Source organism: Somniosus microcephalus, chromosome 16 (genome assembly GCF_052327205.1).
Source record: "Somniosus microcephalus isolate GS21.2 chromosome 16, FLI_Smic_1.0, whole genome shotgun sequence".
Taxonomy (NCBI): domain Eukaryota; kingdom Metazoa; phylum Chordata; class Chondrichthyes; order Squaliformes; family Somniosidae; genus Somniosus; species Somniosus microcephalus.
The window spans coordinates 62291724-62580081 of NC_141002.1; the positions used below are offsets into that span (position 1 = coordinate 62291724).

The 288358-nt window shown below is 46.0% G+C and overlaps 1 protein-coding gene across 4 annotated transcripts; it reads right to left on the reverse strand.

Annotated features, from left to right (window-relative positions):
• Nucleotides 1–64185: 64185 nt before the first annotated feature.
• On the reverse strand, nt 64186–196465 carry LOC147106230 (protein phosphatase 1 regulatory subunit 3A-like). 4 transcript variants are annotated; one of them, XM_086009157.1, is made up of 6 exons: nt 195451–196421; nt 172634–172692; nt 172406–172527; nt 160952–163993; nt 157212–157299; nt 64186–64395 (listed from the first exon to the last, which is right to left on the reverse strand). In XM_086009157.1, the coding sequence occupies exons 1-5, from the start codon at nt 196236–196238 to the stop codon at nt 157255–157257; spliced, it is 4056 nt and encodes a 1351-aa protein (XP_085865283.1). In that variant the 5' UTR covers nt 196239–196421; the 3' UTR covers nt 64186–64395; nt 157212–157254. The 4 variants fall into 4 exon arrangements, with proteins under 4 accessions (XP_085865283.1, XP_085865284.1, XP_085865282.1 ...); XM_086009158.1 differs by lacking the exon at nt 64186–64395 and having other exon boundaries at nt 157143–157299; nt 163790–163993; nt 195451–196465; XM_086009156.1 differs by lacking the exon at nt 64186–64395 and having other exon boundaries at nt 157150–157299.
• Between the last annotated feature and the right edge of the window lie 91893 nt (nt 196466–288358).

Genomic DNA, 288358 nt, shown 5'->3' on the forward strand with positions numbered 1-288358 from the left:
TAGTTTTGGAAGAAAAAAATAGAAAAAGATTATGTTGGAACTCTTAAAAACTCAATTACTAAATGACTCCCAGGCCTGGATTTTAACTGCCAGCAGGTATCCAGTGTGAAACTGCGCTGGTGAGTCAACTTCCTGTCCACCAGCGGCAGAATGAGGCCCGGCCGATTTGACATCCAACTGGCCGAATTACCGGCCAGAATGGGCAGGAAGTCGGTGGGAAGTGGTGGAAAATTGCACGACCCGGAGGTCACCCGCCGACACAAGGTAGGTGGTAGGATTGGCTTCTGGGACCGTCTCGCGGCGGGTTTCACGTTCGGGGAGTCCGGGGCCGGGGAGGCCTAAGCTTTACATGTGGGACCCAGAGGAGCTGTAATTACCTGCGTGATACTGGACTTGCTGGTGGGTTACCAGGGTGGGGAGGAGTCAAGAGCTGAAAACGCTCTCACTCCTTAAATGGTTGTGCATCACTGGTATGAAATTGATGTTACCTGATCTGTGAGTTTACCACTGTATACAGTAGAATGACTGACTTTCTGCCATACCTAACTGGCAATCTATTTTAATGTACGGCAATAAGGGCAATGAACCACTGCATTTGATGCTTAAAAACAAATGCTTTACAGGAGGAGTCAACATATGCTTATGTGGAGTTGTGAGCAACAGGATGGTAGGATTTGGATATGGTTGAGAGAAACTTTAAGGTGAAAATATATAATGGCCCATAATTTGCTGTAGCAGGGCAACAGATGGCATCTGCCGTTAGTTAGACTTGCCCTTGCCCATTTAATCTCAACAATATTTTGTGCTGCAATTTTCTGAAAGTGCAAGCTAATAACGTCACAGCGAGGGAAATCAGGCCTCTGGGACCCGAGTGAACAGGGAAAGCAACTGTGTATCTCGTTAACCAATCAAATTGAAGGATTGTGAAATTAACAGCGCAAGGACTGAGTGTCAGTCAGAGTGGTGAATTCAATGCCAAATCAGATACAGAAAGACAAATAAAGAGAGAAAGATTGGACAAAGGGGGAGAGAAACATGAGAAAGGAAAATTTAAAAAATGTATCATTTTATACTTTATTATATTTTTAAAATATCCAACAACAATTAAATCCTGAAGGAATGAAACTCCACACTTGTAATAGTTAATTTTCAGTGCTAGAGAGGTTCATTGGCAGTAATTAGCATTTAGCACGTTGTTTAAAAGAATCCCTGACAGCTAATCCAGGCTTAAATAAATATGAATGGACCTTAAATGGCTCCAAGACAGGCTCCTTGTGTCACTTCAGACCAGCTCTAACTTTCTGTGGCGAGTTTAGTTTGTGCCTACCGCACAAATACAGCAACTTCACTATTCAGTGCATTGCAATGTTGAGCCAATCAGTGAGATGCCGTTTTCATGAAGCATCTCAAACAGCATCTTTTGGATTTCCGCATTTAAACTTGCATCTGCCCTCACCTGAAGTTGCTGTAGCATTTGTGCATAAATAACGGTAAGTGCCATTATCCTCACTGTTATTTTGACAGCATATTATGGGCCATTGTTTTTAAGTCCATAGTGTGGGAGGCAACACCATTAACCAACTGCTAAGGCAAATTTAACATTGATTATCAAGTTTCAGATCTGACACCTGCGGGACTGCTGCTTGTTGGGTTTTAGTCCCGCCTCCATTGACGTCTGGCCAACCCACGCTATTTTCCCTTGATTGAGCTTGTTAAGCCCGCCCAGCGGGCTTAGCAGGCCAATTAAGGGAAAGCCAGTAACAGAGAACGTCAGCGTATGACGTTTCATCTGTCAAAAATTTTTGACAGATGAATTGTCATCATTTGACAGCTTTGAGAAGCTGTCAAACAGACATTCTCTGTTGTTTGGTGAGTTCTTGTACTCAAGACTCACCAAACCTATTTTCTGAGCAGCCATTCTGTCACCTCTACCATGGAGATGAGGAACCTCCGCATCCCCAACGATTGAAGCCTGCAGGAAGAAACAAAGGTAAGTAAACTTTTTCTAACACTTTTCACTCACCTCACATACTTACCTCTCCACACTTGCACCCATCACTCACCTCCACAGCGCACTTTTCGACCCCTCTCACCCCCGCAGACCCACTGCTCACCTCGCTGATCCTGGCGGGGTTTCCCGACGTTGGGAAGCCCGCACTTCTGTTGGAAAAATGGGGATAATCCTCTTAACTGCCTGCTAACTGCCTGTTAACAGGCAGTTAAGTGGCTGCAATCCCCTTCCCGCCTCGAGGAGATGGGACCCGGCGATGGTCGGGTACCCACCTCCTGGGAAGATGGCATGGTGGCGGGTTGGGGGGCGGGATGGATACCCGCCCCCAGTTTCTGCCATTTTCCCGGCAGTCCCGTCTCCCCAGGGCTGGCAAAATCACCCTCTTAGTCCTGCTCTCCCAATATTCCATGCAAATTGACACCTAGGTTTGAAACAGTAAAGGGGAGTTCCATTTGAAAGGTGCAATGGGGATTGTACTTTCAATTCCCCACATGAGAAATTTCTAATCTCATCCACACCAAACACTCCCTTAAAGGGTGAGAAGCAGGAATAAAGAATCAGAAGGAACGATGCACAAGTTGTGCTTAGTGCACCTTCTCTGCCCCGGCCATGTATGTAGTTTAGGTTACCGAAGCCTGGAAATCACACTAGCCATAACCATAAACATAAGCATTTGTGTCACAGTTCTTTCCCTTCTATGTTCCGTTGTTGCTATTCACTTGGCTTAGCAATAATGTATAGGAAGTGTTTTATGCTATAGAAAGACATGTTCTCGGCAAATCTAAAAATGCCTTCAGCACAGTAAACGGCTTTTGCCATACACCCATAGTTATGGTCTAGCTTGCTCCCAAGTGGTACTGGAAATCTGGTGTATTTGTCATGCCAGTATAAAAGTTTCACCTGTGACTTATATGCCATGTGGATAATGATTACCAAAGATCGTTTAATGTAGTGCATACGTTTGCAGATCATTAAATCCTCATGGAGAGGTAATTATCAGATTTCAAAGTGGGTGGAAAGAACTAACTGTATAGGTAGTCTATACTGTAGGCCCAGAGAGGGCATCACCATGAACTTGACAAATTAATGATGAAAAAAGGGAGAAGGAACACCAGGTACTGCACAGTTTTCACAGGCACTTAACATTATTAGCTTGAAAGGTAATTATTTAAAACCAATCATTCCTTGGCAACAAGCTGTTAACTCAGAGTGCTTAAAATTCAATTCATGGGCTATATACAGCCTCCCAGCCCTAGTAATCTGTCCCTCGGAGCCCGGGCAAATGATTCTTATTTGCACTAATATTTCTTACTTGCTAATTTGCCCTGCTTGAATTTTATGGTCCTGGGGGTTTGGAAAGGCTTGTTTTAGCACAGTTGCCTCATTGATGGATAAACTCTAATGCAAAGTATTGGTTACGTGGATTTAAAATTTATATGTGGCCTTCGCAGCCCCACAATTTGCACTATGCAGGCAAAAAGCTTGGACATGCCCACTGAATTGCATCTTCATGGTCGCAGCATGACGTCAGCCACGGTGCTCCAATGATAGTTGGATCATCTTTCACTACTTTTTCTTATAATCTTCAACTCAATTCTTAGTTGAATATTCATCCAGCTCAGTTTTTTTTTTAAAAAGGAGTTTAATGATACACTTCTAATCTTTAGTTTTACATGAGGCAGATCAGTTTTATTGATGTCCTCTAGTTCTGCAATCCTAGTCTTAGTTAAATAATTTCCATGTTATCGATGTGTTTTGCATTCTTAAACAAGAAAATATTAAAAGCTTTAGCTACTCCTCATAATTTACAGCTTCAAAACCTACAGCCACCCTTATTTTCTTTTTGGAGCAGAATATTCTAAATGATTCCTTACTAATGAATTAAGTTATACAGGTTATAATAACCAAGCCAGAGTGTTTCTCTTGAGATTATATAACCATAGAAATTTAGATCATAGGAGGCTATTTGGCCGGCTGGGAGCTGGCTGGGCTGGTGGCTGGGTGGGCTGGTGGCTGGCTGGGCTGGTGGCTGGGTGGGCTGGTGGCTGGCTGGGCTGGTGGCTGGGTGGGCTGGTGGCTGGCTGGGCTGGTGGCTGGCTGGGCTGGTGGCTGGGTGGGCTGGTGGCTGGCTGGGCTGGTGGCTGGGTGGGCTGGTGGCTGGCTGGGCTGGTGGCTGGGTGGGCTGGTGGCTGGGTGGGCTTAACCACTTAGTTACATTCCCCCCTCAATACTCTTTTCTAATGGGGGATTCCTTGTCCTAACAAAGCCTCTCTTAGCTTATCCTTTGATCTTTTGGTGATGATTGTAAATTCATGCATTCTGGTTACTGATCCACTGACGAATGAAAATAGTTTTCCTTATTCATAACTTCATGATTGTGCATACTTCCAATCCTTGTTTAGTTTTGTTGATAACTAGCTAGGTGTTAATTAGACACTGTGGGGGCGATTTTGTGACTGGGGGCACGTTGGAGGTGGGACTGCTGCTTGTCGGGTCGATATCCTGCCTCCATCGATTTGTGGCCAACCCACGCTATTTTCCCTTGATTGACCTTATTAAGCCCACCCAGCGGGCTTAGCAGGCCAATTAAGGGAAAGCTGGTTGCAGAACACGTATGACGTTTCATCTGTCAAAAATTTTTGACAGTTGAAACAGATGAATTGTCATCGTTTGACAGCTCTGTGAAGCTGTCAAACAGTGACATTCTCTGCAGTTTGATGAGGTCTTGAATACAAGATCCATCAAACTTCTTTCTTTAACAGAATTAAGATGGTTGTTGCATCTGTGAATGCAACGACCACCTGTCAATCCTAATGCGGAGGTCCGGGACTCTCCGCATACAAACCGACTGAAGCCTGCAGGAAGAAACAAAGGTAAGTATAATTTTAAAAACACTTTGCACTTATCTCAGATACTCAGCTCTACACTCTTGCACCCATCACTTACCTTCACACCACACTTTCGCACCCCCCCGACCCCCGCAGACCCACTACTCGCCTCACTGAGCTGGCGTATTTTGGAGCCTTCGGGAAGCCCGCACTTGTGAGGGCAAAAAGAGGATAATCCTATTTTCTGTTATTAGGCTTTAATCCCTTCCCGCCTCCAAGGAGACGGGACCCGGTGCGGGACGGCTACCCGCCTCCTGGGAAGATGGAATGGAGGTGGGTTGGGTGCGGATTTGCCACCCGCCCCCAAATTCCGCCTCCATACCCACCTCCCCAGGGCTGGCCAAATTGCCACCTGTGTGGTTGGGGGCTGACTGATCAGTTGAAACTGCTTTGTGTTTGCAAGGTATATATAGGTTGATACTTAGGAGCTCACAGTCAAGCAGAGAATATAAGCTGACTGAGTTGGGAACAGAGTGAGGATGTTTAAAATAGGAATTGGATGAGAGTGGGAATTAGGTGCAGAGGAAGAAGGAGTTGCTAAGTAAATTAACTGATGGATTAAAAAAAAGGGATTCAAGAATTTTAATTGAAGGGAGTTTGTCTTTTTTTTCTCACTTTTTTATGTCTTGTTGATTCCCTATGTTGCACATAATGAAAATGGAATATAACATGGAATCCTATTTATGGTTTTCAGTCAGCGGAGTGCCTGACACAAATTGGCTGATTCTTAACTCCTGGTCGGGAGTCATGCACAGAGTGGCCGAAGTGGTTAGCAAACTGTGCGGCCTGGGAGATTTTAACTCCTGGATCCCATCTGCAAAGACCCTCCTGAATCCAAAGAAACGATCCCTGGTGCTCATGAAAGTGGTTGGGAGTGAGGTCAGGAGGGCATTGCAGAGAGGGAAGGAAACCTGTGACAGGGAAAGACCAACATTTCTTTGTGGAGCCTGGGGAACTCTTCTGCTTCTGCTGGCTCACAAGAAATAAAACCAAATTAAATTAACTTGCCTTGTTGGGAGGTGGGTGGTAAGTCGCCGCAGTTATTTTAATGACCCACCCAACACATTTCCACTGGGTGGGCAGGGTTAAAATAGGCCCTAAAGATTTTGAAAATCCCCAAATTAAATTACTGAGATATTTACACCTATATAGTTTTAGTTTGTTCCATAAAGAGTACACACTCTATTCCTGTATTTAATTGTGATACAGTAATTGCAAATTTGTCCGAAAACACTCTAAATTACTATTTGTGTGGTGTAACCTTACTATTAATCCTAAATTAGAGGGCAAACTGATTTTAAATACACATAGATTTAGTAACATTTACACTACTCTGTTTCATGTTGCCTTTTAAAAATAATTATATCTGGTGTTTCTTTAATTACGATTAAATTTCGAAACATGTTCTCTGATATAACTTTTGACCACCAGATGGCAGTTTACGTTTGGCAAAGGGACAACTTTATGGACAAATCTACTTGTGTAACCTTGGTGATCAGCACAGTGCCAAAGGAACTGCAAAAACACTGGACTTCTTTTCTAGTTGGAATGAAATCTGTTACTTCCTGAGTGATTATTTTTAAAAAGGCCAAAAGGCAAGAAGATTGGAGATACAATAACCATATTTGAAAGTAACAGACATGCTGTTAATCTTAATCATGTCATTTGAAGCTAGCAAGCTCCATTTTGTAATTGGTCTGAAGATATGTAAGCCAAGTATTGTAATAATATGGTTTCGTAAAATATTCAAGAGACCATAATTTTGTACTCAATTCAGAGAATACTTTATTAAGTCATTTTATCTGATTCTGTGCATCTCTCCAATTTGCCAAAATTCAGCAGGAGCAATTTACAGAAAATAATGTATCACACAGCATATAATGAAAACATACATAATTTTTAAGATGCAAATGAAATCAAATATCTGAAAGATTAAAAGTAAATAGTTACTCTTTTGCAGTGATTTTGTTCAGAATTTAGACAAGTTTTCCCTGTAATAGTGAAGCCCTGTACTCAATATATAGAGACAACTTCCTATATATTCCAAAATAATTACTCAAAGTATACGATGAACTGTTCGTACACACAAACAAACTGTGGCTCTGTCGCAGTGCATGAGCAGGCACGCATCTAATTTTACTTTCCTTTCAGTCCTTAGCAACTTCAAAATGCAGTTTCTGTGCGCTGTTTATAGACATAACAGTTTGTCTAGGGATTATTTGATAGCTGCAGTCATTCATTGGAATGCAGCTACAGTGCTGCTTAGAGACATAGGGTAGTTAGGAATAAATTCAAGTAGAACTTCAAATCTAAATCTTGGTCTAATATGAGTAAGAACAGTTTATATACTGATGATTCTGATTCTTGTGTGCCTTGTTGCATCAAGAAAATGGTGTGCATACAAAGGAGAATCATTTTGAGCAGTTTTGTGTCAAATGTTTGTACACTTTTATGTTTTGCGTGCTTCTGACTTCAACAACTTGAATTGAATGACTGTCAGAAAATGTACTTTATTGTGTCTGATCCATCTGATTTTCGTAGTAGTCTAATCTTAGTTATGTATTTCTGGCATATGTTTCCACTGTGTCCTTTTGGTTCTGTATCTGAGGTGCTATTTCTCTGGGAGAGGCTATGGGATATGACTTCAATGGAAAAAAAAATCTGGTGGAGTGTAAAGCGGGCTGCTGATTCACTATCGCCTGTTTTGCGCTACTAGTTAAGACAAATTTATACCGCGATATGTCAGATTCTAAGCCATCTGTTTAATTGACAAGCTGGAAGGGTAAAAAGTTAAAGTATCCAATGCCATTCTAGGGAGGTCTCCCAGTTGATCACTGCCAAAAAGTGCAGGATTATTTTCTCAAACTTCTGACCTGGCTGTCCAAACAATGTGGTTTGTATCTGAATCCATAACTGAACTTTGTATTCTCAGCATTCAATTGACAGCTAAGGTGTATAAAATGATAAAGTGACTTGATGGGGTAGATACAGAGAAACTATTTCCTCTTGCGGGGAATCCAAAACAAGGGGACACAATCTTAAAATTAGAGCCAGGCTATTTAGGAGTGAAATCAGGAAGCACTTTTTCACTCAAAGGGTAGTGGAAACCAGAACTCCCTCCCCAAAAGGCTGTGAATGCTGGGTCAATTGAAATTTTCAAGACTGAGGTCAATAGATTTTTGTTAGGTATGGGAATCAAAGGCAGGTATAGATCAGCCATAACCTGATTGAATGGCAGAACAGGCTCAAGGGGCTGAATGTTCCTATGTTTCTATCTGCTAAATCTGTAGTGAGATGTCTCTGAGTGAGCTGTTAGAATCCACATTACATTCTCCTTCCCTGAGATCCACTTCAGTGTGACAACTTTCAAATAGTTTCAATAAGTAGTTGCAAAGCTTATCGTACCTGTCCTTTTTCATCACCTCTGTGCCCAGCTCCTTTTTAGTCAATACTTGTAAAGTGCTTGACATTTCTTAAAATTATGAATTCATGCACTGAGGTGATTGTGCGTCTTGTGCTTCGATTTGTGGAAAACTCGGGCAAATATGTTGCAGCTTTGCTCTCATGGATCTTTTTTATATGAACGTCAAAACTGATATACCTTGTGCCAGACAATTCATCAAAATAGAATAGAGTGGAATTTTTATTTATGTAATTTGTTGCTGCCTTTTTAACAACTATAATCACTACAACTAATCCATAAAAAACATCAATTGTTTATCCCTGTTGATTAAGATGAGTCTCAGTAGTCTGATATGCAACAGCATTTTAATATGTGGCAGATTTGAGACCAAACATTTCAGAGATACCTGTATATTAAACAAGTGCCATATAGTGCAAGTATCCAGCACCTAAAAATGTGTAGAATCGCTGGTTAAGTTACTTAATCATGCTTGACCTTTAATAATTGATTTAATTCGTGTTTTAGTCTTTATGTCGTCATGCATTAGGGCTGTGACTAACCACCAAAAATGCACATTTTTGGTAATTACACCAATAATAGGGTTACCAGAATAAAGATATGAAGCACAAATTACATGGTGAGATTACCATAGGCAGAGCAATTCTACCCATCACTTCCTTAGCAAGTGGTCCTGGAAGCTTCATGCCTGTTTTAGTTTGATACTAATGACCTTTGTGGCAATTAGAGGTTTATTTTCTAACTATACAGTTTAGAAAACATCACAGCATCAGCAGTGAAAAGCATAAACACAACAATTAACCTCACACCCTTGCACCTTTCGGCAGTGGAAAAGTAAACAGGAGCAGACAGGAACTGTTAGTGCCGTCAAGATCTGTAATGACACATTTTAAAGAATGCTGCTGCTCCTTGAGCACCTGTTGTTTGACGACCTCTCCCTGTCAAACTCAGAAATAGGTCTGCAGTATTTACACATGATGCTACTTAATTATTAATTAACAGGAAAGCTTTTGTTCTACTCTCACCGTAGCAAAGCGGAATAAGCAGAGAGTGAAACCGAGTTGGGTTGCACAGAGTAATAAAAGTACATAACATCTTATTCACATTGCATTTTTAAATGCTTCTTTAATGCAACATACTTCCATTAAAAGGGTTCATTTCTGCACATTCCTCCTCCCACTTTTTTAACTTCAAGGCCATCTTTAGCCCATCATCTGTGAGGAATAAAAATCCTTTACGTGGAAGGGGCTGGAACTATTGTTCAGGGGGTTAGGGGGTTTGAAGTAAAACATAATCTTGGTGAAATTGGGATTAAAAATCCACAGCCCTTCGGGCATGCTGCCACCTTAACTCTAGAAGTGCACCAGAAAGGCAGGAAATCAGGCTGGGACCCAGGTGTGCTGAGTCCCAGCCTCATGTCAGAAATTCCACTGGCTTTGTAAGGAGCGTCTGCCCACCATTTACAAGTCCAGGGTCATTAGAGATAGCTAAATTCCCCATACCAGTAGTTTCCGTGTCCCTGGCATAGGATCAGCGGTGGTACGCCTCAGGACAGGTGAGTGATGGGTGCAAGTGTGGACAGGTAAGTATGAGAGGTGAGTGTAAAGTGTTAGAAAAAGTTTCCTTACCTTTGCTTCTTTCTGCAGGCTTCAAACTTTGAGGATCCGGAGGTGCCTCATCTCAACGGCAGAGATGAAAGAATGGCTGCTGCATTCTCAGATGCAGCAGCCATCTGCTTTCTGCTGAGGAAAGAGGTCTTGGTGAGCCTGTGTGCAAGGGCTCACCTTAGAGCAGAGATTGTCAGTGTTTGACAGCTTCTCAAAGCTGTCAAATGTTGACAATTCATCTGTCAAAATTTTTTCAACAGATGAAGCATCATACGCTGACGTCATCTGTCACCGGCTTTCCCTTAATTGGCTGGTAAGGCCAATCAAGGGAAAATAGCGTGGGTTGGTCAGACGTCGCTGGGGTCGGGATTGAAACCTGGAAACCAGAAGTCCCGCCTCCAGCACAACTCCATTGAGAAAATCCAGCCCAAAGAGTGAGTATAAAAAAAAAATTAAATACATCCCCGTACAAAGTGGGTCACTGATGGGCACTCGACAGTTCTTCCAGGCAGCCAGAGAGCTGGTGTTCTGCCACACTTTGTGGCCTCTTTGGTAGGCAGATGCCACAAATGCATCACTGGTGGCACAGACACCTGCCAATCCCATTCAAATTAAGGGGTCTACCTCTGACCCTACCAACTTTGACAGGGTCTGCAGTGGAGATCCCAAACTGGCATATCCCAGCTCTTATGCCAAGATGCATCCCCATGGATTTTTGGCCCTGTCATTCCTAGCATTTCATAACTCAGGTATTATTAATATTTCTCATCTGTAGTCCTATTATATTTTTATGACAAATTGTGGGTAATAATGCAATTCTTGTGTAAAGACTATATATCAATTATCAGGTTTCAATTTACCTAAAAATCTTGAGATGATGGTACTGTAGTATAATTACCCCATAATTCTTAGCAGAAAGAAAAGGTGTCATGGTAACCTAAGGATTCATTTATACCACAACTATTAACTTGTGCAGTATAAATCTGGAGTTAAAGCCTGACCTCATCTGGAGTGAAGCAGAGATTCTCTTCAGGGAACCTCACTCAAGCCTGGCTTTGGATTTAGCTGCATTTACACTATAACTGTAGTATTGGTGCAATGTGTTTTCACTACAGTTGTAGTGTAAATACATCATAAGGAGCCTAAGTGAATAGTTACCATATACTGTGAATACTGCATAAGAAACCAGTAAATTTTACAGATGTGAATATTATAATGAGAGAAATTATTCCAATGTCAAATTGTTCAAAATAATTTTGAAATTTTGGGCTGTAGAGTCATCATAAATTTCAGAAGATACCAAACACATTCGAAATTAAAAGGTTCAAATTGATATCTTTCCATATATCTCTATGTACTGGGGAATGAGAAGAGAGAAAATTATTTATGAGTCCAAATTTTATCAAATATTGACAACTTTGATAGGCAGGACTTTTTGGATGAATATTACCACAAGGTGAAATGGATGAGATTCTACCTTTCTTCCTCATTGTGGGCCTCCCAATAAATGAATAATTCATGAGAATTGATGCAACTTAATCAACATACTGGTCAGCACAATTGTGGCCTTGAATTTCCTGAAAACAAACACCGTAGTAATGGCGCAACTATGGTGTACGTCATTAATGTGGCACAGACTTTCCAGGAAATTATGATGTATGTTACTTACACCAGCACTTAAGCCACGGCAACACATCCTGGGACCCTCTGCACCACTCCACCATTACCCTTGCCGAAAAAGTGAAATTTCATTATTATAGAAACATAGAAAAATAGGAGCAGGAGTAGGCCATTCAGCCCTTCGAGCCTGCTCCGCCATTCAATATGACCAGGGCTGATCCTCTATCTCAATACCATATTCCTGCTCTCTCCCCTTACCCCTTGATGCCTTTTGTGTTCAGAAATCCATCTATCTCCTTCTTAAATATATTCAGTGACTTGGCCTCCACAGCCTTCTGTGGTAGAGAATTCCACAGGTTCACCACCCTCTGAGTGAATAAATTTCTCCTCATCTCAGTCCTAAATGTCCTACCCCATTTCCTGAGACTGTGACCCTTCATTCTAGACCCCCCAGCCAGGGAAAACATCTTCCCTGCATCCAGTCTGTCTAGCCCTGTCAGAATTTTATACAATTCAATGAGATCCCCTCTCATTTTTCTAAACTCTTGTGAATACAGGCCTAGTCAGCCCAGTCTCTCCTCATATGACAGTCCTACCATCCCATGAATCAGTCTGGTGAACCTTCGCTGCACTCCCTCTATAGCAAGTATATCCTTTCTTAGGTAAGGAGACCAAAACTGCACACAGTACTCCAGGTGTGGTCTCACCAAGGCCCTGTATAACTGTCGTAAGCCATCCTTGCTCCTGTACTCAAGTCCTCTTGCAATGAAGGCCAACATACCATTTGCCTTCCTAACTGCTTGCTGCACCTGCATGTTTGCTTTCAGCGACTGGTGTACAAGGACTCCCAGGTCCCTTTGTACATCAGCATTTCCCAATCTATCACCATTTAAATAATACTCTGCCTTTCTGTTTTTCCTACCGAAGTGGATAACTTCACATTTATCCACGTTATACTGCATCTGCCATGTATTTGCCCACTCACTCAACTTGTCTAAATCACCTTGAAGCCTCTTTGCATCCTCCTCACAACTTACCATCCCACCTCATTTTGTGTCGTCAGCAAACTTGGAAATATTACATTTGGTTCCCTCATCCAAATCATTCATATATATTGTGAATAGCTGGGGCCCAAGCACTGATCCCTACGGCACCCTGCTAGTCACTGCCTGCCACCCCGAAAAGACCCATTTATTCCTACTCTCCATTTCCTGTCTGTTAACCAATTTTCAATCAATGCCAGTATATTACCCCCATCCCATGCGTTTTAATTTTGCACACTAACCTCTTATGTGGGACTTTATCAAAGGCCTTCTGAAAATCTAAATACACCACATCCACTGGTTCTCCCTTATCTATTCTACCAGTTACATCCTCAAAAAACTCCAGTAGGTTTGTCAAACACAATTTCCCTTTCATAAATCCATGTTGACTTTGTCTAATCCCGTTGATATTTTCTAAGTGTCCTGTTATCAGATCCTTTATAATAGACTCTAGCATTTTCCCTACTTCTGATGTTAGGCTAACCGGTCTGTAGTTCTCTGTTTTCTCTCTCCTTTTTTAAATAATGGGGTTATATTTGCCACCCTCCAATCTGCAGGAACTGTTCCATAATCTATAGAATTTTGGAAGATGACAACCAATGCATCCACTATTTCCATGGCTACCTCTTTTAGTACTCTGGGATGCAGATTATCAGGCCCTGGGGATTTATCAGATTTCAGTTCCATTAATTTCCCCAGCACTATTTTTTTACTAATACTAATTTCCTTTAATTTCTCCTTCTCACTAGACCCTTGGTTCCCTAGTATTTCTGGGAAGTTATTTGTGTCCTCTTCCGTGAAGACAGAACAAAAGTATTTGTTTAATTGCTCTGCCATTTCCTTCTCCCCCATTATAAATTCTCCCGTTTCTTACTGTAAGGGACCTACATTTGTCTTCACTAATCTTTTTCTTTTTACATACTTGTAGAAGCTTTTACAGGCCGCTTTTATGTTCCTTGCAAGTTTACTGTCATACTCTATTTTTCCCCTCTTAATCAATCTCTTGGTGTGAGGATGTTGGTTAGTTCCCTCAGTAACCCCTAGATGGCACCTTCACTTGTTTGTTTCCTTTTGCTAAATTGTTACTAGTTTCTCCTGTGTTTATTACTTAACTGCCTTTTATCAGGTTTAGTGGTAACTTGTCTTGAGTTCCTATCTTGACAAGCCTTTTGCCTGTGGTAGCTTGTCTTGAGCTCCTATGTTTGTAACTGTTTACCTGTGTGATTCTAGTAAAGTACTGTTATTTAAGACTGCATACCTGCTTGTATTTAAGTTCTGTGGTTTCCTCCCTCTGTGCTCAGTCTTGACAAGCCGGTTGCCCTGTGGTAGCTTGTCTTGAGCTCAGTCTTGACAAGCCGGTTGCCTAGTGGTAGCTTGTCTTGAGTTCCTATCTTGACAAGCCATTTGCCTGTGGTAGCTTGTCTTGAGCTCAGTCTTGACAAGCCAGTTGCCTAGTGGTAGCTTGTCTTGTGTTCCTATCTTGACAACCTTTTGCCTGTGGTAGCTTGTCTTGAGCTCCTATGTTTGTAACTGTTTACCTGTGTGATTCTAGTAAAGTACTGTTATTTAAGACTGCATACCTGCTTCTCGCCTCATCTGTCTGCACTTGGGTCCAGAACCAGCCTCGCCCTGACAGCAAGACTGAGCCAGTATGGACCCAGCAGTGATGGATGAACTTCGTTCTATTCTCATCTGTTAAGGTGCTTTCCTCGCCCTTCTTGTGTCCTTTCGGAATATAATCCATTGAGCGTGCTAACTCTGGAAAACGATGGCTCCATCGCTTACAAAGAGTAGGATAATATGATCGCCACGACATGTACCTGCCGCTAGTGGATGAGGAGGATGATTCTGTCTTGAGATTTCTGAACATCTGAAGTTCATGAACAGTCGGAATGGGAAATATCATTGCTTGAAAATCAAAGAAGATCGCCATGTGTACTAATACAGACTTTTTCATTTTTATTTATTTCTCTGCTATTTAATCGTTGACTTCTAGTTCTAAATGCCAAGGAGGGTGCGTGGCTGGCTATTGTTGTACACGTGTGACTGTGACTTCGGATTTATCAAGCTTGAGTTTTTTGTTTTGTTAAATGTGCTCTTGGTAGTTCTGTCTTGAGTAATTGATCTCGTGGTTTTTTTTTAATGTTTGATGCTGAGTGTTTAAATGTAGAGGCAATGACTGTGCTAAATGATGCTTTTTTGGCCATACAGGCACGGAGTTTTGTACACCAGGACCACGAGTGCTGCCTTATCAGTCCTTTGGCTCCTGCTTCCAGACCTCCCCCCCCGCCCTGCATGATTGACAGTCAGCAAGCCTACACTGTCCATCGCCTCCTTGATAGTCACCGGGTTTGGAGGAGCATTCAATACCTGGTCGACTGGGAGGGTTATGGTCCTGAAGAGCGTTCCTGGGTTCCAGCCCGGGACATTTTGGATCATGAACTCATCAGGGATTTTCGGTGTCGCCACCCTGATCGTCCAGGAGGAACATCAGGAGCCGTTCCTAGGGGAGGGGGTCCTGTGAGGGTGCTGGTTAGTTCCCTCAGTAACCCTTAGATGGCACCTTCACTTGTTTGTTTCCTTTTGCTAAATTGTTACTAGTTTCTCCTGTGTTTATTACTTAACTGCCTTTTATCAGGTTTATTGGTTTCACCTGTTTTTGCTTGTATATAAGTTCAGTGGTTTCTTCCCTCTGTGCTCAGTCTTGACAAGGTGTTCAGTCTTGACAAGCCAGTTGCCCTGTGGTAGTTTGTCTTGAGCTCAGTCTTGACAAGCCGGTTGCCTAGTGGTAGATTGTTTTGAGTTCCTAGCTTGACAAGCCGTTTGCCTGTGGTAGCTTGTCTTGAGCTCAGTCTTGACAAGCCGGTTGCCTAGTGGTAGCTTGTCTTGAGTTCCTATCTTGACAAGCCATTTGCCTGTGGTAGCTTGTCTTGAGCTCCTATGTTTGTAACTGTTTACCTGTGTGATTCTAGTAAAGTACTGTTATTTAAGACTGCATACCTGCTTCTCGCCTCGTCTGTCTGCACTTGGGTCCAGAACCAGCCTCGCCCTGACAATTGGTCCTTTTTGCTGAACTCTAAACTGCTCCCAATCCTCAGGCTTGCTACTTTTTCTGTCAACTTTATATGACTCCTCTTTGGATCTAATAATATCCTTAATTTCCTTTGTTAGCCATGGTTGGGCCGCTTTTCCTTTTGTGTTTTTGTGCCAGAAAGGAATGTATAACTGTTGCAATTCATGCATTGGTTCCTTAAATGATAGCCATTGCCTATCCACCATCATGCCTTTTAATGAAGCTCCCCAATCTATCATAGCCAACTCACTCCTCATGTGCGGCGAGAGCGGCGGCAGGAATCGCGGCGAGTATTTAAAGAGCGGCGGAGACCAGGTAGGCCTCAGTGCGGTGAGAGTGACGGCGGGAATCACGGCGAGTATTTAAAGAGTGGCGGAGACCAGGTAGGCTTACTAATCTCCAATCTCAGAGAGAGGGAGAGAAGTAAAAAGTAATCGAAGTGTGACGTCACCAGAAAGCAGGTAAGTGATTGGTTGGTGAGTATTTCTCTCTTTTTAAACTTTAACTCTGTGGTTTATAGTTTCTAAAGTCTCTGTGGTGTAGCGGGGACTGTTTGTAAACCAGGGCCCTTAAATATATCATTTAACTGTAGTGTAATTGGTGGGATTGATTTGATTTAATTTAATTGCAATTAATTAAAGGGTAAGTCATGGCAAGACAGCCCGGTACCGTGGTATGCTCCTCCTGTGCTATGTGGGAACTCAGGGACACTTCCTGTGTCCCTGACAACTATGTGTGCAGGAAGTGTGTCCAGCTGCAGCTACTGGCAGACCGCATTGCAGCGCTGGAGCTGCGATTGGATACAGACTGGACAAGTCGTGAGGCTGAGGACGTCGTGAATAGCACATTTAATCAGTTGGTCACACCGCAGGCAAAGGTTGGACAGGCAGAAAGGGAACAGGTGACCAACAGACAGAGTACTAGACACAGGCAGGTAGTGCAGGGGTCCCCTGTGGACACCCCCCTCTCAAACAGATACACCACTTTGAGTACTGTTGTGGGGGATGGCTTATCAGAGGAAGGCAGCAGCAGCCAACTTCCTGGCACTAGTGGTGGCTCTGCTGCACAGGACGGGAGGAAAAAGAGGGGTAGAGCTATAGTAATAGGGGATTCTATTGTAAGGGGAATAGATAGGCGTTTCTGCGGCCACAAATGAGACTCCAGGATGGTGTGTTGCCTCCCTGATGCAAGGGTCAAGGATGTCTCAGAGCGGCTGCAGAACATCTTGGAAGGGGAGGGTGAACAGCCAGTTGTCGTGGTGCATATAGGTACCAACGATATAGGTAAAAAATGGGACAAGGTCCTAAAAGCTGAATATAGGGAGTTAGGAGGTAAATTAAAAAATAGGACCTCAAAGGTAGTAATCTCAGGATTGCTACCAGTGCCACGTGCTAGTCAGAGTAGAAATAGAAGGATATTTCAGATGAATACGTGGCTAGAGGAATGGTGCGAGGGGGAGGGATTCAAATTCCTGGGACATTGGAACCGGTTCTGGGGGAGGTGGGACCAGTTCAAACCGGACGGTTTGCACCTGGGCAGGGCCGGGACCGATGTCCTAGGGGGAGTGTTTGCTAGTGCTCTGGGGGAGGGTTTAAACTAAAATGGCAGGGGCTTGGGAACCTGAGCAGGGGGACAGAGGAAAGGGAAACAAGAATAAAAGCAAAAGATAGGAAGGAGAAAAACCAAAGTGGCAGTCAGAGAAATCAACGGTTTAAATCAAACATGGCCACAGTAAATAATAATTCTAATAGGTCTTAGAGCATTAAAAAAACAAGCCTGTAGGCTTTGGCCTAGAAATTCAGTATAGCCACGTTTGGGGCGCTACAGCCGGGCGGCCGCTAAAGTTTGCGCCCGGCGCAACTTCGCGCCACCTTCGCCGATATTCAGTGGCATCGCCCCAAGAGGTTGCTGCTGCGCTAAAACAGGCGATGCACGACTATCATTAGGCGCTAAGCCGGCGGCCCGGGGCAAAACCCCCGAGGGCGGGCGCAGCGCAGGTGCAGCGAGCTGCTGATTGATGGCAGACAGTCTGGCGCCGGTGAGCTCTTAAAGGGGGAGGGTGGATTTGTTTTTTTGAAAGGCCGAGACTGCTGTATTTGTGTTTTTTGAAAGGCCGAGACTGGTCGATTTGTGTTTTTTGGGGGGGCTTCTCTCCATTAGTTTGTAATGTGGGAAGGGCAGAGGTTTCAAAGAAATAAATATTCTTAAATCGCACTGTCCATGCTTTCTTTTGGAAGTCCTGGTTGCCCTGCTCGGCTGAGGGCTTGTGGAGCGGCTACATTCATCTTGTGCCATTGGCACAAGCCATTCCCTGAGAGGGGGCCTAGAACCGACGTTCAATAAGCGGGCGGCCCTTGCACTTTCTGCCTCCATCCTGTGCTGGTCCTCCTCATCCTCCTCCTCCTCCTCTGGCGGTCCTCCAATGTCTGGTGGCAGTGGCTGAGTCCTGCAGATAGCCAGGTTGTGCAGCATGCAGCACACGACCACGAAATGGGAGACTCGCTCAGGCGAATACTGTAGGGCTCCTCCGGAACAATCCAGACAGTGGAACCATTGCTTCAGGACGCCGATTGTTTGCTCAATGATGTTCCTGGTTGCTTGATGGCTGTCATTGTATCCCTCTTCAGCAGGGGTGCTGGGCGCACGGAGCGGGGTCATCAGCCAGGTGCACAAAGGATAGCCTTTGTCCCCGAGAAGCCATCCTCATGGGTGAGGCTGGGCCTGGAACATGTCTGCCACAGAAGTCTGGCGCAGGATGAAGGCATCGTGGCTGCTGCCTGGAAAGCGGGCATTGACAGCTAGGATGAGCTGCCTGTGGTCACACACCAACTGCACGTTGAGCGAATGGTAGCCCTTCCGGTTGCGGTAATCCTCGGCATTCTCCAGAGGTGCCCGCAAAGCCACATGCATGCAGTCAATGGCGCCCTGCACCATGGGGAAGCCCGCTAATGCTGCAAAGCCCATTGCTCGCTGTTGCTGCTTGACAAGGGCCATGGAGAAGGAGATGAACTGACGTCTCCTTCTGAAAAGGGCATTGGTCACCTGGCGGATGCAGCAATGCACGGCAAACTGGGAGATGTTGGAAATGTCCCCAGTAGCGGATTGGAAGGAGCCGGTGGCATAGAAGTTGAGAGACACCGTCACCTTCACTGCCACCGACAGAGACGTCCTGCTCCTCAGATGTGGCTGCAGATCTCCGCGAAGCAGGTGGCAGATCTCAGTGACCACCGCCCTTCGGAATCGCAGCCTCTGAACACACTGCTCGTCAGACATGTTCAGATATGAGAACTGCTGGCGGTATACCCTGGGTGGGTAAGGCCTCCTTTGCCGACGCCTGTTGCCCCCTCTCCGTCTGGCCATGTCTGCCACTCTCTCACGGCGTCTGTGAGCCCTTTGAATGCAATGGAGAAGGCCAACGTTTGCACCCATTGCAGCCCCCATTATATGTTTCCAATCAATGATATGGCTCTGAAGTTAAAGACAAGTGGAAAGCTGTGGCCTGAAGCCACAAGTACCTGTGCGAGTGTTGAGCCAAACCAGGAAGCTCTCTACCTTTGTCTCTCTGCAAAGATCCGTCACTCACAAAGAAGGAGTGTTGCAAAATGGCTGCCTTTTCTACTGCAGGAGGAGTGCCCTTTAATTTGCGCCCCCCGCACCCCGCAGCGACTGAGAACCGTTCCCCTCTACCAGTCGCTAGGAGCGCCAGGCGCACAATAGGCCGGCGCCACTGAATTTCCGGTTTGGGGCGAAGAAAGGGTGTTGCATGATGAAATGACGTCAGGATCTGCGCGCGCAGCTCAGCGCGCGCAAAGGCTTTGTGCCGCCGCTAAATCTTTACTGAAGTTGGGGAGAGGCGCAGATCGCGCTGCGCCCGGCCGCTAGCCGCCTAGCGCCCCACATCTCCTCCTCCTAAGGTGCTGGCGGCTGGCGCAAACAACTGAATTTCTAGGCCTTTGTGTCTTAATGCGAGGAACATTCGTAATAAGGTGGATGAATTAGCTGCGCAAATAGAGGTAAAAGAATATGATTTGATTGGGATTACGGAAACATGGCTCCAGGGTGGCCAAGGCTGGGAACTCAACATCCAGGGGTATTCAATATTCAGGAAAGATAAGCAAAAAGGAAAGGGAGGTGGGGTAGCATTGCTGGTTAAAGAAGGGATTAACACAATTGTAAGGAAGGATATTAGCTCTGATGATGTGGAATCTGTATGGGTAGAATGGAGAAATACCAAGGGGCAGGAAACGTTAGTGGGAGTGGTATATAGACCTCCAAACAGTAATGCGGAGGTTGGGGATGGCATTAAAAGGGAAATTAGAGAAGCGTGCAATAAGGGCACAGCAGTCATCATGGGTGACTTTAATCTACATAGAGATAGGGCTAACCAAATTAGTAACAATACTGTGGAGGAGGAATTGCTGGAGTGTTTACGGGATGGTTTCCTGGACCAATATGTCGAGGAACCAACCAGAGATCAGGCTATCTTAGACTGGGTATTATGTAACGAGAAAGGATTAATTAGCTCTCTTGTTGTATCAGGCCTCTTGGGCCGGAGCGATCATAATATGATCGAATTCTTCATTAAGATGGAGAATGAAGTAGTTGACTCAGAGACTAGGGTCCTGAATTTAAATAAAGGAAACTACGATGGTATGAGGCGCGAGTTGGGTAGGATTGATTGGGGAATGTCACTCAAAGGGTTGACGGTGGATAGGCAATGGCAAACATTCAAAGACAGCATGGATGAACTACAGAATTTGTTCATCCCGGTTTGGCATAAAAATAAAACAAAAAAGGTGACTCAACCATGACTAACAAGGGAAATTAGGGATAGCATAAGATCCAAGGAGAGGACATATAAATTGGCCAGAAAAAGCAGTAAACCTGAGGATTGGGAGCAGTTTAGGATTCAACAAAGGAGGACAAAGAGATTAATTAAGAAAGGAAAAATAGAATATGAGAGTAAGCTTTCAGGGAACATAAAAACTGACTGTAAAAGCTCTTATAGATATGTGAAGAGAAAAAGATTGGTGAAGTCAAGCGTAGGTCCCTTGCAGTCAGAATCAGGGGAATTTATAATAGGGAACAAAGAAATGGCAGACCAATATATATTTTGGTTCTGTCTTCACAAAGGAGGACGCAAATAACCTCCCAGAGATGTCGGGGAACATAGGGTCTGATGAAAGGGAGGAACTGAAAGAAATCAGAATTTGTAGGGAAATGGTGTTGGGGAAATTGATGGAATTGAAGGCCGATAAATCCCCAGGGCCTGATAATCTACATCCTAGGGTACTTAAGGAAGTGGCCCTAGAAATAGTAGATGCACTGCTGATCATCTTCCAACATTCGATGGAATCTGGAGCAGTACCCATGGATTGGAGGGTAGCTAATGTTACCCCACTATTTAAAAAAGGTGGTAGAGAGAAAACAGGGAAGTACAGACTGGTAAACCTGACATCGGTAGTGGGGAAAATGCTAGAGTCCATTATAAAAGATGTAATAGCAGAGCACTTGGAAAACAGTGACAGGATCGGACAAAGTCAACATGGATTTACAAAAGGTAAATCGTGCTTGACTAATCTTCTGGAATTTTTTGAGGATGTAACTAGTAAAATAGATAAGGGAGAACCAGTGGATGTGGTGTATTTGGACTTTCAGAAGGCTTTCGATAAGGTCCCGCATAAGAGATTAGCGTGTAAAGTTAAGGCGCATGGGATTGGGGGCAAGGTATTGACTTGGATAGAGAACTGGTTGGCGGACAGAAAGCAAAGAGTTGGAATAAACGGGTCTTTTTCCAAATGGCAGGCAGTGACAAGTGGGGTACCGCAGGGATCGGTCCTTGGACCCCAGCTATTCACAATATATATTAATGACCTAGACAAGGGAACTAGATGTAATATCTCCAAATTTGCAGACGACACAAAGCTGAGTGGGCGTGTGTGCTGTGAGGAGGATGCCGAGAAACTACAGGATGATTTGGATAGGTTGGGTGATTGGGCAGAAGCATGGCAGATGCAATATAACGTGAATAAATGTGAGGTTATCCACTTTGGTGGCAAAAACAGGAAGGCAGATTATTATCTTAATGGCAATAGATTGGGAAGAGGGGAAGTGCAATGAGACCTGGGTGTCCTTGTGCACCAGTCACTGAAGATAAGCATGCAGGTGCAGCAGGCGGTTAAGAAGGCAAATGGTATGTTGGCCTTTGTAGCGAGAGGGTTTGAGTACAGGAACAAGGATGTCTTGCTGCAGTTGTACAGGGCCTTGGTGAGACCACATCTTGAGTATAGTGTGCAGTTTTGGTCGCCTTATCTGAGGAAGGATGCTCTTGCCATGGAAGGAGTTCAGCGAAGATTCACCAGGCTGATACCTGGGATGGCAGGAATGACGTATGGGGAGAGATTGGATCGATTGGGCTTGTACTCACTGGAGTTTAGAAGAATGAGAGGGGATCTCATTGAAACTTATAAAATTCTGACAGGACTAGACAGACTAGATGCAGGAAGGATGTTCCCGATGGTCGGGGAGTCCAGAACCAGGGGTCACAGTCTAAGGATAAGGGGTAGGCCATTTAGGACAGAAATGAGGAGGAATTTCTTCACCCAGAGAGTGGTGAACCTGTGGAATTCTCGACCACAGAAGGCAGTAGAGGCCAATTCATTAAATATATTCAAGAAGGAGTTGGATATATTTCTTAAGCCTAAAGGGATCAAGGGTATGGGGAGAAAGCAGGGACCGGATACTGAGTTTGGATGATCAGCCATGATCTGATTGAATGGTGGAGCAGGCTCGAGGGGCCGAATGGCCTACTCCTGCTCCTATCTTCTATGTTTCTATGTCTCATACCTTCGTAATTCCTTTCTTTAGATTTAGGACCCTAGTTTCAGACCCTATAACTGCCGTCCCATTAAAATCAATGACAATTGTCATTTTCCTGCATTTAAGCCAGTTTCCACGCCACTGCCACTTCGACTGAAAAATAATGGACTAAGTGGCCTGGTGATTAAAGGGTGCCTTCTCTTACTGGATTTAAATGACATGCTAAAATGTGTTTGCTGATTGGGACATTGACTGGAACAATATATTTGCAGCATCTAAGTAATAATAGAAACCTAATCTTATTTCAATTTTTGAAAGTGATTGATCCATTCCTTGGATTCTTATAGGTGGAGATTGTAAATATATCATGAATCATTTATCATCTATTCAAACTTCTGTAATTATTTCATCTACAGCATAAGTCTTCGGAAGTGTTGTTCCATTGCAATAATCTAATCACTCAAATTGACGAATGTATGATTAATTTTGAAAACAACAAATTACCATTTAAGTTGTTATTTTAAAATCAAACTGCACTTTGATTTTCATTGTCACTGATTGTTGCCATCTCTAAACCAGCCTTAAATTGAATGTGAAGGTTGAGAAAATGGAGAGAAGCAACATGATGGAAATTTACTTTTATTATTAAGACACATGTAACAATTGAATATTCAAGGAACACAATAAAGCTGTCTCAAACTTTTACAATTAACAAGTCCCAAAGCAAAGATTCCGAACAGAGATATTGATGCATGCATTGTTGATTACTGAAATGTACATAAAACATAAAAGAAAATTTGATATGAAATCCATTGCCATTTGTTTTCTTTCTGAAAGTGAACAAGATTTGACCAATTTGAAAAGTGTGCCCCCAAGGAAAACAAGGAAAACAATCTTTGGGGAAACTAACATTTTAACCGTCGAAGAAGCCCTGTGAAAGGAGTGTGAGCACGGAAAGGCAGCAGGGGACCCATCTAAAAGAATCTCTGAATCATTAGTTGATGTGCCTCAATGAATCCGAGACTCAACGTTAACGGAGCAAAGCAAGGCTTTTATTAACTCAGAAAGTAATACACAGTGGAGAAGTGTCTCTCATCCAGAGATCTGCTGTACTGCCTGTGAGACACGCTGGGGCCTGCTTAAGTAGGGGCCAGGTATGGGCGGAGCCCTACACACAATACAATACAGGTAAGGAAATGAAACTGAAACTAAACTCCCCTGCTTGTCACAGGCACAATCAAACACAGAGAATACAGAGTGCCTGATGAATGGCATATTTCATCACATTCACCCCTTCTACAGATTTAGTCTGTTCGGGGGTTTGATAGTCCTCTGTGACCGACGTAGCTGTTGTGGTGCCGCGGGTGTCGGCTGGGTGTCCCCGGTGGCCTCCTGGGTCTCTGCCGGTAGCGCCGCCAGGGTTGTTGAAGGGGTAATTGGTGGGGGCACCGTTGGTTGATGTTCTTCCGGGGGTGATGAAAGGATAGTGGGTGGGTAAGAGTTGCTGTGATCGTTGTTGCTGTTGTTGTCGTGGTTGTTGTCGTTACCGGCTGGGGCGACGTCTTTTATGGACACGGTGTCCTCCCTTCCGTCGGCGAGCCGGACATACGCGTATTGGGGGTTGGCGTGGAGTAGGTGCACTGACTCCACGAGAGGGTCCGTCTTGTGGCCCCTCACATGCCTTCGTACAAATACCGGACCTGGGGTGGAGAGCCATGACGGCATGGATACGCCTGAGGTGGATTTCCGGGGAAAGACAAACATTCGTTCATGAGGCGTGGCATTAGTGGCAGTACACAATAGCGACCGTATCGAATGGAGCACATCTGGGAGGACTTCCTGCCAGCGGGAGATAGGGAGGCCCTTGGTCCTTAGAGCTAGAGTGACTGCTTTCCATACTGTCCCGTTCTCTCGCTCCACCTGGCCGTTACCCTGGGGGTTGTAGCTGGTGGTACGGCTCGTGGCGATCCCCCTGGACAGCATGTACTGGCGTAGCTCTTCACTCATGAAGGACGCCCCCTATCCGTATGGATGTAGCTCGGCATACCGAACAGGCAGAACAGGCTGTTGAGGCATTTAATGACCGTGGCGCTGGTCATGTCTGGGCAGGGGAAGGCGAATGGGAAACGGGAGTATTCGTCCACAATGTTCAGGAAGTAAACATTGCGGTCGGCTGACGGGAGGGGGCCCTTGAAATCTAAGCTGAGCCGCTCAAAGGGCCGTGTAGCTTTGATTAAGTGGGCTCTATCTGGGCGGTAGAACCGAGGCTTGCACTCAGCGCAAGTGCAGCAGTTCCTGGTCAGAGACCGAACTTCCTCAATCGAGTAGGGTAAGTTGCGGGACTTTATGAAGTGGAACAGCCGTGTGACCCCTGGGTGGCAGAGGTCGTTGTGGAGGGTCTGTAGCCGATCCCCGGTGGCGCTGGCACACATCCCTCGTGAGAGGGCGTCGGGGGATTCGTTAAGGGCCCCTGGCCAGTAAATGATGTCATACTCGAAGGTGGAGAGCTCGATCCGCCACCTGAGAATCTTATCATTTTTAATCTTCCCCTTCTGTTTATTATTAAACATAAACGCTACCGACCACTGGTCGGTAAGTAGGGTGAAGCGTTTGCCGGCTAGGCAGTGGCGCCAGTGGCGCACTGCCTCCACGATGGCTTGGGCCTCCTTTTCCACGGAGGAGTGTCTGATCTTGGGCCCTTGGAGGGTCCTCGAGAAGAAAGCTACGGGCCGCCCCGCCTGGTTGAGGGTGGCCGCCAAGGCAAAGTCAGACACATCACTTTCCACTTGAAAGGGAGTGTTCTCGTCCACTGCCTGTAGCGTGGCCCGCTCAATATCCCGCTTAATGCTTTTGAAGGCGGCGTGGGCCTCAGCAGAGAGCGGAAAAGAGGATGCTTTCAAGAGGGGGCGGGCTTTGTCGGAGTAGTTGGGGACCCATTGGGCATAATAAGAAAATAACCCCAGGCACCTTTTCAGGGCTTTGGGAGTGTTGGGCAGGGGCAGTTCCCGTAGGGGGCGCAGTTGGTCGGGGTCTGGTCCGATTTCCCCATTCTCCACCATGCTGCCTAGTATGCAGAGGCGCGTGGTGTTGAAAATGCACTTGTCCTCGTTGTAAGTGAGGTTGAGTTTTTGTGCGGTTTTCAGGAACCTCTCGAGGTTCGAGTCGTGATCCTGCTGGTTGTGACCGCAGATGGTGACGTTGTCGAGGTAGGGGAAGGTTGCCTGCAAGTGGTGGTCATCGACCATGCGGTCCATCTCCCTCTGGAAGACCGAGACCCCATTCGTCACCCCAAAGGGGACTCTGAGGAATTGGTAGAGGCGTCCGTTCGCCTCGAAGGCGGTGTACGGGCGGTCCTCTGGTCTGATAGGGAGCTGGTGGTACGCTGACTTGAGGTCGATGGTGGAGAACACCCGGTATTGGGCAATTTGGTTCACCATTTCTGATATGCGGGGTAGCGGGTAGGCGTCTAGTTGGGTGTACATGTTGATCGTTTGGCTATAGTCGATCACCATCCGTTTCTTCTCGCTACCCCTCACCACCACCACTTGGGCGCGCCACGGGCTGTTGCTGCATTCAATAACGCGCTCCCTCAGCAGCCTGTCCACCTCGGTCACGATAAACCGCCTGTCCTCCCAGCTGTACCTCCTGCTTTTGGTCGCTATTGGCCGGCAGTTGGGAGTAAGGTTCGCGAATAGTGAAGGCGGCTTTACCTTCAGGGTAGCCAGACCGCACACTGTGAGGGGCGGCTGGGACCCACCGTAATTGAGCGTGATGCTTTGGTGGTGGCACTGGAAATCCAGGCCCAAGATCACGCTCGCACATAGACTCTTCATGATTCGTAATTTAAAATTATCGTATACAGTTCCGTTAATGGACAATTGTACCGCGCAGTAACCCATAATGGTCGATGTCTGGGTTTTATCAGCCATAGAGATGGTGCCCCGAGCAGGGACCACCGTTAGAGGGAGTTGTTGTGCTAGTTCAGGGTGGATAAAACTCTCCATGCTTCCACTGTCAATTAAACATTTAACCCCGCACCCGTTTACCTCGATGTCCACCATTGATTTGGATAGCGGGTGCGGTCTGGTCTGGTCCACTGTGACCGATGCCACTGTAGGGCCCTGATCGAGACAAGATGGCGTCCACGCTGTCTGCTCACAAGATGGCGGACCCCACGAGGTCGGGCAAGATGGCGTCCAAGATGGCCGCTCCCACGGCGCACACGCGGCGGTGGCGGGTTTTCCAGCGGGGTTCCCTCTGCACACCTTCCCGAAGTGCCCCTTCTTACCGCACTTAAAGCAGGTGGTGCCTTTCACCGGGCACAGGTTTCTGGTGTGCTTCGGCTGCCCGCAGAAGTAGCAGTTGGGGCCCCGATGCGTCGCGGCTGTCATAGGGCTTCTGGGGGGGAGAGCGGGGCCCCAACGGTGTCGGGCTGCCGGGCGGGGAAGATGCCTTCCAAGATGGCGGCGCCCTTGGTGCACACGTGGCGGCGTGGGCGGCGCGGGCTGAAGAGTAGGCGTCTGAGTTTCTCTGGGCCACATCCAGGGATCACGCTGTGTCCACAGCCTGTTTCAGGTCCAATCCCATTTTTTCCAGTAGTCTCTGCCGGATGTAAGTGGAGCTGAGGCCTGTGATAAAGGCATCACGAACAAGCTCGTCAGTGTACACTGCGGCTTTTACATCTTGGCACTTGCAGTCTTTGCCAAGCGTTTTCAGGGTGACTAGGAACTCATCCAGCGATTCCCCAGGTCGCTGTGTGCGAGTAGCGAGCAGATGCCTAGCGTACACCTCGTTCGTAGGCTGCTGGTAATGCGCCTTTAGGATGTCGCAGGCGGCCGGGTACGTGTCGGCGTCTTGGATGAGGGGGTAAACCCGGTGGCTTACCCAATTCCGCAGGATTCCGAGTTTCATACTTTCAGCGTCCGTAGTGTCTGTGATGGCTGCGGAATTGTCCAGGAAGAATTCCATACACTTAAACCAGTGTCCGAATCGTGCCGATGCGTCCGAAGCATGCGGGTCCAAATCCAAATGTTCGGGTTTCAAGAGTTGATCCATTGCGTTGAAAACTGAGTTAATAAAATTGATGTGCCTCAATGAATCCGAGACTCAACGTTAACGGAGCAAAGCAAGGCTTTTATTAACTCAGAAAGTAATATACAGTGGAGAAGTGTCTCTCATCCAGAGATCTGCTGTACTGCCTGTGAGACACGCTGGGGCCTGCTTAAGTAGGGGCCAGGTATGGGCAGAGCCCTACACACAATACAATACAGGTAAGGAAATGAAACTGAAACTAAACTCCCCTGCTTGTCACAGTCACAGGCACAATCAAACACAGAGAATACAGAGTGCCTGATGAATGGCATATTTGAAATGTACGTAAAACGTAAAAGAAAATTTGATATGAAATCCATTGCCATTTGTTTTCTTTCTGAAAGTGAACAAGATTTGACCAATTTGAAAAGTGTGCCCCCAAGGAAAACAAGGAAAACAATCTTTGGGGAAACTAACATTTTAACCGTCGAAGAAGCCCTGCGAAAGGAGTGCGAGCACGGAAAGGCAGCAGGGGACCCATCTAAAAGAATCTCTGAATCATTAGTGACCAACAGTATTCAGCATCTGGGGTAGATTTGTTTATCCACATCGGTTACTTGCATTAATCTATCAGAGGTGACAGGCTGTAAGAAAGTGATAGCCTGAGTATCGCAGCCACAGAAACAAAATAAATAATTCATCAATTAGTACACAAGAACCTTCCACAACAGGAAAAGGCCAGGTATTCTCGACCAACCGCTCCCTGCAAAGGTTCTAACAGCACACACGTGTAGAAGGCCCAAATTATTTCCCTAAAACAAAGTTACTATTTAAGCATTCTGTTCTAATTAACCCAGACTGGGCAGCTGCACTATCAACCACTCCTTACAAATATATAAATATGTCAGCAAAAAGTACAAGCATTTACTCATTGCCATGGTTATCCAATCTATTTTTCTTTCCAACTATTAGTGCTCTTCATTTTTTTTAAATATAACTCCAATTCAGTGACTTTTTTCAAAACGTTTATTTTGGTCTATCAGAATTCGAGGATGTGATTCGTGGAGGGACAGAATGTACAATGGGTGGTGGCTGCTGGGCTTCCGGTCACCGCTATGCTCGCTGCGGCGTATTCCAATTATTTTATCAGCAAATTGTGGTGCAAATTTGCCACTGGAGGATCAGAAGCAGAACGGTCTGATTTTAGCGTTCTTCACCAATATCGCCATTGCAGCGAATTCCAGGCCATTATTTGTGTCAGTTTATATGGAATCATGCATCTTGAAAGTATTTGGATACACTGTTTAAATTACTCTCCTTCCTCATGCCATGCATTATTCTCCAGAAAAAGAAGACAGCAGTTAGCATGCCATTTCCTTCCTTGGTCTCTCTCTCTCTCATTGATTCTCTGTAATTAGCCTCAAGCTGACTCAGCTTTCAATGTTTCACCTATCACCATAGGGAAGGACCTTGCATTCAACTGGCATCTTCTCCACTGGCTCAACCAAGATTAGAACTTGGTGTGAAGGTAATCACAAGGAGAACCTGCATGCCACTGCTCAGCAGCACATACAATTAGTGCAACAAGCACTGTGTCACTGGATCAGCTCAACAGTTGTGCCTCGAATGTTACCTGGCGACTCGTCCCATATTTATTCACCCTTTCTGCTTTGCTCTGCAGGAAGGTTTACTGTGATGGTCCAATAGTGTAGTTTGCTTCTGGGAAATTGTTAAGCTTTCCTACATGCTGGTTTGATATTTCTGACTTGGCCAGTTGTTGTCAGTTTCAAATATAAGTAAAATTTGTATTGTGTATTCTGATCTGCAGTGCCAGTTTTCCACCCAGACAGCAAGTTGAAAATCTACCTCAATTGCTTTACAAAAGGAAAATTCAGATTGTTCAGGGTGTTTACCAAAGCATGACTTACAACAATGAATTGCAGAAGTTGCCTGAATTGTATATTTTCATACTTATTTACTAAAAGCAGTGTTGTTATTATATCGATATTGTTATAGAACTGAATAGTTTCTGCAAAAAGAGTGGCAAAATGTTAGAGCACAAAATCCCCAAAGCAGCATTAAAATGATGTGCTTAGAACAGTAACTATGAAAGCAGCAAAACAAACCTCCATTTGCTGTGTCTGCATCACCTAAGCCACCATGAGCTGAAGATATCGAGTGTAATTGCAGTTCAGGTTGCAGTTAGAGTGAATGAGGCAACCATGAATACAAATCTAACAATGGATAGTCAGGAGTAAATTCCAGATGAGAGGAAGGCTGGCATTGCTTTTCATGCACAAGACCCTAACACCAGTGTGGGGCTCCATACACATCTGGGATTAATCCTTGACCATCCTTTTTTGTTTAATAATGTGATTTTTTTTTGCTTCTCTCACTTTTGATAAATGTCCAACAACAGGGTTAACTGATCTCATAGCTGAAGAAAGTCATTAGTAATGAACAGTAAAGGCCTATGACATCATCGGTAGTGTGTTGCAATAGTCATCTGCTATTGGAGGTGCATCATTATAAAAATTCATGGGGGTAATTTTAACCCCCAAGAACGGGCGGGTTAGGGGCAGGTGGGTAGTTAAAATGAATTTATTTTATTTTGCAACTGCAATCCGGCTCCAACATGCTCACTTCGGGGTTTAACGGAGGTGCATTTGGATGCCTGCGAGTAAACTACTCGTCAAAGTCGGGACCTTAATTAGCGCAGACAGGTGGGTACTTATTGCAGCAATTAATGTCCTTAGAAGACATTAATGAGGTCTTTTTGAATTGAATTTGAATTACCTTTAAATTTAACATCTCCAACATGGGTTTCCCGGGGCTGAGGAAACTGACCAGTGAAACGGAGGTAAGATTGAGCTGCAGTTCAGGTTGGTATTTAAATTTGTGATTTCCCCATTTTAATAAAAGCTTATTTATTACAGCTAGTGACTCACTTCCCTCTGGCAAACGTTTGGCAAAGAGTTCTTGTGTTGATACAGCTTTTTTTAAACTTTGGAGGCTTTCAAATTGACAAGATTAGGATGGAAAGCACGTTGGGTATGTTTAACAGTACATCAGAAGAGGAAGACCATCACCATCCACAGCAGCGACAATGTGTCGTGGTGGGATCAGCAGGTGCACAGGAGAGAGGTGCAAAGGAGGGAGGTGCACAGGAGGGAGGAGGAGAGGTGCACAGGAGGGAGGTGCACAGGTGCACAGGAGGGAGGTGCACAGGGGAGAGGTGCACAGGAGGGAGCTGTAAAGGAGGGAGGTGCACAGGGGAGAGGTGCACAGGAGGGAGCTGTAAAGGAGGGAGGTGCACAGGGGAGAGGTGCACAGGAGGGAGCTGTAAAGGAGGGAGGTGCACAGGGGAGAGGTGCACAGGAGGGAGCTGTAAAGGAGGGAGGTGCACAGGACAGGGGCTGAGGTCGCAGGAAGCACTATTCACGTAACAGGGTTTACAGGCTCAGCTTCCTGGACCTCGTGGAAGAGCAGTGTTTCTGCAGGCTGAGGTTGTCACCTCAGGTGGTGGCAGACATCTGCAGCCTCCTAGAAGAAGACTTGCTACCTGTGGACCTGGTGGCCACACATTACCAGTGGCTGTGTCAGTTGCCACCGCCCCCAATTCGTTTTGCCTCTGGTTCCTTCCAGGACACTACCGGAGACGTCCCGAAGGTCTCGCAGTCCATTGCACTGGGCTGGTGACGAATGGATTGTTTGCCAGGGCTGGGAGTTATGTAAACTTTCCCTATGATGAAATTAGCCAGAATGAGCGGCACTCTCATTCGCCTCTCTGGCTGGATTCCCACATGTCCTGGGTGCCATTGATTGCACGCATGTGGTAATCTGAGCACCACCACAGCAACCTGGAGTTCTTATAAACCGCAAGGGGTATTATTCCATCAATGCGCAGCTGGTGTGCAACCACAAGAAGAAGCTCATGTAGGTGTGTGCCAAATTCCCTGGGAGCTGTCATGATGCATTCATACTGCGGCAGACCAGCATTCCAGAACATTTTGTTCCAGGAAGCTATTATGCCCGTGTATAATTGAGACACGGACTGCAGGAGTTGGTTATAACCGGTCTTTACTGAATGGAGGCAACCTGGAACTACTATGCAAATGTTACTACACAGGCTTATATACAGGGGTGGTCACTACTGGTACTGCAGTATACAGGGGCTGCAGAATATAGTTCCTTCTGCAAAGTACATACACTACAATTCCTCCCCTTTTAGCTAAACAGTACATAACATTCAATTAACAATGAAATAACATATTTACAATTACAGTTGCTAGATACATTAGTTGAAGTTAAGCAATTATAAGTTCAGTCTTTGAGGAGGCTTCCTGATTCTGTCTGGATAACGCCTCTTTGGGGTATCAGGTTCTTCTGGCAACGTTGAGTCGGGATCAACGTCGTTGTTTGGTTCGTCTGCTTCCAATATCACCGATTCTGAGGTAGATGCAATTGGTACTTCGGTTTCATCGCCAGGTGTATCAGATCGTGGCGTGGAGTTGACGTTTCCCAGTGACTCTAGAATCTGGTCAGCATGGCGTCTTACAATGCTCTCTCCAATGTCCATGGTATACATTAGAGGTCCTTGCCGTGTGCAGATCGTTCCTGGCTGCCATTTCTCTGTGCGGTAGTCCCGGGCCAAAACTGGTTGACCTATCTTAAAACTCCTGGTCGGCCTTTCATTCATATTCTGAAACTGCCTGTTCTCCACATCTCTTCTGATGTTTGCCTTAACCAAATCCAAGCGGCATCGTAGTCTTCGATTGAAGAACATCATGGCTGGAGTTTGGTTGGTAACCGCATGTGTCGCATTCCGGTAGGCAAACAAGAAGTTATCCACCTTGTGCTGTAGGGGTATATCTTCATTACACATTGCCTTGATAGCCTTCTTGAATGTTTGAACGAACCTCTCGGCCAATCCATTAGTGGCCGGATGATATGGGGCAGATGTGTAATGCTTAACACCATTGTTCTTTAAGAACCTCTGGAACTCTTCAGACACAAACTGTGGTCCATTGTCGGAGCAAATCTGTTCAGGCAGCCCATTCCTGGCGAATATGGTTCGTAAGACTGTGATAGTTTTTTCTCTGGTGGTTGAGGACATTTTTATTACCCCTGGCCACTTTGAATGTGCATCCACCGCAATTAAAAACATCGAGTCCATAAATGTACCAGCAAAATCAATGTGCACCCTTTGCCATGGAGATGAGGGCCACTCCCATGGATGTAGAGGGGCTTGTGGTGGGGCGTTTTGCACCTTCTGGCATCCTGCACAGCTCTTGGTCATCTCTTCGATTTCTCTATCGATTCCCGGCCACCACACAAACGCTCTGGCTAAGTTCTTCATTTTTACCCATCCCAGATGACCCTCATGAAGCTCATTGAGCACTCTATCCTTCAATTTGGGTGGAATTACTACTCTGGATCCACACATCAAGGTTCCTCTGCACACTGACAGCTGTTCTCTTCTCGGCAAGAATGCTGGCAGCAGTGGTTCGCCATGTGCTGGCCACCCCTTCACCGTTAAATCATAGACCCAGGAGAGTGTCGGGTCATTTCGTGTTTCCTTTTCTATGTTTGCATTCGTCACAGGCAGACATTTGACTATGGTCGAGTGGAACATCTCCACTGGATCCACTGCAAGTTCTTCTTCCACCGTCGGCAACGGTAGGCGCGACAATCCATCAGCATTCCCATGCTGTTTAGTTCCTTTGTACTCAATGTCATATTGGTGTGCCCCTTGGAAAAGGGACCACCTCTGTAGCCGTTGTGCTGTCATTATCGGTATGCCCTTCTGAGGGTTGAAAATGGAGACAAGAGGTTGATGATCAGTAATAGGAGTAAATTTCTGACCGTGCAGGTAGTGATTGAACTTCTTCACCCCCCACACCAGGCTGAGGGCCTCTCTGTTAATCTGGGCGTAGTTACGCTCGGCTGAAGTTAACAAGCGTGATGCAAAAGCTATCGGCCTCTCAGAACCATCAAGGAATTTATGTGACAGTACCGCCCCAATGCCGTAGGGAGACGCATCACACGCCAGTCTTATCGGTAGTGATGGGTTGTAGTGAGCCAATACTTCTCTTGAAGTGATTAAGTCCTTACTCTTCTGAAAGGCCCGCTCACATTCATCGCTCCATTTCCATGCTACTCCCGTTTGCAGTAGGGCGTTCAGTGGGTGCAGAATTGTGGACAAATTCGGCAAAAACTTATGGTAGTAATTCACCAATCCGAGGTATGACCTCAGTTGCGACACATTTTCAGGCGCTGGAGCCTTAACTACCGCTTCAATTTTGTCAGGGGACATATGTAAACCCTCTTCATCAATCACGTGGCCACAATACGATATCTGTTTCTTAAAAAACTCGCACTTGGGGCGATTGGCTCGTAGCCCATGTTCTCTTAGTCTAGTGAGCACCTGCTCTAGGTTGGCAAGGTGTTCACTGTCATCTTCACCTGTCACTAGGATGTCGTCCAAGTAACACTGAGTCCCCGGAATTCCTTGCAGGACTTGTTCCATCGCTCTTTGCCATATCGCCGGAGCTGATGCTACTCCGAATACCAGTCGATTATACTGGTAAAGACCTTTGTGAATGTTTATCGTGAGATACTTCCTAGAGGATTCTTCAACCTCTATCTGCAAATATGCTTGTGCTAGGTCAATTTTTGTAAAACACTTCCCTCCAGATAGTGAGGCGAAGATAACTTCTATCCTTGGAAGAGGACATTGTACTGTGTGAAGGACTGGGTTCACCGTCACCTTGAAGTCCCCACAGATGCAAACCTTCCTTGGCTCCTCAGACTTATTGTTTAACGTTTTCTTCATGACCGGAACGATGGGTGTCGCCCACTCGCTCCAGTCTACCTTAGATAACACACCTGCATTCTCCAGATTCTCCAGCTCTGCCTCGACGGCTGGGCGAATTGCATATGGTACCGGTCTTGCTTTGAAAAACTTGGGAATTGCATTCTCTTCTATTTTTATCGAGGCGGTTACGCCTTTAAGAATTCCCAGTTCTTGTTGAAATACCTCTTTGGCGTTAGCTAAGATTGTTGACAATCGTCCAGGAGTGACGTCGTCATCCTTTTTACCAGCCACCGTCAGTGCCTGAATGGAGTGCCAGTCTAAACTTATCTTTCTGATCCATTCACGTCCCAATAACGGTGGTCCACCATCTTGCAGTATGTACAGATACAATTTCTGTCTTTCCTTGCCGTTGTATTCGACAGGCACCCTTATTTTTCCTGTGGGGTATACTTTTTGCCCCGTATACGTCTTCAAGACAATGGATGTCTCTTTCAAGGGTATGTGAGAATAGCCGCTCGTAGTCTCGTCGATTCATGACGGTTAGAGCTGATCCTGTATCCAATTCCATTTTGACTTGGGACCCTGCTATCGTGAGGGTGACCCAAATGGTTCGGTGATCCTCTTTTGCGATTATGTTGTGAAATTTGAGACAGCTTAGTCTCTTGTTCCCGGATTCACTATCGCTCATCTGGTCTTCGGAACTACTGTCCGTCATCTTTTGTACTTTCCTGTACGGTTCCTTAGTAGCCTTTTTGTTGTCGTTGGTCTTCTTCCCAGACCTGCAAACTCGTGCAATGTGTCCCATCTTTCCGCATTGCCTGCATATTTTGTCCTTGGACCAGCAGTCCTTCTGGTCATGGTTTGTTCTGCCGCAGCGATAACATTTTTCAAATTCCCGTGTCATTTCGTGGGTGCCGTATTCCTGTGGCTTTTGCTGTATTTCCGCAGCTCCCCTTGCTGCTGCTTCGTACGATACTGCCACACTGAAAGCCTTATGTAGCGTCAGCTCTTTCTCTGAGAGTAACCTCTTCTGGGTTCCTTCACTCAGGAGTTCACAGACAAATTTGTCCCGTAAGGTATCTGCCAGTCCTCCTCCGAACTGGCAGTGCTTTGATAGCTTGCGTAGTTCCGTAAGGTAATCAGCATTGTTCTCATCTTTATGCTGATTTCTCCTGCGGAATTTAAATCTTTCTGCTATCAGCAGCAGTGTAGGATTTCGGTGTTCCTGTAGGATAGCAACAATTTCGTTAAAACTCTTCGCCTTCGGTTTGGCTGGAGTAATCAGGTCCCACAATAGGCCGTACGTTCTTGCGCCCATTAAGTTTAGCAGTACCGATGCCTTTTTCTCATCGGCTACTTCGTTTGCCTCGCAATATACCTCGACTCTTTCCACATACGTGGTCCAGTCTTCTATTGCATTATCGAAGGCAGTGATATTGCCAGTCTTCGGCATCTTGGAAATCTAAGATGGCGCCTCCCGCGCTTTGCCTTCTTCCCCGCTGGATAAAGATGGCGCCTCCCGCGCTTTCTGTCTTCTCCGCTGTTGCTGGCGTTTTATGCCTTGATGGCGACGCCCTATGGTCTTCGCGCACTTCCCCCCGCGCTGCTGCTAACGCCGCTCTCCGCGGTTCCCGTGGCAAACTGCAGCTCCTCGCGACTTTCTGCGCGTTTAATTTTTATTATTTCCCCGTCGTCGGAACAACCCTGCGGACTCTTGCCTCCCTCTTCTCGGGTCTGTGCGCTGCCCGGCTTCATAGCACCGGACGCGCCCTGTGTGCTCCACCCTCTCTCTCTCTCTCTCTCCTCTTCCCGACAATGCTGCTTGGCCCCGTTGCAAAGCCACCCGCTCGAGCTCTAGACTGCCGCAGCCCAGGAAGGATCAGTGTACTACCTGCCACCAGCCCGATTAGCTGAAGCACCATCGACAGGATAACCAAGCCCCACTCTCGACAGCCTCTCCTGCAATTCTTCAACTCCGCTGACTCAGAGGCGGATGCCCACGGTCGACGCCCATTTCTTCTGTTTCTTTCTTCCTTCTGGCCTCGACCTCTGATGACTTCGCTTCAGGGATGGATCCCCATGAGGTGCTGCAGACTGTAGGTAAGTTCGTATCTGCTCGTCGCCAGTATTATGTCCGCGTATAATTGAGACACGGACTGCAGGAGTTGGTTATAACCGGTCTTTACTGAATGGAGGCAACCTGGAACTACTATGCAAATGTTACTACACAGGCTTATATACAGGGGTGGTCACTACTGGTACTGCAGTATACAGGGGCTGCAGAATATAGTTCCTTCTGCAAAGTACATACACTACAGAAGCAGACTTAAGGGCTGGCTCTTAGGAACTTGGCTTATGACACCTGTGAGGAGCCCTACCAATGAGACGCAGGAGTGCTACAACGAGAGTCACATGACCACCAGGTGTGTCATAGAGTAAGCTGGCTGAGGGGGAGTCAATGGGTGAAAAGTAGGAGCACTTTGAGTGGAGTTCCCAATTCCATGTCCCCTTTTGCCAGCATCCTTCTCCTGGGGCAGCGCCACATCACTCCTACTATTCTGCTGCAGACCAGCTTGGTGGAGATCAGTGATGCGTTGTAAGGCCACGGATATGGAATATGTCATCCTGTTTAAGGCGGCAGACCTGTTGGGATTCAAAGACTGCACGGCCATGGTCATGGCCTGCATGGACGAATTTGAGCGCCGTGCCTGAAGCTCCATGGAGGCAGCCACTCTCTCCATTGCAGACATTCTTGCAATTCTCTGCTGCACCAATCCCCTAGCAATCGAGTTGGACTCCTCCATCCTCTCTGCTATTGTGGAGCATGTGCGTGTCACATCTGTCAGTACCTGGCTAAGTTGCTGATGACCCTCTAGCACTCACCTTCTCAATGATAGCCCACAGCTTTCAGCATCTGTATCCAGCTGAGCAGATCTTGGAGAGGATTGCGCCCCCCCCCTCCGCCCCCGACGCAGAATCTCTACAGCTGTCCCTGCCACCAGTGTCAGCTTGTGAGGTGTAAATCACCAGGTGAAAACCCAACTAAATGTCTAAGCAGACCCACCGAAGTGCGAATATTTGTGCTGGTGTGTGGCTGTACGTCTTGTGACGGTGCACCCTCCCAAGGAATGAAGTGCTCTGAGGAATCATCCTCCTGCACGTCCTGCAACACATGCTGTACACGTGAAGGTCCTGGAAGACAAAAGGGATAGGATTTCGGCGTGGCAAAGTCACAAACTTGACAATCACCATAGTCAGCATATGCGTGTCAGAGATATTTGTAATTCTGTCACCAGCTATCTGCGCATTCCCTGTCTCTCCATCTCCAATTGAAAAGGATGCAGATGTGCCACTTATCTCATGGCATCCTCCTCTGCATCTGTTAGCTGTGCTATTTGTTTGTGGTGCCCACCTCCAGTCCTCTCCCTCTCCTTTTGTTTTGTGCTCTCTTCTCCTACAAGAGGCAAATAGACAGACCTGTGACTGAGTGACGGTCAGGTATTTACCTGATGGATGCAGTGCATTCGGTGAGGGTGACTATGAAACAGATGCATCATATTGCATAAGGATTGGGATGAGTGGCAACGGTGGATGGATAAATGGGGAAGTGACGAAGTGCATAGGAGGTGAAGGCAGGGTGCTGGTGAAATTTGAATGGGTTTGAGGAGTGATGTGATGAAGTATGCTTGGCAAGACAGAGTGAAAGAGTGGGTGGCAGTGGGTGGGGGGCTTGAAACATGGGATGTAGGTGAATCAGCAACAGTCAGCGCCTGTATGGAATGCCAATCCAGTTGTATTTTCCGGATCCCATCCTCGTCGCCAATGTTGTGTCTGTGTATAATAAGACACAGACTGCAGGAGAACGGTACAACAGGTGTTTATTCAACGTGGCTCACGCGGGAACTGATCTGTACAGATAACTACTCAGTGCTATATACAGGTGTGGTCACTGCCGGTACTGCAGTATACATGAGCTGTAAAAGATAGTTCCCCACTTAAAGGTACATACATTACAATTACTTTTCCTGACCTGGTTAGGCCATTGAAGCGCTTCCTGCACTGCATCCAAGACCAGGTCACAGTGCTCCTGTTGCTCAACTTCTCGCTACCTCCAATCACACCTTCTTGGTGAGAGCTGTAGGTTTCTTCCTCCCATTGCTAGGGAAAAGTATGTCCCTCCTGTTCCTGACTGCACCCAGCAGTAACTCCAGTGATGTGTCATTGAATCTGGGTGCTGCCCTTGCTTTAGTAAAGTCCATCCCTCATAAACACCTCCTGGCTCCTCCATATTCCAATTATATGTCGTCCCTTTAAATAGAGTTGAGATCGTTGTCATACGGGTGCACAGCACACCTGCTGCACAGCTTAGAGACACGGAACCCGGAAGTCAACATTTATTCTTCAATTCAGTTGCGATCATTGATTCTGACACGCTGACATGACTTCCGGGTTTCGCCGAGGCAATTCCACCCCCACCGCCTCCCCCGGCTCAGTAGCCGCCTCCATTAATATCGGGACCTAGATGTCACAATATCAATCATTTTATTAAGTGACGAGGTCCTAAACTGAACTATCCTAAACACAGTGCAACTCACAAAGCATAAATATAGCGCCAACTCTCCTTCTCTACTGCTTCTAAAACAAAATATTCAGTATCATCATGGGAATATTTTACATGTGCTTGAATATTCCTGCAGTAATAGAACTTCATGTCCAGCTAATTTAACTTTGCAATCTCTTTAACAACTATGTACAAATGCTGTACTTTTTTGTTAAGCATAACTGAGAACTCAGTGCTTATGTTATTAATTTGAATTTGTAAATAGAAACCTTTTGAGCTACATCTGCCGCTTGCTTCTTACAAAGTTCTGAGCTGTACAGAATTAACATTAATACCTTACTGGCTCACTAACTGGGCTTGAGTCCGGTTCACAGTTTGCTGATGGAGCTCTGCATGTCTAACATGTCACCACTAGCTAAAATTAGCTTTGTTCATGTTTGCTCTCACTACATGACTCCAATTTGCATCAGCTGTCCACAGATACATTTCCTTAAGCATATAATTGGGAAGGTACATTGAAAGTTTATTATACAGTGGCATTTATTAGCCAATAAAGAATAATGGCCCCAAAAATTAGCACTCCTTCCACCACACTCCTGCCATAACTTTGGCAGGAGTCCCCTGGAAGGGCAAAAAATGAGAGCAGGACCCTAATACGCCAGGTCATGACGGTTTGTTGAACTTTCTGGATGGGCTTGCGGGGAGGGGGCAGAGACTGTGCCCGCCTCTGCCCCTTATAAGGCCATCATTGTGGAAGGGAGTGGGGCTAGCAATGGGTGTTGTGTATGTACCTTTAAGAGAAGAACTGATTCTATACTGCAGTACCGGCAGTGACCACCCCTGTATATAAAGCCATAGCAGGCTTCTGTATTTCAGTCTTAAGTTCAGTAAATACCTGTTATTATTGTTCTCCTGCAGTCCGTGTATTATTTATACTCGGACACTACATTGGCGATGAACAGGTTCGAACTCACCTGCAGTACTGCATCACCTCATGGGGATCTTTCCCTGAGAAGAAGCTATTGGAGGTCGAAGTCAGAACAACAGGCGTCGACCGCGGGCAACCGCCCAAGGATCCATCGGAGTTCGGAGAGTTGCAGGAGAGGCTGTGGAGAGCTGGGCTTGGCTCCCCAGTCAAGGTGTTCCAGCAAATCATGCTGGTAGCAGGTAGTGCGCTGACCCTTCCGGACTGCGGCGGGCTCGAGCTCGATCGAGCGGCTCTGCAAAGGGGCCGCGCAGCGTCATCGGGAGGAAAAGAGAGAGAGAGAGGGTGGAGCGCACAGGGCGCGGTCGGTGCTCAAGAACCGGGCAGCGTAGCGAAAATAAAACAAGGGGAAGGAAAAGTGAGACGCGCCGAAGCCGCGGGTCGCCGCCATTACCCTGCAGAACGCTAGAACAGGCTTTCAGCGTGGCAGTATCCTACGAAGCAGCAGCACGGGGAGCTGCGGAAATACAACAGAAACCACAAGAATACAGCGCTAACGAAATGGCGTATGGAGCAGAAAAGTGCTATCGCTGCGGCAGAACAACCCATGATCAGAAGGACTGCTGGTTTAAGGACAAAGTATGCAGGCAATGTGGGAAAATAGGACACATAGCAAGAGTCTGCAGGTCGGGAAAGAAAACTAACACGACAAGAACTACTAAGAAAAAGTATAAGAAAGTAAAGAAATTGACAGGCAGTAGTTCGGAAGATCAGGAGAGTGATAAGGACTCCGGGAGCAGGAGACTAAGTTGTCTAAAGTTACACAACGTAATCGCAAAGGAGGATCACCGAACCATTTGGGTCACCCTCATGATAGCAGGGTCCCCAGTAAAGATGGAATTGGACACAGGATCAGCCCTAACTGTCATGAATCGATGAGACTATGAGTGGCTATTCCCACACATACCCTTGAAGGACACGTCCATTGTATTGAAGACATACACGGGGCAAAAAGTCTACCCCAGAGGAAAAATAAGGGTGCCAGTTGAATACAACGGCAAGGAAACACAGAAACTGTATCTATATATACTACAAGATGGAGGACCACCATTATTGGCACGTGAATGGATCCAAAAAATACAATTGGATTGGCATTCCATTCAGGCGCTAACCGTGACTGATAAAAAGGATGATGATGTCACACCTGGACGACTGTCAAAGATTCTAACTGACGCGGAAGAGGTGTTCCAACAAGGACTTGGGACTCTAAAAGGAGTAACGGCAATGATAAAAATCGAAGATAACGCAAACCCCACATTTTTTAAGGCCAGACCGGTACCTTACGCGATCCGCCCAGCCGTTGAAGCAGAACTGGAGAGTCTGGAGCGTTCGGGTGTGCTGTCCAAGGTGGACTGGAGCGAGTGGGCCACACCCATCGTTCCTGTAATGAAGAAATCATTGAGCAGCACGCCTGGGGAACCAAAGAAGGTTCGCATCTGTGGGGACTTCAAGATAACTGTGAACCCAGTCCTGCACACAGTACAATATCCACTTCCACGGATAGAAGATATTTTCACCTCACTATCTGGAGGGAAACGCTTTACAAAGATTGATCTGGCCCAAGCGTATCTACAAATGGAGGTGGAAGAAGCATCGAGGAAATACCTCACGATAAACACTCTCAAAGGCCTTTACCAGTACAATCGAGTGGTATTCGGGGTAGCATCAGCCCCGGCTATTTGGCAGAGTGCGATGGAACAAGTCCTGCAAGGGATCCCGGGGACCCAGTGTTATTTGGACGACAGCCTGGTTACGGGCGAAAATGACAGTGAACACCTTGCCAACCTGGAGCAGGTGCTCACGAGATTACAGGAATATGGGCTACGAGCCAACCGCCCCAAATGCGAGTTCTTCAGGAGACAAATCTCGTATTGTGGCCACATGATTGATGAGGAAGGGTTGCATAAGTCGCCGGACAAGATTGAGGCTGTAGTCAAGGCTCCAGCACCGGAAAATGTGTCGCAACTGAGGTCGTTCCTCGGGTTGGTGAACTACTACCATAAGTTCTTGCCGAATTTATCTACAATTCTGCACCCACTGAACGCCCTGCTGCAAACTGGAGTAACATGGAAATGGAGTGATGAGTGTAAGTGTGCCTTTCAGAAATGTAAATACCTAATCACTTCAAAAGAAGTATTGGCCCACTACAATCCAACACTACTGATTCGGTTAGCATGTGATGCGTCTCCCTATGGCATCGGAGCGGTGCTGTCACACAAATTGCTTGACGGTTCAGAGAGGCCAATAGCCTTTGCGTCGCGCTCGTTAACCTCAGCCGAGCGTAACTATGCCCAGATTGACAGGGAGGCCCTCAGCCTGGTGTGGGGGGTGAAGAAGTTCAATCATTATCTGCACAGGCAGAAATTCACCCTACTGACTGATCATCAGCCCCTGGTCTCCATTTTTAACCCAAAGAAGGGCGTTCCGGTGATGATGGCGCAACGGCGGCAAAGATGGTCACTTAAAGATAGAACTTAAAAACAAAAAGGGGTCAAGCACTTTGCTGGGAGTGTACTATAGGCCGCCAAACAATCAGGGGGAGATAGAGGAACAGATATGTAGGCAAATCTCAGAAAAGTGTGAAAATAATAGGGTAATAATAGATGGGGATTTCAACTTCCCCAATATAAATTGGGATAGTCAGAGTGTGAAAGGCTTAGAGGGTGCAGAATTCTTAAAGTGCATCCAGGAGAGCTTTTTGAGCCAACATGTAGAAAGTCCTACAAGAGAGGGGGCGGTACTGGACCTAATTCTAGGGAATGTAGCCGGGTAGGTGGTGGAAGTGTCTGTAGGAGAGCATTTTGGCGATAGTGACCATAATTCGGTGAGATTTAAGGTGGTCATGGAAAAAGACAAAGACGGCCCGGAAATAAGGGTTCTAAATTGGGGGAAGGCCGATTTTTAATAAGAAGGCAGGATCTGGCCAAAGTGGACTGGGAGCAGCTACTTATAGGAAAATCCACGTCAAAACAGTGGGAGGCTTTCAGAAGGGAAATAGAGAGAGTACAACACCAACATGTTCCTGTAAAGGTCAAGGGTGGGACCAACAAGCAAAGGGAACCTTGGATGACAAGGGATATACAAAAATGCATTAGGAAAAAAAGGAGGGCTTTTGGCAGTTACAAAAGACGGAGGAAGCCCTAGAGGAGTATAAAAGGTGCAGGGGCATACTTAAAAAGGAAATTAGGAGGGCGAGGAGGGGCCATGAAATAACACTGGCGAGCAAAATAAAGGAAAATCCTAAGATGTTTTATAAGTATATTAAGGGCAAGAGGATAACCAGGGAAAGGGTAGGGCCCATTAGGGACCAAAGTGGCAAGCTGTGTGTAGAGCCAGATGAAGTAGGTGGGGTTTTAAATGAATTTATTGCCTCTGTGTTCACTATGGAGAAAGACGATGTAGACATAGAAGTCGGGCAAGGGGACTGTGACATACTTGAACATATTAGCATCGAGAGGGAGGAGGTACTAGCGGTTTTAGCAGCCCAAAAAGTGGATAAATCCCCAGGCCCGGATGAGATGTATCCCAGGCTGTTGTGTGAGGCAAAGGAGGAGATTGCAGGGGCTCTGACACAAATTTTCAGAACCTCTCTGGCCACAGGGGATGTACCAGAGGACTGGAGAACAGCTAACGTAGTACCATTATTCAAGAAGGGTAGCAGGGATAAACCAGGGAATTACAGGCCAGTGAGCCTAACATCTGTGGTAGGGAAATTATTGGAAAAAATTCTGAGGGACAAAATTAGTCTCCACTTGGAGAGGCAAGGATTAATCGGGGATAGTCAGCATGGCTTTGTCAAGGGTAAATCATGTCTGACCAATCTGATTGAATTTTTCGAGGGGGTGACTAGGTGTGTGGATGAGGGAAATGCTGTGGATGTGGTTTACATGGACTTCAGTAAAGCTTTTGACAAAGTCCCGCATAGGAGACTGGTCAAGAAGGTAAGAGCCCATGGGATCCAGGGGGCCTTGGCGCGTTGGATCCTAAACTGGCTGAGTGGCAGGAGGCAGAGGGTGATGGTCGAAGGTTGCTTTTGTGACTGGAAGCCTGTGTCCAGTGGGGTACCTCAGGGATCGGTGCTGGGTCCCTTGCTGTTTGTGATCTACATTAATGATTTGGATGAGAATGTAAAGGGTAAGTTCGCGGATGACACGAAAATTGGTGGGGTGGTAAATTGCGAGGAGGAAAGCCTCAGGCTACAGGATGATATTAACGGGTTGGTCAGATGGGCGGAAAAGTGGCAAATGGAATTTAACCCTGAAAAGTGCGAGGTGATGCATTTTGGACGGACAAATAAGGCAAGGGAATACACAATGAGTGGTAGGACCCTAGGAAGTACAGAGGGTCAGAGGGACCTTGGTGTACATGTACATAGATCCCTGAAGGCAGCGGAACAGGTAGATAAGGTGGTTAAAAAGGCATATGGGATACTTGCCTTCATTAGCCAAGGCATAGAATATAAGAGCAGGGAGGTTATGATGGAGCTGTACAAAACGCTGGTGAGGCCACAGCTGGAGTACTGTGTGCAGTTCTGGTCGCCTCACTATAGGAGGGATGTGATTGCTTTGGAGAGGGTGCAGAGGAGATTCACCAGGATGTTACCTGGGATGGAGCGCCTCAGCTATGAAGAAAGACTAAACAGGCTGGGGTTGTTTTCCTTGGAGCAAAGGAGGCTGAGGGGGGACCTGATTGAGGTGTACAAAATGATGAGGGGCATAGATAGGGTAGATAAAGAGGAACTTTTCCCCTTAGTAGGGGGGTCAATAACAAGGGGGCATAGATTCAGGGTAAGGGGCAGGAGATTTAGAGGGGATTTGAGGAGGAACTTTTTCACCCAGAGGGTGGTTGGAAGCTGGAACTCACTGCCTGAAAGGGTGGTAGAGGCAGGAGCCCTCACAACATTCAAGAAGCATTTGGATGGGCACTTGAAATGCCATTGCATACAAGGCTATGGACCAAATGCTGGAAAATGGGGTTAGACTGGACAGGGATTGATGGACGGCGCAGACACGATGGGCCGAAGGGCCTCTTTCTGCGCTGTAAAACTCTATGACTCTGTGACTCTTTTTCTAGGGGCACATCAGTATGACATAGAGTACAAGGGTACGAAACAGCATGGAAATGCTGATGGGCTGTCGCGCCTACCGTTGCCTATGGTAGAGGAAGCACCTGCAGTGGACCCTGTTGAGATATTCCATGCGACCATAGTCGAATGTCTACCTGTTACAAACTCGAGTATAGAGAAGGAAACCCAAAATGACCCGACACTCTCTCGGGTCTATGATTTGACAGTGAAGGGATGGCCAGCACATGGCGACTCACTGTTGCCAGCATTCTCGCCAAGGAGAGAACAGCTGTCAGTGTGCCGGGGGACCTTGATGTGTGGATCCCGAGTGGTAATTCCACCCAAGTTGAGAGATAGAGTGCTCAATGAGCTTCATGAAGGTCATCTGGGAGGGGTAAAAATAAAGAGCCTAGCCAGGGCGTTTGTGTGGTGGCCGGGAATCGATAAAGAAATCGAGGATATGACCAAGAGATGCATAGGATGCCAGAAGGTCCAAAATGCTCCACCACAGGCCCCGCTACATCCATGGGAATGGCCCTCCTCTCCATGGCAACGGGTACACATTGATTTTGCTGGTCCATTTATGGACTCAATGTTCCTAATCGCTGTGGACACCCATTCGAAATGGCCAGAGGTCATCAAAATGTCCTCCGTCACCACGGAGAAAACTATTGCAGTCCTACGGACCATCTTCACCAGGAATGGCTTGCCAGAACACATTTGCTCCGACAATGGGCCACAGTTTGTGTCCGAGGATTTCCGGAGGTTTCTGAGGAATAATGGGGTGAAGCATTACACATCTGCCCCATATCATCCAGCCACAAATGGATTGGCTGAGAGGTTTGTTCAGACCTTTAAAAAGGCAATAAAGGCAATGCATAATGACGACATACCATTACAACACAAGGTGGATAATTTCTTGTTTGCTTACCGGAATGCGACACATGCAGTCACCAACTAAACTCCAGCCATAATGTTCTTCAACCGAAGGCTAAGATGTCGCCTGGATTTGCTCAAACCAAACATAAGACGAGATGTTGAGGATAAGCAATTCCAGCACATAAATGAGAAGCCAACCAGGAGCTTCAAGATAGGGCAACCAGTCTTGGCCCGCGACTACCGAACAGAAAAATGGCAGCCAGGAACGATATGCACACACCAGGGACCACTAATGTACACAGTGGACGTTGGAGAGAGCATCGTGAGACGCCATGCTGACCAGATTCTAGAGTCACAGGAACAAGCCAAACCCATACCACAAGCAGGTGCACCTGGTAATCAACCCGAAGTACAGATTGCGTCTACCTCAGAAGCAGTGGTATTGGAAGCTGACGAACCAACCAATGACAATGAGCCAGAATCAACTCCGCCGCAAGAACAGGATACTCGAGAAAGGCGCTATCCAGTCAGGATCAGGAAGCCTCCTCAAAGACTGAACTTATAAATGATTATTTCAGTTGATGTATATAGTACAGAGAAAATTATAATTGTAATTAGTTATTATTTAGTTGTTAAATGAATGTTATGTACTGTTTATCTAAAAGGGGAGGAATTGTTGTGTATGTACCTTTAAGGGAAGAACTGATTCTATACTGCAGTACCGGCAGTGACCACCCCTGTATATAAAGCCATAGCAGGCTTCTGTATTTCAGTCTTAAGTTACCCTCTGTTCAGCTGCAAGCACAAGCAGAGGGAGCAGCCAGACTTTGGAGAGTGGATTAAAGTGGTGGTCCCCTGACCAGGAAGAGGAGGAGAACGTTGGACCACCACCACCACCAACTCCACCATCATTACATCAACTGAGGTGCCTGGAGAGAGAGGACAGAGGAGGAGAAGGAGAAAGGAGGCCTACATCAACATCAACCAGGGGAGAGGCCTTTCTATCACTGCCTCCCCAAATTGGCCTCCACTTCAGGAGAGGGAGAGAGGGGAGAGAAACCAACTGCTTGAAAGGAGGGAAGAAAACTTCATCCGGAACATCTACAGGTGGGTGTTATTTGGGGCACTCTCCCAAGACTTTGTATTTTAGGTGGGGGGAGAAAAGAAGAAGCAAGGCCGGATCATCAAGGGGTGTAGTGTGTGTGTGTGTGTGCTCTTGTTAAAAGCTAGGCCACACACACCACTAATTAGCATCCCTTCTATTGCCTGCCCTGGGAGAGCTTGGAGCTGCCCAAGGTGAAGTCCTTAATTTAATTTAATTACATCGTTAAGACCTGTTGCAGGACTAAGCCTGGGCTTCTCCAGCTTTTCCAGGTGAAGACGTCTTCTCCCACCTGCCAGAAGACCACCATCACCAAAGACTTTTTCCATCGGAGAGTGCAACCCTGCCAACACCCACCCACCATCCTGAGTGGCAACACTGCCCTTTGCGGCCTCCCTCCTTCCCACCCCCCCACCTCTCTCTCTCTCTTTGTCTCTCTCTGCCTGTCTTTCTAAGGCACCTTAGTTTCATCTATTTTATTAATTGCCAATTGAGCAGAGGGGCGAGGGCTCCTCTCCCAATTTAAATCAATAAGGAGAGAGGTGTGTCCTCATTTTAATCAGCTCCCTCTGCTCAATAGAGGACAAAAAAATATATATGTACACCGAGGCCATTAACACCTTCAGGCCTGTGACTTGGGGTGAGTGTAGCCCTTAAAAAAAGCACCCCAGAATGGCGACTGCATCTTCGCCGGTGGCGGGGCCAGCCGGGACCTATGCGAGAGTGGTAGCCACAGCCACAGCTGCTCCCGCTGTTCCTGCTGCCCCGTCACCTTTTCGATTAATAACAAAAAAGCTTGGGGTGAAGAGCTACACTCACCCCACTATGACCATCGAGGCCTGCGTCAAGGCCATGGCTGGGGTTGTCGGCCCCTCAGCCATCGTCGCGGCCTCGAAAATGTATGGGAAGGCTGTGTTCTTCCTGGGGTCGGAGCGGGCGGTGTCCCTGGCTGTCGCCAAGGGGCTCACCGTGGGCGGGACCTTCCTGCCGGTGGATCCTCTCGAGGCCACCGCGCAGAGGATCATTATTTCCAACGTCCCGCCCTATGTTCCTGGTGAGCTCCTCCTTCCCCATTTGCGACAACTTGGGGAGGTGAGGTCGGGGATCACGCCCATCCCGCTTGGCTTCCGGGAGGCCAGCCTTCGCCACGTCTTCTCCTTCCGGCGCCAGCTGTTTATCCAGCTGGCGCGGGATGAGGACACTGAAGGGGCGTTCGTCGTCCTCCACGAGGGGACCGCCTACTGCGCCTTTTGGACGTCGGACGGTGTGAGGTGCCATGCCTGCAGGGAGGTGGGGCACATCAGGAGGAACTGCCCTGCCTCCAAGGCCGCCGGATCATCTCGTGCGGCCGAGGCTGGCGCCGCCGCCGCCGCCCTTCCCCCCGGGTCTGCCCGCGCGTCAAGTACGTCTGATGCGCGGTTGATGTTGGGGGCCGATGCCACCAAGGCCTCCGGCGGGGGGGAGGGAGCGTGTCCGGCCGGAAAGAAGGCGCGGGGAAAAAAGAAGCACCTTAGGGCAGGTCCCCCCGTGGATGGTTAGCCCTTGCCCCTTGAGCCCCTTACACCCGCGCTCCTCGCGGAGTTGATCAGGGCAGATGTGAGCGGGAGGGGCCCCGTGCCCGAGCCTGTGGCCGAAACCGCCGCAGCGGTAATGCCAATACCTGCGGCCGGGCTCGGGCCCGAGGAACCCGACAAACCTGCTCCGCCGGAGGGAGTCGAGGAGGAGGCCTTTGCAGACATGGAGGTCTCCCTCGCTCCCTCCGTGCTAAAAAGGAGGCGCGACCCCCTGGATGAGGAGGAGGACCGGGAGGAGGAAGGTCCCTCCGAGCAGGGGGAGTCGTCGCCCGCCGCGGGTACTGCGCCCTCCCACCCCCCCAGCGCTGTCGTCATCACCAGCGATCGGCAGGGGTCGCCTGTCCCTCGGGAGGCTGAGGCAGATGTGTCTGTCCAGCACGTGCCTCCCGGGGATGGGGATGAGACCCTACCCGTGGGGGGGGTTGCGGAACAACCCGCGGCAGTAATTGAAGTTGACCTCTTATCGGTGTCATTACCCCTCGCCGGGTCGGGCAGCCTGGGGGCTGGGTCGGGCGAGCTCGAGGATAATGAGCTCGCCCAATGCGACCCGGACGTCTCCCAGGGGATGCTCGTCCTGGTAGAGCTTTTAATTCAAAACCCCCCGTCCGCTGGGTCGGAGGTTGGTGGCGGGGAAGAGGATGGCCCCCTGGTTGCGTCTCTGGTGCCGGACGTACTGGAGGAGCTGGAAATTGTTCTCTCCCCGGTTTCTCCGGTCGTTCCGGCGTCTGGGGCGGAGGGGAGCTCTGAACCGCCGCCGTCTTCTGGCCCGGCACCCCTAGAGGAGCCCAGGGAGAAATCCTCTGCCGCCGATCCTGGGGGTGGGATCCGGGCGGAGGCGGGGCTGGCTGGCGCGGCCGAGTCGTTCGCTTCGCACTGCGCGGCGGACGGGTCGGCCGCTGGTGACGACCCCCTGGAGGAGGATGGGGACTCGGTGATGGGCACGGAGGACGATTCGGACTCCAGCGCCGACGTGGCGATGGATGACCTCGTGCCCCTTGCCGAGTCTCCCCTCATTTCCGTAAGGGAACTCCGGGATTTTATGGCCACGTGCCTGGGTCAGCGCAATAAGGTCCGGCTGGCCCTCGACAGGTGGTCGGAGCTGGCGCTGCTCATCGATTCCGTCCGCGCCGCCGTTAAGATCTTGGGCGCGGACGAGGGTGTGAACCCGCTCGAGCTGCGTCGGCTCACAACGTTTCTCACTGGGCTGCTGAGGAAGTGGCGGCGGACCAGCGGCTGCGCTTCCTCCCCCCGTTAGGTGTAGGTAGAGGTTGCACTATGCTTCTGACATGAAGATAACCATAGCCAGCCTCAACATCAATGGCAGCAGGGAGGCGCGCCGCAGATTCAATAACTTCTCGGTCCTTCGGGACGGGAAGTATGCGGTGTGCTTCCTGCAAGAAACCCACACCGTTCCGGGAGACGAAGCCACGTGGCTCCTGGAGTGGCAAGGAGGGGTCAGCATGAGTCACCTCTCCAACAATTCCAGCGGGGTGGCTATCTTGCTGGCCCCGCATTTTCAGCCGGAGATCTTGGGGGTCAAGGAGCACGTGCCGGGCCGCTTGCTCCAGGTCACTGTTCGCCTGGGGGGCGTGCCGCTCCATCTAGTGAACGTGTACGCCCCTCAGACCAGTGCGCAGCAAGTGCGCTTCTTCGAAGAAGTGTCCGCTCTCTTGGGCTCCATCGACGTGGGCGAGTGCGTCATCCTCGGGGGGGATTTTAACTGCACCCTCGAGGCGAGGGACCGTTCGGGTCCCCCGCGAAGCCCGGCGGCGATGGAGAAGTTGAGGGACCTGGTTGGGTCCTTCGACTTGGTGGACGTCTGGCGAAATCTCCACCCCGACTCCAGCGCCTTCACTAGCGTGAGGTCTGGGGGAGGAAGGTCCAGAATCGACCGCCTCTACATTTCCTGGGCGTACGTCTCCTGCGTTCCGGCAGCTTCCATGCGGCCGGTGCCGTGCACGGACCACCACCTGGTGTGGGCGGAGCTCGCTCCGCTGCACGCGCGGGGGGGGTCCGTGTACTGGCATTTTAACAACCTGCTGCTGGAGGACGCACGGTTCCGGGATTCGTTTCGTCGATTCTGGGCCGACTGGAGAAGGAAGCAGGGGGGCTTCCCCTCCTTGAGGCTATGGTGGGATGTGGGCAAGGCTCACATCCGTCTCTTCTGTCAGGAGTATGCGAAGGGGTCGACCAAGAGGCGGGAGGCCCGGGTCGGGCGGTTGGAGAAGGAGGTGCTCGACCTGGAGTCCCGTCTCGGTCAGGTCGTCGAGGACCCGGCCCTGCGGAAGGTGTACGAAGAGAAGAAGGGCGCGCTGAAGGACCTGCAGCTCGTCGGGTCCCGAGGCGCGTACGTGAGGTCGCGGATCCAGCTCCTGCGGGATCTGGACCGCGGCTCCCCCTTCTTCTACTCGCTGGAAAAAAGACGGGGGGTCCGTAAGCAGCTCTTGGGGCTGCTGGCCGACGACGGATCTCTGGTCTCGGATCCGGAGGGAATCCGCGCGGAGACCCGCGCCTATTACGGGGCTCTGTTCTCTCCGGATCCGTCCAGCGAGGATGCGCGCAGAGTTTTGTGGGAGGACCTGACGAAGGTTGGCCTGGAGGGCGCCGAAAAATTGGACGCTCCGCTAAGTCTGGCGGAGCTGACCGGCGCCCTCCGCCAGCTCTCTAGGGGAAAGTCCCCGGGGCTGGACGGGCTGACCGTGGAGTTCCACAGGGCGTTCTGGGACGTCTTGGGGGGCGACTACGCGCGGGTCCTGGGGGAAAGTTTGGCGACCGGGGAGATGCCCCTCTCTTGGCGCAGGGCGGTCATTGTCCTGCTGCCTAAGAAGGGCGATCTCCGCCTCCTTAAGAACTGGCGCCCGGTCTCCCTCCTCAGCACGGACTATAAAATCTTTGCCAGGGCCATGTCTGCTCGCCTTGGCACCGTGCTGGCCCACATGATCCACCCCGACCAGTCCTACACGGTCCCGGGCCGGACCATCCACGATAACATCCATCTGGTCCGGGACCTGGTCCACCACTCCCAGAGGGCTGGTCTGTCGGTCGCCTTCCTTTCCCTGGATCAGGAGAAGGCGTTCGACAGGGTGGATCACGAGTATCTCTTCGGGACTCTGCGCGCATTCGGGTTCGGGACGCATTTCGTCGCCCGGATCCGACTTCTGTACGCCGCCGCGGAGTGTCTGATTAAAGTTAACGGGTCCTTGACGGCGCCCCTTCGCTTCGGGAGGGGGGTGCGTCAGGGATGCCCCATGTCCGGTCAGTTATATGCCATTTGCGTGGAGCCTTTCCTGCGCCTCTTGCGGAAGAGGTTGACGGGACTGGCTCTGCAAGGGCCGGGCGTGGAGGTGGTCCTCTCGGCTTACGCCGATGACGTGCTCCTCACGGTCACGGATCCCGCTGACTTGCGGAGGATGCGGGAATGCCAGCAGATTTACTCGGACGCATCCTCCGCCAAGATCAACTGGGAGAAATGTTCCGGACTCCTGGTGGGTCAGTGGCGGGTGGACTCCCTGCCGGAGGAGTTCAGGCCTTTCGCCTGGAGCACCACGCACCTCCTCTATTTGGGAGTCTACCTTAGCCCTGCCGAGGACGCTTGGCCGGCGAACTGGCAAGAGCTGGAGGCCAAAGTCACCGCTCGCCTAGGACGCTGGACAGGACTGCTCCGAGTGTTGTCCTACAGGGGTCGAGCGCTGGTCATAAACCAGCTGGTGGCCGCCATGTTGTGGTACCGGTTGGTCACTTTGATCCCTCCCCCTGCGTTTGTCGCCAAGATTCAGAAGAAGCTCATCGACTTCTTCTGGGACAAAAGGAAGCACTGGGTCTCTGCCGCGGTTCTGTGTCTCCCGCTTAGGGAGGGCGGTCAGGCGCTGGTGTGCCTTCGCACCCAGGCTGCGACTTTCCGTCTTCAGACGCTGCAGAGATACCTGTACGTCGAGAATCCTCCGAGATGGTGTGCGCTGGCGACGTTTTTCTTCCGCCAGCTGCATGGCCTCAATTACGACACGCAGCTCCTGTTTGCGAAAGTGGGCAGCAGGCGTGCCGGCCTGCGGGAGCTGCCTGTCTTCTACCAGGAACTACTATGGGTTTGGAACTACGTCGCTTCCAGGCGGAGCTCTCCCCCGTCAGGAGCGGCGGCTCTCCTTCGGGAGCCGCTGCTCAGGAATCCGCACCTCCACGAACACGGGTTCGGGCGGCTGGCGGAGGGTAGGGCTGTGGCTGGCAAGGTGACCAGAGTCGGGGACCTGCTCGATGGCGGAGGAGCGGGCTGGATGGCGCCGGAGGAGCTGGCGCGGCGCCTGTCCTGGGCCTACGTCCAGCTCGCGGTCGAAACCATCGAATCGGTAAAAGCGGCACTGGGCCCCGACTCCACTAGGTGTATCGAGGCGGCTCAAGCACGTGGGGCGATCCCGTCCGAGCTTACCCCCGTTCGGACGGAATTCCTCATCGGCGCCCGGCCCCGAAACTCCCCTCGGGAACCGGCGCCTCACAACTTGAGCCGTCTCGAGGAAATACCCTCCGTGCCTTTTCATTCCGCGCGGAGGGGTTTCCTGTACGGGCTGCTCCTGCACACTCTCCACTTTGCCATCTTCGTCTACCGTCCGGACACGCCTTGGCGTGGCGTTTTGCCGACCGGCGGTAGCGGTGGTCCCCAATGGAGGGCTCTCTATGCGGGAGTCCTCCCTTGTTCCATCGGGGACTTGGCCTGGAGGGTGTTGCATGGAGCGGTCCCGTGCAATAAGGTTTTAAGTAGGTTCACGGACTCCCAGGCCGCCTGCATTTTTTGCGGCCTGGAGGAGTCCGTGTTTCACGTTTATATGGATTGTGAGAGGTTGCAGCCCCTCTTTCACTACTTGAAGGGGCTGCTCCTCGATTTTTGGTTGCACTTCAGTCCCACGCTGTTGATCTACGGTCACCCGGTGCGGAGGGGAGCGGACAGGTTGGAGGACCTCCTTGTGGGCCTGCTCCTGGGCCTGGCTAAAAGAGCCATCAATTGGTCCAGGCAGCGGGCGGTCGAGGGGGTCGTCCAGCCGGATTGCCTGCATCTCTTCCGCGGCCATGTTCGCGCCCGGGTGGCCCTGGAGATGGAGCACGCGGTGTCCGCCGGTGCGCTTGAGTATTTCCGTGACCGGTGGGCGCCGCGGGGACTGGAGTGCATCATCAACACGGAAAACCAAATTTTAATTTGATTTGTTAAGCTTTAGTTGAACTTTTGTTTATTTACAGTCGAATTGGGTTTTTTTGGGTCCAAATAAAAGAGTACCCTCTGTTCAGTTTGCACAGCATTGCTGGCTGTGCAGCTGCAAGCACGAGCAGAGGGAGCAGCCAGACTTTGGAGAGTGGACTAAAGTGGTGGTCCCCTGACCAGGCAGAGGAGGAGAATGCTGGACCACCACCACCACCTCCACCATCATCAAAGCAGCTGGGGTGCCTGGAGAGAGAGGACACAGGAGGAGAAGGAGAAAGGAGGCCTGCAATAACATCAACCAGGGGAGAGGCCTTTCCTATCACTGCCTCCCCAAATTGGCCTCCACTTCAGGAGAAGGAGAGAGGGGGGAGAAACCACTATCAACCAACACCAACTGTTCGGAAGGAGGGAAGAATATCATCTTCAAAATATCTATAGGTGGGTGTTATTTGGGGCACTCTCCCAAAGACTTTGTATTTTAGGTGGGGGGAGAAAAGAAGAAAGAAGGCCGGAACATCAAGGGGTGGCTGTGTGTGTGTGTGTGTGGTTCTTGTTAAAAACTAGGCCACACACACCACTAATTAAGCATCCCTTCTATTGCCTGACCTGGGCCAGCTGGAGCTGCCTAGGTTAAGTGGTTAATTCCATTAATTACATCATTAAGACCTGGTGCAGGACTGAGCCTGGGCAACTCCAGCTTCCCAGGTGAAGACATCTTCTCCCCTTGCCAGAAGAACACCACTGTCAGAGACTTTAAATTTCCATCAGGAGAGTGCACCCCTGCCAACACCCACCCACCCGTCATCCTGAGTGGCGACCCTGCCTTTGCGGCTTCCCTCCTTCCCACGCCCCCTCTCTCTCTCTCTTTGTCTCTCTCTGCCTCTTTTTCTAAGGCACCTCTGTTTACTTTATTAATTAATTGCCTATTGAGCAGAGGGGAGAAGGCCCCTCTCCCAATCTCAGGCAATAAGGGGAGAGGTGTGCCTTCATTTTAAACAGCTCCCTCTGCTCGGTAGAGAACCAAAAAAAAAATACCTGAGGCCATTTCCATCTTCAGGCCTGTGACTTGGGGTGAGTGTAGCCCTTTATAATACCGCCCCAGAATGGCGACTGCATCTTCGCCGGTGACGGGGCCAGCCAAGACGTATGCGGGAGTGGCAGCCACAGCCACAGCTGCTCCCGCTGCTTCTGCTGCCCCGTCACCTTTTAGGCTGATGACAAAAAAGCTTGGGGTGAAGAGCTACACTCACCCCACTATGACTATTGAGGCCTGCGTTAAAGCCATGGCTGGGGTTGTCGGCCCCTCAGCCATTGTAGCGGCCTCAAAAATGTATGGGAAGGCTGTGTTCTTCCTGGGGTCGGAGCGGGCGGTGTCCCTGGCTGTCACCAAGGGGCTCACCATGGGCGGGACCTTCCTGCCGGTGGACCCCCTCGAGGCCACCGCGCAGAGGGTGGTTATTTCGAACGTCCCACCCTATGTTCCTGGTGAGCTCCTCCTTCCCCATCTACGTCAACTTGGGGAGGTGAGGTCGGGAATCACACTCATCCCGCTCGGCTTCCGGGAGGCCAGCCTTCGCCACGTCTTCTCCTTCCGGTGCCAGCTGTTCATCCAGCTGGCGCAGGAGGAGGACACTGACAGGGCATTCGTCGTCCACCACGAGGGGACCGCCTATTGCGTCTTCTGGACGTCGGACGGTGTGCGGTGCCACGCCTGCAAGGAGGTGGGGCACATCCGGAAAAACTGCCCCGCCTCCAAGGCCGCTGGATCATCTCGTGCGGCCGAGGCTGGCGCCGCCGACGCTCCTCCCACCGGATCTGCCCGCGCATCGGGAACGTCTGATGCGCGGTCGACGTCGGGGGCCAATGCCACCAAGGCCTCCGGCGGGGGGGAGGGAGCGTGTCGGGCCGGAAAGAAGGCGCGGCGGAAAAATAAACACCTTAGGGCGGGTCCCCCTGTGGATGGCCAGCCCTTGCCCCTTGAGCCCCTTACACCCGCGCTCCTCGCGGAGTTAATCGAGGCAGACGCGAGCGGGAGGGGCCTCGTGCCCGAGCCTGTGGCTGCAACTGCCGCAGCGGTAACGCCGATACCTGCGGCCGGGCTTGGGCCCGAGGAACCCGACAAACCTGCTCCGCCGGAGGGAGCTGAGGAAGAGGCCTTTGCAGACATGGAGGTCTCCCTCGCTCCCTCCGTGCTAAAAAGAAGGCGCGACCCCCTGGAAGAGGAGGAGGAAGGTCCCTCCGAGCAGGGGGAGTCATCGCCCGCTGCGGGTGCTGCGCCGCCCCCCCCCCCCCCCCGGCTGTCGTCATCACCAGCGAGCGGCAGGGGTCGCCTGTCCCTCGGGAGGCTGAGGCAGATGTGTCTGTCCAGCGCGTGCCTCCCAGGGATGGGGACAAGACCCTGCCCGTGGGGGGGGTCGCGGAACCACCCGCGGCGGTAATTGAAACTGACCACCTATCGGTGCCATTACCCCTTGCCGGGTCGGGCGGCCTGGGGTCTGGGTCGGGCGAGCTCGAGGATAATGAGCTCGCCCATTGCGACCCGGACATCCCCCAGGGGATGCTCGTCCTGGTAGAGCTTTTAATTCAAAACACCCCCATCCGCTGGGTCGGAGGTTGGTGGCGGGGAGGAGGATGGCCCCCTGGCTGCGTCTCTGGTGCCGGACGTACTGGAGGAGCTGGGAATTGTTCTCTCCCCGGTTTCTCTGGTCGTTCCGGCGTCTGGGGGCTCTGAACCGCCGCCGTCTTCTGGCCCAGCACCCCTAGAGGAGCCCAGGGAGAAATCCTCTGCCGCCGATCCTGGGGGTGGGATCCGGGCGGAGGCGGGGCTGGCTTGCGCGGCCGAGCCGTTCGCTTCGCACTGCGCGGCGGACGGGTCGGCCGCTGGTGACGACCCCCTGGAGGAGGATGGGGACTCGGTGATGGGCACGGAGGACGATTCGGACTCCAGCGCCGACGAGGCGATGGATGACCTCGTGCCCCTTGCCGAGTCTCCCCTCATTCCCGTAAGGGAACTCCGGCATTTTATGGCCACGTGCCTGGGTCAGCGCAATAAGGTCCGGCTGGCCCTCGACAGGTGGTCGGAGCTGGCGCTGCTCATCGATTCCGTCCGCGCCGCCGTTAAGATCATGGGCGCGGACGAGGGTGTGAACCCGCTCGAGCTGCGTCGGCTCACAACGTTTCTCACTGGGCTGCTGAGGAAGTGGCGGCTGACCAGCGGCTGCGCTTCCTCCCCCCGTTAGGTGTAGGTAGAGGTTGCACTATGCTTCTGACATGAAGATAACCATAGCCAGCCTCAACATCAACGGCAGCAGGGAGGCGCGCCGCAGATTCAATAACTTCTCGGTCCTTCGGGACGGGAAGTATGCGGTGTGCTTCCTGCAAGAAACCCACACCGTTCCGGGAGACGAAGCCACGTGGCTCCTGGAGTGGCAAGGAGGGGTCAGCATGAGTCACCTCTCCAACAATTCCAGCGGGGTGGCTATCTTGCTGGCCCCGCATTTTCAGCCGGAGATCTTGGGGGTCAAGGAGCACGTGCCGGGCCGCTTGCTCCAGGTCACTGTTCACCTGGGGGGCGTGCCGCTCCATCTAGTGAACGTGTACACCCCTCAGATCAGTGCGCAGCAAGTGCGCTTCTTCGAAGAAGTGTCCGCTCTCTTGGGCTCCATCGACGTGAGCGAGTGCGTCATCCTCGGGGGGGGGGGGGATTTTAACTGCACCCTCGAGGCGAGGGATCCCCTTCGGGTCCCCCGCGAAGCCCGGCGGCAATGGAGAAGTTGAGGGACCTGGTTGGGTCCTTCGACTTGGTGGACGTCTGGCGAAATCTCCACCCCGACTCCAGCGCCTTCACTAGCGTGAGGTCTGGGGGAGGAAGGTCCAGAATCGACCGCCTCTACATTTCCCAGGCGTACGTCTCCTGCGTTCCGGCAGCTTCCATGCGGCCGGTGCCGTGCACGGACCACCACCTGGTGTGGGCGGAGCTCGCTCCACTGCACGCGCGGGGGGGGTCCGTGTACTGGCATTTTAACAACCTGCTGCTGGAGGACGCACGGTTCCAGGATTCGTTTCGTCGATTCTGGGCCGACTGGAGAAGGAAGCAGGGGGGCTTCCCCTCCTTGAGGCTATGGTGGGATGTGGGCAAGGCTCACATCCGTCTCTTCTGTCAGGATTACGCGAAGGGGTCAACCAAGAGGCGGGAGGCCCGGGTCGGGCGGTTGGAGAAGGAGGTGCTCGACCCGGAGTCCCGTCTCGGTCAGGTCGTCGAGGACCCGGCCATGCGGAAGGTGTACGAAGAGAAGAAGGGCGCGCTGAAGGACCTGCAGCTCGTCGGGTCCCGAGGCGCGTCCGTGAGGTCGCGGATCCAGCTCCTGCGGGACCTGGACCGCGGCTCCCCCTTCTTCTACTCGCTGGAAAAAAGACGGGGGGTCCGTAAGCAGCTCTTGGGGCTGCTGGCCGACGACGGATCTCTGGTCTCGGAGCCGGAGGGAATCAGCGCGGAGACCCGCTCTGTTCTCTCCGGATCCGTCCAGTGAGGATGCGCGCTGAGTTTTGTGGGAGGACCTGCCGAAGGTCGGCCCGGAGGGCGCCGAAAAATTGGACGCTCCGCTAAGCCTGGCGGAGCTGACCGGCGCCCTCCGCCAGCTCTCTAGGGGAAAGTCCCCGGGGCTGGACGGGCTGACCGTGGAGTTCCACAGGGCATTCTGGGACGTCTTGGGGGGCGACTACGCGCGGGTCCTGGGGGAAAGTTTGGCGACCGGGGAGATACCCCTCTCTTGGCGCAGGGCGGTCATTGTCCTGCTGCCTAAAAAGGGCGATCTCCGCCTCCTTAAGAACTGGCGCCCGGTCTCCCTCCTCAGCACGGACTATAAAATCTTTGCCAGGTCCATGTCTGCTCGCCTTGGCACCGTGCTGGCCCACATGATCCACCCCGACCAGTCCTACACGGTCCCGGGCCGGACCATCCACGATAACATCCATCTGGTCCGGGACCTGGTCCACCACTCCCAGAGGGCTGGTCTGTCGGTCGCCTTCCTTTCCCTGGATCAGGAGAAGGCGTTCGACAGGGTGGATCACGAGTATCTCTTCGGGACTCTGCGCGCATTCGGGTTCGGGACGCATTTCGTCGCCCGGATCCGACTTCTGTACGCCGCCGCAGAGTGTCTGATTAAAGTTAACGGGTCCTTGACGGCGCCCCTTCGCTTCGGGAGGGGGGTGCGTCAGGGATGCCCCATGTCCGGTCAGTTATATGCCATTTGCGTGGAGCCTTTCCTGCGCCTCTTGCGGAAGAGGTTGACGGGACTGGCTCTGCAAGGGCCGGGCGTGGAGGTGGTCCTCTCGGCTTACGCCGATGACTTGCTCCTCACGGTCACGGATCCCGCTGACTTGCGGAGGATGCGGGAATGCCAGCAGATTTACTCGGACGCATCCTCCACCAAGATCAACTGGGAGAAATGTTCCGGACTCCTGGTGGGTCAGTGGCGGGTGGACTCCCTGCCGGAGGAGTTCAGGCCTTTCGCCTGGAGCACCACGCACCTCCTCTATTTGGGAGTCTACCTTAGCCCTGCCGAGGACGCCTGGCCAGCGAACTGGCAAGAGCTGGAGGCCAAAGTCACCGCTCGCCTAGGACGCTGGGCAGGACTGCTCCGAGTGTTGTCCTACAGGGGTCGAGCGTGGGTCATAAACCAGCTGGTGGCCGCCATGTTGTGGTACCAGTTGGTCACTTTGATCCCTCCCCCTGCGTTTGTCGCCAAGATTCAGAAGAAGCTCATCGACTTCTTCTGGGACAAAAGGAAGCACTGGGTCTCTGCCGCGGTTCTGTGTCTCCCGCTTAGGGAGGGCAGTCAGGCGCTGGTGTGCCTTCGCACCCAGGCTGCGACTTTCCGTCTTCAGACGCTGCAGAGATACCTGTACGTCGAGAATCCTCCGAGATGGTGTGCGCTGGCGACGTTTTTCTTCCGCCAGCTGCACGGCCTCAATTACGACACGCAGCTCCTGTTTGGAAAAGTGGGCAGCAGGCGTGCCGGCCTGCGGGAGCTGCCTGTCTTCTACCAGGAACTTCTATGGGTTTGGAACTACGTCGCTTCCAGGCGGAGCTCTCCCCCGTCAGGAGCGGCGGCTCTCCTTCGGGAGCCGCTGCTCAGGAATCCGCACCACCACGAACACGGGTTCGGGCGGCTGGCGGAGGGTAGGGCTGTGGCTGGCAAGGTGACCAGAGTCGGGGACCTGCTCGATGGCGGAGGAGCGGGCTGGATGGTGCCGGAGGAGCTGGCGCGGCGCCTGTCCTGGGCCAACGTCCGGCTCGCGGTCGAAACCATCGAATCGGTAAAAGTGGCACTGGGCCCCGACTCCACTAGGTGTATCGAGGCGGCTCAAGCACGTGGGGCGATCCAGTCCGAGTTTACCCCCGTTCGGACGGAATTCCTCATCGGCGCCCGGCCCCGAAACTCCCCTCGGGAACCGGCGCCTCACAACTTGAGCCGTCTCGAGGAAATACCCTCCGTGCCTTTTCATTCCGCGCGGAGGGGTTTCCTGTACGGGCTGCTCCTGCACACTCTCCACTTTGCCATCTTCGTCTACCGTCCGGACACGCCTTGGCGTGGCGTCTTGCCGACCGGCGGTGGTGGAGGTCCCCAATGGAGGGCTCTCTATGCGGGAGTCCTCCCTTGTTCCATCGGGGACTTGGCCTGGAGGGTGTTGCACGGAGCAGTCCCGTGCAATAAGGTTTTAAGTAGGTTCACGGATTCCCAGGCCGCCTGCATTTTTTGCGGCCTGGAGGAGTCCGTGTTTCACATTTTATATAGAGTGTGAGAGGTTGCAGCCCCTCTTTCACTACTTGAAGGGGCTGCTCCTCGATTTTTGGTTGCACTTCAGTCCCACGCTCTTGATCTACGGTCACCCGGTGCGGAGGGGAGCGGATAGGTTGGAGGACCTCCTTGTGGGCCTGCTCCTTGGCCTGGCTAAAAGAGCCATCAATTGGTCCAGGCAGCGGGCGGTCGAGGGGGTCATCCAGCCGGATTGCCTGCCTCTCTTCCGCGGCCATGTTCGCGCCCGGGTGGCCCTGGAGATGGAGCACGCGGTGTCCGCTGGTGCGCTTGAGTATTTCCGCGACCGGTGGGCGCCGCGGGGACTGGAGTGCATCATCAACCCGGATAACCACATTTTAATTTGATTTGTTAAGTTTTAGTTGAACTTTTGTTTACAGTCAATTTGTTTTTTTTTTGGTACAAACAAAAGAGTACCCTCTGTTCAGTAAATACCTGTTATTATTGTTCTCCTGCAGTCCGTGTATTATTTATACTCGGACACTACAATGGGGACTTCCTATATCGGGAATTCCCACTTCCTTAGCCTTCAGTGGGGCCAAGCATATGATTGGCTGAGGCACGTCTGGTCAGACCAGGCATACCTCACCGACCTTGGCTCAAAATGGAGGCCGTCCATGTCCAGGCTGAGACCAAGGTCTGCGAAGAGGATCAAATTTTTAAAAATTAAGTATGTCCTCCTTCTCTGGCCTGGACCCTACCCCCCAGCCCGCACCCGCCCCCTTGATGGGGCCCACCTATGCCATTCTGGAGATTGGTATGCCTCGTATCACTTGGTGTACTGGTCTCCAGTCTTAAGCTGGGCCCCTTATGGTCCAGTGAAGTGGGAACGCCAACATAGGGATTCCCTGTTCCAGCCCTAGCTGTTGTATCTGGGGTTCAACCTTTTTCCGAGTGGTTCCAGACGCAGGACCACCCGAGTGCTCCCAGTCCCCGGAATGCCTCTTTCCAAGGCTCTCAACCCACATAACCTGCCCCAGTGCTGCAAGACCCCAGACTCTACTCCAGTGCCCCCAGGCCCCAGAATGCCTAGTTCCAAGACTCCCAACCAACGGGACCAGCCTCAATGTTCTCAGAATCCAGGCTTCACTCCAGTTCTCTCAGACATCAGAATCTGATTTGAGGTACTGCTGAAACCCACTGGATTCAGATGTGTAGCCTGGAGGGATTTCTGGCCCCTGTGGGGAGTGGGGGGGGGGGTGCAGTGCGGTGCCAGGGGACAGGGCCTCCCTCTGGTGACAGCCTGGACCACAGAACCTGGGGTCCCAATCTGAAGTTCTTGCAGCCATTTCTTTCTTCATAAGCGTTCCCTGCTGTCTGCAGCCACTGTGCATCTCCCCTTTAGGAGGTGTAGGATGTCTTTAAGTGGCGTCAGCGAAGCCCAATTTCCCACCCCTCCAAACAGGCACGCAGCCAGTGAATAGCGCTGGCTGTATGCCTGAATCATTATACTGAGCTGGCAGCAACACTCCCTGCAATGACCGTTTTAAGGCGCAATTGAAATTCTAGCCCTAGGGCTGCTGCCACCATTTAAAAAAAAGTTCCACGTTAAACATTGTAGGAACTGAGCTACATTCAAGGAAAGTTAACCAGCCTTATATACAAAATTTCAACTCTTTGGTCTACTTTTTACTGTCTATTTGGTATCTTAACATTCTTGTGAACCTATACTTAATTAATGACACTCAGAGATGACACTTCAAAAAGATCTTTGCTGATGGGGCTGATTTAAGGTATACAGAACTCTGCAGTCAAAAAACTCCTGATTAAGTGGAACATGGAACACCAGTTTAAAATAACTCAGTGTAAATGAAGATTGTAATGTATGCTATGAAAGAATCCACTCCTGTGAGACATGTCATTCACAATGAGAGGAACCAGTCACTTAATCTAATTATTTTAGGCATAGCATAAAATATAGCTCTGTGATTGCATGTCTATAATCCTTTGGAAGTAATAGGTGTGTCAGGACTTTAACTGGTTAATCAGTTAAATAGTTGTTATCTTTTGCATGTTTCTAGATTTCATTCTTCAGTTTCTATTTGTTGAAACCAACATTTACTGATGTGTCCATGTGAAATGACAAATCATTTATGGTGTTCAGAGTGTTTTATAATTCTAAGCAGTTCTTTAGAAGAGGCAACCTAAGATACTGGTGCAACAATAAATTTAGACATTGTCCGTTTGATCAGATTTATGCCATATTATTATTATGTGCAGAATATTGGCCCAGATTTTGCGGGTCCGATGACAGCGTACGCACGTACGCCGTCGTAAGTCCTCAGAATGGCCCCGCTTGTTCTGGGATTCCGCATGCACTGTGCATGCACCAAAACCCAGAACTTGTGACCTGTCAAGTTTCTCCTTGACAGATCATCCACATGCGCCCCCAAAAACACTTTCGCTGGCGCAGAGTTGGGCTTTTTACCCAACTACTGCCCACAAAACTCTTACGCCTGGTAAAAGCAGGTGTAAAGCCTGCTTTTACCAGTGTAAAGGTTAAAATAAATGTTAAATTAACTTTTTTTAAGTGATTAAAACATACAAAAACATTTAAAATTAATTCATGTAAATTTTGGGTCGGAATGAAACCTTTTATTATTTTTCAAAAAATTAGCATTTTATTTTAAATGTTTACTCAAAGGGTCTGTAAATTAACTTTGAACATGGGAATATTTATTTTTATTAGAATTGTGTTTTATTTGGGGATTTCTCATAAGCTTATGGGGATGCCGTTCGGAAATGGAATCCCAATAAGCGTATGAGGAATCCCCCTTTCTAATTGGTTGGCCTGGCCCACGTGATCCCAGGGACGCTTCTGAACCGCCTGCATTCCTGGGATCCATGGGCCTTTACGCAGGCATACACCTGGAGGCCCGGGACCCGAAGACTCTGAAGCTCCAGAGACACCAGGTACGTTCGGGTTTTTTTTTCGGGTCAGAGCCGTACTCCGGAGCTACACCTCCGACCGCAAATTCAGGACCAATAGTTATCTTACAATGCGATGTAGTGCAGATCCCTGTCTATCTCGGCAATCTCTGTTCCTCATCAGCAATGCATTATAAAATGCTTCCTTTTATCTTTTTTTTAATTCCCAAATGTCATGCATACCAACTGCCACAAGCCCCATCACAGGTTCAAGAACCTTGGGGGGATTTAGATGGTGAGTTTAAGGAGCGGACACGAGGTGAAGTATAGGTCATAGGTGAAGAGAGGCAAGTGGAGGTGGCAGCAGAAGAAAAGCAAATAGCTAGCCAGGCTTCCAGCCTGAGGCATTCCTCAACTGCACGTTCAAGGCATTGATACCCTACTGGCCTTCAGAATACAGTTAATCAATGATCAAAAAGTTTTCATGGTATCCTTTCGAGTAGTGCTGAACACCTGGGAAGAGTTGTTGGCGAATGTGCAGAAGTTCACCTCCCGACCTCTCCTCAGCAATGTATGAAGGATTTTCACAGCTGCAGCGAGTGGCTGCATCATGAGCATCTGCAGGAGACCCTTAGAGCGCAGAGGGATTTGGCTCATACAGTTCAAATGTCCAGTGAAGTTACAGCGACAGCGGCAGAGTGGGAGCAACTCCAAGATTCCAGGCATATATCTTTGGGCCACTTAGTCAAGAATCTGAGTAATGTAACGCATTGAAAATGAATTTAGTCTTGACAGTAGATGGTTAAACTTTGTTTAACTTTATTTTGTACATGTAAATCAACATGCTAAAATAGAGAGAATACTCTTCCCTATAGGACAGATGGTAAGTGCACAATATGATCCAGCACCAAGCTTCGCACATCAGGAAGGTACCACTTTCTATTCTTGATCTGTGCTGTCTGGCAGGATGGATCAGTTGGCAGTCTGGGATCCAATCCTCAAAACACTGGTGAAAATCCTGTAATCTCCTATATTAAAAACGGAACCACAAACCACGGATCTAATTATAAATGGACAGAACTATGGATAGTAGCATCATGCTCATTTTTTAGATTGGTCTCGGGATCTGGGCGACACTGGTAAAGCACGCTGACTGTTGCTGCAGTCCGTGTGCTGGTGATGCTCCCATGCTAGTGTTAGGTAGGGAATTCCAGGATATTGGCCCAGTGATGATGAAGTAATGGCAATATATGTCCAAGTCAGGATGGTGAATGACTTGTGGCCACTGAATAATAATTGCTCTGCTGTACTTCCTTGCTCTAGTTTCCTCTTTCTCCATGACCCCTTAATCAGCCTTGGTCATGTCTTGCCTAAACTTCCGGTCACCTAGGTGACCTGCTCCAAATATGCAGCTCCATAAATGCATGAAGACCACCATCTCCATTCAAATGAGTACCTCCAGGAAATCCAGGCACTCCAATTCTTTCTGGGGTGCAGCATACTTCTGGTGCGCTGTGCTCACATTGCTCCAAAATCACCTGCCCAGGAAAATCAGCCTTAATATCCATCCCCTCCACCACCATTGCACTGTGGTTACAGTATGTACTATCTACAGGATACACTGCAGCAACTCAACAAGTTAATGTGACGATAGCAAAATACTGCAGATGCTGGAAATCCGAAATAACAACAGAAAATGCTGGAAAAACTCAGCAGATCAGGCAACATCCGTGGAGAGAAATTTGAGTTGACGTTTCGGGTCGAAACCCTTCTTCAAAACTGGAAAGAAAAGAAAATAGATCGAAGGCAAGGCTGCGATCAAACAAAAGAGACAATAAAAGGTATTCGAAGCCAGACGAGATGGTAATAGGCCCGTGGAGACAAAAGGCAGCTGAGATTAGGTGTGAAGTGTACTGCAACTTTCACTACTGATAAAGGCAAGTGCAGCAATGTCATATGGTCACACCATCACCTGCACGGTGGCATAGTGGTTAGCACTATTGCCTCACAGCGCCAGGGACCCGGGTTCGAATCCGGCCTCGGGTGACTGTCTGTGTGGAGTTTGCACATTCTCCCCGTGTTTGCGTGGGTTTTCTCCGGGTGCTCCGGTTTCCTCCCATAGTCCAAAGATGTGTGGGTTAGGTTGATTGGCTATGATAAATTGACCCTTAGTGTTAGGGGGATTAAATACGTGGGGATAGGGTGGGATATGTGTTGGTGTAGGGGTTACGGGGATCGGGTGGGATATGTGTCGGTGCAGGCTCGATGGGCCGAAATGGCCTCTATCTGCACTGTGGGGTTTCTGTGATTTCTGTGAAGTCACACACCATCCCAACTTGGGCAAAAATATTGCTTTATCGTCACTGGCCCGAAGTTCTGGAATTCCCCATCTAACACTATTGTGGGAACATTATCAGCCCATGGATTGCAGAAGTTCAAGGAGAATGAAAGTGACCACCTTCTCAGGCCAACTAATGGTGGCCAATAAACGGCCTAAAAATGTACACAAGTGGGCAGCATACCAGCAACCCATTGGCCTCTCATTTTGCATTCATCTTACTCAATTACTTTTCTACAAATGGTACAATATTTATATTCAAAAAAATGAAGGCCTGATGTTTCCTTTTTGTCAGCAACCCGAAAGTTAGACCAGTGCACCCAATGTTGTCATCATTTTGCTGATGTCAAGTTATACCCAGGTACCCTTGCAATCACATTATAATATGCCCGAACTTAAAATGGGTGTAAATCAATGTAAATAACCGGGACCCAAATAAGGCCGAACACCAGTATATTTCTTCTTTGAGTCTTCAAATTTAAATTTCAGCTCATTTAACCATCTTTCATACATATCAGGCACAGCATGTTTAAAAACGTGCAATCGGGAAACCTTTTCAATTGTTATTGTGATTATGCTTATGCCATAAAAGGCATTATAAAAGCAAAAAGTACAGGGCAGGTCTCAGTAACGATCAATTAAAAAAAAAGATTTTAATTAAAAGACTAGAAAAAAGATATTATTTGCAGCTGTGTCTTAAAATCTTTCCGCAATGTTGAGAGACCCCAATGGACAAGCGCAATTGGTGGATACTCACATTTGAGAGTCGGGGCATGGCCAGTTTTGTTGGCGGAGATTCGTTCGGACAGAGGGTTTGATGGATGGACGTAAAAGACTGAGGAGTTGTGGGCGTATTATAGTAATGCAGGTAACCCACTTATGCCCAAAATTCACAGGGGTGAAAAATTCGATGGCGCCCCCTTTGGGGCCCTAACTTCGCCGGGGTGCTACTGATAAGCTAAGCAAATCACATATTGCCTTACAAATGCCTTGCAAGGCATGATGGACTAGTTGACATGGGTTAAAAGTTTAAATATAAAAAAACTGATGCAGGACTATGGGAATGCAGTAGAAGTAGATAAGAAGGAACAGAAGGAGCAGCATGTTCTACTCCTTAACCACCCTCAAGGAGACATAAGATAACTGTAGCAGTCTCATGGTCACTATTTGTTGAAAGTTAAATGTGAAACTTAAGCAAAACTCTGTAAAAAAAAACAACAAAAAAAAGTGACTCGTGGAGCGCGTGATCGCCTAGTTTTCTGTTTTCACATGACTTGCAATTTATGAAAATGTATAAATATTGTAGCCCCATGAGTCTCGGGGCTCAATCTTTGGGAGGCATACTTGTGTGTAGACACAAAAGGTTTCTCAGTGAAGTCCAGGTACCTTAATAAAACGTTACTTATTTTACAGTTTCTGACTTTGTGTATTACTGAGAAAGTGATAGACTGACCGGCGTGTTTAGTCTCCTAAAGCAGCGAACCCTGATCCCCAAGTTAGGGGTAGATCCTCCTCACAGAAGCGAGGGGTTAACACTACTTTTAGTGCCCCAGAAAAGTTAGCGTCCCCGCGCTGTAAATTAAGTGGCAGCACCCCAAGCAGGAGGTGGGATGCTACTGGAAGCGCTTTCCCACCTTCCTGGTGCGCTACCAGTGAATATCGCGGTGCTACGTGCAACAGCGCCACACGCGTCGGCACGTAGCGCCGCGGTATTGCAGGCCTCCCTCCCCAGATTAAAAGGGAGGGCCTAGCGCTGTGCGCACCTGAGATTTGCTGGACCACCAGGGAGCGGGGTGCCAGGAAAGCAGCCTGGCACTCAAGAAGTGTGCCAGGCTGAGCGATCGCGGCCGGAACCCTGAATAAAAGAGGGGAAGGGGGCAGGTGCTGGCAGGTGGCCAAAAAAATAGGTCGCCCGACACCTGCCACTTTAAATACCGCTGCCGCGGCTGCAGAAACGCCACCCTGACCCTGTCAGACATATCGTCCGGCGATATGTCAGAGGGTGTAACTGAAGTTTGCGGCCGGGATACAAGCGGGGCGCTGTGCACGGTGATGACATAATCGGCGGAGGCACAGCGCTGCGGGGCGCTACCGGCTACTGCGCCGCATCCGGGCGCTAGAGGCTTTCTGCCCCGTTAACGCCCCCTGGGGCGCTAATGGGAGGCACAAAGCCACCCAATTTATCCCCCATAATCTTTTAAGACATGGGTGTATCTGGACTCAAATGCGGAGGGAATTCCAGGCCAGAATATTTTTGGAATAAGTTCTAGCATGAAACACAAGCTCAGCGTCTATTCCAAAAGCAAAATACTGCGGGTGCTGGAAATCTGAAATAAAAACAGGAAATGCTGGCAGGGAAAGGGGGGAGGGGAGGAAAGAACAATAGGGAAGGTCTGTGATAGGAGAGATTAAATGACAAAAGGGATGATGGTGTAAGGCAAAAGGAGATGCTAATGGGACAAGTAAAGAAACAAAAGATGGATCTAGGGGAGGTGTAACTGGGAATAGCAGAATCATCAGCAACAGCTGCCACCTGAAAAAAATGGGAGCAGAGGTTATGATCTGAAATTGTTGAACTCAATGTTGAGTCCGGAAGGCTGTAAAGTGCCTCATTGAAAGATGAGGTGCTGTTCCTTGAGCTTACATTGAGCTTCATTGGAACAGTGTAAGAGGCCGAGGACAGAGAGGTCAGAGAGGGAGTGGGGTGGAGAATTAAAAGGAAAGGCGACCGGAAGCTCAGGGTCATGCTTGCGGACTGAACGGAGGTGTTCTGCAAAGCAGTCACCCAATCTGTGTTTGGTCTTCCCAATGTAGAGGAGATCGCATCGTGAGCAGCGAATACAGTATACTAAATTGCAAGAAGTACAAGTAAATCGCTGTTTCACCTGGAAGGAGTGTTTGGGGCTCTGGGTGGTGGGAAGGGAGGGGATAAAAGGGCAGGTGCTGCATCTCCTGCGCTTGCACGGGAAGGTGCCGGGGGAAGGGGAGGGGGTGTTGGGGGTGATTGAGGAGTGGAGCAGGGTGTCGCGGAGGGAGCAGAAGATGTGTTTGGTAGTGGGATCACGCTAGAGGTGGCAGAAATGGCGGAGAATGATCCATTGAATGTGGAAGCTGGGAATGATACCTGGGATGGCAGGAATGGTGTATGAGGAGAGATTGGGTCGATTGGACTTATACTCGCTGGAGTTTAGAAGAATGAGAAGGGATCTCATTGAAACTTATAAAATTCTAACAGGACTAGACAGACTAGATGCAGGAAGGATGTTCCCGATAGCCGGGGAGTCCAAAACTTGGGGTCACAGTCTAAGGATAAGGGGTAAGTCATTTAGGACAGAGATGAGGAGGAATTTCTTCACCCAGAGAGTGGTGAACCTGTGGAATTCTCTACCACAGAAGGCAGTGGAGGCCAATTCATTAAATATATTCAAGAAGGAGTTAGATATATTTCTTAAGGCTAAAGGGATCAAGGAATATGGGGAGAAGACAGGGACAGGGTACTGAAATTGGATGATCAGCCATGATCTCATTGAATGGCGGAGCAGGCTCGAGGGGCCGAATGGCCTACTCCTGCTCCTATCTTCTATGTTTCTCTGGTGGGGTGGAAGGTGAGGACAAGGGGAACCTTATCGTGGTCAGAGTCTATTCAGTGGACACAATGCAGAAACTGTTACAAATTATAAATTTGGGGTGTATTATCTATCATGAGTATGCTCTCTGAGCTGGGGAAGTATTAGGGAAGTAAAGATAAACTTGCGACCTGACTACGTAAAGTCAATCCTTTATGGTACCGGGATGAAATTTAAACAATGTTCTTGTACTTCTGATATTATGAAGTGGCAAGGCATGCAAATCAAGCAAATATTGCTAAGGAAAACAGGAATTAGTATAAAGAAATAACTTTTAAGTGAGCATCTCTTTATCTACTGTAGCTTCAGCTGTGTATACAGAAACCATGCAAGTTATAAGAATTATTTGGATGTGTTACTTAGTGTTGTTAAATATTTAATTAAACAAGACTGTTAAAGAAATAAAAGTGGGTACACAATGGAAAGGATTAAAGGCTATAGTCTACACATTTGCCCAGTGCATGTAAATGATTAATAACTTAATAAAGTTTCTAATTACAAGTAGGTTTTCACAAATTGGTCGATCAGTAAGTCACTGTTACTAACTGATCCCTTAATTGGTACGTGGAGGTGATGAATTGTTCATAAGTCATGTGGGTGTATCTCTGCATCCAATTGTCTGTAGCAGCCACTCTGTCTAGCTGTACATTTGTAAGTATATAGATCTGTCAATCTTTGTCCAATCTCTAACTCCATGTTGCCTTGCATGTAGCTTTTTCTCATTAATTATGTGTAGCTGACACACACACACACACACACACACACACTAGAGCCTAATTTCAACATTGTTGTGCCCATTTTACAAGCGTAAAGAAGCACTTCAATAACAAATTCAAAAGTGAGAATGCCCGTGCCCGATTAGGACGGATACCCGGGCCACTGGTAAATTTGACAGCCTTCAGCGCTCGCCTGCAGGCCGCAGAAGAAGCCTGTAAGTAAGAGTTTTTAAACTTACCTTACTTTGGAGCCGGGAGAGGGAGTTCGCCTCATTCCGATTGTGCACCTTCCTCACCCCAGGACTCACCTGTGCGTCTCAGCCGATATCTGAGCCAAGTGAAATTGATCAGGCATCGACTGCTAAGCTATGTTGGGGCGTGTGATTGGATGGGTAATTAAGATGATCAGACCCGATGACCAATTAAGGACAGCCCTCGGGCCTCTATATTCTGACATGCCTTGGCTGTGTGCAGTACATAGGATTGCATAGGATTACATAGGATATACAGCACAGAAACAGGCCATTCGGCCCAACCAGTCCATGCCGGCGTTATGCTCTACACAAGTATCCTCCTGTCTTTCCTCATCTAAATCTATCAGCATAACCCTCCATTCCCTTTTCCCTCATATGCTGGACTTAACATTGAGTTAAACAATTTCAGACCATAACCTCGGCCCCAATTTTGTTTTCTCTCTCACATGGCAGCTGTTGATGATTCTGCCATTGCCATTTACACTTCATCTATAGTCATCTTTTGTTTCTTAACTTGTCCCATTACCATCTCCTTTTGCCTTGCACCATCATCCCTGTTGTCTCTTAATCTCTCCTGCCTTCCATCCTATCACAGACCTTCCCTTTTGTTCCTTCCTCCCATCCCCCCTTTCCCTGCCCCTACACTTGCTTAAAAACCTGTTCCATCACCAACTTTTTCCAGTTCTGATGAAGGGTCATCAACCTGAAACGTTAACTCTGTTTCTCTCTCTGCCTGATCTGCTGAGTATTGCCAGCATTTTCTGTTTTTATTCCCTCATATGCTTGTCTAGCCTCCTCTTAAATGCATCTGTACTATTCGTTTCAACCACTCCCTGTGGTAGCGAGTTCCACATTCTCACCACTCTTTGGGAAAAGAAGTTTCTTCTGAATTCTCTGTTGGATTTCTTGGTGACTATCTTATATTGATGGCCTCGAGTTATGCCCTTCCCCACAAGTGGAAACATTCTCTCTCTATCCACTCTATCAAATTTTTTCATAATTTTAAAGACCTCTATTAGGTCACTCCTCAGTCTTCATTTTTCAAGAGAAAAGAGATCCAGCCTGTTCATCATTTCCTGATATGTATACCCTCGCATTTCTGGTATCAACCTTGTAAATCTTTTCTGCACCCTCTCCAGTGCCTCTATATCCTTTTTACAATATGGTGACCAGAACTGTATGCAGTACTCGAAGTGTGGTCTAACTAAGGTTCGATACAGGTTTAGCATAACTTCCCTACTTTTCAATTCTATCCCTCTAGAAATAAACCCTAGTGCTTGGTTTGCTTTTTTTATGGCCTTGCTAACCTGTGTCGCAACTTTTAGTAATTTGTGCATATGTACTCCTAGATCCCTTTGTTCCTCTACCCCACCTAGACTCGCACCCTCCAAGTGATAAGTGACCTCCCTATTCTTCCTACCAAAATGTAATACCTCACATTTATGTGTTGAACTTCATTTGCCAATTATATGCCCATTCTGCAAGTTTATTAATGTCCTCCTATAACTTGTTGCAATCCACCTCAGTACTGACTATCCCCCCACAATTTGGTGTCATCTGCAAATTTAGAAATTGTGTTTTTGATTCTTAAGTCTAAATCATTAATGTAAATTGTGAACAGCAGTGGTCCCAGCACTGATCCTTGTGGAACACCACTATCCACCTTCTGCCACTTACTCTTAACTCTCTGCTTTCTGTCCTGAAGCTAGCCAGCAATCCATTCTGCTACTTGTCCTCTGACTCTGCATTCTCTGACCTTGTTCATCAGCCTATTATATGGTACATTATCGAAGGCCTTTTGAAAATCCAGATAAATTACATCTACTGCGTTACCATTGTATACTCTTTCTGTTACGTCTTCAAAAAATTCAATAAGGTTGGTCAAGCAAGACTTTCCCTTTTGAAATCCATGTTGACTATTCATTATTATATTTTTGGTTTCTAGATGTTCTTCTATTTTCCTACCACCGATGTTAAGCTGACTGGTCTATAATTCCCGGGACATGTTCTATACCCCTTCTTAAATATCGGTATTATGTTAGCTATCTGCCAGTCCTCTGGCACTATACCTTTTTCTAATGAATTATTAAATATGCATAGTAATGCCTCTGCTGTCTCTTCCCTACATTCTTTTAAAATGCATGGATGCAATCCATCTGGACCAGGGGTTTTATCCTCTTTGAGTTTGATTAATTTATTTAATATATCCCTTTTTTAATTTTAAATGCACTTATCTCATTACTAATCTCATCATCCAATGTCATGTCCACCTGTTCTATCTCCCTGGTAAATACTGAAGCAAATTATTTAATATTTCTGCCATCTCTCTATTGTTACCTGTGGTATTATCCTGACTATTCCTTAATGGTCCTATTCCCATCCCAACCTTCCTTTTTTTATTGATGTGCTTATAAAATATTTTACTATTTTGTTTTATGTTCCTTGATAATTTAATTTCATAGTTCCTCTTTGCCTCCCTAATTGTTTTTCTGACTTCTCTCCTAATCTTTTCGTATTCTCTCTTATCATGCACTCCCCTGCTGTCTTTGTATTTAATGTGTGCCTCTTTCCTTACCCTCAATTGTTCCCTCATGGCTTTATTCATCCATGGAGTCTCATTAGCATTTAGTTTGGTCTTTCCTTTTAGTTAATATATTTTTCCTGCACTCTGTTGAACACTGTTTTAAATGTTTCCCATCATTGTTTACCAATATTGTTGCCCATTTTTCTTCCCCAAGTTCTATTCTCAGCTCCTCAAAATCAGCTTTTCTCCAATCTATTAACCTGGTTTTCATCATACTTATGTCCTTCTCAATTATTTAATGGCCCAGAACTTCGGGTCTCCACGGGTGAGTACGCACGGGGTACTCACCCGTAAGCCCAATGGAAGTGCCGGTTTCCTGCATGCACTGCGCATGCGCAGGAAACCAGCACTTCCGTTCCCCTGAAAGAAGGGGTTCAGAGGTCGAACGCGTGCACGGGAGAGGCTGCGCGTGCGCATCGAACTTACGTTTTTTTTTTACAGGTTTTCCCGAGAGGGTAAGTCTGCAGAAGTTAGACATGTAAAAAGCAGGCATAAGGCCTGCTTTTTACAAGGTAAGTGGTGAATTAATTAAAATTAAAACATTTTTTCCACAGGTTTATTATTTTTAAATACTTTAAAGAAAGGTAAGTTTATTTTTAGCCCTGTTAGAAAATAAAATTATTTTTTTCAAAAATGTAAATTATTGTTTAAAATAGTTATTTCATGTAATTTATAGTTTATTTAAAAAATGTGATGTTTTTAAAAAATTTATTTGAAGATTTAGCGATGTTTTGGGGCCCGTAGTATTTCTAAGTTTTGACAGCTCTTCCTGTCAAACTTATGAATGGGCATTTCCCTGCTCCGATTGGCTCCCCATGGCCCACGTGATCCTAGGGGATGCATCGAACTAACTGCGCCCCTGAGATACGCAAGCACTGCACGCCGGCAGCTGGAGCAGGCCCAGGATCGGAATTCCACGGGGGCCCACAGCTCAATGGCCGGCGCGCAAGGTAAGTGCAGGTTGGGGGCTTGCACCCGCGGGAAGCCCCCGACCCGAATTTCTGGGCCATTATCTTAAAGCGCATTATATTATGGTCACTATTGCCTATATTCTCCCCTACCTTTACTTCTCTTATCTGCTCTGGTTCATTCCCCATTACTAGATTCAATAGCGAATCCTTCCTTGTTGGGCTTTTTACATATTGGGTTAGAAATTGTAACATTGTAGGAACTCCATTCCCTTATCGCCTTTACCTACCTCTTCTGTCGAATTAATATTGGGGTAGTTGAAATCCCCCATGGTTATTATTCTATGTTTTTTACTCATTTTCTTAATACTTGTCTGCATATTTCTTTCTCCACTTCCCTTCCACTATTAGATCGTCTGTAGACTATGCCTATTAGTGTGATTGATCCTTTATTATTTTTTTTATCTCTATCCATATGGATTTTATTTTTGTCTTGCTAACATCTGCGTCACTTTTTTCTGCTGCCATTATGTTATCCCTAATAAGTACAGCTACTCCACCTCCCCTTTTTCCCTCCTATCTTTTCTAAATATGTTATACCCTGCAATGTTTAATTCCCAGTCCTGATTTTTCTATTGCCATGTCTCAGTAATCCCTACTATGTCTGGTTCCTTGCAACGTATGATTGCCTCCAGTTCCCCTGTTTTATTACGGATACTGTGTGCATTGCTGTACAGACAGTTTAACTCATTTTTAATAGGATTTCCTCTCACTTTATGTTTAACCATCTCTCTAGACTTCTGTTCTATAATTCTATTTATTCCCTTGCCATGAATGTCCTCCCTTACTTTATTCTTTTCTATGCTCTCTTTTCCTGTTTTGTTTCTATTTAGGCTGGTTACGTTTCTTGTAGATCCCTCCCCTCATCTTATTAGTTTAAAGCCTTTGCCACTTCCCTATTTACCCTTTCTGCTAGAACACTGGTCCCATCCTGGTTTAGGTGGAGCCCATCCCATCGGTACAGCTCCTTCGTGCCCCAGAACTGGTGCCAGTGTCCCATTAAAAGGAACCCCTCTTTCCCACACCAGCCCTTTAGCCATGTATTAATTCTCCTGAGCTGTCTGCTTCTATGCCAATTTGCATGTGGCTTGGGCAACAGTCCAGAGATTATTACCCTTGAGGTCCTGCTTTTTAATTTAGATCCTAACTCCTGATACTCTTTCAGCAGGAACTCCTCAGTATGGATTGTGCCAGTTTTGGGCGCTAATGAATTTACAGGAACGCCAGCTCCGTGTTGATGAGCTGGAGTCTGAGCTTCAGACACTGCGACACATCAGGGAGGGGGAGAAGTACCTGGACTCTGTGTATCAGGAGGTGGTCACACCTATGAAGTTAATTAATTCAGATGTAGCCCATGGTCAGGGACAGGACGGTGTGACTATGAGTGAGGCAGGTACGGGGATCCAGGAGGTAGAGCTGGAGGAGCCGCAGCCCTTGCTCTTGTCCAACATGTTCAAGGTTCTTACTCCCTATGGGGACAGGAGCAGGGGCTGCAGGGAGGATGAGCAACCTGGCCACAGCACTGTGGAACGGGGGGCCATTCAAGAGGGGGGAGTAAATAGAAATGTTGTAGTGGTAGGGGATAGTATTATTAGGGGGATAGATAGAGTTCTCTGCAGCCAAGAGCGAGAGTCCCGAAGGCTGTGTTGCCTACCCGGTGCCAGGGTTAAGGACATCTCATCTGGGCTGGAAAGAAACTTGCAGTGGGAGGGGGTGGATCCAGTTGTCGTGGTCCATGTTGGTACAAATGACGTAGATAGGACTAGGAAGCCGGTTCTGTTAAAGGAGTATGAGCAGCTAGGGGTCAAATTAAAAAACAGAACCTCAAGGGTAATAATCTTTGGATTATTACCTGAGCCACGAGCGAATTTGGCTAGGACAAATAAAATTAGAGAGTTAAATGTGTGGCTCAAAGACTGGTGTGGGAGAAATGGGTTTTGCTTCCTAGGACACTGGCACCAGTACTGGGGCAGGAGGAAGCTATTCCATTGGGACGGGCTTCACTTGGCCAGTGCTGGGACTAGAGTCCTGGTGGATCATATAACTAGGGCTGTAGAGAGGGCTTTAAACTAACTAGTGGGGGGGAGGTTCCTAGAGAGCAAATAATAAAAATGACAACAGAGAAGGTCATAAACTTAGGTAGCAGTGGGGAAATTAAAAACCAGAGCGTGTCAGGAAGGGGCAGAACGTATGGAGTAAAAGGTAAAGTAATAAAAAGGGCAAAAGCAGGAACTAAGTGTCACAAAACATATTTGAAAGTTCTCTATCTGAATGCACGTAGCATTCATAACAAAATAGACGAGTTAATGGCACAAATAACTACATATGGGTATGATCTTGTGGCCATTACAGAAACATGGCAGCAGGGTGACAATGCCTGGGAATTAAACATACCAGGTTATTTAACGATCAGGAAGGACAGGCAGGCAGGAAGGAAGGGGAGGTGGGTGGCTATGTTAATAAAGGAAGGAATCACTGTAATACAGAGAAATGATATTGGGTCAAAAGATCAGGATAATGAAACAGTTTGGGTGGAGATAAGGAATAATATAGGGAAAAAAACACTAGTGGGCGTAGTCTATAGGCCTCCGAACAGTTGCAACTCTGTTGGACGGAGTATCAATCAGGAAATAGTTGAGGCTTGTAATAAGGGAACATCTATAATTATGGGGGATTTTAACCATCATATTAATTGGGCAAATCAAATTGGACAGGGCTGCCTTGAGGATGAGTTCATTGAGTGTATTAGGGATGGGTTTCTTGAGCAGTATGTAACTGAACCGACCAGGGGGCAAGCAACCTTAGATCTGGTCCTGTGTAACGAGACTGGATTAATTAAAAATGTCCTAGTAAAGGATCCCCTTGGAATGAGTGACCATAACATGGTTGAATTCCATATTCAATTAGAGGGTGAGAAGGTTGGATCTCAAACAAGCATACTAAGCTTGAATAAAGGAGACTATGAAGGTATGAGAGCGGAATTGAGTAGAGTGGATTGGGAAAATAGATTAAAGGGTAAGACGATACATGATTAGTGGTGTACATTTAAGGAGTTATTTTACAACTTCCAAAAAATATATATTCCACTGAGAAGAAAAGGGTGTAAAAGAAAAGACAGCCATCCGTGGCTAAGTAAAGAAATTAAGGATAGTATTCGACTAAAAACAAGGGCATATAAGGTAGCCAAATCTAGTGGGAGGATAGAGGATTGGGAAAACTTTAAAAGACAGCAAAAAATAACAAAAAGATTGATTAAGAAAGGGAAGATAGATTATGAAAGTAAATTAGCAAAAAATATAAAAACAGATAGTAAGAGTTTTTATAGTTATATAAAAAGAAAAAGAGTGGCTAAAGTAAATGTTGGTCCCTTAGAGGATGAGACCGGGAAATTAATGGTGGGAAATATGGAGATGGCAAAAACACTGAATGAATATTTTGTATCAGTCTTTACAGTAGAGGACACTAAGAATATCCCAACACTGGACAAACAGGGGGCTATGGGGGGGAGGAGCTAAACACGATCAAAATCACTAAGGAAGTGGTACTCGGTAAAATAATGGGACTCAAGGCGGATAAATCACCTGGACCTGATGGCTTGCATCCTAGGGTCTTGAGGGAAGTGGCGGTAGGGATTGTGGATGCATTAGTAATAATTTTCCAAAACTCCCTGGACTCAGCAAAGGTCCCGGCAGACTGGAAAACTGCTAATGTAACACCCTTATTTAAAAAGGGCAGTAGACAGAAGGCTGGAAACTATAGACCGGTTAGCCTAACATCTGTGGTAGGTAAAATTTTGGAGTCCATTATTAAGGAGACAGTAACAGGACATTTGGATAATCATCATTTAATAGGACAAAGTCAGCATGGTTTTATGAAGGGGAAGTCATGTTTGACAAATTTGCTGGAGCTCTTTGAGGAAGTAACATGTAGGGTGGATAAAGGGGAACCAGTGGACATAGTGTATTTAGACTTCCAAAAGGCATTTGACAAGGTGCCACACAAGATTATTGCTTAAGATAAAAAATCACGGGATTGGGGGTAATATTCTGGCATGGATAGAGGATTGGCTATCTAACAGAAGGCAGAGAGTTGGGATAAATGGTTCATTCTCAGACTGGCAATCAGTAACTAGTGGTGTTCCGCAGGGGTCAGTGCTGGGTCCCCAACTCTTTACAATCTATATTAACGATTTGCAGGAGGGGACCGAGTGTAACATATCAAAGTTTGCAGATGATACTAAGATGGGAGGGAAAGTAGTGAGTGAGGAGGACATAAAAAACCTGCAAGGGGACATAGACAGGCTAAGTAAGTGGGCAGAGATTTGGCAGATGGAATACAATACTGGAAAGTGTGAGGTTATGCACTTTGGCAGGAAAAATCGTAGAGCAAGTTATTATCTTAATGGCAAGAAACTGGAAAGTACTGAAGTACAAAGGGATCTGGGGGTCCTGGTGCACGAAACTCAAAAGGTTAGTATGCAGGTGCAGCAAGTGATTAAGAAGGCCAATGGAATGTTGGCTTTCATTGCTAGGGGGATAGAATATAAAAATAGGGAGGTATTGCTTCAGTTGGACAAGGTATTGGTGAGACCGTACCTGGAATACTGCATCCAGTTTTGGTGTCCATACTTAAGAAAAGACATACTTGCTCTCGAGTCAGTACAAAGAAGGTTCACTCGGTTAATCCCGGGGATGAGGGGATGGACATATGAGGAGAGGTTGAGTAGATTGGGACTCTACTCATTGGAGTTCAGAAGAATGAGAGGCGATCTTATTGAAACATATAAGATTGTGAAGGGGTTGGATCGGGTGGATGTGGGGAGGATGTTCCCGATGATGAGTGAAACTAGAACTAGGGGGCATAGTCTTAGAATAAGGGGCTGCTCTTTCAAAACTGAGATGAGGAGGAACTACTTCACTCAGAGGGTGGTAGGTCCATGGAATATGCTGCCCCAAAAAGCTGCAGAAGCTACATCATTACATAAATTTAAAACAGAAATAGACAGTTTCCTAGAAGTAAAGGGAATTAAGGGTTACGGGGAGCGGGCAGGAATTTGGGCATGAGTCTAGGTTCGGATCGGTCATGGCCCTGTGGGTAGCGAAGCGGGCCCAGGGGCCATGTAGCCTGATCCTGCTCCTATTTCGTGTGTCTAATTCTGTTAGATTCAGGAGATGGTTCTGTGATAGTAGATTGGCGGTTAGGATCAGATCAGCCATGATCTTATTGAATGGCAGAGCAGGCTCGAGGGGCCGATTGGCTTACTCCTGCTCCTATTTCTTATGTACTTATGACCCCAGTGTGTGTTACTTTATGGTGTCATCATATAAACCTGCTGCACTAACAAAGAGAACAATCACATGCATTGCCCTCCTCAACTATCAAGGCTTCTGGCTGATGAGGAGTAGATTCAGATTTGGATGTAGATTGGAAGATTCAAATCCAAGTTCTGGTCTCAGTTTCAAATGGGTGTAGATCTCTGAAGTTCAAATTTGGATTATCAAAACTCAAAGTGTTTGGATTCATCCATTGAAAGCAGATCAGAAAGCTAAGTTCCAAAACTCAGTCCTGATATGCTGTCTTTTGGAGTTGGCAGCAAAAGGAGTTAGTTCAGCAGCTGGTAGCACTTTGCAGGGTGGGGTGGGTGGGGGTGCGGAGTTTCTTCAGGAAGACCAAATGTGGTAATATCTAGCACTGCCGCTCGCATCCTGGGAGAACTTTGCCCTTCAAATAGCCAGCCACAGCAGCTCATGATGTCACCTGCTGGCGCTACAGCAAGGCCTCCAGCTCGGTGACATCACCCCCCCTCCCCCACCCCACGCCCCCTCACACACACACCCGCTATCGCAGAGACCTGGCTCCCGTTTAGGGGTGACCGGTAATGGGACCGGCTGCCAGAAAAATAGCCGGGTGTCTGGGATGGGAGAGAGCGAGAGAGATGCCCTTCCCCCCACCCCACTACCCCCACACACACCCGTATCCATCCGAAACCCACTGGGGGTTAAAATTGACCAATAGCTATTGAAGGAAGTGAAACATCCAATGGAACCAAGGAACATTTATTAATCAGTAGTGCTTTGGAATAATCTAATAGAGTGTCTAATAGAGAAATGAAGCAATAATCTTCAGAATAATGGCATTTACTCTAATTTCTAATATTCCTGCAGAAGTCCTTCAAATCATGTCTAAGCTGTCAAAAGTATGAAGGGAGATTCCCTTCTCCCATTGGCTCCCCATGGCCCACGTGATCCCAGGGATGCTTGTGAACCGCATGCGCCCCTGGGATACCTGGGCCCTGCGCATTTTGTCGTGGAGAGGCCCAGGAGTGGAAATGGCCGGACCTCTGGAGCCCTCAGCTAAGGGCATAGATTTTTTCCAGATTGGAGGCCTCCGCACGCAGGAAGCCTCTGATCGGAAAATATGGGCCATTATACATACACGTTTGCATGCATGTATGTTTGAGTGGTTCTACATAAATGTGGTATGTAGTACCAATAGCACTGCGTCAATGGAAATCAACAGAAAACTGTACTGTCAACTGTAAACGCCCTTTAAGAAACGTGTCTGATTTAAGTATTTTGTTTATCACCACTGTCTGAATTATACTTGACCTGAATGGAACTTACTTGGCACTTGATCGACATTCACAGATGGAAGTTGCCTCATAGCAGGCAAGTGAGAAGGTCACAGCTACTCCTGCTGATAACTGTCTTGTGACTGTATATTACTTCATTGAATGCTCAGCTTTACAAAGCAGAAATCCATGCAAAATAGATATCACATCTTGCGCCCCCTTACTCTTGTCTTACAGAGTGTTTACCAATTCTTTAAGTGGAGTATTGTTCTTGGATATGGGCATTTCTTTTAATGTGAAGTACTTTCCTGCCAAGAACTGCCTTAAAAACTATTTAAAACATTTTTTACCAGATAAGCCATAGGGGGCGATTTTTCCAGCCCTGAGGAGGCGGGTTTGGAGGCAGTACAGTTGGCAAAATGGTAAAAACTGAGGAAGGTTCAGAACCCGTCTCCGCGCAATTTTGACGGAGGCGGGTTTGATGGGTGTGATTCGGTCCCGCCTCCATCAGTCGGGAGAGGTAGTTAAGACCCTTAAATAGTAGTTAAGGGCCTCTATAATCCTATTTTGACAGGCCTTCTTTATTTTACCACATTTTCAGCGTGTTGCACGACCCTCCTAAACCACGCTAGCTAATCCTGGTGGGTTGACAAATGGGCGGCCTCTTCACAGCTGCAGCTCCACCATTAAAACAGAGCTTTCATCAGGGAGCAGTTGCAGGTGGCAGAACTTTTGTTCCACAGGTCTTTCAGCACTTTTAGCAGGCCTACCGAAGTTGGAGGTGCTGCAGCCTCTATCTCTCAACCGTGGGACCTCCTTGGAAGACCCTCTCCCTGCTTGGACTGAGCGCTTCCCCAATGGAGGTATCTGCCAGCAGCATGGGAACCATTTATTTCCTTCGGATGAGGAGCAGCCATGGCGGCAGCAGAACCAGGCAGCTCAGCAGCAACAGCAGCAGGAGCGCCAACCTCCTGCTCACCCACCTGATGTTGCACAGGGCAGAAGGCACCAGCGCGTGGAATGCACTCATCCTGGCCAGATTTGCATAGGTTGCCCATTGTGGCACATGTGCTTGGTTCCTTCTTAACACATGATAGACAATGGACATGACTCTCTGGCCTCCTTTCACTCTGACCACAAACCTGACCATGCAAGTATCGTGGAGCCCGCAATGTGGAGCTGCCTAAGCCGAAATAACAGATACCATCACGCCAATAGTTTGCCATCACCTAATTTTGATACATTCACACAGAGATGGCATTTCATCAATAAACAGAAACAATCACCCAATCTGCACACAGATCTGGAGGTTATATCCCTTGTCAGCTGGACCCACACAGCCTTGGTTTCTTTGGGAGGCCTCTTCCTCCCAGATGAGGAGAAGAGCACCTCCCTGCTAGCTCTCGCTCCCTCAACCAGCATACCCAGCACCTCATCCGAGAACCTCGGGGAGGCCCTTGCCTTGGAGCTGGCTATTCTTCAAGGAGATAACAGCTTGGAGGTGGTGCAGCATCGACCAAAAACCAGTGGAATGGACCAAGGCAGCAAGCAGCCCTTAAATGAAGCTGGATAAGTCACATCAGCAGATGCGAGTTTCAGTCCCAATACACTAATTGGCCCAGGGGAACCCGTACCTCTGAAATCAACTGGCCAATTAGGGGAAAATCCTAATCTCAGTGGAGGCGGGTTTGGAACCCACCCAAACCAAAACCCGCCTCCAGCCCGCCTCCAATGGGAAAATCGCCCCCATACTCTCAGTTGTTTCATGGTGATCTGCTATGTTATTTTCTGAAAAGTAAAACACTTGCATGGATGATGGATCTGATGAATCTACCTTCTACCAGCTCTCAGTATATTGAGTGGTCCTGGATGTGGTCAACGTTGTTACTGCTGATTGAAAGTAATCTGGAAAGTGGGGTGGCAGATATCTTTTTAATCTCTGATAGCCCATAAAATCAGTGTATGTACTTCTCTCTCCCAGTCAGATAATCATTGTGCACCGATATTTCCTAGTGGAGGAAGGTAGCTGTAATTTCCGAGTTTCCTAGTGGAAGGATGTGAGGCTCTTTGAGTGCTAATGGGGCACCTTGTAATAAAGCACTGGTTTAGGCTTTCTGAATAATGAGCTTACAAGATCTCAGGCCACTTCTCAACTTCTTATTATAATAGAACATAGCTCACAGCCAAGGGTAAAAACAGTGCAAAGCAGCAGAATTTGTCACCATGATTCATTGTACAATAACATTAGAAAAGAACTCAGCTCCATCTGCTCTTGTCAAGTAACTTGATATTCTCTTTTTTTGAGAGAGAAGGAGCTTCTGGTCATCTGGCCATGTGTGTCCACGTCTGGGGATTACCATGGGTGATAACGAGCACACGTTTTGGAATGGTGGATGACATTGGATCATCCATTTTGAAAACTAAAAAGTGAAAAGATTGTGCTTGCTAAAAATACACCTTTAACAGTGTTTTATTTTTATGGTTGTTAGATCCGTGGTTCAGTCGATAAATAATCACATGGATTCTGTACATTAACAAATAACAGGTCTTTACTGGAGGAGGGTAATCTCTAGACTGGGGTACAGAGGCATGCGCACAGCTTATATACCAGTGTGGTCACTGCCGGTACTACAGTATACAGGAGCTGTAAAAAGTAGTTCTGACTTAAAGGCACATACACTACAATTCCTCCCCTTTTAGATTAATAATACCCCCTTCATATTCAAATAACAATTACATTTTTACATGCACATTAAATAACAAAAGTCCATTTATAGATTCAGTCTTTGGGGCGGCTTCCTGACCCTTTCGGGATAGCGCCTTTCCAGAGGTTCTTGTTCTTGGTGCAGAGGCGATTCTGACCCCTTTTCATTGGGTAGTTCATCGGGTTCCACTGCTACTGGGTCTGACGTAGATGCTACCGTTATGTCGGGTTCATCCCCAGGTACTTGAGACATGGGGTTGACGCGTTCCTGTGACGCTAAGATCTGATCGACGTGGCGTCTCACAATGTTCTCCCCGACATCCACTGTGTACATTAATGGCCCCTGCCTTGTACATATCGTTCCGGGTTGCCACTTCTCTTTTCGATAGTCACGGGCCAAGACTGGTTGCCCTACATTGAAGCTCCTTGTCGGCTTCTCATTGATGTGCTGGAATTGTTTGTCCTCAACATTTCTTCGCACATTTGGTCTGAGCAAGTCCAGACGAGATCTCAACCTTCGGTTAAAGAACATCATGGCCGGGGTCTGGTTGGCAACTGCATGTGTTGCGTTTCGGTAGGCTAATAAGAAATTGTCCATCTTATGCTGTAGTGGAATTTCCTCGTCACACATGGCCTTTATCGCCTTCTTAAAGGTTTGTACGAACCTCTCAGCCAATCCATTGGTGGCTGGATGATACGGGGCGGATGTGTAATGCCTTACCCCATTCCTTTTCATGAATTTTTGGAACTCGTCGGACACAAACTGTGGTCCATTATCAGAGCAGATCTGCTCTGGCAAACCGTTTCTGGCAAATATGGTCCATAGGACTGCAATCGTTTTCTCTGTAGTGGTTGAAGACATCTTTATCACCTCAGGCCACTTTGAATGAGCATCCACTGCTATTAAGAACATTGAGTCCATGAATGGACCAGCGAAATCAATGTGCACCTGTTACCATGGAGAGGAGGGCCACTCCCATGGGTGTAGAGGGGCATGTGGTGGTGCATTTTGGACCTTCTGGCATCCTAAGCAGCTCTTAGTTAGGTCTTCGATTTGTTGATCGATTCCCGGCCACCACACATAAGCCCTAGCAAGGCTTTTCATTTTCACTCCCCCCAGATGACCTTCATGTAGCTCATTTAGCACTCTCTCCCTTAACTTGGGTGGAATCACGACTCTGGATCCACACATCACTGTCCCCTGGCATACTGACAGCTGTTCTCTTCTGGATGAGAATGCTGGCAACAGTGAGTCGCCATGTGTTGGCCATCCCCTCACCGTCAATTCATATACCCGTGACAGCGTCGGATCATTGCGGGTCTCCTTCTCTATTTCCATGTTTGTTACTGGCAATCGTTCAATTATCGACAAATAAAATATCTCGATAGGATTCACTGCTGGTGCTTCCTCCACAGTAGGCAGTGGCAGGCGCGATAGCCCATCAGCGTTCCCATGCTGTTTCATCCCTTTATATTCTATTTCATATTGATTCGCCCCTGGGAACAGGGACCATCTTTGTAACCGCTGTGCAGTCATTACTGGCACGCCCTTCTTAGGATTAAAGATGGAGACAAGTGGTTGGTGGTCAGTCAGCAAGGTGAACTTCTGCCCATGCAGATAGTGGTTGAATTTTTTTACTCCCCATACTAGGCTGAGGGCCTCCCTGTCAATCTGGGCGTAGTTGCGCTCGGCTGAGGTTAGTGACCGAGACGCAAAGGCTACTGGCCTCTCCAACCCGTCTGGGAATTTGTGCGACAGCACCGCTCCAATGCCGTAGGGTGATGCATCACATGCCAAACGAATTGGTAGTGCTGGGTTGAAATGGGCCAACACCTCTTTTGATGTGATCAATTCTTTACACTTCTGGAAAGCTCGTCTACGCTCGTCATCCCACTTCCATGGTACCCCTGTTTGCAGTAGGGTGTTCAGCGGGTGTAATACCGTAGACAAATTTGGTAAGAACTTGTGGTAATAGTTTACCAGCGCGAGGAACGACCTCAGTTGTGACACATTTTCCGGTGCTGGAGCCTTGACTACCGCCTCAATCTTGTCAGGGGACTTATGTAACCCCTCTTCATCGATGACGTGGCCTCAATACGAGATCTGTTTCTGGAAAAACTCGCACTTGTGGCGATTAGCTCGTAGCCCATACTCCTTTAATCTGGTGAGCACCTTCTCCAAGTTAGCGAGGTGATCACCGTCATTTTCACCCGTGACCAAAATGTCGTCCAAATAACACTGGGTCCCTGGAATCCCTTGCAGGACCTGATCCATTGCCCTTTGCCAGATAGCCGGAGCCTAGGCTACTCCAAACACCAGCCGGTTGTATTGATAGAGACCTTCATGAGTGTTGATCATCAGGTAATGTTTCGAAGCTTCTTCTACCTCCATTTGCAAGTACGCCGGGGCTAGATCAATTTTGGTGAAGCGTTTACCACCAGATAGCGAGGCGAAAATATCCTCAATTCGTGGAAGGACTGGGTTCACTGTCACCTTAAAATCCCCACAGATGTCTACCTTCTTTGGTTCCCCAGGCGTATTACTCAACGACCTCTTCATTACAGGAATGATGGGTGTAGCCCACTCACTCCAGTCCACTTTGGACAGTACTCCTCAACGTTCCAACCCTTCCAGCTCTGCTTCAACAGCTGGTCTGATCGCATAAGGCACTGGTCTGGGCTTCAGAAACTTTGGGCTTGCATTTTCCTCTATTTTAATTGTTGCTGTTATTCCTTTTAGTGTTCCTAGTCCCTCCTGGAACACTTCTTTTGCGTCAGTTAGCATTTTTGACAGTCGGCCAGGTGTGACGTCGTCATCCTTTTTGGCCTCAACCTTCAGTGCCTGTATGGAATGCCAATCTAATTGTATCTTCCAGGTCCATTCACGTCCTAGCAGTGGTGGTCCTCCATCTGGCAATACATATATATCCATTTTAGGTATTTCGTGGCCTTTATATATCACTTTCACCCTTATTTTTCCTTTGGGGTAGACTTTTTGCCCCGTATACGTCTTCAAGACAATCTCTGTAGCTTTCCAGGTTATGTGTGAAAATAGCCGCTTGTAGTCTCTTTGATTTATGACTGTTAGAGCTGATCCTGTGTCCAAATCCATTTCCACTTGGACTCCGTCTATCTTGAGTGTAACCCAGATAGTCTGGTGATCCTCCATTTCGGTTACATTATATAGTTTCAGACAACCCAGCTCCTTGCTTCCGGAGTCTGTGTCACTTTTCTGTTCGTCTGAACCACTGTCCATCACCTGGTGTACCTTTTTGTACTTCTCCTGTGGAGATTTCTTACTGTTGGTTTTCTTCCCAGACCTGCAGACTCTTGCTATGTGTCCTGCTTTCCCACACTGTCTGCACACTTGGTTCTTGAACCAACAATCTTTCTGGTCATGTGCTGTTCTGCTGCAGCGATAGCACTTCCCTGTTCCATAGGTCATTTCGTTGGTGCCAAATTCTTGCGGTCTCCGTTGTATCTCTGCAGCGCCCCTTGCGGCTGCTTCGTGTGATACTGCCATACTGAAAGCTTTGTCCAGCGTAAGGTCCTTTTCGGATAGAAGCTGTTTCTGGGTTCCTTCACTTTGTAGCCCACACACAAACTTGTCCCTTAATGTGTCTGCTAGTCCCGCTCCAAACTGGCAGTATTTCGATAGCTTGCGCAGTTCCGTTAGGTACTCAGCATTGCTTTCGTCTTTGTGTTGATTCCTTTTATGGAACTTAAATTGTTCTGCTATCAGCAGCAGTGTGGGGTTTAAGTGGTCCTGTAGGATTTCGACTATGCTTTCAAAATTCTTGTTTACTGGCTTCTCTGGGGTTATTAGATTTCGCAGTAACCCGTAAGTTTTTGCACCCATGGAATTGAACAGAACCAGGGCTTTATTAGCATCTGGCACTTCATTCGCCCTGCAGTACACCTCAATACGTTCCACATATGTCGCCCAATCTTCGACTTCATTGTCGAACGTAGAGATACTGCCACTCTTCGGCATCCTTGGTTGTGCGTTAACTATCACCAATGGCGCCTTCCGCGCTTCCCCTTCTTCTCCGCTGGTACAAAATGGCATCTCCCGCGCTTTCCTTCCTTCCCGCGCTCGCCCTTCTTCTCCGCTGCGGCTTCTCAAAATGGCATCTCCCGCTCTCTTCCTTCTTCTCCGCGGCTCAATGGCACCTCCCGCGCTCTCCCTGCTTCTCCGTAGCTCAATGGCATCTCCCGCGCTCTCCCTGCTTCTCCGCGGCTCAATGGTGTCTCCCCTTGCTTCGCCCCGTGGACCCTGATCAGCCCGTGATCCCTGGCTGTGCTCTGCGTGTTCTTCTCTTGATATTTGTCGATGCCGCTCAGTCTAGAACCCGGCTGTTTCTTACCCTCTCTCTCTCCGGTTTGCAGTATTTTTCCTCGACGCCGCTCAGTGTTCAACCCCCGGCTGCGCCCTGCGCTCTTCACCCTCTTTCTTACCCCGTCGACGCTGCTCGGCTCTCTCTCTGCCGTCGGTCGGCTCCAGCCGCCGCTGCTCGGGAAGGGTCTGCTCTGGACCTGTCGTCGGTCTCTTACTGCTCGTTGTGGCTGGGGAACCAAGCCCGGCTCCCCACAGCCTCCCCAGCAAAGTTGGATCTCTGCCTGACTGCTGGGCGGTTGTTCGTGGTCGACGCCCGTGTTCCTGGCCTCGACTATTTTTTTTTATTTTTTATGTTGCAGGTAGATTCGAATCGACACTCATCGCCACTGTTAGATCCGTGGTTCAGTGGATAAATAATTACACGGATGCTGTACATAAACAAATAACAGGTCTTTACTGGAGGAGGGTAATCTCTAGACTGGGGTACAGAGGCATGCGCACAGCTTATATACCGGTGTGGTCACTGCCGGTACTACAGTATACAGGAGCTGTAAAAAGTAGTTCTGACTTAAAGGCACATACACTACAATGGTAGTCGAACTTTATATAGCTTTCTATAGGGTACTGAATTTGGATGATCAGCCATGATCTCATTGAATGGTGGAGCAGGCTCGAAGGGCCGAATGGCCTACTCCTGCTCCTATCTTCTATGTTTCTATAAAAGCATTTCGGTAATCGTAGCATTCAAAATGTGCATGTTTAATATGTAGTATAACCACATAATATTGAATGTCATTAAAAGTAGCATTTGAGAATTGTACTGAACTATAGATCAAAACGTTCTCCTCAATTTTTAAAAGAAAGGTGCTTTCCCCCTTTTTAATAAATGTCCTTAGGTCCCGTCCACAAACCACCCCCACCCTCCATACATTTCACTGGCCAAGAAGACACAAAAGGGACCAGTGGATGGATACTCACCAGTTGAGTCTTTTCGCTCTTCCCTTGTGAAAACCAACCAGACTCTGCCTGCCCCTGATGGCACTGCGAAGACTTGAACCTTCAATATGATGAATCAGGGGTATGAACCCAAATCTGAACATGGGAGTGTGAGTTAGATCCTTATATTTTGTAGTTATTTGTCACTCTGAAAGGGAGCCTTGTTTATATTGTAGCGCTGTTATTGTAATCTCCAAAACTTTAGGATCTGACTGAATTGCTTGGTTTTAAAATTTACAGATAAATGTTTATATCGTCACACATTTTGTCATTTAAGATATTTTAAATTAGCTTAGCTTATGTAGCATGATGAGGTACATTGTAAAATTCTTAAAACGCACTTAGACAGGCATTCAGAGAATATTCTAGAGCTCCATTTAACTGTAAATTCTAGCTAATTATTTGTGTTGAATTGATGTCAGTTTTAAGTAAATCTATGTTTTCAAATTAATCTGATAGTGCAATGCTCTGGAGCCTTGCCATCCTGTATCGTGAAGTGGTGGGATGTGAGTTCGAGCATGAAACCATTAGGACAATGAATTACTGATCTCAGCAATGTCACCATAGAAAGGCAAAACAGGAGGAAAAAGCAAAGGAAACACCCTTGTTCTATTCTTATGCAAGTTCTTGTAGCCAGCTTCAAAACAGTATTGACAAAAGTCTGAGAGAAGGTCACCTTCTCACTCTCCCAGCCAGAGATAGTACAGGTTGCATGCAAACCCAAGAAAGGGAAGAATATAACTTTAAAAGGGAATCTCTCTCTCAAATAAACAAGTAAATCAATTCACTGCTATAGTAGGTTCCATGAAGATGCTGACTTGCATTTATATCACTTTAACAGCAGGCAAATTCTCTAATAAATCAACTGGCCTGTCAGCCTTCACTTCCAATATCTTTATGTATTAATCTTGCATATGCAAATAGTGATGTATATTTGCACAAGTGTGACAAATCAATTAGGATGCATCTTTGAAATAATCTCACTGCAAGAAAGAAGCTGAGCAAATCAATATTGCAGATTTGAGTTCTGGGGTTAGGTTATGGCGGCGCTAGGCCTCAGTCTAAATATGGTATTAATTCACTGCCTGGTCAGAGGTCAAACTCGTATTGAACTTTTACGGGCCTGGCACCGATCTTTGTTTCCCTTCATTAGAACAGTGACTACGGGCTGGATTTTCCAGGGGGTCAGCAGGCGCGATCCGTGGTGGGTCAGGTGGGGAAGTGTTTTTTCCCCCCAGTGGGTCGGGACCCCACCGTGAACCCACCAGCAGGTGCCTTTCCCCGATGTTGGGTCTGCCAGTGCTGAGCAGACCTGACACGCAGCGGCGGGTTCACAGCGCGGGACCCAATTCAGGTAATTAGTGGCTTCTTTAGAGCCACTTAAGAATGAATTTCAGCTCACCTTCTGCATTTGACAGCTTGCCACAGGGTCCATGCTGGTCGTGGACCACGTCTGTCAAGCTGAGGCAGGAGTTCAGTGGCCATTGAATCAGTTGTTGAGTTGACAGCTTCAAATGTACAGTAAAAGCTCCCATCTTCCCCCAACCACAAACTCTTCTTCACTACATTTCCACAACAGATTCACCATGCTGCAAGTCTTTACACAAGTTTCCATCCAGTCTGACCTCATTACCTCTCTCACCATTGACAGATCGCTTCTGTCATCTCAACTTCACCTGCCATCTATTCCATCAGCATGGGTGCCCTTTATACTCTCTCACCTTGGTCCTCAGAATCCTACCACGATCAGCCCCAACACCAGCAGCACCAGCAGCACCAAAAACAACCCCACCAAACTTCTCCGCAATCGCTTGATGCTGCACAGGACACAGGGCATCAGCACCCAATCACATTGCTGTCCAGGACGCTAGGGATGGCCTCACCATGGACAGATTTACTTCACTTGACACTGTACACCCTGGCTGCCACATGATGCGCCAGGTTGGCACCACCCCACACCAACACCATAAAGCATCCCTACAATGCCCAAGCCATTCCTTTCATACTCGTCACCATTGCGGGGGGTACCATTATGTCTCACCTTTCACTGCAACTCACTAAGCCACTTCCAAAGGTGCACACAATTCTGTCCAAGAATGCAAAGTGTTGAAAATAAAGGTTTCAATGTTTGACACCACATTAACAAAAACTTTACATGGACATTGCATAAAACATCCAAGTGCCTACCCTTGTGTGTTGTTAGTTGGTATGATTGCACTAGGATGAGGGTGAGTGTGAGGGGTGGCTAGTGAGATGGGGAAGTGATAATGTAGATAGAGAGGGATGGGTGGAGGTGCAAGGTAAGTTGATGTGAGTAAGGATGTGCAGGAGTAGGGTAGGGAAGGCAGAGCGATGGGGATGTGATGAGAGGCACAGCAGGATGAGGTTGAGTGTGGCTTTGTACTAACATTTCGTGATCTACTGAGATCATTGAAACGTTTGTGGCACTGCACCCAGGTCCTCCTGACGACATCCCTGCTTGTGCCCTCCTCTGCAATGTGCAACCAGGCTGTGTTGATCTCCTGGGGAGGTCTCTTCCGTCCATGGGAAGGGAAGAGGACCTCCCTGCATGCTGTGACTCCCTCCATAAGCATATGAAGGGAGTCATGGGAGAACCTGGGTGCAGCCCTGCACCTCTGTGCAGTGCTTGTCAGTGTTTGCTGCACCTCAGTGCTGTAGAATACTGGCAGCACAAATGTCAAACTACATTTGGACATGGTCCCTTTAAGGAAACTGGCTGATGATGCGCCATCAGATGATGTCACCAGGACCGCTTCCTCTAATTTGCCAGGAAACACGCTGGGAGGGCTTAACAAGCCCAGTCAACGGAAAGTCATTTCAGAGGCCGGGATGGAGCCAGCAGCAGGGCCGGGACCTGCCGAGGTTAGTAAAATCGCGGCCTACATTTCAAGAAGTAGTTCATTGGCTGTAAAGTACTTTGGGATGTCCTGAGGTCATGGAAGGTGCTATATAAATGCAAGTTCTTTCTTAACCAACAGCTAGATTTTTATCATGGGATTAAACTGCAGTGTTGACAGGTTCTGTGCATTTTACACAAGGCTTTGTATTTTGGAGAAAAATATCTCTGTAATGGAATCTACAAAATCTGAATAAATATTCAAACATGGCTAGTTTGAAGAACTGACTTAAATCTTAGCTTTGTTACATTTTGGCTCAAATTGTATTTTTGTCAGTGGTAAAATCAAATCCAGGAGCTAAATCAAGTAAGCATGCCCCTATTTCACTGGAGAAGGGAGGAGCAGAGTTAATAGTTTGGATTTTGCCTGGATTAGACAGAGCCATTTATTCATCTCTATGGTAACAGAGAGGCTGTTGAAAAGGGTAACAACAGAGAAAAAGGAACAACATTGTGTTATGTTACTGAGTGCTTCATTAAGGGAAAAAGTCTATTCCATAGAGATTTTGCTCCAGATCTGAGGGTGTTGTTATTTTAGAGCTCGACCATTTTGAGAGCTTGACATTACATACAGGATTGAATAAATTTGCCTTTAAAATGGCATGAATCCAAACTAAGGCATGGTTGGATTTTTTTTGACTTTTTCAATAGAATTATTGACTGCATTTGGTGAGTGTAAAACAAATACAACATCTAACCCAGCTTGTATTAAAAATCTCTAATGTAGAAAGCAAAAGTAAATTTAAATTTAAAATATAACTTCACAATAGCCAGAACATAGTGGGCTGCAAGAAAATGATTATTATATATGGGCCAGAAATTCAGGTCCCCACGGGTGAGTACGCGCTAGGTACTCACGCGTAGGGCCATCGAAAGTGCCGGTTTCGTGCATGCGCTGGAAACCGGAACTTCCGTTCCCTTGAAGGAAGGGGTTCACAGGGCGAACGCGTGCGCCGGAGAGGCAGTGCGTACGCATGGAGCTTCTGTTTTTTTTTACAAGTTTCTCCGGGAGGGTAAATCTCTAGCAGTTGCGCCTTTAAAAGCAGTCGCAAGGCCTGCTTTTAACAAGGTAAGTGGTGAATTAAGTAAAATTAAAACATTTTTTCCACAGGTTTATTATTTTTAAATACTTTAAAGAAAGGTAAGTTTATTTTTAGCCCCGTTAAAAACTGTAATTAATTTTTTCAAAAATTTAAATTATTGTTTAAAATAGTTATTTTATGTAATTTATAGTTATTTTAAAAATGTGATGTTTTTTAAAATTTATTTGAAGTTTTAGTTAGGCTTTGGGGCTGATCTCTATTCATAGATTTGACAGGTCTTCCTGCCAAATCTATGAATAGAGATTCCCTGCTACGATTGGCTCTCCATGGCCCACGTGATCCCAGGGAACGCTTCGAACTAACTGCGCCCCTGGGATACGCAAGCACTGCGCGCCGGCAGCTGGAGGAGGCCCAGGATCGGAATCCCACGCGAGCCCACAGCACAACGGCCGGCACGCTAGGTAAGTGTAGGTCGGGGGCTTGCACCCGCGGGAAGCCTCCGACCCGAATTTATGGCCCATTATTATGCTTTCATCCACACTAGATCTAAAACTGTTGTTCTACTGATCTTACCCTTCATGATTTCTTACAACTGTGGAACTCTGTTCTGTTCTGTTCTGAAATAAAAGAATGGTCAATTTAAATGGAATGTTTGGTTTTATTCGGACTTAAGTTAAAATTGTTGGTTGGTAAGCAAGAGATAACTTGCATTTATACAAAGCACCATTCACATTCTCAGGACGTCCCAAAGTGCTTCAGTCAATAAATTATTTTTGAAATGAAGTCACTGCTGTTTTCTGGAAAACATTATTTGCACACAGCAAGGTGCCACAAACAGTAGTGAGATGAATGGCCATGACATTAGGAGAACTTTCTGCACTTCTCCATAAAAATGCCATGGGATCTTTTACACCCAAATGAACAGGCAAATGGAGGCGTAGGGCTGGAATTGGTTTGCCCCGAGGAGGCGGGTATGGAGGCAGGAATGCCGGTAAAGTTGCAGAATGTGGGGCCGGCTGGCAAACCCGCCCCCATCCCGCCTCTGTGCCCTTTTGCCAGGAGGCGGGAAGCTGTCCTGCCCCGGGTCCCGTCTCCTTGAGGTGGGAAAGGGATTAAATCCTTTTAACTACTGGCTGTTGGATCCTCCAAAACAACAGCCAGGTGATTTCTGCAAAGTTGAAAGGTTTGATGAGTCCTGAACACATGGGGCTCGATTTTACCAGGCCCGAGGAGGCGGGTTTGGAGGCGTGTGAGTTGTCAAAATCGTAAAAAATGGCGGGTGGGTCCGGTCCCACCTCTGAGCAATTTTCCCACATTCATGGTTTCAGACCCCATTTCCATCCCGCCTCCAGGAGGCGGGATAGGCCCTTAACAACCAGTTAATTGCCTCTATAATCCCATTTTGAGAGGCCTTTCTGATTTTAACACATTTCCCTCATCCTGCACGTCTCCTCTGGAACACGCCAGTTAATACTGGTGGCCTCACAAGTGGACTGCTTACTAACAGCTGTAGCTCCACCATTAAAAAGGAGTTTTCACCCATGATCATTTGCAGGTGGCAGAATTTTGTTGTCTCAGGTCTGGGGGATCTTTTAGCAGGCCTACTCATTGTTGTGGAAGATTGGAGCCTGACACCCATCTCCAGTGTGACCTCCTGGGAAACCCCTGTCCCCACCTTGACTGAGCGCTTCCTCAACTGAGGTATATACCAAAAGCATGGGAACCATTTATTTCCTTTCCTCCTGGACATCAGATTTAGAAGAAGACCAGCCGCAGCAGCAGCAGAACCCTGAACAACAGCAGCACCAACAGCAGGAGCAACAACAGTAGCGCCAAACTGCTGCTCACACACTGTAGTGTATGTACCCGTCTACCTTTAAGGAAGCTATTGTATGTAACCGTTCACCTTTAAGAGAACTACTTTAGGTGTGGCACTACTTGTTTGGCTTCTGTATACTGTAATACCGACAGTGACCACACCAGTATATAAGTGTTGTGGCAGGATTGCTGGGGCAGATTCGCCCTGACCTTCGAATAGTAAAGACCTGTTTGTTTGTTATTCCTGAAGTCTGTGTCGTTATTAACAGTACAACCCACAGACTTTACAGTGGCGACGAGTCCGATCGTACCCTGCGGCAAGACTACCAAAGCAACTAAAGAGCGTCGAAGAGAGGCAACCGCCCTCGTCGTTATGCTGGGAGAAAACACGAGGCTGCAGCAATAGAAAGGAAGAAGACTTTAGCAACAAAAGCTTCCATCAGCAACAGGCACTGACTACCCTTCTACCACGGTGCGGAGTGAGCCGACCAGCAGGAAACAAGGCGGCCGCGGAGACTGTGAGTAGGGGAAGGTGTAGAGAATATCCGGAGGATAAGGGCTGTGCACTCGACCACGGTCGAGGGGGAGCAGAGCTGGTCAGGAAGGCGGGTCCAACGGCGTCGTGAGATAGCCGGACCGCGATCGGCGGGAAAAGCCGGGCAGCGACCTAAGCCACGAAGCGCTGAGACCGGGAGCAGGCGCAGGAAGAAAGAAACTCAGCCGCAGCCGGGGAGGGAAGCACCGGACTGCGTGAGGGCTGGGAGGCGAACGGGAGCCGGGCGTGTGGGAGAGGCAGAGCCGACCAAAGGAGGCTGCGCGAGAGCCAGTCCAGCGGCTGAACTGTTCTCCACCAACGGGGTACCCAGCGCCGGTAGAGCCGAACGTGGGGGAGAGAGAGACAGAGCCGAGCAAGGGGAGAGAGACTGCGCGAGAGCCAGTCCAGCGGCTGAACTGTTCTCCGTGAACGGGGTACCCAGCGCCGGTAGAGCCGTGCGAGCGGGAGAGAAAGACAGAGCCGAGTAAGGGGAGCTGTGCGGAAGCCAGCCCAGTGGCTGAACCTGTCCGCTGTGGGGAAAGCGTACCCCTCCCACCAGGGAAGAAACGCGGGAAGCCGCCATTAGGCGGAGAAGACGACAGACGCGGGAGACCGCCATTGAAGGGGCGGGGAGAGAAGGAAAGAGCGGGAAACCGCCATTTTCGCGGGAAAAACCGCCATCTTAGAAATAAATAAATAATAAATAAGAATTTAAAGAAATACTTGTGCTGCTCCCAAGGAAAGGAAGATGCCTAAGCGAGGGAATATTAACGATTTTAATTCTGAGATAGAAGACTGGGCCACGTACGTGGAACGCATCGAGATCTATTGTGAAGCCAACAAAATAGAGGAAGACGACAAAGCGATAACATTGCTAAACTCGATGGGCGCAAAGACATACGGGCTCTTGAAGCATCTACTAGCACCAGCTAAACCGGCGGATCAGACTTTCGAAGGGATTGTGGCTGTTCTGAAGGACCACTTGAACCCCACACCGTTGATGTTGGCTGAACGATTCAAATTCTATGCAAGAACGCAACGGAAAGACGAAAGCAACGCGGAATATTTGGTCGAACTGCGTAGGCTAGCGAAATGCTGCCAGTTCGGAGGGAATCTGACAGAGGCACTGCGAGACAAGTTCGTATGTGGATTGTCCAAAGAAGGGACGCAAAAGCGACTACTGGAAGAGAACGACCTCACACTAGACAGGGCTGTTCTTATAGCTGCATCGCACAAAGCCGCAGCGAAAGGAACGGCAGAAATGCAGCTGAAGGCGGCGGCACTCAGGGTGGACCAAATTACCTCGAATACAACAAAATGCTATCGTTGTGGGAAGACAACGCACGACCACAATCAATGCTGGTTTAAGAACCAAGAATGTAGGAAATGTGGCAAACTGGGTCACATCGCAAAGGTATGCCGGTCAGGGAAGAAGACCAACAACCAAAGGAAGCCACCACAAGAAAAGTACAGCAAGGTACACAAGGTAGCTGAGAAGAGTTCAGACGAACAGAATTCAGACTCAGACCCAAACAACCAGGAGCTGGGTAGTCTGAGAATTCACAATGTGGGGAGGGAAGCTGATCTACAAACTATCTGGGTCATGCTAAGAATAGCTGGAGTCCAAGTAAGAATGGAGTTGGACACTGGATCAGCTCTATCAGTCATCAATCGAAGGGACTACCACCGGCTATTCTCTCACATACCCTTAAGGAATACCAAGTTCGTATTACAGACATACACGGGGCATAAGGTATACCCCATGGGGAAGATAAGAGTCAAGGTGAGAGATAGGGGTAAAGAACACCCAAGAATGAACTTGTACGTATTATCTGAGGGAGGACCACCACTTCTAGGACGAGAGTGGATCAAGAAAATAGACATGGAATGGCACTATCTAAAAGCCATAATGAGTGAGGACTCGGTGCAAGCTATCAGCTCAGATTCTGAAACGGATGACGATAAGACCAACTCAAATATGGAAGACAAGGCTAAAATGAACTTGCCGACTATGGTGGAGAAAACGAAGACATGCATAAAGGCTTATGCTACCGAGAAGAACAAAGCTTCAGAGCAGAACTCCAGTTTGACAGAGAATTCTGAGCCTGTTCAAGTTAAGGACTTATCCACGACGGAAGAACACCGAACTCGGACTCAAACTTATTTCAAAGTACGACAACAATTAGAACAGTTGAGTTACCGTCTCGTACAAGAGATGAAAACAATGGAAAAGTTCTGGGACACCGAATGGGAGAACCTGGAAAGACAGCCGAGGCAGCTAGCTCAAGCAAAGAGCGACCATAGAGCCATCGTGACCAATTACCGATCACATCTCCCTTATGATGTTCAGGAGTTAGAATATTTGCATGATCTAGAGATACAGCATAAAGGCAAACCACGCTACACTGAGGATTTTGTTCTGCAATTGGAGACGGAGCTAGTGCAAGCAAGGTTAAGAGAAGCTGAATCGCAGTGTGCACTTAAAGATATGCAGAAAAAAATCTTGGACATGGAAAAGAGAAACGCTTCTTTACCTGATGTGAATAATGTGGCCATGTTGCAAGAGGAGCTTATAGGGGCGAAACTGAAAGAAGCTAAGCAAAGGATGTTGGAACTTGAAACACAGAACCAAATCAGCAGTAACCAGCTATGTCGAGCAGAGAAGGAGTGCTATGGTCTACATGAGAAGGTGCAATATCTCTCAGCCCAGAATAAGGGACTACTCACTCAGTTAAATGAAAGTAATCGGAAAATGGCTGAGATAGACTGCAAGAATAAAGAAGATTTGATGGCAGTGAGACTTCGAGAGGCAGATAGCATAGCAGCCTTGGCTGAACTCCAACAGGAAATTGCGAAAGAAGCAAATGAAGAGGAATCTTCAGGAAGCCAGGATGTTATTCCAGTTCTTCTCTACGACTCCTTACAAGCAGAGTGTGAGAAGTTGAAAGAACAGTATGAACAGGCCCAGGCTACAATTCTGGAGGGGGTTAACTCGGCAACCTCCGAAAAGCTAGTTTCAGTAGAAGCATATGAACAACTAAAGGTTGAACATGAGCAAGAAGTCCAAAGGCTGCAGGAAATTCTTGATGAGCTCAAGGCCAAGACAGACTCATCGGTAGAAGTTCCATCCATAGATGAGAAATTAGAGGTGAAAGACATGGCAGAACATGAAAGACAAGATGTCCAAGAACTCATAAAAATATTGAAGGAAACCCAAGACAAATATGAGGCGGCAATGTCCGAGGTTCAACAACTTGAAGAACAGATTCAACTGGGAATCCTTTCAGTGGAAGAAAAGGAAACTGTAAGGAACACAGAGACTGTAAGAATGGTCCCTGAACATGAGCTAGAGAGCATCAGGGCGCAACTTTTCCGAGCGCTGAAAGCCAAAGTACAAGAGGAACAGAAGGTGGAAGCATTGGAGGAAAAGGTGGATGAAATGGAGAAGACTCTGATCCACAGTGTTCCCGTGGAAGAGTTAACGGTCAACCAACTCCTTCATATGCTGAGGGAAAAGACTCTGCAATGGGAACAATCTGAACACGAACTTCAATCTTCAACGGGAAGGAGTTCGGAGCTCTCAAAAGTTTGGGAAATAGCTGAGGTTGCAAAACAGACTTTACTGGGATGCCAAAAGTACGCTGAATCGCGTCTATGTGAACAACAGAATGTTGAAACAGCTGCTCCAGTAGAAGGATTGAATAGCCCGATCAATCAATCCCCGAGGGAAGGGGGAGTGTTGAAATCACAAATGAGGTCATTAGTGAAGGATTTGCAGGAAACCCAGGAAGAGCGGGATGAAGATGAATGCATGAAGAAGTCTTTTCAAGAAAGATGTCTAGGGAAGGAACCACAGTCAGCTAACGTCCAGATGGGTAAGGAGGAAGTAGAAGGCCCTCTCGCTGGCCTAACTCAGGACGAACCCGAATATTACCATGACCTGTTGAGTGACACTGAATATTACGAGGATGTGGTCTGCCCAAGTTGTGAGGAAAACTCCCAACATGCTGAAATCAGGATGAAACACTTAAGGTCTAAGGAACATAGAGAGTTGGTGGCGCTACAGCTGGCAGCCGAGAAAGGAGCCCCGAGAGTCTCAAAAAGGCAGAAAAGAAAAAGAAGAGGCAGAAGACAATAACTATCTAAAATATTATCACTTCTACCAGCTCAGGAGGGGATCTACGAAAGGAGCTAAATTAGTTGAAAAGTGGGAAATTATCAAGACAGCCAGTTGGTTATAAAAGTCGGCACTGCCAGTTCAACAGGACGAAAGTTCAAGCTGTTACGTCAAGGAAAAGGCTATGGAGGAGTCACACTATCCATGTGAACCGGCTACACCAAAGAGATGTTGTTCGGACCAAGTCAAGATCGGAGACTGAATCTATGAACTGTTCCCGCAGAGACTGACTTTGTGGACTGTTTCCCACCGAGATTATATCTGTAAAGTGTTTTATATGAAGTTGAAGATATGTATGTTAATGGGACTCTGTACGTAATAAGCTAAAAAGGGAGGATTGTAGTGTATGTACCCGTCTACCTTTAAGGAAACTATTGTATGTAACCGTTCACCTTTAAGAGAACTACTTTAGGTGTGGCACTACTTGTTTGGCTTCTGTATACTGTAATACCGACAGTGACCACACCAGTATATAAGTGTTGTGGCAGGATTGCTGGGGCAGATTCGCCCTGACCTTCGAATAGTAAAGACCCGTTTGTTTGTTACTCCTGAAGTCTGTGTCGTTATTAACAGTACAACCCACAGACTTTACACACACCTGAAGCTGCACAGGCCAGAAGGCGCCAGCGCGTGACCACATTGCTGCCCGGGATGTAAGGGACACACTCATGTTGGCCAGATTTGCTTAGCCTGCACAATCAAACACTTTTGCCTCGCACCTTCTTACTAGAGCATCGACAATGGACAAGAACCTGCGGATTCCTATCACTCTGACCACCATACTGACAATTGCAAGTCGCCCTAAACCCTCAAAGTGGAAGTCCCATTTGTGAAATGACACAGGCCACAACTTCAACAGTTTGCCATCAAATCTGTTTATCATAACAATTCAAGGATGGCTTGTCAAAAATCAATACAACAGAACACCCAAGTGACTACCCTTGTGACTACTTGTGCTTTATCTTCCTCTTACACGTGCTCCTATGTGGTGCTTCCCCTGTGGCTTCAGCAGATGTGGAGGCCCCTTGCTCACTTTCTTGCTGCTCCTGTCTCGACACCTTTGGCGGCTGTCCTCTGGGGTTGTGAACCTGTGAGGGCTCGGCAACAGTCTGCTGCTCCTGCGGCTGTGCAGGGGCTGAGACGCCCATCTCAGTTAGGTGAGGACTCTGGTGGGGCTTTGGCCAAGGGCTTTGCAGTGGCATGGTCGTGTGAGTGCTTGGAGAGGAGCCTCCACTTCCTTGTTGTCTGCCACCAACATCCCTCTCGTGGGTCAGCCCCACTTCAGAGCTAGAAAGTGGCTTGACAGCACCTTGCTGCACTTCAGGGGGGCCATGAGGACCCGTTTCTACACTGGAAGTCCTACTCCAGAGGACTTCCATGAAGGTTTGGTTTCTATGCTCAATAGCTGGCCATTGCTCCTCAAGAGATGTCAGTCTATTCTGAACAATGACCATGTTTTCAATACACTGGTGACTAAGCTCCTCCATGGCCGTGGCATCCTCTCCTCTATCGTAGCCATCCTCTCCTCTACTGTAGCCATCCTTACCATGGAGGTTGACATCCTTTCCATGGTGATGCGTTCATGCACCAATGCCTCCACAAAGGCTCTGCTCATGTTCGCGATGGACTCCTCCATTCGCTCCACACTCGCAGCGACCCTGGAGACAAAACCTGCCAGAGACTCCTGCACCTGTTCCTGGAGTTCCAGCACCGCTCTCCTTCTGGATGGACCCGGAGGCACAAGGTCGACATGCAGCTGAGCCAAGCTGGCAGAGTCCTGTGCCCTCCGATGAGGACTCTCCACTGCTGTCCCTGTCTTCACTATCTGCTGATGCTCTCTTGTGATCTGTGATACACCAGGTGACAACACTACTCTATCTCGCGAAGGTCCCACCGAGGTGTGAGAGTCTGCGCTGGTGCTGGGTGCGCTGAATTCTGCTGATGCTGCGCCCTCAGAGGTTGCAGCTTCCTCTGAGGAGTCTTGAGGCTCAGGCTGTTCTTCCTGGACAGTGGGGATGGGGGCTCTCGATGGTCCTGTGGGGGAGTAAAGGAAAGAGTTAGAGATGTGAGATAAAGCTTACATGCACATTGAATTGTGCAGATGATCATAGGTCAATCTGTTAGAGCATCAGAATCATTATCAGTCACTCATGCAATGTCAATGAGAGCGATGCTAAACTATTCTGTCACCAGCTTGCTGTGATGCGCCCGTCTGTCCGTCCCCCACTTGCGAATCGTCCTCCACTCCGGCGATCTCCAGGGCCGCCTCCTCCGAAGTGGTGAGCTGGGCTACTGAGGGTGGCCCTCCTCCTCTCCTCGCTCTTTGCCTCTTATTGTGGGCTCTCTTTTCCTGCAATGAGGGACACAAGTGGAGTTTGAGTGAGAATGAAGGAGTGAGTGTAGAGAATCCATAGCATAGATGTTTAGAAGGAGACAAAGGGCCCTCCCTGTGTGTTGTAAGTTGTTGTCATTGCATCACAGTGATAGGGAGTGTGAGGGCTGCATGGTCAAATAGTTAAGTGAATGTGACCAAAGAGAGGGAATGGGTAAGGGTACAGGGATGTCAGTGTCAAGTGGGATGTGGAGGAAGAGGTTGGCAAAGCAGAGTGCTGGTGATGAGAGGCGATAGGGATCAGATTGAGGGTGATGGGAATGTCATACTCACTTTTCCTGTGTGGAGAAGGTCATGAAAACTCTTCCTGCACTGCAGCCAGGTTCTGCTGCACATAGAAATTGTGTTTACCTCTTGGGCCACTTGCAGCCACACAGCTTTAGTCTGCTGGGGAGGCTTTTTCCTCCATGAGGAAGGGAAGAGCACCTCCTTATTTGCTCTTGCTCCCTCCACCAGAGCTTGGAGGGAGGCCTCATCGAATCTTGGAGCACACTTTGGTTTACTGGTGGACATAATTGATGAAGGAAGCGCTCAGAACAATGGGCATAAAGTTTAAAGGCTGAAAAATAAGCAAGGCTGCTTGCAGGCCTTAAATCCAGCAGCATTGATGACATCATCGGAGGCGACTTTCTGCATGAAAAGGCTCATTGGGCCAGGGGTTCCCACACGCTGGAAATCAAGAGCCCAATTCGGGCAAAATCGCACTTTTGTTCCACTTCACATCGGCGTCGGGATCCTGACACGATGACCACCTGACACGCCCCTAAGTCCGCCCCCAATGGCAAAATCCAGCCCAAGGACTTATCAAACTACACAGAATGTCAGTGTTTGACAGCTTCACAGAGCTGCCAAATGCGGACATTTCTTCTTTCAAGATGTCTTGACAGATGGCACGTCAGACGTTGGCGTGCTCTGTCAGTGACTTCCCCCTAATTGGCCTGCTGAGCCCGCTGGACGGGCTTAAGATCAATCAGGGGAAAATCCTGCTGGTTGGCCAGAGGCTGATGGAGGTGGGACTGAGACTCAGCAAGCAGCACTCCCGCCTCCAACACGTCTCCATTCATAAAATCCAGCCCTTAGTTTAGTGTCTCATCTGAAAGACAGCATATCTCTGACAATGCAGCATTCCCTCAGCACTGCAATGAAACATCAACTTAGAATAGGTGCTCAAGTCTTGGAATGGGGCTTCTGACTCGGAAGAGTCAAGGTTGTGATATGGCTGGCACCAGATTTAGAGGAGTGAAGACAGGAGTCTTTGAGGAACCATGCAAAACAAGAGAGATTGTGAGGGACAGAATATATTAAGGCACTTACAACAATCACCTTATCCTTGGTGAGAAACATAACCAGCCATTGCCCTACCATGCCCCTTCTGACGAGGTCAGTGACCTTTTTTCAGCACTGAGGATGAGTGGGGAAAAATATTGAAAGAACTGACCCATAGCTGGCTATTTTGGGCTAAATCTCAAATTATTACTGATTTTTGTCGAATTTGGGTTGTTTTAAATGAAATAGGGACTGTCATGTTTTAGGATTTTTGAACATTTTTTGTTCATGGAAAGGAATTATGATTGAGTAATGTTTAAGTCTTGCATTTTAAAGCGAAGGGAAATTGGACAAGTTTTATTTAAATACCACAGACAGCAGCCATTAAAGATGTGTTTTGAAGTCAGATGAACCAATTTTGTGAAAAGTTATAGCTCAGTCTACTTCAAACTAACAAAATGAAGGCCATTTGTCTCATGTAAGGCCCATTAGCCAGGATGGCCGGGGAAGTTAGGCAATTTGTTATGTTATCTCATCTAGCTCACCTGTTATGTGAGGACGATTCTACTTATGTGGACACTGCTCTTGGGGTCAGAATTAAAATTAAGGTAAAAATCCATGTTTGTGGGTCAGTTGGGTTTAAAACAAGAGATTACAAGGTGTAGACCTGGGAACTGGCTATGGAACATTTAGAACTAGTCCAGAAGGAAAAGGAACAGGCCACATGGTTTATTATTATTTCCAATCTTTCAAGGAGGGAAGCAAGATTGATTGAAATACATCGAATTTACTTTGACAGTTACTCTCTAGGCTCACCTGCTGTCTGTGAAATAATACAGTTTAGCAATTCATATCTGACCTCTTCTCAACAAATCTTTCTTGCTCCACCTTCAAAAAGATTGGAGAAGCACAGATCAGGGCATGTGCAAAAGACACAATGAGGGAGACTTTCAACTGCTAGCACCCATGTCTCACTTGAAAAACAGGTGATGGGCAATTAAAAAGTTCGTGCACCCAGTTGCCCATCCTTAATTGTCTTTAATTGCTGCCCCGCACTCTCGCCCAACACGGGCAGGAGGCTGTTTAAATATGCAAATTAGGGCCCTACACTTAATGTAGGACCTGGATTGCAATTTTCAAGGAGAAATGGGTGGAACATGCACGGTACACACTTTCTTCAGACACTGAGAGGCCTAACCAGCCATTTGTGAAGTGATCGCTGGAGGACTCACCTAAAAGGTAAGTTTATTTAATTGTTAAAAGATTTTTGTGGGCCTCATCTGGACCCAACAAAAATCTTCCAGCCCAGTGCTGACCCAATCTTGTACCCCCACCCACCCGACATCTGCTCCTCCCTCCCAACAGGCTGCGTGCCGTAGCTGGACGATTTTCCTTCTCACCAGACTGGCAAGTGTAATGATATCAGCAAATAGTGATGTTATTTGCCTGTTTGATTATGATGCCTTACCAGCATGTTTGCAGGTATTGATTACTTTTGCCTGACCAGCAGAGGTCATGTGAGAGACAAGCAGTTTGGTTTAGTTTCAGTTTCGTTCTAGATGCATCACAAGCATCGTGTCTCCTGTAAAAGCTGTATAAAAGAGTTGAACAAGCTTTAGATTAAAAGTCATTCTCTTTCATAAATGTCTCGTCATTGAACCCACAAAGAAATCAATACATGGTGTCAGAAGTGGCTGAAAGAGATGAAGAGAAAAAATCTGAAGTTAAATCAGCTCTCCACAAATTAGCAAGCCAAAAGAGAACATCGTTGCTTACCATTGGAGAATAGCTAACGAAGTGAAAAAATGGAAGGTTTACACCCACCGGCGACGCTTCAGTTGACAGGTAATGTGGCTGAAAATTGGAGGAGGTTCAAACAACGTTTGGGGTTGTATTTATCAGCAATCGGAGCTGACGAGAAAAGTAATAAAAGGAAATCGTCACTGTTCTTACATGTCGTGGGTGATGAAGCGCTGGAGGTGTATAATAACTTCACATTCGCTGCTAATGGAGACAAAATGAAGCTAGATAAAATAATGGAACAGTTTGAGGCCTACTGCATACCTAAACGTAACGTGACATTTGAGAGGCACAGATTTTTCACGTGTTCAGAAAACGGGTGAGACTATTGATCAGTATGTGACTGAACTGAGAAACAGAAGCAAATCATGTGAATTTGGGGGACTGACAGACTCGCTGATAAAAGACAGACTGGTGTGTGGTATTCCAGATAATGGTCTAAGGGAAAGACTGCTAAGAGAGCAAGATCTAGACCTGGGAAAAGCCATAGCACTGTGTAGGGCTACAGAGACTGTGAATTTGCAGGCAAAGGAGCTGTTCAGTGACAATAGCTGCAACGTGGATGCAGTGAGAGAACGGATACAAACCGTTTAACAAAAAGAGCGCCAATGTGAAATAAGAGGCGTGGCCAGCGAACGAAAATGAAAGGGACAATCGAAAGACATGTAGTCGATGCGGTACACAGCATCCACCAAGAAAGTGTCCAGCATATGGTAAAACATGCAATAGTTGCAACAAGAACAACCATTATGCCCGTTGCTGTAAGAACCAAATGCAACAAAGCAAGGTCCATGCAGTAGATGAAAGCGACATAGAGGAGTTCTATGTAGATGTTGTGTCTGAAAACAAAAAAGAAGAAAGAGACTGGATGTTGACACTAAAAGTGAATGACATACACATTCCATTTAAATTGGATACTGGAGCACAAGTTAATGTGATATCAGAGACTGATTTTAAGAAAATTAGACCCAGACCAAAGATACATGGAATCAAAGTGAAAGTGACAGGATATTCAGGTACTGAAATACCAGTGAAAGGAAGATGCATTGTCAAAGTGACACACAAGGACAGAGAGCACACGTTAGCATTAATCGTGGTGCCAAAGAAGGTGCAAGCCATACTAGGTTTAAAAGCCTGTGAGAGACTGAACCTGGTAAAGAGAGTCCTCGTTGTGGAAAGCGAAGGAGAGACAATCTATGATGAACTCATGAAAGAGTACAAAAACCTATTTAAGGGTCTAGGCTGCATTCCAGGAGAACACACGATCAGAGTAGATAAAAGTATGACACCGGTCATACATCCATGCAGAAAAGTTCCGTTTGCTCTTCAAAAGCAACTGAAGGCAGAGTTGGACAGGATGGAAAGCCTGAACGTGATTCAGAAGATAGATGAGCCAACTGAGTGGGTGAGTTCCCTCGTCGTAGTGGACAAAAAGAATGGAAAGCTCAGAATTTGCCTGGATCCAAGAGATCTAAACAGAGCAATAAAGAGAGAGCACTTCAAGCTTCCTACACGTGAGGAAATCATGGCACAGTTTGCAAATGCAAAATATTTCAGCAAGTTAGATGCATCATCAGGATTTTGGCAGATGAAGCTGGACGAAGCAAGTTCAAGACTGTGCACATTCAACAGTCCATTTGGCAGATACAGATTCCTAAGGTTACCATTTGGCATTGCCTCAGCTCCTGAAGTGTATCACAAGACTATCCATATGATCTATGAGCACCTGGAGGGAGTTGATACATCAATGGATGACATCATAGTATGGGGAGCCACGAGAACTGAGCATGACGAGAGACTGAAAAAAGTGCTGGAAGCAACAAGGAAAACAAACCTGAAGCTGAATAGAGAGAAATGCCAGCTCGGGGTGACAGAACTGACATTCGTGGGAGATATCCTTAGCGGTGAGGGCGTCAGACCAAATCCCAGAAAGGTGTCCGCCATTGAGAATATGCCAAAGCCACAATGCAAAAAGGACATGCAGAGGTTTAATGGAATGATCAACTACATGGGTAAATTCATATCCAACCTCTCAGAAAAGATGGCGCCACTGAGACGACTAACTGAAAAGAACATAGAATGGGAATGGAATCATGAGCATGAGAAGTCATGGAGTGATCTAAAGAAACTGCTCACAGAGGAACCAGTTCTGAGGTTTTATGACCCAGCGAGACCCATCAAGATATCATCAGATGCATCACAGAGTGGGCTCGGTGCCATTCTTCTGCAAAAATATGACGACTGGCAACCTATTGCATATGCATCGCGCTCAATGACAGACGCGGAGACGCGATATGCTCAAATAGAAAAGGAGCTGCTCAGCATCACGTACGCCTGTGAAAGATTTCACCAGTTTGTGGCAGGACAAGCAATCAGTGTAGAGACTGACCATAAGCCCTTGATTGCATTGTTCCAAAAGCCACTAAATAGCTGTCCGCTTAGAATACAAAGAATGATGATCAGGCTGCAACGCTATACACTGAATGTTGCGTACACACCGGGTAAGCTGATGTATACAGCAGACACGTTGTCCAGAGCTGTAGACCCAAGTGAGCCCGCAAACACCACAATGGATGAAAAAGTGAACGCCTACGTGGACATGATCACAAGTGCACTGCCCATAGCAGATGCAAAAATGGAGCTCATAAAGACTGAGACAAACAAAGATGAAACAATGAGACGACTGAGGAAAAGCATCTTGGATGGATGGCCCAACATGAAGCAAGACTGCTCACCTGACATGGCAGAGTACTGGAACTGCAGGGCGGAACTATCAGTGGTCGAAGACATAATCTACAAAGGAAGTAAAATAGTTATCCCAAAGAGTCTGAGAAAAGAGATGCTAAAAAGGATCCATGGAGGACATCTGGGAATCGAAAAGTGTAAGAAAAGAGCACGAGAGGTGATGTACTGGCCACGAATCAACCAAGATGTGACAAATGAGGTGTCAAACTGCACAATATGCCTGAAATATCGAGCAAGCAATCCGGTAGAACCACTAAAGCCACACCCAGCGCCAGACAGACCTTACCAGAAGGTAGGCGCTGACCTATTCGTATGTCAAGGGAAGGACCATCTTGTAGTCAAAGACTATTATTCCCTGTATCCAGAGGTTAGTAGACTGTACACCACCACTGCAGATGCTGTGATAAGATGTATGAAAGCCATATTCTCCAGACATGGCGTGGCAAGCGAGGTCTTCACAGACAACGGACCCCAGTTTTACAATGCAAGTTTCCGACACTTTGCCAAAGAGTGGGACTTTGTTCACACAACATCAAGTCCTCACTTTCCACAGTCCAATGGACTAGTGGAAAAATCGGTCCAGTGAAAAGACTGATGTACAAGGCAAAAGACAGTGGAACTGACTTCTACCAGAGCATGCTTGTATACCGCACAACGCCGCTCGAGTGTGGTAAGTCACCAGCCCAACTCCTTATGGGACGTCGGCTAAGGTCAAACCTACCCATCCCGGAGAACCTCCTGAAAACAAAAGAGGGGGAGAAAGTGAGGAAGTTCAAAGAACAACAGAAAGAAAAGCAAAAGTATTACTATGACAGAGGAACACAAAACCTACCTGAACTCCACACTGGTGACCAAGTAAGGTTCAAAGACAAAACAAACACATGGACTCAGAAGGGAACTGTCCTGAGTGAAGTTCAACCAAGATCATACACCATTCAGACAGATGAGGGTGCTGTTCTGAGAAGAAATCATCGAGATCTTCTCATGGGTCCAGCCACAGCAGGTCAAAAGACTGATACTGTTGAACAACCTGATCACACAGCTGAGAACACATCATCTGAGGCAACAACTCAGATTCAAGGACAATCAATCAGAAAATCCTCAAGACACGTGAAGCCTCCTGAGAGACTCATTGAGCAAATTTAAGGACTATTGTTACAGAAGGAAGTAATGTTATCTTATTCTTTCTTCAAGTTCTAGTGTATTGACATATTTCATGTGAACACACAAAGCAAGGTTAAAAAACCTTGATCATGATAATGATAATGTAAGTTCATTAAGTGTTACAGTTAAAATGCAGATTAATACAAAGAAAACATGTTGTTAGTTAAAAGTAAAATACTTTTGTTTTAAGAAAAGGAGATGTAATGATATCAGCAAATAGTGATGTTATTTGCCTGTTTGATTATGATGCCTTACCAGCATGTTTGCAGGTATTGATTACTTATGCCTGACCAGCAGAGGTCATGTGAGAGACAAGCAGTTTGGTTTAGTTTCAGTTTCGTTCTAGATGCATCACAAGCATCGTGTCTCCTGTAAAAGCTGTATAAAAGAGTTGAACAAGCTTTAGATTAAAAGTCATTCTCTTTCATAAATGTCTCGTCATTGAACCCACAAAGAAATCAATACAGCGAGCTGCAGTGGGGCGCTCAATTGGTGCCCGCAGCTCGCTGAGAAAATGTTAATAAGACCCAAACCTGAAAGTGGAACCCTAGAGATAATGTAAAGCATGCTCAAAACTTGTAATAGGGGCAGTTTTCATTATCCATATTCCAAGTTTCCCTGTTAGTTTCCTATTATTAAGGTAAGCAGTAGGTGACCTGCTGCTGTCTATAATTTGTTACAGTAAGTTTAATGTTTGATTACCCCAACTAGACAAATAGAATAGTATTGGATTTCTGACACTTTAGTGGTGGGATGTGCAACCATTTTGCTTGATGATGTAATAGTGGAAATATGATTATTACCCTTAATTGCATTGCCAGTCTGATTGCTCTGGGTTAAGGTTGTCTGTGATCAATGCATGCTTAGTGGTGAATACAAATTTATTTTCAGTAGTTATAAATTGTCAGGGAATTGTCTATGACAGTGATCTAGGCTTAGCTTGAAAGACACAGATTTCAGTTGTGACTTTATAAACAACTAACTTTTTAAAGGCTTTAAAGCTAAAGGCAAAACCTGAGAGACCACGGTAATACTCAAATACCTGGCTATCGTTCACTTTTTGAAACGTAGCCCGCTCTAGTTTAAAAGAAAATAACTATGTCCTGTTTCCCTGGACACAATTGTCTGCCGATGCTGCTATGTACAGGAACCTTTCGATTAACCGGCCCCTAAATAACCGGAAATGTCGGTTAACCGGCAAAATTCAGGAGTAGGTTCAGGTAACTTTTATTACTTTTTTTACTCCTTTTGTTGCTGTGCAAGGGTGTAGCTGCAGCTGTTGCTAAGCTACAGAGACGCTTGCAACTTGTGCCGATTGAGGGTTTGTTGCATTACACGGAGCTCTCAGCTCCGTATCTTTTACTATAGCGTTCAGTTATCCGGAATTTTCGATGAACCGGCACCACGTCGGTCTCGTCCGTGCTGGATAAAAGGAAGTTTCCTGTAACTCTCCACTAAAAGGTGCACAGAATGATTTTTCCCTTTTGTCCTGTGAAGTACTTTGCCTCCCACTCAGCACTGCTGTTGGTAGCACAGATGAAATCAGGAAACTCACTATGTGGAAAATTGTGAACTACAGCCTACATCTGGATGATCCTACAGTTCTGTTCTGTTTATATAATTAGCTTCCTTGGTATTTATTTTTTTATTAGTTAGTCTAAAGTCTCCAGCCAAAACATTCCTGTAGGTCGGCACAACCATTTATAGTCAGGAAAATGGCCCTTCTCAACTGGGAAATATCCAAACGTAAAACATTTGGGAGGGAATGCACTTTGCTGGAAAGTTATTTGAACTCTGTGGGAAATAATTGTAACAAGATTTTATTCAAGTGCGTAGCCTATTGGAGCTTTGGTGACATCACAGAAGAAAAATTAATGTGAGCTATTCTGAGCATTGTACACACAGAGGATTTCATACATGCTTCCAATATTTCTGTAAAATTACAATCCCTATGGTGATGATTATCATAATTCATGTTATAACCAGATTTTGTTAATTCATTTGAAATTTTACAAAATGGTTGCCTGTTACAGAAGTGTGTGACAGTTCCTGCTAATTATTAGATAAGTGATAGTAAAATAATCAAATCTTGAGTTTGAAAGAGATGAATGTATTATTACATTATGAATGCAATTTGGCAAGCAAATATTTCCAATTTGCTTGTGAGAGAGAGAATGAGAGATATCATCATTCTGATTTAAAAACATGACAGTGAATGGATGAATTGATTAACCTATATGCAAGGTAGAAATATGTTAATCAGCATGATATCAAGAGTATTGCCATTTCCTTCTCACATTAATATATATATGGTGAAAAGCTGAGCTGAGGTCCCAGTACAGATCCCTGGGGAACACCACTTGTCACATCCCGCCAATCAGAGAACAAACCCTTTATTCCTACTCTCTGTTTCCTATCACTCAACCAATTACCGACACCATGCCACTTTATTATTGTTTCCTAAATTATTTTTCACTTTTCTTTTTCTTCATGCCTTCCTGCACCAAGCACTATTGCCTTGTTAACCTACTTAGATGTCCTTGTCAATGTTGCTTTGTGAATGGCTGTGCAAGAGGGACACATAAGGGGCTGGAATTTCCTCCACAATCCCATCTGAAATCAGGCAGGACCGCAATACAAAAAAATGGGGGGAAATTGGCCAGTGAGTTCTACCACCACCTCTCCCCCCCGACCTTACTTTCCCTACCCCACCCCCACCAGGACCACTGCTGGTCACCCCTCCCCCACTGGCAAGGAAGCTTAGCCTGGGTTCCTGACCCATTCCTTCCTTGTCCATCAGTGTTACCGCCACTCCCCAGGACCAGCAATCCTTGGGGTCGTGGTGGTACGACCCTGAAGTCCCAGGATGGAGGTAAAGGGCCTAGTAATGGCCTCCTCTCCCGCCAAACAACTACCTCTGTAGACTTCAGCTGAGACCTACTAAAACTTAACTTAAATTCTTCTTTGGGGCCCTTCTGCCCCCTAAGTGTTTCTCCACCTCTTCTGGCTCAGCAGTAGTTGCACTACAGTACCACCATGATTTTCCTCCTGGCAGTGGCAGGCTTCCTCTCGGTGGTGGGAATTCCCTTGGGAGCTCACCCTGCATGCTATAAACCCCAACCCAGGAAAACCAGTTCATGTCACAGCGGGGCTTGATGGGGCAGTTGGAAGTCCTGCCCTGCTACAACCCAACCCGAGATAACTTGTCCTCCAATCATCTTTCACTGTGTGAGGAATGCCAGAGCACCTCAACTGAGAGCACAGTTGCGACTAGAAATTCACTTGGGAACTGCAGATGCAACATGCATTCAACTATGCAGTGGTATGAATGCTCCACTACAGCATCACCATCCCACCTCATACTAATTTTTTTAAAGAACATTTTTCAACTGGCACCTCTTATTAAGACACTTTAATAACTTTGTAACCATGCACAAGAACATCATCAGTGACGTAGAAATTTCACAATGCCAATGAATGACGTCTGTCCCCAAAATGGGGGTAAATTTCAATGTGGGTTCCCCTGTTCAACATAGGAACAGGAGTAGGCCATTCAGCCCCTTGAGCCAGTTCCAACCTTCAATTAGATCATGGTTGATCTGTATCTTAACTCCATCAACCTACCTTAGCTCCATTTCCTTTTATACACTTATCTGGCAAAAATCTATCGATCTCGGATTTAAAATTATTAATTGAGCTAGCATCTACTGCTTTTTGTGGGAGACTTCCACACTTCCACCATCCTTTGCGTGAAGAAGTGTTTCCTAAATTCTCTCCTAAATGGCCCAGCTCTGATTTTAAGGTTACGTCCCCTTGTCCTAGACTAGCGGAAAAAGTTTCTCTCTATCTACCCTATCGATTCCTTCCAAAATTCTAAAAACCTCAATCAAATTGCCCCTTAATCTTCTATATTCCAGGGAATACAAACCTAATTTATGTAATCTCTCCTCTTAATCTAACCCTTGGAGCCCTGGTAACATTCTGGTGAATCTGCGCTGCACTCCTTCCAAGGCCAATATATCCTTTCTAAGGTGCAGTGCCCAGAACTGTACACCAGGTCTAACCAGGGCTTTGTATAGCTGCAGCAAAACTTCCTCCCCTTTATATTCTAGACCTCTTGTTATAAAGGCTAACATTCCATTAGCCTTTTTGATTATTTTTTGTAAGTGACTACTACATTTTAGTGATCTGTACTCAGATCTATCCCTTTTTGGTCCAAAATGGATGACCTCACATTTAACTGCATTGAAATCCATCTGCCACAGTTTCGTCCTCTCACTTAATCTATCAATGTCTCTTTGCAATTTTAGGCCCCCGTCTACACTACTTACTATACGACCAATCTTTGTGTCATCAGCAAACTTGGATATATGGCTATCTATTGTGCTATCCAAGTCATTCATAAATGTAGTGAATAGTTGAGGCCCCAGCACAGATCCTTGTAGGACACCACTAGCCACATCCTTCCAATTCAAGTACATACCCATTATCCCTACTCTCTGTCTTCTACTGGTTAACCAATCTCCTAACTAGGTCAATAATTTGCCTTCAATTCCATGAGTTCTAATTTTAGCTAACAGTCTCTTATGTGGAACCTTACCAAATGCTTTCTGGAAGTCCTTATAAACTACACCCATAGACATTCCCCTGTCTACTACTTTAGTTACTTCCTCAAAAAATTCAATTAGGTTCGTTAACCATGACCTACCCTTTACAAATCCATGTTGGCTCTCTCTAATCAACTCAAATTTCTCCAAGTGCTCAATCACTCTGTCCTTAATTAAGGATTCCAATAACTTCCCCACAACAGATGTTAAACTAACAGATCTATAATTTCCTGGTTTCTCTCTCTCACCTTTCTGAAATAATGGAGTTACATTTGCAATTTTCTAATCTAAAGGGACAATTCCTGAATCAAATGAGCTTTGAAAGATTATGGCCAAAGCATCTGCAATTTCCTCACCTACTTCCTTTAAAACCCGGGAGTGAAAACTATCAGGTCCTTGCAATTTGTCAATCTTTAATGCCATTATTTTTTCTAATACTGTTTTCTTGTTTATGTTAACTGTAGTGAGTTCCAGTCCTTGATTAATTATTAATGTCCTCGGAATGTCAGGTATATTATCCTCTTCCTCTACTGTGAAGACTGACACTAAGACTACAGATCCCGACCCCACTGCTGGCTCCATCCTGTTCTGTGAAATGACTTTCTATTGATTGGGTTTGTTAAGCCCGCCCAGCATGTTTCCTGGCCAATTAGAGGAAGCGGGTCTGGTGACGTCACTTGATGACGTGTCATCAGCTGGTTTCCTTAAAGGGACCATGTCCAAAATTATTTTGACATTCGTGCTATCAGTGTCCTACAGTATTGAGGTGCTGCAAACACTGACAATGACTGCACAAAGGCACATGGTTGCACCCAGGCTTTTCCATGACTCCCTCCATAACCTTGTGGAGGAAGTCACAGCACACAGGGAGGTCCTCTTCTCTTCCCATGGGCGGAAGAGACCTCCCTAGGAGATCAACACAGCCTGGTTGCACATTGCAGAGGAGAGCCAAGCAGGGATGTAGTCAGGAGGACCTGGATGCAGTGCCATAAACGTTTCAATGGTCTCAGTAGATCACAAAATGTTAGTATAAAGCCACACTCAACCTCATCCTGCTGTGCCTCATCACATCCCCATCACTCTGCCTTCCCTACCCTACTCCTGCACATCCTTACTCACACCAACTTACCTTGCACCTCCACCCATCCCTCTCTATCTCTATTATCACATCCCCATCTCACTAGCCATCCCTCACATTCACCCTCATCCTAGTGCAATCATACCAACTGACAACACACAAGGGTAGGCACTTGGTTGTTTTATGCAGAGTTCATGTAAAGTTTTTGTGAATGTAGTGTCAAACATTGAAACCTTTATTTTCCACACTTTTGCGTTCTTGGACAGATTTGTGTGCACCTTTGGAAGTGGCTTCGTGAGTTGCAGTGAATGGTGAGGCATAATGGTACCCCCCGTAATGGTGATGAGTGTGAAAGGAATGGCTTGGGCATTGTAGGGATGCTTTATGGTGTTGGTGTGGGGTGGTGCCAACCTGGCACATCATGTGGCAGCCAGGGTGTACAGTGTTAAGTGAAGTAAATCTGGTCATGGTGAGGCCATCCCTGGCGTCCCGGGCAGCAATGTGGTCGGGTGCTGATGCTCTGTGTCCTGTGCAGCATCAGGTGATTGCGGAGAAGGTTGGTGTTGTTGTTGGTGCTGCTGCTGTGCCTGTTGCTGCTGGTGTTGGGGCTTATCGTGGTCGGATTCTGAGGACCAAGGTGAGAGAGTATAAATGGTACCCATGCTGATGGAGTAGATAGCAGTTGAAGTTGAGATGACAGAAGCAATTTATCAATGGTGAGAGAGGTTGCTGCAATGAGGTGACACTGGCTGGAGAGTTTGCTCCAAACACTTGCAGCCTGCATAAAGCTCAATCAGGGAGAAAGCAACACCCACTACACTTGGAAAGTGAAGAGGTGTGAAGTGGGAGCTTTTATACAACACTTCAAGCTGTCACTCAGCAGCTGATTCAATGGCTACTCAACTTGCACTTCAGATTAACAGACGGGGTTCAGGAGCAGTGTGGAAGCCGTGGGTGAGCTGTTAAAATCAAAAGGTACGGTTAAATTCACTCTTAAGGGTTTTTCAACAAGCCAATAATTGTTTAAATTAGGTCACCCGCTGCTACCGGTCGGGTCTGCTCAGCGGTGGCAGACCTGACATTGGGAAAGGCAAGTGTGCGTGATTTGACAGTGGGTTCCCAACCGGCTGTCAATCAAATCACATTTCACTGCCGACCCGCCACCAATCCCGTCTGCTGAGCACCGGCAAAATTCCGGCCAAAGTAATTGTAATGAAATCTGTTTGTCTTGGTCCTGTATTCGTTTTGCACTCATGTATATTACCCTCCCCCACTGTGTATAGTTTCACTTCCTCTTTCCCGACTAACCTGGGAGGTTCCAGGTCTTGGCTCTTGGCTCCGCCCCTGACTTCTCTTACATAAAGATCCCAGGATCTGTATGACTCATTCCTGTGAACCAGTCGGTGTGTTGAGATGTTAGCTCTGATCTTAGTGATTAAAAGCCAACTTGTTTAAGTCTATAATTTCTAGTTTTGTGGTTATTGAAGGCCCATCAATTTTAATCACTAAAGAATACTAGGATGGATCGACTCCGAAAACCAGAGCGTCTGGACTTGGATCCACATTCTGCTGAAGCATCAAATCAATTTGGACACTGGCTCAAATGCTTCGAACTCTTCGCAGGGGCCTCATTCGCTAGCGAGGTAGATAAACTGAGTCTACTGACTACTCACGTAAGTCATCGGATTTATTCGTTCATCCGGGACGCCACCTCTTACACGGAGGCCATCACTATCCTGAAGGCCCAATACCAGAGGCCGGTAAACAAAGTGTACGCCAGACATCTGCTGGCTACACGCAGGCAGCGACCAGAGGAATCAATGGACGATTTCTTACAGGGCCTAAAGGACCTGGTCCGGGACTGTAACTGCAAGGCCGTGACGGCCAACGCGTACTCTGACGAATTGGTCCGCGATTCCTTCATCACGGGCCTCAAGTCGAATTATATCCGGCAGAGACTGCTGGAGAAGGAGGTCCTGGACTTAAAAAAGGCAGTGGCCACTGCGCGATCGCTGGACGTGGCCCAGAAAAACTCTGACTCTTATTCTTCCGGCCATGCGGCCCTCACCGCCTCGTGCGCGCCGAGGGGGCCGCCATCTTGGAATCAGCCATCTTCCCCATCCAGGTCTCAGACCAGCTCTACGCCGCCGGAGTCCCCACACAGAAGTTCACCCAGGAGTCCTACTACAGCGGCATTGTCTCGAGGCCCGAAATGCTACTTCTGCAGCCAGGCCAAGCACCCCAGACAACGATGCCCAGCGAAGGACGCTACATGCTTCAAATGTAAGAAAAAGGGGCATTTTAGCAAAGTCTGCAGGGGGAATCCGATTTCCAACTCCGTCACCGCCTCATGCGTGCCGTGCGGGCCGCCATCTTGGGATCCACCATCTTTTCCCGACTCAACGGCCGCCCAGGGCCCAACAGTGGCTTCGATCACGGTGGATCAATCCAGGCCACACCCGTTGACAAAATCCATGATGGACATACAGGTAAACGGGAATTTAACGAAATGTTTAATTGACTGTGGGAGTACCGAGAGTTTTATCCACCCTAGCCTGGTACGGCGGCACTCATTAACGGTAACCCCTACACGGAGCAGAATTGCTATGGCTGCTAAGCCCCACACTTCGGACATTTTGGGCTACTGTGTGGTAACACTGACTGTAAAAGGCACGGACTACAAGGATTTTAAACTCCTCGTGATGCCAGAACTCTGTGTTAATGTAATCTTGGGCCTGGACTTCCAGTGCCACCACAAAAGTGTCACGCTAGCATATGGCGGGTCCCAGCCGCCACTCACAGTCTGTGGCCTATCAACCTTAAAAATCAGCCCGCCCTCTTTATTCGCTAATCTCGCTCCGAACTGTAGGCCCATAGCGACCAAAAGTAGACGGTACAATCTGGAAGACAGGCACTTTATCAAGGCGGAAGTGGACAGACTCCTGCGGGAAGGCATTATTGAATGCAGTACCAGCCCGTGGCGTGCCCAAGTAGTCATAGTTAAAAATAGCAAAAAGAAATGGATGGTAATTGACTACAGCCAGACTGTTAATATTTATACCCAGCTGGACGCCTACCCTTTACCCCGCATATCAGAAATGGTCAACCAGATTGCGCAATACCGAGTCTTCTCGACTATCGACCTCAAATCCGTGTATCACCAGCTCCCCATTAGAACGGAGGACCGCCCATACACCGCCTTCGAGGCGAACGGGCGCCTCTACCATTTTCTCAGAGTGCCCTTCGGGGTAACAAATGGGGTCTCGGTCTTCCAACGTGAGATGGACCGCATGGTTGACAAGAATAAACTACAAGCTACCTACCCCTATCTGGACAATGTCACTATCTGCGGGCACAACCAGCAAGACCACGATCTAAATCTTGCGAGATTTTTAAAAACTGCCCTAAAGCTGAATCTAACCTACAACGAAGACAAATGTGTCTTCAACACAACCCGTCTCTGTATCCTCGGCTGTGTGGTGGAAAATGGGGTAATTGGACCAGACCCTGACCGATTACGCCCCCTAAAAGGAACTGCCCCTGCCACACAATCCCAAAGCTTTAAAAAGGTGCCTGGGATTTTTTTCGTATTATGCCCAATGGGTGCCCAATTACTCTGATAAGGCCCGACCCCTCATTAAATCGACGTCCTTCCCACTATCAGCTGAAGCTCGGGAGGCTTTCACCAGTATTAAACAGGACATTGAAAGGGCTGCAGTGTGTGCAGTGGACGAATGCATTCCCTTTCAAGTCGAAAGCGATGCATCAGACTTTGCCTTAGCTGCGACCCTCAATCAGGCTGGGAGACCTGTGGCCTTCTTCTCCCGAACCCTTCAGTGACCTGAAATCAGGCACTCTTCTGTCGAGAAGGAGGCACAGGCTATAGTGGAGGCAGTGCGGCACTGGAGACACTACCTAGCCGGCAAACGTTTCACCCTGCTCACCGACCAGCGGTCGGTGGCTTTCATGTTTAATAACAAAGGGGGAAAATCAAGAATGACAAAATACTCAGGTGGAGGATCGAACTATCCACGTTCGACTATGATATTATGTACAGGCCGGGAGCCCTTAATGAACCCCCAGACGCCCTATCGCGGGGAATGTGTGCCAGCATTCATACGGACAAATTACAGGGTCTCCACAACGACCTCTGTCACCCAGGGGTCACCCGACTATACCATTTTATAAAGTCCCGCAATCTGCCCCACTCCATCGAGGAGGTCAGGGCAATGACCAGAGCCTGCCGCATCTGTGCGGAATGCAAGCCTCGTTTCTACAGGCCTGACCGTGCACACCTTATCAAAGCCACACGGCCATTCGAGCGCCTAAGTCTGGAGTTCAAGGGACCCCTTCCCTCTGCCGACCATAACGTATACTTCCTCAATATCATCGATGAATATTCCCGCTTCCCCTTCGCCATTCCCTGCCCAGACATGACCAGTGCCACGGTCATCAAGTGTCTCTGTAATCTATTCTGCATGTTTGGCATGCCGAACTACATACACAGCGATAGGGGGACATCATTCATGAGTGATGAGCTGCGCCAGTTCTTGCTCTCGAAGGGGATAGCCACTAGCAGAACCACTAGCTACAACCCCCGGGGTAATGGGCAAGTGGAAAGGGAGAATGCTACTGTTTGGAAGGCTGTCACGTTAGCCTTAAAGTCAAAAGGCCTTCCGACCTCCTGCTGGCAGGAAGTCCTCCCAGACGTGCTCCACTCCATAAGGTCTCTGTTATGTACTGCCACTAACGCAGTACATCATGAAAAGATGTTCGTTTTCCCCCGGAAATCCACCTCGGGCATATCTCTACCCGCGTGGCTGACGTCTCTGGGGACAGTACTATTGTGGAAGCACGTGAGAGGCCATAAAATGGACCCCCTTGTGAAAAAGGTACAGCTCCTCCATGCAAACCCTCAGTACGCCTATATCGAATACTCTGACGGGCGAGAGGACACTGTTTCCATAAAAGACCTCGCTCCCTCGAGGAGCGGAGAGAACGATGGGAGACTACCCGATGAAGACCTACACTACAAAGAGACAGGACGCCCAGAGGTATCAATACCCAACTTTAACCTGGAGGACACTGCAGATAACCTGGAAAACACTGCGGAGGCCCGGACAGCGGAGGAACCAGAATCCACTCCCCTACAGGCACCCCAACCGGCTTTGCGCCAATCACTGAGAACTGCAAAACCTCCTGACAGACTCACTTATACCAACTTTTAAGAAACATCACCCCGATGGACTAAATCTATAGAAGGGGTGAATGTAATGAAATCTGTTTGTCTTGGTCCTGTATTCGTTTTGCACTCATGTATATTACCCTCCCCCACTGTGTATAGTTTCACTTCCTCTTTCCCGACTAACCTGGGAGGTTCCAGGTCTTGGCTCTTGGCTCCGCCCCTGACTTCTCTTACATAAAGATCCCAGGATCTGTATGACTCATTCCTGTGAACCAGTCGGCGTGTTGAGATGTTAGCTCTGATCTTAGTGATTAAAAGCCAACTTGTTTAAGTCTATAATTTCTAGTTTTGTGGTTATTGAAGGCCAATCAGTAATTATTCAACAAGTCTGCCATTTCCTTATTTTCATTTGCAATATTACCCTCATCTGTTTTTAAATGGCCTACACTATCCTTGACTACCCTTTTTCTTCTAAAGAATTGTAAAATCTTTTTGTGTTAATCTTGATAGCCTTCGCGAGTTTCTTTTCGTATTCCTTTTTGCAGCTCTTACTATCTTTTTTGTCTTCCTTTGCTGTTCTTTACAGGAAACTTTCGTTTAAATGGCACCTAAATATCCAGAATCCTCTATTAACCGACAAAATTCTCGCTCCAAAAACACCTCAATAACCGGCAATGTTGCCGAGTCCGAGTCCGAGTCTCCAGCGGTGGCCGAGTTAGTCAGTGGGGGTAGTTCTCCAAACTGCCACTACTCAGCCTCTTGGCGCTATCGGAAGTCGGAACACCTCAAAAACCCTGCATCAGGAGTCTGACTCTCCCATGCTGCCGGTAGTCTCTTCTGATCCACCATTTTACAGGGGTACAGTACTGTGTGTCTCCCACGTTGCTGGTACTCATTGGATTGCATTATGGAAATCCCAAAAGTTGGTCCAACCAAAAGGAAGAGCGTGGTGTTAACTTTAAAACAGAAAATCGATATATGCCAACGACTAGAAAGGGGAGAGAAGCGTATTAACATTATGAATGAATTCAAAATCGGTTCGTCAACAATCTACGACATCAAATCGCAGAAAGATAAGCTGCTCAAGTTGTATTCAAGCTCGGAGACATCTAAGAGTGTAGAGAAACAGCGTACGCTTTGTAAGCCTAAGCTTGAAGAGCTGGATATCGTGCTTTATGAGTGGTTTTCTCTTAAGCGTTCAGAGGGTGTTCCGATTTCCGGACCCATGCTAATCGAAAAAGCGAAGGATTTCTACGCAAAGATGGAGCTCCCTGACAAGTGTGCTTTCTCTGATGGATGGCTAACGTGCTTCAAGGTACGGCACGGGATACGACGACTCGATATTTCCGGGGAGAAGAAATCAGCTGATCACGACGCCGCAGAAGAATACTGCGATTATTTCAATCAAATTGTGCAGCAACATGATTTGTCGCCAGCACAGCTATACAATGCCGATGAAACTGGCTTATTTTGGAGGTTTTTGCCAGAATCAACACTTGCTGGGGCTAGTGAGGCTAATGCTTCAGGTTACAAGAAACATAAAGATCGTGTAACCGTGCTAACATGTGCGAATGCTGCTGGATCACACCGGGTTAAACTTCTCGTCATTGGGAAGTATAAAAATCCCCGTGCATTTGAGAATGTGAGGCACTTACCTGTTGAGTACAAAGCTCAAAGAAATGCTTGGATGGATAAGGAAATCTTTTCAAATTGGTTCCATCATATTTTTGTTCCATCTGTGAGGGAACATTTCCGTAGAATAGGGAAACCTGAAGATAGCAAATGCATTTTATTGCTTGATAATTGTAGAGCCCATCCGCATGAATCCGAGTTGGTTTCTGGAAATATTTTCACCATTTATTTGCCACCAAATGTAACTTCTCTCATACAACCCATGGACCAGGACGTTATCCAAAATCTCAAGTGTCGTTACAAGAAAGACTTCCTACGTAAACTGATAAGCCAAGATGACAATACAGGTATTCACGCATTTCAGAACGAATACAATCTTAAAGATGCCATCTTTAATGTTGCATGTTCCTGGAACTTGGTGAAAGGTCACACTTTGAGACAAGCCTGGTGCAAATTGTGGCCTTCTATAATGTTTGCTGAAGGTTCTTCTTCAGAGGAGGAATTTCATGGGTTCAATCTTCGTCCGAGGAGGACTACAGTAATGGAAATGGCTGGCATGGTGAAAAATGTAGGCTCAGCAAACCCTCTACGTCACCTCAGTGAACGTGATATTGAGCAGTGGGTTGATGCAGATAGAGAAGTTGCTGTTGTGCATATGCTAAGTGATGATGAAATAATGGAGAATGTTTTGAATCCAAAGAAAGAAGAGGAAAGTGTGATGGAAACTGAAGAGGATGAGATTTCTGAAGGGAACAAGATTTCTTGGGCTAAAGCTGCAGAAGATTTTGTTTCATTACTTTTAAATTTGCTGAAAGCCATTCTTGCTATTCTGCCCAAGAAGTTATGCACCTCCATATTCTGCATTCCACCTTTCTACAAAGAAGGCAAGAGTCCACTAAGCAAGCAGACATCCGGGACATGTTTAAGAAAGCTTCCAAAAGAGTTGGAGCAGTGGAAGTGCCTGAAGAATCTGTTGAAGTGCATGATCCTGATGACCCAGCTGGCATGGATATTCCTGATGAACCAGTTGGCTTGGAATAAGTGTACAGTCAACCACCGTACTTTATACTGTACTGTACAGTCATTTATAAGTTTTGTTTTACTGTTAACAGTAAAACAAAACTTATAAACGACTTAAGTAATTAAAGAGTTATGGATTACCCTCAACTGGCAGTACTGTACTTAATCAAGCATCTTTCACCATCCATTTAACACAACATTCTGTAGGTGAGTACCCAATTACTGTATACTGCACATTTCTTGATTTTTAAATTTTTCTTTGTTAAAAATAGCCTGGGTAGATAACCCGCTCAGTCATCTGGAATTTTTGATAAGCCGGCAACACGCCGGTCCCGTCGGTGCCGGATACCAAAAAGTTTCCTGTATATCTCTCCCAGTCTCATGGATTTACACTATTCTTTGCACTTTTGTATGCTCTTTCCTTTAGTTTTATATTATCTCTCGCCTCTTTTCTTGACCATGGCTGTTTTATTTGGAGCTCTTTCCCCTTCGGCATATATACTGGCCCTGTATTAAGCTAAATTAATTTTTGAACACCTCCCACTGTTCATCTGTAGCTTAACCCGATAACAGTTTTGAACAGTCGGTCTCTGTCTCATCCCGTTAAAGTTATCCTTACCAAAATCTAGAATCTTGGTAACTGTGTTAGGTTTCTCCTTTTCAAACCTAACATTCAATTTTATCATATGATCAATGTTAGATAAATGTTCCCTTCCTGTTCAATTATTAACTAAATCTGGCTCATTACTAAATCTAGTATGGCCTGCTGTCTTGTTGGTTCTAGAACGTATTGCTCCAGAAAACTATCTTGAATGCACTCAAGATATTCACTCCCTTTCTGACTTGAGCTCTTCCCAATCTATTTGAAAATTAATGTCTCCCATTAAAATAACCCTGCTTTTGCTACAAGCCTCTCTAATCTCTGAATTAATACATTCTGTCACTTCATTGCTGCTAACAGGAGGCCTGTAAACAATTCCCATTACAGTTTTAAGTCCTCTCTTTTTCCTCAATTCTAACCATAGAGTCTCTGCTGATTGCTTTCCCTTACCTATATCCTCTCTTACTAATGTTGTAATAGTATCCTTAATCAATAAGGGTACCCCTCCTCTTCTTCCAGTTTCCCTATTTCATTCTAAAGACCTTATAACTTGGAATATTTAACTCCCAATCATGACCAGCTTGCAGCCACATCTCAGTAATGGCTACCATGTCTCTCCGTCTAAGCTGTAGTTGAGCCTCTAATTAACTCCGTTTATTTCTTATACTCCGTGCATTTGTATATAAAACTCTTATTTGGGCTTCTGCCCTGATGCTGTTTTTCTCACACTGTTTAACTTAACATGTTCCTTATTTGTCACTCCTGCTGTAACTACTTTAGTTATTTTAGTATTCCCTTCACCTGGAGTATCTATATCCCTGTTTGTGACCTGCACTCTGCTCTTATCCCTTTTTTAAATATTTAAACTATCATTTTTACCATTGTTTCTGACTGAGCCCTCCCCCCATTTATTCGTTTAAAGTCCTTGTTAACACCCTATTTATCCTTTCGCTAGGACCTTGGTCCCAGCCCGGTTCAGGTGCAGCCCGTCACAACGGTAAGGCTCCTTCCTGTCCCAGCACTGGTGCCAGTGTCCCATGAAATTGAACCCTTCCTTCTCACACTACTCCTTTAAGCATGTGTTCACCTTCCTGATCTGCTTATCCCTATGCCAATTAACACGTGGCTCGGGTAATAATCCTGAAATGACCACCCTTGAGGTCCTGCTTTTTAATTTAGCTCCTAACTCCGGATACTTCCCCAGCAGAACCTCCTCCCTTTTCTTCCCTATGGCAATGGTTCCAACACAAAGCCCAACAACTGGATATTCCCTCTCCCTCTCTAAATTCCTTTCCAGCCACATCAAGACATCCCTTACTCTGACACCAGGTAGGCAATACACCCTTCGAGACTCTCAATGGTAGATGCAGAGGATGCCATCTATCCCCTTAGTTATTGTATCCCCGATAACTAGTACATTTCTATTCTGTTTCTGCACCCTTTGGACAACCTCCTGCTCCACAGTGCCTAGGGCCAGAAGTTCCCCCTACAAAACGGTAGGTTTGGAGCATGGGGGCAGTTAAATTGTTAAAAATAGGATTCCCGACCTGATCCCGCCTCCAACCCGCCCACTTCCATTTGCGGAACGTCAATTTAAATATTATAATGAGGCTGGAAGCCTCTTTTTTAACCCACATTTGAATTTCATTGCATGTGGACGGGTTTCACACAATTTGTGAAACCCGGCAGTTAAAGAGAGGCGGGACTGCTGCATCCAGGAGGTAAGTAGCTTTATACCTACCTCCTGGATCCAGGGTCCCTGCCTAACCCACCCCCACGATTGGAGACCCCCTCACGAGGCCTCCGATCCCCACCATGAGGCCTCCCCCCCCACCCCACTGATGATGATGAGGCCGGCCACAATCCTCCGGTGGCTGGCCCCGATCTCCTCTCCATCCCTACTGATCCCTGGCCGCCCCTACCCCCCATGATCCCCGATCCTCCGGCCGACCCCCCAATTCCTGAACCCTGATCCCCGGCCAACTCCCCAATTCCTGGCCGACCCCAAGCCCCGATCCCTGGTCGACCCCAAGCCCCAATCCCTGGCCAATCCCAATTCTCAACCGATTCCCCCTGCGATCCCCAACCGACCCCCACCCCCCGCTCCCCGACTGAGCCCCCCGAGATCCCCAACCGAGCCCCATCCCCATTCTTCCCCCCGGACCGAACCCTCCTGATGCGCTATCAATTACTCATAAAAGACTGAGAGTTAAGAGAGTAACTAAAGGCTTTTATTAGCAAAAGAATGAAGGTCTGCCTCGAGTGGTCGACCGGTCCAGAAATACAAAGGGCTGGGGAGCAGTCACCTTTATACTAGGACTTGTGGGAGGAGTCAGCCGAGGCATGTCCAGGCATGTACACAGTGGAATACAAACAGTGGTTTACCACACCTCCCTCCTTCTCTGCAGCTGCAGGCCTACCCGCCCGCACCCAGCCAGCCTCCATCTGGCTGGCTGCGGGTGGGAAACCGTGGCCTCACATGCAAATCAGGCCCTGCCGTTAAAGTCAGCGGGGCCTGTGGGAAACCCGGCCTCCCAGGTTTCCCACCTGCCTCGGAGGCCCCCACCCCTAACCCACCTATCTCCAGAAAATTCCGGCCTAGGTCCGCATTGTGGCTGTCCTCCCTGCAGTCTTTCTCCTTATCCTGACAGGTATCGAGCACATTGTACCTGTTGGACAGGATCAGTGGCTGTGGGACCTCCTCCTCTATCTCCCCTCTGTTCCCCAACCCTGCAGACTGAGAGTCACACTCTCCCCTTCCTGCACCTGTGCTTTCCACTGCAGTGTGACTGTACTCCAGAGAAAACTATCCAGAAATTTCTTTCCCTCCCTATGTGTCGGATGTTCATTTGCCGTAACTTCCCTGGTTTAAAAGGTATGGCAGAGGAGCAGGAGAACCTCGTGGAAATTCACCCCCAATGTTTTTAACGTAATCAAAGTTCTCAAAGAAATGCAAATTAAACTATTTCAAGAGTCAACACAAAAGGATTTGCTGTATTACAAACTGACCCCAAAAGGGAGATTTAGAGGTATTCCTATTGCTCCTGCAATTTTCCTGCTGGAAAATCATTAGAATCATAGAATAGTACAGCACAGAAGGAGGCCATTTGGCCCATCGAGTCTGTGCTGGCTCTTTAGAAGATCAATCCAGTTAGTCCTACTCACCTGCTCTTTCCCCATATCCCTGCAATTTTTTCTCCTTCAAGTTTTTATCCAATTCCCTTTAGAAGGCTTCTATTAAATCTGTACATTCCAAATCCTAACCACTCGATGAGTAAAAACGCTTTTTCTCATGTCGCCTCTAGTTGTTTTGCTAATCACCTTAAATCTGTGCCCTCTGGTTAGCGACCCTGCAGCCATTGGAAACAGTTTCTCTTTATTTATTCTATCTAAATCCTTTATATTTTAAACACCTCTATCAAATCTCCTCTTGGCCTTTGCTCCAAGGAGAACAATCCCAGCTTCTCCAGTCTATCCAGTCTCACCATCCATGATTGCTTCTCCAGAAAATGACTTTTTTTATTTGTTCAAGGGATGTGGACATCGCTGGCAAGGCCAGCATTTATTGCCCATCCCTAATTGCCCTTGAGAAGGTGGTGGTGAGCTGCCGCCTTGAACTGCTGCAGTCCGTATGTGAAGGTACTCCTGCTGTTAAGGAGGAAGTTCCAGGATTTAGACCCAGCAAATACTGCTTCTAATAAAACCAGATTAATCAAAGACCACAAAAAATCATTATAGTGTTTGCTGATGACAACCATACATTCAAAAAGAATCATGCTGGCTAACATTTTCATTCTTGTCAGAGAAAGGATTTACACAACGGGAAATCAGAATATTACTGTTTGCAAGTTGTTCTAAAGCTTAAAAGGATTGGCCAAAGCATGATGCTGGGTAACACAATGGTCTCAGAATGCTGTCCTGTTACAAGGTTATTAAACAAAGTGGTTAAGTAACAATTAACCTGCCTTCTGACATTCTGTAGAATTTACAGTAAATGTAAAATGATCAAGAAGATCTGTATATGGCCAAGATATGTCTACATTTTGGAACTAATCTTTTATCGAACATATTTCTAATTGTTATTGAACAGTATCTAATCATCTTGAGAACCTAGCTCCAAGCGAGGCAAAGTTGATTTTTCCCTCTGTTTCTGGCATATGCAAAAGGTTTCTAGAGATATAGGGCTCTAGTTGTGTTAACTATGTTTTATGGATGAATCCAGGAAAATTTAGCCCTATTCAAAGAAAGAAAGACTTGCATTTTTATAGCACCTTTCACAACTTCGACCTCAGGACGTCCAAAAGTGCTTTACAGCCAATTAAGTACTTTATGAAGTGCAGTCACTGTTGTAATGCAGAAAACGCGACAGCTAATTTGCATACCGCAAGATCCCACAAATAGCACTGAGATAATGTTGGAACTCACCTACTCTTCTTCAAATAGTGCCATGGACTCTTTTATATCCACCTGAGAAGGAAGACATCTCATCCAAAAGACGCACCTCCAACAGCTAGTTTCAGCACAAAACTACATTATAGCCCCTTCAAATAATCTCGGGATAGTTTTATTTTAAGTTTTAATTTAATTTGTCTTGAAAGCTTAATTTATGTAAGCAAAAGAAATATGATAAAATGTCAGTAAAAGTCACGTAGTTCGCTCTTTCTTAGGAGAGGGTCATCTTTTTTTTAAATTGCTGCACTTGCAACTATATAATGAGACACTTTGGGATTAAATCTGAATCCCTGTATGTATCATTTGAATTTCCCATATTCATTTAAATAACCTACTTTATCTTTTATTTATATATTTTTCTATGAAACTATCAACCAAACTGTTTAGAATTCATGAAATGAAAGGAAAGGTTGCATTTTTGGCAGGTCCTAAAAGACAAAAACTAATGTTAGCATAAATGGATCTCTGTTAGTTATTTAAAATTATATATAGATTATGGTCCTCTGCTCCAAATAAGTTTTTTAAAAGACTTATATCTCTTTAAAATATTAAACATTTTGTGTCTAGCATGTATTTCCTGTGCGCCATACTTCCTAATGTCACACTTTTGCAGTCAGATTTTTGCCATTATATTTTTGCTGTAACACTTTGTTGATTAAGTTAAGGTAAAACTGCATAAATCAGGGTATAGTAGCATTGTGCATATGGTGTTGGACTCGTAATTCAGAGAGGCCATGAGTTAAATTTCCACCATGGTAAGTTGTGAAACTGAATTCAATAAATGTAGTAAAGGATGGGCTGGCACCAGAAAAAAAAACATGAAATCTGTCAGATTACTGTAAAAACCCAACTCGTTCACTCAACCTGCCACCCCTAACTAGTCTGGCCTTTACATGATGCTATCCCTACACCACGTGCTTGACTCTTCCTGCCCTCATGCTAACTTGGGATGGATAATAAATTCTGCCTTGACAGTTGCCCGCATCCAAAGAACAAATAAAAATAAATCAGAACTTAAGAGGTCAGAATGTGCAAATCAAAAGTAGGGAAGGAGCTACAAAACTGCCGGTGAGAAACTACTAAGGATTGTTAAAAACAACCAATCCTTATTGATCAATCAGGAGAAGTTATCAAAAATGAAATCTGGCCCTCAATTTTTCTCAGTAATTGATATTTCTCCTGTCCAATATAAGCTTTTAAACAAAATTAAAACATCATAAAATTAATTTCATCAATAACATGATCAAATATATGCATTAATTAATTAATACCTTTGTTAAAGTTTTTACTTGAAGGGGTAAACTTGATGGAGCAGATTTTCCTCTTTTGGACTTGGTCGCAAATAATCACCTGGGTGGATCATGTAGAGGAAAATCTAGTGGGGAGGATTGCATACCCATAACAGAGCACACCCAATTTTACATCCATGGATTGCCCAGGCAATTATTTATATGTACGTGTGAAAGAGAAAAATCTGCCCTGGTAATTTTGCCGAGCATGGTGACTCTGTAAGCTAAAGGCAGATCCTCTAGTCTGAGCATGTACAGTGTGCACGATTTCCCAGGATGCATCAGTAACATTCAGTTAGCCCAATTGATAAAATGCCTCTCTTCCGTCTCTAACACTATCTTTTTGGAAGTTTTTCAATATTAATTGAAGAAAAGTTTGAGAACAAATTTCTAAATCTCCATTCAGGTAAAAAACAAGGGGGAGAAATTCGGCTGCTTTGCACCTCCCGTTAGCGCCTGGGGGAGAGGTGGCAACAGGGCACTAAGGGGTTAGCGACTGGGCGTGGCAAATTCAGCAATGCCCACGAACTTCCCTGCCGGTTTAGTGCTGGCGCTAACACTTACCACCTCGCCCTCTAGTGCCTCGCAGATTGTGACATCATAAAGTGCGCAGCGCCCCGTTACCGCCCCGGATGTGAAATTGCCTCCCGCCCCCTGCTATATCGCTGGGCGTCAAGAATAGCAGGAAGAGGAGGCGTTATCACCTCGGCTGGCCGCTTGGGGAGCGCCAATTAAAGGCAGTGGTTTTCAGGTAGGCCAAGCTTTATTCTTTGCACCAGTCTGGTGCCTGCTGAAAGTTTTCGGTGCTTTATTGCTGCGAGATGTCCAAGCCCTTCCTCTGAGTGTGTTCGGGGCTGTAATGGCAGTCGCGCAGGTCGCCTGGCAACACAGAACTGAGCAGAAGAATGTTGTGCACCATCATTGGCTCTTCCCTTTAAGCGAGGGAAGCAGCCTCCGATGCTGGTATCTTTGCACTCCACATTGTTCAGCGCTCTGCTGCTACCGCCCCGCTCTCGCACTTTAGCGCCCTCAGAGAAGTGGTTAGCGCTTGATTTAGTGCTCCACTTCCCTCTCGGAGCGCTAAAGCTCAATTTCTTGGGACCAGAAAATGATTATCGCCTGGCAATACTTTTCCGAGATTTTTAAGGCCACGATTTTGCCATTGGAGGCGGGATCACGTCGGGTTCGCTGCTTGGTGGGTTTCGTCGTGCTGTTGGTTTCAGCCGCACTGCGCTAAGGATTTTGACTTAACTGGGCTTATTAAGCCCACCATGCGCATAACCTGGCCCGATCAATGGGTTCAGGTCTGCTGCTCGCCTCTGCTGATGTCTTTGATTCAGCTGCATTTAAGGGGCCCATGCAGCCTTTGGGTTTTATTCACTTTCTGATGCTTCTCAGTGTTACTGTTAGTGAGACGACTGCTGCAAGAGCCAAGGCTTCTCCCCGATTTGATGATAACTCTCCATGCTCTTGTGGAGGGAGTAAGAGGGCGCAAGGAGGTTCTGTTTCCCTCCAATGGACAGAGGAAGCCTCCTCAGCAAACAAAGGCAGCCTGGCTGCAAATTGCTGAGGAGGTTAGCACCAGGTCTTTGTGTTCACGCACCTGGGTTCAGTGCAGGAGAAGGTTCAATGACCTGCTACGCTCAGCAAAAGTGAGTATAACAACATCATACTTACCTTCAATCTGCTCCCCATCTCTTCTCATCACCAGCAATCTGCATTGTCAACCTACTCCTGCACATCCCAACTTACCCTTACATCCCTTGCACCCTTAACCATCTCTCTCTATGTACAGAATCACTCCATCATTCTACTATGCACCCCTCACACTCGCTGTCACTGTTATGCAATAGCAAGAACTAACAACGCACAGGGAGGGCCCTTGGTATTGGCATCTCACTCCATCTTTGCCTCCCTCTAAACATCTATGCTATGGATTCTCTACTCACTCCAACATTCTCGCTCAAACTCCACTTGTCTCCCTCATTGCAGGAAAAGAGAGCCCACAATAAGAGGGAGAGGGAGAGGACAGAAGGAGGGCTACCTTCCATGCCACATTTAACCAACACTGAGCAGGCTGCTATCAAGATCATTGGAGGTGCAGAGGAGCTGGAAGTGGGGGACGGAGAAACGGGCACAGTACAGCAAGCTGGTGACAGAATAGATTTGCAACCCTATGATTTAGATTTCATGAGTGACTGATATGGCATCTGATGTTCATACAGAATGAGTTCTGATCATCTGCACAATGGGATGTGTCTGCTATGTTATTATCACATGTCTAACTCATGCCTTTACTCCCCCACAGGACCATCGAGAGCCCCCCTCCCCACTCCCCGGGAGGAAGAGCCGGACGACTCCTCAGAGGAACCTGCAGCCTCTGAGGGAGCAGCATCAGCAGAAATGAGCGCACCCAGCACCAGTGCAGAGACACACACCTCGGTGGGTAGTTTGCGAGATAGAATAGAGTTGTCACCTGGTGTATCACAGCTCACAAGTGAGCATCAGCAGATGGTGGAGACAGGAACAGCAGTGGAGAGTCCTCGTCGGAGGCTGCAGGGCGCTCCTAGCTCTGCTCAGCTGCATGTGGACCCTGTGCCTCTGGGGACATCCAGAAAGAGAGTGATGCTGGAACTCCAGGAACAAGTGCAGGAGTCTCTGACTGGGTTTGCAACCATGGTAACTGCGCGTGTGCAGAGAATGGAGGAGTCCATGTCAAACATGAGTAATGCCGTGGTGCACACAATGGCGAATGTAGGTGCCGCCATGGAAAGAATGGCAACCTCCATGAAGGACATAAATAGCCAGACTCAAATAAACATGGTGACTCTTCTAAATAGATGGTCTGCTATGGAGGATAGATGGGCATCTATTGAGGAGAGGAACCAGAGGTACATAGACGACCCCATTATGAGAACTGTCAGTACAGAGACGGGTCCTCAAGGCCTCACTGATTTGCAGCAAGATGCTCTCCAGGTACTTGCTAGCAGTGAAGTGCGGGTGACCCATGAGAGGGATGTTGGTGGTTGACAACAAGGAAGTGTGGGCTCCTCTCCAAGTGCTCACAATCCCATGCCACTGCGGAGCCTTCGGTCAGTGCCCTAGATTCCTCACCCAACTGAGATGGCCATCTCAGCCCCTGCACAGCCACAGGAGGAGCAGAGTGTTGCAGAGCCCTCCCAGGCTCCCAAACCCAGAAGAAGCCTGCCAAAGGCATCTAAGCAGGCACAGCAGAGAAGTGAGCAAGCTGCCTCTACATCTGCTGAAGCCACAGGGGAAGCACCATGTAGAAGCACGCATAAGACAAATAGTCACAAGGGTAGTCACTTGGGTGTTTGGATCTAATACAAGGTTACGTTTCTCATCGTTATTTCAATTGTATTAAAGCAATACGGTGTCAAAGATTCAAAGAGTTGGCCTATGTGTGCTCAGAAATGGAAGTTGCACAGTGAGGGGTCAGGGTGCCTTTCATCTGTAATGATGGTGGGGAGAGCGATAGGAAAGCACAGTTTATTGTACAGATGCTGTATGGTGTGTTAAGAAGGTCGGCCTGACACTCATTTCCATGTGCGAGCCACATGTCTTTGCTGCGTAAACTTACGCGAATCTGGCATGGATTAATGTATCCCTTGCCCCACGCCCAGCAATGTGCTCGCGTGCTGGTGGAACTGGCACATCTGCCTCCGCAAGGTCTTCCTCATCTGCCGCCTCCTCCTGTGCTGTGCGCTGTGCCACTTGTTCCTCAGGCAGCAGTAAACCATGTTGCTGTGTGATGTTGTGCAGGGCACAGGATACCACGATGGTTCTGGACACCCTGGCTGGTACGTGCTGTAGGGCTCCACCAGATCTGTTGAGGCATCTGAATCGCATTTTGAGCAAGCCGATGGTTTGCTCTACAATGCTTCTGGTGGAAATGTGGCTCGCATTGTAGCACTCCTCAGCTTCATTTGATGGCCTCCTCATCGGTGTTATTAGCCACGTCTTCAGGGGATAGCCCTTGTCTCCAAGTAGCCATCCGGAAAGTTGGGTTGGTGGATTGAAGAGCTGAGGCACAGTAGACTGCCACAGGACAAATGAGTCATGGCAACTGCCAGGGAACTTGGCGCAAACATGCATAATGTTCTTCCTGTGGTTTCATACCGGCTGGACGTTAAGGGAGCTCTTGCGGTTGACAAATACAGCTGGGTTGTGATGGGGTGCCCTAATGGCCACGTGTGCCGTCTACAACGCCCTGCACCCTTGGGAAGCCTGCCATATTTGCAAAGCCAACTGCACACGCGGTAACACTTGCTTCATCCATGGAGAAGCATGGCAAAGAGGGCATCGGTAATCTGCGTGATGCAACTGTGTGCGGCCGACTGGGAGATGCTGCTTATGTCTGCTGCTGATCCCTGGAAGGACCCTGAAGCAAAGAAGTTGAGTGCGGTGGTGACTTTGACAGCCACTGGTAAGGAGTGTGCACCCACTGCTCTGGGCTGCAAGTGTTGGTGCAGCATTGTGCAGATGTCAGCGACTATCTCTCACAAAAGTCTCAGCCTCCTTTGGCACTGCTGCTCACTCATGTTGATGAAGCTCATCCTCGGCCTGTAAACCCTGTGTTGGGGGTATCTCCTGCAGCGCGGTGCAGCCCTGTGCTGATGCCCTCTGCCCTGTGCAGCATCAGGTGGCTGAGGAGAAGGTTGGTGCTGCTGTTGTGCCTGGTTCTGCTGCTGCCATGGCTGCTCTTCCTCCAATTCTGAGGACTAGGATGAGAGGGTATAATTGGTTCCCATTCTGCTGGTATATATCTCAGTTGAAGAATAGTTGAGTGCAGCTTGGAACAGAGTGTAACCCTGTGCGTTTGGTGAGTAAGGGAGTGAATCTTAAGGGTTAATCTCTTTTTTTAAATAAAGTCTAGTCTTGTGTGCTTACAATTAGCATTTAACTTAAATATACTGTTTCAAGTTTTAAGTTTCTTCCAGGCTTGAGCAGGACGAAGCAAGCTCTGTGCTGGAGAGTGATGCACTATCAACAACACCAAAGACTACGAGTTGAACTTATACGAAGTAGGCTTTTATTGACTAAGAACTGGAGCATGCCTCTGCTAGTGGATCCATCCTAAGAGCTCCCGGGGGAAGGGTGGTGAGTCACCTTTATACCCGGGCTTAGGGGTGGAGCCAGGGGCGGAGACATGCTCGGACCTGTACAGAGTTAACAGTGGTTTACCACACAGACATGTACAGAGTTAGCAGTGGTTTACCACATTCACCCCTCGTTTAAAAAAGAGTCCGGCGGGGTGAAGTGTTTCAAAAGTTCGTATACGAAAGTCTCTCCGGGGGTCTTGTCTGCCGTAATGATCTTCGTGGTGCCGGTTGCGGCGGTTCTTTGCCCGCGGCCGCTTCTCGCGTGGGACGGAGCACTGGCGTGTCGTCCTCTTGGGGTAGGGATGGCACCGGCATGTCGTCAGTTCGTGGTAGACACCCCGGTGGTGCGTCGTGGGTAGTGGTGGTGGGTGGAGGTAGTGGATGGTGATCGATGGTGTTTCGGGTGGTACCTGAGGGTGCGAGGTCTCGAATTGAGACTGTGTCCTCCCGCCCATCAGGATACACCACGTAGGCGTACTGTGGGTTGGTGTGGAGGAGGTGAACCTTTTCGACCAGGGGGTCCGTCTCATGGCTCCTCACGTGTTTCCTGAACAGGACGGGTCCCGGAGACGTCAGCCATGGCGGTAGTGATGTCCCCGAGGTGGATTTTCTGGGGAAGACGAACATCTTCTTGTGAGGGGTGGCGTTTGTGGCAGTACAGAGCAGTGATCGTATGGAGTGGAGCGCATCGGGGAGGACATCTTGCCAGCGGGAGATTGGGAGGCCCTTGGATTTTAGGGCGAGCATGGCGGTCTTCCACACCGTTGCGTTCTCCCTCTCTACCTGTCCGTTACCCCGGGGGTTGTAGCTGGTAGTCCTGCTCGTGACTATGCCCTTCTCGAGCAGGTACTGGCGCAGCTCGTCGCTCATGAACGACGAGCCCCTGTCGCTGTGGATGTAATTGGGGAAGCCAAATATGGCGAACAGGTCGTTGAGGCACCTGATGACTGTGGCGCTGGTCATGTCCGGGCAGGGGATGGCGAAGGGGAAACGGGAGTACTCGTCAATAATATTGAGGAAGTACGTGTTGCGGTCAGAGGAGGGAAGGGGCCCCTTGAAATCGACGCTGAGACGTGCGAAGGGGCGGGTGGCTTTAATCAGGTGTGCCCTGTCTGGCCTATAAAAATGCGGTTTGCATTCGGCACAGACCTGGCAGTTCCTGGTCATGGTCCTGACCTCCTCCGATGGAGTAAGGCAGGTTGCGAGCTTTAATAAAATGGAAGAACCTGGTGACCCCCGGGTGGCAGAGATCATTGTGGAGGGTCCGTAGCCTATCGACTTGTGCGTTGGCACATGTCCCACGGGCTAGGGCATCTGGGGGCTCATTAAGTTTCCCGGGCCGGTATAAGATATCGTAGTTGTAGGTGGATAACTCGATCCTCCACCGCAATATCTTATCATTTTTGATTTTCCCCCTTTGTCTGTTGTTAAACATAAATGCTACTGACCGTTGGTCAGTGAGCAGGGTGAAACGTTTACCGGCCAGGTAATGCCTCCAGTGCCGTACCGCCTCCACTATCGCCTGGGCCTCCTTCTCGACTGAGGAGTGTCGAATTTCGGGGCCCTGGAGGGTCCGTGAAAAGAAGGCCACGGGTCTCCCTGCCTGGTTAAGGGTTGCGGCTAGGGCGAAGTCGGATGCATCGCTCTCCACTTGGAAAGGGATGGACTCATCCACTGCATGCATTGTGGCCTTCGCAATGTCCTCTTTTATGAGGGTGAAGGCCGCACGGGCCCCTGCCGTCAGGGGGAAGGAGGTTGACTTGATGAGGGGCCGGGCTTTGTCCGCATAGTTGGGCACCCACTGGGCATAGTAAGAGAAGAACCCTAGGCATCTCTTCAGGGCTTTTAGGCAGTGGGGAGGGGTAGTTCCAGGAGGGGGCGCATTCGGTCGGGGTCGGGGCCGATGACTCCGTTTTCCACCACGCAGCCAAGAATAGCGAGGCGCGTGGTGCGGAACGTACATTTTTCTCTGTTGTATGTCAGATTCAGCCGTTGGGCCGTACGGAGGAATTTTTCTAGGTTAGCGTCGTGGTCATGCCGGTCATGGCCGCAGATGGTGACGTTGTCTAGATAGGGGAAGGTGGCCTGCAGCGCGTTCTGGTCAACCATCCGGTCCATCTCCCTTTGGAAGACCGAGACCCCGTTGGTGACGCCGAAGGGGACTCGGAGGAAGTGGTAGAGGCGACCGTCAGCCTCGAAGGCCATGTACTGGCGGTCCTCAGGCCTGATGTGGAGCTGGTGGTATGCCGACTTCAGATCAATCGTCGAGAATACCCGGTATTGTGCTATCTGGTTGACCATGTCAGATATGCGGGGAAGTGGGTATGCGTCTAATTGCGTGTATCGATTGATCGTCTGGCTGTAATCAATAACCAGGCGCTGTTTTTCGCCGGTCTTCACTACCATCACTTGGGCTCGCCATGGGCTGGTGCTGCCCTCGATAATCCCTTCCCTCAGGAGTCTTTCTACTTCTGATTTAATAAAGCTCCTATCCCCGGCACTGTACCGCCTGCTTTTAGTAGCAATTGGCTTGCAGTCTTTGGCGAGGTTAGCGAACAACGGGGGGGGGGGCGGTTTGACCTTCAGGGTGGACAGGCTGCATACTTTGCGTGGCGCCGTGTTTAAATTCTGCCGGCTGCAGACTGTAAGTGGGGGCAGGGGCCCACCATATGCCATCATGACGCTCTCCAGATGGCACTGGAAGTCTAATCCTAGCAGTACGGGAGCGCAGAGCTGTGGCAGGATGAGGAATTTAAAATCTCTGTACTCCATGCCGTTCACTGTCAGAGTCGCTACACAGTAGCCGCCGGCGTCCGGCGTATGGGACTTTGAGGCCATAAAGACCCGGTGGCGTGTGGGCATAACCGATAGGGAGTAGCGTCGCACCGTGTCGGGGTGGATGAAGCTCTCCGTGCTTCCGCAGTCGAAAAGGCAATTTGTGGCATGGCCATTTACCTTTACGTTCATCATGGACCTGGCTAGTTGATGGGGCCTAGATTGGTCTAGGGTGATGGAGGCCATCGTCGAGGTCGGTGGGTCGCTGTAGTATTCGCCCGTGCCGGGGGCCTGGTCCCGAAATGGTGTCCAAGATGGCGGCTCCCCCGCGGCTGGTGGTGCCCAAAATGGCGGCCCACACGGCTCACACGTGGTTGGTGGGGTCCAAAATGGCGGCCTGCACGGTTCACACATGGCGCTGCTGGAATTGGGGGTCGATTTCGCCCTGCACACTCTCGCGTAGTGGCCTTTCTTGCCGCATTTGGAGCAGGTCGCGTCCTTTGCTGGGCATTGCTGTCTGGGGTGCTTGGCCTTGCCGCAGAAGTAGCATTTCTGGCCTCTGGTCATTGCAGCTGTAGTTGGGCTGCTGGCGGCTTGTGGCCTTACCGGGTCCCAAGATGGCTGCTCCCGTGACATCCACGTGGCCATCCGGTCAGGGGGGTAGGCGTCCAAGTTCTGGAGGGCCACGTCTAACGAGTTAGCGAGGGCCACCGTCTTCTGCAGGTCGAGCCCCCTCTGTTCCAGCAGCCTCTGCCAAGTATAGTTGGACCTGATGCTGGTTACGTAGGCGTCTCGGATCAGGTCTTCCGTGCATTCTTTGGCCATCACCGCTTTGCAATTACAGGCCCGGCCGAGGACTCTCAGTGCCAGTAAATATTCGGCGCCCGATTCCCCGGGGCGCTGTTTTCGGGTAGCCAGGAGGTGTCTGGCGTAGACCTCGTTAACAGGCCTCACGTATTGTTCCTTTAGCGTCGCGATGGCGGCCGCGTAAGTTGTGGCGTCTCGGATGATCGAGTAGACTCGGTGGCTCACCCGTGAGTTCAAGACAAGCCGTTTCGCGTCATCTGTAGTGACGGTATTGCTGGAGGCCTCCAGGAAGGCTTCGAAACAGCTCAGCCAGTGTTCAAAGTTATTGGCTGCATCTGCTGCTTGAGGATCCAGGTCTAAACGTTCCGGCTTCAAGATTTGCTCCATGTCGAAAATTTAGTCAATAAAATTGATGCACTATCAACAACACCAAAGACTACGAGTTGAACTTATACGAAGTAGGCTTTTATTGACTAAGAACTGGAGCATGCCTCTGCTAGTGGATCCATCCTAAGAGCTCCCGGGGGAAGGGTGGTGAGTCACCTTTATACCCGGGCTTAGGGGTGGAGCCAGGGGCGGAGACATGCCCAGACCTGTACAGAGTTAACAGTGGTTTACCACACAGACATGTACAGAGTTGGCAGTGGTTTACCACAGAGCAGGCGAGATTAGTTAATTAATTGTAGCCTGGCGAAATGGAGCAGCACAGGACACGAACTTTCGTTTTTGGGGGTTTTTTTATTCTGTATTAATAACTTGGGTCTCAGAGCACATCCCTCACGCTGGATCTAGAAAATGGAGGCTGTGAAGAAAGGGGAGGTTCCTTTGGCATCACATGGCCTACCCATAGCCCTTTTCTCCTTTTTTCAAATTCTAAAGGGGAAAATGAACCGCGCCATCTAGTGGACTTAAATATTCATTGCATTTTCCCACTTGGCTACATTCTCCCCTGCTTTAAAGTCAACGTCCTCGGTGACTTAGCACCCGTTTTTCACTTCTTTTACAGCTTCTCGAAAAAATGCAGTACCCAGACTCGATAAAACATGAGAGAACACCTCAGGACTGAGTGAGACTGCATTACAGGCTGACTGAGGCAAATGGTATGGGTTAGGGTTTACCCCAGCATTGGCTCTTTTAGTTCTGCGAGGAGCCGGAATGGGTACCTCAACCTCAGTCCCACACTCAGAAGGATCTGAATGCTCTGGCTCAGAAACAGCCTCTGATTCCTGTACATCTTGGGCGTTACCAACAGGATCATTGTTTACTTTTTCCTCCTGAGTTAACTCTGGATAGGTGACTTCCTCTACCACAACAAACTCAGTATCAGAGGGCTCTGGCAACGATTCTGTCAAAAGAGTGACAGGGGGTACGGTGACAGGGGACTTGGTTCTCGTCCGCCTAGGCTCAGGGACAGGGGTAACACATGGCCTAAGATTAACTCTATGGACCCTTTTTAAAGGACCGCCCTCTACAGGCTCAACTGCATGTGTAGTACCCTGTACCTCCACCACTCTGTACACAGTAGGACCCCAAGCATCCTGAATTTTGTTCCTACCCAAAGGCCTGTGTCGTAAGTATACCAACTGACCCACCTCAATGGTTGGACAGTACACTTTGTCTTTGTTAAGTTCAATTCTTTGAGCTGATTTCTTTTCAGTGTACTCTCTTGCCCTTGCATGTGCCTCCTTCAAACGCTCTTGGTGGACAACCAACCACTCATGTTTCTTGTCTAACACTTGCTCCTGACCTAATAAAGCATCTACAGGAAGGTGTGGATGAACCCCGAAAAGCAGATAGTATGGTGAGTAGCCAGTCGTAGCATGGGGTGTTACATTGTAGGCATACACCAACTCAGATAAGTGCTCAGGCCAGCGGCGCTTCTTTTCTGGAGGCAGTGTACGCAAAAGATCATGTAAAGATCTGTTGAATCTCTCACATTGAGCATTTCCTTCTGGGTGGTGTGGGGTAGTGCGGGTTTTCTTTACACCATAAAGCTTACACAGCTCGGCAATGATTTCACTCTCAAAATTTCGACCTCTGTCTGAATGCAATCTTTCTGGGACCCCATACTTCATGAACCACTCTTTGAGAAGGACTTTTGCCGTGGTATCAGCCTTTTGGTCCCGAGTAGGGAAGGCTTGTGTGAATTTAGTGAAAACATCGGTCACCACTAACACATTCTCACGACCATCGGAGGCCGGTTCCAGCATGGTGAAATCTACAGCAACTACTTCAAGGGGCCGGGAGGCTAGAAATGATTTCATAGGGGCATGTATCTTGGGGTGGGGCATTTTTGTCAAAACACACCTCTCGCATTTCTTGACCCACTGTTCCACATCCCCATACATCCCAACCCAAAAACATCTCTGTCTCAAAAGGTTCTGTGTGCGCTCCATTCCCTGATGGCCCATACGATCATGCACACCTTCAAGCATGACTTCTTTCAAACAAGAGGGCAGTAGTAGCTGGTGACACTCACCAACATGGACATCCTCGATTACACGGTACAACAAACCATCTTGCTCACAAATACGGGGCCACTGCTTTAACGTGGATAATACTAGCTTGGATAACTGCGACCTCTCCTTGTAAGTTGGCCTTCGCTGCTCACCCCAAAACTTCCTAAACACGCTGAGGGTGGGGTCTGTGTCCTGAAACTTACGTAGTTCCTCTTTAGAGTAACCGGGAAGTGTTGGTGTGTTACCCTGCAACTCACTACGCTCAGTACTTTCTTCTGCGTCCGAAACACGGATCTGTCTGACTTTACAGCACTTGACTCCTGCTGTCCCTAAGTCTGGTCCTAGAGCTGTTCCCTTGTGAGTGACATTACATATGGCCACACAACCATCATAGTCTGCATCCCCACTGTCTGACTCGGGCTCCCCTGCTAACGGCTGCCTAGAGAGGGCATCTGCTGCTGCATTACAGCGGCCTGGGCGGTACTTGACGTCAAAGTCAAAAACAGCTAACTGAGCCACCCATCTTTGCTCAACAGCACCTAACTTAGCTGTAGAAAGGTGACACAGGGGGTTGTTATCTGTTATGACAGTGAACTTGGAACCTAGAAGGTAACCTCGAAATTTCTCTGAAACAGCCCATTTGAGGGCGAGGAGCTCTAGTTTCATACTGCTGTAGTTTCTGTCATTTCTTTCAGCATTACGGAGCCTCCTACTGGCATATGCTATCACTCTCTTCCTATCTCCCTGCTGCTGGTGGAGGATGGCACCTAATCCTAGGTTACTGGCATCCGTCTCTACAATAAAAGGCTGAGTGAAATCTGCGTAACCTAACACTGGAGCACTGATCAGCTTTTCTTTCAGCTGTTCGAAAGCAGCTTGGCACGCAGCTGTCCATGAACCTTCAAACAACCGTTTTGCTTTTGCTGGGCTGTCTTCCCTAAGGCATGCATTGACTACGTCATGGAGAGGGCCAGCTCGTTTAGAAAAATCCTCAATGAACCTCCTGTAATAACTACAGAAACCAAGAAATGACCTCAGATCTTTGACTGTACTGGGGACCGGCCACTTCTTTACGGCGGCAATTTTCTCTGGATCTGTCCCTATACCCTCCCCTGAAATTTGATGCCCAAGGAACCTGACTTCCTGCTGCAGGAAGTGACACTTTTCAAGCTTTACTTTCAAACCTGTCTCTGTCAGTCGTCTTAGAGCTGTCTCAAGCCTCTCTAAATGGTCCGGGAAGGTCTGAGAGAACACAAGGATGTCATCTAAATACACTAATAGGATGTGGAACACTAAGTCGCTCATAGTCGCTTGCATAAGTCGTTGAAAAGTCGCAGGTCCATTACAGACACCAAAAGGCATTCTGAGGTACTCAAAAAGGCCAAAAGGAGTTGTAAAAGCAGTCTTAGGCCTGTCACTTTCACGAACAGCAACCTGGTGGTACCCACTTGCAAGATCAATGGTCGAGAAGAACTTTGCACCATGAAGGGCATCAAAACTCTCATCAATGCGGGGCAAAGGAAATGCGTCACGTCTGGTTTTTGAGTTTAGTTTCCTAAAGTCAACACATAGTCGTATGTCTCCATCAGTCTTACGAACTACCACTATGGGTGAAGCGTATGAACTATTGCTCTCCTGGATGACACGCTTTCTTAAAAGCTTAGTGATGTGGTCCCTCACCTCTTTGTACAGTGTAGGTGGGATAGGACGGTATGGCTCTGTAACTGGTGCGTCATCTACCAAGTTAATCTCATGCTCAACTTTATCAGTGTAGCCTAGGTCCTCATCCTTAAAAGCAAATACTTCCGAATACCTGGCTAAAAGTGCACCTAATTCTGCTTGTTGGCCCTGTGTGCCACCTATGTGTAGTTTGTCCAAAAGCAACTGAATGTCTTGGTCTGTCATCTGTCCTTCTTTTCTGCCAACAGTTACTTCCTCTGTGTCAGCGGAGATGCGTTGAAATCGCACCTCACAGGAGTCCTTGTCTACACACTCTGCCTGAGTCGGAATACCAAGCCTGGTCCTGGGGCTTAACCACACATCCTCCTCAGAGAAATTTACCACCTGCACTGGAAATAAATGTCCCTTTGATTCAACTAGAGTGGGGACAACTACCAGGCCACCTGGCAATGGTGTGTTACCTGGCTCCAACAGCATTTTAGTGCTGCCACCTGACTGAGTTTTAAGTCCCTTTACATAGACTGTAGCTATGGAAGACGCAGGCACATGTACAGCACCCCTACCAGCTACACGGACAGAAGATGACTTTGGAGTGATGTTACACTGTTGTACTTGCTGAAATGCTTCCCTCCAATCTGAATCCAACTTTCCCCCTAGAGTAGTGTCAAACTCAGCATGAACTAGTTGTCTGCATCGGCTGATGATGTTCATACCAATAAGACCTGGTGCTGCAGGCTGTGACTGCTGATGCTCTTTGACTACCAGGAAACCACATTCGGGTAAGGTTATGCCCATAGTTTCAACGTCTAACTCAAGGTAGCCCAAGTAGGGAATGTCCAACCCGTTGGCAGCAGTGATCTTAAGCCACCCGGTTGTAGGCAGCATATCCTCATCCCTCCCAAGTAAGTGCTCTCTGAAAAAAACTTCAGTAATAGTGCTGACTTGGCTCCCGGTATCCAGTAAACAGTTAGCAGTAACCCCCCCAATCTTGAGATCTACTACTGGACATTTACCTACTGCACGGTCAAGAAATCTGTCACGAATACCAGTACTGTTCTGAGAGCCTGCAGGTTTTCCTCGCATTGCCCGGCTCATGGCAATCGAGGGAGTTAGTTTTCCTGCACCCCAGCCAGCATTGGTGGATGTGTTTGCTACCTCATGCTTCTGAGGACACTGTTTGGCAATGTGCCCCGCCCCGTTGCACTTAAAGCAAATCGGCTGACCTTCATCAGTAAACTTTGGCTTGGCTCCAGGTTTCCCAACCTTGTCATTACCCGTGTTTTCCTTCTGTAGAGCAAGATCCCGTACTGCCTCTGTTAGTTCCCCGATAGCTTTACCCTGTTCCGCCACCACTTTAAGAACATCCTGTAAAGTGACAGCCTGGCTGCCTGGTACCCCAATGGCAGAACACTGAAGATCCCTCCCCGTACTGTCACACACTACATTCTTGCTCTTTGCAACTTTAGTGCTACAGGGCTGGTCTTCTAAGGACCATAAGACAGCTTCCTCACGTACATCGAACAGGGTAGACTGGAGGTTGTCTCGTACAAACTTGCGCAACTCTCTCCAGAGTGAGGGATCTCTAACACCATCAACAAATCTGTTTCTGACAACCCGTTTTGTGTCCGGCACAGCATCAGGTGATTGCTTTACCAAAGTTCTAATAATCTGAGAGAGTGCATGTGAGTACAGGTAGACTACCCTTTATCCGGACTTCCGAAAACCGAAACCCTCTAAAAACCGAAGGTTTTTTCGTTCAGCGTAAGTCGTGCGTACGAACGAAAAAACCTTCGGTTTTTAGAGGGTTCCGGTTTCGGAAGTTCAGATAAAGGGTAAGTCGTGCGCACGACCCCCCGCCGACCCCGCCGGCCCCGACAACTGCCGACCCCGCCAGCCCCAACAACCGCCGACCCCCCCGCGGACCCCGCCGGCCCCGACAACCGCCAGCCCCGACAACCGCCGACCCCCCCGCGGACCCCGCCGGCCCCGACAACCGCCGACCACCCCGCCGGCCCCGACAACCGCCGACCCCGCCAGCCCCGACAACTGCCGACGACCCCGCCGGCCCCGACAACCGCCGACCCCGCCAGCCCCGACAACCGCCGACCCCCCCGCCGGCCCCGACAACCGCCAACCCCCCCGCCGGCCCCGACAACCGCCGACACCGCCAGCCCCGACAACCGCCGACCCCCCCGCGGACCCCGCCGGCCCCGACAACCGCCGATCCCCCCCGCCGACCCCGCCAGCCCCGACAACCGCCGACCCCGCCAGCCCCGACAACCGCCGACCCCCCCGCGGACCCCGCCGGCCCCGACAACCGCCGACCCCCCCGCGGACCCCGCCGGCCCCAACCCCCGCCGACCCCGACTGACTTACGCTGAGCGTCAGCGTAAGTCGTGCGCACGACCCCCCGCCGACCCCCCCGCGGACCCCCGCCGACCCACCTTCCGAAATCCGAAATTCTCCTTTATCCGAAACTCGGCTGGTCCCGAGGTTTTCGGATAAAGGATAGTCTACCTGTATTCTTGGAAACCTTCACCCTCTTCTTGCTTGCGTCCATAGAAAGTTTCTAACAGCTGGGACTCACTGCGTTTTTCGGTGAAAGCCCCCCTTAGGTAACTGAACAGGTCACTGGGCTGCTTAGACTCTCCACCCAACCGTAACCTAATTTCCTGTAGGGCTGACCCCCTCAACAAAGATCGAATGAAATCTACCTGCTCTGCAGGAGTCTGATCTCTAGCTCATAGTACACTTTCAACCTCTTCAATGAACTCATCAACTGAACGACTATCTTTAGATACCTCACCACTGAATGGTTGGATCTGACGCTCTCTGGGTACATACACATATGACTTGGTTGCCCCATTACCTAAAGTGGCAATAATTGCCATTGCTTGGTCATGGTTCTTTTTCAACTCTGAAATCTGTGCCTTGAGTTGATCTATCTGGTTGCCCTCACCCACACTAGAGGTATTGTCCTCACCATCCGAATTGTGAGCTCCACCCGCCTCCTCAGGAGGGTCTAACATTTTGACTCAGTTCACAAGTCCCTGACAGTCACTGAATGGGATGGCCGCTGCGACGATTCTTCTCCAATGGTGTCCCTCCTCGGTGCCTTGATGGGTCCTCTCCCAGATTGGTCCTGGCGCCCTCTGGATCCCGTCTGTCTGGTCTGGTCCTCCTTAGCAACCCCAGGCAGCACTCTCCGTCCGTCTCCAGGTCCACTTGGCACCACACCGCTCTTCCCCCACTGCCGTATTTTATGTAACTTTCCCAAGCCTGAGAAACTCCAAGCTAACAGACCCCACTCCTGGTACCAAAATGTGTAGCCTGGCGAAATGGAGCAGCACAGGACACGAACTTTCGTTTTTGGGGTTTTTTTTATTCTGTATTAATAACTTGGGTCTCAGAGCACATCCCTCACGCTGGATCTAGAAAATGGAGGCTGTGAAGAAAGGGGAGGTTCCTTTGGCATCACATGGCCTACCCATAACCCTTTTCTCCTTTTTTCAAATTCTAAAGGGGAAAATGAACCGCGCCATCTAGTGGACTTAAATATTCACTGCATTTTCCCACTTGGCTACATAATTAACTGGTCTAATCTGGTTCTGTAACTGCCAGAGAGCTCACTCATTTAAATCTCAGTAGTAAAGATAAGGGAGGCGAGAGTGCAGTTTGCCAAGGACCTCACTCATTTAAATCTCAGTAGTATGAGTAAAGGAGGTGAGAGTGCAGCTTGGAATGGAGTGTAACCCTGCGAGTTTGGAGAGTAAGGGAGTTCAGGGAGGGAAGTGCTCCTTTCTTCTCTTTCTATCTTTGTCAGCCTCCAGGAGAGCAGGAGTTAAAAAGCTGCACGAGAGGGGACAGAGAACCAGCGGGAGTTCAGCTCCGGGAAACCCCCCAACTGCATTCGGAGGAAAATAAAAGGTGACATCACAGGGAAAAGGGTAAGTGATTGGTTGGTGAGTATTTTGCTCACTTATCTTATCTTTTAAATCCCAGGAAATGTATTAGTAATTGTAAGGTGTCATTAGTATTAGTAAATTTTACTAGCAGTAATAAATCTTATTGGGTGTAGTAGGGTTTAATAATAATAAAAGTTAATTAATTAAGACTCAATAAAAATGGCAGGGCAGGTGATGTGTTGCAACTGCAGGATGTGGGAGTTCCTGAATGCCAGTGTGATCCAGGACAAACACATCTGCGGTAAATGTCTGCAGTTCGAGGAGCTTCGGCACAGAGTTGATGAGCTGGAGGCCGAGCTGCGGACACTGCAATGCATCAGGGAGGGGGAAAGTTACCTGAACACTTTATTCCAGGAGGCAGTCACACCCCTTTGGATAGGGTCTTCTGATTTGGTCAGTGGTCAGGGACAGGAGGATGTGACTGCGAGTGAGGCAGGTACGAGGACCCAGGAGGTGGAGGAGCCTCAGTCTTTGCAATTGTCCAACAGGTTTGAGGTTCTTGCGGCCTGTATGGATGAAAGCGGTGGCTGTAGGGTGAATGATCAAACTGACCATGGCACCGAGGAACAGGAAGCCATTCAAGCGGGGGGAGTTAATAGAAATGTAGCGGTAAAAGGGGACAGCATAGTCCGGGGGTTAGATACAGTTCTCTGCGGCCAAGAGCGAGAGTCTAGACGGCTGTGTTGCCTGCCCGGTGCCAGTTGGTACCCATGTGGACCACGACCACCGGCTCCTCCCCCCTCCCACTGCAAGGTCCCCTCCATTTTGATTTTAACTTGTGACCCACCTCCAAACCCGCCCTCTGAGTGCCGGCAAAATTGTGACCTAAAGTTACCGACCCAAACGGCCCGCTATGGAATTTCTAGCCCTTCCTATCTGGGTGAAGTATATACTGAATATCTTTTTAGAATGGAGATGCGGGGGGTGTGGTGGTATGTGTGTGTGTGTGTGTGAAATGTATCAAACTGGGAGAGAAAGAAACTGACAAAGAAAAACAGAATAAAAGACAAATAAAATGGAGCTAAGATTCCACAGGAGGTCTTCTGGCTGTAGATCTAGAGCAGGGCTAAACTCCCACCCACCTTGTCCCACATCCTGGTGTCAGGGGTATTTGCATAGTGTGGCAGGGTGCCTGCACCACTTTTGGTGTGACTGGGCTTCTGTCTCAAGTTGTGGGGTTGGCAGGGTTGGGCGGGGGGTGGGGGGGAGCGGTGATGGGATTTTACTGTGGAACATTGTCACAGTATAAGCTGGCCCGCGGGGCAGTGGGAAGATAATAAAAAATTAATTTAAAATGTTTACTTCCTGCCAAGTTTGGAAATGCAATCAATTTCATTGATCCATTTCATTTTGGAAAGCGGCCTTTTAAAATTTACATCTCACCTGACAGCAATTAGCAACACCCAGGCATCCCCTTACAAATAGTGTTGCTATGGTGCAAATAGAGGAAAGTCTGTGATGTTGTGGGAGAGAAAGGGGGGAATTTTAACAGGCAAGAATGGGTGAGTTGGGGTTAAGTGCGAAAGTTAAATTCGGAGAAAAAAATAATTGTGACCGCAAGCCGGCTCCAACGCACCGACTTCCACGGAGGTCTCGCTACGTGCGAGCAACCTGCTCGCTGGAATCAGCGCGATCATTAGCGCAAGCGAGTGGACAATGAAGACATCATTTAAGGTGATAATTGGATGCAAATGAGGGCTTTGTCACAGGCACTTAACTTTCATTTGGATTTAACGCCTCCAGCGCGGGTTTCCTGGGGTCGGGAAACTGAATAGTAAAAAGGAGATGAGTTGCAGGTGCACCTCGTGGGGATCAGTTAACTTCAGATAGCCCGAACTTAAAAAATGCTTTCAGTTCTTGCTGGCAAATGTTTAGCAGAGAGTTCTTGTCAGCATACAGGTTTTGGAGAACTTTGAAGGCTTTCAAACAGAAACAAGCAGGATGAGACCTTGGATGTTTCTGACAGTACATCAGAAGAGGATGACAATCACCATCCACAGCAGCGACAACGTGCTGTGGTGGGATCAGCAGGTGCACAGGAGGGAGGTGCACAGGAGAGAGGCCAAGGTCACAGGAGGCACTACCCACGTACCAGAGTATACAGACCGAGGCTCAGCTTCCTTGACCTCTCGAAAGAGCAGTGCTTCTGCAGGCTGAGGTTGTCACGTCAAGTGGTGAAGACATCTGCAGTCTTCTAGAAGAAGACTTGCTATCTGCTGGACCTGGCAGCCACGTATTATCAGTAGCTACGAAAGTCACCACCGCCCTCAATTCTTTTGCCTCTGGTTCCTTCCAGGATGCTACCGGACATATTTATGTCTGCTGCACATAAATGCATAAGGCACCTGACGGATGGATTGTTTGCCAGGGCTGGGATTTATACAAACTTCCCTGTGATGACAATAGCCAAAATGAGGAGGCATTCAGATTTGTCTCTCTGGCAGGTACAGGGTGCCATCGATGCACACATGTGGCAATTCAAGCACCATCAGAGCAACTTGGAGTTTTTATCAACCACAAGGGATATTATTCCAGCACTGTGCAGCTGGTGTGTAACCACAAGAAGATGCTCCTGTAGGTGTGCCAAATTCCCCGGTAGCTGTCATGATGCATTCATACTGTGGCAGTCCAACATGCCAGACCTTTTCGTTCCAGGGAGCAAACTTAAGGGCTGGCTTGTAGGAGACAAAGGATACCCCGTTCAATCTTGGCTCACGACTCTTGTGAGGAACCCCACCAATGAGGCGCAGGAGCACTACAACGAGAGTCACATGATTACCAGGAGTGTCAAAGAGCAAGCCATCGGAATGTTGAAGATGTACTTCAGGTGGCTGGATAGGTCTGGAGGTGCCTTTCAATACTTGCCAGCGAGGGTGTCCAGAATAAAAGTGGTGTGCTGTGTCCTGCCCAACACTGCGCAGCAGATAGGATTGCAGATGGAGGAGGACAAAGACATTCATCACTCATCTTTGGATGAGACAAACATGGAGGAGGAGGAGAAATATGAATATTGGGCACCCATCACCAGACCAGCTGCATACTTTGCTGCCTGGGATGTCAGGGATGCCCTAATATCGCAAAGGTTCAGCTAGTGGTGACTCTCAAGAAAACATCACAAATGAAATCCTCCGGCCTGCCCCCACCACCACCAGCACCAAACCCCCAACCCCTCCCTTTGCATTAAATAGTCCTTCAACCACACATCCACCCAGTACACATCTGCCCAATGGGTCTCGTCAGGTACTGACATTCATCATGAATCAAGTAAAAGGGCGAGTTGACACTCTGGATGAAATAATGGGCAAGACATGGAAGCATGGAAGTGGTGCTAAGTAATACATTTTATGTGTACTTGAGAAATGGAAACTTAACATTTTCTTAAACATCCATGTGCACACCCTCGGTGATTACAATAGCTTTCTCTTGCGCTTCCTCCAGCTTCTACGTGATGTATCCTGTGTGGCTTTAGCAGAGGTAGAGGCAGAATGCTCAGATCCTTACCCTGACTGCTGAGATGCTTTTGGCCTATGCCCTCTCTGTTTTGGAGCCCCAAAGTCCCCACCAACAACTGATCCACCTGCACCTGTGCAGGGGCAGACTCAGCCATTGGAAGGCAAGTTAGCATGTCGGGTACTGGCTAAGTGGTGGGGGTGAGGGAGAGCAATGGGCGAGAAGTGGGAGCACTTGAGTGGAGTTCCCACTTCCAAGTCCCCTTTCGTCATCATCCCTCTCCTGGGCCAGCGCCACATTACTCCTACCAGTCTGCTGCAGACCAGCTTGGTGAAGATCAGTGACACGTTGCAAGGTCACAGATAAGGTATCTGTCATCTTGTTTCAGGCAGATGTCATGTTGGCATCCAAACACTGCACGGGCGTGCTAATGGTCTACATGAACTCATTTGTTTGAAGCTGCATGGAGGTGGTCACTCTCTCCATAGCAGACATTCTCGCAATACCCTGCTCCACCAATACACTAGTCATCGAGTTGGACTCCTCCATCCTCTCCGCTACTGTGGAGAGTGTGCGTGCCAAGTTTGTCAGTACCTTGGTAAGTTGCTGATGCACATGTAGCATTCTCCTTCTCAATGATAGCCCATGGGGTTCAGCATCTGTGTCCAGCTGAGCAGAGCTTGGAGAGGATTGTGCCCCCTGATGCGTACTCTCCACAGCTGACCTTGCCACCAGTGTCTGCTTGTGCTCACTTGTGGGTTGTGAATCACCAGGTGAAAATCCAACTCTCTAACTGGACCCACTGAAATGCAAGTATTTGCACTGGTGCATGACTGTAGGTCCTGTAATGGTATACCCTCAGAAGGAATGAGGTCCTCTGAGGAATTGTCCTCATGTATGTCCAGCAACACTTGCTGTACATGTGAAGGCCCTGGAAGACAAAGGGAAGGGATATGAATTAGTCGTGGCAAAGTAATGATCTTGACAATCACCATACTGAGTCTTCTTATCATTCAGTCATTGATGAAATAAAGTCAGCGTTTGTATGTCAGAGATTTTGTAATTCTGTCACCAGCTATGTGTGAGTTCCCTGATTGAGAGGGGCACTGATGTGCCACTTATCTCCACGGCCTTATCCTCTGCATCTGTACTATTTGTGGCAGTCCACCTCTCGTCCTCTCCCTCGCATTTTGTGCTCTCTTCTCCTACAAGGGGCCAAAAAGCAGATTTGTGAGTGAGTGACGGTCGGGTATTTACCTGATGGATGCAGTGCATTCGGTGAAGGTGACTATGAGACAGATGTATCACATTGCATAAGGATTGGGGGTGAGTGGCAACAGTGGATGGATAAATGGGGAAGTGATGAAGTGCATAGGAAGTGCTGCTGAAATTTGAATGGGTTTGAAGTGTGATGTGATGTGATGGAGTACGCTTGACAAGACAGAGTGAAAGCAGTGGGGGGGAGGGGTGGGGGCTTAAACCATGGGATATAGGCGAATAATCAAATGTACTCACTTTTCCTGACCTGGTTTCGGTCATTAAATTGCTTCCTGCACTGCACCCAAGACCAGGGCACAATCATAGAATCATGGAATCATAGAATGATATGGCCCAGAAGGAGGCCATTCAGCTGATCATGCCTGTGCTGCCTCTTTGGCAGAGCTATCCAATTAATCCCAGTCCCCTACTCTTTCCCCATAGCCCTGTCATTTTTTTTCCCTTCAAGTATTTATCCAATTCCCTTTTGAATGTTACTATTGAATCTGCTTCCACCACCCTTTCAGGCAGTGCATTCCAGATCACAACAACTCGCTATATAAAAAAATATTTCCTCATACTGCCTCTGATTCTTTTGGCAATCGCCTTAAATCTGTGTCCTCTGGTTACCGACCCTTCTGCCTCTGGAAACAGTTTCTCTTTATTTACTCTATCAAAACCTCTAGCAAATCTCCTTTTAGCCTTCTCTGCACTAAGGAGAATAACCTTAGCTTCTCCAGTCTCTCCACATAACTGAAGTCCCTCATCTCTGGTACCATACTAGTAAAAACAAAAGCAAAATACTGTGGTTGCTGGAAATCTGAAATAGAAAATGCTGGAAATACTTAGCAGGTCAGGCAGCATCTGTGGAGATAGAAACAGAGTTAACATTTCAGATTGATGACCTTTCATCAGAAACCATTCTAGTAAATCTCTTTTGTGCCCTCTCCAAGACCTTGACATCCTTCCTAAAGTGTGGTGCCCAGAATTGAACACAATATTCCAGCTGGGGCCTAACCAGTGTTTATAAAGGTTTAACATAACGTCCTTGCTTTTGAATTCTATGCCTCTATTAATAAAGGCAGGGATCTCACATGCTTTTTTAACAGCCTTCTCAACTTGTCCTGCCACCTTCAAAGATTTGTGTACATACACTCCCAGGTCTCACTGTTCCTGCACCCCCTTTAAAATTGTACCATTTAGTTTATAGCGCCTCTCCTCATTCTTCCTACCAAATATCACTTCACACTTCTCTGCATTAAATTTCATCTGCCCTGTTTCTGCCCATTTCATCAGTCTGTCGATGACTTCCTGAAGTCTGTTACTGTTGTTGTTTATTATATTTCCGAGTTTTGTATCATCTGCAAACTTAGAAATTATGCCCTGTAACCCAAGTCCTGGTCATTAATATATATCAAAAAGAGCAGTGGTTCTAATACAACGCTCCTGCTGCTCACCTCCTCAGCTATCTCCAACCATTCCTTCTTGGCGAGAGCTGCAGGTTTCTTCCTCCCATTGCTTGGAAAAAGAATGTCCCCCCTGCTCCTGACTGCACCCTGCAGTAATTCCAGGGATGCATCATTAAATCTGGGTGTTGCCCTCGCTCTCTGTGCATCCATTCTAAACACCTCCTGGCTTCTCCAAATCCCACTTCTACATTGTCCCTTTAGAGTTGAGATTGTGTTGTGCAGGTGCAGATCACACCCGCTGGCACAGCTTTAAGACGTGAAACCCAGAAGTCAAAATGTATTGCCTCAATGAAGCTGAAATCGGAGAATCCGAAGCGCTGATTTGACTTCCGGGTTTCGCCCACACAATTCCACCACCTCCCCCCACCCCCAACACTCGGAAGCCACTTTCACATTAATATTGGTGCCAAAGAGACACATATAGACAATTGAGACAGAAATATACACATGCAGAGACACAGGTCCAGGAACCAGTCACAAAATACTGAATTTAATGTTTGCAAAGATCTTTCAGAAACTCACAAACCATTGCTGCCAGAATTGGGACCCTCCCTCCCCTCCCCCAAGTACTGTCAGACCTGTGCACTCACCCTCTCCTTACTGTTGGATTCCGTGTGAGCTTCTAACGAGTTCAAACTTTCCTCAGGTAAGAGTTCTGAATTGGTTATAGAACTATATTCTGCAGCAATGTGATCAGGTATTGGAGGTAAGTTATGGATTATTTAAAACCCTGCATTTATGATTTTTATTCATTTATGTAACTAAATCAACTATGTAGTAAGATTGAACTGACAGGTGATGTAAGTATGATTATAATTCATTGCTGACCAGTCATCAGTTATTAGGTAAACGAGCTGTGTCATGTAATTGATATCCTAGCTCCTTTTTATAAGTATGCTTGTTTCGGTAAGCTCTAATCACTTGCACATAAAAATAATGCCTACACACATTTAGGGGGATTTTAACCCCCCCCCGCCTTCCCGGTGGGAACTGGGTGGGTGCACAGTTAAAGCAGCTGTACAAAGACATACTGCCCCATTCTCGCTCGATTCTCATTCGCTATCATCTTAACTGGCTCCTGGCTGGCCTCCCATGTTCTACACTATGTAAACTTGAAGTCATCCAAAACTCGGCTTCCCTTGTCCTAACTCACACCAAGTCCCGTTCGCCCATCGCCCATCACCCCTGTGCTCGCTGACCTATATTGGCTCCCGGTTAAGCAATGCCTCGTTTTCAAATCCCTCCATGGCCTCGCCCCTCCCTATCTCTGTAATCTCCTCCAGCCCCACAACCCCCCCCCAAGAGATATCTGCACTCCTCTAATTCTGCCCTCTTGAGCATCCCTGATTATAATCACTCAACCATTGGTGGCCGATCCTTCTGTTGCCTAGGCCCTAAGCTCTGGAATTCCCTCCCTAAACCTCTCCACCCCTCTTTCCTCCTTTAAGACGCTCCTTAAAACCTACCTCTTTGACCAAGCTTTTGGTCATCTGCCCTAATGTGGCTCGGTATCATTTTTTGCCTTATAATACTCCTGTGAAGCGCCATGGGACATTTTGCTACGTTAAAGGCGCTATATAAATACAAGCTGTTGTTAACTGGGCCTTTTTTTTAGGCAGCTAATGGGGGTCCTATGACGTCTAAGAGCCATGGGCATCCTGCTCAGTAAAACCTGGCTAGTGAAAAGAGAAAACCGTCTAAGGTAGCTCAAAAACAAGGAATACACGGCCACCCCCTCAATCTTATCTCATGTGGCTTTGTTATCCCCTCCGTAACAATTGCCGCCAATCTCCGACCATTTCCTTGTATCACTCTCTACCTATATTCCTCTTCCCCGTCCTAAACCCACTTTTTGTATCTGCCCCTGGAATAAACTCTCCCTCAAGTCTCTTACCACAGCACTTTCTAATTGCCAACTATCTAGCCTTTGGCCTACTATTCTCCATGACTTCTCTGCAGCTACTGACTTACTAAATCACACGCTCTCCACCATCTTTGATGCCCTTGTCCCCATTAAAATCATTACACTCTTTCACCCTAATCATTCCCCCTGCTATACCCCTCATCTCCGCTCCCTTAAGTCCAAGGGATGCAGACTTGAATGTCTTTTGCAGACAACTGGCTTAATCATCCATCACCAGACTTGGCTAGATCATCCGGGTCCTGCTCTCCATCACGAAAACTGCCCACTAGTCGAAGATCATCCAGGATGGCAAAAATAACACCAGGCTTCTCTTCTCCACCACTAACCATCTTCTCAAACCACCCTCCCCTGCCTCCTGCTCCCTCACCTCCAACAATAAATGTGAGGCGCTCATGGACTTCTTTGCTAAAAAGATCAACAACATCTGTTCAACTGCTTCTGCTTCCAATTCCCTTCCTCCCCCTAGCCCACGGGACCTTACTTCCTCTCCATTTTCCCCCTGCCCTAACCCTAATTTTTTTTTTAAATTCATTTACGGGATGTGGGCGTCGCTGGCAAAGCCAGCATTTATAGCCCATCCCAAATTTGTATATTTCTCCAATATCTCCCCCCTTGCTCTTTTAAAGCTCATCTTGTCAATCAGACCAACCTCCTGCTCGCGACCCTATTCCTACTAAATTGCTGACAACCCAACTTTCCTTCTTGGCTCCCACGTTAGGGGATATTGTTAACGGTTCTCTCTCCTCCGGTATTATCCCCCTTTCCTTCAAATCTGCCGTCATCACCTCTCTCCTCAAAAAAAACAACCCTTGACCCCTCCGTCCTTGCAAACTATCACCACATTTCCAACCTCCCTTTCCTCTCAAGTTCTTGAACATGTCGTGGCCTCCCAAATCCATGCCCAGCTTTCCCAGAACTCCTTGTTTGAATCCCTGCCACTGAAACTGCTCTTACCACGGTCACAAATGACATCCTAATTGACTGCGACAAAGGTCATCTGTCCCTTCTCGTCCTTCTGGACCTGTCTGCAGCCTTTGATACAGTTGACCACAAAATTCTGCTCCAATGCCTCTCCACTGTCATCCAGCTGGATGGGACTGCACTCGCCTGGTTCAATTCCTATCTTTCCAACTGTAACCATAGAATCACCTGCAATAGCTTCTCTTCCTGATCCCACACCGTCACCTCTGGTGTCCCCCAAGGATCTATCCTTGGCCCCCTCCTATTTCTCATCTACATGCTGCCCCTCGGTGACGTCATCTGGCAACACAACATGGTGAGTTTTCACATACACTGATGATACCCAGGCTCTACCTCTCCTCCACCTCTCTGGAACCCTCCGCCATCGCTATACTATTAGACTGCTTGTCCGACATCCAGCACTGGATGAGTAGAAATTTCCTCCAATTAAATATCGGGAAGACCGAAGCTATTGTCTTCGGTTCAATTCACAAACTCCATTCCCTTTCCACTGATTCTATCTCTCTCCCCGGCAACTGTCTAAGGCTGACCAAGTCTGTTCACAACCTTGGTGTCATATTTGATCATGAATTGAGCTTCCTACCTCATATCCGTTCTATCACTAAGACTGCCCAATTCCACCTTTGTAATATTGCCCGTCTCTGCCCTTACCTCAACTTATCTGCTGTGGAAACCCTCATCCAGGCCTTTATCACCTCTAGACTTGACTATTCCAATGCACTCCTGGCCGGCCTTCCTAGCTCTACCATCCATAAACTTGAGCTCATCCAAAACTCTGCCGCCCTTGTGCTAACTCGCACCAAGTCCCTCTCACCCATCTCCCCTGTGCTTGCTGACCTACACTTGCTCCCAGTTAAGCAACGCCTCGATTTAAAAAATCTCATTCTTGTTTTCAAATCTCTCCTTATCTCTGTAATCTCCTCCAGCCCTATAATCCCCCTAGACCTCTGGACTTTTGAACATCCCCAATTTTAAATGCTCCACTATTGGCGGTCATGCCTTCAGCTGCCTAGATCCTAAACTCTGGAATTCCCTCCCTAAATCTTTCCGCCTCTCTACTTCTCTTTCCTCCTTTAAGACTCTCCTTAAAACCTACCTCTTTGACCAAGCTTTTGTTCCCCTGCCCTAACATCTTATATGGCTTAGTGTCACATTTGTTTTCATAACACTCCTGTTAAAGACGCTATATAAATATAAGTTGTTGTTGTTAAATCCAGAGATCTCCACTTCTACTTCTAGCCAAAGAGAGACCAGATTGCTTAGGAGCTAAGGCAAGTTGATTTAGCCAGGATTCAATACAGCACCAACATGATAGTGAGAGCAAAATCCTCATCTCAACTGAGGAGAAAGTCAGTGGTATGTTTGGCAAGCAAGGTGCAACTCAGAAATTGCAACAACGGGGACCCCAGAAAGCCCCTCTTCACAAATTACATATCAATCAAGATGGAGACCAATGGAGAAGTGGTCTGTCAACCCTTCATTAAAATTGTGAGATTACTGGCAACCCAGGACAAAGTGTTTATCGCAGTCATTTGATCGATGGCAGCTCCAGTGATACACATGCACTCAGTTGCCAAACCGCTAATCCCTGCGGTGGAACAGGTAGGCCTGAGGCACACCCGATATTGTGCTTCAGACCTCATTTATATGAGAGCGGCAAGCTGCGGACACCTGCTGGGCACCCCAGGCAGCTCGTTAGCAAAGTCAATTTCAATTTTAGGCTGCTGAGTCACCAGGCAGACCAATTTCGGGAAGGCAACCTGTTTCAGGCGTGGTCCTAGACGCCTCTTTTTCTGCCTTCACCAAATGACGGGCAGTGCATTCCACGCAGAATGTGCGTATGCGTGCCATCCGCCAAACTGGATGTTTAGGCACCCATTTTACACTTGTAAAACACACGCGATGTCAACTAATTTCTAGGCCAACATATTCATGATGCCTACAGTTCTGTGAATTTTGCTGCCACTAGATTGGTACACACCACTGTAATTGTCTTCTTCAGAAATCTTTAGCTGGAGGATCGAATTCATGAACCAGTGTTTCCGACCACAGCTTGATTACCCACCATACACTCTAATACATCTGAACCAATCTATGATTCTAATATTAAACTAGAGGTGTGACAGAATCCAAATCCAATACATGTGTAATGTGGCATTTAGCATTGCAAACCAGTTGTCTACACATTGAGTGGGTCCCTTTCAGTTACTAGAATTCATTCAAAGAAGTTTCTTACAGTTTAATCTATTGCTCTGAGGATCCTGTAAAAATCTCAAATGGATGTAATTGCTTTTTGAGTTGCTCTTGCTCCTCGGAGGTCAAACAGAAGAAAAACTGATGATCAGCCTGACTGATCAATGTAGCCATGACTTGACTAATGGTGTTACACATGACAGACTAGCTGATGCTTGCAGAATCCCCAGTGAGTGCGTGAAACAAGCCAGTGGCATAAAAGTTGTGCACTGTGGTCACTTTCAAAAAACTAACATAACAGCAGCAATGACAAACTCACCTTCTCAATGCTGCTGAAAATAAATCTTCACACAAATCAAGCACAGCTCTTTGCCTGTGCAAAACATCCTCCAAGTTCTCTTCCAGAAGGGCCAACAATTGATCTTCTAGGTCTATACACTATCAGAGTAAGTGCAGCATTTCCTTGCATGCTTCCACTGCTGCCTCCACTCTTGGGCTTGAAAATCTCCTTTTAGTTTAACTTGCATTAGCATCAGTTTTTAGCAAGTGTTAATTGCTTCACTGCTTGTCCCAGATAAAAAGAGGTAGAAAATAGGCCGTACAGCAAAATTTAAGCCAATGTGAAATTGCCAAAATAATATTGCACTGCCACAGCTTGTGCGTTCCAAGATGAAAATGTTTCCTGTGTTTTGGTGCAGATTGATCCATAACCCTTTACCCAAACTTTTCCATGTGTATTATTCAAGACGAAACACACATTTTAGCCATTGGGAATTTTAAGCTACATAAAATATATTTTTTTAAATAGCATGTAATTTTCTCTGTGTAACTGGTTAACGCCATAATCTACTGACAACTATACAGTCCTAAAGAATGAAACAGCAAAACATCTTAACCAGTGCCTCTTGGAGCCATTTAATAATGTTTCAGCCACCTGTACTCACAGTGATTATCTTGAATAATGCCTTGGCAATCAAATGATATCATTCAGCAGCAGTAAAGTGTATTGATACTACTCCCACACAGAGTGCCCTTCAGAAGACAGATAAGAAAATCAACATTAGGCACTAGTTTCATGAATTAGCAAAAGCTAACAATGCCTTTGTTTGCCATACTTTGTGTACAGTATTTCAACCCACCAACGTTATCTAACAGGAAGATTGTACAATGATATAATGCTGTCCTGACGGCACTGAAAATTTTGTTCTGACTTTCTTCATGTAGTAGGTTTTACACATCACTTTATTTGCATAAACTAAGATGTAATGATCCTTGCTAATTTAATATTGTGAGTCTATCAAAGTGACATTGGTTCATTGTGAAGTTACTAGGTAAAATTACTGCTATTTCTTTAATTACATTTAACTTAACTCTAATATTAGTTATTTACTTTGGAATAATGGTTATCTGTATTATTTAGGGCAGGGTTTCATAAATTCCACCATTTGCACCAGGTGTCGAAGGCAAGAGCGCTCAATCTTCCATTTTAAGGGAAATACTGGTGAAATCTGGGGATTTATTGTACTAGCAGTGGTGACATTTGTGCAAAACTCCTTTCTCCCCGGCCAGATTACATCATCATATACAGGTAGACTATCCTTTATCCGAAAACCTCGGGACCAGCCGAGTTTCGGATAAAGGAGAATTTCGGATTTCGGAAGGTGGGTCGGCAGGGGTCCGCAGGGGGGGGGTCGGCGGGGGGTCGTGCGCACGACTTACGCTGACGCTCAGCGTAAGTCAGTCGGGGTCCGCGGGGGGGTCGGCGGTTGTCGGGGCCGGCGGGGTCCGCGGGGGGGATCGGCGGTTGTCGGGGCCGGCGGGGTCCGCGGGGGGGTCGGCGGTTGTCGGGGCTGGCGGGGTCGGCGGTTGTCGGGGCCGGCGGGGTCCGCGGGGGGGTCGGCGGTTGTCGGGGCTGGCGGGGTCGGCGGTTGTCGGGGTCGGCGGGGGGTCGTGCGCACGACTTACCCTTTATCCGAACTTCCGAAACCGGAACCCTCTGAAAACCGAAGGTTTTTTCGTTCGTACGCACGACTTACGCTGAACGAAAAAACCTTCGGTTTTTAGAGGGTTTCGGAAGTCCGGATAAAAGGTAGTCTACCTGTACTAATGTAATTTGAAAAATGGTGTTGGCTATATTAAAGCTATATACTACTGCCCCTATTACTCCCAGCTTACTCATTGTCAATCCTAGTTGAAGATATCCTCAAAAGTCAAGGAAACCTCCAAATCATCTGGACTTGTAGATAGTCATGAGCATGGTGGTTTTCATTATGGTTCTAGTATTGGCATAACCCATCATTCCTGCGCACTACTGGACGAGCACTTTTTTTTTAATCATGTTATTGTAGTTGCTGAATTTCTTTACTTAATGTTTTGTAGCTGTTAACCAAGTTCATTCTTGGAGATAATTATTGTCACCTTGTAATGCCAAGGGGTAAAGTGATATGTATGGTACTTGTATAACTAAACTCGATGGCCCCTGATGTAAGCAAGCACATTGTAGCAATTACACTCCAATGTCTTCTCTTGTATTACTTTGTTATTCTTTGACGGAATACTCTGGAGGGTCTGGAAATAAAAGCAGCTAGTTATTTCCACATCAATTTGAGCATTTATTCGGACACAACAGCAATAAAGAGAGCCCAGATCTGCAGCTGGCAGGAGGATGGGAGCATGCAGGAGGCCTTACACCATGCAGGTCTTCCGCAACCAAATTTCCTACCTCAACTTCAGTGAGGAGCAGTGTGACCAGCAGCTCCGCTTTACCAAGGAGGCTGTGACAGAGTTCTGTCACTTGTTGCAGCACCAGGTCGTGTACAACCCTGCCTGTTACTGTAAAGGTCCCTGTGGCTCTCAATTTCTACACCTCCAGAGCATTCCAAGCTGAAACTGGTGACATTAGCAGTATCAGTCAATTTGCTGTGCATTGCTGTATAAGGCAGGTTGCAGATGCCCTCTCCGAAAAGCGCAATCAATTTATCACCTTTCCAATGGATGCAACTAAGCAAGAGGAAAACATTCAACTTTCTAGTCATTATCTGCCCACGTGGCTTTATATCATCAGCAAATCTAATATTACTTGACTCCATGTCCCATATCATTCAGAAATATTTTAAATAACAGCAGTAAAAAAGGGGAAAATATTAGAGGATTTTGAAGGCAGGAAGAGAGACAACAAGATGGAGGTGATGGGGAGGGCATTCCATAGGACAAGGCATAATGCCTGAAGAAACAGTTGCTTATGGTGCAGCAAAAAACTACATTTATTAATAAAATTATACATAAGATACAGTGAAGACAAATACCAAATTGTACCAGGCAAACCTTCTCTAGTGTGTGCAGACACAGCTTAGACAGTCTGCTAACAGGAAAGAAAAACTAAAAGGTGTACCTCAAAAGAACATCTTGTATACAACAGAATGAAGAAAAAACAAAATGGCAAACAATAGCACAAATGTCTTAAAGAAACAGAGACTGTTGGTGATTCATTTCTCCTGGATGATAGAAATTTCTAATTGTGTCGGGAGGCTAAACAAATGAGAAACACATATCTCAGTAAGTGAGATCACACTATCCCAAACTGTTTCACTTAAAAGAGCAACATTTTTGAGGGTGTACTTCAGTATAAAGTTTTCCATCTGTATAGGTATTCTGAAAAAAAATCATTCTGATCTGCTTCTCCCCCTCTCCCAGGATACTCGACTTCATGTCTCCACATACAACTGGAAGCCATTTGTGTAGCATCAGGAACAAAGGAAAGCCCATAAACCAACATCTGAGGCAGTCCTTAATGTTAATTGGAAGACACCAAAATAGATATCTCAGAGGAAATAAAAGATGTTATTTTAAACCACTTGTAACAACGTTAGTGCTTTACCATTTAGAAAACCAAGCTAGATTTCCACCCATTGACTATAAATGGGCAGAAGTATAATGACTTGAAGTATCCAGTAAATGTTGGGTTAGCTAATAACAGAAATGTATGACAGCAAAAAAAAAAATTGGTCTGAAATTATTGCCTGAAGTGTCACTTTGCACTCAAATGAGAGAAAAAATGGTCATATAATTTCACAAAGAAATTTTTAAGCCAAGTTTCTGTAAAAAGTAAATAGGCCACAAAGTTAATTTTCTGTAAGGTTATGTTAGGCACTGTTTTTTGGACGTATTTGTGAGCAAGGCTTTTCGCTAGCATTGTTATCACATTTACTGTTAAACTTTGAGGACTACAATATTGTTTCACATCATAATCAAGAATAAAACAAGGCTATAATTATTTTGGTTCAGTTCAAGAATGCTATGAATTATTAAGTATTACATGTTTTGAAAATGTGATTCATTCTACTTTGTAATATTGTTATAAATGTAGGTAATCATTTTGAAGATGTGTGAAACAAAAGATGTATGCATTCTGAAAAGCAATGGTTATTTCAGTACTCAAATGGTTAACGATTCTAAGAACCAATTTCAGTTCTTTATAAAATGCAACCATTGCCTTTCCTTCCATCATTCAGTAAAAATTCAAACCCCTGTATCAATCCTTTCTGACAGAATCACTGCTGGTTTCTCCTTCACAATACAACCAATACAATGAAAATAGGTAAAGTGCAAAACACCCTATAAAATCATAATGATAAATAGTAACTAGAAACACAACAAACAAAACAAAGTAGCAAACTTTCCATACCGTGTTTTTTAGAGTAATTTCATCTGCAAATGGCTTACTCTGTAACCATAATTCCTCACTCTCAGCATTACCATCACGAGCTTCACTTGCCTGCTCATTCTCAAGTGTTTTCTCATTACATTCTTCGGATTCTAACCCTTCTGAATATGAATGGATATTACTAGTGACATCAATGTTTGTTTCCTTTACCTCATCCTCTTCAACTGGTGTACTAATCAAAATGATTGGACCTAAGTGTCTGTGAAGGCTACGTGGCTCAGAATTCTGTGGTGGAGTGGTAACTCTATTTTCCTTCCCTCTTGTATCACTTGAAGTGAATGGGGCTGAGCCTAGTCTTGTAATATTTTTAGACCTTACTGTATTTTGATTTTTGCTCTCATTTGTTTGCATCTGTTGAGTGTCATGAAACATTTCTACATTTTCAAGACTATGGGCACCTATTGATTCAGAAAATGTATCAGCTGTTTCTCTTTCACTGTCCATAATAGCTTCATTGTCTGTCCCACATTTTTGCCTATCGACTGCCTCATACGCTATACTTGCTTCATGGCCTGCTTCTTCTTCTGCTATCTGTTCAGGAGCAGACACAACTTCCTTTATAGTTTGAGATAGAATGGCAACTTTATGTAACTGGATAAATCCCACTGATCTTGATTCATCTGTTCCACCATAGTGTTGCAAAATGGTTTTTATGCTCGATGCTTCTCCTCCCTCAAGACCTGCTTTTCCCACCTCTATAGACTCTTTAACATCGGGTACACTGTAATTATGTTTAAAGTCCATTTCTGAAACATTGCAATTCTGTGTAAAGTCTATATTCTTCTCATTCTCTTTCTCATTGTAATGCACATTTTCTTCTGGGAGCTCCGTAAGGTTAGTAGCCAACTGTTTCCCAACCTCTGTACACACTTGTTTAACTTCACAATTGTCTGTTGTTTTAAGTTCCACAGATTCAGAAATATTTTCAGGAATTCTTTCATTTGTATCAGTAATTTCATAAGAGATTCTTTCTTCTGCTTCTTCCTGAAGATTAGGAACCATCTTCATTGAATCGGCAACACCTTTCCCAACTTCTGCAGTCATTCTGGCTTCACCTTGCTGATTTTCAAGTGGTTGTGGAGAATCAATCAAATTTTGTGCAACTTCTAAAGATTGTATGCAACTACAAGGTATATCTGGATATGTTATATCTTCTGAAATTGGTATTGATGTCCTTGTATCCAGACTTATTGTAGGAGTTGCTTCTTCCTCTATGTTTTTTTGAGGAGCATCAGATACATCTTTTTCCATTTGTACACACACTGTGCTAGCTTCAGTTATATGTTCACTAAACTGTGAAACATTTTTTGCAATTTGTTCATGTGTTATGGTGATTTTTGAAGGTTGTTCGTGCTTTGATGTTAAGTGAAAAGCTGTGGTCACCTCCTGGATGGACTCTGAAAATTGTATATCACTTGGCGAATGCTGCATGGGTTTCCCATTTTGTGATACAGATGTGGTAGTTCTTCCTTCATCTCCAGTAATTTCAAACAAAGCTGCTTCTATTGCTTCCTTTACTATTGTATTAGCTAACATATGCGATGGAGCACTAATGCACTGCTCTGCAATTTGTGTGGCTGCTACTTTCTTTTCTTTTTGTTCATTAGCAATAGCCTTGTGTGTTGAATCAATGTCTGGAATTTGTGTCAGAGTCTTATTCATTTCACAAGGGTCTTGATATCTTTCTACTTCTAAAGTTCCATGCAGAGCAGGGATTTCTGTACTCATTGCTGTAGTCTCAATATTTGGCACATTTGTAACTTCTGGCTGTTTACTTGATGTGGTCTGAAGACAAGTCCCAAACTCCATTCCTGTATTTTGATACTTTCCACTATCTGAAGCACTGTGCGCATTTGTACATTGCATGAATTCTGTGACATCTGCGGTGCCTGTTACAATTCTTCTGTCATTTGAATACATATCACAAGAACTTTCTTCTTTTGGAGCAACTTGAAATGCAATGGCTATTTCTTTCCCAGTATCTGCATGGTTTGTAACTTCTAAAGGATCACTAAATCTTTCTTTTGCACTAACCCTGGGAGCTTTCTCAGTTGGGTTTTGCTCTTGCATATTTTCTGCTCCCTCGTTTGGTAAATAAAGTTTTTCAGAAAAATAATTTTCTTGCTTCACATCTTCCAAATTTTCAGCTTCAATGCAATATTGGGGTGGTTCTTGTGTGTCACTTATTTTTGCACTGAAAACCTTCTCCTCTGATGAGTTTGATCTGTGGAATGAAGAACTGATTCTATCTGGCTCAAATTCCGAGTCAGTGTTGGTGCATACTGCAGGAACAGGGATGGACTCTGATTCACTGATTGTTAATGTATCGCCAGTTAAATAAACATATTCACCACTTTGATTTTCAGCATCTGTGTTCTCTTGTAGTAAATTTATAGTATTTGGTGTATTATTGAGGAGTTTATCACATCCAGCTGTAACCCCCTGAATGATTACCAAGTTATCCTGCGTATCATTAGCAGAGACACTGTCTGTGTTGTTTTCCGAGAAACTATTCCTTTCTCGTTCCGGTTTAGTTGATGTATCAATTACATGTGATGTAGCAGCTTCATTCCTTCTCTGAGCGAGAGGAAGGCTGCCTTCATGTAATAAATGTGCTTCATTCATACAAAACAAATTAGAAGATTGAGCCATTGTGTTGTCATTGTTTGTTACATTAGCACTATCTGTTTGTACTGTTGTATTTATACTTCCCTTGTGACTCTGAATTGACAGATCGGAAGTGTTTCTGTTACTGTCTAAGAGGATTCCAACCCACTCAGATTCCTTCTCTTGCTTTACCTTGTTCTCTGTGCAGTTATTTACACTCGCAAACTTGATGTGTTCAACTTCTAAATCATTCTGCTGATTAACTGGCGATTCACTGACTGTAGTGGCATTCTTCTCATTTTCTTCCTTAACTTGAGAATGTGATCCTTCCATCAGTGTTAAGTTAGTTTCCTGTCCTGTTGGGGTGGTCAGTGAAATGTGCAATGGAGGATGTACCTGTGAAAATAAATTAATTAATAGCAAATTTACCTGAACACATTTATGCCTTCATCAAAACCATTTACATATTTAATAATAATATTTAACACCTGTGAATACCCACAAGCACAGTCATGAAAACAAAAATCTCATGAAATAAATGACCACTTAAAGAAATTGCTGGATCAACTTACTATGGAAATGTAAGTCTGTTCCCAGCTTAAAAAGATAATAGTTTTGGAAGATTTAAATCTGCAGTCACAAACAAAATATGTTCAATACCCATATTACAGACTACATAAACTAAATGACCCTGTGCTCCATGCCAGGCACAAGCCATTAATCAGACCCCAACCAAAGCGTTCTTTAAACTCCATAACTGCTTCATCTGGGAAGAGTTATGAATACAACAAGAAAAAGTTCCCTCGCTATGATATCTAACTGATATATGATAAACTGTGAGAAAATCAACTTCAGCCAGTGGGCTTAAAAGAAACACTTTGATAAAGTACACCAGGAAAAGTCAAAATAAGTTGTAAATTCCATCACAAATTCCTTTGCATTACACAGAATAAAAGAGGGAGAGGGAGGTTTGAAGCATCAATTTGCTCCACAGAATGCTTGATTAAAAAAAAGTGGTCAAATTTAATCCCAAGCGGGTTGTAGGTGGGCGGGAGTGGGGTGAGTGCAAAACGCACTTCCTGGCCCTGGCTATTTTAACTCCCAGGCCTCATCTACATGCTGCCAGTCAACTGCCCACCCGAAATGGGCAGAAAGCGGCAGCTGGCCGGCAGGTAGGAGAGGAGGTTCAGGCTGCTGGAACAAAGGGAAGCCTTGCCGGTGGTCAGCTAAGTCGTGGGGGGATATTTGGCATGGTCTCGCTGGAGGGAAGGTGGTGGGAGGGGTGGTGGGGTCCAGGGCAGAGGAGGCTGTGACTTTCCTGTGGGGCCTGGAAAAGCACTCCTGCTCTTTCTGGCTCCACAAGAGAAAAGTGTACTCTTACCTCGGGAGGGCCTCTTCTGTCTGCAGCTAAGCCACAGCGGCTTCCCCACCCAGACCCCAGTTAAAATGCAATCAGGGTCTCATTAACTTAATAGCATAATGACTTGCATAAATTCATGAGGCGCCTCTTCCACCAACAGAACCCTGCAGGTTAAAATCCAAAATGGTGCGGAACGGTTAAGTAACCTGCTCGTTTTTAACTGCACACCTGACCTGTTTCTGCCAGGGTTAAAATTGACCCCTAAGAGTAGATTTCAAAAGTGGAAAGATTGAGTAGATTATTAGATAACCAATTAGACATAATGGTATACAATTGAGTTGATTGATCAATCATTTATGCCTCAATTTAATTGAACTAAATTATCTAGCTAAGTATTAACTCATAGCTCATCAAACCATTTTCTTTGTTATTTGGTGACAAATCTGATTTTGTGATTTGTCAAACAGGATAATGTATATATGTTAAAAATTACAGTATATTTATTGTAATGAAATGTAGTTTTCATGTACACTTGCTCAGCTCAATATTCTATAAGAAAGGAAAAACTTGCATTTATATAGCGCCTTTCATGATCACAGGACACCCAAAGTACTTCACAATGAAGTACTTTGAAGTGTAGTCACTGTTGTAATGTAGGGAAATGCGGCAATCAATTTATGTACAGCAAGGTCCCATAAACAGCAATGAGATAAGAGACCTACTAAACAGTTTTAGTGATATCGGTTGAGGGATAAATATTGACCAACAAAACTGGGAGAACTCTCCTGCTCTTCTTCAAATAGTGCCATGGGATCTTTTACATCCACCCAAGAGGGCAGATGGGCCTTCAGTTTAATGTCTCATCTGAAAAATGGCACCTCTGACTGTAAAGCACTCCCATAGCACTGCACTGTTGTGTCAACAGTGATTAAGTACTCAAGTCCTGGAATGGTACTTGAACCAACAAACTTCTGACTCAGAGGTGAGAATTCTGTCACTGTACAGAGGCTTTCATGGTACTTAAATGGATGATTAATAAACATTAAAAGACTTCAAATTTTGCATGCTCATAAATGCCAGAAGACAGAATGAGCAATTTCAGTGTTTTAACTAGTTAACCTATTGTTTTGCAGCAAACATTAAAAAAAAGTGAACAAAACAAAGCATAAAATTATTGCATTATTTAGTATTAGCTGAAAGTCACATTTAAAACAGACAGAAATTTGCATAACTAATATATTATTTATAATTTCAATATGAAAAGAGGATTTAAAAGGCCATTTCACATAGGATGTGCCATTTATTTGACAGATTCATAAGAGTAAAAACCTTTAATCAACACACTTTACTCATTTTTATTTGGAATCAAATCTTCACACACACTATGTAGTGAGGATGCTAAATTACCATGCAATAGAAATTTGACAGTGTTCTATGTTCCATTGAATAGTATACCTCTGACGAACAATGCATACCATCTTATAAAAATCAAGTACAATTATAATAATGGTTGTACTTTGTATATAAACAATTGATTGATTTATGGTAGACAATGTGGGATCTCCATATAAGGTTGCAGCTTTGGTCCGTAGGAGACTTGGACTGCTTATGGGAACTGCCAAAAAGCTGGAACAGCCGATTTGAAAAGGTAATGAATATGAATTGACAGTGGAGTAGACAATTCTGCTCCTTAAAACAGAGCAATTGGGGAAACCATTATGGGGCAAAACATCATCCAGGAAGAATGATATGGAGAAAATTGCAAATATTCATACATTAATACCTCATCTCACAAGGTGTAAGATCTATTAAAATCTCATTTTATGGATCTAAAACAGGCACAGCAATAATAAATTTAGTGGGGCAAAGGCCTGCACCTGACTGGCATGGACATTTGGGCCACTACTAAGTTAGTCGGGGCCTTTTTTTAGGCAGCAATGCAGAAGCTCAGATTGGTATTTCTGAGTCTTGATCAGCCTAACCAATGGCCCTTAAGGGGGCCTTTGGAGGCCACTCAGAAAAAGGCACCAAAACCTCCAGGACTATGGTATTTGTTGAATTGGAAGGAGCAGGAGTGCTTCTCCTGGCTCTACAAAACAACTGCAGGCCCCTACCGGCCTGCCCTTGAACCCCTCCCAATCGTCTTCCCCCCACCTCAGGCTTACTTGTGGGCCTCGGCACAGGGCGAAATTGGTAAGGCCCTGATAAACGTGTTGCGTTGGGGTGCCTGATTGGCACCCGTAGCTCACCTAAATTATGATGAAACCCAAGGCTGAATTTAGTTCGATCCACTCAATTCCAGCACGCCGTCGTTCCATGACACTGGAGTGGCACCTGGTTTGGGGTGCTAACAAATTTAGGCCCTACAATTTCTAAAAAGAGTTGATTAACCCCCTGTGGATTGAATCTTCCTTCCCAGTTTTTTTTGCAGTTGAGCATCTCACTGTTGCTTTAGCGTCTATATATAACTTAACCTATAAATAAATGTGATAAAGTCATTTTAACCTGCACACTTTAGTCTGATAGCATAACGGGTTATTTTGAAAGGAATGGACATCCCACATATTCTTCAGTAAACAATATACTCCCATTAGATGCTAATTGCTAAACCTGGGCATGCTAATCCATAAACGGCACGTATAAGGTCACAGGTTTTGGTTCATAGGACATACGGACTCCTTATGGAAACTTCCATCTAGCCATGACACAAGATAAAAGTGTGGTAAAAAGCTTAAATTTCAATAGTCACCTGGCAATCCAGTGGTGGACAGTGAGGGGAAGAAAAAGATGAATATGTGTTGCCTAGTGGTGTAATAGGAGAATGCATCTGTGGAATGAGTTTACTTCAAATTCCTTCTAGTTTTTTGATGAGGAATCCAGAAATATCGGATCTCCCAAGCCTATAATTCACTTGCTTGTTTTCACACCTCAAATTGGGGGTGGTCTGACTTCCAATTTCATATTCCCCACCCCCAATTTAGCACATTACGAATTAAGTTAATAAAATACACTATTAGCAGAATTCCCTATTTAAAAAAAATTAAAATCCATTTCACAAAAATTGCATCCAAAAATAAAATGAGGTATTTTGCATCTCATTCTAAAATATTTTCAATGTGTTTTTCTTTTAGCCTTGTTTCTTTTGACCATAATTTAATGAGTTACAGCAGATTCTTGCTGCTATTACCCACTAGATGCCCAAATGGGTCATTGCCTGTTATTATAAGGTTTGTTTTAATTCAGGCAATCCAGCACTTAATTGGCTAGATAATAGAAAACAGAGGGTAGTTATCAATGATAATTGTTCTAATAGGTAACCAGTGACCAATGAAGTCCCCCAGTGATCAGGCCTTGGACCCTGGTTGTTAAGATCTTGATGAGATTATTGTAAGCATACCGTCTAAGTTTAAGGATGACACAACTTTGTCTGAGTAAGCAGTATGTTCCAGTGAGTATAATAACATTCAAAGAAATCCATAAACACCTAGCAGTTTGAGCAGATGATTGCCAAATGATATTTCATATTGAGAAACATAAGGTTATCCATATGGCTTTAAAAACAAAAAGTATAATTACTCATTAAATGATATTTTGTTATTAAGGTGCTACAGGACTGATGTGTGGGTTCACCAAATGTTGGAAGTTTGATCACATTATATAGTGACAATTGGCAGGACTTGTGAGTCCATATTCAGTGTGTTAGACAATTTCTTAAAACTGTAAGTTACTGGAACCACATTATTGTCAGATCCCATCAGAAACCTTAAAATCAGACAACTACAAGGTTCAATATACAGAAACTTCTATAGTTAAGCCTTTTTTATTACAATATTTATTATGAACCTCTTATGTAATGGCAATTTTACCAGTCAAATCTGTGAAAGAAACTCAGTCGTACTGAAATGATGAATTATTTGTGGTCTTCACAAATTTGTAAGTGTGTAGAGCCAATATAAATGATAAGTCATTAAATGCAGAAACCCTATTTTTTTTTTTAAAAACAACATACACTTTCAAAAAAATATTTTAGTGAATTGCTGTGCTGACAAAAGAGAGCGATCCTGATGCTAAGGAATGGGAGTGGTATATAGGCCTCCAAACAGTAATGCCAAGGTTGGGGATGGCATTAAAAGGGAAATTAGAGAAGCGTGCAATAAGGGCACAGCAGTCATCATAGGTGACTTTAATCTACATATAGATTGGGCTAATCAAATTAGTAACAATACTGTGGAGGAGGAATTCCTGGAGTGTTTAACGGGATGGTTTTCTAGACCAATATGTCAAGGAACCAACTAGAGATCAGGCCATCTTAGACTGGGTATTATGTAATGAGAAAGGATTAATTAGCAATCTTGTTGTACGAGGCCCCTTGGGTCAGAGCGATCATAATATGATCGAATGCTTCATTAAGATGGAGAGTGAAGTAGTTGACTCAGAGACTAGGGTCCTTAATTTAAATAAAGGAAACTACAATGGTATGAGGCGCGAGTTCGGTAGGATTGATTGGGGAATGTCACTCAAAGGGTTGACGGTGGATAGGCAATGGCAAACATTCAAAGATCGCATGGATGAACTATAGAATTTGTTCATCACAGTTTGGCATAAAAATAAAACAAAAAAGGTGGCTCAACCGTGGCTAACAAGGGAAATTAGGGATAGCATAAGATCCAAGGAGAGGACATATAAATTGGCCAGAAAAAGCAGTAAACCTGAGGATTGGGAGCAGTTTAGGATTCAACAAAGGAGGACAAAGGGATTAATTAAGAAGGGGAAAATAGAATATGAGAGTAAGCTTTCAGGGAACATAAAAACTGACTGTAAAAGCTTTTATAGATATGTGAAGAGAAAAAGATTGGTGAAGTCAAGCGTAGGTCCCTTGCAGTCAGAATCAGGGGAATTTATAATGGGGAAGAAAGAAATGGCAGACCAATTAAATACATATTTTGGTTCTGTCTTCACAAAGGAGGACACAAATAACCTCCCAGAGATGTCAGGGAACATAGGGTCTGATAAAAGGGAGGAACTGAAAGAAATCTGTATTTGTAGGGAAATGGTGTTTGGGAAATTGACAGGATTGAAGGCTGATAAATCCCCAGGGCCTGATAATCTACATCCTAGGGTACTTAAGGAAGTGGCCCGAGAAATAGTAGATGCATTGCTGATCATCTTCCAACATTCGATGGAATCTGGAACAGTACCCATGGATTGGAGGGTAGCTAATGTTACCCCACTATTCAAAAAAGGTGGTAGAGAGAAAACAGGGAATTACAGACCGGTAAGCCTGACATCAATAGTGGGGAAAATGTTAGAGTCCATTATAAAAGATGTAATAGCAGAGCACTTGGAAAACAGTGACAGGATCGGACAAAGTCAACATGGATTTACAAAAAGTAAATCGTGCTTGACTAATCTACTGGAATTTTTTGAGGATGTAACTGGTAAAATAGATAAAGGAGAACCAGTGGATGTGGTGTATTTGGACTTTCAAAAGGCTTTCGATAAGGTCCCGCATAAGAGATTAGCATGGAAAGTTAAGGCACATGGGATTGGGGGCAAGGTATTAACTTGGATAGAGAACTGGTTGGCAGATAGAAAGCAAAGAGTTGGAATTTTTCCGAGTGGCAGGCAGTGACTAGTGGGGTACGCAGGGATCGGTCCTTGGACCCCAGCTATTCACAATATATATTAATGATCTAGACAAGGGAACTAGATGTAATATCTCCAAGTTTGCAGATGACACAAAGCTGGGTGGGCGTGTGTGCTGTGAGGAGGATGCTGAGAAACTCTAGGATGATTTCGACAGGTTGGGTGATTGGGCAGAAGCATGGCAGATGCAATATAATGTGAATAAATGCGATGTTATCCACTTTGGTGTCAAAAACAGGAAGGCAGATTATTATCTGAATGGCAATAGATTGGGAGAAGGGGAAGTGCTACGAGACCTGGGTGTCCTTGTGCACCAGTCGCTGAAGGTAAGCATGCAGGTGCAGCAGGCGGTTAAGAAGGCAAATGGTATGTTGGCCTTCGTAGCGAGAGGGTTTGAGTACAGGAAGAAGGATGTCTTGCTGCAGTTGTACAGGGCCTTGGTGAGACCACATCTTGAGTATTGTGTGCAGTTCTGGTCACCTTATCTGAGGAAGGATGTTCTTGCCATGGAGGGAGTTCAGCGAAGATTCACCAGGCTGATACCTGGGATGGCAGGAATGACGTACAAGGAGAGATTGGGTCGATTGGGCTTATACTCGCTGGAGTGTAGAAGAATGAGAGGGGATCTCATTGAAACTTATAAAATTCTGACAGGACTGGACAGACTAGATGCAGGAAGGATGTTCCCGATGGTCGGGGAGTCCAGAACCAGGGGTCACAGTCTAAGGATAAGGGGTAAGCCATTTAGGACAGAAATGAGGAGGAATTTCTTCACCCAGGGAGTGGTGAACCTGTGGAATTCTTTACCACAGAAGGCAGTAGAGGCCAATTCATTAAATATATTCAAGAAGGAGTTGGATATATTTCTTAAGGCTAAAGGGATCAAGGGATATGGGGAGAAAGCAGGGACAGGGTACTGAATTTGGATGATCAGCCATGATCGCATTGAATGGCGGAGCAGGCTCGAGGGGCCGAATGGCCTACTCCTGCTCCTATCTTCTATGTTTGAATTTTCAATTTGTTGCGCACAATGTCAGCATCAAACATTCCATCAACATGGTTTATCTATAAGGCAGAATTCCCTCTACTCTGCCACATCATTAAATCTTAAACCAGCTTGAGAAGCACATGCCTACTGTGCCAGCCTGACATTTCTATTTCCCACATTAACCAATTCTTTTTGAATCAAAGTCCAATTTTCCAAATGTGTGCTCCCAGTAGGAGTACAGATTTATAAAATTGGTCTGAGAGTGTCTGCTTAATGTCTGACAGTTTTCTACAATGGACTCATACGTGTTAGAAATTGGGTTACAACTGAGCAAAATCATTTTACTTTGGAGCAGAACAGTTGACAGAGACTGATGATTTTGCTTTATCTAACTGGGATGAATTTGAACCAAGGTATATCCACCCTTCACATACACACTTTTTTCAATCCAAAACTGGAATGCTAACATGAGCCCACAACTCAGAACCACAGTAGTTCAGCCATTTGCTTCATAATTCTTTGATTAAGGCTTGAAGAGCTGGGATTTACCACCTATGCTTGAGTTTGGATTATTTCCCAGTTAGGTTTCAAAGCAATGGATTTCTTAAGCTAAATGGGAGGAAAAGACACGTCACTTTGTCACAGAGAGACTGAGCGTAGAAGTAGTCAAGGAATTTATGACTCCTTTGCCAACCTTCCCAGCTGAAGGCAACAGACCGTGTTTGGGGTAAGGGCAAAAGGGAAATGGTAAAATGGGGTCAAAATGTAAATATAAAACATTATTTACAATGAGCAATGAATAAATATTCCTTACCTGTGTGTCTAGTTGTTGTTTACTTTTTGCTTCATTTTGTTTTGTGTCTTCATCAAACAGGCTTTCAATATTCCATTGCGTGATTGTGTTCATTTCCAGAATATCTCTATTTTCCTGTTGGGCTGTGTTTGGGTAAATTCAGAAACAATATCAATAACTTACCATGGGAAGCTTTTTTTTAAACATTATATAAAAGGCATATACAGCTTAAAATTAAGCAATTTATACCTTCAGTACTTGGTAGCATCATACGGCCATCATCATAGGATGTTTCCAGGATCTCTTTGCTTTAAAAAAAAGCATATGATATAATTTGTAACAGTTATATAAGATAAAGTTTCTTGGATAAAGTTTAACAAGACAAGACTTTAATGTAAGAATGTTACTTTAGCCAGAGTTTCTAGGAAATTCTAGATTTCTCTTTGCATTTCCCACCTGATATCAGCCAGGATCTCCCCGCTCCATTTCTCTCACCCTGTCCCCACAAGGACCACTGCTGGCTGCCCCTTCCCTGCCAACTGCATGTAAATGCCAGCAAAGAGGTCAGGGCCCAGCTTCCTGGTCCATTTTCCTCCCATCTGCCTCTCTTACTGCTGCTCCCCAGAACCACTTGGTAGGAAGTGGCAGTAGACTGGCTTTACTGGTGGTAAGGCTCTAAATTCTGTCAATGGAGAATGAGGGCCTGGTTGAAGCTTCCTCTCTCTCCAAATGGGCCTCCACATACTTATCTATGTAGGCCTTGGTCTCTGCCAAGGCCTACAAAGCGACAAAGTTTCTGCATCTTTAAGGTACCTTGCCATCACTTTTGATACTGCAGCACTGCTCCGCACCACCCCCGCCCCACCCAATTTCCATGACTTGCAATGGCAGGCTCCTTCTTGGTGGCAGGACTCCTGCCAAGAGCTTGCCTTGCATGCAAAATAACCTCCAGCCCAGGAAAATGGGTTGGGGTTATGACAAGGTCAAAGGAGCAGGCAGAAGTCTGGTCCTGCTGCTACTCTGTCCTGCAAAGAAGAAAATTCCATCCACCATGTCTAAGAATACAACTAAACCTAATATATTATTTGCAGCAAGTCTAAATACCTTACATGTAAGTCTATGGGTATTGAATTTGGATGATCAGCCATGATCTCATTAAATGGCGGAGCAGGCTCGAGGGGCCGAATGGCCTACTCCTGCTCCTATCTTCTATGTTTCTATGTTTCTAAGCCTCAATGTAGTTTAAACTGTGTTGCAAGTACTCAAGAGATCTAATTTGCTTAGGGGTCAATGTGACAGACTTGAAATTGATTTTCACCTCTCATGAATACCAAGCAGGGTATTCCAATAGTTGCTGATGACATTAAAATTAAATGTATCCAGGATGCAGATAAACTGTCATCCACATACTCTCTGAATTTCAGTTAAACCACTGCTCAAGTCTCAATTGTCTCTTCAACTTTCTGTTACCAATTGTCAGGTGGGACAATATTAACTTTAAAGCTTGCTGCAAGTCAGCTTGTCAAAATATAATGGACTTTCAATTAGCCAAATCATGGGGGAGACACAGTACCAGCTTGGATCTTTGAGAGGCGGCTTCTATTTAGCAGTGATGTAGCATATTCTCAGTGCATTGCCAAATGATGTGAACAGATTTATATTTTTTCCCTTTGTAATATCATTGCTGTAGATGTGTAAAAATACTGTAGATGTGTAAAAATACAAGTAATAATGAACATACATCTATATAGTCCTGGGGACTAAGGATAAGGCAGATCATTTGAAGAACAAGATCTCGGCTGTCCTTCAACTAGACTCCTGTTTTGATTTACCCAGTACAGGACCGATGGAATCCATTACTAATTTTCATTCGCAGTGCATTTATATAACAACAGTCATGGCACTTCAAAGTAACTCATTGCATTGAAGCACTATGACTCATTTCTGAGAGACATGATCAGGTGCTTCATAAATGTCAACCTATCTACCTGTATACTGATAGATCCACTGCTTAATACTCTTCTGTCTTTTGCCGCATTCAAGCATTGCTGTCTGGCCTCAGGCCATTTAAGGTTAAGTTTTCTTACTTTCATTGTTGGGCCAGGCAGAGCAGGAGTTCTGCTCTGGGTCCCACAAGGAAAGTTTAGGCCTCCCCTGCCCTGGACGCACCCTCCCCTTGCCTCACGCAAAACACTCGGTAAACCTCCTTCTCGCGATCTACCTTCTCGCCGGCAAGCCTTCCCTTGGTGATGGCTAGTGGCCTCCTGCCGTCTGAACTTCCACTCCCATCCACCAGTCAGCTATCACTTCCTGCTCATTTTGGGCGGGCAGTTGACCGGCGGCATGCAGATCAGGCCCGGGAGTTACAATCTCCTGGGCCTTGCGTTGCCATGGTCGGGGGAAGGGCGGTTCGGTGCTCGATTTCCCTTACCTGCCTGAATCCCACTCAAAGTTATAATCGTGGTTATGAAATGTAGACTCACAATTCCTGCTACTATCTTTTCCCCTCCCCCACTTCCCAAAAGTTCTTGTAAAACATTTGCCATTCAGCGTGAAATTAATCTTTACTCGTACAGTTTGACAGGCCCGTCCAGTATCAACAGCACACATTTAGAACAGTCATTATAGAACGCCAAGTAGATGCTTGTGCTGAGTCTCAAAATAGATTTTTTAGTTACTGAAACTCAGGCCTTACCCTAGCTATTATTGCAAAAAAATTGTCAGATGAGTTTTGAGATTTTTTACAAACAAGCCCCTCCCTTCTCAGGAATGTATTTGTGAAATCCACCTAAGAATTTTCAGATCTACATTGGAGAATTAAGGCTATGAAATTTGATACTTGTTTACCATGTCATCAATAATTAACTCTTTGAGCCTCATTGCAACCTCCAAAACAACATGATTTTTCAGCAACCAACATCAAAATTAAAGATTTCTTTAAATTATCACACTTGAAGGAGCTTTGCATTTTCATTTTAAAAGACAATTTAATACATACAAAGTCCTTCAAGGGTATAGCTCTTAAAAACAACCTCAGTCAGACAATCCCATTTGGCATCACATTGCCTGAGATTTTGGTGGACAGGGGCAAATTGCAATAGTCTGATTCAAATGGTCACATTGTTGACAGCAGCAGGGTAGCAAATATATATTGCACTTCTGAAGAATTAAAAAAATATATTTGGCAGAGTCCTGGTAATAGAGTCACAATTGCTAACAATGTATGGATAAAAAAAAATATTTTAAACAAATTCATTTGAAAATAAATATTGAAATGCTGACTTTTATTTAAATGTATAAAATTCAATTTTGAATTAATACTTCTTATTTCAATTTTATTTACCATGTATATTCAGACTAACAGGGCTTAATTTTTAGCTCACCACATTATATTGTATGAATTACCATAAACTACTTGATTTCAAAACTCATTTATGTAATCATCCTAATTACTTTATTTCCCAGGCAACTTTATGGCCCTTTTACCTTTATTTTAATATAAATTAAGTCATTTAAATCCAGAAAATCAACAAGTACGTTCATAAAATACTTATACATTCACAGATGGAACTATAAGGCTTCAACCTCCAGATTTTTTTAATCAACCGACAACAAGTAGCGTAGCCATAGACTGGCATCAGTTACAGACTGCACCAGGAGCTTAAAATGAAAACCTGTTCTAATGCAGCGATGTGCCATTTTACTTGCCATAAAATCAAAGTGAAGAGCAGAGGTTTGTCGATCTAGAATCCTAAAGCAGTAAACGGCTCATATCCTTCTACATGCCTGGAGGTAGAAATGACCTTGAGTTCTAACTGGTAAAGCTACCATGTCATGTCAGGGTTCCATGAACAAATCCATTTTAAAGACAATTGAGGTACAATAACCTGTCCTGCTCAGCATACAGTTGGTAGAGATGATAAACTTCTTTTCTCATTGTCTGAGAATGAGCTAGGTATGCTTTGATTATAATTTGACCACTGAATGAGAGTTAAACTACAGTGATGAGTAACCATTGCTGGGGATGCAGTGGCTTCAGCAATGATTATGAGCAGTTCTTTCATAAGTCAGAAACTACTGTACAATATATTGTACTGGTAGATGGTCCTATATACATGTAAAGGTATTATTATTTATATGTGGAAACACAGCATACCAATAAAAAAAGTTAGCTACGCCCATAAGACCCCATGGAAAGGTGGTGGAAAGGGTACTGGCAATTTTTTAGAAGCATAATTTTGGTGCAATTTTAAACCGGTGATTTTGAGGTGGTAAGTATTACCTCTTTCCTACCCTAAGACTGCCAGGAAACAAACTGCAATTCAGCGGACTATCCAGCCCATCATGGCCTAAACCCATCATTTGCATAGCTGCATGTTAGCTAGGGTGAACATATCTTATACCCTCTCTCACTTCCAGTGGAATTTAGGGCAGAAGTTAAAATGCAATGTAAATTCTACATATCCTCCTGTGAGTTTCAAGTTCAGATAGATGTGCTCGGTTTACACTCTAACAAACCATCGGAATCTCAGGGCCAATGTTCTTAAAAAGCTAAACATCTAAATGTGGAAAATAATGTGCTAGTAGCTTTCGTTATGACTGGCGATATGTGCAACCTTATAGATGCATCCAGGATTGGGCTCTTCTCACATCAGCACACCTACAACAACTAAGACTGATCCATCAACCTGACGGGAGGCTCCATCAATGTATAATTGGGTAAATTATAAAATCTGTTGTCCCTGTATATTATGTACTTTTTCTGTTTTGATTCACCTCCTATTTTGCAAGTTACTTTCTTTTGCTCTTGAAAGACATTAGTCCCAACACAGAGGGCTGAATTTTCCAGGGTGATAGTGGGCGCAATCGGTGGCAGGTCAGGTGGGAAAGTTGTTTTTATTGACAGCGGGTCGGGAACCTGCTGTCAACTCGCTCCCACGTGCCTTTCTCACAGGCGCATCTGTCAGCGTGGAGCCGACCCGACCTGCAGCGGCGGGGGAACCAATTGAAATCATTATGAGGTACTTTACAGGCACTTAAGAGCCTTTTCCCTCCAATTCTTAAATTTCCCTGCATGGCCACGGGATTCACACAGCTCAGGAACCACATCTGTCAACCTAAGGCAGGAGTTCTGTGACCATTGTTCCAGTTGATGACTTGACAGCATGGAAAACAAACCAAAATAAAAACACGTTGATTACATCAGCTAACAGATTGATGGAGATTCTGATCTACTTGAAAAGCTACTGGTAAATGTTAATTTTTCACTGGCTATTCTTGACTGTTGCCTTCCACCTCAACAGTAATTGCAGTGAATTGATCTGCACTATAAAAAATGACATATACCATTTAAATAAATTGTTGTGTTGTTTCTGGTCAGGTTTTTCTCATAGTATACTGTGATTGTCCAGTCACACATTAAATCAAGTCATCAACTGTAACAATTTCATTCTCATCACTCATTCCACTGGTTCAATTTGCTTTCCGTCCCTGAATATGACTAATTTAATTTTTTAGTCTGAGACTTTAGGGTGAATTTCTGTGGCGGTTCTCTCACTTGTCCATTGTTAACTTCAATGGAAGAGCTGCAGAAATCTCAGAAATACATTGTAAGCACCATTTACACTGTTTATCAGGGATTCTGCAGCTCTTCCACTGAACTTGTATAAGATAGTAAATCCACCCCTTTACAATTACATTTAAAATCTGCTTAATTTTATGTATTACCTATATACATATACATCTTTTATTTGTACCAGTTACTGATACAAACGTCTATAGATTTGTGACTAAAACACCAATAACTTCCCAATTAATGTACTTTTTAAATTATGCTCTTGATCATATTTGTAGATGGACTCATATTACTTAATAATTTTATTTAAATATTTCTTTGTCACTCACATATAACTTTTATTATATTATTGTACAGTAAAGTTTCAACACCCACTATGTTAGATAAACTTAAAATTTATTGTGGCCAGGGTCCCTTTAAGGATCCCGGCTTAAAACGCATCATGAATAACGTCACCAGACCCGCTCCATCTAATTGGGCCGGGTAACACGCTGGGTGGGCTTAATAGGTCCCATTAAGGTAAGTTCATTTTGTACAGCGGGATGGAGCCAGCAGCGAGGTTGGGACCCGCCATGGACACCGGCCGCACTGGATCGGCCAAAGTAAGGAAAATTCTGGCCAACAGGTGGCCCATTTACTCTCACACTCCTGCTTTTTAAATAGCACCTAGGAAGAGCACAAAGTAAATGTCCATTCCCTTGCCCTACATTCTTTTCTCCCATATTCCCTCAGGGAGTGCTTCCTTTTATTCTGTTCTTAAAAGTTCCTATGCATTGCATAAACCATACAATAGCTTTATTTATTTCAATTTTGTTCATGTATTTTTTGCTAGAGAAAAAAATAACAAATCAAAAAATATTGCAGTGTATCTTATCCCTAAAAAAGAATAATTTAATCCCAACTCCAACGTAATGCCTATATTTAGAATAACTATGTTGCCCAAAGTAGAATAGACCATAAAAATAGAAAGCATCTTCGAACATTTCTTGATGAGCCACATAGCCCTGGAAATTTGGTCGCGTAACACCTGTTTTTCGTTGCTAAGCGGCCTCCTAAGCTTCCAATATGACAGGCAGGAAGCGCAGGCTCATTACGAGCCAGCAGTGTGCGCATGCCATATTGGTAAAGGCCAACAAAAATGGCACGCCATGGCCACGACTCAAACAGGTGTTAGACCCTTTGCATATACAAATTAGGGGCTTAACACCTGTTTGAGGCCCCCACTGCAAGACTGGTTTCCCCTGAGGCACACCTGTATTTGTAGTCCATTAACTTAAAACAGTCCAGTGCCATTTATTTTAAAAAGTTTTATAACAATGATGACATTAGCAGTAATACTCCACACTGGGATGACTCCCGCTTCCTTACATCTCTCAGTATCATGCACTATTGCCTGATATTATAATCTTGAACTAATTTATAGGATTTCAAGGTATTCAGTTTAATTGATCTTTCAACCTTAGTGCTAACATGTTACAATATCCTAAGGGCAATTATAAAGTATCAAAGTGAATTGAACTAAAGCTAAAATTGATGTTTAAATTTGGAATGAAACTAAAGTAAGATAACTAGAGATAATGAGAAATTTTATTCAATGAAAAAACTGATACTATGATCCCATCAAGGTAGTTAATTTAAGATATTAGCAAGTAGAAAAAAATCACTTAGAACTTGTTTTAACAAATAGCAGTAATGATTATCTATAAGAAAATTAGTGTAAGAAACAGGTCCAACTTAAGAGTTTATTTGCCCTTGGGCTTACTATGAAGCCTTCTGTCCCATTGCTTGGCGTGGGGGCCTCGGGCTCTCAGAGGTGATAGTGCAGGCAAGAGGTTTAAAGGTTGATAGTGGCTCAGCCAGCTTTAGGTGCTAGCTTAGAAAAGCCAGACCTTGGTGGAGCAAGAATTTTAAACACTGCCAGAGACACCGGTACAGAGAACTGGAGCCAGGTGTGGAGCCTCATTCTTATTTTGTAAGTTGTTAATCTCAGACATGTTAATATTTTGACTGGATGGCATCAGTAAAGTCCTCAGAAAAGGTCACTTGCCAACCCTCTTGGTTCAGGAATGGTAGATGATGACATAAAAGAAGCTTAGATGCCAACAGTTCACATTTTGCATGGTCAGCATTTCTAAGGCACTGTCCGCACATCATTATTTGCTGACAAAAATCTGCTTTTCTATTCCTCCAGCAGCACATATGTCTGGTTCATACCAGAATTCTGTACGCAGCAACCTGGCAAAGTGGCAGGAAGATAGTGGGTAGTGACTTGAAGCAAGGACATTTTCTTGACTGCACTATTGCATCCATGCAAATCCTTAGCTTGAAGCATTTTGAGCCCCTTGTCCTTTGTCAATGTTTGCAGGCAAAAATCAACACAGGATTTAAACTTCCCTAATTGCCACGGTCACGACATTATGTGAAGATATTTTGGCCACATGCAGATGTGTTGGGGGCTAATTTAAGGCATGTAAACAGTGTCTGTTGGACACTAATACAGCAGCAGTTGGCTTCAGAGTGTTGGGGTGGGATTGACACAATGGCCGTGATTTCGCTGGCCGAGGCAGGTTCAGGGCGGGAGAGGTCGTTGTCGGGATATGGTCTTGCTGCCTACTGAAGCCCACCGAAAAAATGGATTTTACATTAACGTGCTTTGTTAAGCCCGCCCGTCACGTTCCCCGACCCTATTAGAAAGTGCGGGTCAGGTGACTTCAGCGCTGACGCTTCTCTTGCGGATTTATTTAAAGGGCCCATGGCCACCACTTCATTCCACTTCCTGAATTTGAAACGACCATTGCTGAAATAGCTTGTTCAACTCCAAAAATGAGCTCACAAAGGCAGAGGGCTGCACCTCAATTCAGTGATGACTCCCTCCATGTTCTTGTGGAGGGAGTCAGAGCACGCAGGGAGGTTCTCTTCCTTGCCAGTGGTCGGGAGAGACCTCCCCAGGAGACTAAGGCAGCCTGGCTGCAAATAACTGAGGAGGACAAAAGCAGGGATGTGGCAAACAGAACCAGGTTGCAGTGGCGCAAACGTTTCAATGATCTCAGTAGATCACGAAACGTTACTGCAAAGCCACACTCAACCTCATCCTGCTGTGCCACTCATCACATCCCCATCACTCTGCCTTCCCTACCCTACTCCTGCACATCCTTACTCACACCAACTTACCTTGCACCTCCACCGATCCCGCTCTATCTACATTATCACTTCCCCATCTCACTAGCCACCCCTCACACTCATCCTCATCCTAGTCCAATCATACCAACTAACAACACACAAGGGTAGGCACTTGTGTGTTTTAGCCAATGTTCATGTGAGGTTTCTTTATGTGCTGTCAAACATTGAAATCTTTATTTTCAGCACTTTGCGTTATTGGACAGATTTGTGTGCACCTTTGGAAGTGACTTAATGAGTTGCAGTGAGACATAACAGTACTCACCGCAATGGTGATGAGTGTGAAAGGAATGGTAGGGATGCTTTATGGTATTGGTGCGGGGTGGTGACAAGCTGGCGCATCATGTGGCAGCCAGGGTGTACAGCATCAAGTGAAGTAAATGTGGCCATGGTGAGGCCATCCCTGGCGTTCCGGGCAGCAATGTGATCGGGTGCTGATGCCCTGTGTCATGTTCAGCATCAGTTGATTGCGGAGAAGGTTGGTGTTGTTGTTGGTGCTGCTGGTGTGCCTGGTGCTGCTTGTGTTGGGGCTGATCGTGGCGGGATTCTAGGGACCAAGGTTAGAGACTGTAAACCGTACCCATTCTGATGTAATAGATGGCAGGCAATGGAGAGATGACAGAAGCAAATCCGTCAATGGTGAGAGAGGTTGTTCCAATGAGGTACCACTGGATAGAGATAGATAGATAGAGAGTTGGCTGTAAACACTTGCAAGCTACAGAAAGCTCTATATGTCTTACAAATGCCGTAACCAACCATTTCTGAGCTCTGAAACTGAACAGCTGCAACTCTGTATCCTTTATACTACTTCTGCAGCTGTCAGGTAATCAGATAAATCAAAGCAGGCTCAACTCACGCCAGGGTGAACTGTCGTCTTCCCTGAGCATCGGGTAATCCGTGGGGGGAGCATGTAAAGTTAGAAGGTAGGCTCAAAATAGCATTAAATTGGCTGTTAACAAGCCATTTAATGATTTAAATTGTCTCCCCCGCCGCTTGGTGTCAGGTCAGTTCTCCGCTGACAGGTCCGACACCTGGGAGACTCGCGTGGTGGTGGGTTGGCAACGGGTTTCCTACCCGCTGTCAATCTTTGCTATTTTGACAGCTAACCTGCCTCCGAACCCGCCCTCTGAGCGCCGGCAAAACCCAGCCCAATGTAATAGTGGTACTGAAACAATGTAAGGGTGGCACCCCTGAGTATGTCTGACACAGAATAGAGTTGAGAGCTTCTGGGTGCAGGCGACACACTGGGGTTAGAAAGTCTGGTTCACTGTGGGGAGGGGCATCCTGGTTGTAGCTGACACACAATGATATTGCAAATACAATATATGAAAGTTTTACATATGGCAGTGAGATGGCCCCTTCAGCTCTTATGATCATGGGAACAGGAGGTGGGAGTCATGGAAGCAATGGGTCTGGAAAGAGTAATGGCGGCGATGGAGGAGAAACTGGGGTTTCAAGATTGGAGTTGTTGGGAGGCTCAGGATGTAGGTGGCAGGGGGGAAAAGAGGGACATTGTACATTGTTTTTTGATTTATCAGCTTTTTTTGGAGCTGTATCAGTTTATCTGGGTTTTATTGGTTGGCATGTATGAAGAAGGTAGAAAATATAAACTATATAAAATCAGATGAGATGAAGTGTGTAAACGGGTTCATGAGCGACAAGGTTACAGCTTAAAGAAAGCAAATGAAGTATAGAGTTGGTGGTGGAATGCAGAAACATATGGTCCAAGTATGTGGTGTAGGAGATTTCTGGGAGCAAAGAAAGACTTACATTTATATAGCGCCTTTCACGACCACCGGATGCCTCAAAGCGCTTTACAGTCAATTAAGTACTTTTGGAGTGTAGTTACTGTTGTAATGTGGGAAACGCAACAGCCAATTTGCACACAGCAAGCTCCCACAAACAGCAATGTGATAATGACCAGATAATCTGTTTTTGTAATGTTGGTTGAGGGATAAATATTGGCCAGGACACCAGGGCTAACTCCCCTGCTCTTCTTTGAAATAGTGCTTTGGAATCTTTAACGTCCACCTGAGAGAGCAGACGGGGCCTCGATTTATCGTCTCATTCAAAAGACGGTACCTCTGACAGTGCAGCACTCCCTCAGCACTGCTCTGTCAGCCTAGCTTTATGTGTTTAAGTCCCATGCAGGAACTTGAACCCACAACCTTCTGACTTGGAGGTGAGTGTGCTGCCCACTGAGCCACAGCTGATACAGCATGGATGTGGAGATTCTTAAAAAGGCTAGGCACAAAAGGAACTGTGGCTGGCAGTGTAATGATGAAAATTAAGAGTGCAGCAGAGAGGATATTGGGTGAATTATTAAATCACCAGATTAGAAAGGCTAATGCAAGGGCTGGTCATGAGTTCCACCACCACAATTAGCTACCCCCTTTGGCTAAGAATTAGTGTTACAGGGGCTGAAACTGAGAATGATGCCTGGCAACACTCATGACATTCACAGTGCAAGAAGCAGCACTTTTTGCTGTTTGTATGTCATATGGAGCGGAGGGTGCTGTTAGATCCGTGGTTCAGTGGATAAATAATTACACGGATGCTGTACATAAACAAATAACAGGTCTTTACTGGAGGAGGGTAATCTCTAGACTGGGGTACAGAGGCATGCGCACAGCTTATATACCGGTGTGGTCACTGCCGGTACTACAGTATACAGGAGCTGTAAAAAGTAGTTCTGACTTAAAGGCACATACACTACAATTCCTCCCCTTTTAGATTAATAATACCCCCTTCATATTCAAATAACAATTACATTTTTACATGCACATTAAATAACAAAAGTCCATTTATAGATTCAGTCTTTGGGGCGGCTTCCTGACCCTTTCGGGATAGCGCCTTTCTGGAGGTTCTTGTTCTTGGTGCAGAGGCGATTCTGACCCCCTTTCATCGGGTAGTTCATCGGGTTCCACTGCTACTGGGTCTGAAGTAGATGCTACCGGTATGTCGGGTTCATCCCCAGGTACTCGAGACATGGGTTTGACGCATTCCTGTGATGCTAAGATCTGATCGACGTGGCATCTCACAATGTTCTCCCCGACATCCACTGTGTACATTAATGGCCCCTGCCTTGTACATATCGTTCCGGGTTGCCACTTCTCTGTTCGATAGACCCGGGCCAAGACTGGTTGCCCTACATTGAAGCTCCTTGTCGGCTTCTCGTTGATGTGCTGGAATTGTTTGTCCTCAACATTTCTTCGCCATTTGGTCTGAGCAAGTCCAGACGAGATCTCAACCTTCGGTTAAAGAACATCATGGCCGGGGTCTGGTTGGTAACTGCATGTGTCGCGTTTCGGTAGGCTAATAAGAAATTGTCCACCTTATGCTGTAGTGGAATTTCCTCGTCGCACATGGCCTTTATCGCCTTCTTAAAGGTTTGTACGAACCTCTCAGCCAATCCATTGGTGGCTGGATGATACGGGGCGGATGTGTAATGCCTTACCCCATTCCTTTTCATGAATTTTTGGAACTCGTCGGACACAAACTGTGGTCCATTATCAGTGCAGATCTGCTCTGGCAAACCGTTTCTGGCAAATCTGGTCCGTAGGACTGCAATCGTTTTCTCTGCAGTGGTTGAAGACATCTTTATCACCTCAGGCCACTTTGAATGAGCATCCACTGCTATTAAGAATATTGAGTCCATGAATGGACCAGTGAAATCAATGTGCACCCGTTGCCATGGAGAGGAGGGCCACTCCCATGGGTGTAGAGGGGCATGTGGTGGTGCATTTTGGACCTTCTGGCATCCTTAGCAGCTCTTAGTTAGGTCTTCGATTTGTTGATCGATTCCCGGCCACCACAAATAAGCCATAGCTAGGCTTTTCATTTTCACTCCCCCCAGATGACCTTCATGTAGCTCATTTAGCACTCTCTCCCTTAACTTGGGTGGAATCACCACTCTGGATCCACACATCACTGTCCCCTGGCATACTGACAGCTGTTCTCTTCTGGATGAGAATGCTGGCAACAGTGAGTCGCCATGTGTTGGCCATCCCCTCACCGTCAATTCATATACCCGTGACAGCGTCGGATCATTGCGGGTCTCCTTCTCTATATCCGTGTTTGTTACTGGCAATCGTTCAATTATCGACAAATAAAATATCTCGATAGGGTCCTCTGCTGGTGCTTCCTCCACAGTAGGCAGTGGCAGGCGCGATAGCCCATCAGCGTTCCCATGCTGTCTCGTGCCTTTATATTCTATTTCATATTGATTTCCCCTAGAAACAGGGACCATCTTTGTAACCGCTGTGCAGTCATTACTGGCACGCCCTTCTTAGGATTAAAGATGGAGACAAGTGGTTGGTGGTCAGTCAGCAATGTGAACTTCTGTCCATGCAGATAGTGGTTGAATTTTTTTACTCCCCATACTAGTCTGAGGGCCTCCCTGTCAATCTGGGCGTAGTTGCGCTCGGCTGAGGTTAGTGACCGAGACGCAAAGGCTACCGGCCTCTCCAACCCGTCTGGGAATTTGTGCGACAGCACCGCTCCAATGCCGTAGGGTGATGCATCACATGCCAAACGAATTGGTAGTGTTGGGTTGAAATGGGCCAACACCTTTTTTGATGTGATCAATTCTTTACACTTCTGGAAAGCTCGTCTACGTTCGTCATCCCACTTCCATGGTACCCCTGTTTGCAGTAGAGTGTTCAGCGGGTGTAATACCATAGACAAATTTGGTAAGAACTTGTGGTAATAGTTTACCAGCCCGAGGAACGACCTCAGTTGTGACACATTTTCCGGTGCTGGAGCCTTGACTACTGCCTCAATCTTGTCAGGGGACTTATGTAACCCCTCTTCATCGATGACGTGGCCGCAATACGAGATCTGTTTCTGGAAAAACTCGCACTTGTGGCGATTAGCTCGTAGCCCATATTCCTTTAATCTGGCGAGCACCTTCTCCAAGTTAGCAAGGTGATCACCGTCATTTTCGCCCATGACCAAGATGTCGTCCAAACAACACTGGGTCCCTGGAATCCCTTGCAGGACCTGATCCATCGCCCTTTGCCAGATAGCCGGAGCCGAGGCTACTCCAAACACCAGCCGATTGTATTGATAGAGACCTTTATGGGTGTTGATCGTAAGGTAATGTTTCGAAGCTTATTCTACCTCCATTTGCAAGTACGCCTGGGCTAGATCAATTTTGGTGAAGCGTTTACCACCAGATAGCGAGGCGAAAATATCCTCAATTCATGGAAGCGGATATTGCACCGTGTGAAGGACTGGGTTCACTGTCACCTTAAAATCCCCACAGATGCGGACCTTCTTTGGTTCCCCAGGCGTATTACTCAACAACCTCTTCATTACAGGAACGATGGGTGTAGCCCACTCGCTCCAGTCCACTTTGGACAGTACTCCTGAACATTCCAACCCTTCCAGTTCTGCTTCAACCGCTGGTCTGATCGCATAAGGCACTGGTCTGGCCTTCAGAAACTTTGGGCTTGCATTATCCTCTATTTTAATTGTTGCTGTTATTCCTTTTAGTGTTCCTAGTCCCTCCCGGAACACTTCTTTTGCGTCAGTTAGCATTTTTGACAGTCGTCCAGGTGTGACGTCGTCATCCTTTTTGGCCTCCACCTTCAGTGCCTGTATGGAATGCCAATCTAAATGTATCTTCCGGATCCATTCACGTCCTAGCAGTGGTGGTCCTCCATTTGGCAATACATATATATCCATTTTAGGTATTTCCTGACCTTTATATGTCACTTTCACCCTTATTTTTCCTTTGGGGTAGACTTTTTGCCCCGTATACGTCTTCAAGACAATCTCTGTAGCTTTCAAGGGTATGTGTGAAAATAGCCGCTTGTAGTCTCTTTGATTTATGACTGTTAGAGCTGACCCTGTGTCCAATTCCATTTCCACTTGGACTCCGTCTATCTTGAGTGTAACCCAAATAGTCTGGTGATCCTCCATTTCGGTTACATTATGTAGTTTCAGACAACCCAGCTCCTTGCTTCCGGAGTCTGTGTCACTTTTCTGTTCGTCTGAACCACTGTCCATCACCTGGTGTACCTTTTTGTACTTCTCCTGTGGAGATTTCTTACTGTTGGCTTTCTTCCCAGACCTGCAGACTCTTGCTATGTGTCCTGCTTTCCCACACTGTCTGCACACTTGGTCCTTGAACCAACAATCTTTCTGGTCATGTGTTGTTCTGCCGCAGCGATAGCACTTCCCTGTTCCATAGGTCATTTCGTTGGTGCCATATTCTTGCGGTCTCCATTGTATCTCTGCAGCGCCCCTTGTGGCTGCTTCGTGTGATACTGCCATACTGAAAGCTTTGTCCAGCATAAGGTCCTTTTCTGATAGAAGCTGTTTCTGGGTTCCTTCACTTTGTAGCCCACACACAAACTTGTCCCTTACCGTGTCTGCTAGTCCCGCTCCAAACCGGCAGTATTTCGATAGCTTGCGCAGTTCCGTTAGGTGCTCAGCATTGCTTTCGTCTTTGTGTTGGTTCCTTTTATGGAACTTAAATCGTTCTGCTATCAGCAGCGGTGTGGGGTTTAAGTGGTCCTGTAGGATTTCTACTATGCTTTCAAAATTCTTGTTTACCAGCTTCTCTGGGGTTATTAGATTTCGCAGTAACCCATAAGTTTTTGCACCCATGGAATTTAACAGAACCAGTGCTTTATTAGCATCTGGCACTTCATTCGCCCTGCAGTACACCTCAATATGTTCCACATATGTCGCCCAATCTTCGACTTCATTGTCGAACGTAGAGATACTGCCACTCTTCGGCATCCTTGGTTGTGCGTTAACTATCACCAATGGCGCCTCCCGTGCTTCCCCTTCTTCTCCGCTGGCACAAAATGGCGTCTCCCGCGCTTTCCTTCCTTCCCGCGCTCGCCCGTCTTCTCCGCTGCGGCTTCGCGAAATGGCGTCTCCCGCGCTCTTCCTTCTTCTCCGTGGCTCAATGGCGCCTCCTGCGCTCTCCCTGCTTCTCCGCGGCTCAATGGCGTCTCCCGCGCTCTCCCTGCTTCTCCGCGGCTCAATGGCGTCTCCCCTTGCTTCGCCCCGCGGACCCTGATCAGCCCGTGATCCCTGGCTGTGCTCTGCGCGTTCTTCTCTTGATATTTGTCGACGCCGCTCAGTCTAGAACCCGGCTGTTTCTTACCCTCTGTCTCTCCGGTTTGCAGTATTTTTCCTCGACGCCGCTCGGTGATCAACCCCCGGCTGCGTCCTGCTCTCTTCACCCTCTTTCTTACCCCGTCGACGCTGCTCGGCTCTCTCTCTCTGCCGTCGGTCGGCTCCAGCCGCCGCTGCTCGGGAAGGGTCTGCTCTGGACCTGTCGTCGGTCTCTTACTGCTCGTTGTGGCTGGGGAACCAAGCCCGGCTCTCCACAGCCTCCCCAGCGAAGTTGGATCTCTGCCTGACTGCTGGGCGGTTGCTCGCGGTCGTCGCCCGTGTTCCTGGACTTGACTATTTTTTTGTTTTTGTTTTATGTTGCAGGTAGATTCGCATCGACACTCGTCGCCACTGTTAGATCCATGGTTCAGTGGATAAATAATTACACGGATGCTGTACATAAACAAATAACATGTCTTTACTGGAGGAGGGTAATCTCTAGACTGGGGTACAGAGGCATGCACACAGCTTATATACCGTTGTGGTCACTGCCGGTACTACAGTATACAGGAGCTGTAAAAAGTAGTTCTGACTTAAAGCACATACACTTGGTACTTGGGGCCGGGGCAGCAATATTTAAAGGGGAGGTGCTGGGCGGCCATTTTTTTGTTGGCTGCCTGCCAGCACCTGCCCCCTCTGCCCTCCTCCCGCGGGGTGCCGGCCCACGATCGGGCAGCCTGGCACTCTTGAGTGCCGGGGTCTTTTGCCGGCACCCCGATCCCTGGTGGCCCAGCAGGGCCCCGGGTTGCGCTGCACTAGGCCCCTCCCCTTTAATAAGGGGAGGGAGGCCTGCAGTACCGCGGCTTGACGAACTGGCGCGCGTGGCGCTGCTGCACGTAGCATCGCGATATTCCCTGGGAGCGCCCCAAGAGGGAGGGGGAGCGCTTCCAGTAGCGCCCCGCCTCCATCTTGGGGTGCTACCACTGAATTTCAGACATGGGGGCGCTAACTTTTTTGGGGCACTAAAAGTAGCGTCCCGACGAAGTTAGCGCCCCAAAGGGGGCGCGACCGAATTTTGGCCCATATTCTCCACATAAATACCCTCTGCTATATTCCTTACCAAATATTCTGTCAACTTGGTAAACATAGAATTCTTGTTATTTGTATTATCAAGGAAAATATTTATTCCAATTAATGATGTTTGCAAAATTTAATAGAAATGGTATCTGTATGGCTTTTTACCAGAAATTCTTCGTTTTAATGGTTAATCATGGAAAGACTTTCATTTTAACTACATTGTCAGTGTTGCTACTTGCATTTCTGCACCTGCTTACACACTAAAAGTATTACAATACCCAGCTCTACTTCCCCACCATCTCCCTTCACTATGCTTTCACACATCTACCTGATGTCAAGCCAATGATTAATCAAAAGTTCCTCCAACTGAACATCAGGGAGACCAAGGCCACTATTTACATTGCGCAGGTTCCAACCAGTTCCTACCTATGATGGCAATCTGGGTCCTATTTACGTCATAGCACCTTGATTTCCATGTTAAAAGGTGTCTGTCGCCAGAAACAGGCGGGCACTTTGGACACCCGTTGGTAGGCCCCTTTTAAAATGGAGCCAGCTGCATCGCCAGTGTTAACATTTTGAAGCCATTACTGCTCTATTAAAGGCAGGCTATGTTTTTGGAACTGTAGGAGTCCAAACATTTGTCTTCATGGATCATATTGGTGCAGGTCATGGAGTTTTATGGGCCACATATAAAGTGTAATCCATGTTTCCTTTCATTTGCATATATCTCAATTTGCTGTCTCAAATCACACCCCCACTAATCATGCTATCTCCTGGAAGTGATAATTAAAGAGAAAAAAAACTAGCAGCCAGTTCAGGAAAAACTCTGGGAACTTCCTCTCTGACTCATAGAATTATATGGCAACAGGCCGTTCAGCCCAGCCAGTCTGTGCTGGTGTTTATCCTCCACACAAACAGTAATCCTAATCCCTGTTCCCATATCCCCCGCCCACCGTGATCGGGCTCCCTCGATCACTAACTTCCCTCCCGCGCGATCGGACCACACCCCCCAACCACAATCTGCTCCCCCCGACCACCATCTGCCCCACCCCCCCATGAGCCGAAGCCTCCCCCGCAATCAGACCCTCCTGACTACCATCTGCCACCCCCGTGATCGAACCCCCCACCTCCGCGATCGAATCCCTTGCATCCGGATCCCCCCATGATTGGACACTCCCCACGATCGGACCGCCTCCACATCCAGATCCCCCCCACAATCGGACCCGCCCCCCCGCAATTGGACCCCCCTCCGCAATCGGCCCCTCCCTGTGATCGGATGCCCCCAGCCCCCGCCGATTGGACTCTTCCCACGATCGGACACCCCTCCTCCCCCCACTAGACCTACTTGCTCTCATCCCAACTCGGCTGCGGCCTTGTGTTCCAGGATTTCCCACCTGACTGGCATCCAGCCTGTCAATGAGGCTGTCTATGGGTGGGAAACCTACAGAATTTTTTTTTAAGATGTCCTGCAGTTTTTTGGAAAACCCGTTCTCACGCGTTTTGCGACCTCAAAACAGCCTCCTGCCCCCTTCCCGCCTTTTGAGCTAATATCCCGCCCTATATATAACAGATTGTAAGAGCTTCTACAAGAATGTGAAAAGGAAGAGAGTAGCAAAAGTAAACGTTGGTCTCTTAGAGGCTGAGACAGGAGAAATTATTATGGGGAATAAGGAAATGGCAGAAAAATTAAACAAATATTTTGTATCTGTCTTCACAGTAGAAGACACAAAAAGCATGCCAAAAATGGTGGGGAACCAAGGGTCTAATGAGGGTGAGGAATTTAATGTAATTAATATAAGTAGAGAAAAAGTATTAGAGAAACTAATGGGACTAAAAACCTACAAATCCCCTGGACTTGATGGCCTACATCCTAAGGTTCTAAAAGAGGTGGCTACAGAGATAGTGGATCTTCCAAAATTCCCTAGATTCTAGAATGGTCCCAGCAGATTGGAAGGTAGCAAATGTAACACCGCTATTCAAGAAAGGAGGAGAGAGAAAATAGCGAACTGCAGGCCAGTTAGCCTGACATCAGTCTTCGGGAAAATGCTGGAATTCATTTTTAAGGAAGTAGTATCAGGGGACTTAGAAAATCATAACATGATTAGGCAGAGTCAACATGGTTTTATAAAAGGGAAATTGTTTGTTGACAAATTTATTAGTTTTTTGAGGATGTAACTAGCAGGGTAGATAAAGGGGAACCAGTGGATGTAGTATATTTGGATTTCCAAAAGGCATTCAATAAGGCGCCATATAAAAGGTTATTACACAAGGTAAGGGCTCATGGGGTTGGGGGTAATGTAGTAGCATGGTTAGAGGATTAATTAACGGACAGAAAACAGAGAGTAGGGATAAATGGGTCTTTTTCAGGTTTGCAGGCTGTAACTAGTGGGGTGCCACAAGGATCAGTGCTGGGGCCTCAGCTATTTACAATCTATATTAATGACCTAGATGAAGGGACAGAGTGCAATGTATCCAAGTTTGCTGACAGTACAAAGCTAGGTGGGACATTAAGCTGTGAGGAGAACACAAAGAGTCTGCAAAGGGATATAGATAGACTAAGTGAGTGGGCAGTAAGGTGGCAGATGGAGTATAATGTAGGGAAATGTGAGGTTATTCACTTTGGTAGGAAGAATAGAAAAACAGAATATTTTTAAATGGTGAGAAACTATTAAACGTTGGTGTTCAGAGAGATTTGGGTGTCCTCATGCAAGAAACACAGAAAGCTAGCATGCAGGTAGAACAAGCAATAAGGAAGGCAAATGGAATGCTGGCCTTTATTGCAAGGGGGTTGGAGTACAAGGGGAAAAAATTCAGTTGCACACCCTTTGGGGTGCTAACTTCGCTACTTTTAGCACCCCGAAAAAGTTAGCACCCCTGTGCCGTAAATTGAGTGGTAGCGCCCCAAGCAGGAGGTGGGGCACTGCTGGAAGCACTCCCCCTCCTTCCTGAGGCTCTACCATTCGATATCGCGGCGCTATGCGCAACAGCACCACAACCGTCTGGAATTAGCGCCGAGGTATTACAGGCCTCTAATCAGGGGAGGGGCCTAGCACAGCACACACCAGGGCCCTGCTGGACCACCGGGGAGCTGGGAACACTCGAGGAGTGCCAGGCTGACCGATCGCGGCCAGCACCCTGCATGAAGAAGTGGAAGGGGGCAGGTGCTAGCAGGCAGCCCCAAAAAGAATGGCCGCCCAGCACCTGCCCTTTAATTTGCGCAGCCGTGGCCACAAAAACACCACCCTGACCCTGTTGGACATATTGTCCGGCGGTAGGTCAGGGGGCGCGACCGAAGTTTGTGGCCAGGACGCGAGCGGGGCGCTGCGCAAGGCGATGACATCATCGCCATGGGGCGCTACTGGCTACCGCGGCCGCTAACCTCCCGCTGAATTTCGCAGGAGCCGTTAGTGATGCTGCGCCCAGGCGCTAGGGGCTTTGTGCCCCATTAGCGCCTCCCGGGGGTGCTAACAGGAGGTGCAAAGCAACCCAATTTTTCCCCCTAAGAATAAGGAAGTCTTGCTACAATTGTACAGGGCTCTGGTGAGACCACACCTGGAGTACTGTGCACAGTTTTGGTCTCCTTATCTAAGGAAGGATATACTTGCCTTGGAGGTGGTGCAACAATGGTTCACTAGATTGATTCCTGGGATGAGAGGGTTGTCCTATGAGGAGAGGTTGAGTAGTTTGGGCCTATACGCTCTGGAGTTTAGAAGAATGAGAGGTGATCTCATTGAAACATACAAGATTCTGAAGGGGATTGACAGGGTAAATGCTGAGAGGTTGTTTCCCCCTGGCTGGAGTGTCTAGAACTAGGGGGCATAGTCTCAAGATAAGGGGTAGGCCATTTAAGACTGAGATGAGGAGGAATTTCTTCACTCCAAGGGTTGTGAATCTTTGGAATTCCCTGCCCCAGACGGTTGTGGATGCTTGAGTCTTTGAGTATATTCAACGCTGAGGTAGATAGATGTTTGGACTCTAGGGGAAATCAAGGGATATGGAGATCAGGCGGGAAAGTAAAGTTGAGGTCGATGATCAGCCATGATCTTACTGAATCTGTCTGTGTGGAGTTTGCACATTCTCCCCGTGTTTGCGTGGGTTTTCTCCGGGTGCTCCGGTTTCCTCCCACAGTCCAAAGATGTGCGGGTTAGGTTGATTGGCCATGATAAAAATTGACCCTTAGTGTTAGGGGGGATTAAATACTTGGGGTTACGGGGATAGGGCTTGGGTGGGATGGCTGTCGGTGTAGGGACCGGGTGCTAGGGTTTGGATGATCAGCCATGATCTCGTTGAATGGCGGAGCAGGCTCGAAGGGCCGAATGGCCTATTCCTGCTCTTATCTTCTATGTTTCTATGTTTCTGTGAATGGCGAAGCAGGCTCGAAGGGCCGTATGGCCTACACCTGCTCCTATTTCTTATGTTCTTGTGTTCTTATGTCTGACCTCCAGTCCTACCATCTCTCTCTATCTCAAATAGCCAATATAGCCGTTTCATTTTAAAACCTCTATCATAGCCCTCATAAGCCCATGCTTCTACTCTTGGAACCTATCCTCATGACTAACTCAAAGGTTATTTGTTATCCTGGTTCCCCTCCTTATCTAGAGTCTCTCAATCCTGTGTATCGGCCGTGCCCTTTGATCAATGTTCTGTTCTCTTGGCAAGTAGCTTATATACAGATGCATTCGCACCCGTACGACCAGATTTAGGAACAGTTTCTTTCCCAGGGCTGTCATCCTACTGAACTCCACAAATAAACTCTAAAGCCTGCACATTTGCCAATGCACTTTATTATGGTTATGTTTATGTTAATGTATTACAAGCCAAATGTATGTTGAATGTTTAAATGTCTTAATCTAAATGTACACTCTCGGGAGCCGCAAGCCTACATTTCGTTGTACTGCACTTGTGCACTAACAATGACAATAAAAGTTGATTTGATTTTTGATTTGAAAATACCAACCATAAAATGAACTTTATATAGAAAGGTACAACTTGTAATGTGGGTTTTATATTTTCTTATTAACAATATTGTTTTTGTCATCATGAATTAGTACTGGCAACTGCAACATCCAATGTAGAGGAGATGATCGATAGCTGGCAGTAAGTTACAAAGCAATCATTCAGTCAAGCAGTTCTGATGCTGAGAATGAAGCTGGACTGGTTCATGAATGTCAGAAACCCCCAGAAATTGAACTCCTGCCTTGAACACACTGTAAGCCATTAATTATTCACCCAGCTTTCCTTCCAATTTTCTTCTCTATCACTTCTATCCTGAAAGGAAGAAATAAAGAACTTGCATTTATATAGCACCTTTCACATGGTCAGAATATCCCAAAGGACTTCACAGCCAATGAATTACTTTTGGAGTGTAATCACTGTTGGAGGCAAATACAGCATCCAATCTGCACACAGGAAGACCCCACAAACAGCAAATTAGACCACTGACTAGTGAATCTGTTTTTGGTGGTGCTGGTGGAGCATAGACTATGACTGGGCTTGGATATAACAGCAAAACCTTCCTTGTCCTATTTCTACTCAGGTACATGTCTGGCAGGATTCATTACAGTGATTAGGAGTAGAACTTTGGCTCTTTTTTTCCTCCCTAGTCAGATCAATTTTAGCATTGTCACTGCCATCAAGCTTGAGATAGACTAACTCAGTACAGGCCAAAGATCAAACTGATACATCTACCTCACTGAGACACTAACATTGTAGAGATGGCTGATGTGGGTAAAAGGATAATTCAGGCAATAAAGGCGTAGGAGCTATGGAAGTTTTGTACCATATGAGTGATATCACAGTAATGCATTTTTGTCAGAACACAGGAAATAGATTACATGAACTATATAGTATTGCACATCTAACCAACAAAAAATGCCATTTTTTATCTGCGTGGTATTTTCAAATTAACTCACTGAGCCCCCCACCCCCAGTCAGCAGAAAACAATTTTCATGGCAAAGAATTATTTTTGATAACTCGAAAATGCTGATTATAGAAAGCATTTTAAACGTTCTTTATAAAAACAATGAACTACAACTTTGCCACGGAAATAATGAACGTGATTAGCCCTTTGAGTTTTCAAAAAGTAGTGCAGTGCCAAGGGCTGGAAATGAGATCAAACATTATCCATTTGCCAGTGTCCACTCAATTATTAAAGCCACTCACCTAGATGAAGTCTTTAGGCAGCTTTTTAAGTTTCGATCATCGAGTTCTTCTTGAGTTTTTTCGTTTGCGTTCGGGTCATCCTTCTTGTGACATAAAATCACGTAATTTTTGTGATCGTTGTTTGCCCAGTAAATACCATCTCGAGTTTCATAACGGATAGCAAATTCGACTTTGGCTCCGCCTTTCCGATAAGGGGGGACTAACACAATTTTAAATGTGAACTGGTCAGTTTCACCGTCACAGGAATCAGCCACATAATCAGCCAGTATGTCAAAGTAACTGTCCCAATGGTTTAATGTCATCCGGATGTACACCAGCTTTTCATACGATATGTTCAGTACACGAATCACTCCTTTCATGCATGTTATACCCGGAGGAAACTCTGTTGATTCTAGTTCCACTTTCTGGGCATAAAGTTTCTGCATTAGATCCTCAGGAGAGGATGGTAACTCAAAAAGTGGTAATAAAAAACATTCTTCAAGAGGTGGCCGCTCATCCTGCGGTTCACCGCCGAGAGTACCAGTGGGCATATCCCATTTGTCATATTCTCTGACAGATACAAGTTCCAGGCCAAATGCATCAGCAAAAGAAACTTTTCGATTGAGAGTTAGGGGAGGTTCTGGCCCCTCGTCTGATGAAGAACTCCGTCTTCGTGGAAGCGGGGAAGATTTTGGCTTTATCCAAATTTCGGTAGTGTCTTCATCCTCAGCAAATACGTCATCTTCAGCTGGCAGACCTAATAAACGGACTGCAAAATGCTGCTTTTGGTCTTTTTCGGCTGACTCCATTGGTGTGTCTAAAGTTTACTGAAGCAAGACTTCTCTACTAGTGGCTGCAGATATTTCAGGCGAACAAATTTTAACACACCGGCTTTGGTTACAGTTGACATTGTAAAAGAACTCAGGCCTATTAATAACTCCACTGGCTTGTAAACTATGCTCGTCTGCCTTCACCAAGATTTGCTCCTCTGAACATCAATGCTGTGTTTTTGGCTCTACACAGTGCACAGAGAGTTGGGCCAAACTTCGTTTTACAGATAATACAAAAGAAGCTTTAACTGTGGAGAAATGACAGAAATTAAGGAAAGGGAGTCAGGAAATTACGAAGTAATAGTTCGTTTTTTCCAGTTTAATGGTGAAGTAAACTATTCTCAATTCAGTTAAATTGTCACCTTAATTAAATTCTTTTGTTGAATATAAATATTGACATGAATTAAAACATACATAAAACTACATGTATGAATCCTAATTGCAGGGACATAGAGAAATTATAGTTCTGGTAACGTTTCCACTTAAGTTGAGGAAATGAAGTGGTTCAAATATGTCATTGCTGAGTAATGTGAGAGAAAAGTTTGTAAGGTACATTTACACTGCAAGTTTAGCATCAATGTGAAGAGATTTCAGCTTTGCACCAACACTAAACGGGTAATATAGATCTGGACCTGAAACTTTAACTCTGTTTCTTTCTCCATAGATGCTGCCTGACTTGTTGAGTGTTTCCAGCATTTTCTGTTTTTAATATCGATCTGGAGTCAGCCCAATTTGATTCTGGAGCAAAGCAGTGGGACTCCTTAGAGGGGATTGGCTCACATCATGCTGGTTCGACACTACAGAGAGCATAAATCCAGTGGAGTATCAAACTTCATTTACAAAACGTTCATGGAATCTGTTGAACTCCCTACTTACTTTGTAAATTCACCCAACCTCAATTTAAATGGGTAGAGAACAGGGATTCTCTTCTCCCCACTTTCTAAACATTTACATTTGTAACTGCTGGGGGAGATAGCTGCTCACACCTATATTCAGGCATGTGCACAGCTCTCCCCTGAGGGTGACTGCTACAGTTCCAGCCAGAGAAGGGCCAGGCAATGTGAATACTGTTCTGCCTGGTTGAAACCCAAACTATAGCTGCTGGCCTCTGAGCAGTGGCTGCAGTGTATATGAACCACTAAATATGCTTAAAATGAATCTAACCTTCCTTGGACCTTGAGAAGGGTGGGATGGAGTTCCAGCACAGCAGTACTTCCTTAGAAACGCCTTCTGATGTCTTGAGGCCACATAAATGTCTTGGACTACTATATTCACTAGGGTGTTCTGCATGCCTCCTGCATTGTGTTGTAGATGTGGTTCATGGCCTCTTCCAACTTCTGCAACCCATGAGAAGAGACTGCAACAAGCCTCAATCCCCCCTCTCTTCCACCCAAATTATCGGGTGGCACACCAGTTGCTTGGGGACAAAGGGTATCCCCATAGCTCATGGCTCTTGACAGTTCTGAGGAACACACGCATAGATGCAGAGAAGTGATACAATCAGAGCCAAGCCTCTACCAGCTGGCTTTCTGACAGCAACATGTCAGCTGTGGCTCAGTGGGTAGCACACTCACCTCTGAGTCAGAAGGTTGTGGGTTCAAGTCCCACTTCAGGGACTTTGAGCACATAAAGCTAAGCTGACACTCCAGTGCAGTGCTGAGAGAGTGCTGCACTGTTGGAGGTGCTGTCTTTCAGATGAGATGTTAAACCGAGGCCCTGTCTACTCTCTCAGGTGGATGTAAAAGATTCCATGGCACTATTTCGAAGAAGAGCAGGGGAGTTATCCCTGGTGTCCTGGCCAATATTTATCCCTCAACTAACATAACACAAACAGATTATCTGGTTATTATCACATTGCTGTTTGTGGGACTTTGCTGTGTACAAATTGGCTGCCACATTACAACGGTGACTCTACTTCATTGGCTGTAAAGTGCTTTGAGGCATCCAGTGGTTGTGAAAGGCGCTATATAAATGCAAGTCTTTCTTTTTCTTTTATGGACACTGCTTGAAGGGCTAGTGAGGGAGCAGGCTATTATCCTGAGAGAGGACAGCTTGTGCCTCTCCCATGATGCCACTGCACCTCAAACTCCAACTGCTCTTCCCAAGAACAGAATATACAAATAATGTAACGGGTTGGAAGTCCTTATCCATGCTTTGAAAGCCAGAGGAGATGTTGGAACTCAGAGCAAAGATGGGAGAGTCTGAGCGTCCATCAAAGCTGTCACCAGAGGCTCCATCACTGTGGCCCCCGCGTTGCAGTGTTCATAGTGCTGACCACATGTTCCATGGTTGATTGTATTGTTTCCATGCCCTTCTCAAATACCCAATACAAGTTGGAGCTGGACTCCTCCATACTCTCTGACATTAGGCTGAATTTTTAACTTTGCTTGTGGATGGCAGTGGGGGGTCTGTGGATCGCGTCAGGAACCCGGAAGTTGGAGAGGTGCGTTTTGCAGTGGCTTTTTAACGGAGCCACTGCAATTGAATCAGACTTCCGGGTTTCCAATTAACTGGAGCGGGTCCGATGATGTCATGGATGACTTGACTTCAGCTGAGCTATTTAAATGAGCAATGCACAGATGTCACTTGAAGGCTTGTGGAGGTGGAAGCCAGGTTGTGACAGAAGGGAATTGCTTGCGCTATAACACCTTGAGTAATAACTAAATCCTAATTATGCAAAGTCAAAGGCAGAAAGCAGTCCCCAGATTTAGTGATGCCTCCTTGGAGTCAAGGCCAACAGGGACATCCTCTACCCTGCTGATGGGAATAATAGGCCAGCGGCTCCAACAAAAAATGCATGGCTGGAGATTGCAGAAAAAGTGAACAGCAGGAGTGTTGTTGGAAGGACATGGATCCAGTATAGGAATCACTTTAACGACCTCATGAGGTCAGGAAAGGTGAGTACAATGCCACATAGCCATACATCCTGATGTGCATGTCACGCCAACCCCCTCACTCTGCCTTCCCAATCCTACTCCTGCACATAACCCCTCACACCAACCTACCTTGCAGGTGCACCCATCCCTTTCTGTCTATGCACTTACTCACATCCCCATTTGACCATCCACCACTCATCCTCATCTTACTGCAATGTTACGCCTCTCCCTCATAGTCACTCTCAACAGATGTTGCCCATCCAGCATTCCATCACTCTCACTCAACGGTCTCCATCGCTCTCACTCAAAGGTCTCTTGTTTCCCTCCTTGAAGGAGAAGAGAGTGCAGAACACCCGGGAGAGGCAGCAAACCAGTGGTGGCCCCCCAATCACGACACCGCTGACTTCAGCAGAGGAGGAGACCCGGAGCTGAGCCGCGTTGCAGAACTGATGGTGGTGGGAGATGGAGAGAGGGGGACCTCCCAGCTACCCGGTGACAGAATTAAATATCATACAGCCATATGGCATACAACAGTCACTCATGTTGACTTGATGTCAGCAGCCAGTGAAATATAGTATGCGCATAATGGTAACTTAAAACATTCTTATCATAACAGTTCTAATTCAGGTCTTTACTCTGCCACAGGCCCGTCAAGTGTCTCCCCCACTGTCCAGCCAGAGAAGAAAGACAACTCCTCAGAGGTGGTCATGGACTCCTGAGTGTGCACCGCCACACGCCCCATGCACACCAAGCACCAACGCAGATACGCACACGTCAGTGGGTCCAGTCAGAGAGAAAGTAGTGTTCTCACAGATCATGTGAGCAAGAGCAGATGGCGGAGATAGGGACAGCAGTGGAGAGTCCTCATTGTAGGGTGCAGGATGCTCCAAGCAGTGCTCCGTTGGACACAGATGATGAACCTTGGGGGCCGTCGACAAAGCGGATGATTCTTGAGGAGCAACAAAAATGCGGGAGGCTCTGGCAACTTTTCCAGCTGCGATGTGCTCGATTGTGGGGAGAATGGAGGAGCCCATCTCCAGCATGAGCAGCATGATGTCGCAGGCTATGGCTATGATGTGTTTGTCCATGGAAAGGGTGGCCACCTGCATGGAGCATCAAATGCACCAGTCGAACAATTGCATACTTGCTCTAAACAACAGCTTGCAGACTCTGATTGCAGCCATATCTAGGATGGATAGAAACCTAGAGTTGGCCGGTAATTGCCCCACTGCTGTGCTCTCCAGCTCCTTGCAAGCAGGATAGTGCGGGTGGGCCATGAGAGGGATGATGGTGAGAGGGGACATGTAAGTGGGGACTCTACTCAAAGTGCTCCCACTTCTCCCCCATTGCCCTCACCCCTCAGTCAGAGCCCCACATGCTGCCTCGGATCCCGATGGCTGAGTCTGCCCCTACACAGGTGCAGGAGGAGCAATCTTTGGCGGGGCCCTCACAGGCTCCAAAACCCAGAGGATGTTTGCCAAAAGTGTCTAAACAGTCAGAGCAGGAAAAAAAGTAGCCTGTCTACCTCTGCTGAAGCCACAGAAATTGCATGGTGTAGGAGTTATAGAAAGAGAAAGAAGACACAATTGTAGATGCACATGGGTGTTACATAAAATGTTAGATGGTTAAGTTTCTGTTGAATTTATGAGTCACACAAAATGATTTCTTTGCACCACTTTCCCATCTTGTCCATTTTGAATGCTGCCTGGCAGTGGCCTTGTCAGTTGGAGTGAATAGTAACACATTACTTAACCTCAAGCAATGGGTGTGTGTGACAGGAATGGATTGGTCATTTTAGGGCTGCTTTGTGGTGGTGGGTGGGTGGGGTGGGGAAGTTGGTCATATGGGTGCACTGGTGCAACTTAACTAAATCGTGCCATTATAAGGCCAGCCCAGGCCTCCCGAGCAGCAAAGTGCGCCGCTACTAGTGCCATGTCCACTTCAGGTTCCTCCTCCTCCTCATGTTCCTCCTGCTCATCCTCCTCCTCCTCTGAAGAGACTCTGCACCTTGCTCCTCCTGCAGCTCTAATCCTCACTGTTGTGTAGAGCACAGCATACGACGATCATTTTAGCGACCCTGGCTGGTGTGTATTGAAGGGCTCCTCCAGATCTGTCCAGGCATCTGAAGCGCATCTTCAGCATCCCAAATGCTTGCTCTATTACACATCTTGTCATCATCTGGTTTTGATTGTAGCACTCTTCAGCCTCATTACTTGGTCTCCTCAAGGGTGTCATCAGCAATGACTTCAGTGGATACCCCTTGTCTCCAAGCAGCCAGCCGATAAGTCTGGTCAGATGTGCGAAGAGCTGAGGGAGGGTGGACTGGCACAGAATGGATGAATCATGACAGCCCCCTGGGAATCTGGCATACACATGCATGATGATATTTTTGTGGTTGCAGATGAGCTGCACATTGATGGAGTGGAAGCCCTTACAGTTCACGAACACCCCTGAGTGATTTGGGGGTGCCTCGATGGGCACATGTGTGCAGTTGATGATGCTCTGGACCTGTGGGAAGCAAGCCAGAGCCGCAAAGCCAGGTGCCCGCTCAGTCTGACTGGCTTCATCAGTGGCAAAGTGTACATAAGTGCCTGGATTGTCAAACATGGCATCGGTCACCTGGGTGATGTATTTGTGGGTGGCCGACTGCAAGATCCTGCAAATGTCTCCTGCAGATCCCTGGAAGGAGCCTGAGGCGAAGAGGTTGAGGGCAGTGGTGACTTGGACAGCCACTGGTAACACGTGTCGACCAGCTCCACTTGGCAGCAGGCCTTCTTCCTGCAGGCTACAAATAACTGCCATGACCTGGCATGATAGCCTAAGCCTCCTGAGGCACTGATGTTCAGTCATGTCCAGGAAGCTGATCCTCTGACTATATACCCTGTGTTGGGGTATCGCCTCCCGCGAGGTGCACCCCTGTGCTGATCCCCTCTCACCTGTAGAGCGGCAAGTCAGTGAGGAGAAGGCTGCTGGTGCTCCTGCTGGTGCTGCTGGTGTTGTTGCTGCTGGGGCTCATCTTGGTCCGAATGTAAAACAGCAGAAGCGGCACCCATGCTGATCTGATATTTGCCGGGTAAAGTGGAGATCAGAGACACAATCCTCCAATGTAGTGAGAGTGACTTCCGAAGATGTAGAAATCACCTGCAAACTCCTGAAAGCAAACTCTCAGCGCAAATGTTGTCAGCAAGAGCCTTTCCCTTCGGCAAGGAAGCAGGTGTTGCCAATTGTTCAACTCCCACAATGGCTGCTCTGCTTTCACCTTGCTTTCACTGATGAGGTTCAGCAAGCCTGGGAATCCCATGGACAGCCAGTAAAAGCTGCAACATCAGGTAAAAATGGCTGTTAATAGCCTCTTAATGAGCTCTAAACTGCTTTAACTAGGTCACCAGCCTCTCCCGAGCAGGTCTCTGGTGCGCTAACGCGCCCGAGTTAAAGGCGGAAGCTGGTGGGTTGAAGCCGGCTTCCCAACACGCTGTCAATTTCAGCGCTTTTAACAGCCCACCTTCTCGCAAACCCGCACACTCTTCAAAGTAAAAATTTTGCCCATTGTGTGCATGCTGCCTGACAGGCAGTCCAATGCATCAAGCAGTTGCTGGTGTACAGCTTCTTGTGCAGTCTTCTTTTATAGGCTGGGCCCTGGAGGTCTTCATCTGTGCCCTCCACAGCAGTTGTAAGAGGTGAGCTCAGAATTAAGGGAAGTTTCTCAAACTGGCAGAAAGTTGGTAATGGATCTGTACTGGGCCCACTCTTGTTCACCACATACTGTACATAAATAATTTGGACTCAGAAATTGACTTTTACTTTTTACTCAAACACTCAGGAAGTGTGATAAGGAACAGTTGATGGTAGGAGAGGGATATGTGGTTGAGAGGAAGAGGCGGGGTGGAGAGATCATGCTTCCAGCATTATTTGAAGATCTGCATGGGTACTTGTGCCTTCACTTACCTTGGTCAACCTTGTGTGGTCATTAAAACATATCTGGCACTAGATTATCGTCCGTGGCGTGGTTGATGAGGCAGTGACTGCCTGCATCACCTCCCTGCATATTGCTTGCACCATTCTTTTCTGGGGCTTCCTGTCTCGCGTGCCAAATAGCCTTTACCTCCTTGTCCGAATCTGTACAAAATCACCTCTATGGAACCTTCAAATATTGGTCCACATTCTCCTCTCACTACTCTCTCACATTTCCTTCCAACCCAATGGTAGAGAATTACTCAGCAGCAAGGTTCCCACATTTAATCCTCCCTGCACACTGAATTAGGGTCACCCCAAGGAAAATTCTGTCAAATTCTGGAGGGATCACAAGGGCAGGCAGAAGTCCCAGTCCACCATGTTTCCAGTGGGCCAAGGCCAATCCAGTAGCTGCATTCAAATAGACAGGTGGTTAGGCCCATTTTACCAGTACAGTCTGCTAACATTTATATATTACCTTCCTAAGCACAAAGCTTCCCAATAGCGTAAGCTCCAGTGATATAATTGTTGCTTGGGCTGATAAGCGGTAAGTAACATTTGTGGCGATCAAGTGCCAGGCAATGATTATCTCCAACAAGCGAGAGTCTAACCACCGCCCCTTGACATTCGACGACATAACCATCGCCGAATCCCCCACCATCAACAGCCTGGGGGTTACCGTTGACCAGAAACTTAACTGGACCAGCCACATAAATACTGTGACTAAAAGAGCAGGTCAGAGGCTGGGTATTCTGCGGCAAGTGTCTCGCCTCCTGACTCCCCAAAGCCTTTCCACCATCTACAAGGCACAAGTCAGGAGTGTGATGGAATTCTCTCCACTTGCCTGGATGAGTGCAGCTCCAACAACACTCAAGAAGCTCGACACCATCCAGGACAAAGCAGCCCGCTTGATGGGCACCCCATCCACCACTTAAAACATTCACTCCCTCCACCACCGGCACACCATGGCTGCAGTGTGTACCATCTACAAGATGCACTGCAGCAACTTGCTAAGGCTTCTTTGGCAGCACCTCCCAAACCCACAACCTCTACCATTTTAGAAGGACAAGGGCAGCAGGTACATGGGAACACCACCACCTCCAAGTTCCCCTCCAAGTCACACATCATCCTGACTTGGAAATATATCACCGATCCTTCATCGTCGCTGGGTCAAAATCCTAGAACTCCCTCCCTAACAGCACTGTGGGAGTACCTTCACTTCATGGACTGCAGCGGTTCAAGAAGGTGGCTCACCACCACCTTCTCAAGTGCAATTAGGGATGGGCAATAAATACTGGTCTTGCCAGCGACGCCCACATCCCAGGAATGAATTTAAAAAAAAAAAGTATAAGTCTACTATTCCTCCATCACACAATTCAGCCAAATCAGTAACACCCAAGATTTCTTGACTTTCTCTGTATTGTCAAAATCTTTTTATTTTTGATTAATATAACCATAGTAGCCACACTGTTGATTGTATATGTTGTTAAATGCTAAATCACTTTTTCCTATTTTTCAATATTGTGGAGCAGTTTTGTCATCCAATTAAAATACAGCAGAAGAATTGACAGTTTTAGCATCTGCATACTGGTTCAAACCGGAATAGGTTCAAACATAAGTGTCGTAGTTTGATTGTTCTAAATCCAGTAAGTGTTCTTCCCAAGAAAAGTTGAAAATATGGAAAATAAAGTAGCTTCATTGCAATGAAAAATTCCGAAAGACCCATTGTGGAAACTCTGCTCTGATGGAGACCCATGGCACAAGTGGTGAAAGGCTGTGAATGGCATGGATCTGAAAAAGAGAACACGGAAAAAAAGAAAAGTAATGTACTGATAGAATTAATCAATTACATTGAAAATATGGATGTGCAACCTATTAATAAACAGCTTGAGCACCAAGGTTAATAGGCCCAAGTATCATAGTATCGCTAAGATAATTTTTCTTCTAGTTTCTCTTTGACATACTTTACAATGAATAAGGAATTAAATATGATTATTTTACAAATATCTTTGTTCTTTTGTGCAATGAAAACCTAGCCTTTGAATGTTAGCTTAAGAGTGGGACTGTAACCAAGGCGATAATTTGAATTTGCTTTTCTAATCTGTGTGTATCTTACTTCAGCCTCAATGTTATCTGACCTCGATTGTTTTTGCATTAGGCTCTGAAATTCAATTGAAAACATGGGTGGTGCTTTCAATAATTTTAAAAGAGAAAGATTGACGTCAGTTTAACCAGTTCTCTTAACATTCGTCGTACTGTAAGTGTGCATTAAATGTTTTGTTCAGTCTTGTGATATGTAGTTTGTCATTTTTTCCATAAGGGCAGCTCATTATCAATTGTCCAGTAATGTTTACACAACTCAGTATAAAGCAACATGCACACTTTGTAGTGTATGTGATTCAACCTTTTGCAGTTGGTTTGCAGCGGTCCTGCTGAATTGGAGCAAACTAACTGCTTCCAACTAACAATTTACTGATCAACACTGTAGGTAAGAGAAAGGTGTACCGAAAAAAAACTGAATCTGAATTTTGTTGTCTCCAACAAAAACTGTAACAATGCTTGAAGACAACAGTGCAGAAGATTCTGGAATTATTGACATTTGTAACATAGAAGACAAACAGAAGGAATCCAAAGCTGCTTATGAAGTCTACAAACAGCCAACAGATAAATCTCAAAACTTCGTAACTATTCAAGAAAAACATGGAAGGACTGCAGAAGCTGTCTATCAGAAGCCATCGCTCTCCTACATAGCACTGATTGCAAAGGCAATCCTTTCTTCACCTATGAATAGACTGAGTCTGGCTTCAATTTACACATACATTGAGGATAATTTTTCCTTCTATAAAAATCGTGGGCAGGGTTGGAAAAACAGCATACGGCATAACTTATCACTGAATGACTGCTTCATAAAAGTGGGTCGATGTGAGGATGGGAAGGGGAATTACTGGAGCATCCACCCAGCTAATTTGAATGATTTTGCTCATGGTGACTTCAGACAGAACTGTAGGTCTAAAAAAAGAGGATATAGGAAAGATTTAGAAATCTTTGCTGACTTTAGTTATTGCACTTCATATTTGTGTTCATCGTGCCTTTTTCAATTATGTTCTGTCACTAGTACAGGCCCATATTACACAGGACCCATGGAGACAATGGATTATTTGGATTCTACAATGCGGAGGCAATATTTCAATAGCCAATACTGGAAATGGCACAGGTATCTAGAAAATGGCGAGTGCACAAAAATTGGACATCTGGACAAGTCAAACCATTGGTCCTTGGAGTACTACTGGCCCTCACATTTGTCAGTATGTTTAATTCCAGCAACCCCACAGTCATTTGTTTATCCAGATTCTTTGGCTAATATTAACTATTCATTTTAGTACAGAACTTATGTGGTAATGTCCAGAAAATACGCCATTAAGGGAAGTGTTCGACATTATTGTATTTTGTGAAATCTAGAGACAAAAATAACTGTTTTTAATGAACATCTGGAACAGAAAATAAGCAATTCTTCTATCCAATATCACACTTCACATACATTGCTGATTATATTAATTAGTTTAATTAATGTATTTTTTTATCTTATTTGTTTTTATCTGAAATGAGTTATGGATCAGTTTGTAAGCTACTTGTATTAATCAAAGTTGCTAAAGTTGATATGCATTTGCTTGTTTATTAGCAGCTTCATTAGAGACTGGTATGGAAAGATTAGTGGGATTCTTAGCTACACTCTGACAGAAAAGGGCACTTTGTGCCTGTAGCTTTTAAATATAAAGTTATTCTATGCATTTTCTCACTTTTCCCCTTTTAATGTCTTGCCCCACTTTCCACCGTACTCTGGCTGAGAGAGAGAACAGCCCATCAGTTTCCAGGCCCTTGTCAATGTTCTATAAATAATAGCTGTGATATGTGTGAGAGCAGCCCGAGATCATTCTCCTTCAAAATTTTCCATCTCGCTGTGTTGGGAAAGACCACACCTCTGCCTGTTACCTCCTTATGGTACGGCTGAAATCATGAACTCAATGGCCTGGATTTTACGGGGCGTACGCTGTCGTAAGTGCATGCGTGAAAACCCGGAACTTATGACCTGTCAAGGTTCGCCTGACAGATCCACCGCATCCGCTGGTAAGGCCTTCTTTTACCAACATAAGGGTTAAAATAAATGTTAAAATACATTATTTTAAATGAGTCAAACACTCACTTACATTTAAAATTAGTTTAGGTAAATTTTGTCCCATTTAAAAATGTTTAAATTTATTTTTCAAAAAATTAAATGTTTATTTTAAATGTTTAATTAAAGGGTATTTTAATCAATTTTGAACCTGTGATCATTTATTTTTATTTCAGTGGTGTGAAATTTTATTTATTTGGGGATTTCTATTATGCTTATGGGGATTCCGTACGTAAATGGAATCCCCATAAGCATAATAGGAATCCCCTTTTTCATTGGTTGGCCTGGCCCACGTGATCCCAGGGACGCTTGTGAACCGCATGCGCCTCTGGGATGCATGGGCCTTTACGCACGCCTGCAGGCCCAGGATCACAAGAGTCCAAAGCTGCAGAGACACAAGGTGACATGAATCAGTCATTCATGAAAGAAAGACTTATGAAATAATACTGAGCAGCCTGCGGGTGGCGCTGTCCAGGGAGAGTATAAATACTCGGGCACGGGCCCAGCTTGCGCAGGACATTCTTAACAGGAACTAGTGAAGGACACAACTAGACCTCCGTGTTGTAAAACAGTTGATTAAAGCTTTGTTTCACGCTTAGACCAAGTGCCTAGTAGTTTTCTTCCGTCACAATGTAAGTACATAGAATTCTTTCAGTTTGGAGGCTTACGCGGGCCGCAAGCCTCCAACCTCAATTTCCAGGCCAATGTTTGTGGAATTCTGGGTACAATCTCTCATCCGACTATTCTGTTGAAAACACCTTTGTGCTGCCCACATACCACAGCTTTGTTCCATTATAGTGAAATTGTTTTCAACTTAAAATTTGCAACAATTTTATAAAATCCAGTCAATAAATTAGGGAGATGCCACAATGATATAATGTAATGCTAACACAATACATCTCCCATGCAGCACCCAAGATGAATAACGGCATTTTTAAATTGTTACTTAAACTGGAAACTGCAAAATATGAAGTAAATGAATGCTGCACCAACACCTGGAGCCCAGAGGAACGGGTGGACACACCTTACCAGTGGCTGTCAAAGTCACCACCGCCCTCAACTTCTCTGTGTCAGGCTCCTTCCAGGGATCATCAACAGACATTAGCGGCATCTCCCAGTCAGCGGTCCACAGATGCATCGCGTATGTCACTGATGCCCTCTTTCAAAAGTCCGCAAATTACATCCGCTTTTCCACTGATGAAGCCAGTGTTACCGAGCGGGCGCTCAGCTTTGTCAATCTCTCTGGCTTCCCATGGGTGCAGGGCGTCATCGGCTGCACACATGTGACCATCAGGGCACCCCACCAGAACTCAGCAGGATTTGTAAACCGCAAGCACTTAGAAACATAGATAGAAACATAGAAACATAGAAGATAGGAGCAGGAGTAGGCCATTCGGCCCTTCGAGCCTGCTCTGCCATTCAACGAGATCATGGCTGATCATCCAAACCCTAGCACCCGGTCCCTACACCGACAGCCATCCCACCCAACCCCTATCCCCGTAACCCCGTAACCCCACGTATTTAATCCCCCCTAACACTAAGGGCCAATTTTTATCATGGCCAATCAACCTAACCCGCACATCTTTGGACTGTGGGAGGAAACCGGAGCACCCGGAGGAAACCCACGCAAACACGGGGAGAATGTGCAAACTCCACACAGACAGTCACCCGAGGCCAGATTTGAACCCGGGTCCCTGGCGCTGTGAGGCAACAGTGCTAACCACTATGCCACTCCCTTAACGTGCAGCTGGTCTGCAACCATAGGAAGAGCATCATGCATGTGTGCATGAGATTCCAGGCAGTTGCCATGACTCTTACATCCTGCGCCAGTCCACTGTCCCTCAGCTCTTCGCACTGCCACACAAACTTTCCGGCTGGCTCCTTGGAGACAAGGGCTATCCCCTTAAGACATGGCTAATGACACCATTGAGGAGGCCCTCAAATGAGTTTGAGGAGCGCTACAATCAAAGCCACATTCCCACCAGAAGTCTCATAGAGCAAACAATAGGGTTGCTCAAAATGCGCTTCAGATGCCTGGACAGATCTGGTGGAGCCCTTCAGTATGCACCAGCCAGGGTCTCCAGAATCATTGTTGTCTGCTGCACCTTGCACAGCATCGCACTGCAGTGAGGATTAGCGCTGCATGAGGAAGAAGGCGCAGAGCGCACAGCCTCTTTAGAGGAGGAGGAGGAGCAGAATGAGGGTCATCAAGAGAAAGACCTGGAGGAGGCGGCTGACCCAGTGCGACCAGCACGCGAGCATATTGCTGCCCGTGATGCCAGGAATGGCCTACTCAATGCCAGATGCCACTAACTTTATGCAGCACAGACATGTGGCTGCCACATACACATGAAGGTTGGCATGACCACACTGCCACACCATAGAGCATCTCTACAATGAACTGTTCAATCCTTGCACTGTCACCACCATTGCTGGACAATAAAGGCGCCCTTACCCTTGTCTGTGCCACCTCAATTTGTGACCACACATATGGCAACAACATCAATCATTCACAAAACATTACTTTATTACAACAAAATAAAAGAACTGAAACTTAACATTCATTTATAGCAAATCACCCAAGTGACTACCCTTGTGACTATTTCTGTGGGAGCTTTCTTTTACGCGTGCTTCTACGAGGTGCTACCCCTGTGGCTTCACCAGATGTAGAGGCAGGCTGCTCACTTCCCTGCTGTGTCTGCTTAGATGCCTTTGGCGGTCGTCCTCTGGGTTTTGGAGCCTTTGAGGGCTTCACCAAAGTCTGCTCCTCCTGCGGCTGTGCAGGGGCAGACTCGGCCATCACTGTTCGGGGAGGCATCTGGGGCTCTGACTGAGAGGTTGGCAATGGGGGGGAATTTGGAGCACTTGGAGCAGAGCCCCCACCTCCACGTCCCCTCCCACCATCATCCCTCTCATGGGCCACCCGCACTTCTCTGCTAGCAAGTAGCTGGAGAGCACCTTGCTGCACATCAGTGGGGCCATGAGGACCCATTTCTGTGCTGACATTCCTCATGACAAGGACGTCCATGAACCTCTGGTTTCTCTCCTCAATAGATGCCCATCTATCCTCCATAGATGACCATCTATTTCGAAGTGTTACCATGTTCTCCTGAGTCTGGCGATTTATGTCCTCCATGGAGGTTGCCATCCTTTCCATGGCAGAACCTTCAGTTTGCTAGTGCGTGCGCTATGGCGTTGCTCATATTTGAGATGGACTCCTCCATTCTCTGCACACTTGCAGTCATCATGGCTGCAAACCCTGTCAGAGCCTCCTGAACTTGTTCCTGAAGCTCCAGTATCGGCCACTTCCTGGATGGCCCCCGAGCCTCAGCGTCTGCATGCAGCTCAGCAGAGCTAGGAGACTCCTGCGGCCTCAGACGAGGAGTCTCCACTGCTGTCCCTGTCTCCACCATCTGATCTTGCTCACGTGACTTGTGATACACCAGGTGACAACACTACTCTATCTTGAATAGGACCCACCACGGTGTGCATCTCTGCGCTGGTGATGGGTGCGCTCATTTCTGCTGACAATGCTCCCTGAGAGGCTGGAGCATCCTCTGAGGAGTGCTCCTGCTCTTCCTCCTGGACAGTGGGGGGCCGGGCTCTTGATGGCCCTGTGGGAGAGTAAAGACATGAGTTAGACATGTGATATGTAGATTGCAGACACATCCCACTGTGCACATGATTAGCATTCAATTTCTATTGACATCAGATCCCAATCGAGTCACCCATGATTGCAAAATACGATGTCTGGAAAATAATTCTGTCACCAGGTTGTTCTAATGAGCCCCTCTCTCCATCCCCACTTCAGGCTGGTCAACTTCTCCTGCAATGTCCAGAGCTGCCTCCTCAGCGTTGGTGAGCTCAGCGAGTGATGGTGCTCCTCCTCCTGTTATCTCCCTCTCCCTCTTATTGTGGGCTCTCTTTTCCTGTTACCGGCAGCGCACATAGAGGGAGGATAATGGTGGCCGCCGCAGGACCCACAACCAGCTGGCGAAAGGGCGGCGGCCATCATTTTATCACCATTTCATGGCACTACGGAGTGGCGGTAAGTAGTTGAATTTCTAGCCCCAAGGCTCTAGTGCCATAAATGCTAAGTTCAGAGTTAGTAAAGGAAATTTTTTTTTAATCATCTGAAATGCCACTTTTAAATTCAAGTTCATTTATATATTTATATGTGTATATATATTTATATGTGTGTGTGTATATATATCTATATATATATAGATATATTTATTTATAGTTTTGTTGTGCTTCTATTTAGCTTAGGTACACGACTACTAATTTATGTAAGAAGTCACACAACACCAGGTGACTTCTTACATTTGTCCACCCCAGTCCAACTCCGGCATCTCCACACTGTAAGGGTTTGGGGGCTTCTTTAAACTGGTTTAAAGTAATTTTCCTGGTCTTGCAGCCTTTGCCTGCACATCAGACCAATTCCAATAAAACCAATTTTAAAACAGCGGTTTCGAATCGCTACCCCACCTTCCAGTTCTGACTGCAGGGCTTATAATTATTGATATTAAAACAGACACGTAGTTTGGATGAGAGAAAAAAAATCAAGTTTTATTACCTAAATAAACTACAATCAAAAGAATAAACTATACCACACGAACACAGTAATTACAGTAAAACTATATAACGGGGTCGCAGACGGCAAAAACGAGGGATACAATGGCTACAATGTTATTTAAACAATCTTAGCAATTCCCTTAAATCACCACCCCCCAAACTCCTTAACTAGGTTGCTTTGCTGAGGAGTCAGAACACCCTGCTCACCTTTGGTCCAGCGAAGTAAGAGAGAGAGAGAGATAGCTTCTCAGCCGCTATCTTTATACCTGGTGAGGTCCTGCCGTTCTGCCTTGCAAGGGCTGTGTGCAAAATTCCCCACCCAAAAGGGTCCAATACACAAGAGAAAGCTGTGATTGGCTAACTCAAAGTGGTTAGACTGGGTTAATGTGTCTTCCGGAGCTCCCTGGGCTGAAACAAAAGGGAGATACAACTGCTCTATTGTCCCGTGCTGGGTGATTTAAAACCCATTCAAATGTTAAACGTTTCCCATTCAAGGTACAAAAGTCTCTTCTGCAGTTTAGATGTATCCACTCGATATACAAACAAATGCTAATAGCATTCAATTGCTTTGTAAACAAAGCATTGTCCTTTGTCTTCGGCCATGTGGTGACAGCCATTTTTATCCCTGGAAGTTTAAAAGCACATCGCCCAGGGATTCTTTAATCAAAAAAAATGAATCTTCAGAACTGTAAATTATTGCGAATTCTTACAACACCATGGCTACTAATTTATGAAATTCGATTTGAAAGATGTAAGTAACGTTACTATTGAAAGACTTTTTTGTGAGAATATCTGTTAAAGAAAGAACTTGAACTTATATAGCGCCTTTCACGATCTCAGGACGTCCCAAAGCACTTTACAGCCAATTAAGTAGTTTTGAAGTGTAGTAACTGTTGTAATATGGGAAATGCAGCAGCCAATTTGCACACAGCAAGGTCCCACAAACAGCAAAGCAATAATGACCAGATAATCTGTTTTTAGTGATGTTGGTTGGGGGATAAATATTGGCCAGAACATTGGGAGAACCCTGCTCTTCTTCGAATTGTGCCATGGGATCTTTACGTCCACCTGAGAGAGCAGACGTTTAACGTCACATCCGAAAGACGGCACCTCCGACAGTGCAGCACTTCCTCAGTAGTGCATTGGAGTGTCAGCCTAGATTATGTGCTCAAATTTCTGGAGTGGGGCTTGAACCAGAGGCTCAGAGGCGAGAGTGCTACCACTGAGCCATGACTGACACTGTAGCAATTGAAAGCAATCCTCCTGATATAAATGCTGATATCTAATTTACCCTGCTTTAGCTCAAAGTTGGGCATTCTATGTACCTGGCAACAGAAACATTAAGACAGAGTTTGAGGTGATGTTATAATGTAATAGCTTTTCTTTGATATTTTATTCATTTGACATTTATCTTTATTTAAACACATTCCACCATGCCATTTGTAAAGGGCTTCTTAAGACACTAACAGTGATGTAAAATAATTGTTGCTTCCTTTCTACAGCTCAGTGTTGATGAGATGGAGAAAAGGGGTGTAACTTGTTTTTGAGAGTTGTCTCTGTTAAGTCTGTGGGTTGTATTATAAATAATCACAGACTCCACTGTTAACAAAATAAAACACGTCTTTACTATTCAGAGGCTCGGGCGATTCTGCCCTAGTTAACGTATCACAACCCTTATATACTGGTGTGGTCACTATCGGTATTACAGTATACATGAGCCAATAGATAGTGCCACCCTAAAGTAGTGCTCTTAAAGGCGAACGGTTACATTCTATAGTTCCCTTAAAGGTAAACGGTTACATACACAACACTCCTCCCTTCCTAGCTTATTACTTACAGAATCCCGTTAAACATACAATCTTCAACTTTATATAAACAGTTTGCAGATATACTCTCGATGGAGTCAACGTCATATAACAATTTACAAATATACTCTCAATGGAGTCAACGTCATATAACAGTTTACAAACATACTCTCAGTGGAATCAGTTTACAGGTTCAGTCTCTGTGGGAACAGTTCATAAATTCAGTCTCTGGTATTAATTCGTTCCAGACAGCATCCTCCATAGCTTTTTTTTTTTTTTTTTTTAACAGCTTGTACTTTCGTCCTGTTGAACCAGCAGTGCGGACTTATACAACCCACTGGCTGTCTTGATAATGTCCCTGGATTTTTTTTACAAATTTAGCACCTTTCGTAGTGTTCGGACTGAGGTAGTAGAAGTAATAATATTTTAAACAGTTATTATTTTCTGCTTCTTCTTTTTCTTTTCTGCCTTTTTGAAACTCTCCGAGCTCTTTTCCCGGCTGCCATCTGTAGCGCCACCAACTCTCTATGTTCCTTAGACCTTAAGTGCTTCCTCAGGATTTCAGCACTTTGGGAGTTCCCATCACAATTTGGGCAGACCACATCCTCATAACATTCGGTGTCACTCAACAGGTCAAAACCCTTCTTCAAGCAATCATATTCATCCTGCTCTTCCTCGGATGTCTGCCCTTCCTTCCCTCCTGGCCTCATTTGTGCGTTCAATCCTTTCCCTTCCTTCAGGGATTTCGTTATCAGGCTATTTAATCCTTCTACTGAAGTAGCTGTTTCCCCATTCTCCTGTTCCCCTGGACGTAATTCAGCGTACTCCTCCATTTCATCCATCATTTTCTCCAATGCTTTCATCTTCTCTTCCTCTTGTACTTTGGCTTCCAGTGCTTGGAGAAGTTGCGCCTCGATGCTCTCTAGCTCATGTTCAGGGCCCATTCCCAGTTGAAACTGTTCTTCAAGTCGGTCAACCTCGGTAATTGCCGCCTCATATTTGTCTTGGGCTTCCTTCCATATTTTTATGAGTTCTGCCATGTCTTTCACCTCTACATCCTCATCTATGTATGGAACTTCTACCGATGAGTCTGTCTTGGCCCTGAGCTCCTCAAGAATTTCCTGCAGCCTTTGGACTTCTTGCTCATGTTCAACCTTTAGTTGCTCATATACTTCCAACGAAACTAGCTTTTCGGAGGTTGCTGAGTTAACCCCCTCCAGAATTGTAGTCTGGGCCTGTTCATACTGTTTTTTCAACTTCTCGCACTCTGCTTGTAAGGAGTCGTAGAGAAGAACTGGAATAAAATCCTGGCTTCCTGAAGATTCCTCTTCATTTGTTTCTTTCGCAATTTCCTGTTGGAGTTCAGCCAAGGCTGCTATGCTATCTGCCTCTCGAAGTCTCACTGCCATCAACTCTTCTTTATTCTTGCAGTCCATCTCAGCCATTTCCCGTTTACTTTCATTTAACTGAGTGAGTAGTCCCTTATTTTGGGCTGAGAGATATTGCACCTTCTCATGTAGACCCTTGCACTCCTTCTCTGCTTGACATAGCTGATTACCGCTGATTTGGTTCTGCGTTTCAAGTTCCAACATCCTTTGCTTAGCTTCTTTCAGTTTCACCCCTATAAGCTCCTCTTGCAACATGGCCACATTATTCTCATCAGGTAAAGAAGCGTTTCTCTTTTCCATGTCCAAGATTTGTTTCTGCATCTCCTTAAGAGCACCCTGTGATTCAACTTCTCTTAACTTTGCCTGCACTAGCTCCGTCTCTAATTGCAGAACAAAATCCTCAGTGCAGCGTGATTTGCCCTTCTGCTGTATCTCTAGATCATGCAAATATTCTAACCCCTGAACATCATCAGGGAGATGTGATCGGTAATTGGTCACGATGGCTCTATGGTCGCTCTCTGCTTGAGCCAGTAGGTTCTGTTGTCTTTCCAGACTCTCCCATTCGGTGTCATAGAACTTTTTCATTGTTTTCATCTCTTGTACGAGGCGGTAACTTAATTGTTCTAATTGTTGTTGTACTTTGAAATAGCGTTGAGTTTGAGCCCGGTGTTCCTCCGTAATGCATATGTCTGTAGCTTGAACAGACTCAGAATTCTCTGTCTTTATGCACGCCATCGATTTTCCAACCTTAGTCCGTGAGTTAATGTTAACCTTGTTTTTCATACATAAGCTGGACTTATCGTCTTCCGGCTCAGAGTCTGAGCTGCTTGTCTGCACCGAGTCCTCACTCGTCATTGCTTGTCGGTAGTGCCATTCCATGTCTATTTTCTTGATCCACTCCCGTCCTAGAAGTGGTGGTCCTCCCTCAGGTAGTACGTACAAATTCATTCTTGGGTGTACTTTACCCCTATCTCTCACCTTGACTCTTATCTTCCCCATGGGGTATACGCGATGCCCCGTGTATGTCTGTAATACGAACTTGGTATTTCTTAAGGGTATGTGAGAGAATAGTCGGTGGTAGTCCTTTTGGTTGATGACTGATACAGCTGATCCCGTGTCCAGCTCCATTCGTACTTGGACTCCAGCTATTTTTAGTGTGACCCAGATCGTCTGTAGATCAGTTACTTTACCCACATTGTGGATTCTCAGACTATCCAACTCCTGGCTGTTTGGGTCTGAGTCTGAATTTTGTTCGTCTGAACTCTTTTCAGCCACCTGATGCACCTTGTTGTACTTTTCTTGTGGTGGTGGCTTCCTTTGTTTGTTGGTTTTCTTTCTGGACCTGCATACCTTCGCGATGTGACCCAGTTTGCCACATTTCCTGCACTCTTGATTCTTAAACCAGCACTGATTCTGGTCGTGCGTTGTCTTTCCACAACGGTAGCATTTGGAAATGCTTGCAGTCATTTGGTCCACCCCGAGTGCCGCCGCCTTTAGCTGCATTTCCGCCGTCCCTTTCGCTGCGGCTTCGTGCGATGAAGCTATGAGGACAGCCCTGTCCAGTGTGAGGTCGTTTTCTTCCAGAAGTCGCTTCTGCGTTCCTTCTTTGGCCAAGCCGCATACGAACTTGTCCCGCAGCGCCTCTGTCAAATTCCCTCCAAACTGGCAGTATTTCGCTAGCTTACGCAGTTCGACTAAGTATTCCGCATTGCTTTCATCTTGCCTCTGGGTTCTGGCGTAAAATTTAAATCGTTCAGCCAGTATCAACGGTGTGGGGTTCAAGTGATCCTTCAGCACTGCTACGCTCTCTTCGAAGGTCTGGTCCACTGGTTTAACTGGTGCTATTAGATGTTTCAAGAGCCCGTATGTTTTTGCTCCCATCGAATTTAACAAAGTTATTGCCTTGGCGTATATGGCTACGCAATATATTCCTATGCGTTCCCCATACGTGGCCCTGTCTTCTATTTCAGCATTAAAATCATTAATATTTCCTCGCTTAGGCATCTTCTTCTCTTTCCGAGAACAGCACAAGTATTTCTTTACTTATTATTAATTTTCTTCTCTTCTTGAGAACACCACCAGTATTGCTTTACTTATTTCTTGTTTCTGAAAATTCTAATTAATTTTCTTCTCTCTTCTTGAGAACACCACAAGTATTGCTGTACTTATACTTATTTTCCCTCTCTTCTTGAGAACACACCAGCCTTTCTGAAAAATCTTATTACTTTCCTGAAATTCTTAATAATTTCCAAGATGGCGGTTTCCCGCTTCTTCCTTCTTCTTCAGCGGTTTCCCCGCGAAAAATGGCGGCTTTCCCGCGCTTCTCGCTCTCCCCGCCCACTTCGATGGCGGTTTTCCCGCGCTTCTCGGCGCTCTCCGCCCACTTCAATGGCGGTTATCACCCGTTCCCCGACGCTGACTTTCAGGCCGAGTGCGGGCCTTATCAGCGGATGCGATCGATGGCCCGGCTGCGCCTCGCACTTGAAAGCGGCCCCCGGCCTCTGGCTCACCCGCTCGCGCGGCTCTTGCTCGCTCCCTCCCGGGCTCTGGCTTACCCGCTCGCGCGTTTCACCGCGGCTCTTATCAGGGATTGCGATCGCCCTGTCTTTGCAGCCAACGCTGCGGCTTACCCACGAGGTTATGGAGGCTTCAGGGTCCTAATGCCTGTCGCTTCCAGCCTGTCGGTTCCAGACTGGTGAGGATTGAAACCTCTCTTCAACGTCCTGTCTTCGGACGAAGCCGCCGTGGAACAACTGCCGCAGGGTTCGAATCCTGACTCGTCGCCAATGTTAAGTCTGTGGGTTGTATTATAAATAATCACAGACTCCACTGTTAACAAAATAAAACACGTCTTTACTATTCAGAGGCTCGGGCGATTCTGCCCTAGTTAACGTATCACAACCCTTATATACTGGTGTGGTCACTATCGGTATTACAGTATACATGAGCCAATAGATAGTGCCACCCTAAAGTAGTGCTCTTAAAGGCGAACGGTTACATTCTATAGTTCCCTTAAAGGTAAACGGTTACATACACAACAGTCTCCATATAGTAATGTTTTAAATTACTTTAATTAATACACTTGGTAGGACTAAAGTGGAGTCATTAATTTGTAAATCTCTGAAGAAAGATACTAAGAGATAGTAAAACAAATGGATGCAGTCAAGACTCAGGGCAATACCTAAATAATAAATAAAAGCAGTTTGCAAGAAGAAAGGTGAGCTGCTGACACGGTGATAGCATATATCTGTCACCAGGAGCGCATAGGACTGTTTGTTTAATCCTATGATTTCTGTTGGAACCTGATGATAATTTAGTTAAGAAAGCTACATTTGCAAAAAAAAATAAGAATCACTAAGATCATTGCAAGATGAAGGAGTAATGCAGAAATCACAGAAAGCAAAATCACTTTGTAGAATTACCTTCCAGCATCAGCAAAGGATCTTCACCCAAATTTATTAATGATCTGAGAGCGGCCCTACAAAATAAAGAAATATAGAAATGAAAAGTGACCAATATCTTTTAAAAATATGAATATAGATTTCAAAATTCATGTAAGAAACAGTTTATGTGTGGTGATGTGGTGAAAAAATAATTATGTATTTAAGAACATATGATTTATTCAGACATGTATTAACGTTAGGATGATAAAGCATCAAAACATATATGAATTAAATCTGGGACCCATTTACCATGATATGCAAACAATATGCTTACTCTAAAGATAGTGAAGCATTGTCAAATGATTGACTTGATAAATAAATGTTTATAGAAAAGTAAAGTAACACAGAGTAAAAGTAAATAATAGAGTATATCAAATTTGATGAAAACCTGATATAACTACATTCCACCTACTGAAATGACCAGGTTGCATTCATAAAACATGACTGATTAAATTGTTCTCTCAATTCCCACATTTGGATGAAGTGTAGAATATTTTCAAAAGCTATCTATCAAGTATAGGGAAAATCTCATAGTCATTACCATGGCAAGTTCATTGAATCATAGAATGATACAGCACAGGAGGCTATTCAGCCCATCTTGCCTATGCTGGGTCTTTGGTAGAGCTATCCAATTAGTCCCACTCCCCTGCTCTTTCCCCATAGCCCTGTATTTTTTTCCATTCAAGTATTTATCCAATTCTCTTTTGAATGTTACTATTGAATCTGCTTCCACCACCTTTTCAGGCAGTGCATTCCAGATCATCATAACTCGCTGTGTAAAAAAAGTTTCCTCATGTCGCCTCTGGTTCTTTTGCCAATCACCTTAAATCTATGTCCTCTGGTTAACGACTCTTCTGCCACTGGAAAAAGTTTCTCCTTATTTACTCTATCAAAACCATTCATGATTTTGAACACCTCTATCAAATTTCCGCTTAATCTGCTCTGCTCGAAGAGAACAAACACAACTTCTCCAGTCTCTCCACATAACTGAAATCCCTCATCCCTAGTACCATTCTAGTAAATCTCTTCTGCATCCTTTCTAAGGCCTTGACATCCTTCCTAAAGTGTGGTGTCCAGAATTGAACATAATACTCCAGCTGAGGCTTAATCGGTGTTTTATAAAAGTTTGGCATAGCTTCTTCGCTTTTATACTCTATTCTTATATTAATAAAGCCAAGGATCCCATGTGCTTTTTTAACAGCATTCTCAACTTGTCCTGCCACTTTAAAGATTTGTGCACATACACCCCCAGGTCTCACTGTTCCTGCACCCTCTTTAAAATTGTACCATTTATTTCATATTACCTCTACTCATTCTTCCTACCAAAATGTATCACTTCACACTTCTCTGCATTAAATTTCATCTGCCATGTATCTGCCCATTTCACCAGTCTGTCTATGTCCTCCTGAATTCTGTTACTATCCTCCTCATTGTTTACTACATTTCCCAGTTTTGTATCATCTGCAAACTTTGAAATTATGCCCTGTGTGGTGAATGTAACCTGTACCACCTTAAGAGACTACCTTAAGAGATGGACTACTTTCTCTTGGCTACTGTATATTGTAGTACCGGTGGTGACCACACCGGTATATAAACTCTGTGTAGTAATTTGCTAAGCAGTTCAGCCCTGACCTTCGATTAGTAAAGACCTGTTTAAGTTATTCTTGTTGTCTGTGTCCAGTGATTTAGAATAAGCATATCTGGGACACTCAGACTCAACAGTGGCGATGAGTCCGATCTTACCCTGCGGCAGTTTTGCATCCAAGGCAGCTTCGTCCTCAGAACGGGCGTCGAGAAGAGGCATCCGCCCTCATCAGCCTGCTGAGCACCGCATCGCACGGGAGGCATCGAGAACCCGGGTTGAAATTACTAACCACGAAGTCCTCCATCAGCGACAGGCAGTGATCATCCTTCTACCACGGTGGTGGGTAAGCCGATCTAGCGACACGGGCAGAAAGTCGGCCGCGTTGTCAGTGGAGAAGGGGAGGGAAACTAGAGGAAAAAGGGCGGAGAACTCGACCGCAGCCGGTGTAAAGGGCCGGGCTGCAATCGGGGCCGAGAGGCGCAGCAACAAGGGAAGCGTTAATGCCCACGAGAACCGCGGGGGAACAAAAGCAGCGTCGGGGAAATTAAGAACCGCTGGGAGGCGAGAACGGCAACAGCGCGGTAATCGCCATTGTAGCCAGCGGGGGAAGAAGACCAGCGCGGGAAGCCGCCATTGTAGTCAGCGGGGGAAGAAGACAAGCGCGGGAAAAGCCGCCAAGCGCGGGAAGCCGCCATTTTAGTAGGCGGGGGAAGAAGACAAGCGCGGGAAGCCGCCATTTTGGGAAAATAAAATATTTAAAGAAACTCTCAAGGATGCCTAAACACGGTAACATCACTGCTTTTGATAGCGATGTTGAAGATTGGGCCACGTATGTAGAACGCATTGGAGTTTATTGTACAGCAAATGAGGTACCAGATGATAAGAAAGCAATAACCTTATTAAAACTCAATGGGTGCGAAGACGTACGGGTTATTGAGGCACCTTGTAACACCAGATAAACCGACGGATCAGACTTTCGCGAATATTGTTACTATCCTGCAAGAACATTTAAACCCCACGCCGCTGCTGATAGCGGAACGATTTAAATTTTACAGAAGAACGCAGCTGAAAGAGGAAAGCAACACTGAATTCTTAATTGAACTGCGCAAGCTATCAAAGTACTGTCAGTTTGGTACAGGACTAGCAGACGCTCTGAGAGATAAATTCGTATGTGGATTACTAAAAGAAGGAACTCAAAAGCGACTGCTAGAGGAAAAGGACCTTACGCTTGATAAAGCTGTCACCATTGCAGCATCGCACGAGGCCGCAGCAAGAGGCACTGCGGAAATGCAGCTAAGGTCATCGGAACTCAGCACCAATCGAATGGCATTGGGTGCAGTAAAGTGTTATCGTTGCGGAAGGACAACGCACGATCAGAACCAGTGCTGCTTCAAAAATCAGGAATGCAGAAAATGTGGCAGGCTAGGTCACATAGCTAAAGTATGCCAGTCAGGAAAGAAGACCAGCTACAAAAAGTCACCGCAGGAAAAGTGCAAAAAGGTACACAAGGTGACAGAGAACAGTTCGGATGAACAGAAGATGGATTCAGACTCCAGCAATAAGGAACTGGGTTGTCTAAGAATACATAATGTGGGTAACACAGCAGACCACCAAACTATCTGGGTCACACTTCAGATAGCAGTAGTCCAAGTGAAGATGGAATTGGACACTGGATCGGCATTGACGGTCATGAATAAGCAAGATTACAAAAGGTTATTTCCACACATTCCCCTAAGGGATACGGAGATTGTATTGAAAACATACACGGGGCAAAGAGTATACCCCATCGGAAAGATAAAGGTAAAGGTGGTCCACAAGGGTAAAGAAAGCCGAGGAATGGACTTATATGTGTTACCTGAGGGAGGTCCACCACTACTGGGACGGGAATGGATCAGGAGAATAAATATGGACTGGCATTCCTTAAAAGCACTCACTGTAGGTTCCGGTAAAAAGGACGATGTCAAACCTAAACGACTGTCCAGAATATTGGGCGATGCTAAAGAGGTGTTCCAGCAGGGACTGGGAACACTGAAAGGAATTACGGCAAACATCAAGGTTGAAGAACATGCAAACCCAAAATTTTTCAAAGCTAGACCGGTACCTTATGCGATACGACCTGCTGTGGAAGCTGAGCTGGAGGGACTAGAACGTTCCGGAGTACTGTCAAAGGTGGACTGGAGTGAATGGGCTACGCCCATTGTTCCCGTCATGAAGCGTTCATCGAGTAACAAGCCGGGGGAACTGGGGAAGGTTCGCATCTGTGGCGATTTCAAGATCACTGTTAATCCGGTGCTTCACACGGTGCAATATCCGCTTCCACGGATTGAGGATATCTTCGCTTCGTTGTCTGGCGGGAAACACTTCACCAAGATAGACCTGGCGCAGGCGTACTTACAGATGGAAGTTGATGAAGCGTCACGCCAGTATCTCACGATCAACACGCATAAGGGCTTATATCGGTATAATAGACTGGTTTTTGGAGTGGCATCGGCTCCAGCGATTTGGCAAAGGGCCATGGAGCAGGTATTACAGGGAATTCCAGGCACACAATGCTACCTGGACGACATTCTGATTACAGGAGATGATGATGAGGAACACCTTACAAATTTGGAACAGGTGCTCACCAGATTGAAAGAATATGGACTTCGAGTTAATCGCCAGAAATGTGAGTTCTTTCAGAAGCAAATCTCATACAGTGGTCACGTCATTGACCAGGAGGGGCTTCACAAGTCACCTGACAAGATCGAAGCTGTTGTGAAGGCTCCCGCTCCGGAGAATGTATCCCAGTTGAGGTCGTTCCTAGGGTTGATTAACTATTACCATAAGTTTCTGCCAAATTTATCCACGGTGCTACACCCGCTGAACGCTCTTTTGCAGAAGGGAGTGCCATGGAAGTGGAGCGAGGACTGTAAGCGGGCCTTTCACAAAAGCAAGGCATTGATCACCTCTAAGGAAGTGTTGGCTCACTTTAACCCAACGCTGCCTATTCGTTTAGCTTGTGATGCTTCTCCATATGGTATTGGGGCAGTGCTCTCACATAAGTTGCCAAATGGCTTGGAAAGACCAGTCGCGTTCGCATCCAGATCATTGACCTCCGCTGAGCGCAACTATGCTCAGATAGGGAGGCTCTCAGCCTTGTGTGGGGAGTAAAAAAATTTAATCATTACCTGCAAGGGCAAAAGTTTATGCTGCTGACAGACCACCAGCCGTTGGTTTCCATTTTTAACCCTAAGAAGGGTGCTTCGGTGATGACAGCGCAGAGGCTCCAGAGATGGTCCCTTTTCCTAGGGGCACATCAATATCAGATTGAATTCAAAGGTACAAAGCAACATGGTAATGCTGATGGGCTGTCGCGCCTGCCACTACCTACAGCGGAAGAGGCACCGACAGTTGACCCTGTTGAGTTATTTCACTCGACCATCATCGAATGTTTATCAGTCACCAATGCAAGTATTGAGAGAGAAACCAGGAACGACCCGACACTGTCTCGGGTCTACGAATTGATAGTGAAGGGATGGCCAGCTCATGGTGAACCACCGTTACCGGCATTCTCAGCCAGACGAGAACAGCTGTCCGTCTGTCAAGGAACATTGATGTATGGAACAAGGGTGATTATTCCTCCTAAATTAAGGGAGAGAGTTCTAAAGGAACTGCATGAAGGTCATCTGGGGGGAGTCAAGATGAAAAGCCTTGCTAGGGCTTATGTGTGGTGGCCAGGTATCGACCAACAAATAGAGGATCTGACTAAAAGCTGCTCAGGGTGCCAAAAAGTTCAAAATGCACCTCCAATTGCACCGCTGCATCCATGGGAATGGCCTTCAACCCCATGGCAACATGTACATATTGACTTCGCAGGTCCATTCATGGACTCCATGTTTTTAATTGCGGTAGACGCACATTCTAAATGGCCAGAAGTGATTAAGATGGCGACCACTACCTCGGAAAAGACGATCGCAGTTCTAAGAACGATATTCGCAAGAAATGGATTGCCAGAACAAATATGTTCAGACAACAGACCGTAGTTTGTGTCAGAAGAATTCCAGAAATTCATGAAGAAGAATGGGGTGAAACATTATACCTCTGCCCCATATCACCCGGCTACAAATGGGTTGGCCGAGAGATTTGTACAAACGTTCAAAAAGGCGATAAAGGCCATGAGCGAAGACCAGATTCCACTACAACACAAGGTGGACAATTTCCTAATGGCATATCGAAACGCCACTCATGCAGTGACAAATCAAAGCCCTGCCATGATGTTCTATAACAGGAGGTTGCGGTCCAGGTTGGACTTGTTAAAACCAAATGTGCGGAGGGAAGTCGAAAACAAACAGTTCCAGCATATAAATAACAAGACCACTCGGAGTTTCGAAATAGGACAACCAGTGTTAGCCCGGGACTATAAGAATGAGAAATGGCAATCTGGAACAATTCGTGCCAGACAAGGACCCCTGATGTACATGGTGGATATTGGTGAAAACGTAATACGACGTCATGCTGACCAACTTGTAGAATCGAGAACAAGGGTCGAACCCATGACTACGACAGAGACACCAGTGGAAGAAGTTAGTGAACCTGAAGCATCTACCTCAGACGCCAATGTACCTGATGATGTCCAATCCATAAGAGATCAACTAGATGAGTCACCCCAGCAACGAGAATCAGAGACCACTGAAAGGCGTTATCCAACTCGGATCAGGAGGCCTCCTCAGAGACTGAATCTTTGAACAGTTTTGCATGAAGTTGTATATATGTTATCCATGTTATGTTTAAATTGGGATGTACACTGTTAAGCTAAAAAGGGAGGAATTGTGGTGTATGTAACCTGTACCACCTTAAGAGACTACCTTAAGAGATGGACTACTTTCTCTTGGCTACTGTATATTGTAGTACCGGTGGTGACCACACCGGTATATAAACTCTGTGTAGTAATTTGCTAAGCAGTTCAGCCCTGACCTTCGATTAGTAAAGACCTGTTTAAGTTATTCTTGTTGTCTGTGTCCAGTGATTTAGAATAAGCATATCTGGGACACTCAGACTCAACACCCTGTATACCCAAGTCCAGGTCATTAATATATACCAACCCCTGGGGAACATCACTGTATAATTCCCTCCGGTCTGAAAAAGAACCATTCACCACTATTCTCTGATTTCTGTCCTTTAGCCAATTTTGTATTCATGCTACCACTGTCCCTTTAATCCCATGAGCTTTAACTTTGCTAACAAGTCTGTGATTATTGAGAATTATTAACAGAAGTTAACGATTTGCATCATACTTTTTTTCAAAACCAACACTACTTTGATAAAATGAAGTCATTTTTCACGTTGGATGAATAGCCAAGCAAGTATTTTGAAACTCATGTTTACAGACACTGTTAAATGCTGATATGGTTGTCAGTTTGACACTTATCCAGTATGTATTGCGTGGAAGATACAAACAAATTCTAATAAAAGTATTTTGTTGAGTTAGTGAGGTGGCAAATCAGTGGTTATGGATGAATAAACAGTTATTAATGTGGATCCATAGACATTTCCAATGTATGTTGGTTGAAAAACATTAAAGTGTTGTAGAATTACTGAGTTAGCAGATGGTTGTTCATAAGACATATCTTTATATATAAAAGGATACATCTGTCTGTCTGTCTGTCTGTCCGTCTGTCCTTCGGCACGTCTGTCCGGCTATACACTCTAAAGTTACAGAGCGTACCTACACGTGCGTTACGTCAAAAGAAAGCTCACTATTCTGGAACGGTCGTAAGTGTATTTACGTTTCGGCCAGACAAAAATTGCGCCCGCGGTATCCAAAAAACGTTCAAAATTCCGCTCATTAGCATCTCATTATCTGCTCATTAGCAATAGAGTGACGTCAAGGTCGACCAATCGTACGGTCGAGCGAACCGACGGTCGAGCAATCGCTGCGAAGCGGGGGCGGGTTCCTGGCGCGTGCGGGCAGGCCCTCCTAGAGTCGAGTGTCGGGACGATTGACCAATCCTATGCTTCGGTGACCTGACGGTCGACCAATCGGTGCGTGTGTGGGCGGGCCTTATCGTTCTGAACTGAGGTGAGTTGCCGCCATCTTGATTCCAAACTTTTCATTTCTGTATCCCGCTTTCTGTGTGTTTCTTTTCAAATCTACATTTCCAGCAAAAAAAAAGTTGCTTTTAAAACACAAATTGTTTTTTAAAAAAGTTAATTAATTTGTAAATCTTTTCTCTAACCTCTATAATTCTCCTACCTTTCACTGTTTTTCCAAGCCCGGGGCCTAGTCTTCTCCAACTGCCAGCAGCGCAACTCTAGTCCCAGGCTCCCGGCCTAGACAGAGACAAACACTGGCAGAGGGGAGAGGGTGTGCTGCCTCAGCTCCATTCCCGGGGTCAGTAGGTGGGGAGGCTTCATAAGCAACTGCGGTAGGTCGCAAGCCTCGAATAATAATCTGAAGATCCTGTGTTTGCAGCTGAGGAAATTTCTTCTGCTGACAGCCCCAGGTTAACGGCAGCCATCTTTGTCAAGGAGGGTGAAAAGTTTCAGTGCGACGCCATTTTGATTCAGTGTGTAACAGAGTGCATGCGCGGCCATCTTAGTACAGGAACATAGAGTGGGTGGGGCTTCTGTGCTCCAAATCAGGTCCTGGTGACCGAGACAGACAATCGACTGTGTGGGCAGGGCCTAATCTTTCCAACTGAAAAGCAAGTGGCGGCCACTGTTTGTGATACAACACACTGAGAGGTGAGGACCCCTTTTTTAATAAAAAGATTGGTGAGGTTGTAAAGTGTATGTTATAGAAAGATTTACCAAAAATGTTTTATAAGTACTTTAAGTTTCATGTTTCCCCACCCCTTGCTCCCCCCGCTCCCTTCCCCCCTCCCTTTCCCCCCTTCCCCCCCTTCCCCCCCCTCCCTCTCCCCCCCTCCCCTCCCTCTCCCCCCTCCCTTTCCACCCTTCCCCCCTATTAAATCCATGTGTTAATGGAGACACGGAATGCAGGAGTTGGTTTAACAAGTCTTTGCTGAATGGAGACAATCTGGAAACTAAAACTACAAAAGCCTGCCAGTGCCTTTTATACAGGGATGGTCACTGCCGGTACTGCAGTCTGAGACCAGTTATTCCCTTAAAGGGACATACACAACAATTCCTCCCCTTTTAGATAAACAGTACATAACATTCATTTAACAACTAAATAATAACTAATTACAATTACAATTAAGGTTGCTAGATACATTAGTTGAAGTTAAGCAATTATAAGTTCAGTCTTTGAGGAGGCTTCCTGATTCTGTCTGGATAACGCCTCTTTGGGATATCAGGTTCTTCTGGCAAGGTTGAGTCGGGATCAATGTCGTTGTTTGGTTCGTCTGCTTCCAATATCACCGATTCTGCGGTAGATGCAATTGGTACTTCGGTTTCATCGCCAGGTGTATCAGATCGTGGTGTGGAGTTGAGGTTTTCCAGTGACTCTAGAATCTGGTCAGCATGGCGTCTTACAATGCTTTCTCCAACGTCCATGGTATACATTAGAGGTCCTTGCCGTGTACAGATCGTTCCTGGCTGCCATCTCTCTGTGCGGTAGTCCCGGGCCAAAACTGGTTGACCTATCTTAAAACTCCTGGTCGGCCTTTCATTCATATTCTGAAACTGCCTGTTCTCCACATCTCTTCTGACATTTGGCTTAACCAAATCCAAGCGGCATCGTAGTCTTCGATTGAAGAACATCATGGCTGGAGTTTGGTTGGTAACCGCATGTGTCGCATTTCGGTAGGCAAACAAGAAGTTATCCACCTTGTGTTGTAGGGGTATATCTTCATTACACATTGCCTTGATAGCCTTCTTGAATGTTTGAACAAACCTCTCGGCCAATCCATTAGTGGCTGGATGATATGGGGCGGATGTGTAATGCTTAACACCATTGTTCTTTAAGAACCTCCGGAACTCTTCAGACACAAACTGTGGTCCATTGTCAGAGCAAATCTGTTCAGGCAGCCCATTCCTGGTGAATATGGTTCGTAAGACTGTGATAGTTTTCTCTGTGGTGATTGAGGACATTTTTATTACCTCTGGCCACTTTGAATGTGCACCCACCGCAATTAAAAACATCGAGTCCATAAAGGGACCAGCAAAATCAATGTGCACCCTTTGCCATGGAGATGAGGGCCACTCCCATGGATGTAGAGGGGCTTGTGGTGGGGCGTTTTGGACCTTCTGGCATCCTGTACAGCTCTTGGCCATCTCTTCGATTTCTCTATCGATTCCCGGCCACCACACAAACGCTCTGGCTAAGTTCTTCATTTTTACCCCTCCCAGATGACCCTCATGAAGCTCATTGAGCATTCTATCCTTCAATTTGGGTGGAATTACTACTCTGGATCCACACATCAAGGTTCCTCTGCACACTGACAGCTGTTCTCTTCTCGGCGAGAATGCTGGCAGCAGTGGTTCGCCATGTGCTGGCCATCCCTCCACCGTTAAATCATAGACCCAGGAGAGTGTCGGGTCATTTCGTGTTTCCTTTTCTATGTTTGCATTCGTCACAGGGAGACATTCGACAATAGTCGAGTGGAATAACTCCACTGGATCCACTGCCAGTTCTTCTTCCACCGTTGGCAATGGTAGGCGCGACAATCCATCAGCATTCCCATGCTGTTTAGTTCCTTTCTACTCGATGTCATATTGGTGTGCCCCTAGGAAAAGGGACCACCTCTGTAACCGTTGTGCCGTCATTATCGGTACACCCTTCTGAGGGTTGAAAATGGAGACGAGAGGTTGATGATCAGTTAGTAGAGTAAATTTCTGACCGTGCAGGTAGTGATTGAACTTCTTCACCCCCCACACCAGGCTGAGGGCCTCTCTGTTAATCTGGGCGTAGTTACGCTCAGCTGAAGTTAACAAGCGTGACGCAAAAGCTATCGGCCTCTCAGAACCATCAAGGAATTTATGTGACAGTACCGCCCCAATGCCGTAGGGAGACGCATCACACGCCAGTCTTATCGGTAGTGATGGGTTGTAGTGAGCCAATACTTCTCTTGAAGTAATTAGTTCCTTACTCTTCTGAAAGGCCCGCTTACATTCATTGCTCCATTTCCATGCTACTCCCGTTCGTAGTAGGGCATTCAGTGGATGCAGAATTGTGGACAAATTCGGCAAAAACCTATGGTAGTAATTCACCAATCCGAGGAATGATCTCAGTTGTGACACATTTTCAGGCGCTGGAGCCTTAACTACCGCTTCAATTTTGTCAGGGGACTTATGCAACCCCTCTTCATCAATCACGTGGCCACAATACGATATCTGTTTCTTAAAAAACTCGCACTTGGGGCGATTGGCTCGTAGCCCATGTTCACGTAGTCTAGTGGGCACCTGCTCTAGGTTGGCAAGGTGCTCACTGTCATCTTCATCTGTCACTAGGATGTCGTCCAAGTAACACTGAGTCCTCGGAATCCCTTGCAGGACTTGTTCCATCGCTCTTTGCCATATCGCCGGAGCTGATGCTACTCCGAATACCAGTCGATTATACTGGTAAAGACCTTTGTGAGTGTTTATCGTGAGATAATTTCTAGAGGATTCTTCAACCTCCATCTGCAAATATGCTTGCGCTAGCTCAATTTTTGTAAAACGCTTCCCTCCGGATAGTGAGGCGAAGATATCTTCTATCCTTGGAAGAGGATATTGTACTGTGTGAAGGACTGGGTTCACTGTCACCTTGAAGTCCCCACAGATGCGAACCTTCCTTGGCTCCTCAGACTTATTGTTTAACGTTTTCTTCATGACAGGAACGATGGGTGTCGCCCACTCGCTCCAGTCTACCTTAGATAACACGCCTGCATTCTCCAGATTCTCCAGCTCTGCCTCGACAGCTGGGCGAATTGCATATGGTACCGGTCTTGCTTTGAAAAACTTGGGAATTGCATTCTCCTCTATTTCTATCGAGGCGGTTACGCCTTTAAGAGTGCCCAGTTCTTGTTGAAATACCTCTTTGGCGTCAGCTAAGATTTTTCACAATTACCAGCCACCGTCAGTGCCTGAATGGAGTGCCAGTCTAAACTTATCTTTCTGATCCATTCACGTCCCAATAACGGTGGTCCACCATCTTGCAGAATGTAGAGATACAATTTCCGTATTTTCTTGCCATTGTATTCGACAGGCACCCTTATTTTTCCTCTGGTGTATACTTTTTGCCCCGTATACATCCTCAAGACAATGGATGTCTCTCTCAAGGGTATGTGTGAGAATAGCCGCTCGTAGTCTCGTCGATTCATGACGGTTAGAGCTGATCCTGTATCCAATTCCATTTTGACTTGAGACCCTGCTATCGTGAGGGTGACCAAAATGGTTTGGTGATCCTCTTTTGCGATTACGTTGTGAAGTTTGAGACAGCTTAGTCTCTTTTTCCCGGATTCACTATCGCTCATCTGGTCTTCGGAACTACTGTCCGTCATCTTTTGTACTTTCCTGTACGGTTCCTTAGTAGCCTTTTTATTGTTGTTGGTCTTCTTCTCAGACCTGCAAACTCGTGCAATGTGTCCCATCTTTCCGCATTGCCTGCATATTTTGTCCTTGGACCAGCAGTCCTTCTGGTCATGGTTTGTTCTGCCGCAGCGATAACATTTTGCAAATCCCCGTGTCATTTCGTGGGTGCCGTATTCCTGTGGCTTTTGTTGTATTTCCGCAGCTCCCCTTGCTGCTGCTTCGTACGATACTGCCATGCTGAAAGCCTTATCTAGCGTCAGCTCTTTCTCTGAGAGTAACCTCTTCTGGGTTCCTTCACTCAGGAGTCCACAGACAAATTTGTCCTGTAAGGTATCTGCCAGTCCTGCTCCAAACTGGCAGCGCTTTGATAGCTTGCGTAGTTCCGTAAGGTAATCAGCATTGCTCTCATCTTTATGCTGATTTCTTCTGTGGAATTTAAATCTTTCTGCTATCAGCAGTGGTTGTAGGATTTAGGTGTTCCTGTAGGATAGCAACAATTTCGTTAAAACTCTTCGCCCTCGGTTTGGCTGGAGTAATCAGGTCCCGCAATAGGCCGTACGTTCCTGCGCCCATTAAATTTAGCAATACCGATGCCTTTTTCCCCTCGGCTATTTCGTTTGCCTTGCAATATACCTCGACTCTTTCCACATACGTGGTCCAGTCTTCTATTGCATTATCGAAGGCAGTGATATCACCAGTCTTTGGCATCTTGAAAATCTAAGATGGCGCCTCCCGCACTTTGCCTTCGTCCTCGATTTAACAAAATGGCACCTCCCGCGCTTTTCCTTCTTCCCCGCCGAGTTAAGATGGCGCCTCCCGCGCTTTCCCGCCGCTGCCACTGCTGTCAACACCGCTCTCCGCGGTATTTTAATTTTTAACCATTCCCGTCGTGGAGCGGACCCTCTGGGACACTTCCCTCCCTCTTCTTAGGTCCGAACGCTGCCTGGCGTCGAAGCACCGGCCGCGCCCTGTGTGCTCCACCCTCTCTCTCTCTCCTTGCTTCCCGACTCACTGCCTGGCCCCGTTGCAGAGCCACCCGATCGAGCTCTAGCCCGCCGCAGCCCAGGAAGGATCAGTGCACTACCTGCCACCAGCCCGATTAGCTGGGAAACCACAGACTGGGGAACCAAGCCTGTCTCTTGACAGTCTCCCCTGCAAGTTTTCAATCCGATGATTTGGAGGGCGGTTGCCCACGGTCGACGCCCATTTCTCGAGTTTCTTTGGATTATTTTTTTTTTCTTTTCTGGCTTCGACCTTCAATAACGTCGTCTGAGGTGTTGCCGAGTTGCAGGTAAGTTCGTTTCTTACTCGTCGCCAGTATTAAATCCGTGTGTTAATGGAGACATGGAATGCAGGAGTTGGTTTAACAAGTCTTTACTGAATGGAGACAATCTGGAAACTGAAACTACAGAAGCCTGCCAGGGCCTTTTATACAGGGATGGTCACTGCCGGTACTGCAGTCTGAGACCAGTTATTCCCTTAAAGGGACATACACAACACCCCCCACACCCCCTTCCCCCCACCACACCCCCACCCCCCCTTCCCCCCCACACCCCCTTCACCTCCACACCCCCCTCCCACCTCCCACTTCCCTCCCCCACCCCCCCTTCCCCCCCACCCACCCCTCCCCCCCACCCAGCCCCCTCCCACCTCCCACTTCCCTCCCCCACCCCCCACCCCCCCACCCACCCCTCCCCCCACCCACCCCTTTCTCCCACCCCACCCACCCACCCCTCCCATCCAACCCCACCCTCTCATCCCACCCCACCCACCCCTTCTCCCCCTCCACCCACCCCACCCTTCTCCCCCCCACCCACTCCACCCTTCTCCCCCCCACCCCACCCTTCTCCCCCCCCACCCACCCCACCCTTCTCCCCCCCACCCTCTCCCCCCCACCCACCCCACCCTTCTACCCCCCCCACCCACCCCACCCTTCTCCCCCCCCACCCACCCCACCCTTCTCCCCCCCCACCCACCCCACCCTTCTCCCTCCCCACCCACCCCACCCTTCTCCCCCACCCACCCATTTCTCCTCCACCCCTTGCTCCCCCACCCCTTGCTCCCCCACCCCTTGCTCCCCCACCTCTTTCCCCTTTCTCTCCTCCCCTCTCTGTCTCTCGCTCTCCCTCCCTCTGTCTCCTTCTCTCTCTCATTCCCTCTCTCCCTCCTTTGCTTTCCCTGTCTTTCACCTTCCCTCTCTCTTACCTTCCCTCTCTCTCTCCTTCCCTCTCTCTCTCTCCTTCCCTCTCTCTCTCCTTCCCTCTCTCTCTCTCCTTCCCTCTCTCTCTCTCTTTCTTCTCCCTCCGTCTCTCTCTTCCTCCCCCATCGCTCTCTCTCTTCCCCCCCATCGCTCTCTCTCTTCCCCCCCCCCGTCGCTCTCTCTCTTCCCCCCCGTCGCTCTCTCTCTTCCCCCCCGTCGCTCTCTCTCTTCCCCCCGAGTCGCTCTCTCTCTTCCCCCCCGGTCGCTCGCTCTCTCTCTTCCCCCCCGGTCGCTCGTTCTCTCTCTTCCCCCCCGGTCGCTCGCTCTCTCTCTTCCCCCCCGGTCGCTCGCTCTCTCTCTTTCCCCCCCCAGTCGCTCTCTCTCTTCCCCGCCAGTCGCTCGCTCTCTCTCTTCCCCCCCAGTCGCTCACTCTATCTCTTCCCCCCAGTCGCTCTCTCTCTCTCTTCCCCCCCAGTTGCTCTCTCTCTTCCCCCCCAGTCGCTCTCTCTCTTCCCCCCCAGTCGCGCTCTCTCTTCCCCCCCCGTCGCTCTCTCTCTTCCCCCCAGTCACTCTCTCTCTTCCCCCCCAGTCGCTCTCTCTCTTCCCCCCCAGTCGCTCTCTCTCTTCCCCCCCCCAGTCGCTCTCCCTCTTCCCCCCCCAGTCGCTCTCTCTCTTCTCCCCCCGGTCGCTCTCTCTCTTCCCCCCCCAGTCGCTCTCTCTCTTCCCCCCCAGTCACTCTCTCTCTTCCCCCCAGTCGCTCTCTCTCTTCCCCCCCGTCGCTCTCTCTCTTCCCCCCCAGTCGCTCTCTCTCTTCCCCCCAGTCGCTCTCTCTCTTCCCCCCCAGTCGCTCTCTCTCTTCCCCCCCAGTCGCTCTCTCTCTTCCCCCCAGTTGCTCTCTCTCTTCCCCCCCAGTCGCTCTCTCTCTTCCCCCCAGTCGCTCTCTCTCTTCCCCCCAGTCGCTCTCTCTCTCTCTTCCCCCCCAGTCGCTCTCTCTCTTCCCCCCCAGTCGCTCTCTCTCTTCCCCCCCAGTCGCTCTCTCTCTCTCTTCCAACAACAACATGCCCTCAAAAGACCCTTGGCACCGCCGGGCACTTCAGCTTCTATATATATAAAACTGTATGTTTGTCTTTCTGTCTGTTTGTCTGTCTGTCCGGCTATACAATCAAAAGTTAAAGAGCGTACCTACACACATGTTATATCAAAAGAAAGCTTATCATTAGGGGACTCTAATAGGCATATTTACTTTTTGGTCAGACAAAAATTGTTCAGACAGTATACAAAAAAGTTTCAAAAAACAGCAACATTCCGCTCATTAGCATTGAGTGACATGATGGTTGACCAATCATACAGGGGATTAACCTGATGGTTGACCAATCGGTGCATCACGGGGGGCGTTTCATTGCGCGTATGGGCGGGCCTAATCCTTCTGAGCTGAGGTGAGTGGCCGCCATCTTGATTCCTAACTATTCATTTATTTTTCCCACTTTCTGCGTGTTTATTTTCAAATCTAGATTTTAAAACACAATTAAATTGTTTTAAAAAAAAGTTAATTAATTTGTAAATATTTTCTCTAACCTCATTAATTTTCCTACCTTTCACCCTTTTTTTTCCCTCTTCACTCGCTACCTCCGCCGGGCGCCGCAACCTTCCAGGGTTACCCCGCCTGCAGGCCGCGAAGCCTCGGCCTCTCCTCCCCAGCCACACCCGAGCTAGGCACCTCCTGTCCCACTCAACAAGCGGCCTGCGATCACCGCCATCTTTGTAAAGGCGGGCGGGGCGGGCCTGAGCCGAGCGTAGCCACCGCCGCCATCTTTGTAAAGGCTGGCGGGGTGTAACGGAGCTCCGCGGAGCCATCGCCGGCGCTGGGCTCGGGTGCTTTGTGGCCTGCAGCCGAACGGCGGCTGCGGAGCTCAGGCTGCCCAGGGCGCTGGGCTCGGCTGGGCCATGTCAGTGCGGGTGCCCGAGGCCCCGGGGCCTAGCCTTCTCCAACCGCCGCCGGCAGCGCAACTCTCAACACTGGCAGAGGGGAGAGGGTCTGCTGGCTCCCCCCTCCCTTTTCCCCCCCTTCCTCCCTCCTTCCCCCCCTTCCCCCCACACCCCCTTTCCTCCCCACCCCCTTCCCACCCCCCTTTCCCCCACACCAACTTCCCACCCCCCTTTCCCCTTTCCCTTCCCCCCTCCCTTCCCCCCCATATTCCCCCACCCACCCCTTTCCCCCACCCCTTTCCCCCCACCCCTTTCTCCCACCCCTTTCCCCTTTCTCTTCTTCCCTCTCTCTCTCCTTCCCTCTCTCTCTCCTCCCCTCTCTGTCTCTCTCTCCTTCCTTCTGTCTCTGTCTCTCTCTCCCTCTCTCTCTCCCCCTCTCTCTCTCTGTCTCTCTCTCCCTCTCTCTCTGTCTCTCTCTCTTCCCCCAGTCTCTCTCTCTCTCTCTCTCCCCCCGTCTCTCTCTCTCTCCCCCCAGTCTCTCTCTCCCCCCCAGTCTCTCTCTCTCTCTCTTTCCCCTCCGTCTCTCTCTACTCCCCCCAGTCTCTCTCTCTCTTCCAACTCTCTCTCTCTCTCGCTTCCAACAACAACATGCCCTCAAAAAACCCTTGGCACCGCCGGGCACTCCAGCTCGTAAACAAATAATGATCATTTTTTTAAAAAAAATTCAGAACCTGATGAATACTTACTGAATTTGGAAAAACATGTAACCATTTTCAGTTATTTTAAAGTGATGGGCTCACAATCACAAACATCACCATAACAGAAAAAGATTGACATCATTAGAATTCATGTTAATGATTAAGGATATTGGGTGGCACAATATGTTACATAGTTCTTTTATCTCTGTGACCTTAGTTGAAATTCAGATAGGCAAAAGGTCTTATTGGTCATAAATTAAATGATCGATCAGGTTTCCCATGGATACATATTACTAATCCAAATCTAAGCACATTCAGCACAAAGTGGTACTAATTTGGCAATCTTGTCCTGAGATTTTATGCAATTTTCTGCAACTGGGAGATAACAACAAGAACAAAAGCAATTTGCATTTGTACAGCATCTTTAATATCATAAAATAGACTAAGGTACTTCTTAAAGATGATCATGGACTGAATGGTGCTGGAAGAATTAGGAGAGCTGACCAAATACACGGTTGAAAACGTGAGTTTTGATAGGGAGTTTTAAAGGCAGGAAGAAAAGTCATAAGGTGAACTGGTTTAGGGAGAGAGTTCCAGAGGAGAGGATGTAGATGGCTGAAAGCTCTACCACCGAGGAGCAGTGTGTGAGGCGCCTGCGCTTCACCATGGAGGCTGTCACTGAGCTATGTCACCTACGGCAGCCACAACTGGATCCCCAAACCAGGGCTTGGACAGCACTGTCTGTGGTTATCAAGGTCACCGTGGCACTTAACTCTTATGCCACGGGGTCATTTCAGGCTGCAGCAATTGACATCAGTGACATCTCTCAGTTTGTTGTACACCACCATAACAGGTGACTGAGGCTCTCTACACCAGGAGGAACACATACACCACATTTTCCATGGACAGAACAATGTAAAACAAAAATGTCCATCAGCCTTCTTCGGTAGCCTGGGACCTTAAAGTCAGCATCCGAGTCTCCTGCAGCAGAGCTAGTATGTAATCTCGCCCTCTGGCAAGCTGGAACCTGTGGTGTAATTTCCCTCTTCCCTAGATCATGCAAACATGTGCCCGGTGATTCATCATGTGAAGGCCTCTCCTCTAGCCTACCCTCTAAAGTACGCGTGGTTCCAATCTCTGAGCTGGCGCCTGCAAGGTCAGATCGAGTGACGCTGCATCTTCAGGAAGGCTGGCCTCCTCTATCTGAAATATCTGAAGTGGCACAGCGGCCTCGACATTTTCAGAACCTGAAATGACAGAGAGGAACAAGGGTTAGCTTTAAGTGTGATGGGAGAGGAGAGAAAGTTGAGTGGCTGCTAAAAGCAGCTGCAGTTTGTCATGTAGGTATTTAGGGTGAAATAGAAGTGAGAAGGGAAAAAGAGGGTCATGCGAAGAGACCCTGCACAATATCTCCTCCAGGGTGTGGGCTCCCCACGGCCATGACTCGCCGCCTGTCCGTGATGTCCAGCACGTCGTCCTCAATTCCCGTCTACTGCTTCATGCTGTGTGCGACCTTCTCCTGCAAGAAAGAAACATGTATGTTAATGACAGTCCTGTGAGCTATTTTGAGAATGTGCCTGTCATGGTCGAATAGTACAGATGTAGTGTACAAAATTTGAGGTGTGAGGATGTACAGATTGTGTGACTAGGAGGTGAAGGTGATGGAGTGAAGCATGGTTTAGTGATTGTATGAGAATGAAGGGAAGCAGGCGAGGGGAGTGTTGAGAGTACTGAGGGCATGGGTGGAGCAGGTGTGAGGAGAGATAATTGATGTGAGAGGTAAGATTCTTACCCCGACAACTTTTTTCGGCATTGCGGTGTTGTCATGGGAGCTAATCTCCTTGCATTGACCTCCTCAGCCACCTCTTCTCACTGGCAACTGAGGTTTTGCCTGGAGACCTTCTGCACAACGGGAGGAACAGGATCTCCTGTCCACTCCCTGGACCACAACCTCCAAAGCGGCATTGGTGAACCTGGTAGCCTGATCTATAGCTCTTGCAGCCCTTTTTCTCATCAGAAGCGCTCTCTCCTTTCTGCAGCCAGAGTGCACCTCCCCTTTAAGAGGTGCAGACTGTCTTTAAGTGACGTCAGAGAGGCCCAATTTCCTGCCTTCACACCCCTTTCTCCCAATAGGTCGCAGCCAATAAGAAGCACAGTCGCAATGGTTACACACCTGACCCATTAAAATGAGGTAACAGCCCCAATGTCACGTGATAAATGCACCCACGTGAACAGGCTCGCGCGGTGCGCACCTTGCGCCCTGTATGCCTGTTTTCGGGCGCAATCAAACTTCTAGGCCCTAATGTCATCCCTTGATAAATTATTGAAAATAAACAAAACCAGATGATGTCAGGCCGCATAACTCAGAGTATATAGTTAATGGTGAATATCACAAAAGTTGCAATTATTTGAGTGCTCACAAGGGTAATTTTAATCTTGATCTTCCGGATTAAACAATGTTGTAACTATATGTTTCAGGCAGAATGCAACAACAAACACTTAAAAACACCACTTCTCCCCAAAAATAATTTGATTCTCCACAGGGGCCATGAAATGTTTTTCCAGAGATGCCCTGCAGGTTATTAGTCAATCCAGAAGATGGCGCCAAAGAACTAAAAACATATTTGTAAAATGACGAGATTGTGGATTACAATATTTCACTCTTTTAGGTTTAGGAAATTAATTACATGCAGATGGTTGTTGTTTACAATTAATTTTGGTAGATTTTCATGACTATTCACTCAATAGGAATTATACTAAAATATTTATTTTCAACACAACTTCTGCTACAATTTTAATTGTAAGACATACTTATTACAGCTATTGTTTACTTTGCATTATAGAGTTGACACGATATTATCAGCAAACAGCAGCAAGATAAGCAGCACATACAAAGAACCAGATAGAAAATGGACTTTGTCCAAACTGGGAAACAGCAAATATATGGAAGCAAAATATTGACTTAGCAAGAGTTAAGGAATAAACACAATATGCTCTTGTTCGGCAAGGAATTGTGCTCTCCAATTTTTTGTACAGGCTCCATGTTGGGATGTAGCTGCTTGTGGAAAATAAATCAAAAGAGTAGATGATATGCAATTGTTGTTGTTCAAATCCCATCAGAAACTGGCATTTTTGCAGCCTCTGGCACTTCTTATGCAAAAATACCGTATTCAGGCAGAAAACTGTATGCATGTGATAAAAGTAGAAAGCAGGATTTGTCATGGGATGTTATACCATGCCAAATCAGTTACTCTACCAATCAGTGATGCAAGATCATAGAGCATATGAATATCACTGGTGTGATTGAATTAGATTAGCTTTCAAATGAGTGTTTTTTTGTTGTAAACCAGCATATAACAGCTAATACAAAAGCAAAATACTGCAGATGCTGGAAATCGGGAATAAATTCAGATTCTGACAAAAGATCATTGACCTGAAACGTTAACTCCGTTTCTCTCTCCACAGATGCTGCCAGACCTGCTGAGTGTTTCCAGCATTTTCTGTTTTTATTATACTAACATATATTCTGTTTATGCAGCAGGTGCTTACACAGGGGTGAACTGGCCATATGGAAAATCAGAGGAATTCAAGAGCGCCCTGTGAATGGTTCCATAGCGCGGTATTATCGGCACCCTTCTTTTTCTGTGATAATCCGTGCCTTTCAGTACTTACATCTGCACCTTCAGTAGTAAAAGGTTTGTGTCTTCTTCATAAATATTTTTAAAAATCTCCCAGAGGTGTGACAGTTTATGACTTAATGTCATCTGAACTCTAAGATTGATCTCTGGCTCTTGAGTTCTATCCTGAAATGATTCTATGTAGGCATTACATATGTGGCGCTTTATCCCATAAATTTTTAGAAAAGGATAGGGGGAATTTTAACTTCCTCTGTTAAAATCCAAGCAGTACATTTACCGCCGGTTTCCTGCTCCGCGGCTATTTTATCGCTGCTGTTTTCTTGGGCAGGTGAGGCGCCTGCCTGACTCAGGCAAGAACCTCATAAATATAGAAACATAGAAGATAGGAGCAGGAGTAGGAGTAGGCCATTCAGCCCCTCGAGCCTACTCCGCCATTCAATGAGATCATGGCTGATCATCCAAACTCATTACCCTGTCCCTGCCTTCTCCCTATATCTCTTGATCCCTTTAGCCTTAAGAAATATATCTAACTCCTTCTTGAATATATTTAATGAATTGGCCTCAACTGCCTTCTGTGATAGAGAGTTCCACAGGTTCACCACTCTCTGGGTGAAGAAATTCCTCCTCATCTCTGTCCTAAATGGCTTACCCCTTATCCTTAGACTGTGACCCCTGGTTCTGGACTCCCCCGCCATCGGGAACACCCTTCCTGCATCTAGTCTGTCTAGTCCTGTTAGAATTTTATAAGTTTCAATGAGATCCCCTCTCATTCTTCTAAACTCCAGCGAGTATAAGCCCAATCGACCCAATCTCTCCTCATACGTCATTCCTGCCATCCCAGGTATCCGTCTGGTGAAATAGATGCAAATCAGGGTCCTGTTACTTAGATGGGAACTTGATGCCATTTAACTGTCTACTGAGTGGGCACTCTTCTCTGTAAAAACTGGCAGACGCCAGGCGGAGGCCGTCAGATAAATTTTTTAGGTCTGCTCCTGCATGCCCCACAAAGAAGGTTTGGGCTGCTACCACCCCCAAGCTAAGCCCAACCTCCCCCACCCCCACACCACCACCACCCCCAACCCTTCCCACTTGTGAAACCATTCTGAACCCTGCAGCAACTTATCTGATTGCTGGTCTGGCAGCCTCCAGGTCATCTGATCTTCGTAGGCCCAAAGCCAGCAAGCTGCCTTTAGATGTCCGTTTTGGGTGGGAAGCTGGCTGACGGATGTTAATGAGATCCGACTGTTAAAATGGACCCGCCCTCCCGTCGGCTTCCTGCCCGGGAGTTGGAATTCCTCCTGATATCTCTGTAAACTCCACAGTCCCAAAATTCGAATGGCACCATTACTTTGCCAGAAGAGAGGCGGGGCAGGGCAGGACTTCCACCCGCAATGATGCTCTGTTCCTGGTCCCATCTTTAATTGCGGGGTCAGGTAATTAGAATATGGACAGGCTTGCAGGCTGTACAAAGCCAGTGTGCAACATCTCAGGTACTTTGGGAGGTGGGATAGGGCAGGGGCAGAAGCCAGGCCCCCAAAACTGGCACGGGGCATAGAAAGTAGAGATTGGAGAGGCAGAGACCTGTGAATCAACAGGATGTAGAAGCTGGTGTTGCTAAAAGGCAGCACTGGAGGAAGCTGGCACCCTGAGTGACAAGGATAGCAGAATGGGCCAAGAGAATAACAGCAAACATAAAGGAGTCTGACACAGATGTCCTCCTTGTGGAGATACACAGGTGAAGGGATGGGCTGTTTGGAGCTAGGGATAAGAAACCTGCAAAAAATGTAGTATGCAGTCTGTGAAGGGAGGTGTTATAGCAGTGAGTGCCACCCCCTTGACATCCTGGATACCTCCTATATAATATGCAAGAATTTCAACTATCTCCCTATAGTGGGCAACATAAGCTACCTGTTCCCTATAGCCCTCTCTTGGAGTCACTTTATATGTGTGCCACTCCATCATTCATTACCCTCATGGCGCTTCTCCTATGCTGTTTTACCTGCTTTTTAAAAAATTCATTCTTGGAATATGGCCGTCGCTAGTAAGGCCAACATTTATTGCTCATTTCTAGTTGCCCTTGAGAAGGTGGTGGTGAGCCTTCTTCTTGAACCGCTACAGTCCATAGTTAGGGAGGGAGTTCCAAGATTTTGACCCTGGACAAAATTGCTACCTATAAAGTCACCTTCTTTCACAGTATGCCATGCATGAACGAGACTCTCTAACTCACCACAGCTGTCCTTTCTTGATTTATGCCTGTCCTGTGTCAAACTGTTGTAACAAAATACTCTATCCAGCCTTTGCTGCAATAGTCATGTCTTTCCTTCTTCTAATTGGAGAAGGTGGCCCATAACTGCTGAGAATTTCAGGCCACAGCTGGTGATCTCCCAACAAAAGACTGCTGACTCTTCATGAGGAATAGGCTTTGGAGCTCCTGGAGAGGGAGATGAAGAAGGGTTAGTGGCAGCTGCAGGTTTGTCTGGACCATCTGCCGCTTGCCTGTATAATGGTCTGGGAGGATAAATACTGTAGCAAGAAACGTGATCAGGCACTTTCAAAAGCTACAGAGGAATTGTCACAGTAACAGCGTAACATTAAAACATCTCTTCATTTTCTTTTTCGCTAGATAGCCCAAAGCAGATCCCACTGAAGGAGAAGACAAAAGAAACAAGTGGCCTTTCACCTCCTCCCAACGAGACACATCCTCACCTACGCCATCATTCACCCTTTCTCTTTCACTCACCAGCCTAGAGAAATACATTGAGGGGTATGTAGATATTTCCAATGAGGGGTTTTCACTGAGTGAGTCACAACATATGAGGGTGCTGGAGCAGGTAGATGTGAAAGTGGGATCTGACAGTGGGATGTGGAGATTCCACATGCATTTTTATTTTGTATCGTGCATTCTTGGGATATGGGCATCGTTAGCAAGACCAACATTTATTGCCCATCCCTAGCTGCTCTTGAGAAGGTGGTGGTGAGATGTCAGTCACTGGCTTCAGAGCCTACAGACTCAGATCTCTGGGGTCCTTCTCTAAAAAGAAGGATGCTGGATGAGTATCACACTCACATGGAGGCACTGAGGACCATCCTAGAAGACTTGAGACAGATGGCAAGGGTCATGGTGGAGTGCTTTGACATCCTCAATGCCAATCTCTAAGAAGGATTTGACACAGTGCAGCGCCACCTGGAGCGAATGGGGGCACGCAGAACAACTGTAATTGTTGCCACCTGACAGAGAAACATCCAGACCAGTCAATACATTCAAAGTTAATGTTTTGACCACTAGCCTTTGGGCATTGGGGGATTGTCTGAAGAGAATGATGGCAACTGGCTTCCAAAAGCTTTGTGGTGCCATCTCTCATGGTCTGCAGGATCTAACTTGAAGTACTGTTGTACTTTGTGAATTTTAGGACTGATCAGATGAACCACAATAGTCTCTTCTGGTCCTGTACATTTAGTCTATTCCTTTAATCTGTACATGTGTATATGTAGATTTGAGGGTACGACTCAGTCATTAAGATATTTTTTATCCCTTCTTCCTTATAGGAACATAGGAACAGGAGTAGGCCATTCAACCCTTCAAGCATGTTCCAGCATTCAATTAGATCATGGCTGACCTGTATCTTAACTCCATTCACCAGCCTTGCTTCTGTAACCCTTAATACCCTTGCCTAACAAAAATTTATCAATTTCAGTTTTGAAATTTTCAATTGAACTAACCTCAACAGCTTTTTGGGGGGAAGAGGTTCCAGATTTCCAGTACCCTTTGTGTGAAGAAGTGCTTTCTGACATCACCCCTGAATGGCCTGGCTTTAATTTTAAGATTATGCCCTCTTGTTCGGGACTCTCTCGCCAGAGGAAATAGTTTCTCTCTATCTAGCCTATTAAATCCTTTAATCATCTTAAACACCTCAATTAGATCACCCTTTAATCTTCTTTATTCAAGGGAATACAAGCCTAGTCTATGCAACCTGTCTTCATAGTTTAACTCTTTTAGCCCTGGTATCATTCTAGTGAATCTGCTCTCCTAAGCCAACCTATCTTTCTTGAGGTGCGGTGCCCAGAACTGAATGCAATACTCCAGATGGGGTCTAACCAGAGCTCTGTACAGCTGCAACATAAGTTCCACTCGTTTGTATACCATGCCCTCTTGAGAAAAAGGCCAACACTCCATTAGCCTTTTTAATTACTGTCGTACCTGTCCACTAGCTTTTAGTGATTTCTGTACTTGGACCTCTAACTCTCTCGGCTCCACCACAGTTTCTAACATCTCGACAATTATAAAATATTCTGAACCATCTTTTTTAGGTCCAAAGTGGATGACCTGACACTTTCCCACATTGAACTCCATCTGCCACAGTTTTGCCCACTCACTTAATTTGGGCACAATCCTATATGCCACTGCTTCATGGCGCAGCATGTTGGGGCACCAATCCACTACAGCATCACACTGCCTGCCAGAATATACAATTAAAAGCATACTTTCAAAGTTTACTGCATTGAAAATTATTTTAAGTCCTCTATACAATGCAGGATAGCTCAAAGAACTTAGCAGGATGGTGTTTATACTGGCTAACATCCAATATTTGCTGAATAATGAAGTTTTAACTTGAACTGTTGGCATGAACAATTCACACATTAGCACTTGCAGAGGTGGAACGGTGCTTTCTATGAAGGGACTGTAAAATATATTTAGATGAAGATAACTTGTATTAATATACACTTAACCAAAGCAGGATTTCATTGAAATAATTATCTCTTTTACATTCCCAAAATGTTTAAATATGCCTCCTCGTGTTGGTTCTTCCTATACCCCAGCCAATAGAGCACCCAGATGAGCTGCTCCCTTTACCTGTGTCGCTCTAGATCAATCTACTAAAAATATGAGAGAACAGCCAGAGAGGCACACACTTATTGTTTTTCTTCCATTCTTGTGGAGAAGTACCTGGTCTCTCTGCTTGGGGCTTCAATGGCTTCCCATTGGGGAATTACAGGCACCTTGAGTATTGTGTGCAGTTTTGGTCGCCTTATCTGAGGAAGGACGTTCTTGCCATGGAAGGAGTGCAGCGAAGATTCACCAGGCTGATACCTGGGATGGCAGGAATGACATATGAGGAGAGATTGTGTCGATTGGGCTTATACTCACTGGAGTTTAGAAGATTGAGAGGGGATCTCATCGAAACCTATAAAATTCTGTCAGGCCTGGACAGACTGGATGCAGGAAGGATGTTCGCGATGGTCGGGGAGTCCAGAACCAGGGGTCATAGTCTAAGGATAAGGGGTAGGACATTTAGGACTGAAATGAGGAGGAATTTCTTCACCCAGAGAGTGGTGAACCTGTGGAATTCTCTGCCACAGAGGGTGGTGGAGGCCAGTTCATTAAATATATTCAAGAAAGAGTTGGATATATTTCTTAAGGCTAAAGGGATCAAGGGATATGGGGAGAAGGCAGGGACAGGGTACTGAATTTGGATGATCAGCCATGATCTCATTGAATGGCAGAGCAGGCTCGAAGGGCCGAATGGCCTACTCCTGCTTCTATCTTCTATGTTTCTATGTTTCAAACAGCATCCTACCATTCCATAGCCTCTCCTGTTGAAGCACAAACATGTTGTCTTGGCAGAGTATATATTTAATAGGCAGGTATACTTAAGTGGAACATACGTTAACGTTTTGATAACTGAATACAAACTGCTTTCAACCAATTCCTGATCATAATTACAGAAATTATAACTTTAATAGATAAAGTAGAAAAAAATCTAGGAACCATTTGACACCACAATTGTTATTCCAATTACAGCCTACAAATATTTCCAAAACCTTTGGTCAAAAATACATTCTTTTGGTTTATTGTAGAGAGCATGGACCTACAAACGAGTCTATTCTTGTACCATTCATTTGTACAGTAATGCGATTCAGTGTTATCTCTGCACGCTTTATACACAGGATTCCGTCTAATATCAAGATAATGGGTGCTATATAATTACAAAACAATAAGCGATTCTCATCTCAGCATCCATTAACGATCGAGATCGCTTAAACCATTTGAAAGTAATGCTTGAAATTAATAAACAACCGATCCAGAAATGTAGATAACCGTTCCTGAATAATTATTCTAAAACTTCCGAACATAACCTGGTTTTTAAATATGGACATTTTAAGTAAACATAACAGTGCTTTGCTGCAGCCAAGATTCAAAAAGCCTCTAAGTCCCATAAAAGGATATAAGGATTTCGAACAGAGACGTTTTAAGACACAAGAGTTTACGTGAAATGGGATATTTGTGTACTGTTGGCAGTGTCAGCAGCGGTTAGTTTCCCAGCTAGAAAGCCCACTTGTTGAATTCATTGTCCGTTTAACTTGTTTAAGTTGGCTTCTACTCTCTAAACACCGCAAATCATATCCTACAGTGTTTCTAAAGTCGCACAGCTAATCATATTGGAATATTGAACAGTATAAGCATGGATAACTTGTCTTCCTTTTTAACTTACTGAGCCACGCAGCGACTCAAATTCCAATATATCAATTAGACTTAATTCGAACATTCCACTACATTTCTGTTTTAAGAGTGAAATGCTAGTGCTTGCTCTCTATATATACATATGTAATTAAAATTCAGGTAACCAATTGACATGTTAGGCATTCTTTTGCAATGATTTAGAACTTGTATTACTGTTAGATATCCTTAGTGTTGGTGTGAAGAGCTGGTCAAATATACTACAGCGGTCATCATATGATTGAAAAGCTGTCAAGCTTGGGGATTTATCCGACAAAAGTTCTACCAAACTCAGATAGTATTCATGTAAAATCCTGACCTAAGCGTAAAATGTTTCCCAGATTGTGTTTTCATTACTCAGCAAACTGTACATTGCTAATCCAGCATGTGTCAATCATCTATCGTTCAGTAACAACTTACTGCAAAAAAGATCCTTTGTATAATAAAGGATTATAATTTAACTTTAGTTTTGTCTGTCTGTGTGTGTGTGTGCATGGCGGGGGGGGGGGGGGGGAGATCGGCGGGGGCACACATATTACACATATCTCACTTTATATAAACAATCTAAACATCCTAAACCATTTCCTAACAAATTAGTGATCTGTTCATCTAGATTGTACTCTGTTTAACCTTCAGTTATAAGAGAAGGCACGTGGCAATATCACGAATGTTTATTTTCATTATGCTATCTTTTAAGATGTCTGAGGTACCTTCGTATTGCAATGGATCCTTTGTAAAAAGCCGAACACAACGTGTTGATTATTCATGACTTTTTCACATCCGTCTTCGAGCTAGAAGTTCATCAGCTTATTAATTAAAATGAGTTTTAGTAATTATCAGGGAAATAAATCATATTAGTAATTTAAAAATTGCAGTAACAGGTTTAAAATAGGCAGTTTCAAATAAGCTGTGGTTTCTATTGTGACACTGCTGCTTCATGTCACAACCCTATTTATGGTTGGAATGCATAGATTGCTAATACATGCATTCGTGTAATAAAGAAACCATGGTCTTCTGTATTTTTTGATTAAGAAATCAAGGTGAAGAGCCGATGCCCATAGTGCAGGACCCCACCAAGGTCGGAAAGAATGGAACAGACTAGGTAAATCGGGAATGGATCCCAAGCTTGTGTGTTAAAACCTGAATATTCCAGCAAGAAGGCAAGACTGCGGGAGGCAAGAAGTTACAGAGTAGTCGACTGTAATATGAAGGTTATATACTTATATAAAAGGCCAACAAGGCCGCAACTAATAACTGTGAATCTCACCGTAACTTTCCAATGCAAAGTCCCTGAACGTCACTGGAATGCTGTACAATTAATACTGATCAATAACTCTTCCCCCCCCCCACCCCTTCCAAAAAGTTAACATTAACAGTAACTCAAGGCGGGTGCCCTTCGCATATGGCTCACTTTATGCCGTCTGGCGAGAAAACAATCGATTCTAGGAGCCTTCGGCTAGTGGTTACTACAAAAATTATTGTAACATTTGACTGCTTATTCAAATACATATTACGGAAAAAGAGAGCAAGCACTGGCGATTGTCGAATATTACTGGTAACTTCCAGCATCACTAAACAAACACGTCTCCGAAAGACGTTAACCACAGCTCAAGGGATACTTTAGTTCTGGGAAATACCTGATTTGGAAACATACACCAACAAATTCTGTATACCCCCGCCCATTTATTTAATCTTTAAATGTCTTAAAACATTATATTTTGTTCTTTCATTTCCACTTAATGTCTACACCTGTTACCCGCTGTGGAACGAACAGCGCAAATCGTTATAATTATCATCTAAATCCCGAGCTTGGTTAAGCTCAATGACAGGAACAAAGAACTCAACTAATTACATTTTACTCATAAAAGTGCACGCTACATAGTTAAACCGCCTTGATTATTATAAGGGTTTGAATAGATATGGAAACTAAAAAGTTAAAATTTGTGAACATTTTTAGGATAATTTAAACATAGTTTTATTTGCAATATTTTAAAAAAAAATCATGATATCGATCTGGAGTTATGTTTTGCACCACAGAGGCGTGAACCTTATCTCAAAACGTTTCCTTAACAAAGATCATTTTAAATAAAGCACGTTTGCAACCCAAACGATACAGAAGTTGTGAAATACTGTTAGATGGCTGGAAGTTTAAATGTTCTATGTTGTAACATCCAAAAAGTTAGTTTTACAAGTAACTCGCCCCCACACCATGGGGAAAAGCATAAATATTTTTGTTCGCGAGTACTACATACACACACACATTTCTATAATATATATAAATAAATACACTGGCGAATTCACTGTTCAGATATTTAAGAACCCCCTCAAGAACTTTTTTTTACTCATTATGACAAGATATGTTTTCGATAATGCCAGGGTGTAACGGATTTGGTTTGATTGCTTAAGGCATTGCTCACGTCGCTTTACTTTGCACATTTAATTCATAAAATACCCATTTTAAACAGACTTTGTGAATATCTGTGTTGAAACAGATATCGGTGTTCGATTGCTCGCTCTGTGGCCAGACATTTAAAAGAAAAAGTTCCCTATTTCCATTTGATTTAGTTTTTTTTTTAAATACTGGAAAATTCCCCAAACTCAAACTTCTAGCGCTTAGACCGTGTGCAAATATTTCTTCCGATATAATTCATTCGCAAAACAGTACAACTATCTTCACATATGTATCGTCTTTTCAGCAAAGAATGGATCAAATGTGTCGGATCGTCTACACTTGCTGCTCATTATAAGAAAATGCTAAAAGCTCATGGCAACGTCTGCATAAAATATTTGTTACAAAACCCTGCTTCGTCTTTTATCTTTCAGGTGTTGCCTGGGCTTCCACTAGTCTTGCATTACGGCTATTTAATTTATAACCAGCAGAGGGCACCAGAATTCCACAATTCAGTGAAATTCCCTTTTCTTACATTCAACGTAAGAAACTAACTTGAGAGAAGGGACGAGAATCGCAAGCTTTCTTTCTGACATGCAAAAAGAAGCTTGTTAAAGATATATCATCGTATTTGTTATATTCTGGCATGTTGTGCAACAGTAGCATCATTTACAGTAATAATCCATTTATACAGAATTAGGTTCGGAATCATGCAACCACTGAAGAAAATACAGTATCAAAAGTGCAGCTATAATATAACGTATAATAATTATAGTGACTGGTTGATTATATTCTGGCCCAATATATTTGCTCACGTATAAAATCGCTTTTAGTTTGGAAAGGTGGCTTTGAAATGGTGTATTGTAACAATTGTGCAAACAGGAATGTAAAATTTCCCTTTAATTTCAAATCATTTTAACAATCTGAATGCATCTGCAATTCTACTTCTGAAACATGTTTTCTTTTCGCTTAAATAACAGCACCAGCGTTAGTTAAACTGCATTCCAGTAAAATAGGAGATTTGACTTTTTAAAATGAACCACACAACTGGCTGTTTGAATGAGAAGGTGTGTTTCGTCCGAAACGTTCCAACTACTCCGGAATATCTGCCACCGCGTTGGTGACAATTCCCAGTGTTTATCGATGCATTTTGGTTCTAAATATGAATGAATGAATCACTTTTTGCATTTCATTCACAACTTGCAGAGAATACATTCGGATATCTGTGAGACTCTGAATGTTTCATTTACACGCTGCCATGTTTTTCCTGTTTAAAACATCTATTTTTCCACTTGGAAAGAAAATTCATAGGGGTTTCGAACATACATTCAGCTTAAAATGTTTAATAAAAGCGTCCTAATGGACAGCGGGTCCCACTTCTACAACATATGTCATTTAAATAAAGGCAGCGATTTTATTATTAAATAGAAAAAACGGTCAAACCGTAACTGAAATCTCCTCACCTATGCAGAACATCGAAGGCACAACACATCAGATCAGTGAAAAGGAACTTTTCTCCTAACTGCGGTGTTCTGCGGGTTTTCTGAAGTTGTGTCGTTAGATGGAGTAGCAAACCCGCTGAGTTTAATCTGTAACCGACTTGAAACACAACTTCAGGGGGGGAAATAAGTCATTGCTAAACCTTCAGCAGTCGCCAGGTTTAGGCAATGCATTTGGAAACGCAACTTTATTCATGCAATTGTGTTTAAATCAGCCAATACAATGTTTGCAAAGTATATAAAACAAGGCCGATTGAATACGATGGTTACAGCAAACCGCGCAATATTTGTCACATTACTAACTTGCATTAAAACAAGTTGGAGCACATTTTGCAGATTCATGTAAAATGGTCAGCGATTCAGGTAGTGTTCAATGAAAATATGCCAGGAAGCTGATCCCTTCTCGCGCCCAGCATGCCCGTGAGCTGGATACCCGTAACATTTTCGGGAAGATCTGTAAAGGAACGCACAGATTTGTAGGGAATATAGATTTATCTCCTATTGGATTTTGCATTGAAAAATGCGCTGCCGAGTAAGGGGGCAAATAGCGCAGCATTACGTTTGATGCCCCGTTCAGTCTGGGATAAGAAATTTCCAAAGAGTAGCCTGTGTTCTCTTCTAAGCTGCGCAAATCACTAAGCACTAGTGAAATAAGACACTGCAGATCCGAAATCACCATTAAAAAAAAATCTGTGCTTCTTTCTGGTTGAACTGCAGTTTACTTAAAATGACAGGTTTGAATGATAGTAGATCTACACAATGAAAATCACCTGCGCGTCTGTTTTACGGCGTTTCACCTGGAATTTGGAATTGGTGCCGTTTTCTGCCCAATGTTACTTTTATTTTAGTAAAACAACGCGACCCGTTTCTCAATGTTCATATCTGAAATGTGTATGCATCGACCGGTGTGTTTAAAAGTACACAGTGCTACTAAATACGACCGGGGTGGTGTGCCGGAATGAAGGTGTAATTAATGCTTGCTCAACTTTAAGAAATACGCCGAGATAACTCACCAGAGAATATTATTGTAAACTATACATTAATATCTAAGAATAAAACACTGTAATGCGTCACTGCCGACAAAAAAAAGAAACTAGCTTCTATGGTGTTGGATGTTCTGTGAATCATTTTAAAGCAATGATTAAAATCCAATTTTTGTACCAGCGTGACATTAATCAAGAAAAAAATCGTAAATGTGCTCTTATAATTTTTATAAACCGACGTTAATTCTCTGAAAAGGTTGACTCAGTTTCCAAAAGGAGTAATTCTCCTCACAGAAATGCAATCTCGTCAAAAGGATGAAATTGCCATACAAACAATAGACAAGGGCAGCTAACAAAGTTGATCTTAAAAGGCGTTATGACTTAACTAAAGGCGACTTAATGAATTTCAGCGTAAATCAGCGGACAATGGAATGTAAAAATTAAATATCCACTTTTTTTTGTCGTTCAGCGAAGTGATTAAAAAAATCTGGCAGCCACGCGTCACTGGAGGAGGAGTTCAACTTGGAGTTAACCGCCTGACAAGTCCAACATCTCCTTGTAGTCAGGAGCTAAGAATGGAGTTTAGAATAATTGCACTTGTATATTCTGCTGAGCAACATTCTTTAGTGCAGAGTACCCAATGCCGTGTACCAGCCCAAATACTCTGTAAACTGTGTCCTTGCACTGAACTTTCACCTTGCGAACCCGTCCAGACTTCATTGGCTAACAGTTACAAAAACACACAAAGCTTTTCTCTTTACCTCTCTCGCCTACCCTCGTGTGCTGCGGTCTGGAAACCCGTTACTTTTCGTCTTTATTTTTGCATTGAAAGCGAACTGGAAAGGGAGACACGGATAATTTGGCAGTTTGGGGACGGGACGACTACAGAACATAATCTTCGTCTTAATGCTGCCTTCGAGAAGGGGGGGGGGGAGGTGAGGGTGAAAGGGAAGAGAAAAGTGGGGTCGCCTCTTTTACATTCGGAAGATTTTCTATATATATAAATAAAAGAATAAAAATGAGCTTTTGAGTGTAGCTTTCTAAGCGTTAATTATTTAAATAAAATAACTGTCGGCGGGACCCCTGATCACTTCTTTGCATTTCGAACAGTGTTGGTGCAAGTACACAAAAGGTATAGCCGTGCCAGTGTCCCGGGTAGATTGAGCCGAGACCCATTCTCTCTCTCGCTCTCTCTTGCTTTGCACACAAGCCCAGCGCGTGGCGGCGGCTGGAAGCCCGAGGCTCCACCGGAGGAGGGGATGGAGGGGATTGAGTGGAGTGAGGAGAGGCGAGGAGAGGAGGCGGGGAGGGAGAGGGAAGGGGAGGGGGGGGAGCAGATCATAAAATAAAGACACTGAAGTCTTTTGTTTACATAGCAGGTGGATGTGACGTCACCTGGACGCTGCACCGCAAGCGAAAAAAAATAACAATATGGCAAATCCGCCGCAACCTTTCACTTTTTGTAGTCCGCTGCAACTCGAGTGCTGCAAATGAAAAAAATAACCCCCCCCCACCCAAACCTGTGATTGAAAGCGCAACCTTTTGCACGCGCGGGCTTCTGCCATGTGAGGAAATGTGTGAGGCACAGGCAGGTGCGAGGTGATTTCTCTTTATTTTGAGGTGGGGGGTGTGCAGGGTGAAGGGGGGGGTTTTGCAGAAGCGAAAACATTGGCGTGAAGTGGGAGCGCGAGCCCGCGCGTGCAGCTGGAGCCCGGACAGCGCGAGCGGGCGGGCGGAGTGATCTCCCGTCTCTCTATTTATACTGGGGCTTGTTGTTGAATATATATTGTGGTTCCTCCCACCTCGTACACAATCCGTAGTCTTTTTTTTTAAATGTGCACTTGCAAACATTAAATTAAAAGTGGAGTGAAGAATTATTTCATCTTGTACCACGTCGCTCTCTCTCTCTCTCTCCGATAAGCGCCGTTTTCACTTGTGGTAAGTTTTGTCTTAAGTTTTTTTTTGCTCAAACTCAAGGGGAAAAAAGTTCAGTGGTAAGCCTTCCAAGGTTGTGACTCCCTCCCCACCTCCCCTCATCCTTCGTTGGTTTTATTATGGAAAATACTGCACGGATTGCGATTTATTTTTTTCACCTCCACCCGCGAGCTTGTTTTTTTTAAAGGAGTCCTGTCGCTCTCAGGGTTTTTCTCATTAAGTTAAACGTGACGTCCCTCTTCCACACAAGCAATGGATTAAAAAAAATATATAAAGCTGTTATTTCTCCAGCCGAGTTCCTCACCAGCCAGTCACTTGCATGAACCAAAGTGGGACCAAACCATTCTTGTCAAGAAGGGTAACTTTTTATAAAGAGTAGCAAAACCTGCTGAAAGTAAACTAACGCAGTTTTAGTGGACGACTGCATTCATTGTATTGATTTTAAGCTTGCTCATTTTTTAACCCCAAAAGATGAATTATTAACGAGCATGGATGTTTGTTGACATTCTCAGTCATTGGAAAACACGAGTAAGTTGCAAGAGAAAGGAAACTCTGCAATTCTTGATGAGAACTTTTCTTCAGAAACCTTTTGGCGTCTTACCCCGAAGATAATTAAGGATCCCCACCTTTCAAAAAAAAACCTGCAATTATTGACATTATTATCACGTATGGTATAGTTGAGAAGTTAGGTTCACTTTTTAACGGGATGGGCTAGTGGACACTAGTCCTAGAAACTCCACTGCATAGTTTATTGTTCTGCACAGCTGATTTGAAAAGTTGACATGGATAGACGTTAAATGGACATTAACAATCGAAAGACGTTAGTATCTACTTCTGGGGCAGTATCTGATGTTGTTCAGAGAATTTATTTACATACACTACTTTTGTGAGGGGAGAATATTGTGGTTCATTGCATTTACAAATGGACACTATGCATGCTTTAGGGATCTAATGTATTTTTGTGTTCTCAAAATCTAAGCTTGGCTAATAGAAGAGAATTGAAGCGGAGAGAGAGAATGGAGGTCAAGATATCTTTTGCAGACTTGGTGAAATTTATTCACTCACAACACGACTTTCTATAACTCTCAGTTGCCAACTCTCATGGGTAATCCACCTGTTGCATGCGTCAAAAAAAACCATGAAAATATCTTGTCTTGCAACAATACTCCACTTGGTCAAGTTGGGCTATCTGGCATCAGCTGTATAAAGGTGTAGAAATTCAATGTCGCTAAAAACCTGCCGGTGCCACGGCTGCTGAAATTGATGGCGCTGGCAGGACTGGTAAATTGGCACTGGTGACTAATTAACATTAGCCCTGCAATAAACTTACCGCGCACAGCCGTTTTAGTGGCGGTTATTGCTGCAAGAACAGCCTGCTCTTAAAGCAAGGCTGTCATTTCAGAAAGCAGTGTGGTCCCTTAAAGGGGAACTGCCTTCTGAAATGAAAAAAGTCATGTAAAAATAGGCAGCTTTTAGCCCTTAGAGCTCAACTACCTTCTGAAAAAAAATTAACATAACGAATTCTCAAAGCCCTTAAAGCTGAATTGCTTTCCGCACCTAAAATAAAAAATGCTAAAAGTGCTTCAGTACGAACACAAATGGCTCAGCAAGCCAGGGAACGGGTACCCAGGGTCTTGCAGGCAGCACTCCAGCTTTGTGCAGGGGGTCAACACTGCAAGAGGGGTCCTTACCCACAGGGGTCAAGCGGCCCTCCTGAAAGAAGAATGTGGGAGCAGATTACTGAGGCCAGCAGTGTCACCTCCAAGACCTGGGTCCAGTGCCCAAACAAGTTTCATGACCTCAGACAAGTGGTCAAGGTCAGTGAATGCATCTTCAAAAGCAGTCTTCTACCAACTGCACCACTAGCCTCATACACTTCTCAATGCATGACCCCTCCCTGCCGCCGCCCAATCACTCACCTACCTACAATCTGTACCAAACACGAGGCAGACCTCCATTCCTAGCTTCACCTCACCCTTGGAGGAGACGGTGCTGGCCATTCTTGGCAGGGGCATGGCTGAGCCCTTCGCCAGCGGTGGGGCAGAGAGGATACAAGATGCTGGTATCCTCATACGTTATCATCCTTTTCACATGTATCTCTTGCTTTCCCTCCCTCCCCTCACCACAACTCCACCCTTGTGCCTTCCTCATTTCACACACCCAAGAAATGTAACCTGCCCAGCCAGTGGTTTACAGAGGAGAGTGAAGAATAATAATAAGAAACACCATCACTCAATTTCACACTCCCAGCCACCAGCTCCTTGAGGTCGACCAGCAAGGCCATTTGCAGTGTCCCTCCACTGAAAGTTGGCAGCCTTCCACCAGCCATGCTACAGCCATTGGGGTAGCACTGCATGATATCAGTAGGATAGGCAAACGTACACACAAGACAGTCACTAAGGGAATGGATAAGGGTGATGAGTTGATTTCTTGATGTCATATTGGATGGATAGATGTATAAAGATGGATTGAAAAGTTTGTGGTGGCTTTTATTTCAGCATTGTGGCCAAGAGGACGCTGTGATGATCAGTAAGTTGTAGGACAAATGTTGAAAGGGGAATTGGGATTGTGGCCACTGGTACCACAGGCGGATGATTCCATTACGGATATCCCAGCCAGAAAGTGGCTTTCCGGGTTGCTTCCTCCTCTTCTGCGTCTTCCTCTTCCCTCTGTGAGCGGATGCTGTAAATCTGAAGTGAAAGCATAAAGTGCAGGAAATACTCAGCAGGTCAGGCAACATCTCAACCTGAGACGTGAACTCTTTTTCCACAGATGCTGCCTGACCTGCTGAGTATTTCCAGCATTTTATGTCGTCTCAGAGGCCTTCCTTTGCCATCTGAAGCCTTGCAAGCATCTAGCAGCACAGTCTCCACACTTAAAAACTTTTAACATGTATTGCACCAAGCCACTACTTTTAATAAAATAAAAAAATCCAGTCCAGAAGCTTAAATGCAAACTTACCTGAAAATGTGTGTGTCCCTTTTAGAAGTACTGACAGCGTCTCTGTCAGTCCGCTGCTCGTCAGTTTTCAGAACGAGCTTGGGACTCCGCGCTAAACTCAGCACGAAGGTCCAAATTCACAGAGCGTGACATTAAGGTGGCGTTGCACACCAACTGATGTCACACTCTCTATATTTGCATCTCCAGAGTCAGCGCTGCTATCAGCAGCACTAATGCCCTCACCAAATTGGCGGCCGCTGAGTCCTGCGCCAGAGAAGGGTGTTAGAGTGGCGGCCGCCATTTTTTGCCACGATTGCGGCGCTAACTCGTGGCGGTAAGGTAGGGAATTTCTGGGCCATAAAATCTTAATGACTGATGTATGTCTGTAGACCATTGTCAAGTTATTGACGTGTTTGTAGGGTGTGAAGTTTGGCTCTTCCAAAATTTGAGGCAATCAAAAAAGAATTGAATACACTGCCTCTAAGCATACTTCTGAAAAACAGTTTTTACAAGTGCTTTTAGTGACCATGTTGGTTCCTTATTAATTTAATAAAAACCTCAAAAGTTGAACAATTTTCAAAACAAATCACTATACATATACTATTTTAAAATACCTCAAAGTATGCACTTTCACTCTTCCGTCCGCCACAGCCCACATGGGGAGGGGGTGCCTCAGTTTTGCACATTGCTCGGTTTCTGGAGCTTTGACCTGGACCTTCCCATGGTTGTTTTCTGTGTCTGCCGTTCAGTGCCTCTGTTGGTGGTACTGTACAAAGACACCAGATTAGTGGCCTCACTGCCAGTTTGGTTATGTGCAAATATTGTGTGAGCAACCCTTCCACCCCTCCAGCCCCCTGCCCCCCTCCCACCCTGCCCCATCTTTGCAGCAACTCTCAATGGCAACTGCTTCACTAATGGGAGCTCAAGGTGGATAGCAGCCATTATCAATCCCCCATAACATTTTCATCGAGCAAAACATCTTTTTCTTTTATGTCTGCGATTTATATTTTTGGAGCATTATTACTGCCTATCTCTCTGAATGCCATAAACCGCTCAAAACTTAAATAGACTGAAATACTGGTGCAAGAAGATAATTGCATTCATTTCGATCGGGATGAAAATTATTTAATATTTACAGTAGAACGATCCTGCATTTATATAGCATATTACACATCCTGAGGATGTTTTAAAAGCACTTTATAGTTACAGGAAACTTCGCGATATCCGGCACCGACGGGACCGAGCTGCTGCCAATCTATCAAAACTTCCGGATAGACCAGCACTAATGTTGAAGGATACGGAGGTTTTCATCTCCGTATCTGACAACAAACACTGTTGCTTAGCAACAGCTTGTAAACACTCGGCCCGTACCTTGGAAGCGTCTCTGAAGCTGTTGCTAAGCTACAGAGATGCTTTCCAGAGCCTGACTGTTTTAAAAAAAAAAATGCTAGAAGAAAAAAAACCTAACCAAAACGGCTGCTGATTTCTGCCGTTAGATCGAGGTTTCCGGGCATATAACCTCCGGATAAACCAAAGTTTCCTGTAATTAGTTACTTTTGAAGTGTAGTCGCTTATTTTATAGGCAAACATGCAGTTAATTTGCACAGAGCTGGGTCTCACAAACAGAAGTGCTCAGTTTATCTATTTTTTGTGGTGTTGGTTGATGACAAATGTTAACCAGGACACCGGAAGAACTCTGCTGTTCTTCTTTGAATAGAAGCCGTGGCTTCTTTTACATCCACCCAAGCAGGCAGATGAGGCATCAGTTTATTGTTTCCTTTGAAAGATAGCACCTCTGACAATACAGCACTCCCTCAGAACTACACAGAATTGTCATGGGGCCTGAAATTGCGGTCCGACCTGCAAAAAAAACTACGAACCTATCTGATGGCCCTGGAGGTTCGGACACTTGCACTCCTTGGCCTCTATGCGTAGACATGCGTAGAGGCCCACGTATCCCAGGGGTGCATGTGGTCCACAAGTGCCCCTGGGATCACGTGGGGGATCCCCATTCATACTTACGGAAATTCCGTCTGTACTACGGAAATTCCGTCTGTACTGAACCTCCATAAGTATGAATGGGAATACCCCCAAAAATGCACGTACACTTCATAATTTTTTTAAAAACCACATATTTAAAATTAATCAAAATGTAATTAAATATTTAAAACAAAATTTAAAAAATTTTGAAAAATAAATGTACTTATTTTAATTGGTCTAAAAATAAATTTACCTTATTTTACATGTGTCTATAATGTTTAAATGAATGAAAAAAATGTATTTTTATGTCCTTTAAAAGTCTTAGGTGTAAGAATTTCACGGGCAAATAGCCCAACTCACCGCCTGTGGAGGCCCTTTTCCCGGGAATGCATGCAATCCATCAAGATGATTCTTGACAAATCGCAAGATCCAGGTCTTCATGCATGCGCTTCGCATGCCTAAACCTGGAACTTGCGCGGCCCCTATGGGCATATACGCACCTCATATGCACCCATGGCGCGGGGGGGGCGCAAAATATGGCCCCATGTGTCCAAGTCCTGACTTATAGTCTAAAGCACTACCTGGGGAAAAGGGGAAAGAGCTGTTTTGCATAAGGAGGAAATTCAGCTTCTTGAAGCAACAACTTGTGGGTTATAGGAGAGATTGAGACCAGGAATATCAATAGACGGAGAAGGACCAAGAGTGGAGCTATCAAAGGTTAAAAGATGATAGTTGTTGACTAGACTTGTGAGTGACCCAAAGAAACTGTGTATAAGTAGTAAAAGATTGAAAGCAACATTGGGATAGATTTTCATCTTCACCGTTGTGGAGGTAATCTGGCATAGCTGATCACTCACCCTTTACAGAATCTGCCTGATTTTCATTCCATTGATTTTGATGGAATGGAAATCAGACAGGTTTTATAAAGAGCTGGCAATTCACTCTGCCAGATTACTGCCCAGTGGTAACGTATTAAACCTACCCCCATATTTTCATTGTCCTATTAAAGGGCATGGAGGAAGAAAGATACAGCGATTCAACCATTTCACTGAGAGGAAAGGAGATTGTGTGTGCAGAGGGTGTGCAACTGAAGGAAGTTGATTAATATAGAATGGAATGAACAGCAAATGGCTAGAATCATCAGTAAAAAGTGGGTGGGATTGGATGATGATGTTTGAAGGAGGCCATTGATATAAAAAGGAACAGTGAGAGACAGGACTGAACCTTTGAGCTAATTGTAAATGAGCGAGCACATAAGCTAACATGGATAGTTTAATTTGAGAGAGAACCTTTTGGTGAGAGACTTTATAACAACTTATTTAGTAGTGCACCATGCCAGACCCAGTCAAACTAAAAGACTTTCAATAAATGATTCACCAAAGTGTTCAAGATCAGAACTCCAGATGTATGCAACCTGAGCAACAAGATCTTCTTCAGTAGAATAGCCTTGCCAAAAAACATGCTGGAGATCATGTGGTAGGCCAAAACTTTGAAGGTGATTTGTTTAGTTAACAGGAGCTTCCATCAATTTAGACAGTACTGATATAAAGAAGTAAGAGGGATCGCCTTTCTTGGGGGAAGGGGTGAAAATAAGCACATTTCTAAAACAAAGGAAAGGTGAACTGGGAGAAAGAGCAATTCTGGGCACCACACTTTAGGAAGGATGTAAATGCTTTGGAGAGGGTACAGAAGAGATTTACTAGAATGGTTCCAGGGATGAGGGATTACAGTTGCGTGGTTAGACTGGAGAATCTGGGGTTGTTCTCCTTGGAGCAGAGAAGGCTAAGAGGAGATTTGATAGAGGTGTTTAAAATCATGACTGGTTTAGATAAGAGTAAATAAAGAGAAAATCTTTCCAACAGCTGAGGGTTGGATAACGAGAGGCCACAGATTTAAGGTGATTGGCAGAAGAACCAGAGGCGACATGAGGAAAAACTTTTTTACACAATAAGTGGATAGGTTTTGGACTGCACTGCCTGATACGGTGGTGGATACAGATTCAATAGTAGCCTTTAAAAGGAAATTGGATAAATAATTGAAGGAGAAAAAATTGCAGGGATATGGGGCAGGAGTGGAGTAGTGGGACTAACTGCATTGCTCTTCGAAAGAGCTGGCGCAGACTCGATGGGCCGAATGGCCGCCTTCTGTGCTATACTATTCTATGATTCTAAGAGAATGCATACGACGGGTTAGTTTGAAGGTATTTGACCATATTGGGATGGATACAGTTATAACAAGATGGGGAGGGATTAATTCATGATCAGAAGTCTTATAGGAGTCCAGAAAGCAAAAGATCTAACACGCCTGGTAGGGCTAAAACTTGATGTCAGTCGCAAAAAAGTCAGTCGCAAAAAAATAGATGGAGGCTCTTTAGGAAGGCCATTGAAATTAGAGCAAGAGGAGAAAAGTGAATCATAAATGTCAGCTTTCTCTTGAGAATAGGAAGCAACTGTACCAATTGGAAGGAGAATTCTTAGACATTATTAGAGATAGTTTAGGCAAGCAACCAAAAAGAACAGCTGTTGAGAGGAGCAGAAAGATAGCAGTTGACACTTGCTTTCATTAAAGTTGTCTTTGTTAGCTCTACCAGTGGATTTACTGAGGCTATGAGCAAGGATAAAATTGGCTTGGGATACATCAGACTGATCAAGATGCCAAGTACAATAGGCAGAATTTTTATGAGGGATAACAGAATGGCAAGCATAATTGAACCAAGATATAGTACTAGATATGAAGGAAGTGTAACAGTACGGTAGAAAATCTTTCACGCAAGCAAGAATAATATCAGTTATTTCACTGGCACAGATAGAAGAATTCAAAGAATAAGAGCAGAGTTGGACCACTGAAAAGAGTCAAAAGAATTCTCAAAGACCATCCTAGTTGGCAGTCGTGCTGAACTATAAGACCAGACTTTTGTTTTGAAAGAGATTTTGCAAGAGGCAGATAATGAGACAATGTCAAAACAATCTAGAGTTCAGATAGCTTAACTTGCAAGCATTTCTATTAAGAAGGATAAATAAACCGATGGGGAGGAGGGGCGGGTTGGACTTCGGAAGAGTTTGCAGAGATGGCTGCGACTTTTTGTTTTCTAAGCTAGAGCTGAGTGTTTTAGATTTTTGTGTTGCTTAAGAAGGAAAATAATGCCACTTGGGTGCTGTTGTATAGCAATCCTGCCAATGCAAAAAGATGAGACGTGTGGAATTTTTTATAGACATGTATTGGTCCCGTATTATACATTTGTCTGAGGTTGAAAAATAAATTATATATATTTTGGGGGAGACCCTATTCAGGGAGAAGGCAAACCAATTGTTTAGCTGAAAAAGTGACATATCTCACTGCGGTACCAAGGACCATTTACACTGGCAGTATCTTTTCCAACAACATCTGTCCTGTCAATTACATTGGTGCTTCAGCTCCTTGACATAGTGATTCAACAACTGACATAGCAGTTGGATGGAGATAAACTGGCACAAAATCAATAGTTGGTGGAAAATAATTAATTTTTGGAGAAACAGTCTGCCAGCCTAAGATTAGAGAACAAGCACAGGTTAATGTGGATGTTACAGATGAAAGTAGTCAACAGACTTTAGAAGCAGCATAATATTAAGCATTTGACCAAAATGTACAGTGTATATGTAATTTAACATGCTGCAAATGCACAAGTTGAGAAGTATGATGAGTGGAAAGAAAAAAACTTTTGCTCTGGCATTGGGTGCTCATTGGCATGAAGCACTTTCAGCTGTGGTTGAATTCAGTAATCACATATTAACCAGCTGAAATTGTTACCCCCTGCTGAGATCCTAAGTGACATTATTTTGGGCATTTTCAGTCTGGATCCTAGTGAGTGTAATTCTACAGCTCAAAACTGTTCCTAATTTTCCACTAAATACTGAGGCTGCGAATTTAATGGAGGAGGTGGGATGGTGGCGGGAGAGCTGGTTTCCTGGTTCCGGTCTTGCTCCCAGCTGCAGCTGCTCTGTAAATGGGATTTTCCCTTGATTGGCCTTGTTAAGCCCACGCTGCGGGCTTCCCGGCCAATTAACAGGAAGCGGGTCTGATGACATCATTTGCTGGCGCGTCATCAGCCGGTTTCCTTAAAGGGACCACGTCCACATGGAGTTTGACAGTTGTTTTGTCAGCGTTTGACAGCATTGAGGTGCTGCAAACACTGACAAGCACTACACAAAGGTGAACGCTTGCACCCAGGCTCTCCACTGACTCCCTCCATATGCTTATGGAGGGAGTCACAGCATGCAGGGAGGTTCTCTTCCCTTCCAAGGACACCAACGTAGCCTGGAGGTCAAAAGCAGGGATGTCGTCAGGGGTCCCTGGCTGCAGTGATGCCAACCTTTCAATGATCTCAGTGAATCACGAAACGTTACTGCAAAGCCACACTCAAACTCACCCTGCTGTGCCACTCAACACATCCCCATCACTCTGCCTTCCATACCCTTCTCCTGCACGTCTTTACACCAACTTACCTTGCACCTCCACCCATCCCTCTCTTATCTACATTATCACTTCCCCATCTTACTAGCCACCGCTCACACTCGCCCTCATCCTACTGCAAGCATACCAACTAACAATACACAAGGGTAGGCACTTAAGAGGTTTAGCCAATGTCCATGTGAAGTTTCTGGTAATTTGTTGTCATACAGTGAAATTTATTTTTCCAACACTGCCCCTTATTGGACAGATTTGTGCGCACCTTGAGAAGTATCTTACTGAGTTTCAGTGAATGTTGAGACATAACTTCCCCCCCCCCCCCACCCTCCCTCGCTATAGTGATGAGTGTGCATGGAATGGCTTGGACATTAAAGGGATGCTTCACGGTGCTGGTGTGGGATGGTGTCAACCTGGCGCATCATGTGGTAGCCAGGGTTTACAGCGTCAAGTGAAGAAAATCTAGCCATGGTGATGCCATCGCTGGCCTCCTGGGCAGCAATGTTGTCAGGGGATGATGCCCTGTGTCCAGTGCAGCATCAGGCGATGGCGGAGAAGGTTGGTGATGTTGGTGTGCCTGGTGATGTTGGTGTTGGGGCTGATCGTGGAAGAATTCGGGGGACCAAGGTCTGATTTTTTTCAAGGGCACAGATGTTGCTGCAATAGATGGCAGCTGCAGGTGCGATAACAGAAGCGATCTGTCAATGGTGAGAGAGGTTCTCCCAATGAGGTGGCACTGGATATACAGTTGGATCTAAAAACTTGTAAGCTCAGGAAATCTATGTATAAAAAATACAGTAACCAACATTTTCTGTGCTCTGAAACTCACTATCTGCAACATGGCATCCTTTACATCACTTCTGCAGCCGTCAGCTTATCAGAAACATCAGAGCAGACTCAAAACATACCAGGTTGAGCTGGCGTGTTCCCCAAACAGCTGTCAATCTTTGCTATTTTGACAGCGGACCCGCCTCCAAACCCGCCCTCTGAGCGCTATTAAATTCGCGGCCTGACATACTGCAAGGAAAATTGGTGTGGGAAAATGCACACTGGTGTCTTAATGAAGATAGGCTTTCTTGATCTGGGATTAAGCCAGTTGTTTAAAGTTGTGAAGAGCAAGTTTAACATTTTGTGTGTAGTATTTTGCTAATAGTGACGAACAGAATTTGAATGCAATAAATACCGGGCAGCTTGGCCCTTGTTTGCATGACACTGACAGATTTGGAACATTGAATTTGTGGTGGAAAAAATTGATAGTATGTTGCCTTTATGGGCACATTTAAAATATGCTCCCATTTTTAACATATTTTAAAATGGCTAGAACATAGAAACAGGAGTAGGTCATTCAGCCCCTCGAGCCTGTTCCATAAACAGAAAACTAATTTCTAAGTGACAGTAAGTAAAATCACAAAGGCAATGGAAGGCTTGTTACTAACAGCCTTTCTTTGCAGTGTGCTATGTATTAAAAAAAATATATATTGCCATGTATTTGTTTATACTTAGATGTGGAAATGTAGTAAGGATTTGAGCATTGAATAGACTTCCTAATGTTAAATGAAACATGCATATTGGTCAGTTTCATGAAATAGGCTGCCATAACTACTCATGACCTCTGATATCACCTCACCATCCCTTGTAGATGCTTCGCAGTGACTTCTCTAGGTTACTGGTTATCCTCTCGGCAAATTTAAGGCAAAAATAAAGTGAAATGGGGAAAAAAAAGTACTTGTGGCCCATATATGGTGCATAAAATTTAGTGTGCTGGTACTGGAGTCTGCATCACGGATAAATCTTGGGGTTGGAGAGTAGGGGGAGGGATGTGAGGGAGAGATCAGTTATAACAAGTAAAGAACTATCAAGGCAACATGGCTAGACTATTGTGTTGGAATTTTGGCAATGGAATTGATCAGTTTGCATATAGTCATCAACTCTATGTTTCTAAATTGTGTTGCCTTTGAATTTACATTTTCTGATGCAATTTATTAATTTGGAGTCAGTTGACAACTTGTGTTTTGTAGCTGCAAATAAGAGTTAATTTTTGGCAATTCCCACTTGCTACAATAGAGACCAACAACAATTTGGAACTGTTCTCCATAGTACTAAACATGATTGTTGGCATGTGGCAGCTCAAACCCAGACTTTGTTTTAAGATTAATTTTGTATATGTTTTAAATCCCAAGAACTGCAGTTTTTTTGTGTTCTTGATGTGATGCTTTACACTTGGGTATTAACTACCAGCTAATGGGAAAAGGCTGGTGCAAAAGTTGTAGTGGAATTTATTTGTATAGTGCAATTGATAGGAATTTCCTGTTTTAAAAATTATTTTGTGGGATTTGATATGATGAAGCGATTGGACAATGGAAGTGTTCATAAGCTCTGTAAAAGTGACTTAAGAGCTTGACATTTTGGAGCAACAAAATGATCAAATACGATCTCTAGAATGTTTTGACTATTGCTGCACAAGCTTGTCAAATTTGAGCAAGTATTTTCTCAGCTAAAGTTGAGAGAATTTTTATATCACTTATTTGGAAAGTAAGTTCTCTAAAAAGTTTAGCACCAGCCAAACCCTGCATTATGCTTATAATATTCCTTCTGGCTTCCTTCACTTTTTTTTTTCTTGCAATTTTTGTCTTTCAATTTTCATTCTTTCTAAAATTCCTAACTAGTTTTTTCTTTTGTCTCTATTCATTCTGTTTTCATTTCCTCTTATCCTCCCATTTTCTATTTTTACTGTTTTGCCTTCTTACGTTTTTGCCATTTGCTTTCCCATATACATGTCTGTATCAATTCTTTGCTTCACATTTTTTTTCTTATGGTCTGTGGCTCTATTTCATTCAGCTTCTTTCCTCCAATCGCCAGCATTCAAATACGTACACCTAACCCTCTTGCATGATCTTGAGAAATATGCAAACCAAGGTCATGCAGCAACATCTGAGGTTTCCTGTAGTTTTAGTGCCTTCTCTTTTTTAAAATCATACAGCATGTTGCATTTATATAGTACTCCCCATGAACACAAAGCAATCTTGGAACATTTTGCAAGTGGATAGCAAGCAGGAGAGACGAAAGGGAAGAGAGTGATTTAGAAGCAAATGAAAGCCTGTTAAATCAGAAGGGTACATCGTATGCTTTTGATTGCCAGGAAAGAACAGCGAAGTAGGCCGTTCAGCCCCTCGAGCTTGTCTGCTATTCAGTTAGATCATGGCTGATCTGTACCTCGGCTCCATTTACTGGTCTTTGCTCTATATTCCTTGATACTCTTACCCAACAAAAATCTATCAAAGAAAGTGACGAGGTGGAGGTGCTGAGCGAGGGAGTTCCAGAGGGTGAAAAATTGCATGTTGGAGGTGTGCAAATTCCTGATATGTGCTTCTGGTGTGCAACAAGACAACAAAATGGAAAATCTTCCCTAGGCTGTCCAGCACATATTTACAATCTGTCACCATTTCAAGTGTCGCACTGCAAATTTCTGTGTCACACTTTTTTTATTTCTTTTTATACTTTTTTTAAAGATAGTCATTTGGAATGTACAAATTCCAACAGAAATTGAAATACCCATCACACACAGCTAGAATATCTATAACCCCTGACTGATCTTGCCAATCATACTTCAAACAAAAAGAAAGAAACCCAGGGTTCTGATTAGCAGCCCAAAGAATAATTCAACGCTGGTTTCACCTAATGTCTACTTTGAACTTTGTGTCCTTAAAGGAGCATGGCTTTACCTTAGCAGCAGAATAATACACTGTACATTTGATGTGCCAAATAACTGCCTGAATCCAAGAGGTTAAAGCTTAAAACTAAAGGCTTTTATTAAGTAAGAAGATGGCATCGAGTTAACACAAGGCAGCCATCATTCATCACCGACCCAGCCCTTATGAGTAAGACTCACACCAATCCAGAGGATCCAGTGGGGCGGGGCTAGGGAGGAGCATTAGTGGTTACATCTGTAGAACATTCCAGACATTAGCAAGTACAACAACAACAGACAATACAAATGCCAGAACACAGAGTTATTTCATCACATTCACCCCCTGCTATAGATTCAGTCTGTCAGGAGGTCTGATAGTCCTCTGGGAATGACGTAACTCTTGCTGAGGCTCCTCCCGGAGTACTAACTCCGGTTCATTCGAATTCCCAGAATCATCAGTGTTTTCCACACTGAGGATTTGTGTCTCTGAAGGTCCAATACCACGATTGAAATCTCTACTCTCAGAGTCGAACTCTTTTCGAGCTCCAGCAGGTGCAAGATCTTTAATAGAGACCGTATCCTCTCGCCCATCCGGATATTGAATATACGCATACTGGGGATTAGCATGGAGGAGTTGTACTTCCTCCACCAGTGGATCAGTCTTGTGGCCTCTCACATGTCTGCGCAACAGCACAGGGCCTGTGGTCTTAAACCATGTGGGTAACGATACTCCATTAGTAGCTTTTCTTGGAAAGCTAAACATCCTTTCATGAGGGGTGGCATTCGTCATTGTACACAAAAGAGACCTTTATGGAATGCAGCACGTCTGGCAGGACATCCTGCCAGCGAGAGGTCGGCAGGCCTCGCGACTTCAGAGACAGTACGATAGCCTTCCACACTGTCGCATTTTCTTTCTCAACCTGCCCATTACCACGAGGGTTATAGTTGGTAGTTCTACTCGTTGCAATCCCTTTCGATAGCAAAAACTGTCGCAATTCTTCACTCATAAAGGAAGAACCCCTATCACTATGTATATAGTTAGGCATGCCAAACAAGGAAAACAGTTGGCAGAGGCATTTAATTACAACAGCACTGGTCACATCCGGACAGGGGATAACAAAAGGGAACCGAGAGTACTCGTCTATAATATTAAGAAAATAGACATTACGGTAGCTCGATGGAAGGGGACCTTTAAAATCGAGACTCAAACGCTCAAATGGTCGAGTTGCTTTAATAAAATGAGCTGGCTCGGACGGCTTATAGAAGCGGGGTTTGCATTCAGCACAAACACGACAGGTTCTGGTCATTGTCCGGACCTCCTCAATAGAGTAGGGTAGATTGTGGGAATTAATGAAGTGGTTCATTCTGGTAACCCCAGGGTGGCAGAGTGCGTCGTGGAGATTTTGAAGCTTATCTATACCTAGACTAGCACATACTCCTCATGACAAAGCATCCGATGGCTCATTGAATACTCCAGGCCTGTACTGAATATCATAGTCATATGTTGACAGTTCTATTCGCCATCTTAAAATCTTATCATTTTTGATCTTGCCTCTCTGCTTAGTATTGAACATAAAGGCCACAGATCGCTGGTCCGTAATAAGCGTAAAATGTTGGCCAGCGAGATAATGTCTCCAATACCTGACTGCTTCGATAATCGCCTGTGCCTCCTTTTCCACTGAAGAATGTCGAACTTCTGGTCCTTGCAATGTACAAGAAAAGAAAGCTACTGGTCTACCAGCTTGGTTAAGAGTTGCTGCCAACGCAAAATCAGATGCATCACTTTCCACTTGAAAAGGGATCTTCTCATCCACGGCACATACCACTGCCTTCTCAATGTCCCGTTTGATATTAAAGAAAGCCTCCTGAGCTTCCGCCGATAGCGGAAAAGACGTCGACTTAATAAGAGGTCGGACTTTATCTGAGTAGCTAGCCACCCACTGGGCATAGTATGAGAAGAATCCCAGACACCTTCTTAAACCTTTACAGTGTGAGGTAAAGGTAATTCCTTAAGTGGGCGTAATCTTTCAGGATCTGGCCCGATTACCCCATTCTCCACAACGCAACCAAGAATACACAAACGTGTAGTATTGAAGGTACACTTGTTTTCGTTGTAGGTCAGGTTTAACCTCTTTGCAGTCTCTAGGAATTTTGCGAGATTTTGATCAAGCTCCCGTTGGTCGCGCCCACAGATAGTAACATTGTCCAGGTACGGGAATGTTGCTTCCAACGCAAATTCATCCACCATACGATCCATCTCCCGTTGGAGGACGGATACCCCATTCGTCACTCCAAAGGGCACCCTAAGGAATTGGTACAGGCACCCATTAGCTTCGAAGGCCGTATAAGGTCGGTCTTCTATTTTGATGGGGGAGTTGATGGTAGGCAGACTTTAAATCAATGGTGGAGAACACGCGGTACTGAGCTATCTGGTTCACCATCTCAGAAATACGAGGCAAAGGATAGGCGTCTAATTGGGTATACAAGTTTATAGTCTGGCTATAATCGACCACAAGTCTTTTCTTTTCATTAGCTTTAACCACCATCACCTGGGCACGCTACGGGCTATTACTGTGTTCAATGATTCCCTCCTGTTGAAGCCTTTCCACTTCCTCTTTTATAAATGTTTTATCTTCTGAACTATACCGTCGACTCTTAGTCGCTATAGGTCTACAATTAGGAGCAAGGTTCACGAACAAAGAAGGCGGACTTACTTTTACAGTAGAAAGGCCGCAGACTGTGAGTGGAGGCTGAGATCCACCATACTTAAGGGTAACACTCTCATGCTGACACTGGAAGTCCAAGCCTAAAATTAAGTTCACACACAACTGAGGTAATATGAGGAGTTTAAAGTCCTTATACTCAGTATCCTTAACGGTCAATGTGACTTTACAATATCCAGTTACCTCTGAAGTAAGGGACTTGGACGCCATCACAATTTCACTTCGAGTAGGATACACCTTCAATGAACAGGAGTTAACAAGGTTGGGGTGTATAAAACTTTCAGTACTGCCACAGTCTATCAAACACCCAGTAGGACGACCATTAATCTTGATGTCCATCATAGATTTCGACAAGGAACACGGTATGGCCTGGTCAACCGTAGCCGAGGCTAGAGTAAAACGATAGGCGGCAGCAGAGAAGACATCGGGTACAGGATTACCCTTACACACTTTACTAAAATGTCCCCGTTTCTTACATTTAAAACAGGTAGCCTCTCTGGCTGGGCATCTTTGCCTGGGGTGTTTAGATTGGCCACAAAAATAACACTTAGACCCATGGGGTACAGCCGCAACAATAGGATTAAGTGGAGGCTCCATTGGTGTTATGGATGCCTCCATACTCGGAACACACGAGGCTGAGAGAGACGCATGGGCTGATGCATACACTTCTAAATTCTTCTGGGCTACATCTAACGATCGAGCAGTAGCGATGACCATTTTTAAAACGAACGAGTCGTTCTCGAGGAGTCTCTGTCTAATATAATTAGATCGGAGGCCAGATATGAAAGAATCGCGGATGGCTTCTTCCTGATACACTATGGCAGAGACAGCCTTGTAGTTGCAATCCTTAGCCAAAGCCTTAAGGTCCTGCAGGAAATCGTCCAGAGATTCCTCGGGTAATTGCCTGCGAGTAGACAAAAGATACCTGGCGTATACTTCATTAACTGACTTAAGGTACTGGGCCTTAAGAGCTGCGAGGGCCTCTTCCTATGTAGTAATATCTTCAATTATAATATCTTCAATTATTATAGAGTAAGTTTGATGACTTACCAAGTTGGTTAGAAGACCCAACTTGTTAACCGTCAGATCGATCGATGCGATGATGTGTTCAAAACATCGAAACCAATGCGTAAATTTCTTCGACGCATCTGCCAAATGGGGATCGATATCCAGACGCTCTGGTTTCAAAAATCGATCCATCTTCCAAAAACTAAAGGCTTTTATTAAGTAAGAACATGGCATCGAGTTAACACAAGGCAGCCATCATTCATCACCAACCCAGCCCTTATGAGTGAGACTCACACCACTCCGGAGGATCCAGAGGGGCGGGGCTAGGGAGGAGCATTAGTGGTTACATCTGTAGAACATTCCAGACATTAGCAAGTACAACAACAACAGACAATACAAATGCCAGAACACAGAGTTATTTCATCACAACATTAAATCCCCTTATAAAAGCCTGCATTGTCTGATTTTGTCGTGAGAAATGCCACAGGAAATCTGCTGGTACTTTATCCATTGATATCTGCTATGTAAACATTTCCAATAGAAATTCCAATGTTAAAATACCAGTGCTCATTCGTTACATTTGCCTGTAACTGGTAACATGCCACACCACAAGATGTTGCTTAATGAGTACTCTGATGTTAAATGACAACACGACCTGACATTATTACCTGTTGTGCCACTAGGTGGTGCTGTATTATCTGTTCCCCACAAATCTCTACAAATGCTTTCAAAAAATATTTTAGGTATTTTTAAGTAACTGACATTTGTAATGCCCAAAATAAGGTTTTAAACAAAATATTTAAAAAAATCAAAAATGGTACATATTTCACAATGAGATCACAGAAACCACAGAAAACCCCACAGTGCAGATAGAGGCCATTTCGGCCCATCGAGCCTGCACCGACACATATCCCACCCGATCCCCGTAACCCCTACACCAACACATATCCCACCCTATCCCCGTAACCCCACGTATTTAATTCCCCTAACACTAAGGGTCAATTTATCATAGCCAATCATCCTAACCCGCACATCTTTGGACTGTGGGAGGAAACCGGAGCACCCGGAGAAAACCCACACAAACACGGGGAGAATGTGCAAACTCCACACAGACAGTCACCTGAGGCCGGATTCGAACCCGGGTCCCTGGCGCTGTGAGGCAACAGTGCTAACCACTATGCCACCGTGCATATATGATTACATTTTCCCATTGAATGGTGTCTTAATGTGTTCATTAGCTGTTGCAGTTGGCTCATTTTCACCTCTGAGGCAGAACCTCCTATGGATACGAGCTCCACTCCAGGGCTTGAACGTATAGGCCTAGAAATTGGTCTGCGCAGCTCCCATTTTTTTCAAATGCTGCTTGGGCTACTAAGGCCCCAATATGACTGGCATATTTCTGGCCAGGAGTGCGCTGCCCACCATATTGGGTGAAGACAAACAAGAGGCACCCTTTACCCATGCCTGAAATGGGCATTAGTTACTTTGCATATGCAAATAAGAGGTTAATGCCTGTTTGAGGCCCCCTTCTGTAAGATTGGAACCAGCCCTCGGGATTGCCTGCAACAAAGAAGGTATTAACTTGCCTGAATGTGGAGCCGGGAGGAGCACCGACACCCTTGCCGCTACACCCATTACCCTTATTCCCTGCCTGACCCCGATTGCCCCTCCACTCCCGATGCAATTGCTGGCCTAAATCTCTGCTCTGCTCTTGACCCCTGCAATCCTGATCTCTCCATTGCTCCTGAAACCGAGCCCTCACTCCCCCCTTCCTGGACCCAGGCCCCAAACCCGAACAGATTTACCTGAGGTCTGTTGCAACGCTAGCAGGGAGTTATAAGGAGATGGGCATGAAGCTGGGAGGTGACAATATATTGAAGATCCTTGGAGAGGAAAGGAGGTTTGGAAGTGGGTGTAGTTAGCAAGGATAGAGGGGTCATGGGTGTTTCATTTTAGGTTTCTTGACCGTAATGTTGAAAGGGATGGGCACGGTGTCTGAGGAAAAGGAACCATTTACAATGTTGGCTAGCATGGGGCCAGGAATGAAAGTGGGGTCAGCAGGTTAGTGGGGATATGGCTGAGGGAGCAGGAGGTAGGGTTTATGGATGAGATACGTTTGGAGAGGCATGAGGGGACATGGGAGAAAAACTAGAGAGAGACAAGGGTTCAGTGCGAGGGTAGGAAGAGCACTGGGAGTGGGTTTGGCTTGGTTTGGTAGTGAGCTGTTTTGGCAGAGGAGAGCAAGACCAGATAAAACTTGATGTGGCCAAGCTGGGTCTGGTGATGAATGGTTGAACCAGTTGTGTACCAAGTACGCTCAAGTTTGTCTCTCTTAGACTTGCGAGAGTGAAGATAGAGCCCACAGCAGGGGGAATGATCGGGATGGGAAGCAGTGGAGGTTCTGCTGGGGATGAGGGCCTCGAAGGTGCAGATGAACAGCTGCAGAGGTATTATGGCGAATGGAGGACTAAAGGCTAGGCAGTTGGAAGTTTCAGAATGTAGTTGCGGAAGACTTGGGGGGAAGCAACTTTTCCACAGATGGATGCAGAGGTAAGTGAGAATGAAAGATGGTAATGGATGTGGATAGTGAAGGATACAAGGATGTGGTTGGAGCTGTCCTTGCCTGAACGAGATGATGGGGGTAAAGAGGCAACTGGCATTGGAGGTTGAGGCATGGCTGCGAATATGGGTAGGAGAGTTTGTAAACCTCACTTCCCCTTCAGTATTGATAAATGCCAGATAGCTACCTCCAGTCTTGGTATATGCTGCATATAATCTTGCTCTTTATTCTCAGCTTTAAAAATGATAAAGCATAAAAATTAAATACTTGTAAATTAATAGATAGAAAATATAAGCGAGTCTTAAAGTTTTCACAGAATTATGGACAGTGTGTGGAATTCAGTCCCCAAAGTACCAGTAAATATCGCAGAACACCATTTCTTAAAAATTTGACTGATTTAGTTGCTGTAAATAAGTCATTGTGATGTTTTGTCCTACCTGACATAAACATAAGAACATAAGAAATAGGAGCAGGAGTAGGCCAATCGGCCCCTTGAGCCTGCTCCGCCATTCAATAAGATCATGGCTGATCTGATCCTAACCGCCAATCTACTATCACAGAACCATCTCCTGAATCTAACCAAATTAGACACACGAAATAGGAGCAGGATCAGGCTACACGGCCCCTGGGCCCGCTCCGCTACCCACAGGGCCATGACCGATCCGAACCTAGACTCCTGTCCAAATTCCTGCCCGTTCCCCGTAACCCTTAATTCCCTTTACTTCTAGGAAACTGTCTATTTCTGTTTTAAATTTATGTAATGATGTAGCTTCTGCAGCTTTTTGGGGCAGCATATTCCATGGACCTACCACCCTCTGAGTGAAGTAGTTCCTCCTCATCTCAGTTTTGAAAGAGCAGCCCCTTATTCTAAGACTATGCCCCCTAGTTCTAGTTTCACCCATCATCGGGAACATCCTCCCCGCATCCACCCGATCCAACCCCTTCACAATCTTATATGTTTCAATAAGATCGCCTCTCATTCTTCTGAACTCCAATGAGTAGAGTCCCAATCTACTCAACCTCTCCTCATATGTCCATCCCCTCATCCCCGGGATTAACCGAGTGAACCTTCTTTGTACTGACTCGAGAGCAAGTATGTCTTTTCTTAAGTATGGACACCAGAACTGTATGCAGTATTCCAGGTGCAGTCTCACCAATACCTTGTACAACTGAAGCAATACCTCCCTATTTTTATATTCTATCCCCCTAGCAATGAAAGCCAACATTCCATTGGCCTTCTTAATCACTTGCTGCACCTGCATACTAACCTTTTGAGTTTCGTGCACCAGGACCCCCAGATCCCTTTGTACTTCAGTACTTTCCAGTTTCTTGCCATTAAGATAATAACTTGCTCTATGATTTTTCCTGCCAAAGTGCATAACCTCACACTTTCCAGTATTGCATTCCATCTGCCAAATCTCTGCCCACTTACTTAGCCTGTCTATGTCCCCTTGCAGGTTTTTTATGACCTCCTCACTCACTACTTTCCCTCCCATCTTAGTATCATCTGCAAACTTTGATATGTTACACTCGGTCCCCTCCTCCAAATCGTTAATATAGATTGTAAAGAGTTGGGGACCCAGCACTGACCCCTGCGGAACACCACTAGTTACTGATTGCCAGTATGAGAATGAACCATTTATCCCAACTCTCTGCCTTCTGTTAGATAGCCAATCCTCTATCCATGCCAGAATATTACCCCCAATCCCGTGATTTTTTATCTTAAGCAATAATCTTTTGTGTGGCACCTTGTCAAATGCCTTTTGGAAGTCTAAATACACTACGTCCACTGGTTCCCCTTTATCCACCCTATATGTTACTTCCTCAAAGAACTCCAGCAAATTTGTCAAACATGACTTCCCCTTCATAAAACCATGCTGACTTTGTCCTATTAAATGATGATTATCCAAATGTCCTGTTACTGTCTCCTTAATAATGGACTCCAAAATTTTACCTACCACAGATGTTAGGCTAACCGGTCTATAGTTTCCAGCCTTCTGTCTACTGCCCTTTTTTAAATAAGGATGTTACATAAGCAGTTTTCCAGTCTGCCGAGACCTTTGCTGAGTCCAGGGAGTTTTGGAAAATTATTACCAATGCATCCACAATCCCTACCGCCACTTCCCTCAAGACCCTAGGATGTAAGCCATCAGGTCCAGGTGATTTATCCGCCTTGAGTCCCATTATTTTACCGAGTACCACTTCCTTAGTGATTTTGATCGTGTTTAGCTCCTCCCCCCCCCCCCATAGCCCCCTGTTTGTCCAGTGTTGGGATATTCTTAGTGTCTTCTACTGTAAAGACTGATGTAAAATATTCATTCAGTGTTTTTGCCATCTCCATATTTCCCACCATTAATTTCCCGGTCTCATCCTCTAAGGGACCAACATTTACTTTAGCCACCCTTTTTCTTTTTATATAACTATAAAAACTCTTACTATCTGTTTTTATATTTTTTGCTAATTTACTTTCATAATCTATCTTCCCTTTTCTTAATCAATCTTTTTGTTATTTTTTGCTGTCTTTTAAAGTTTTCCCAATCCTCTATCCTCCCACTAGATTTGGCTACCTTATATGCCCTTGTTTTTAGTCGAATACTATCCTTAATTTCTTTACTTAGCCACGGATGGCTGTCTTTTCTTTTGCACCCTTTTCTTCTCAGTGGAATATATATTTTTTGGAAGTTGTAAAATAACTCCTTAAATGTACACCACTGATCATGTATCGTCTTACCCTTTAATCTATTTTCCCAATCCACTCTACTCAATTCCGCTCTCATACCTTCATAGTCTCCTTTATTCAAGCTTAGCACGCTTGTTTGAGATCCAACCTTCTCACCCTCTAATTGAATATGGAATTCAACCATGTTATGGTCACCCTTCCTATTGATTTATTTATTCATTTAGAATAGCACTAATTATTTTTAGGACACAAATAAAAAACACTTGCCTCACTTTCTGAGCAGAACAGTTATAAACTTACCAAATATTTTCACTGGAAGCTTTACCCACTTTTCCCCACCACAGCCTGCCCCATCCAAACTTGCAACAGCATAACCCTTGTCTTACTAGGAGCTAAACCAGGGGTTCTGCTAACATTATATAATTTATGTATAAATGATGCTACAGGACCTATGTGTTCTACTTACAAGAAATACCCAATTTCTTGTGTGCATAGAATGCACTTCCTATAAGTGTAGCACTTAGTTACTGTTACACTTCTCCATCACGCCTGTCTATAACATCGGTCTGTCAGGCTTAAACTTTCTAAGCCTATTTTTTACACTTCAAAATAGCTCATTCTTTCCCCATGATTGACTCGAACTTGGACTCCTTCAGGCTCCTGATTCTTGTCTCCAAGCTACGTGCTGTTCTTCACTGTGGCCAATCTGCAGCCTGTGAAAATCCAGCTTCAAACCTGATGAAAACTGCTGCCTCCAAATGCCGATGATTTTTCCCAGCTCCCTCCTGCTGCTCCATTCCTGGCCCCTCTCCCTCATCAGCCAATCACCCCCCTCCTATTGCAACACCCAATTCTTGCCCCAGTGCCTTATGCCCCCTCCCTGCCACTGCCAACCCACCACATCCCTGAGAAGGGCTCGATCGCCACGTTCCTGGTCATGGCACGGAGTCTGCTTTAAGTTCTTTAACAATCATACTGCACTGTTACTATCTTCATAAAAAACATACTAAGCAATGTAAAGAAATTAAGAGCTGGATCACAGTTGGGAACCGGACTACAGTGCCTTTCTAGGAGTGGGGATGATGCCCACAAACAGCTTTCCCAGCTCTTCGCTGGGAGCCATGTTTGAGTTATTACTACTGTAATTATTTCCTCCATGCAGACCATTAAACTGCATGTCCACTAAGCACTTTAAATAATGAAGAAGACATGGTCACCAGCTCAACTGTTGCTGTAAAATCTATTGGGCAGAGGCTCACAGACTTAATTGTAGGTGCACCCTCTTTTTTCCCCCCATCACCGGCTTAATTGTAGGTGCATCCTCTTCTCTTCCCCCCATCACAGGCTTAATTGTAGGAGCACCCTCCTCTTTCCCCCCATCACAGGCTTAATTGTAGGAGCACCCTCTTCTCTCCACCCCGCCCCCCGCAAAAAGAAAAAGTGCCAGATCTCAGTTTTCTATAAAACATATTCCCCATGATTTTCTTGTGTATCATGGATTTTTTTTTTTAAGACATTTTTGAACCTGAAAATACCACTAACATTTTTATGATATGTACATTGATCACCATAAGCCAGATGGCCATGCTAATACATTACGTAGTACTAAACAGCATATCCTTTGACTCATGTGAGATCTGCTAGTAATACTTTTAAACGTCTTGTCAATAGCACATATTTATTGTAAGTGTAACAATTACTTCCCAAAATTAGCTATTTTTGTCACACTTTATCAAATTGGCTGAAAGTAAAACAGCAGTGAATTAGAATTGATGAGGTCAGGGCCATACATATTGAAAACTACTAAGAACTTATGAAATCAAGCAATCCTGAATAACTAGTCAGGAGGATCTATGAATAAAGACAAAAACCATAGAAATATACAGCGGAGAAGGAGGCCATTTGGCCCATCATCTCTTTGCGAAAACAATCCAAAGCTAATACCACTGCCCTGGTCTCCCCTATTCCTCTGTTTCAAATATTTATCTAATTTTCCCTTAAAAGATGCAATACTCGCTGCCTCAAACATTCACAGTGGCAAAGAATTCCATGCTCGAACAACCCTCTGTGTAAAGAAATGTCTCCTAAACTCTCTTCACTCTTGGTGACTATTTTAAATTAATGACCCCTCATTACTGACTCCTAACCAGCAGAAATATTAGTTCCCTATTCGTCCTATCAAAACCCTCCATAATTTTTTTTTAAATGTCTCAAATCTCTTAACCTTCTTTGGCCCAGTGGAAATAGTCCCAGTATCTCCAGGCTCACCTCATAACCATAGTTTCTGTTCCTTGGTATAATCCTGCTGAACCTACTCTCTCTACATGCTTTATATACTGGGGCACTCATAACCGCACACTATTACAGCAAGGTTATTAAAGGGAAATTGTGGCCGACAAATTTATCCACTGCATTTTTGTACTCCTATTGCCTTATTTAAAAAAAAATCCGAATTGCTACTGGACTTTTATGGCTTCATCTATCTACACTTGTATTTTAAAGGAATTAAGTATTTGTCTCTAGTTTCCTCATACCCTTCAACATCTTTCCATTGAGTGAATACTCCCATTCCTTATTTTACTTCCCAAAATGCATAATTTGATAATCACAGCATTAAACTTCACCTGCCACTTGTCTGCATATTCCACAAACTTATCCATGTCTCTTAGTTGTCTTTGCTGTTTGCTAAACCCCTGTGTCATCAGCAAATTAATTTACAAATTTCAAAGTTCTTTTGTCAGAATGTTTTGCTCCATAACTGACATTTTTCATATCCAAAATAAGGCTTCAGACAAAATAAAAACATCAAAAAATTACGTATTTCATAATAACTTGGTAAAATTTTCCCATAGAAGTGTTGTTTATGTCCTTTTTAATATCTTCATTAATTTCAAAGTCTCAGCCAGTCTCAGAAGCTTGTGGGGTTTTTTTTTACTCCAGAACAGTTGAAGGGAGTCGCTAACCTCTGCAATCTTTACATGTGCAGTTTGTAGAATTTCCCGCCATGCACCAATTAGTTTCTCTGTAGATTTTCCAAATCTCCTGTAATCATAAGGGCCCAGATTTTGAGTTATAATAACGGTGAGGCTCACAGCACTCATCGTTATTATGGAGTAGATCAGACAGCAACTTCTGGAGTCCGCACATGTGCAGTTAAATGCGGAAATATGGAAGTCGCGGACCGAGTTATCCTGCTCCTCCACAGGCCGCGCTATACCGGTACCTCACCGATAGACTTGGCATTGAAATACATGCAATGGTGTGAAGATGGGGTACTTACCCACTAAACACTTCAGAAAAAGTTAGGGCTGGTGCTTTCGGGAGGAAGTGAATTTCTACCGACGTGATAAGTGATAATTACTGCCAAACAACCTCTCTTGCCCTGAAAATTTAATTTTACAAGTGTGGTGTCTTGTTCCTTAAGAAGTTAATTAGTCTTGGAGATTTAAAAATTAAATTTTACTTTTTCTGTCTCTTTTTTATCTCTCTCTCAATCTCGTCTTTCTTTCCCAATTTTTTAATTTTGCTTTCTGTACATGGTTTAAATCTAATTTATACTTCTTACTTCATACTTCCTGGTTTAGACTCTGCATATCACAGTGAGGATTCTTCAAACTGGTTGAAGACACTCACTGTTTCTTGCCCTGCTCACGCACACACTGCTGATGCAGATTAGAGTAAGTCTCCACTCAAAAGCCGCGAAAAGTTTGTAGGCAGCTGTCAGCGTAGTGAACGGCGAGCACCGTTCTTTCACTGCTGACTCCAAAATCAGAGCCATTGCATTTCTTTTGTGTTTAAAAATGACTTGCAAACTGTTTGATTACCTGAGTTTAGTATTTGAAATATTCATATTTAGACTATTACCAAATGCTTAATTTTTATTTGAGAAAAAACAGAGATAATTAGAAAGGGCTGTCATCAGTGGTAGCTATTGGAGAAACAAAGGCATATTTAATTATGTAATTATGAAAACATATTTATTAATGTAGAAACATATTTCTGGGAGGTTTTGAAAACTTTTAAGAGTAGGTCAATTATGACAACTGAATTTTAAACTTGTGCGTTTCAGAAACTATGGGCTGAATTTTCCATGGTAGTTGGTGGTGGGTCAGGTGGGAAAGTTTTTTTTTTTGACAGCGGGTTTGGAATCCGCTGTCATCTCGCTCCCATGCGTCAGTCATCATGGAGCCGACCCGACCTGCAGTTGTGGGAGACCTAATTGAATTCATTATGAGTTACTTTACAGGCACTTAAGAGTCTTTTCCCCCCTACTTTTTAAATTTTCCTGCATGGCCATGAGATTTACGCAGCTCAAGAACCACGTCTGTCAACCTAAGGCGTGCGTTCTGTGGCCATTGCTCCAGCTGATTACTTGACAGCATAGAAAACAAACCAAAATAAAAACATGTTGATTACATCAGCTGACAGATTGATGGAGATTCTGTTGTACTTGAAAAGCTACTGGTAAATGTTAATTCAAAAATTCCTGAAGGGATGTAAGTGCAACCCTGGATGGTAAGGGTTTTCACTGGCCATTCTCAGCAGTTGCCTTCCAACTGAACAGTAATTGCAGTGAATTGATTGTACTATAAAAAATGACATATATACCATTAAAAACATTTTTTGTGGTGTTTCTGGTCAGGTTTTTCTCACAGTATACGGTGAGTGTCCAGTTACACAATAAATCAAGTCATCAACCATAACAATTTCATTCTCATCACTCATTCCACTGGTTCAATTTGCTTTCAGTCCCTGAATATGACTAATGTAATTTTTCAGTCTGAGACTTTAGGGTGAATTTCTGTGGAGGTTCTCTCACTTGTCCATTGTTAACTTCAACGGAAGAGCTGCAGAAATCCCAGAAACACATTGTAAGTACCACTTACACTGTTTGTCAGAGATTCCGCAGCTCTTCCGCTGAACTTGTATAAGATTGTAAATCCACCCTTTTACAATTACATTTAAAATCTGCTTAACTTTACGTATTCCCTATATACACACATCTTTTATTTGTACCAGTTACTGATACAAAAGTCTATAGATTTGTGACTAAAGCACCAATAACTTCGCAATTAATGTACTTTTTAAATTATGTTCTTGATCGTATTTGTAGATGGCGTTATATTACTTAATATTATTTAAATATTTCTTTGTCACTCGAATATAACTTTTATTATTATTGTACAGTAAAGCTTCAAAATCCACTATGTTAGATTAAACTTAAAATTTATTGTGGCCAGGGTCCCTTTAAGGATCCCGGCTTAAAACGCGTCATGAATGACATCACCAGACCTGCTCCATCTAATTGGACCGGGTAATGCGCTGAGCGAGCTTAATAGGCCCCATTAAGGTAAGTTCATTTTGTACAGCGGAATGGAGCCAGCAGCCGGGTCGGGACCTGCCACGGACACTGGCCGCACCAGACCTGCCAAGGTAAGGAAAATTCCGGTCTCTGCGTTTCAGAAACGAATTGGATTATATTTGTTATTCAATTGTCAACATTCTAATTAATTGCAATTGCGTTAGTTACAGACTAAGTGCACAGCCAGCAACTAAGGGCTCGATTTTGTCAATGGGTAGCTTTTGGAGGCGGGACTCCCACTTTTTGGGTTGTAGTCCCGCCTCCATCAACTTGTGGCCAACCCACGCTATTTTCCTTTGATTGACCTTGTTAAGCCCGCCCAGCGGTCTCAGCAGGCCAATTAAGGGACACCTGGTTACTGGTGACGTCAGCGATTGACATTTCATCTGTCAAGAGCTTTTGACAGGTGAAAAATCAGCGTTTGACAGCTCTGTGAAACTGTCAAACACTGACAATCTGTCTTCTAACTTGAGTCCTTCTACTCGGACCCTGTTACAGAGCTCTCCAGACCAGAAAGCAGAGGCTGCAGCTTTTGACAGCTCAGCGGTCATTCTGCTTTCTGTGCCGGTGAGCTGAGGGACTCCCGAGAACTGAAGGAAGGAAGCCTGCAGGAGAAAGTAAAGGTAAGTAAAACTTATTAAAACACTTAACACTTACCTCACACACTTGCTTCTGCACACATGCACCCATCACTCACCTTCACAACAGACATCTCGATCCCTCCAACCCCTGCAGACCGACGGTCCGCCTCGCTAACTTGGCGTGGTTCAAAGCCATCAGACAGCCCACACTTCAGGGCTGAAAATAGGGATTAGGCAAAAAACTGCCTGTTAACTACCTGTTAACAGGCAGTTAATTGGTACTAATCCACTTCCCGCCTCGGAGGCGACTCCCAACACTGGTCGGGTACCCGTCTCCTGGAACATTGGCACGGAGCCGGGTTGGGGGCGGGATGGGTTCCTGCCCCCCGCCGATTCTGCAATTTTCCCAACACTCCTGCCTCCAAACCCGCCTCCTCGGGGCTTCGCAAATCGAGCCCTAAGTGTTAAAATGCATTTTGAACTTCAAACCGACTACAGGCTAGTAACCAGCTAAAAACCTGGGAACCTTGTGGTTGGGTCAGCTCAGATTCTGCTATTCTTTCTCCCTCAGTGGTAGAAAACACTAGTCCCTTTTCCTCTCGATGACTCTGCAAACCCTCCATCCAGTGTCCCTGATTCTGAAACACCTTTCAATGTTCCTGCACTCAGGGACCCTACTGCCAGTTTTGCTATGGACCACCAGGCCAAAATAAAAAAGGCAAGTAACTCTGAAGAAATGAGGAAGGTATATGCAAACATAAAGATTATCATAATAATAGGGGATCTTAACCAACCTAATATAAATTAGGAATGTCTAAGTGGCTTAGAAATCTGTCTGGACCTTTGTATCATATCCCCCAGTGCTATCAGTCCTCAAGAAACCTCCCCCCGCCCCCCCACCAATCCCATCTCCTCAGTGCTTCCAGATCATGGCACACTCCCTGTTGCCATGCTGAATCCTCCCCCTAGTCCTGCCAGACATGAACCCTTCCCCAGTGCAGCCATACTCCCACTTTCAGTGCTACCAGACCCTGGGCCTCCCTGTCCCAACCTCTCCTCAGTCCTGAATGCTCCACCCTGGCAATTCCACCCTCCCCCTCAACCCACCAGTTGCCAGTGTTGACAAACCCTAATACCTGATGTGCCATCGATAACTCAAAGACAAGGCGTTTAAAGGATTCAACTAAAGGCTTTTAATCACTAAGAACATTGCAGGTCTTTACACATCGGGTTCGTCTGATAGAATGACTCATACAGCTCTTGAGACCTTTATATGACAAAAGACAGGGGCGTAGCCAATACACACAATAGGAAAAAGGGGGCGGTACACACAATACAAAGCAGGTAAAACACAAGGGCTGATGAAGGCATATATTTCATCACATTCACCCCTTCTACAGATTTAGTCTGTCCGGGGGTGTGATAGTCCTTCCTGAACGTCGCAACAGTACCTCGGGTTCCGACCGGGAGTCCGTGGTGCCCTCCTGGGCATACCCATGTGTTGGGGGTGTTGCGGGTACTTCTGGGGGTGGTGAGCCTGGGGATGGTGGAGGTTCTTCTGGGGGTGGTGGTGATGGGTCGTCGTCGCTTCCTGCCGCGGCGAGGTCCTTTATGGACACGGTGTCCTCACGCCCGTCGGCGTGCTTGACGTACGCGTACTGTGGGTTTGCGTGGAGTAGGTGTACTGCCTCCATGAGTGGATCTGTTTTGTGGACCCTCACATGCTTTCGTAATAGGACTGTCCCTGGGGTGGAGAGCCACGAGGGTAGGGACACTCCTGAGGTTGATTTGCGGGGAAAAACAAACATCTTCTCGTGAGAAGTGGCGTTAGTAGCAGTACACAGTAGCGACCTTATCGAGTGGAGTACGTCTGGGAGGACCTCTTGCCAGCGGGAGGTGGAGAGGCCTTTAGACCTTAGTGCTAAGGTGACCGCCTTCCACACTGTCGCGTTCTCCCTCTCCACTTGCCCATTACCCCGGGGGTTATAACTAGTGGTCCGACTCGTGGCTATCCCCTTCGACAGCAGGTATTGGCGCAGTTCGTCGCTCATGAACGACGCCCCCCTGTCAGTGTGGATGTAGTTAGGCATGCTGAACGTGCAAAACAGGTTGCCGAGGCACTTGATGACCGTGGCACTGGTCATGTCTGGGCAGGGGTAGGTGAATGGGAAGCAGGAGTACTCGTCCACAATGTTGAGAAAGTACACATTGCGGTCGGTGGAGGGGAGTGGTCCCTTGAAATCTAAGCTCAGGCGCTCGAATGGCCATGTAGCTTTGATCAGGTGGGCTCGGTCGGGCCTGAAAAAACGGGGCTTGCATTCCGCACAGGTGCGGCAGTCCCTGGTCATAGACCGGACCTCCTCGATGGAATAGGGCAGGTTACGGGATTTTATAAAGTGGAATAGCCGGGTGACTCCCGGGTGGCAGAGGCCATTGTGGAGGCCCTGTAGCCTGTCCCCCTGGATGGTGGCACACATCCCTCGTGATAGGGCGTCGGGGGATTCGTTGAGGGCCCCCGGCCTATATATTATGTCGTACTCAAACGTGGAGAGTTCGATCCGCCACCTGAGAATTTTGTCGTTCTTGATCTTCCCCCTCTGTTTGTTGTTAAACATGAAGGCTACCGACCGCTGGTCGGTAAGCAGGGTGAAGCGTTTGCCGGCTAGGTAGTGCCTCCAGTGCCGCACTGCCTCCACTATGGCCTGGGCCTCCTTCTCTACCGAGGAGTGCCTGATCTCGGGCCCTTGGAGGGTTCTTGAGAAAAAGGCTACGGGCCGCCCATCCTGGTTGAGGGTGGCTGCTAAAACGAAGTCGGACGCATCGCTTTCGACCTGGAAAGGGATGTTTTCGTCCACTGCCTTCTCAATGTTGTGTTTAATGCTGTTGAAGGCGGCGTGGGCCTCGGCCGTGAGCGGGAAGGACGTTGATTTCAGGAGGGGACGGGCCTTGTCGGAATAATTGGGGACCCATTGGGCGTAATAGGAGAAGAACCCCAGGCACCTTTTCAGGGCCTTGGGAGTGTTTGGTAGGGGTAGCTCCCGTAGGGGGCGCAATCGGTCGGGGTCCGGACCGATTTCCCCATTTTCCACCACGCAGCCCAGGATACAGAGGCGCGTGGTGCTAAAGACACACTTATCCTCGTTGTAGGTGAGATTGAGCCTGAGGGCGGTTTTCAGAAATCTCGCGAGGTTCGAGTCGTAGTCTTGCTGGTCGTGGCCGCAGATGGTGACGTTGTCTAGGTATGGGTAGGTGGCTGTTAACTGGTTCTCATCGACCATGCGGTCCATCTCCCGCTGGAAGACCGAGACCCCGTTTGTTACCCCAAAGGGGACTCTGAGGAAGTGGTAGAGGCGTCCGTTCGCCTCGAAGGCGGTGTATGGACGGTCCTCCGGCCTAATGGGGAGCTGGTGGTATGCCGATTTTAGGTTGATGGTGGAAAACACCCGGTATTGCGCGATTTGGTTAACCATATCCGCTATGCGGGGCAGAGGGTAGGCGTCTAGCTGGGTGTATAGATTAACCGTCTGGCTATAATCTATCACCATCCGCTTCTTTTCGCTCCCCTTAACTACTACTACCTGGGCACATCACGGGCTGGTACTGCATTCGATGATACCCTTCCGCTTGAGTCTTTCTACTTCCGACGCAATGAACCGTCTATCCTCCCAGCTGTACCGCCTACTCTTGGTCGCTATGGGTCGACAGTTGGGTGCGAGGTTGGCGAACAGAGAGGGCGGCTTGACCTTCAGGGTAGCCAGACCACACACTGTGAGGGGCGGCTGGGACTTACGTGGGGCGGGGTTTTGGGCGGGATGGTGTCGGCACCCCCAAATTTGGGATTTTCCCCCCCCCACACGCCTGAAACCCTGCCTGATGGCTCCATGAAAATCTAGCTCATAGACTACTCCACCTCTTTCCCTGTCTCATCTGCCCTTCTGGAACATTATAAACCCTTCTATGATATACTGTCTCCAAAATAGGAGACTAATAATGTTTCTGAAATCCCTATTACATCATAGTTTCCAATTGCCTCAACAACAGCAACTTATATATTTATATAGCGCCTTTAACGTGATAAAATGTCCCAAGGCGCTTCACAGGAGTGTTATCAAAAAACAAAATTTGACACCGACACAACAACCTTGACTTCAGTTTTCTTGTTATGAATGCTTCTATTATTTATATGCATGCACCTTAATAAGTCAAGGCCATCCTTCACAGTATTCATTAAGTAAGAATTTACTGCAATAGAATGATTGAGAATAATTCATGTATGGAAAGAGCATACTTTTAAATCCAATATACAGAATAGCCTTTCAGCTAAAAAGGGTGTCTTATTGAAACTTATGCATAGGATTGCATTTGAAAGACCTAAACTAAATATTAAAATACAATCCTGGTAATTATTTTTTTACAAATATAAGCAGCCGAAGTGAATGATCCTTGGGAAAAGCTTGATTGATCTTATGGGCTTTTCCTCCAATGAGTTTGCAAAGAGTACCTGTCACATCTTTGCCTACAATTCCACAAAACTGGTTGAGCTGTTCTCTCCTTTGCACAATTGCTAAGATTACTTACTTGTAAGGTCATTCATTTTCAAATTTTACTGATTTTTCTTCCTCACATAAATTCCTGCATTTTAAAATAATGTCCAGTTTTTAAAAAAATGTTTACATGCTCTTGCCACGTCTCTCAATCTGTTGAAATCTTTTGATTTTGTTTTGTCTCGACAGATGTATTCCTGTGTACCTGTTTGAGCTGCACTTGGAGATATAGCACCTAGTATCATCTGTGACACTTGCTCTGATTCCTTCTCTAGTCGGCATTCACACAACTGAAAATTAAAGATGTTAATTTTTTTTCCCATTTCGGATTGCCAATTTTCTCCCCTCCCTTCCTCTCCTGTAGATGTTGACTCCTTGCTCAAACATAGTTTCACAGGCAAATGGGCATAATGTGAATGTTGGCAAGGTATTCAACTGTGGAAGGACATCCTAGCTGAGCCAAATCCTGTCCCCACCTGATGTCCACTCCTGACCATTTGCAGTAGGGGTCACCAAATGCCAATATAGAGCAGGAATCCTAGTTAATTTTCTCCTCTCTAACCCAGTGGCATTTTGGCCACTTTTAGTGCTTCTCCCACTTCCTAAGCTGTGATCTGCCTTGTCTGTATGTCACAGCTGCTCATTGGATAAACTGACTGAGCCAGCGGGGATCCCATAAATGTCTTTTTATTAACATCACGCTGCTTCCTTTGTCCTGGCCAGCTGACAGGTTCTCAATTGCTATGCTAGAATTTGCAGATTCTAATTTTTATCCCCAACCTTTTTGTATCTCTGCTCCCTCCCTCCCTTCATTCACTCGTTCTCTTGTCTAGGCAACCTTTGCTACTAGCTTGATCTAATTCAAATCTAATACTCCTGAGGGTTCAACTCCCTAACCTGACATTAGGGGAAATGTGCTTTTTTTATGCTTGTTTATTTAGGTTTAAAATCTTTCTATTTTTTTTTTTAATGTGTATCCACATAGTAGAAGATTGATTGAAAATGCATGCAAGAGATTTTGATGACTTACTCACTTTTTAACCCAGGTAATTCAAGGGGGAGTTATGAAGATGAGCAGCACCACATTTAATGAGTAGCATCATAATAGCCATTATCCGATTAATCACTGCCCACTGACTCTAACCAGTAGAATTACTATTAGCAAATTAAATACAACTGGGGCAAAAAAGAGGCAGCATCTTAAATGATATTCTAAATTAACGATAAGAAAGAAATCTGGTTTATTTACACCTATTTTGTGAATTTTATGATAACAGATGTCTTTAATTACCTAGTGGGATACATTCTGAAAAAGTGATAATGTAATACCTATTCCTATTGTGCTGGACACCAAACTGTTGTTGAATGTTTGTTTCATTTTGTAGTTAAAAATTAATGTGTTTAAAAGTGTGAAATTATGTGGTCATTATTTTTTAAATATATTGCAAATAATTTCTGCTACTATTTTATGTTTATTTTACCTGAGATCTATTTTCAAGTAAACAGATATGCAGAAGTATGGAGAATTGCTGCTTTAGGTTGGAATCTGGGAAACCAGCATCCATTAATTGCTTCCAGTGATTACACTACAGAACCCAACTTCTGACAGCAGAATGGGATAAGGGAGCTAGATTTAGTAGTGTAAATTCTGGAAGCTAGCCCATGGACGCCATTATCTCTGAATCCGAATTAAAACTGTATTAAAACTGCATCAGTGCAAAGGCTACTTTATAGTGTATTCCAACACACTGCACCACAAAGGAAAGAACAAAAAAACTTGCATTTATATAGCATCTTTCACGAACTCGGGACATCCCAAAGCGCTTTACAACCAATGAAGTGCTTTTGAAGTGTAGCCACTGTTGTAATGTAGGAAAACTGGCAGCCAATTTGCGCACAGCAAGCTTCCTCAAACAGCAATGAGGTAATGACCAGATAATCTGTTTTAGATGTTGGTTGAGGAATAAACGTTGGCCAGGACACCAGGGAGAACTCCCCTGCTCTTCTTAGAATAGTGCGATGGGATCGTTTACGTCCACCTGAGGGCCCACGGGGCCTCGGTTTAATGCCTCATCCAAAAGATGGCACCTCTGACACTGCAGCACTCCCTCAGTACTGCTTCTTCTTACTCATGATGTGGAGATGCCGGTGTTGGACTGGGGTGGACAAATGTGAGAAGTCACACAACACCAGGTTATAGTCCAACAGCTTTATTTGAAATCACAAGCTTTCAGAGCACTGCTCCTTCGTCAGGTGAAGTGAAGAGATGCATATAGGCACAGCATACAGGAAAAGTTCTGATATCCGGGACCGAGCTGCTGCCGATCTATCAAAACTTCCGGATAGACCAGCGCTAATGTTGAAGGATAGGAGGTTTTCATCTCTGTATCTGACAACAAACACTGTTGCTTAGCAACAGCTTGTAAACACTCGGCTCGTACCTTGGAAGCGTCTCTGAAGCTGTTGCTAAGCTACAGAGACACTTTTCAGAGCCTGACTGTTTAAAAAAATGCTAGGAGAAGAAAAAAAACCCTAACCAAAACGGCTGCTGATTTCTGCCGTTAGATCGAGGTTTCCGGGCATACAACCTCTGGATAAACCAAAGTTTCCTGTATATAGTCAGAGAACACTGCCAGATGATTACAGGTAATCTTTCTAACTGCCCTTTATCACACCTCAGCAGAGAGATACTGCACTGAATGGTAGGCTATCGATTTTTCAGCTGGGGTTGAGCAATATTGAACTTGCAATCTCATATCACCTAGTGAATGGTTACAACGCACCTTTTATAAATCATTGGTTAGACCTCATCTGGAACATTGTGTTCCATTCTGTGGACCGCACTTCAGGAAAGATGTTGAGGCCTTGGAGAGGGTGCAAAAGAGATTTACTAGTATGCTACCAGGGATGAGGAAATGCAGTTATGTGGAGAGACTAGATCTGTTTTTATTCTAGATAAGCTGGGGTTGTTCTCTTTAGTGCAGAGAAGGTTAAGGGGAGATTTAATAGAGGTATTCAAAATTGTGGAAGGGGTTTGATGGAGTAGTTAGTGAGAAACTGTTTCCATTAGCAGGAGGTTCGTTAACCAGAGGACACAGATTTAAGGTAATTGGCAAAAGAAACTGGGGAGATGAGTTTTTTTATTGATGCAGTGAGTTGTTATGATCTAGAATACATTGCCTGAAAGGGTGATCGCAGTGGATTCAATAATAACTTTCAAAAGGGAATTGGATATATACTGGAAAAGGAAACATTTGCAGGGCTGTAGGAAAAGAACAGGGGACTAATTGGATAGCTCTTTCAAAGAGCCCGCACAGGCACGGTGGGCTGAATGGTCTCCTTCTATGCTGTAAGATTCTATGATAGCTCACCTGTCTGGACCTTTGCTCCAGTAATGGGACATGACATATGGGCACTACAAATTAAGGACAAAATTAATTTTTTAAAACAGTGGCAATATTGATATAAATACCTTTAGGAAAAAATGGATTTTTATGATAAGTTGTGCTATGTTTTGTCCCTTTATAACCTTTATAAGGCAATAATTAGGATTTCAAAAGTGTTGAAGGTTTGTTAT

Coding starts and splice junctions, on each gene's coding strand:
- LOC147106230 (XM_086009153.1), bottom strand. CDS start 196,238: ATGGAGTCAGCCGAAAAAGACCAAAAGCAGCATTTTGCAGTCCGTTTA. Junction 172,528..172,633: donor GATGCTACCAAGTACTGAAG/GTATAAATTGCT, acceptor ACCCAAACACAG/CCCAACAGGAAAATAGAGAT. Junction 163,994..172,405: donor AACAACAACTAGACACACAG/GTAAGGAATATT, acceptor TTATTTTCACAG/GTACATCCTCCATTGCACAT.